The sequence below is a fragment of the Drosophila grimshawi genome, unplaced genomic scaffold, assembly GCF_018153295.1.
Source record: "Drosophila grimshawi isolate 15287-2541.00 unplaced genomic scaffold, ASM1815329v1 contig_1367, whole genome shotgun sequence".
Lineage (NCBI taxonomy): Eukaryota > Metazoa > Arthropoda > Insecta > Diptera > Drosophilidae > Drosophila > Drosophila grimshawi.
The window spans coordinates 5,611,523-5,879,618 of NW_025062889.1; the positions used below are offsets into that span (position 1 = coordinate 5,611,523).

At 39.7% G+C, this 268,096-nt stretch overlaps 23 protein-coding genes and 2 long non-coding RNA genes across 33 annotated transcripts; 14 read left to right on the forward strand and 11 right to left on the reverse strand.

The window, feature by feature from the left end:
- The first annotated feature begins 15,382 nt into the window (after positions 1-15,382).
- LOC6560179 (hemicentin-1) lies at positions 15,383-127,194 on the forward strand. Its single transcript, XM_001985799.2, has 11 exons — positions 15,383-15,522; positions 85,830-86,620; positions 94,671-94,848; positions 95,416-95,642; positions 96,505-96,658; positions 100,608-100,747; positions 101,074-101,203; positions 110,308-110,436; positions 111,150-111,350; positions 126,461-126,639; positions 126,711-127,194. The coding sequence occupies exons 1-11, from the start codon at positions 15,465-15,467 to the stop codon at positions 127,014-127,016; spliced, it is 2,493 nt and encodes an 830-aa protein (XP_001985835.1). The 5' UTR covers positions 15,383-15,464; the 3' UTR covers positions 127,017-127,194.
- Positions 26,588-28,388, forward strand: LOC116804973 (axoneme-associated protein mst101(1)-like). 2 transcript variants are annotated; one of them, XM_032734216.2, is made up of 2 exons: positions 26,588-28,078; positions 28,133-28,388. In XM_032734216.2, the coding sequence occupies exons 1-2, from the start codon at positions 26,756-26,758 to the stop codon at positions 28,163-28,165; spliced, it is 1,356 nt and encodes a 451-aa protein (XP_032590107.1). In that variant the 5' UTR covers positions 26,588-26,755; the 3' UTR covers positions 28,166-28,388. The 2 variants fall into 2 exon arrangements, with proteins under 2 accessions (XP_032590107.1, XP_032590108.1); XM_032734217.1 differs by having other exon boundaries at positions 26,588-28,388.
- Positions 31,918-33,250, forward strand: LOC116804974 (L-lactate dehydrogenase B chain). Its single transcript, XM_032734219.2, has one exon. The coding sequence runs from the start codon at positions 31,957-31,959 to the stop codon at positions 33,064-33,066; it is 1,110 nt and encodes a 369-aa protein (XP_032590110.1). The 5' UTR covers positions 31,918-31,956; the 3' UTR covers positions 33,067-33,250.
- On the forward strand, positions 33,365-36,865 carry LOC116804972. 3 transcript variants are annotated; one of them, XM_032734215.1, is made up of 2 exons: positions 33,365-36,189; positions 36,257-36,865. In XM_032734215.1, the coding sequence occupies exons 1-2, from the start codon at positions 33,393-33,395 to the stop codon at positions 36,277-36,279; spliced, it is 2,820 nt and encodes a 939-aa protein (XP_032590106.1). In that variant the 5' UTR covers positions 33,365-33,392; the 3' UTR covers positions 36,280-36,865. The 3 variants fall into 3 exon arrangements, with proteins under 3 accessions (XP_032590106.1, XP_032590104.1, XP_032590105.1); XM_032734213.1 differs by having other exon boundaries at positions 33,369-33,672; positions 33,724-36,865; XM_032734214.1 differs by having other exon boundaries at positions 33,369-33,645; positions 33,724-36,865.
- Positions 55,640-58,069, reverse strand: LOC116804976. Its single transcript, XR_004364964.2, has 3 exons — positions 57,975-58,069; positions 57,166-57,439; positions 55,640-56,634 (listed from the first exon to the last, which is right to left on the reverse strand). It is a non-coding gene; the product is annotated as an uncharacterized LOC116804976 (long non-coding RNA).
- On the reverse strand, positions 95,260-96,779 carry LOC116804975. The gene is made up of 2 exons (XR_004364963.1): positions 96,720-96,779; positions 95,260-95,618 (listed from the first exon to the last, which is right to left on the reverse strand). It is a non-coding gene; the product is annotated as an uncharacterized LOC116804975 (long non-coding RNA).
- Positions 127,195-135,372: 8,178 nt separating the features above from the next.
- Positions 135,373-140,969, forward strand: LOC6560450. Its single transcript, XM_001985801.2, has 4 exons — positions 135,373-135,422; positions 137,168-137,438; positions 137,495-137,625; positions 137,913-140,969. Exons 2-4 carry the CDS (start codon positions 137,178-137,180, stop codon positions 140,905-140,907), a joined length of 3,387 nt encoding a protein of 1,128 aa, XP_001985837.2. The 5' UTR covers positions 135,373-135,422; positions 137,168-137,177; the 3' UTR covers positions 140,908-140,969.
- Positions 140,970-155,246: 14,277 nt separating this feature from the next.
- On the forward strand, positions 155,247-174,419 carry LOC6559031. Its single transcript, XM_032735051.1, has 4 exons — positions 155,247-155,401; positions 158,555-158,647; positions 158,953-161,010; positions 174,135-174,419. The coding sequence occupies exons 1-4, from the start codon at positions 155,360-155,362 to the stop codon at positions 174,354-174,356; spliced, it is 2,415 nt and encodes an 804-aa protein (XP_032590942.1). The 5' UTR covers positions 155,247-155,359; the 3' UTR covers positions 174,357-174,419.
- Positions 162,890-164,840, reverse strand: LOC6559032 (cytosol aminopeptidase). The gene has a single exon (XM_001985803.2). It carries the CDS (start codon positions 164,584-164,586, stop codon positions 162,988-162,990), a length of 1,599 nt encoding a protein of 532 aa, XP_001985839.1. The 5' UTR covers positions 164,587-164,840; the 3' UTR covers positions 162,890-162,987.
- A 9,496-nt stretch (positions 174,420-183,915) lies between the features above and the next one.
- On the forward strand, positions 183,916-195,129 carry LOC6560844 (pro-resilin). Its single transcript, XM_001985804.2, has 5 exons — positions 183,916-183,952; positions 184,184-184,268; positions 193,497-193,613; positions 194,568-194,651; positions 194,713-195,129. Exons 2-5 carry the CDS (start codon positions 184,239-184,241, stop codon positions 195,001-195,003), a joined length of 522 nt encoding a protein of 173 aa, XP_001985840.1. The 5' UTR covers positions 183,916-183,952; positions 184,184-184,238; the 3' UTR covers positions 195,004-195,129.
- A 672-nt stretch (positions 195,130-195,801) lies between these two features.
- Positions 195,802-209,287, forward strand: LOC6561308 (voltage-dependent calcium channel subunit alpha-2/delta-3). Of its 5 annotated transcripts, XM_032735124.2 has the most exons (24): positions 195,802-196,192; positions 196,296-196,377; positions 197,278-197,382; positions 197,447-197,723; positions 199,457-199,851; positions 200,104-200,553; positions 200,650-200,790; positions 200,860-200,943; positions 201,387-201,443; positions 204,539-204,619; positions 204,681-204,755; positions 204,827-204,934; positions 205,007-205,078; positions 205,149-205,351; positions 205,675-205,817; positions 206,055-206,111; positions 206,669-206,768; positions 207,172-207,219; positions 207,355-207,465; positions 207,528-207,646; positions 207,707-207,846; positions 207,908-208,132; positions 208,250-208,762; positions 208,843-209,287. In XM_032735124.2, exons 1-24 carry the CDS (start codon positions 196,089-196,091, stop codon positions 208,933-208,935), a joined length of 3,783 nt encoding a protein of 1,260 aa, XP_032591015.1. In that variant the 5' UTR covers positions 195,802-196,088; the 3' UTR covers positions 208,936-209,287. The 5 variants fall into 5 exon arrangements, with proteins under 5 accessions (XP_032591015.1, XP_032591012.1, XP_032591014.1 ...); XM_032735121.2 differs by lacking the exon at positions 207,172-207,219; XM_032735123.2 differs by lacking the exons at positions 201,387-201,443; positions 207,172-207,219.
- A 2,232-nt stretch (positions 209,288-211,519) lies between these two features.
- LOC6561309 (pre-mRNA-splicing regulator female-lethal(2)D) lies at positions 211,520-217,898 on the reverse strand. Of its 2 annotated transcripts, none has more exons than XM_001985806.3 (4): positions 216,945-217,898; positions 213,488-213,612; positions 213,085-213,418; positions 211,520-213,022 (listed from the first exon to the last, which is right to left on the reverse strand). In XM_001985806.3, exons 1-4 carry the CDS (start codon positions 217,429-217,431, stop codon positions 212,073-212,075), a joined length of 1,896 nt encoding a protein of 631 aa, XP_001985842.1. In that variant the 5' UTR covers positions 217,432-217,898; the 3' UTR covers positions 211,520-212,072. The 2 variants fall into 2 exon arrangements, with proteins under 2 accessions (XP_001985842.1, XP_032590055.1); XM_032734164.2 differs by lacking the exon at positions 216,945-217,898 and adding an exon at positions 214,016-214,109 and having other exon boundaries at positions 211,575-213,022.
- Positions 217,899-217,988: 90 nt separating this feature from the next.
- On the forward strand, positions 217,989-218,927 carry LOC6560950 (NADH-quinone oxidoreductase subunit B 2). Its single transcript, XM_001985807.2, has 2 exons — positions 217,989-218,446; positions 218,506-218,927. The coding sequence occupies exons 1-2, from the start codon at positions 218,109-218,111 to the stop codon at positions 218,846-218,848; spliced, it is 681 nt and encodes a 226-aa protein (XP_001985843.1). The 5' UTR covers positions 217,989-218,108; the 3' UTR covers positions 218,849-218,927.
- Positions 218,928-219,114: 187 nt separating this feature from the next.
- LOC6561066 lies at positions 219,115-219,841 on the forward strand. The gene is made up of 2 exons (XM_001985808.2): positions 219,115-219,418; positions 219,478-219,841. The coding sequence occupies exons 1-2, from the start codon at positions 219,136-219,138 to the stop codon at positions 219,696-219,698; spliced, it is 504 nt and encodes a 167-aa protein (XP_001985844.1). The 5' UTR covers positions 219,115-219,135; the 3' UTR covers positions 219,699-219,841.
- A 3,970-nt stretch (positions 219,842-223,811) lies between these two features.
- LOC6560730 lies at positions 223,812-224,692 on the forward strand. The gene is made up of 3 exons (XM_032734552.2): positions 223,812-223,884; positions 224,129-224,298; positions 224,372-224,692. Exons 1-3 carry the CDS (start codon positions 223,829-223,831, stop codon positions 224,608-224,610), a joined length of 465 nt encoding a protein of 154 aa, XP_032590443.1. The 5' UTR covers positions 223,812-223,828; the 3' UTR covers positions 224,611-224,692.
- A 2,864-nt stretch (positions 224,693-227,556) lies between these two features.
- Positions 227,557-228,899, reverse strand: LOC6560731 (zingipain-2). Its single transcript, XM_001985810.2, has 2 exons — positions 228,790-228,899; positions 227,557-228,599 (listed from the first exon to the last, which is right to left on the reverse strand). Exons 1-2 carry the CDS (start codon positions 228,877-228,879, stop codon positions 227,679-227,681), a joined length of 1,011 nt encoding a protein of 336 aa, XP_001985846.1. The 5' UTR covers positions 228,880-228,899; the 3' UTR covers positions 227,557-227,678.
- A 2,524-nt stretch (positions 228,900-231,423) lies between these two features.
- Positions 231,424-233,221, forward strand: LOC6560842 (procathepsin L). The gene is made up of 2 exons (XM_001985811.2): positions 231,424-231,743; positions 232,403-233,221. The coding sequence occupies exons 1-2, from the start codon at positions 231,424-231,426 to the stop codon at positions 233,130-233,132; spliced, it is 1,050 nt and encodes a 349-aa protein (XP_001985847.1). The 3' UTR covers positions 233,133-233,221.
- A 2,290-nt stretch (positions 233,222-235,511) lies between these two features.
- On the reverse strand, positions 235,512-238,623 carry LOC6560843 (synaptogyrin). Its single transcript, XM_001985812.3, has 5 exons — positions 237,953-238,623; positions 236,431-236,662; positions 236,231-236,370; positions 235,994-236,165; positions 235,512-235,929 (listed from the first exon to the last, which is right to left on the reverse strand). Exons 1-5 carry the CDS (start codon positions 238,079-238,081, stop codon positions 235,880-235,882), a joined length of 723 nt encoding a protein of 240 aa, XP_001985848.1. The 5' UTR covers positions 238,082-238,623; the 3' UTR covers positions 235,512-235,879.
- A 636-nt stretch (positions 238,624-239,259) lies between these two features.
- Positions 239,260-240,814, reverse strand: LOC6560501 (probable enoyl-CoA hydratase, mitochondrial). The gene is made up of 4 exons (XM_001985813.3): positions 240,583-240,814; positions 240,413-240,515; positions 239,492-240,213; positions 239,260-239,420 (listed from the first exon to the last, which is right to left on the reverse strand). Exons 1-4 carry the CDS (start codon positions 240,709-240,711, stop codon positions 239,355-239,357), a joined length of 1,020 nt encoding a protein of 339 aa, XP_001985849.2. The 5' UTR covers positions 240,712-240,814; the 3' UTR covers positions 239,260-239,354.
- A 164-nt stretch (positions 240,815-240,978) lies between these two features.
- Positions 240,979-243,520, reverse strand: LOC6559990 (rac GTPase-activating protein 1). Its single transcript, XM_001985814.2, has 4 exons — positions 243,281-243,520; positions 242,292-243,216; positions 241,431-242,218; positions 240,979-241,365 (listed from the first exon to the last, which is right to left on the reverse strand). The coding sequence occupies exons 1-4, from the start codon at positions 243,357-243,359 to the stop codon at positions 241,292-241,294; spliced, it is 1,866 nt and encodes a 621-aa protein (XP_001985850.1). The 5' UTR covers positions 243,360-243,520; the 3' UTR covers positions 240,979-241,291.
- A 156-nt stretch (positions 243,521-243,676) lies between these two features.
- On the forward strand, positions 243,677-245,134 carry LOC6560483 (nedd8-activating enzyme E1 catalytic subunit). The gene has a single exon (XM_001985815.2). It carries the CDS (start codon positions 243,726-243,728, stop codon positions 245,079-245,081), a length of 1,356 nt encoding a protein of 451 aa, XP_001985851.1. The 5' UTR covers positions 243,677-243,725; the 3' UTR covers positions 245,082-245,134.
- Positions 245,126-246,532, reverse strand: LOC6560484 (enoyl-[acyl-carrier-protein] reductase, mitochondrial). The gene is made up of 2 exons (XM_001985816.3): positions 246,152-246,532; positions 245,126-246,086 (listed from the first exon to the last, which is right to left on the reverse strand). Exons 1-2 carry the CDS (start codon positions 246,363-246,365, stop codon positions 245,227-245,229), a joined length of 1,074 nt encoding a protein of 357 aa, XP_001985852.1. The 5' UTR covers positions 246,366-246,532; the 3' UTR covers positions 245,126-245,226.
- Positions 246,533-248,065: 1,533 nt separating this feature from the next.
- LOC6559863 (protein OSCP1) lies at positions 248,066-249,303 on the forward strand. Its single transcript, XM_001985817.2, has 2 exons — positions 248,066-248,263; positions 248,328-249,303. Exons 1-2 carry the CDS (start codon positions 248,128-248,130, stop codon positions 249,239-249,241), a joined length of 1,050 nt encoding a protein of 349 aa, XP_001985853.1. The 5' UTR covers positions 248,066-248,127; the 3' UTR covers positions 249,242-249,303.
- A 31-nt stretch (positions 249,304-249,334) lies between these two features.
- On the reverse strand, positions 249,335-252,174 carry LOC6559864 (SET and MYND domain-containing protein 4). The gene is made up of 3 exons (XM_001985818.2): positions 251,510-252,174; positions 250,288-251,411; positions 249,335-250,218 (listed from the first exon to the last, which is right to left on the reverse strand). Exons 1-3 carry the CDS (start codon positions 251,771-251,773, stop codon positions 249,882-249,884), a joined length of 1,725 nt encoding a protein of 574 aa, XP_001985854.1. The 5' UTR covers positions 251,774-252,174; the 3' UTR covers positions 249,335-249,881.
- Positions 252,175-252,384: 210 nt separating this feature from the next.
- LOC6559166 (S-phase kinase-associated protein 1) lies at positions 252,385-253,125 on the reverse strand. Its single transcript, XM_001985819.3, has 2 exons — positions 253,027-253,125; positions 252,385-252,968 (listed from the first exon to the last, which is right to left on the reverse strand). The coding sequence occupies exon 2, from the start codon at positions 252,954-252,956 to the stop codon at positions 252,468-252,470; it is 489 nt and encodes a 162-aa protein (XP_001985855.1). The 5' UTR covers positions 252,957-252,968; positions 253,027-253,125; the 3' UTR covers positions 252,385-252,467.
- Between the last annotated feature and the right edge of the window lie 14,971 nt (positions 253,126-268,096).

Genomic DNA, 268,096 nt, shown 5'->3' on the forward strand with positions numbered 1-268,096 from the left:
AATTGTGTGCAAATGCAAACCACAATGAAAATGCAGCTGGCATTTCATAATTGCAATGCATGGCTGCACAAAAACAAATGCAAATATACAAATCTTATGCAATCAAATAAGAACAACAAGACGCAAACATGTTCAACGTGACGTATGCGCAATCAACTACAGAATTTACTCAAATATTAAAATCAAAGCTCAATCGCCAAAAACTATGACATCAAAATATGCAAGCTCACGTGTCGCTGAGTCACTGTGTGTGTGTGTGTGTGTGTGAGAGAGAAAGAGCGAGTGTGTGTGTGTGTGTGTGTGTGTGAGGGCTGTGGCCATTCATATGCTGATTTTGCGCCGTTTTCATCACATGATTTTCACACCGCGCACAAGCAACAACAACATCAGCAACAACAACAACAACAACAACAACAACAACAACAAGAGGCAAGCAGCGGGCTTGGCAAATGTTTTTGCATACATTGAGGCGCTTAATTAATCATTTAAGCTTCAAAAAACAAATAAACAGAACGCATAAGCGAGCAACGAGCAACCCCAACGAGGAGGCGCCCCAGCAGCAAGCGGCTGCGAAAATAATGCATGAATTGTTGTTGTGCCTCTTGTTTGCTATTTTGTTGTTGTATGTATGTGTGTGTGTGTGTGTGTGTGTGTGTGTGTGTGTGTGTGTGAGTGTCTGTGTATGCGCCAGTGTTTGTGTGCGTGCTTGCCCACTGCTGATAACATGAAATCAGCGTATTGAATTTCGGGCACATTGCCTTTTGTTTTATATGATTAGTTGTTATTGTGTCCTGTTTGAAGCCGAAATGTACTAATTTCCAATTATTTTCACTCTATTTGCAGGTAAGCTTCGATCTGAATGGGGCCTCTATTAAAGGCCTAACTAGAATGAAGCAAAATACACTTTGGGCTGTGATTTGCGGCCAACGCTGGTAAAAGGCTTGTAGTTTTAACACGTATACAACAAATTTTAATTTGCTTTCATTGTGATCAGTATAATTGAGTTGTTTTAATATTCAACATTTGTAGTATAAAATGCTGCAGTATTTTTATTTCGACAAAACGTAGTCAAAATAATGCAAATATATATTTTTGATAGCTCCAAGTCGAGTGTTTTTAGCATTTTGTCTACTTCAATATATTTCGAAAATCGACGGTATTCGTTTTCATTCAAAGACTCACTTAGTCTAGTTATTTAATTAAATCTTAACCAATATTATAAATATAAATGTTGGTCTTAAATGTTTATAAATAGCTTTCATATATTTTATTTCTAGGCAAGTCTAAACATCATGCTCACATTTCATGGTAGTCATCACGATTAATTAATCATCAAGAAAGCAATTTAGCTTTCCATTCTCAGAATTATGAAATGCTTAAGCGACTTTTGCTGTCTGCAAACCATTTCCCAAGGTCGAGCAGTTAATAATCATTGGATTATTAACTCTTAACTTTTGATTAGATGCCAAATAGCCGTTTAAAACCAACACGTTGCCAATCTGGCATTTTCAGGCTAATTCGATGTATATCACAACAATAAAATTCTTAATTCGACACCTGGTATGCTTTTTTGTGTGTTTTGGTGGGGGCTGCTTGCCGCTTTGCTGATTGCCCGACACGCACTTAAATTGTCACATAATTAACGCAGCAGGCGTTGCGAAGCCGCGCACCGTGCAACATTCAGTGTCGAGTCGAGTCGAGTCGAGTTGAGTCGAGTCGTGTCGAGCCGTGCGACACTTGACCCCATCACGCAAACGGGTCTCGAGGCAGGCCCGAAAAGTATGCCAGTTTCTCATGAAAAGCGGCAAAACATTTATGGAGCTAAATTGTGAATTATACTGGCAACAACAGTTACAACAACAACAACAACAACAAAAACAACAACAACAACAACAACAAAAACAAAGTCAGTAACACGCGCACAGGTTAAATGCTAGGGAAACATGGCACACAAAGCGGAAACGGAAGTCGGCTGTCATGGCGGCCGTGTACAGTTGGGCAATGCCTTCTGGCAGTCCGGGAGTGTGTGTATGCGAGTGTGCGTATAGCGTTGCCTGTTGCCGCATGTTACATTTAAATATGTCATAATTTCATTTATGTGTACACACAAGTCATGTAATTGTGTGCCAGCATGTAGGTGTGTGTGTGTGTGTGTTTGTGTGTGTTTGTATGCGGCTCATTTTTATGGCATGCACGAAAATGTTGAAACACCTGTCGCCATCGCCTCGACGCCTGTTGTTTGCCGCCCTGCTAATATTTGTAGCGCTAATGCTGTGAGGTATAACGCATGCTGACTAAGTTTGTAACGCATGCAAGCAGTCGATGTAGAATAATATATTATTCTTATAATAATATTATTAGTTTTACTCGTGAAGAAAAGATAATCAAAATATTATGTGTTAGACTAGATTTTACTTCAGTTTCAATTTCAATTTTCAACTTTCTAAATTCATTGTGAAATATATTCTCCTTATGCTTCTAAGCGATAGCAAATATAAGCGTTGAAAGGGTATTTTAACTTTGGTCTTCTACTCAAGCTCACATATGAACGGTTCTATATACACATATAAATATATGTATATATATGTATGTATATATTAAAGTGTATGTGTTGACAGCTGCTGTTTTTGTTGTTGGCCTTTTTGTTGTTACCTTACAACCGCATGGTAGCAAATTATTTAATTAAGTGGCACTCACCTTGGTAATTGTTTAATTAGAGCTTCGTGTGTATGTGTGTGTGCAGCCCGCAGACCTGTATGTGTGTGTGTGTGTGAGCGTGTCTTGAGCACTTCGTCCATGATTTTTGCAAAGTTTTTAGCGAGCTGCTATAATTGACAGATTTAACCATCAACGTCAGCGCGCTTCCTCTTCCTCTCTTGCTGCTTTGCTTGTTTGTTTCCTGGTTGTGGCTGTAATTGCTGCCTGTTTATAGCCGTTACGCCTTCAAATATACTGCAACTTTATGTGGCCCCTCACAAAACTTTCACGAGAGAGAGATGGAGAGAGAGAGAGAGAGAGAGAGAGAGAGTGAAGAGCAACATGTTAATGAGCCGAGCTCTAAAAGCTCAATTAGGGGGCCAATAAAATATGAGAGCCCAATATGAGTAACAAATTTAATTTCTTTAGGGACTTCTATTTCCAATTTTGCATTTTGGCAAAAACTATATAATTAGAATTTTGCAAAGCGAACACTTTGTGGGTCGTTTAATTAGCAGGAGCATAAATTAATTTTATTGTTGCGCCTAAAATTATGCAAATGCAATTTTGTTTAATTAAAACGAACACGCATGCCTACACACACTCACACACACACACACACGCACACACACACACACACACTCACACACACACAGACACACACACACACATACACATCTAGGGAGACATATACAAATGGCAAGCGGCTAAGCTTTTAATGAGCTTATACTTATTATTGTTTTTTTGTTTTTGTAGACCTTTTTATATTTGTCCGAGTGGATAATTCATTTGCCAAATTATTTTCATTTATCAGCAGTAGGGCAGAGATTTGAGTTCAGATTTTAATTACCCTACGCGGCGGTGTTAAATGTTGGCTAAAACTACGCGGCTCTCGTGTTGCTAACTTTTGTTGATATCATTTAAGCGTTTTATATTTTGTAAATACATTTTTGGCATGCCACAAAGCGTGACAGCCACATGTGGTGGGTTTGTGGCATGGGAGTCGGAATAGGCGTGGGAGCGGGTGGTTGGAATGGGAGAGTAGGAGCCGTTGCCTGGCAGTCGGTTCGTGTTTGCTTGTGTGTCGTGTGTGCGCTGATCCACTTAACTTTATTAAAAAGCCCGTTTCACTCACAAAAACTCGACGCTGCCTCCTTTTGCTTGCGTTTCATGTTGCGCTTCAAAAATTGTATGACTATAACAGAAACAACAACAGCAACACGACACAAGCAAGCACACAACATTTAATACACCTAATACTCTACCTGTTGCGAGTAGCTCAATTTGAATATGCAGCTGAAAAAGCAAAGCATTTTTTTTTTGAGATTGAATTATATTTTATTTGATATTCTGTCTAAATAAAAATAGTTTTTATTTACTCAAATGGAATAAAAAAGACAAGCTTTATTTAAACAACTTTTCACTCGAAACTCTTAAAGGTTTAAATTCAAATTTATTTCTTTCTAGATTTAGTTCTAGATTTGGTAGAGAAAAATGCGTCAATTAGTCAATATATCATATATTATTTCATTATTTTATATTATTACACAAATTTACGTGTTGCTGTTGAACTCCTCATCGCATGCTTAAAAATACAACTAGAGCATTTAGTTTTTGGCCTTATGTGTCAAACAACATTTGTTGAGCGTTTTATTTCAGTTTATTTTCAGCTTGCTCTTCATCTTGTTGAGCTATAAACCATTTGCGATGATATAGAATTTCCTGTGGCGTATTCGTTTGAAATGTTTTTTAAAATGTTTGTCGCTTAGTTGTCGCTCGACGCGACATGCAATTGACTGACTTTTTCCCTTGTCTCGTCCTTCTCTCTCCTCCCGCTCTCTCTCTCTGCCTGTCTTTCACTCTGTGTATGCCTTCTCCCACTTCCTGCTTTTTCTATAGCTTTTGGCATGTCAGAAAAGCACACACACACACACACACAAAACATACACAACAAGTTCACCTTTTGATTTTGCTAGTGACTTTTTGGCATTCGCTGCTGCTGCCCCTTCGGAATATTTTTCTGTCTTACTGTGTATTTGGCACGCAAAGTTTTGCCAACAGGCGCTTCAGCAATCGAGGTGAAGGAGGTCATGTTTCATGGCGCCAGTTTCTGTGGCTTCCGTTATGCATTGTGTGTGTGTGTGTGTGTGTGTGTGTGTGCTTGTGTGTGTGTGTGTGTGGTGTGTGTTTGTGGTGTGTGTGTTTGTTTTGCCTACTTTCAGGTGGGTCAACCGGACGGTTTTTGGCGCTTTGCGCTGTTTGCTTTTTCGGTTTTGGTTTGTATTTATACTCTTGCAAAGGGTAATAGTATCTTGTCATAAAATATGTAACTCAGTAAAGAATACGCCTTCGACCACATAAAATATATTTACTAAAATAACCAATCTAAAGTCAATCTTCCTCACTCACATTTAAATGTATTTTTTTCGGCTAGGGTATCTAGTTTCGGCTCTAGTTTTTTTGTTTTTTTTTTTGGCTTGTGGAGTCGCTTGCGTGTTTTTACTGAAATTTATGATGACAATTATGTGTCGCTATTTGTTTTGTCCGTTCGCTGATTATCAGTAGTCATATATAAAAATCACACTAGATCGCATTGATTTTGAGGCGCAGTCATGGAGTGTGTTACAGAATACAAAATGTCCTGAAATTTCACACTCAGCGCCCAAAATGAGTCTATACACCAGAAATTCTCCCCTAATCGAAAGCTAAATGCGAAATTCTTGTTACAGACTCACCCGCAACTCGTTGGACTGCACTCGAATTTGGCCTCGTTTTCATTATATTTGGCGACGCGCCCAAAACTCGCTTACAGTCGCTCACAAAATTTAATGCACTCGCGCACGCACCAGCAAGTAGGCGAACAACGTCGCTGGGTTCATATCATTTTGAGACCATTAAATCGTTTCACCTCTCCTCGTCCTCCATCTCCTCGTTGTGAGTGGTTATTGATTAATCGTCTGCTGCTGTCAACATGCTAGCTGTCTTTCTCCCACACTCTCCCTCCCTCCCTCTCTCTGCCTGTTGCACTGTGAATTGGAGTGTGCACGGAAGCGCTGATATCAGGCACACTGATGCTGCATGTTGATGGCAATTTGGTGCAGTAGTCGCATCGTAAAAGTGTTGCATGCTTTAAGGCAACGTCACGTTAAGCACTTAAGTTAACCCATTAACCGGAACGCAAGGAGTCATGTTGAAGAGAAGAATGCAACTCGCTCGTGCACGAAGCTGGATTCTGGATTTAAGCTCCGAGAATCGATGTGAAAGTCATTGCGAGTGAATCGAAAGAGGAAATAGCTGATTTGTAAGTAGTGAAAAGACAGCACTGAAATAATAAGACTTTTTTAATGAGCTTATTACTTGTTCGTTGTGTGTGTGTACGTTAGTTTTATAGTCGAATGAAGAACAAAGTTAAGTTCTGTATTTGAAATTTAAAATCTTCTTTAAAAAAAGAAAAAAATCGAAGGTGAAGAATGATTAGCAAGCATAGTTAAGGCAGAATATTAAAATACAAAATTAATGAATGAATTAATTAATAAAATCTATACGTGTCTGATTTGAAAAAAAAAAAACGCACGTAAATAAATAAATAAGTAAAGAAATGAATGAATTCTCTAAGCAATAAAGATGTAAATATGCCTAAAATCTCAATAAACTCTAACAAATAAACGCTTACAGCACTGCTCGACTCCATTATGTAAAATACTGCACTCCTACACAATCTCGACCTAATTTCTTACTGAAAATGAATTCTTCTACTCTATATTTATTCCATTGTTTGCCCTATGCTAATATCATTCAGTTCTTTCTTATTTCTGCCCGAGCTTGGGCTGCAATCTATAACAATTAACTTGAATTTCTTGTGCATCGATCCCTTGGCACTTGCAACCGCAAAAAGTGTGTTGATGCAGTACCCCCCTTTACGGGCCATATGCCTCCACCGGCCTTGCTCATCTTTTCATCTGATGCATTTGCAATGTTGGCAATCAGCGTTTTCAGAACAATGCCTAAAACTATGCAACATAAATTTTTCACATGCTACATAACAATGATTGCCATTGTTTTGCTCACCCTTTCATGCATGAGTTGTTGTTGTAAATGTTGTTGTTGTTGTTGTCGTCGTTGTCGTTGTTGCTGTTGTTGATTTACTACTGACCCGATTTTCGGCTTGTCAACACATGCAGCGGTCACGTTCCGCTCACCCCCTCTCATAAGCCGTACCACGTGGCCGGGCCAAGAATTTGTCGCTTTGCCAAACTATGTGCAACTAATAGTTACAATTTGGCGCCCACACACACACACACACACACACACACACACAAAACTACACTCTGGCATAACTTTAGGAGCTACATATGGATGCCATTGTTTTGGGCTGTAAGCAGGCATGCAACAGACTACAAAATGCAGACTCCAAGCTGCTGCTGCAACACGAGAGGAGTTGGTGCGGGTAGGTGAAACGGTGCCCATTTAAAGTTGTTGTCATGCCAGCCATGAACATGGAATATGCCTGCCAGCGCCTATGCTTATGCCGCACCTTTTTTTTCTCATTTTTCTCCCATTTATTTATTTTTTTTTATTTGGGCTGGCTGTCCGCATGCTTGAGTGAAATTTTTGCCCGGCGCTTGTTATTCCCTCTCTTGTTTATACCCTCTTAACAAACCAAATAAAAAAAGAGCCGAGCACGAGGTGTAAGAAAGGATTCGTGAGCCATTTAAGCTTAAGCCATAAATTACTTGGAAAACATTATTCATTGCCGCAATGACGTATGTAAAAGTTTGCTGGAAAATGCTAAAAAAAATTATATAAAATGTTTGTTGTATTTAAAGCTTTACGGATATTTCGATTAAAAAAATAGAAATAAAAGACTTTATTAACTTTTTCAAGTGACTCATTTAACACCAACAGGGTATCTCACAGCCTAGCATTGTTGCCAGATTGAGTGTTTTCTTTTTCCTTTTTCGTTGCTGCCACAGCGTATGAAAATTGTTGCATATTTTTGGGCGCCCGCAACGCATTGCGAGTATGTGGCGCATGTGTTGCCAGTTTTGAGCACCCTTTGCCCGTAATTTGGTTACATGTTCAGCTTGCAACATGCAACATGCCACGCATTGTGCAATTTTAAAGCCAAAATACAAGCGATACTGATGCATTTCTGGTTATCTTTCTCTTCTTCTGGCTTTTGCTTGGCAGCTTAATTTGCTGCACAGCAACACGAGCAACAAGCGACAGGATAACAGCGCACAAATCTAACCAGCTAAACATTTTTGACATATTCTCTGTCATATATCCAGCGAGAGAGATGAGTTCGTGCCCCCGTTTCTTGGTTACGCAGCTGTAGGGTTGTCTGCCTTGACTTTTCAATGTGATGGACACAACGCTACAATGAACGAATTGTGTCAATTTATATGCGAGCAGGGTTGCCAATCCTCACCGCCCCACCACCGCCGGACGACCATTATAACAGAAAATTGTGCAATTTTTTTTTCTAACGCTCGCTGCCTTTGCCTTGCACTCTGTGATTTTTCATTGTAATACTCGCACACATTCCGCCAATGTGCCCCACTCTGGCTGTCCCTCTCCCCCCTCCCTCTGTCCATCTCTGACACACACACTGCTTGATATTGAGTGCACTTTGTCAAAAGTTATTTTGCAACATTTGCTATTATGCGCTCGATAACAATTTTATAACAGTCTCTTCTTTCCCTTTCTGTTTTTTGTGTCGCTTCACAATTTATTGCGTTACATATATTATTATTGTGTATTGAAAAATGCATTTTTCATGACATTACAACGAAACCCGTTTGCGTTGCACTACCGTCCGCCATCCCAACCCGCCCGCACCGCTCGACGGGGCAAAGTTTTTGGGTTGAAAAATTACTCTGGCCTGGGATCCGGAACGACGATGCGTATAAATTGTTTGCGACAGTAATTGGAGCACAATGCTAAAGCATGAATTTTTAATTTGGTTTCGATGAACTTCATGGGTCCTTAGCAAGCGCCCACAGATAACCTAAGATGGAAGAGAAGCAGGTCAGTAAAAAAGGCATGCTGCCAGAAAGAGATGGCCAATGAGGTGCTTAGCTGCCTGTCCTACATCAACTTGAAGTGCTTTCACAGTTTTGAGTTGTGTCAGGAGTTCAAGTTGTGGATGCCTTCCGGTTGCTTATATAGAAAGCAGGATAAAGTTTTAAGTGGATCATTATTATCAGTATTCAATTACTGAATCAATAAGCTTGCAATAATATCTGATTTTAGTTCACAATTGGTCAACAGTTCAAACCATCACAACTTTGTCAAAACTGACCCGATTTTCAAAAACCAGGGTTTTTTGATCATGGCTTGAACTCTTCTTTAATACTGCATTTAAAGTTAAAAACGTTATTTTGACTCGATTTTCATCCTCAGATTATACCTTAAAAAATGTCCATAACTTCGTCAAAGCTGATCCGATTTTCAAAATTCAAAGCTCTTCAATCATGGTTTGAACTCTAGATTAAAACTACATTTAAAGTTGGAAACGTGATTGTGGCTGGATTTCCAAAAATGTAATGCAATAATTTGGAATATTTGACGTTAGTTCTAACAGTTGTTTCGCTTTGGGTCAACATATGTGTGTAGTCTTGACCTGATCTTCTATCTATTTCCATATACATTCTGGGTTAGGTTTTGCGACAAACTAATTGTGTTGACTTTGTTGCTTGATTGTTTTTGACGCTTCTTTGGCTTCCACTGTTTGCCGCAGCTGGCGTCGCATGGTGTGGCTTCCAGGTAACCCAAATGGCAATGTGCCAGTTGCCAGCTTACATTTGCTTGCCAGTGCCAAGTGGAGCCTTGACTTGGCCATTTGGCATCAGTCAGTCGACATTGGAGCTGAAAGCATTCCGTGTCGCTTTAATGCGTCATTTTCAATTTGTTGTAGATTATCCAAAATAAAAAATAAGAAAATAAAATAAAAAATAAAAGAAATCCACAAATCCAATTAATCACAAATCCCATTTCGCCTATGCAACAAGACAGGGGCACAACAGAAAAAAACAATCGAATAGCGAAATGGCGAAAGCGAATGTTGCCGCTTCGAATATCAATCAATTACAGCGAAAGTATTTATCGGACATGCTTATCGGCTTCAATAAAGGCGCACAAAAAAACACATGACACACACATGACAAAGGATGGCTGACGTGAGGGATGAGGGGGAGGTGTTGCTGGGTTTAGGGGCTGCAAATGTCAAGGGTGCTGCGCAGGAGCGAGGCAACAAGAGTGAAATTCGATTAAAATTTATCACAAAACGCAAATCGCATAAAGGAGGCAACAACGTGAACTTTTTTCTTTTGCTGATGTTCTTTTTGGTTCGGGGGCTTTTTTTTGCTATGTTTTTTGTTTGCGGATCCAGCGGAAACAATAAAAAAAGGCGCATCATTAATTTTTGCAAGTATATATTCAGCAGGCGCTCAAAATTTATCGGCCAAAATAACATAGTGAAACATAGAAGAAACTTGCGAGAGATATGAAATTGGGTGTGCTCAATTGTAAAACACCCTGTGAGAGGTTTAAGTGTAGGGTATACTAACTTAAAGGCAACACCACAAGCTAAAATACATAAAAGCTAAAACTATAGAGCTATATATGGATATTAATTCATAATTTTAAGCAATATCCCTTTCATCATGACATATTTGATGACTTGCTTTCATCAAATGCACCATAAATAGAGCATACAGGGTGTGATTTAAGAGTAGATCAAGTATCAACTATGACAGCTTGCGTGTCTGTCTAGTCTATCCCTATTTTTATGCTCACTAGGTTGGGTGAAAGTGTGCGAAAGTCTTTCGCTTACCCAATCATTATTCAATATGTTGACTTTTGTGCTTCCACATTTGTTTCGCACCCTGCCACATAAGTCATGTGTGTGTGTGTGTGGGTGTGTGCGTATGTTGGGGCAATTTGAGGGGTGTGAGGCTGGCGCCCTCTATTGCCTGGTGGCAGCGCATGCAAAAGACAAAGAAAAATTTGCTTAAAGTGCTGTTCGGCAGACGCGCAGCGCGTCGATGTGGAAATTGTGATAGTGTGCCGTTGGGTCTCGATGGTGGTTGCAATACCCAGGCGCCTCTCCACATACCCTTATCCCATTAATCCCCCTTATTTTACCCATGACTCATGCCCCTACCCGCATGCCAAAACAATGAACTCTGGCAACACTGTCGAAGTTGTTTAACTTTACATTTGTTGCCCTGGCTGTTTTGTCTGGTTCAGTTTCTGGTTTCTAGTCATGCTCCTGCTCCTGCTCCGGCTCTTCGATTCTGGCTCCTGCTCCCAGCCAGGCAGGCAGACCGGCAGGCAGGCCACGGCCACAGCTTAGTGTATCCTTTGATTAAGGTCCCCAAACAAGTGTCAGCTGGGGGCATTGTTTTCACATAGCTCTTGCCATTGAAATCGAGCTGGTTTGCTGGTTTGCTGGTTACCCGTTGCAGGTGTCAGCGTTGGCAAAACTGTGGCAAACAATACAATTAGTTTGGTTTAGTTTCTTGGCATCACTTTCAAAGGCGATTAAACTAAAGTTAGCGTACTGAAGGTAGACAGCATTTTACAATCTGATATTTATATTTTTTTGTCAGTTAAATGGCTTTAATATTTTCCAATTTTTTTGGCAGCTTTTGAAGTCGGCGAGGATTAACTAGAATGGGATTCAGCTGCTTTGGGAATATATTATCTATGATTTTGCATTTCACAAATTGTAGTCTGCAATTTAAATAAATATGAGAAACGAAAATCGAAACTGAATCCAGGCCACTCTTAATGCTGAAAGTATTGTGCCTCTCACATGGCAAATGTCAACGAGTTTGATGCGAAATATTTTTATGGCAAAATGAGACTGATTGGATAGAAATCAATATCATTACCAATTACGCTATGGTTGCAAGCCATTTAAAAAAAAGAAAACAAAAACTATCTACTGTTAGTAAACAATTTACAAATTAGGTCGGCTTGCTGCATTAGTTTGAGCGAGAGGAGCAATTAAAATTTCAGAAATTAAAAGCAAATAATAACAGAAAATTTAATTACGCTTAAAAATATGCCAGCAAGCAGCAACAGCGCCGCAAAAAGCCGAAAGCGCCTTAATGCAATCCACAAAAAAAGACTTTTTTTTATCTTGGTTTTTGTTTTGTTTTGTATCTCATCCATTTCATTTGCACAATCAATGAGGCGACCGCAGTTGAATAACATTTTTGCATGGCTGTGGTACAATCAACAGACGAGTCGAAATAATGCAATTGACAGGCGCCAATAAGCAGGCAATGCAAATTAAAGCGACAGATTAACTCACATGGAAATTTTACCAGACTGGCTCTGTATTTTTTTTTTCTTTTTGTAGTATTTTTAAGCACTTTAAGTGCTCGAGTGCAACTCGTACAAGAAGATATTTAAAGCCCAACTCAATACTCGTACTCTATGGTTGATAAAAAGCCAAGTTGATACAGTTGCAACTGTTGTTCAAACCAAAAAAAGAATTAATGAAATATTTCGTATTTAAATATCGAAAGTATTTTTTTTATCTTTTTCTTGACAATTCCAGCGGTAAAAAAGTAAATCTGATATATTTAAATATCGCAAATATTGATTTATTGTTTTTAGACATTTCTAGTTGTATGTACTCTTTGACTAACTAAACTATAGGGTATCTTCGAGTTTGGCATTCTTAGTTCTATGTGTTTTGATTGTTTTCGCAAATGTAAGCGAATTTTTCGAGTTTTATGTAAATTTAATTTGCCTGCCAACTGTTTGCACTATACCCCGTAATCGACCTTACTTCCCCTCACATCCTTGTCATTCTTCTGCTGCTTTCGCAGCTTTTGCTGTTTTGCGGTTTACCGGAAAAACTCTCGTGTGCAACACATTCGAAACTTTACAATGTTCCACAACACACACACACACACACAGACACAGAGAGATACAAAAATGCATGGCATGCCACACCCACTTTGGCGGCCCACTTGACTAGCGCAGATAGTTTTGCATTGTTGCGGTAAATTGGCAAAAATATACATACCATTGGCATTTATTGTTTATGCATTGGTTGCATTTGCCACATCATCATCATGATTGTCATTATGAACATGTTATTGTTGCCTGTTTTGGCTTTGCTATTGTTGTTTGGCCGCTTGTGGCTTTAAAATTGTGGCAATTAAATTTTGCAGCTTTATAGTCTGTATATCTGTGTGTTGTTTATATTATAAAATACACGTGTATTACATGAATATGGCAAATTCTTTCAAAAAATCTTTCCTGCACTTTTTGAAGCTTTCATTTTAATTGAGGTTTTAAGGTTTTAGTTATGAATTGTGCGCTTTACGGTTAATTTCGAAATGGATAGCAAGGCTCGTAAGCTGCCATAATTGGTTTGTTTTATATAATTTATAGATGTATACATGTAAGTGACAATGTGTGTGTGTGTGTGCGTGTGTGTGTGTGTTTTTGTCACATGGTGTACTTTACAAATTGGCCAAAGTTGATGGGATTTTTGTTTTAGTTATGTTATACAATAGAAATAACTTGTCTTTTTGTTCATTATTACCTCTTTTGAAGCTTTTCTTTTAAATAAATAAATTTGGATAGCCACGTTTAAAGACCGCCAAGCCAATAAACAAGCCGACTTCACATTTCGGCCATAAATAAAAGGCCAGGCTGTGTGTAGTATTTGGCCAACAGCTTGCCAAGGCAAAAACGTGAGAAAAATGTGGCCAGGTTTTATGTGTTTGCTTGCTGACCCGGCCAACACCTGTCGCTAATGGCCAACTCGGCGTTGGGTGCCAAACGTTTTAGTCATATGTTTGATTTATATGTCTTTTCTAAACTTTTAACATGGCCTTTTCTGAGCCAGATTTGTGGGTCCAGTTCGATGCGAGCTGACAAACAGTTGCCATATAATAGTCATTCTGTCTGACCCAGTTTGCTGTGGGGTGCTGTTCTCTTGTATAATGACAGCTGTGTGACATAGCATTAGAATATATACACACACACACACACACAAATTCAGACATATACACACACACCCAGCCATACACACAGCATAGTCACATATTGATGATGTTCGTCAAATGCTGTCGCTGTTTCTGTCAATTTTGTGGGCCACAATTGTTGCTGTTGCTGTTGTTGTGGACGATGTTAGCCATTGTCCATCGTTGTTCATCGGTCATTCGTTCAGTTGCTCAATGCATTGCTTATTTCATTTACATTGTATTGTTGTTGCTCTTGCGTTTTTGACAAATTGATCGCGTGATATGTTTGCCCAACATGCCGAACATTGTCAAACTGACTGTGTTGGCCATGTCGCAAATTCGCAAAAGCAGCAGCTGCATTATTTCTGCAACAGCAGCAAACTAAATGTGTTGCACATTGCACAAATGATTTGGTTGACAACTCACTCACAGCTGTAATGCTTGGTTCCCAAAACTAATTTCGACCTCATTTTTGGCGAGTTGCTAATTGAAAGCGATGCAAAATGGATCTTAATTAAGCATTTCAGTTGAATTGGCATAGATTGAGATGGAATATGGAAATATAAGCATATTGGACATACAATGGATTTTGAAGAAATTAGTTCGAAAATTACAGTGTTAATAACGACATTAACTTGACAGAAGATTTTTTTATGATTTGAAAAATAAAATTGAAATTTTAAGGTGAAGCTTAATTTAAGTGAAAAAATGGCTTGGGAATTGTGTTAAATCAAAACAACATCTTATTTTAATTGAGCAGTTAATGGTCTTGAGAACACACACATAACATAAAAGCTAGACCAGCTCAGCTGTTGTTATGCCTGCTGTCGGACAATGGAATTTGTTGACCAAAAACAAGTTGTACAACTTTGCAGACGACTTTGACATTGCTAGTTAAATCACTGCGGCACTGCTCATTCTATTTCTCTGGCTCTCTCTCTCTCTCCGTCATACACACACACATTCTGAGATATTGAGACACATGCATAATTAAACCGTTGACAGTGGCAGTCAACTTTATTGTGGGCGTTGTCGGTTATGAGGCAGCACACACTGTACTCAGACCCCAGGAAACGGTCGGTCAGGCAACAGGCAACGAGACAACGTCAATTCGTTAAAATCTACGTCAGCTTTGCTGCTAATTTTGTTTGCCTTGTGTAGCACACACACACACAAACCATCCACACACAAGGTAGCCGAAATGTGCACAGTGTTTACGAAAAGTATGCGCACGTTGTCGTTCGCTCGTAACGTTTGTCGTTTTGTTTGCGCTGCACTTCAAACACTGCAAACAAAATGCTGTCAAAAATCCAGTGATGTCTGATGTCTCTATATACATATATATATATATATATATATACCCCTGGCCCTGTTGCGTTTCTAGTTAATCCGCCTAACGTTATGCCATGAACAGTTTTTTGTTCAAAATTAATTAATTTTATGTGCAAACAGTTGTTAATTTTATCTCCCCTTTTTTTTCGTACATTTTTTCCTGTCTTTTTGACCCTACACGAAATATTTTACCCTGGCAACGTTTGTGTGAGATTCAACTTGGCTACGTTTTAATTGGCTTGAAGAACTCGTTATTCGAAGAACACAAAAAATAATAATAAATAAAAATAAATAAATAAATATAAGAAATAATCATAATCTAAATCATCTTCTCATTATTTTCTTTTTTTGCAGTTTTCCACACATGCGGCTTTGAGGTGCTTTCGGGGAATCGGCAGGGAAACTACACACAACATCATTTGGAGAAGTGATGAAGTCATGAGACCGACATTCGATCGACGCCTCTGGATATTATTGTTCATTATTTTAGTACAATGTAAGTGAGAAGTTCCCCTCCTTAACATACATACATACATTACACACATAAATAGGACCAAACATGACCAAATTAATGCGCCAAGTGGCCTTACTAAGCCAAGCAGCTCATATATTTGCCGCATGTGGCTGCCTTTTGTGTTAAAAACGAATACGGTACTTTGTATGCTGGCAACGTGTGAAAAATAGTTCACAGATAATCGCAGTCAGGCAGGTCACATTATTTATGCGCCAGCACACATTGCGGCCCCTCTCCATCCAGTCCCCTATCCCCAAGTCTTATCCCTGACCCCAACTGTGCTTTCTGCTTTTGGCTCTTATCATGGCTTGATATTCTATGCCACAAGCAGCAAACAAAGCCATTTCTTTTATTTGATGTGCGTTTTGGGGCATCCGAGCTTCGAGCTTCGAGTTCCGAGCACCCAAAACAGAGCCAGAGTCGCAATACAGTTGGGGACCAAATCGGAGCTGACCCTGGCCAAATAATATGTGCTGTGTACTGGCCTCAAGGCAATGTATATTTAGGGGTTACCAAAAAAAATAACAGGTTCTGCATAGCAAGCAAGGTTCCCTTTAAAGCAATGAGGCGTATGAGCGATATGCCATCAGGCAACACAAATTAATCATACGAGCATTAAAATCTCGGATGTACTTTGCTTAAATATTTATTAAAGATTTCAACTTGGCACACGTCTTAAACACATTGATATTTTACATACAATAGAAGCGTATGTGATGCAAGAATAGGTATTAGGTATTAGGGGTTACAATCGTGAGTTGTTTAATTATTTATAATGCTTTTTGTCTGTATTGAAAGATATTTGGTTTCTATAGGAAGAATATCTAAAACTTTATTTGAATATTAAATATTTATGTTAATTTTGACAAATTACATTTAAAAGATTTTTGCAAACTGGTTAAGAGATTGCATCTTTTGCAAAGTGAAGCAAATGAATCAATGTTTGCAACAATTTGTTGTGCTCGGGGTCAAGTCAAGGTTGCACTTAACCCTGCAGGAAAACCGACAATAAAAAACACTCCCAGCTACAGTGGCCAAACAGTGGCTACAGTAAAAGTCACATGCGTGTAACGAGCGGCATTGCAAAGGAAAATGCCCGGCATATCCGACTACTCAACACTGAAAACGGAAACGGAAATGCGCGTTCAAGAATTTTAATCTGAATGCGCAATTTCGCGTGTGAGCTGTGTGCCAAAATGGCGGCACATGTCGACCAACTGACGGCAAACGCAACCAAGCCACGTTCCATGGCGACTACCGATTGCCACACCCACCGCACACAATCCGTGCCACCGCCACCCCTTTCCTCTCCTCCGCTGCTTTTGATGCAGCCACATGTTTCACTGCGGTGCGCCTTGGAATTTCACGCGTTTATTTGCAAAGATTACGAAATGTGCCCGCTAAAGTTTTGTATGCGTTTCCTGTGCAGTCATCGCGTGCCCCCCATCCCCCAACCTCCCCCATCTACTCACTCTCTTTCGCATACGCTTTGTCTGCCACAGGTTTTTTTTTTTTTTTGAACTGTTTGCTTGGATGTGCTCCCCTACGCCCGTCCGTCCATTCGCACCGGCGTCTCGCTGACTTGTTATGCATGCAAAAGTCTGTGGCAAATACACAGAACGGGAACACATGCCGCTTCACAGCCACCATCCCAGCCCCGTTTTGGTAGTGACATGCAAAATATTTTTGCATAAAAATGTTTGCTCACCAACACACACACACACACACGGACTAAAGTCCTGCAATTCTTGCACTGGCAGCTGCAGCCAGAATTTCCGCTTTGGCTTTAGCCTATCCCATTTCATATATGCAAAGTCTTCAACTTTAAAGAATTTCAATTTCAATTTGAATTTTATTTATATTTTTATTAGAAATATGTATTTTTCTGCTTTTTTTTATTTTTTATTTTTATTGGCAAGTTAAGCGTGAAATTTGTCAGCAAATTTCACGGTGAAATTTTCAATTTTAGAATTGAGGTTTATTTTTATTACGTTTTACCATAGTTTCATGTTATGACTTTGACTTCTTCTACTTATTGTCTTCTTGCATCTTCGTATTCTTCTTCTTCAACGTCTTCTTCTTGTCTACCTCCCATGGGTTTAATGTCCAACATTTTATCCATGTATTTAAGCTGAATGTGCGTTTGCTACGTGTTCGCCATGCTAAAGACTCTCGATGCCAACTTGATGGCTGGCTAAGCGAAATGTGTTGCATACTTAAATGCGACATAGCAACAGCAGCTAACGGGACTATCAAACATATTTCAACTATAATAAAGTGGCGCGTTGGGTGTGCTTAGACATATCATTGTACTGACATCATCCGATGCCGTTCGTTTTCACATCGATCTGAATGATGAAACAAGCTGTAAACACTGCGGATAATCGTTTTTATAAGACATTTATCGAACGCTGCCTGCTGTATTTCATATTGTCATATATTGCATCTCAAGTCACATTGAATCGATATCATTTAGTTTAACTTAAATACATTTTTCTCACTGACGTTTGATCTTTATTTCTGATGTAAATTTCAATCTTCTTGTAAATTAAAAAGATTATATATTTATTTATTTTTATTTTTGGTTTCTTTAATACTTATTGATTCTCACTTTTACTGTCGGTTTGAATTCTCAACTTCTTCTAAATATTTATATATTTATTGCAATCTTAGATGGTTCCATGTATTTTAAATTTTACAGTAAATAGCTGCTCTTCTTTTGAGTTTGTGCAGTTTTCTGCGCATTATCATCTTTAAAATTTATGAGTTTTATGCTCCGTGCCTTCAACCACATTCAAAATTTGAACTTCAATAACCCAACTCAACAGTATTGCACGATGCCCCACTATGCCACAGATCTCGAAACTCTTTCCAAACAATGTCGTCGTCCCACAAAAGTAGGCAACACTTTGCAACTTGCAGCTTGCAATTCGTAGGGCGAACAGCATCAGAAAGAAAATTCCAACCGAAATCAGCTTAAATTTAAGCATTCAAGTGGACTCTGCTCCACTCAATTTTGCGCTCACTCAGTGGCTCGCTGCCTCTTGGTTGGCTACAATCAACAAGACAAGACCGCAGCGCGTGTCTCGGCATTCGTTGGTCGACGGCAGTGTTGGGGAGAGGAGCATTAAGCTACACCAAAAAGAATAAAACACAACCTGCAAGAAATTGGTGAACATTAGACACGATTGTGCTATATGTGCTAGGCCATATATATTTTTCGCTGAGTGTAGTTGCAGCCGCTCATAGATGACTCTCCAGTCGTGGGCACTCAGGACCAGAACAGATCCTGAGTTGACTGCAACTGCAACTAGGAACTGGCAGCGCAGAGTTGCAATCGCCATTGCCATTGTCGTCGTCGACTTAGTTAGCCACTTTTCTTTTATATAAAATGCGCCTTTTGTGCCTCGAGTGCCCCCACTCAACTCAACTCAACTCAACTCAACTCTCCCTCCCCAGCCTGCTCACCCCATTCATAACAAAAATACAGTTTGCAGCAAGTTTATTTTAAAACTCGACTTTTGTGTGTGGCTCAAGTTTACTTTTGGGTGGCGAATTACTTTTCGGTTATTTTATGTGGCCCACAGACGCCGCTGATTGTCTTGTTGTCTGGTGTTGATGCAGCGCCACCACCACCAACCACAGACTGTGGATACATTTTAGTGAGTATATTTATATTTTTTTTTTAGATATTCTACTTTCCTCTTCATTATATTCCCATGCCACAAACGTCTGGTTCGTCGTGGAGTTTATTACGCTGGCCGCTTGAAGTAAAAGGCTGCTGTTGCTGTTGCTGCCTGCAAAATGCAATTATCAAAAGTTTCTCGTGTTGCGCCTTTTGTCGTATGCTGGAAATTATTGCAGGGTCACAATTTTTACCATTTCGCAGCTATCTCGTCTTCTTTTGTTAACTCCAGTCATTGCTGTTAAACATGGCATAGCAAATGTAGAGCAAAAACTGTTGGAAGACCTAAAAAAAAAACAACAACAATTTGAGTAGTTTTTAAAGTAACTGCAGTTTATGGTTTTTAAAGAGTCGAAAACGGCTGAGTAAGGAGTAGGAGGGTGGGACTGCATGTTGGTGCATGTTGTACCGAAAAATGTTAAGAGCGGAAACGCAGCTAACAATAAAAGCCAAAAAGGGCATAAAACGCGCACTTCCGTTTTAAATTTCCCATCATTTACAGGTAGTCTCTGGAAAGGCAGCATGGAGATGGGGGTGGGCAGTGGCTGCACACAACGTGCAACACCGTGTGGTCAACACTGGGCTCGCTCTCTGCTGCCTTATATCTTTCTGCTTTTTGCCCTGTCTCCGTTTCTCACCCTGTTAGCTGTCGGCTTCCGGCTTGGCTAGACCGACAAAAATTGGCCGCACACTAAATTGCACACCTGAGATTAATGCGCCGGGCACTTGAAAGGCGTTTTGGAGCATTTCTGCCTCGCCCCTGCTCCCGCCTACAGGCGAATAGGCCAAAACGAAAGGTGTGAAAGCCAAAAGCAGTTGCAGTTCTGCATTTGTATAGTTCTATGCTAAACATAAGGTTTGCCGTTGCGAAAGGCTTTCCTTTTATTTTTTATTTTTTGTAGTTGTGATTCTTGTTGTTGTCCGCTTCCTCTTTCAGTCGCTATTGGCCGACACCTTTGGGCCTTTGTTGAGCGAAAGCGCTAAGTGAAGGCAACTGAACTTTTGGGTGGATAAACAGTGGCTAAGTTTAGTTTGTGTACAAATTGCAGGAAGTAATATATTTCGAATTGAGCTACAAAATAGTGAGAAACTTTGCAAGTTGTTGCAGCACTTTGATGTAGCCAAGATACACAAGCAGCTCAAACTAAGCACAATTTTAATTAAAACTTGTTAAAAACAATATTCAAAGAAATGTATCTTAATGAATACATGAAAGAAATTTAATGTTGAATTCATTTAATTATTATATAAAAAAATCGGACATGCAAATGTAGCAAAATCTTCAATTTCTTTCGTGAATGTCAACTTTTTGCAGCTACTGTAGAAATGTTTTTTATCTTGGCGGTTCTATTTTTGCACTCGACCTCTGCGCCTTTTGGGCTCATTTCAGTTCGACTCTGACTGCCAAAGATACTCACAGACACATTTAAACACACACACACACACACACACACACACACACACACACACAGACGTACACACATAAAGTCAAACTCGCACACAGATAAAGTCGCCGCTGTGCTCAGTGAGTAAAAGCAACTGAAAATAAATTAAGTGGAAGTAAAGTCGTAACGAAGTGATACATAATTCTTTGCATTTTGTGTGGGGCTCTTTTACATTACACTTTCCCTCTGCTGCCACCGTGTCTACTAAGCCCCCCTCTGTCATAGATCTCTGCATTTTTACTGCATTTCTTTTGAGTTTATTGTGGCGAACAATTGAGTGCAAGTTTGTGGCACAAAGCATTCGAATATATTCACACTTACAGCTGCTCTTTAATGTTTGCACATTAGTAGATACGAAAATGGTATACTCTGTCTTTAAAGCCCTCCTTTTTTTTCTTTGAGGGTAACTTTTTTATGTAAATTAGGCAAAACTTTAATCGGACTTTCAGTCAAGGACGAAAAATTATATTTGATGCAAGTTGAAGATTAAATACGCTTAACAGGGACTCGCGAAATATGCGATTTAGTCGTCTGAACTTAATTAAACTCTGCATTAAGGTTGTAATTGGTGAAATTGATCAACAGATACAATTTCGACAGTTGCTTTTCTCTATCAGACTCTTGGTATTAATATTATTCTATATAATTATTATTATTGTTATTGTTATACAGAACATATAACAAATTTATAAAATTATTGTCAACTCTTTCTACAGATTAAGAATTTTTATATCTAAAGCTTGAATATCCTTCGCTAAAGTATTTACAGAACGACAAAACTTTTTCCGTACAGAACAATGGAATATGCGGATGCGCCGGATAACGGTAGCCTAATATACCGTAATTTGGATTTAATGACCACGCAGAGATAAAGAGCGAGAGAGAGCAAGCCGGGGAGTGGAAGTGGGATTGGGTCAGTGAGTAACAAAGGCGTCCACTCGTTTCGGCTCTTAAATAGCCCAAATAACTTAATATCAGAGGCAAAGAGGCGTCCGCTCTGATTGAGATTCGGCGGCAACGAGTTTTCACGGGTCGCCTTTCCCCGGCAACAAGCAACCTATTGCTACTTAACTAAGCCAACGATATCATTTTATTATAGCAGCTCAATGACAGCGACCACGCCCCCTATGCCAAAATGCGGGCAAACGAATTAAGAGGTGGGAGAAAGCGCTGCTGCTAACTAGTTCAAAAATTTCACTTTCCTCGCAGCGAGGCTGAGCTTTAACTTTAGCCAGCCACCTGCCACTTCCCAGTTGCCATTTGCCACTTGCCACACTCCCGCCCTGCCGTCTCTTACATCCCCCGCGCCTGTTCACATTGAGCTCAGAGGCCATTAACGTGTTTCGTTTCATTTAACTTTTACGCTCGATGGTGTCCCCAGCCATACCCCGAAGGAGCAGCGCTGCTATTTAGCACAAGCGTGGAGTAGAGTTGCCAACCAGCCGCACCACACCGCACCGCCAACCTAGCTCCACCCACTGCTGGTATTTTTGTTACACTTTGGGCCCATGAAACAAAACTTTTACCTGCTGCATGCTTGACCCAACAAAGAACGATAGGGACGATAGCAACGCTGTGGAACGGGGTAGGGCATACAGGAGGTCCCTGAGTTTGATGAGTGGGCGGGGTGGGTTGGTAGGTGCTTAGTCTGTTGCTGTTGCTGTTGCTGTGGGGTGGGTGGGTTGACCTTCGCTGCTGACAGCAGCCGTCATTAACCTTTCATGATGAGGGAGCCAACCGGGGCACAATCAAGCGGAACAGGTGGCAGCCAGGCCGGGAGGCCGGGTGGCAGGCTGCCTTGTGGGAGAGATTCCCATTTGAGAGTACTGGCGCAAGCAGGAAGCTGAAAGCCCGATGCTTCAGCGAAAAACTTGCTTCTCACTTTTTGGTTCCTATCGTTAAATTTGAACTTTTGACTTGCTGCTTGAGTTTTGGTTATTGCCATTGTTCTTGTCGTCGTTGTTGTTGTCGCTGTTGTTGCTGTTGTTGCTGTTGCTGGTTATGTTCGTGTCGTGTTTGTGGCAGCCGTAAAAATATGTTAGGTACATTTTGTTGGCTTTAATGCTGTCTGGCCGACGAGAGACAAATTTCGCCCAATTGACCCAGTTTTCTGACTCGATCTGGGTGTGTCTGTGTCCCAGCCGCAGCATTTTTGTTTAACTAACCACATGCCACGCCCACACACTCACATACACACACAGACACAAACCCGTCGCAAATAATTTGGCAACCGCAACTGTGTCTGTGTTTCTCTCTTTCCTGACTGCGGTCACAGTCACAGTCACAGTTTATATATGTATATATATATATTTGCGTCAGCTGCTTCTCTCAATTTATCGCAAATTATTTGCCAAATGAATTTGTAAAACAGCGGAATTGAGTCGATTAAAGATCCGGCCACAGCAATGCACAGTTTAACATATTCCTCAAATACAGAGACAATGAGAGGAGACTCTAACTTTGAAAATAATAAAATAATAAATCTGATCACTTTTGGCAAAATTATGGTTTTTGAAAGTTTTGACTTAGGACAATGCAATGGCAAATATTTGAGGATTTAATTTTAACATGAAATTCTAGTCAGAGATATGGCAATGGGAAGTTTCGACCCATCCATACGAGCACTTTGGGATGAAAATCGAGTCGGAATCCAATTTTCAACTCAAAGGCGAACCATGATTAGAAAGCTCTGACTTTACAACAACTGGTGCAGACTTGACAAAGTTAAAGAGTGGGAAAGTCATTCTAAAGACTTTCCATTACGTTTTCATTATCAATGCTTCCATTCCATATTAAGAATATTGCGCAACATGTTCGAACGCTGAAGATGCAATATCATCATTATCCCAACAAGAGTTGCAGCTTGTTACTTGAAGCACTAAAGCCAAATATCATGGTAGAGAACTCAAGGCCGTCCGCCGGTCGGCAGTTTGGGCGCCAGAGTTGCATTTCATATTGTAAAATCAATAACTGTTTTATAATGCGCCACAGCGAAACGGAAGAAGGTGAGGAGAAACAAGCATCAGCAGCAGCAGCAACAGCAGCAGCAACAGCAGCAACAACAATAGCAACGACAATGTCGCTTTGATGGCGCCACAGACTCAATCTAACCTTAAACTCAAGCAGCTGGTAACGCTGCTGCTGAATGTATAACCAAATAGCAACAACAACAGGAAAAAAAAAAACAACATCATAAGCATAGACATAGACATAATCATGGAGACGACTGCCCTCGAGTGTTTTATCCTTGACAAATCCTTGTGCAACAATCAACAGAAAAAAAAATAAAAGCAAGCTAAAAGAAAAACAAGCTAAATCTGGGAAAATGGGCTGAATGGGGGCAGAGTGGGGGAACTGCAGGCGAGTAGTTAACAATGCCAAATGCGCAGTAAATGTCTAAATGAGTGCACGAATGAATGCCGCCAGTGGGCTGAGCACCGACTGATGAATGAGCAAAATATTCCTCAAACCCTTTCACAACTAGTACTTCTACTTGGGCTAGACATACATACATAAATACAGTGATGTGTGTATGTCTTTGTCTAGGTGACACTGACAATGGCGCAAATGAAGGCTTTAAGACGAACACAATTCTCAGACGACGGTTGCCAGGAGGAACGACAATAGACAGCACAAACCTAGCCGCAAATCAAAAAAGGTTCACTTTTTTTTTCGTTATGCCAGATGAGGAGAATGGTTTTCCATTGAGTTAGAGACGAGACTCAACACTAGACTTTATTTTACCAATGTCATTTGACTATATGAAATTTTAAGCACCATAAATGATTTGTTATTTAAGTTTTTTTTTTTAAAGAGAAAGTTACATTTGTTTTAATATATGTTAACTTTTCCTTTTATTGAATTCCTTCACGCTGCTCTTTAGCATTCTGTATTTATTATATTTCTGACTAATTTCTTCTACAAGCACTTTCCAAATATTTGCAACTCTCAGCACTTAATTTCTCAACTTGTTGACAACAATTTTAAAATCTTTGCGTTGGCCGCAAAAAATGTTGACAAATGACGCGGAAGGCAAACGCCGCCAGTAACATTCACGAACGCGGCATGACAAGCACATGCCACGCCCACACATACTCATGCCCACCCGCCCACACACACACACACACACACACACGCACATACCGCAACGTTGACTCTTCAGGTTTAAAGTAGGCAACAGCAAGTGCAGGCGGCAGACAAACAATTTTGTCGAACATAAAATCGAGCACAGCTTAATTAAATGTTGAAAAGGCGGCCGCAGCTTGATTGTGGTTTCTGGTGGTTTGGGTGGGTGCCAGGTGTAACGGGGGCACTGTGGAAGTTGGCTAAATGTGGGGAGTGGAACTGTCATGCCAGCGCCAGAGACGTTGACAGCGCAAGACAAACGCCCAACTTCATTTTCGGTGGGTGGCTGCTGGAAAATTAGCAAAGCTGTCAACTGTCAGCGGGTTGAGACAGAGAGACAGAGAGCGAGAGCGAGAGCGAGAGAGAGAGAGAGGGAGAGAGAGAGAGAGTGGGAGAGAGACAGAGTGTGTGTAGAAATATGACTACAACTTAATGGCTGACAGGCAAAAGTAAGACAATGTATCTCACCTGCGCTTCAACACCTTGGCACTTGCCTCCCCCCTTCAACGCCCTTCCAAAGTGAACTTTGGTGCTGCCCATGAATGCGCCAACTATGTGTGCGGAGGGCTGTGTCTGTGGGTGTGTATGTGTGTGTGTGTGTGCGTATGTGTAAATTATGGCATGTCTACTTCCTGCCTGCTTCAACCAACTGCTGCCCCTTCACCGCCCATTCGACGCGTTGTTTGTAATTTGTTAATTTCCCGCATTTAGAAATTAATTTTCACTTCATGCGCCGTCAAGCAGACAACGGCAGACAACGTCGAGCCAACCTGGCTGACGACCACCAACCTGCCTAGCTGCTTGTCTGCTTGCCTGCCAGACTGGCTGACAGTGGCTCACATAAGTATACTTTAACATTTTGCAGCACACCAGGCTGCACAGACCATGCCACACACACTTACTAGCACACCCACTCGAAACTTACGCCGCAATTACGTGTGTGCGTTGGCAACATTTTATACTTAAATTTCTTTATGTTTCTATTAATTTTGCGCAACTTGCTTTTGTACCCTGTACTCATTAAAATGGGTTAAGAGTGTGTTAAGAAGCTGTGCACATGTACCAGAGAACATAGATAGACAGAGAGAGAGAGAGAGAGAGAGAGAGCGTGGAAGTGAGAGAGTTAGTCGATCCATCCATTTGAGGAGGTCTGTTCTAGAGAGCTGAAGTTATGAAGTTGATTTGGGTATACAACAGCACATGTAAGATATGGAAATGCACAGACGGATACAGAATATTGCCTAGTCGATCACTCTGCGCACTATCACTGAATGCGAATCGGAGCCTGAGCCTGAGATGGAGTCTGCGTCCTGATGCCCATGTTTGTTCGACACGTTTATATTTTAATTGTTCACATGTGTAAAATGCTCAGTTTATTGTTATTCTCTGTGTGTGTGAATATATGAATGCGTGTGTATGTTTGTTTGTGTGAATTGGGACTTTATGTCGTTTTCCACATTCCGCCATGCGACATTTTCCGCCTATGCGTTTCTTTACTGTTTCTGGGGCGGTAAACTTTAATTGCTTTATTATGCTGCACTAAAGTGCCTTCAAATTGTTGTCTAGGCGAGGCCGCTATGTTTAATGTGTATCTTTAAGAAGCTTCCACACAGGCATAATTTTCCCTGCTAAAAGAAAGTCATGTTTGTGATTCAAAAAGTGCCATAAAAGAGCCAAAGAGTTAAGAGAAACATTTTTCATTGTATTCACTCAACTAGTAATACAACAACATTTTTAAAATGTTTTGGAAAATCTAGTAGTCGTTTCTAAATCCTAGCTACCCTCTGATGCTGGATTTCGTTACAGCTCAGACACAAATATTCTCGCCTTTCGTACAGTTCAGTTCTCGAACCAAAATTAAAATAGAATGTAAATTTTTTTTTTTTGGAAATCATCAAAATTCATTTATTTTTATTTTCTTATTCGGCAAAAATATAAAACAAATTTTTGGTAATTCAGCATGTCTTTATTTCGATTGAGGTTCACTTCAATCCGAACTCGATCATCTATCGGATTTTCACTTCTGGCTGACCATTTGGATCGGACATGGCAGTTACCGACATATTTTAATAGCTTGCAACAAAAATCGTTGAGTAAATCTGCGAATAGTAGATTTCACGGACGCAATGAAGCACAACTGAAGGAATTGGAGAGAGTGATAATTAGAGGTGGATGGAATGATTTTAACATTGAAAGGATATTTTTCGGTGACAAGGGGAAAAAAACAATCAAATGTATATTGCATTGTCTCGTTGATGCCATTAGAAGACCAATGAAAGTAAGGGTGTCCAAGGATAACTGTGGTAAAAGAAAATCAGACCCTGTGGGAAAAATATGTGCAGCGTTAAAGAAAAAGAAGAAACAACCTCTGTTTTTAAAAAAGGGTCAACCCAAAAATGTCTACTCAATGAAATTGGAGAAGTGTATACGAAAGGAGTGGGCCGATGTCTGTCAGTGTCGAAAGGACATGTCGAAAGCTGAACGGAAAAATCTATCGCGATCTTACAAATGCATGGGTAAACAATTTGAAAAAATGTGCCGAAAGAAAGTGATAAGGCAAATGTGTAAGGCAGCCAGTGGAAAGAAGAAACAGAAAAGATCTATTAAAAAAATGTGCAAAAAGCTGGCTAAGAAACAGAAAAAGCAGCGCAATAAGAAAAAGTGTAAGAAGCAGTCTTCTAAAGGAAAAAATTCGCTGAAGAAATTGTGTAAGAAGTTGAGTGCAAAGAAAAAGTGTAAAAAATCAAAGAAGCAATCTCTGAAGAAAAAATGCGCCAAGTTGGCTAAGAAGCAGAGAGCGCGAGCTCTTAAGAAGAAATGCGCGAAGATGGCTAAACAACGGAAGGGGAAAGCTTTGAAGAAGAAATGCTCCAAGAAATCTAAAAAATCGAAGCAGCGAGCTCTTAAAAAGAAATGCGCAAAGATGGCTAAGAAGCAGAAGGCGCGAGCTCTTAAGAAGAAATGCGCAAAGATGGCTAAAAAACGGAAGGCGCAAGCTCTTAAGAAGAAGTGCGCCAAGCAGGCTAAGAAACAAAAAACGCAAGCTCTGATCAAGAAATGCGCAAAGATGGCTAAGAAACGGAAGGCACGAGCCCTGAAGAAGAAGTGCGCCAAGAAATCTAAGAAATCGAAGCAGCGAGCTCTTAAAAAGAAATGCGCAAAGATGGCTAAGAAGCAGAAGGCGCGAGCCCTTAAGAAGAAATGCGCAAAGATGGCTAAGCGGAAGGCCCGAGCTCTGAAGAAAAAGTGCGCCAAGATGGCACTGAAGAAAAAGTGCGCCAAGATGGCACTGAAGAAAAAGTGCGCCAAGATGGCACTAAAGAAAAAGTGCGCCAAGATGGCATCGAAGAAAAAGTGTGGAAAGAAATAAGACGAAAAGAGTAGGCTGCCGAACTTGGCTATAATCTTGCCGTCAAAGCCTGTATTAATATTTAAATTGAAAACAAAGGTTTTTTATCAGATGTGTAAAGTTCCGAGTTTTTACATTGAGAGAGTTGAATCTTACCATTACGCCATGCGTAGAATGAATTATATTATAAAATAACTAGTGTAAAATGGAAATAAATGAATGCAAACTAAGAATTTCTGATCAATCCAATTATTTTTAAATTTATTAGATTGCAATGCGACAAGGCAATGCCAGTTCTTTCTTAACAATTGTACAAAGATGTGCAGTTTTGATCGTTCACCGATCATTGTTTTTATAGCCACTGATTGAAATTTGACTCGAGGGTTGGACAGGCTGAAATTGCAAAAAAGCCATACAAAAAAAACAATATAAAAATTTGTTTTATCGACTTATACACTTGGCATTCGTTCTACAAAAGTAAAAGTAAAAAATGAAAATAGATGGTTGAGTTTGAGAAAGTGTACATAAAGAAAGTAAGGTTCCCATAAAAAAATACTACTAGGAAATAGTATGCGTTGCATAGAAAAACTTGACAGTTTTGGTTTTATCGTCATAGAGCTCAGTTTAAAATTGAAAATTGTTATGCGAAAATATTTGAACATTCCAGTAAATATATTTAATATTGATGTATTTTGAAGAAATTTACAGTTAAAAATAAGGACATGCAGTCAAACCCATGATGTGATTATAAACCTCAATTAGTTTCAGATATCAAAATTTAAGGTAACCCATCATGTCTCTTGCTCAATTCACATTTATATATATGCGTAATTCGATGTTGAGAAGTCTCAACTCAATAAACCAATCACATCGAGTATGGTACGCTAAGGAATCGGGCTCTGGTTCTTCGGACAAAGAGAGTGAAAGTCCTGTTGAACTATACAGGAGAACAGTAGACCAAAAGAAAGTTGAAAAGGAGAAACAAGAGGCTGCCAGAAAGAAATGGAAAGAAAATGAACTGCAAAAAAGGATCATGAAGAAATGTTTGGAAAATAAAGTGAAAATGTTGTACACTGAGATGCAATGCATGGATGAGGAGGAAAAGAAGCAATCTGAAAACATGATGGAGCATTTGAGAAATGAAATGAAACGTGAGTGCAAGCAGCTAGCCCAAAACAAGATTCTCAACGAGAAGAAGCTTGAGAAAAAATGCATAATACTGGCAAATAGAGAGAAGATTCTGCGGATTTTAAATTATTGCCAGAAGAAAAAAGATGAGAGCCGAATGATTAGTAAAAGGCAGGGGGATCCGACAGAAGTAAAGGAGTCTAATAAATGTTTGGATCCTAAATCAAGGAATAAAACAAAACAAACTCAAAAAAAATTGAGTGTCCCAAAAAATCGATATCTATTACAATTAGAAAAATGCATTCATGAAGAGTGGTCGGATATTTGTTTGATATTTAGCGAAAAAGAGTTGATAGAACTATCACGGCACTATAAATGTCTAACCGATCAAATTAGAAAAGTTTGCGAAAAAAAAGTGAAAAACGAAATTTGCACCGAATTGAAAATTGTCAAACCCAAAAATAGAATTCACAATAATCTGAAGAAGTCAAGTGGGAAATCTGCCAAGAGGAAGATCATCCAGCAGGCACTAAAGAAAGAGTGTGAAGAGGCTCCTAGAAAAAATGAAAAATATGAGGAACCAAAGAGAAAGTGTGAAAAGAATTCGGCAAACAAATACAAAGAAAATGAGGCATTGAAGAGAAAGTGTGAAGAGGAGGATCCAAGGAAAAATAATGAATATGAGGCACTGAAGGAAGAATGTGAAGAGGAGGCTACAGAGGAAAATGAAGAATATGAGGCAGCGAAAACAAAGGATGAAAAGGTGACTCCAAGGAAATATGTGCTGTATGAGGCACTGAATAGAAAGTGTGAAGAGGAGGTCCCATTGAAAAATAGAGAATATGAGGCAAAGGAGAGAGAATGTGAAGAGGAGGCTCCAAGTGAAAATGAAGAATACGAGGAACTAGAGACAAAGTGTGAAAAAGAGTATCCAAAGAAAAATAAAGAAAATGAGGCACTGAAAAACAAGTGTAAAGAGGAGGCTCCAAAGAAATATAAAGGATATCAGAGACCAAAGAGAAAGTGTGAAGAAGAGTCTTCAAAGAAAAATAAAGAGGATGGGGAGCTGCAGAGAGATTGTGAAGATGAGGCTCCAAAGAAATGTAAAGAATTTAAGGAACTAATGAGAAAGTGCGAAGAAGAGTCTTCAAAGAAAAATAAAGAATATGAGGCACTGAAGAGAAAGTGTGAAGCGGCTCCAACGGAAAATAAAGATAAGGAGGCTGAAAAGAAAAATAAGGAAAACGATGCTATTGGTTACGAGAAGGAGGAGAAGCAAGAAGAGGCGCGCAACTTGGTGTCTTCTCCAGATGCATTTCGCGCGACTCTTTACAGAACACTTCAAAAGCAAGACTTCCAGCCTGGGAACAAGGTGTCTGTCGTTGGTGCTGGAGTCGAGGGAATGGCCTGTGCGATTGCCTTGCTCACCAAGGGCGTTACCAATAACATAGCCCTCTACGATATTAGGGCAGAGCACGATGACCTCCGACACGGATCAGTTTTTCTCAACAATTGTTCAATCGACAAACGCACTAGTGTCGAATGTACCAAAAACTCGAGAGTTGTTGTAGTCACAACTGGAAGACACGCTAAGCCAAAAGAATCGCGTCTGCAACTGTACCAAGAGTCGGCGGAAATGATCAAACAAATTATACCGCAACTCGTTGAGCAGAGCCCCAAAGCTGTCTTCATTATTGCCGCAGATCCTGTCGACGTGATGGCCTGGGTGGCACGCAGGGTGTCCGATCTACCCTACGAGCGCTGCTTTAGTATCGGCTGCCATTTGGATTCCTCTCGTTTTTGTATGCTTATAGCACAGATGGTGGGGGTATCAGCGGCTTCGGTGTATGGATTCGTGTTGGGGCAGCATGGAGATAACTCAGTTCCTCTGTGGTCATCGGTCACCATTGGAGGTACACGACTGCGCCAAATGATGCCGAACATTGGCACTGTCGAGGATCCAATGTGCTGGTCGGATGTGCACAAGGAAGTTGTGAAATCTACCTACCAAGTTATGGCTGGTAAGGCCTATTCAAACTGGGCCATTGGCCTTACTGTTTCGGATGTTGTATCTGCCATCTTTGAGAACAGCTATCGGATCATGTCATTGTCAACTAATGTGGCCAACATGTGTGGAATCAAGGATGAGATATTTTTATCCCTACCATGTATCGTTAATCAGTGTGGCTTACATGGCATAATACATCCACATCTGTCCGACTGGGAAAAGAAGATGCTCAAAAAGTCTGCTGCAATATTGCTCGATTTGCAAAACAGCATTAAGATCTAATTTTCAGTCTACGCTTATTCGCCAATGTAATACAGAAATCACTGATTCCCTTCCAACTTTCCAAAACTAATCATGATAAGCGTACTTTTCAAGTAATATATGAATGGGTCTGAATATGAAGAAGTATTAGCTTTATTTCAAAAATATAACAAAATTCAACAGATAAACTTGACTGCAAGCGAAATCACTCAGACAATTGTTTCAAGGTAATTTTCTACGATTACATTTTAAAATTTGCACTAGAAATTTGTAAATAATGAAATAAAATGAATGTTATACTTAGTAGACTAGCGTGTAAGTGTCAACCTTATGTTTTAATTTCAGATCAGTTCTTTTTTTTTTTTAAATTATGAAATTAAAAAATTTATTCAAAATTTGATGTGCAAATTTCGTTATGATTATCAAATACTTCACCATGGGATTTCGTGTGGCTAGACTGTTTAAGATATCTTCGATATTCAGCAGAAACTTAAATACAAACTGCAATAAAGACAAAGAGCTCTGGGATGCATTCCGAAGTTGTCTGTACAAAAGCTTGAAAAAGCAGAAGTTTCAACCGGGTAACAAGGTGTCGATTGTCGGCACTGGCTCCGTTGGGATGAGCTGTGCCATAACCCTACTTTCGAAAAGAATAACCAACAACATAGCTCTCTATGATATCAACAAGAAGCTGTCTAATTCAGAGCACCTAGATCTGCTGCACGGCTCGTGGTTCCTCAACGATGCTCACATTGAGCAATGCGGCGGCAAAATTGAGGCCACTAAGGACTCCCGAGTGGTTGTCGTCACTTGTGGACCTAGGCAAAAACCGGGCGAGTCTCGTCTAGATATGGCCCAAAAGACAGCGGTCATTATCAGAAGCATTATGCCCGATCTAGTAAAGCAAAGCCCAGAAGCAGTATATATTGTTGTGTGCAATCCAGCGGACGTGATGACCTGGCTTGCACGCAAAGTTACAAATCTACCCTATGAGCGCTGCTTTAGCACAGGCTGCCTTTTGGATACCGCTCGCTTTCGCCTGTTTATTGCCCAGATTTTGGGCGTGGCTACGAGTTCAGTGTATGGCTATATACTTGGCGAGCATGGAGATAGTTCAGTGCCCCTGTGGTCCTCGGTGACCGTTGGCGGTGTGTGTCTGCAGAATTTTTTGCCAACTATTGGTACAGACAAGGATCCTATGCAATGGTCCACGGTGCACAAGCATGTGGTGCGGTCGGCGTACGAGGTGGTAGAGGGCAAGGGCTATACAAACTGGGCCCTTGGGGTCTGTGTCGCCCACATTGTGTCTGCCATTTTTGAGAACAGCAATCGCATCATGCCATTATCAACAAATGCCGCCGGATTGTGTGGGATTAAAGAGGAGGTATTCCTATCACTGCCATGTATTGTGAATGAGTGCGGTCTTTGTGGCATCGTTCGTCCAATTCTATCGAATTGGGAGAAAACTTCTCTAAAGAAATCGGCTGATAAATTGCTTGAGGCTCAGCATGGAATCCAATTGTAGACATTTAATGCCTTGTCCTTGGGAATGCCCATAAAAAAAACATTTATTACATTTATTTTCTTTAATCGTGGGTTTTTGATATCTTTATAATTTCACCAGGAAGTCAACTAATCAAACTTTTATCTAGAATTTCTGGAATTTCTCTAACCTTTAGAAAATTATATATCTATCTTTACTAAAAGCATATGTTTTGTCTTTTTAATCATTATATTTACATATCTCAGATTAAAAAATAAGAAAAAAATTGATTGTTTTAAATTAGGTACAAGTACATAAATATTCGGAACAAAATTCATAAATTGAAAATAATCCGGTCTTTTTCGATAATGTGGCGCATTTGCAACTGCACTCAGCTGCATCAAATTCTAGGTGGTTGCAAGCGCTGCCACCTACCGACAGAGATCAATCCCAGTTTGCGAAATAGCGGTTATCCAAGCCTTGCTGACTCTGCCAGCAAGAGTTCTGGCGGTCAGAAGCGAATGGAGACATTACCGGGTTTCCAAAGCAGCATCGATCAGTCCCGACAGAGAAGCTGCGATTATCAACTAAGACAAAGTAGTGCCTGCTGTGAATCATTCGGTGAGGGAAGATTGGGAGCCTATGCCAGTAAACATTTTCCATCAGGAAGCGAAACTGAATTTAACAATTTTTCATTAGCGAAAAGAAGAAATTTGCCCCGCAAACGAATACCCATCAAAACATCGTATTGTGGAGGTTCAAGGAAGTTTATTGATCGCTTGAAGCAGATGCTGTGTGATCTAAAAGGTGCGACAAGTAATAAACAGAGTGAGGAATTCTACGAATGCCAGGACTCGTCTTTATCAGACAGTGACCACTTTGAGGTTTCCGACAACATCACTAAAAAAGTCATAGGACTAAAAGACGAGTTGAAATCATGGAAGACTGAAGAAATGAAATACAACACAGTACAGCGATTTAGCGAAGATAACTATGAAAGAGAAAAGTGTAGACCTTGCTATACTTTTAGCTCGACTTGTTTAAAGCACCCACACAAAAAAGTAAGGAGTCCGATGAAGGACACTCAAATTGGACAACGCTCCGCCAATACTATACGGCCCACAGATTTTGAGCCTAGACAAAACACAGATCTGTTTCCTGAAAGCACCGCATGCTGTGATTATGAAACCAAACCTGATCGGCTTCCTGGCAAAGACTTGTGCACTGAACTTGAAGCGAAACCAAAGTCGCAGAAACAAAAACCGATCAAGATAACTGATGTTTGCTGTAAAGTAAATTCAGTGGCAGTAAGAGAAGATGCTTCCTTAAAATACACTATTAAGTATCCCGAGGTTTCTTCACCAATGAATTGTATTCAAGAGCCTGCGTCACATTCTGATTCTAAGTATCTTAAGATCAGATCAAAGCCGCCAGACGATACTACCCAAGCTCTACGGAAAGCTGCAACACAATATGATATATCATTCAGTCAAGCAAAAACTGCACAGAGATTCATGCCAAATCCAATGTATCATCGAACTGCCCCAACACTGCCTCCTCTCAACTCCACCAAACATTTGAAAAGGCCCGTGATAGAATCTTATATTGCCGCAAAAAACTGTTGTACGAAAGATAATTTTCTATTCAACAAAATGAAGGCAATTAAATTCTATGACGACACCTTACCCAAGTCGCATCAAAAGACCAATTTAGAGCATGAAGCTCCACTGCCTCAGAGCTGTTGTCAAAAATCGAATGATTCACCCAATTTCAAAGATCTGGCGCTTCCCAAAAACCAAGTGAACGACGAAGAGTTTATAGCTGACACCAACAAGATCCTTAAGAGCGTTAAGAAGCACCCGACCGAACTGTGGGGCTTGAAGCCGCCTAGCAAAAAATTGGAAGAAGCTCTTATGGATTTGCGTCGGTGGGAAAAATATATCGGCCATAGTACTCCAATGTACACACAGTTTTCCCCACGCAAAGAGAAGACGCTAGATAGATTAACTGAATACACCAGCGAAATGCAAAAGCGAAACGATTTACGCAATCAGCAAACATATTTGGGTCTACAACATACCTCTGAGCAGAACAATAAAATGAGCAGAAGAGAGAAACCGACTGAATGCAGAGACTTACCTCAGACTAAAATAGAAACTGAAATTAAAGTACGCAACTCTGACTGTGAACCGAAACAAGAAAATAAAATAATCATGGATCCATCCTATCGCTCTGTGCAATCCCACACAAAAGAAGAACTCTTGGATGTGCCTCAACCGAAGAAGAATCACATCATCGATATGACACGAAACGAGGAGAATAATTTATTGCTGGGAATGAACGATGAGAATATGAAAACTTTCAGTACAGAAGCAAATGAATTACTAAAACACCAGCTTAAATTGAAAGCATTTAAGAAGGCGTGCAAAGCGAATACCGTTCAAACCGATATCGATTTCATCAACTATGAACTATTAGAGATCGATAATATTATCAAGCAATGCGAAATGTTAAAGAGTAGATATTCAGTGCGTCTTCAAACCAAATGTGCACAAAATTTACAACAGAAATTCAAAAGGAATAATACTAACATCCACACAGCCAGTTCGATACTTCAGAGAAAGTGCATGGAAGCCATCGAAAATCAGAAAGAATCTATCAAAAAGAAACAGTTGTTAATCAAACAGGACAAATTGAAAATGCCGCATAATAAAAGCAAAATGAATGTCAATGAAAGAATAAAGAGTAAATCCCAACATGAAGGTGCATTTAAAACATTATTCAAAGCAGCTAGAACAACAGTCGACAGATTGGATGAAAAATGCAAAGAAACCGAGATGAATAACAAAAAAACAAAAATAGCGGAAAATTGCTGCGAAGCAGTTGTATGGAAACGTTGCAAGGAGCCTCCACGCAAGATTAAGGAAGAGAAATTTTGTAAAAAGTGTCAAATCGATGAATATGTAAAAAAATTTGTGGAAGCAGAAAGAAATCGCCAAGAACTGAATCTGAAGAAGACCCAAGAAGTAAATATAAAACGAGAGGCAGCAGAGATTGAACGGATGTACAAGAAAGCCAAGAAAAGCAAAATAGAAAAGGAACTGAAAAAGAAGCTAACGAAAAATGCGCCGCAGCCACAGTTAACGAGCAAGTGCCAACAAAAAGGCAAGATCTCAGATTCTGATTCAGATGATAATGGATTAAATAAATATACTGTATCTCCCTGGCATAGGCACAGCGATGGCATATTTGTAACTCCTTCCATTTTCCCAAGAGCCAGTCTGTTGGGTCCGCACTGCCCAAGAGGCAGAATTGAAATTGGTGGTTTACTAGATGCTCTCGGTATCCCATTCGCCAAACGTCTTGATAGTAAATTCTATTTAAATGTTCTGCAAAATCGGCTAGCTATGGCCAATAATAACCAACAGCATCAGTCTGTTGCATCAACCGTCGAAAATGATTCGGATGTAGAGGATGTTAGAGAAACTCAAAATGAGTCCACAATTATTAAGAGGATGCGACAATTCGCTGAGCTACCTTTACAGTTGAGACCGGGATCTAGAATTTTGCTACCCTTGCCCCACTCTAAGGGGGGCTACTTTATTGAGGAATGTCAAACGCATTCTGCAGCAAAGTGGCTCCACTTTACAATGGATCAAGATGATGATTCCGATTCTTAAACTGAGCAACAAATCCAATAAATTCCGTTGAAATCTCATATCCATTAGGTGTATATAACCATTAACAGCACAGATATTGTAAACATGTGTAGGAGTAATAAGATTGTATTTGTTTTGAATTCTATGAAATTTCATAAAATGTCTCTATGTGCCTCTAATAATCCTCTGTAATCCTTTTTATTAGATGAGAGTCAAGATAAAATATTGGAAATAATTAAGATTCACACGAATATTCTAAACAAATCATTCACCATTGAATTTTGAAAATATTCGATTGCCATAACTTTGTAAAAACTGAACCGATTTTGAAAATCGATTATCATGCTTTGATCTATAATTTAATGCTATATTTAAAGTTTTTTATCATGTTTCTGGCTCCAAGTTTATGCTAAAAATACATCCTCAAAAGTGCTTCTTGGCTATAATGTTATGGCGTTATCAAAAGTGCTCGAAATTCTCAAAAATCAGGTCATTTAATCATATTCACCTCTACATAAATTCAAAATTTTAAGTTGAAAACTGCGTTTGCTAGTCGAAATTCAACCATAAATTGTACTAATCACTGAACACATTTCCACAAGCACGGGGTAGCTGATGTATCTATTTCAAAAAAATTTCTGCCTTTGGCTTTACAAATGTAAGTAAATACGGAGCATTTTGGTGTTATTTATTTCTAGCTATGAAATCTACTGGAAGCAAATAAAGACACATATCTTACGTATGTGGATATAACTCAGCTATCAAGCCAGTACAAACAGAAACTCATGTGAAAATATTGATTGCCGTATTGTTTTATTGATGAACTAATGAATTTGTTAGCGCACAAATATATAAATATATATATATGTATATATATTTAAACATTGACAGAGACAGAGACGTATGTGTGTACATTGCATAGTCGTTTGTGTTTATGTCTAGCTTTGCTTTGGGTTATGAATTTTATGGCATGATAATGAAAGTTATCGGGCACAAAGTAAACAAGCTTGAGGTGCTTGTCTTCATGTTTAGACAGGACATCAGGCAGACAGCCAGGGACAGTCAGTCAATGCTTATTTGGTTTTCATTTCGTATTGATTTCACAGTGCTGGCGAGGGGTATGGAATTTATTGGCAAAGTAAATTTGCCGACGCCTTGATAGGACTCGTCTTGACTGGCCATCATCAACAGCCATCCGTTTAAATTATTAACGTATGAGTAATTTGTATGACATATAAACAAAAGTCTGTGTTAGTTGCACGCCTCACTGATTGTGGCCTCTCTCTGGCCTCAAACTCAGTTGAATTTTCTGCTTCGGCGTCTGCTTCAGCTTTTGCTTCTGCTATGACCTCGTCGCTTGTGTCCTTTTTGCGTTTTCTATTTCAACGACGACACTGAATACTGTCTGTCAGTTCCCATGTGGAGCCAGACCATGTTGGCTTTTGCGTCCAGAGAGAGTTTGTTTTTGTATGCGGCAAATGAGTTGTGTGTAATTAAGTCCTGGCGCAGGATAACTCATGTATGTGTGCGGGTGTGTGTATGTGCCTGTGTATGGGTTTTAGTGACGCGACAGCATCCATGATAGTTGCCAACGGCATCAGCGCAATTCGAGCCGCAAATTGGGCGTCTTTCAAACTGGCATAACATTGACAAATATTGATTAGATCTGCTTGCTCTCGAAATAACTTTAATTTTGCAGGATATCATCTTTTGAAATGTATTAAATTTATTACGATACATTCTTTTAAATTACGCTAATAAACTTTGTAACATGAACAATAAATTAATTTATTAATTTTCTTCTATATTCCTTTCTCGTTTTAGGTAAGTGACATGCCTTTTACTCAATCGTAAGTTTTAGCCATTAATCATTTCAATAACCCGACCCTCCATAAAATGGGCCAGTCTTAAAACTTTTATTTCTATGCCAGCTAAACTTTTGCTCAAATCTCGTGGCTTTAATTTGAAAACTTTTGAAAGTGCACCAAAAAAATAAAAACAAATGGCCAAAAACAAAAAAAAAAAAAACAAAATCAAAGCCGAAAAAATACAACAATTTGGTCGAAACTGGCCAACAAACCAAAGCGCAAACAATTCGAACACTGAATTTCACGCAATAAGGCAAAGCGTCAAACGCTGGACGCAAAATCAAAGCATACTTTTGTGCATGCTTAACGCAACCGCTAAACTGGCCAGAATAGACGGGCTGACGGGTTGACGGGTTGACGGGTAGGCAGAGTAGACTCGTCCGAATAGACAGACGAACGAATTGCGAGCCGTTCAACACAGCCCCAGCCGCATAGTTTAAACAAACTTTTTGTTTCAAAGCAGAAAACAAAGAAAAAAGGAGTATCCCCACTATAACATTAAAACAGAAAAATAATTGCGAAAATTTTTACCAACTTTTTCAACTTTCGCTTGGGATATATTTATATACCCTTATGAAAAGAATGTTCAGTTTGTCGTGACACTTGTAACTTATTAGAAAAAGCGCTTACGAATATATTCTTGATCAGCATTATGAGCTGAATCGATATAGGAAAGCTCATCTGCCTCTTTAAGTGTCTGTCCGACCACTTTATTATTTAGCTGCCGTAGGAACAATCGGTGAAAGACTAGTTTTCGTATCGATATATAGCCGTGATCAAATTCATATTTTGAGTATCGTACTGCAAATGAAATATCAGCAGATTACCTCTGGTCTACAAGGGTATATAATCTTCGGCCTAAGATAACAGTTCTTTCTTGTTTTTGACTCATTCTACTTTTTTTTTTGAACAGTTTTTGCATTTCTCCTATTTTGTTGGTTTGCTTTTGCGTTTGGCTCGCTTTTGTTTAACGTATTCATTATTTGAATAGCTGTCGAAATTTCGCTCGGCAAACTTTAAAACGCGCTGACGACGCTCATTACAACTAATAATGTTAATAATCATTAAAGTGCCGCATTAAACGAGCTTTCCGCTTGTTCCTTGAAGTTGGCGGGAAGTCAAAGGAATGGAATGGGTGGGGTGGGGGGACTACAAACAATTGCTTTGGCAATTGGCAAAAGATTTCTGCGGCGGCTCCGGCTGCCGCCGTGTGGCACACACAAATTGCAAAAATTAAAATACTTTTCAAAACTAATTAAAATCGTGTTGCATACTTTTTTGGGGTCTGCTATGACTGGCCCCCGGGCAACATCAGCAAATGCTGCTCTGTCCCATTTCAGCAACTGCTTTGGCAGCCTTCCTTCAGCGACTGCCATTGATGTTCGACTTTAACTTCGATTATTGCGGCATATTTAAAACGAACTCTTTGTTCCATCTCTCTCGTTCGCTCTCAATCGCCTTAATTGTCCATCCCTTTTGGCTCTTGAGCGTCGCCTTTGCTGTCTTTCAAGTGGCCAAAGTTTTGCCATTTTTCTCTTGTGCTTTGCTTTAGGTCTTTGGGGTTTGCCAGCTCCCAGCCTTCTGCTTTGAAAGTTGAACTGTTTGGTCTTGCGCTTTTCGTAACCGAAAGCCCTGAAATATAATGGAAGAAGTTACAAATTAAAAAGTATATAAATTTTATTACTTATTGAAATGCAAATCGAAGTAGATTTAAGAGAGTATTAAAATTTATAGATAATAGTTCGTTAAGTTAGAGAAATGCAACAAAATTCTCTGAACATTATCTGATAATAGTTTAAACACTCAGTCTTACATAGATGTTGAAAGAATAGATTAATCAGTAAATAGCTTATTTAATCATTTTGTATACAGAACAAATAATTGTCCTATCAAGATAACGTTTACTTTTGGCCTTGCAATTCAATTATTGAATTGCGAATTATCGCTGGGCCTCTACTAAAGTTTTAAGACTTTTTTAAGTCTTAAGGGAAATATGAAAATGACACTTTTTACTGCAATTGCTTTTCTCTAAGGCTTTAAAGTTATTTCTTAGCAGCAATAGAAGCGTCTTGCTATCCAACTTAGTAGGCTCATACATTACAAGGACTGCCAACGACTGCATTTCTTGTGTCTTTTAGTTCTTGCACTTACTGCACCCTATTGAACGTTAGTCGCGTAGTCGACCATGTGTCACACTCGCTGCAGGCATTAAAGTTTATGGCAGCGCACACAAGCACATACACACACACACAGACACATACACATACATATAGACAAACACACACATAGAGACGACAAAACGCAGTGAGCAGCGGCTGCTGCTGCAAACATCAAACGTGTTAAGCAACTTGAAAGCTCAGCCAAGTGCATGAAATGCGCCCACGTTGGGCGCCATTCAACACGCCACCAACTTTTGCAGCCAAAAGCAAATCAAAAGGAAATAATGGCGCAGTGGCATGAAACGCAATGAACGGTGGCAGGCTCGTTCTTCCACTCCCATTGCTGCTGCCCCTTCTCTCGTGCCACACTAGGCGACTAAATGGTGCGCACGAAGTGCTCACGTGCACCTGCCAGGCGGCAGAATACGAGTCGGCTAGGATGCCAGCAATGTGATGCATTCGAATTACAGCACAAGTGAGTACAGCTTTGCAATGTTGCTGTAGCTCAATGCTGGCAATTAATTAGGATTATGTGTGTCGTCGTCGTCGTTGTCGTTGTCGTCTGGCCAGCGCCTATAAGCATACAACACATGTGCTCACCTTCCCGATGCGCTTCTCGTCATCGTCATCGTCATCGTACTCGTACTCGTTCACGTCATCGTCTCTAATGGCCATGACGTCAGCTTGACTTCCGCTGCGTGACAGACATACAGCGCCTAAATAGTTTGATTAAGCAAATTTATTGCAGTACGCTTTCAGGTGCAATTAATGGCAGCAGGCCCCTCACCTCAATTGCATACGGTATGCAGCCAACTGTAACTTGAACTCAATCAATCATCAAAGTCGAAGCTTGCACATTTTTTTAATGATGGCGGCGACGACTTCGGCAGACGTCTGCTCATTAAAAATCATCATTTATGCGGCGCTTGCGAAACTTGAATATCGAATGCTCATAATAATGCTGAGTCCGTGTCGTGACACGAAATGGCAATCGGATTTCAGTTACTGGCGACACACATTTCATTTATCAGCATTCAAAACTTGTCGTAGTCGTAATCTTGCCGTCTTGCATATCTTATCTTTTACAATCTATTTTGAATTGATCTTCCAGCACTTGCTCACGCACATCACGCTCTGGTAATATCTTTTCCTGCCATAGGTTTCCATCTTCTCAGTTGGTCGGACCTTGTACGCTGTTTAGAGGCGTTCATTTTGTGACCGCACTAACGACTTTTTAAGTATTTACACACAATTTGGCGAACGCGCTGCGCAAACTTTTTATCGCAGACGGCCGCAAAGTATGCAATGGTGTATTTTTTATATTCCATTTGGCGCAAGTTGTGGCGTCTCTGCTGACACAATTGCTCAAAGGCAGCAGGCAGCGGCAAAGACGACTGGCTAATTTTTCTTTGCCCCTTTTCTTTATTTTCTTTATTTCTTTTTTTTTTGCGGTTATATTTGTAGCAAAAGTTTACGCTTCATTATCTTACACTTTGCCCAGTTTTCTGAGTCTTTTCAGCTTTTTCACTCTTTTAAGTTTTGTTTGACATTTGAAAATTGCAGCTTGAAGTTTTGATAACTAAAGGACATCAGTATCACTTTTGCATGCACCTAACCCGAGGCGCTCATGCACAGTCTGATTCAGTTTTAGAATAAATATATGTACGTGTATATATACATTTGTGAGTGGTACACAGTACTGTGGCACCTGCTGATAAGCCGCCACTCTTATTTGTTGCCTCTGACGCCGCTCAACACAAACAGTTGCCAGCTCCACTTGCAACATGCCTCAAGGTGTGTCACATGCAAACTTGACTACTATATTCAGCTCTACGTTTTGTCTTTCAGTTTTCCTCATTTTTCTTTTTTGTCTCTTTTTTATGTTTTAATAGTGTAACTTTGGTCTGTGTTCTGGCCCGCCTGTCTCAGTGGCAATGTGTTGGCTTTAGTGACTGCCTAGCTGCACAGCTAACACACCTTTGAAATTTGTGCTTGCTTCGGTCAGTTGTAAAAGCCTTTCCAATATAGAGTTGAGCTACGTGTTTTCAGATTTCAGTGGTAAAACACAGCAGCAGCAGCAATATTAGTTGGCTGCAAGCAAAAAGCAATATCTGTTCCACACCTTGTGGTGCAACTCAAACAACATGATGTACTTCAACTCAATTTTTACATCTCTACTAAATTGTGCAATACGTCAGTAAAGCTTGCAATGAATTTAATTTTTTTTGTTATCAAAAATGTGTACTCGTTATGGGGTCCATCTACCTGAGACATATTATGCCAGCTAAATGATATAGCGATCCGATTTGACCAGCTCCAACATAAGTACTCCCTGCATAAAAAGGCGATTAAATGCAAAGTTTTCTTAAGAAAAAGACAGACAGTTGACTCTGCCAGTGGTGATCGGAAATATATATACTCTATGTGATCGGAGACGATTCATTCACTGCGTTACAACTCACGACAAAAATATAATAATCTCTACAAGGACATCAATAATACAAGGCAATGCCTCGTTTATTTCATGTTCAAAGAAATTGTTGCTTAAATTGATTATTTATGGTAGTATTCCCAGCATTGCATATTTTGTTGTTTAAGATCAACTGTCAGTAAGTGACTATTCAAGCCTGAATAAAAACAATGTCTATTGACTGGGCCTCAGCTGCTGCTCAGTTCCTGGCTTACTGTCTGCTCTTCTCAGTGGAAAACTGCAAAGCTGGGGGAAAAAAAATAGAAGAAACTTTACAGCTGGCTGCACGTGCCGTCTATGCAAACATGGCCAGGCGAAGAACAAGGCACAACTAGTCGGAGTTACCCGTATTTTTCCTTTAGTGCAAACTATTTCTTAGCCTGGCTTTTATACTCCGGACAAATCGACAGTCCGCGACATCAAAGTGAAAGTCACGCGTTTTACGTCTATTTGCCACTTTGTCTGGTCGGGTTTTTTCTCTATTCTGTTCTTTCATTTCATTCGAGTTGTTTTTTGTGTTACTTGCAGTTGGTTTGTTCTGTCTTCTCGCAGTCTGCCCTGTCACTCTGTGTCTGGATGTGGGCTGTGTTGTCTGGCTCATTATGTTTTTCTTTTGGCCTTCTCGCTGGCTGGCAATATTTTTATGTAAACAACACAGCAAACAGACAAAATGGCAAACTGACAAGCTCTCAGTAGCTCTGGCAAAAACTGGCAAATCATCAAAAATACTCTGCAGACGGCGCCCTAACGAAGCGGTGTCTCTTCGCCTCTTGCATTTGCTTTGTGCAATTATGGCAATCTTTTCAGCTCTTTTTCTATATATCTAACACTTGCCCACACACCCCAATCGCCCTACTCTTATTCCGATATGAAATTAGAGAAGATCTCGAGCCAGAAATTGTCGCGTCATTGTTGTCTGGTCCATTGATTGACCGGGGGCGATAAAATTTAATTGCAGCTTGCTGGAAAGTCCCTTTGGGAAAGCTGACCTTGGGTCAGTAGCAACAGCAGCGGCTTCTGTCTGCTTTTCTTTATCCGGCTTATGGTTTCACTTCGTTTAAGTTTATGCGTGAAAACGCCAATTTCACCTTGCCATTTCTCTCCTTTCCGCTTGGCATCGACTCATATATTTGATGCCATAGTTTAAATAATGTTCATGCTGAAAGCCTTTTTTTTTTGAGGGTTGTGCGAGGCTTTCTTTCTTTTCCTTTCTTTTCCTTTTGTACTTTTCTCCTTTTTTGTGACCTGCATAAAATCTGCGTTAAATTTCTTTAGTATCCGCCGTAAAGTAGGCTACGTGTATTTAATTTGTAGCTACTTGGGCTTTTTTTTTATACCCTGGACTATAGTTATATGAATGGGGCCTTTAAATATTGTGTGGAACTTTTAAAAGGCAATAGTAAATGTTCTGCAGTAAATATCTCAAGAATTTTATATATATTCCCTTAGAAAAAAAGTAATTCATTTCTTTCATTATTAATTTGGTACACAAACTACGTACAGGGTACTTAGTAGTTGGATCCACTAATTTAAATGCTGTAGACCTGCTGCGTTTCGAGCTTGCCAACGCCTTGGGCAAATATTGAAAGCAGCCAGCTGTTTGAAAGTATGCTACACATTGTTTGCACAAACGCACTCGATCGCTAGTCAGGACACGACTTCAAGCGACTAAGAATCGAGCATGTTCTGGTGCCACGCCCACATATAACACACACCGCCCGCCCCTCAAAGCCGCTGGCCGTGTGCTGTTTTCTGCTGTTTGTTTATTTACGCACATGCGAGGCAAAAACTTATTTCATATTCATAGAAAAATCGCAGACACATGTGCCGTGAAGGTCCACGCCAGCTGTTATACACACACACACACACACCAACACACACACCCACCAACACACCCACCAACACACAACTCGTTTGGCTTGGGGTTGGAGTAAATCAGCAGCTAAGTAAGTAAAATGCTTCATAAATTGCTTCAAGTGGCGCAGCTGGCTGACAGCAGCTTTGAAAGCATTATGCGCTAGCAAATGTTGGTCCAGGACCCTAAAGACAGCCAAGGATATGTCTATACTTCTGTAAGTGTGTGTGCATTTCTCTTTGGGTGTGTATGTGTGTGTGTGTAGAGGCATCCGTTTTAAAGCGTATCAGCATGCATAAATCTAAATCAGAGCATCAAATGAAGAAATTCAAACGAAAATCAAAGTCACTTTCATCATCATCATCATAATATCATCATCATCATGATAATCATCATCCCAATACATAATGAGGATTGCGTGTGTATTTTGCTTGACAACCCATTTGCTTTTCGACTTTCGTCGGCAGTTGTGCAAAATTCAAGCAACCGTTAAATTTAGGCAACACACAATCCACAACCGAAAATATTTGCACACAGAAAATGCTTCGGCTCAAATGCTAACTCCGGAAATTTCCAACAATATTTTGTTCATTCATTGTTTCCCCCCTCTCGCTCACACACAAAACATAATTCCAGCAATTGTGACAGATTTTCTCAGAGGTCGGCCGAAAACGATTTGTGTCTGTGACATTTTATTTATTTATAGAATTGTTGAAACTGCCCGGCCCAGTTAATAAGCGGAACGTGTTGATAATTTTCATATTATTATTATTGTTGTTGTTGCTATTGTTGGGCTTGGTCTTTGCTTTTGGGACCTTCTGTGTCAAATTTTGTGGGTTTTCGAGTTTAATTGCTTGTAAGATTTAATGGAAAATTAATAAGTTGAAAAATGTGCGGCGGAAGCTGCAGCAATTTGCAAAGCAATGTTCTATAACCCGAAAGCTGTGTGAAATGGGTTCCTTGTTGACGGCGTCCTTTCAATGTGATAAATGTGACAGGAAATGTGAAATTTATTTGCCATTCTCCGGCAATCAGATGGCGATTGTCGAAAAGTGTATCGTCTTGGAAACAATTATTAAATACGAAAAGATTAAATTCCAAAGTTTATATCAAGATTCGATATGCTTAATGCATAAATATAAAATCGAAAGTTTTGAGACAGTGCGGTTTTCAAGATACCCTATACCCTGCTTAAAATTTTTGAAAAATGATTTGCTTTGTCAAAACTCAACCAATTTTAATTCATGATTATGACTTTATCAATTAGCCAATGAAATTACAAAGCAAAAAAGCCAAAATGAAATTATTCCAAAACGTTGTGCAAACACAAAAGAAGAGTACACCATTTTGCAGTAAATTATTCGATAGAAGCAAGGCAAGCAAATAATTTACATCACTAGATAAGAACAACAGGCAGTTAAATGAATATTGTTATCTCGCTCCAAAACACACACACAGATATACAGAATGCAATTAATAAGAAAATACATACTCTAAAACATAAATGGAAGGAGAGCAATTAGCATTTAATGCCAAGTATCCTTCAATTAAGAACAGTGAGCAAGAAAGAGAAGGAGAGTGAGATAGTGGGAGAGAGAGAGGGGAAGGGAGAGAGATGGATAGTAAGTCAGCGAGTGTTGAAATTTAGAAACTGTTCAACACTTTGGTCCTGGCCATTTTCTATTACATAATTGCGCCTAATGACATGCAACGAAATTACCTAAAATTCAATTTCCGCACACATACAAACACAGCAAAGCAAGATGCAGGTCGACTTGGCAAATCCTGGAGACACAGCCAGAGCCTTTTGCTTGCATACAAAAGCCAAAATAACATAATTATGCTGACGAGCTGCAGAAGAGAGGGCATCAGAAAGGGAACTGCCTTCGAGCTGCTCATTTAATAGCAATTTAATTGTGCTCATAATTAAGTTCACGTGAGTGTGTGTTGATGTGTGTTTGGGTGTGTGCAAGCCCAGTTGTGCCAGCTGCTCTCAGGTCTTGACCAACATAATATCACTGTCCCAGGTACTGGTTGCAATTTTGAAATGATTATTAAATCATTAACACTGTACAATGGACATCGACGGAATCTGAATCGCTTTTGAGCGAGAACTATTTCAACTTACCTTTAATTTATCATTTATGGCCGCAAATTGGTTGCTTATTGATGCCAGACTGCTTAATACAAATACCTAATTAACATGTCATTACAATGCGACTTAAACCCATTTGATTTATGCTATTTTCTAGCAATTATTCCGAAAATGGCAGCCAAAAGTATAACTACTATAAAGTACATATAACACTGCAAGTGGAAACTGTGTCAAAGACAGCGTCCAAACAGTATGAACTTTGGTGGCGCCGTTGCGGCGTCGACAGGCAGTCAGCCAAAATGAGCAAAACCACTGGGTGACCCACTGGGTGGTTCAGTAGCTGCCTCTTATGTTCTTCTGGTTTCTGTGCACATGATTTATTGTTTTATTTTTTTAAAGTGTCCTTACATACTCAGCAATTCAAATGTAAAAGGATGTGTGTGAATGGAAGCCTTTTAATTAAAAGAAAACTGCTTTTTAATTTCAGATAATTTTCCCATAAGCCTGCGATAATTTTTGATTATTTCAATATTTAATAACTAAAAATACACTTGAAACGATTTCAAATACTTTGCTAAATCGGTAGAGCTAAGAATAAAATTGCTTATAGTTGTTCAAACATATTAATATCATTTGCTTGGAATGAAATATATCAATCTTATTATTATGTTAAATTTGGTTTTAAATTAAATTTTGCATTAAATAGTATCTACTCGTTGATCATCTGCTGTTATTCTTACATTTATGTTTTTGCTCGCTACTTATATTTACTTGGCTGGCCCTGAACGTTGACTAGTGGTTCTTTGTCTCCCACTTCCATTCCCCCATCTGCTAATCTCTCATCGCCACAAAACCTCTTGCTGCAGCCCATCATCTTCTTCCTCCCCCTGCTGTCTAATGTGCGAAATGACCCAGTGACAAATTGTGTAGCCAAGTTTTGGGCGCTCTCTTTGTTTGCGCGCCACTGGCCAAATTCTGTGTCACTTACTTCTATGGAGAATTTTATGTTATAATAGAAAGAATAAGAGCATATATATGTGCATATGTATATATATATATTAGTGTATATATATATATATATATAGCTTGAAGTATTCTCGAGTTTCGCACGCTGTAACCCTGTGGCCTGCTTAACTGGACACTTGTCGCGATGAATTTATGTGTGGACTGGGACTGATTTATTCGAGCTGCTCTGAGGGCCCGTGTGGGAGTGGCAACAAACGATGCTCAAGTATCGATAAATTATTGAAACATTATTTGCGGTTCGAGCAGCTTAGTTGCATAAATTCAAGAGCGGTGAAATTTTCATTTCTGCTTTGTGGCTGGCGCTAATTAACTGCCAGCCAACAATTTAAAAAGGCACCTTTAAAGTACTTGATCGTTGTGTCCTTGTCCTTGTTAGCTAATTTGGATTTTGGTGTTGGGAGGGCTGAAGGGTTAGAGGAGGTTCCCTTGGCGCCGGTGCAAATTTGAAACAATTGCGCGTTGTGCGCTGCTTTGTTCGCTTCCACAATTTTGTTGGGGTCTGGCAACGCTGTCGCCGCCATTTTGTGTGCTCTCTCTACGTGTTTGTGTGTGTGTTTGTGTGCATATCCTGCGGGACTTTTGCCCACATTTTTGCACCAACACAAAGCGCAAGTGGCCTGCAGCCCTTTTTGCTTAATATTACAAATGATGCTCAACCCACCAAGTGGGTTTTGTGCTTAGTGGGGGCTTTAAGGGGCGAAGGGAGTGCAGTGTGTATGACAGCCTTTCGGTTCTGGGATTTGCTTGCGGCACCCCAAAGCAGTTCGCCTAACTAGCTGCAACTAAGTCAAAAGCTTGCGACTTTTTAAATTTTAGCTGCGGTTTTTTAAGGAATAACAATTTAATATTTCTGATATCATATGCAATAGAAACGTGCTTCTCATTAAAACTCACTTCATAATACAGAATTATGAAAGAAAGTAAGGAATGTACTTTGACGTCATTCTCGGCATTTAATCATGCTCTCAATTCGACAACAAAATATGTATATGAGTTGCTTCATCAACATTTTTTACGCAGTAATTTATTTATTTTTTTTTGGTGGGGAATGCAAATGGCAAACAAAAGTAGTTTGGCATTCTTTGCGGCTCGTTTGAGGGATGTTCGAATGTCTGCCTTGCGGTTTTGTTTCCTTTGTGCTGTTCCCGAGGGCGAAAGTCGAACGCCGTCTGTGTCGACATGACATTTAAATTCAATATGTTAATGAGACTAGCGAGCGATTCGTGTTGGTCGCCAGGTGTTGTATAACTTTTGTCGGCGCCAGCTGAAGGACAGCCACAAGGTCAGCTAAAAAGTTTTCACTTCATCTCAGGGGGATGTCAGCCTTACCACTTATTTTCTTGGAAATATTCTCATGCCGAACTTCTGCAAGCCTTGGCAAAATATTATTTCCTTTTTTTTTTGTTTTGAGATGTTTTTTAAAGCAGAAAAGCCTAAGCCCAATTTTATTCCACTTTTTCAAGGGATTAAAATTCCCAAGAGAAACAACGAATTCTTGAATAATGTAAAATAATCAAGATTTTTTTCTAAGTCTAGACAAATTATGCTAAACTTTCATTTTAATTAGATCATTTAAATACATATTTAAAAAATAAATGCTTCTTAGACCTTTTCGTTGCAACATCAAATAATAATTGCTTTTTAGGACACCTCACCGGGTTTTATACTTTAAATGTATGCTAAAGTTCAAACATAATTCTTTGCATTTTAATTGAATTATAATTATTTTTTTGTTGTCTAGTTATTTTAATTTAATTTATTCCGTAATAACGAGATTTACTTTGCATTATTATTTTTTGATTGGTTTTTTTTACACTTGCACAATTGTTTATTGAATAAATGGCGTACATTTCCAGTTCATTGAAGCTAATGTGCTTAATTAACAGTCTGCCTAACTTGCAACGTGACCAGCAGCAGTCGCAACAAAAACAGCTGCGCTTGTCCAGCGCATGATAAAGTAATCAATTTTTTTTTGTTATAAAAGGAGTTGATAAAATTTAAAGAAAAAAAGAATACATAAACAAATAACGAAAGCAATTGACAATTGCTGTGACCAATGCAAATAACCAGCAAAATTCTATTAAAGTTTCTTTTGTGGCAACAAAATTCAAAGCATAGCCGCGGGCAGCCAACTGTCATAAACTGCACTGCAAAAAACCGAGCAGCTCGCCCATCCTCACCCCTTGCTTCCATCTCTTTCCCTTTATAGAGCTGCTAAAATCAAAATACAGCATAGAGTTCAGCGTAAAAAACAATAGAAAACATTTGTCAATACTACAGCTAAAAACATATAAAAAAAAATACAAATCGTGTCGGGACCATTGATAAAAAGCACAGCGGCTTTCAATAGCTTTTCATGCTGTGGATTTGGTCGGGGCGGTAAGTGGGCAACGGAAATGGGCTTTGGCGGAAATCCGTTTAATTTGCAAAATGCCAACAATGCACTAGCAATAAATGTGACAAAAAGCAGACAACAAAAATTAAAAAAAAAAAAAACATTCAAACGATCTCACTTTGTGAGTATTCGATATGTATATACCCTATGGCAGTTGTTAGGTGTATAAAATCTATCAAATTCGTTCATTAAGTATACACAAATGTGTTCGGAATATCGTTAAAAATTAGACAAAACATAAACCACGCTCTGAATTTTTTTTCGTACTGATTTTGATAATTACGGGGTATATAACAATGAAATAAAATAAGGCAAGAACAAATAAAATGTCATTGCTGCCATGAGGTGTCATCAGCATTTCTTTTTATTCGATTGGGTACAGCAGATTCATGTGTGGCTGGGAGGCATTTGGACTCGCATAAATCATTGATTGCAAAATCACATAAATTTAAATCAATTCAAATTTCTGTTGCACCTGGAAAAATATAAAAATTACCACAGACAGGTAGTGGGCAATTAAAGTGCGGAAGCAACAGTCGCTCGTTAAATTATTTTTGCTGTCATCCATAAAAATGAGAAAACTGAGTGCCCAAACCGAAAAAATGGAACAATATGATAAGCCACCAATTCAAACTGAAGCGACACTGACGAGGAGCACTTTTGACAGTCAAACTTATTTTATTATATATTTCTGCTCAAAATACTATTTTAATATATATTATATGTTCACTCTACTGGAACTGTGATTACGATGTTATGAGAAATTAATTTAAATATATATTTCCATTCGCAATAAGTTCAATATTAAATTCATATTTTTTTCGTATCAGCATTTTATGGTAGCAGTACTTGCTACGGTGAATGTCCTATAAAGTCATTGAACGAGAACTGATATTTTGCATTTAAAAAATCCACGTAATTTTTAGCATTTCTGTATACTCATGTTGATTTTTGACATTTGTTGTAATAGTTGTTGCTTTTGTTGTTTTCGTAGCATGTAGCTCGTTGCTGTTTGCATTGTTTTTCGTGTCTTTTTGCAAGCTGTTGGCAATTTTTAATGGCGGCTGGAACACAAAAACGATGCCGTCAGCGAGGCCGCGACGACCACAACAACGGCGCGTAATACCGAGCAGACAGACGGAGGGTGGTGAGGCGCAGGAAGGGTGGTGGAGGAGGGGATGTAAATAAGCAGACAGAATGGCCGCAAGGATAGGACACAGGGGGAGGAGCAGCAGCAGAAGCCGACTGGCAGCTGTGCAATCCAAGTAGGCAGGCTGGGAAGCAGGCAGTTAGCCAACTGAGTGTTGCATCTTGTTTAATTTGTATGCTCACACACACGCACACAAACACACACTCACGCACAACCTGCCAGACAGACGCACTTGCATAATATTTCATACTCGCCTGCTTTTTATACCCTGTAGCCATAAAAGAGCTACACAAAATGAAGGGCGTATACACAAAAGAAAAAAAACATGATCATGGAGATGATTGTAACAAGCAGCAGCAACAACCACTTCCGTGTCGATAAAATACATGTGTGCATTAACCAGCGATACAATTTTGTCACATGCAATCTATACTTCATCCTCATTGCACTCGCAGACCACAAATCTGGTATGCAGTTCCTTAAATATAAAAATATCTTTAATGGCTTGAATATTTCTGAATGCGCCAGCGAAATTGAATAAAGACTTTTGGTCACTAGTAAACTTATGGAAGCTGCCATGTTTATTGCTTCTTTAAAAATCCTGGATAGGATGTAGGATGTAGGCCATAAAAAACAAATTTCGTTCACTAGTAAAAACAAATTATGTGAAATAATTAAAATATTTCAAACAAAAAAAAAAAAAAACACAAACCAGGGCATCTCTTATTCGAATTACTTTTCAAATGGTTTCTGCTTCGCTTTCATTTTGTCTGACAGTCGTTGGAATTGCGTTGCATGCAACACCCAAAAAAGCAGAGGCGACATTTTCGTGCTGTGTCTGCGTGTTGTTATTTCTGTGATTGTTCTTGTTGTAGTTGTTGATTTTGTTGTTGGTGTTGCTGATGCTGTTCGTGTTGCTGTTCGTAGCTTTTATTGTTATATAAATAAGCTATAAATTTCGCTGTGAAAGCAACAGCAAATGCATAAAACACAATAATACGCACAAACGTATCCACATATACAAATAAATAACAATACTCACATATCTGCGTATTTTTGTACAAAACTTAAATATTTTTATGGTCAGTGGGCGCAGTGACAACTGCAGACGCTTATTGCTTGTTTGTTTTTGCATGTCTCTGGCCAAGGCAAATTGAATGAAATTGTCAGACATTTTTATGTTTTGTTGTGATGTTACCAAAGGAGTTATGTCAGCTAGAGCATTGTTGAAGACACACGAGTGTTACAAGTGTCTACCTTGCAACCGCTGCTGTTGCACATCGAGTGGCCAGTTGAATTGAGGTACTCCTTGATAATATAACTAAAGCGTTTTTGACATAAGAGTCAGAAAACAAACGCTTGTCCACAATGCACTTGTAAAACTGCTCTCACAATTTCCATGCGAAATATTTGAATATCTATGTGAGTTATAGTAAAACACTGAAAGAGTCAAAGAGGATAACTTGGCTACCAATTTTGTTATCGTGAAGTACTCTGCTCATCTTTTAGATTAAAATTTTACAAATATTGTAGCCTTGTATCTTCTAACAATATCAACTTACTTTAGAGTTAACACTGCTTAACGAGCTCTGTCCCAGAGCGTAAACCCCGCCCACACACACCGCAACACACATGAATAAATCAAATAAGCTAGCTTATGCATTAGTAGCGTGTCCGTTACGCTTCGCAGCCTCAAAAGCCGCGCTGACCGCTCTCTGAACTCTTAACAGCAACAACAACAACAACAACAACAACGGCAACAGCAACAGTCACAACTCTGCCAACTAAGCTGGTAAATCCCACATATTAAATGCTTGGCACTGTATACTCTATCCTCGAGAGCCGCGAGACGCAACTCAATTTTATGCTTAATGGCAAAGCCCAGACTGCTGCTCCACACATCCCCTACAACCCCATTCCTCCAGCGTAGACTAATCCTAAATTTAAACACCAACAACAACAACAACAGATAGATAGCGCATTTCTCTGTCCAGTGGGTGGCGCAACTGCGCTGCATAAAGCAGCCTTTTGTATGCGCTATACATACCTCATGTTGTGTAAGCCATAGTCCAGCCCCTTAACCCAGCCCTCTCTGCCTGCTGTTTGTTCCTGCCCGAAGCTCAACTCGTGCATTGCCCGAGCAACACGTGGCAGCTGACGGCACCCAACTCGTTCCTTCTGACTGCTTGGCTTACACCCGTGGCAAAACCCGCTAATAAAGGTAATTTTACACAATTCTCCTCCTTCTCTCGCCTCTCTCTCTCTCTCTCTCTCTCTATCAGTATACTTGTTCTCTCGCCTGAATGCAACATTTCAATGTCACTTGGCTGACAAGTTGGTGGGCGTGATTTGTGCATAGCGAATTAGGCGTGGCACATGCTCTGTGCTTTTGTTGGCTTTGACATTTTTCTAATTGCATGCACACAGACACCCAAACACACACACATACACACACCACCAAGACAGTCTCATCTATGCACACGTGACCCCCGAGGACACGTGTCGCTTCATTAAAAGTGTGTTGTCTATCAAACCAACAACTCCTGTGCACGCATGCAGAAAAAAACAGAAAATATGCTTGGAAGGAGCAGGTAATTTATTCAAAAATATATATTTTCTGTGGTCTGCGAATATTGCAGTTCTAAAATTCATATAAATAACTCCTATGAGTATGCAAAATTTAAAATTGTATAAATTGGAAAAATATTTTATTCATCCTTTTATTTGTTGGCATTCCGCTAAATCAATAGTAGTTCATTTTCCTTTTAATTTTTGAAAGTGCATGGGTTTCCATCAAAATCAATGTCAATTTCGTCAAACAATTGGAAATGCAAGCGAACAGAAAAAAAATGTTAACAGTTTTTCTTTAATGCAATTTTAAATCAATTAGCATTTCGAAATTTGTAAATTATTATTTGCTCTGCAAATATTTTTCAATGATATGCAAATTAATTTCCATTGCAGTCCGTTGGCTTCCTGCTTCTACATATACATATACATATACATATACATATACATATACATATACATATACATATATGTATATTTATTTTGTTGTTTTATATGATTTTATTTTTTTTTGTATTTAATTCAGCTTATTAATTTGCACGCTGGCAGTTTTGTGTTAATCATATTTATGCATTTTTTAATCAGCTTGTAATTTTTGGTGTAATATTTAATGTATATTATGCCAACTGGGCAAATGTCACATAATCCCCGCATTGCGACTGCATGCAGCACGGATCAAAAGAAAATCCCGTTACGTATGTACAACTATTGCCATCATAAATGATATTTTCGCAGCTATTTAAATTGTATGATTTCACTGTTACTCCATTTATTTTGCACAATTTCCATTTTCCGTTCTCTATGCAAATTTAAACATGTATACAAAAAAAAATTAATGCAATTTCCAATTTTTTCAACGAGTATTTTCATTCGTTTTTTTTTCATGTTAATTTTCACTGCATGTGTGAATATTTTCTCATCGCATGAAATCCTTTCACCTCTCTCCCTATTACTCTCCCTCCCTCCCCTTTCATCTGTTCCTTGCTCCTGCACTCTGCTGGCAAACTTTATTGCATAAATGTGGTGATTTAATTAATATGCTTAATGAGTTGCAATTAAGCACGCATAAATAGCGAGCAACGAAAACAAATATATTTATATAAAAATAAAAAAGAAATTAAATAAATACGAGAAAATGCTGACAAATACAAACAATGGAAATTAGTAAAAATTTGTTGCAAATTAAGATTATAAATAATAAAATAGCCAAACACTTTGAGGCGTATAATTAAATTACATACAATGAATAACGTAAGTATTTGTAGCAAAATATTATAAAATAGTTTTAATGCGATTAAAACAAAAACAATTATTAAGTCAGCAATGCCTTTAGTTTGTTTTTTTTTTTTTAGACAGCTTTAACCGAATAATTAATTATAACTGAATATATTTTTAATTTTATTTTTATATGATATTTCTGTTGCTACAGAAAATGGCATTAAAGTTTGATTTAAATATTTAGAGCTTGCTGCGTTTTTCTATCAGATCCAGTTCGTATATTCTGTAGTTCCAGGAACTTCATTCGGCGAATCAATGCCATTTTCAACGAGTTTCTGGCTTTGTTCGCGGCTCAATTCCCCACTTCAGGATTACGTCCAATCTCTAATCTGTTTTTTATTATCTCAGCGCGGCAAGCGCTGCCAGCCAGTCGCATTTGATTATTTTGCCAGCCAGCCGCGCTAACTAACCAAAGCAACGCCTGGCAATGGACTAGTCCAAGTGAAGTATACCCGCCCCTTGCCAACACATTCCCACTTCTCGCTGGTTACTGGCCACACACAGATCAGCAACCAATGCATTCGTATGCCAGCATTTTTGGAAATTCCTGTCTGGACGGGATTTCCTACAAAACAACGAGCGAACGCATAAATGCATCGCATTGGGAGCCATCCGCCCGATTATGCATGTCCCCTGTGTCGTATTGATGATGTGAATGCGCCCAGCGGGCGTTGTCTAGAAAATAAACCAAAAAATAGTTTTGGGTCCAGGCTCAGGACCTATGCAAGCCGCTTGCGTCCATCCATTTGCCCCCTCTCCGACTGCAATTGAGTTGCATAGTTTTGTTTTTGGCTTTGGTTTTTGGTTTGACTGAGTTTGTTTTTTTTTATCTGTTTGCTGCTGTGTGAGCAAGGAAGTAAAAGACGTGGCAGGACGTGGGCAAGTGCTTTAAATGGGGAAAGGGTAATTTTACCAATTGGCTGCACACGTATCCACTTGGCCGTCTAGGAAATCCCAACGTGCGTCTGCTATGCCCCATGGCAAAAGGTTCCCCATTTCGGCTCTTATCAATTTTGTTGATTGCCCAAATGCAATGCTCAAATTGTGCTCTCAGCACTTGTACATGGCAGTAAATATCTGAAAAATACTGAAAAATAAAACTTCAAACGGAGTCAACAGTTTATATTCAGATATTTTTGTTGTGACATAAACTTGGTATAAGAGTGCTTTTATTCGATTGTCATCCAAAAATGAATTGTGCGTGGTCAAAACTGAACCTATAAAATCTCGTATTTCTAATCTTGGCTTGACCTGGATCGATTTTCACGTTCAAACTATAAGCTTAAAAGCGCTTGTAGATTGTTAAACCCAACCACAATGCTAAGATAAATCGAAAAGTCGTAAAGATTTCTATCACAATCATAATTTTCGTCATAATTATTATTTAATAGAGCTCTTGAGCTGCTTGTGACATGACTGACAGACAAGCACAAAAATCAAGTCATTCAACACATTTCAGCTCATTAAATCGCTTACTTACAGGCGACAAGGTCCTTTAACCCGGCCTCGCTCTCTTTCTATCTGTGTATACTTCATTCTGAGTGTCTGCGTGTGTGTGTGCATTAATTAATGCAGCAAATATTATGTCCTTTCGCATACTAGTGCTACAACAACTCACCCCCTTGCACAAATATGGAAACGTGCCCATTGCTGTGTTTATGTTTATAGGCAAATCCTTCGTCTGCAAAGCACCAGCTGCCCCCTGCCAACGCCATAACATGGCAGGACATCACCTCGAAAGAGGGCAAGTTGATCCATGCCCATTTAGTGGCGCGTGGGTGAACAATGGAAAGCCACGCAACTGTCAATTAATGTGACACTTGTCAGGGGGCAAACAGTTGTACAAGGAGCGACAAGCACTGACAGCGGAACAAGCACAAATGCGGAGGGGCCTGCAAGTAGGGAGGAAACGGGAGGAGTCATCGTTATGATAATTTGTCTTTGGCAGGCAATGTCAAAATTGTATTTAACCAGCGTCAAGACAAACAACATTGCCCAAACGTCTGTGTGTTTGAGTGTGTGCCAGTAATTAATATCTGATATTTGTGTTGTCAGGATTAGATTTGACACTATGCTGCACTGTACAGACAGTCAACAAAAACCTCTGTAATTATTCGCCGTTGATAATTAAGCAAACGTGTGACCTTAAAACTTCTGACACGCTCACCTTCAGCTCAATTTATACATATACATATATATATATATACATATATGTACGAGTTGAAGTAGAACCTGACTCGATTTATAATACTTTTAAGCAGCCTTTGTAAAATTAAGGCACATGGCGTGGGCATGGCAACTTGTGTGCGTGTGTGCGTATGTTTGTGGGGAAAATGGGAAAAGTGATGTTGGAAGCGTGTTTGGCTGCGCAAAGTTCAAATGAAATTGCCAAGAGACACGTTGTCGGTCGGTAGGGGAATGGCTTACATGCTAATGAAATCAGTTTTAGAACTCGACAGCAAAAGCACCAGCAGCAGCAGCAGCAGCAGCAGTAGCATTGGGTGCTTATTTGCTTAACCTTCAAATGGTTTTTACTTTTCTTTCACTAATTATCATGTGCAAACTCTGACTTTGAAACGACGCAATTTAAATAATTCAAATAAATGTGAATATTATGTTTAAGCAGAATTTAAGTTGAATACATTTTGGAAACTATAAATGTGGCTTAGACATGTAATAACTGTGTTTGATTTTTAAGTATTCACATACTATGCTTATTTATTTCAACCATCTTAAAGTTACTTTCTGTTCCGCACTGAAACTCAACTTAATTATAATGCAGATCTAAGAATCTCACATTCCGCAACCAAAATGCGTCTCCCACTCTGCACCCTGCTGTAAAGTAAAGTGTGTTTTCTTCGCTTTTGCTTCCTTGTTGATGTCAAACTTATTTTTGTCAAGCATTTTGCAGTGATTGCATTAATTAAGTGCTCCATAGCAAATGAGAAAGGGTTTTAGCTCTCAGATGACATAGCTTCTCTCTCACTCTAACAACCCAGCTCCCTCTCCTTCTCTCTCTCTCTCTCTCTCTCTGTCTTTGTCTCTCTCGAGTTCTCCTTCGCTCTCCCTCTCCCTCTTGCTCGGGCAAAGAATTGTAACATTTCGCTTTTAGTTAAAGTTATCAAAAGTTGCTACAACTTAACATGCCACGTTTTGACTACTGTAACTTTTTGTCTGGCAAACAGAGAGACAACCCTTAAGCCCCCTCTAACCCCACAACCCCCCAGCTGATATGTTACTATGTAAGTTGAAACTCGACGCCCAACTGAACTGCTTAAGGTCCGTTGAGAGTGTCTTTTATCTTGATATTCGCATTCATGCCTTGTCAAAATTGAATAAACATTAAATTTTAGTTAATTATAAATATATTTAATGTATGCGTTGGCTCTCAAGGGTTGAATTGCTCCCTCAAAAATGTCGATCGATATCGAAATTGCCAGTGCTTCTTGGCTGTGGAAACTGATGCTGCTGTTGCAGTTGCTATTACCCTGGCTAATGCTGACAAACTGCAGCTTTGGCATAAAATTGTTGCACAAATTTATTATTGGCTTAAGCGTCGTGGCATACTCAATGTGGGCGAGGCAGGTGCACTCTTCTTCTTTTCTCTGACTATCTCTCTCTATCTCTCTGTATGCGCTGAGTGCACTTTCAACGCTGAAAGCCGTGAGTTATATGCGAGCTGAGACGCGAGACGAGCCAAAAGCGCAAAAAAAACTTGTAAAAGGCTGAGTCGAAAGGCGCCTCAAAAGCAGCCAACAGCCGGCAGCCAAAGCACCCAACAGAACACAGACTACAGATTCAAAGAGTAAAACGCACTGAGCGCACTCGGCGACTACGTGTCTGGGCCATATTCAATGGTCCCAAGGACCCACAGCTGGCCAAGCTGAATGCTTCCAGAGGGTATTATAAAGTTGTCATACAATGTGTATCGCACATGATCGGCATGGCCTGGACGATATAGCCATATCTTATTTATACAGTAATTGATAACTTACCTAAATACTCCTCAGATCTTTGCAAATATATTTTTCATTATATGAATATTTTTATTATTTCCAATTGAGAATACATTTCTCACTTTTTAAATAAATATATATGTCAGTATTTGCTTTGCAAGGGTATTAAATCTTCTGCCTGCCACATCTATATTTTCTGTCTTCTGCCTCTTTCACTCATTTCATTTCCCGTGTTGAAAAGTGCAAAATGTATCAGTGAACAGTTGCAGTTGTTGCTCATGCATTTTATGTTGTTGTTGTTGTTGTTGCTCACTGCGAGTTATGCTTTAGCCAGAGACAGAGAGATGCATTAAGGCACAATGCCCGAGAGTTAAAGCTGCTGCAAATGCGCTCAGAAATATTGAGTATACGCCCCGTGGCATTCATGTTAAATATCATACAGAAAATAAAAGCATGGCATCCCACAACTGATACAACTGCTTGACTTAAGCTCTAACTTATGTGAAAGCCAAACCATTAAGGAGAACTCAGTACCAAGTTGAATCTTATGCACTTAAAGTTTTTTTTACGCCATAAGAGGGTAATTATTTCAGTTGCTTCTGCTTAAAAGTTTAAAGCTGAAACTTGCACACTACAAATTCCAAATTTTTATGTTTACCTTTTGCTGGAAAACGATTTTGACTATTTGAAATGAACTGAGAAGCTTTTAATAAACCCCAACTTTAAATAAACAAAACCTTGTTTATTTAATTTTGAAATTTCTTTTGAGCTCAAAATAAATCAAAAGTTGATTGCAGACAACACCTTAAACCCAATTTATGCCTTGACCTATATAACACTTATATATATTTTATTTGAGATTTGTGACTATCTTGGTAACATTTCAACTTTAGGCAAAGATTCCCATTTAGTGCAACCACTTGAAAAACTTGTGGTTGTTGCTCGACTTCAGTCTTTCAAGCTACAATGTGGAAGTTTGTGTCTGTGGGTCCATTCAATTTTAAGATATTTATTTTATTAACGCAAATATAACAAACACTTGTGTCCAGGACCTGACACAGGATACTGGGAAACAGTGGTGCTGGGAAAATGATTAAAACTGACGCCGTCTCTGTTGCCTCCAAGCTGTTGCAGCACAAAAAACAATTTGACAAAAGTTTTTCGCAACGGAAAAACGGCAGCGTCGAGCTCAAGCTCGATCCGGAATCAGAGTCGGAGTTCGAGTCAAGGAAGTGCAGAAGAGTAAGCTCGTCTGTCGAACAGAACTCGGAGTTCGAGTTCTTGTTGTCGCCTGACTGCCGTTTTGTGGTGTTGCACATGTGCTCCTACTCGTCCTGGTCAAGAGTGCAGCAGTAGCAGCATCAGCAGCAACATATACAAGTATATTCAAACACACATATATATATATATATACATACATACATATAGGTGTGTGTGCGTTTGCCGCTGGCTGCAACTATTTTGTGAAAAGCGTATAATAATTTTCACAGGATATGAAAAAACTTTGTAGTTGACGCTTCCTTTGCTGTTGCGCTGGATCCCAGCACAACCTGCCACAGACCAACAGACTGCATGTTGGTGTGTGTGTGTGAGTTGCCTGCGGCGTACCATTTGAATGCCGCTTGCTGCTGTTGCTATTGTTGTTGCTTTAGTAATTGGACAAGGCACTGGCTAAGTGGCGGCACCAGAAGCAGCAACACAAACAACAATAACAATAACAACAACAACAATGACACAACACAACACTTATTAACACGTGTGTGCCATTGCTCGTGTGTGTCTGTGTGTGTGTCTGTGTACTGTGTGAGTGTGTGTGTGTGTGCTGTGCAGCATTACAAACTGCTCGAATTTTGCTAATTGCAGTGGTTGTTGTTATTGCTGTCATTGTTGTCTGTTATTGCTGCTGTTGCTGTCTTGTTTTATATATGTTGTCGCATTGTCTCTTCACATATTCGCTTTTCGCAGCTAAAAATTATTAAATTGCATTTTTAATTAAAAATCACAAATTTCAGTTAATTTAATTCTGCTGCATAAATGCAAACACTGACAGCCAAGATAATTATAACGATAGTTGGCCACAGGACTGTCATTTTTCCTGTGGCAGCTGGTTGACTTTAATTCAAGTATGACATATTCCATTTGTGATACTCGCTTAAAAAGGTGCAATATACACGAGAATCGCAGTGCAAGGCAAATATATTTTAAAGTGTTTCGATCTCAATTAAAATCCAATTATGTTTACACTATCAATTAAGTCTAGTATCACTTCTCTTCTCATTCTAATCATTCATTCTCATTTCAGGTAAGTCCAATGCAATCCATCATCTGGTATGCAAATGCTCAACTACAGTCGTAAGTGAAAGGAATGCACAGACCAATACAAGGAACTTCAGTACAGTCGCCACTTATGGATTCTTCTGCATTTGCGGACACCGATTTTTGTAATATACAATTCTGGGGCGCCGTCTATCGGCCATGTCGTCATCAATTCTCTCATTTTTCAAAATGCATTGAATTTCATTCCATTACCAATCGCCCTCTCACTTTGCGCTGACTTTCGAAATCGACAGGCAAAGTTATAAAACTTCATTTGCAAAAGTGCTGCGTCATGGCGGGACACTCAATAGTGCGGATCGGGACCGGGACAGGGACCGGCAACGGGAAGAGAGCAAGTGGCACATGGGGGAAAGGCATTGCATGCCTTCTGTGTCATCGTTTGAGTCAATGGCACGAGTTAGACAAGTCATCAAATAAATCCCTTTTAGGTATAAAGTTCTTTACTTACTCCTTTTGCTTGTCACCTTCCCACCCCACCCCCTCCCCTTCCATATCTTTCTCTCTCGTTTTCGCCAGACTTGAGCTTCTGTCCTTTTCTTTCTTTCAATTTTTTTTGTCATGCTTCACTTGTTTGGCCAGGGATTTTAGCAAGTTTTTGCTTTGTTTGACAAACGCCAAGGACAATGACAAGCAGAGGTACACACAAAAAAATTGGGTACTCTTTAGCACTGAAAATATAAGTATGGAATTTATTAAGTTTGCATTTAATTAAATTACCAATATTTAATTACGAATATGTTAATCAATAACTTTCTCTTGTATTTTATACAAAATGTTATAATATCTTCTTATTTTTTGTTGAGTGTACGTTTCTTGTGTCTTCCATTGCGCCATTGATTAACTAGTTGCCAAACACTGGAGCACTGTTTAAATTGTTGGATAATCATATCATGGCATGTCATCTCGGCGTCTTTCTCACTCTGACTTTCTATTCCAGTTCTGTTCCATCTATCTGGCTGTCATCAATCAGGGCATTATAGCCAATTGAGCAAACACTGCGAATTTGTCATAGTTAAAAATCCTTTTGTCCTTTAGTTAATGTTGATGCAGTCACATTTAATTGCCGCAGTGGCCGAGATGCAAGATACGAGAAGATGAGTGTGCTTGCAACATGAGTATATCGATTCGAGTACTAAACCTTGGCAGACTGGCAAAGCATTCATTTGCCTGTCAGCTGTCATTCCAGCGGATATTTGTCGAGCAAACTCAATTGATTTGCCAGACATTTGCAACACGATGCTGTATACATACATATATATATATATATATATAGCTCAAGGTGCATGCAACACCATTTCAAGATTTTGAATTTAGGGGTTGCTGCTTCATGGCTCATAAGCCGCAAAATGCATTTCTAGCAATTTCCTTTATCCAAGTTGTTTGCCGTTGGCCCATTTTTATGCCACATGCTGCATACTTTACGGGGCAGAGACGGCGAGGGGCGTGGCACCATATCTGCTTAGTTTTTGTAGCCGCAGCCTTGACTTGAGCTTTTCCAGGAAATCATTGCACCCAATGTCGGATATATCCATGGCAAGAGCGTGTTCTACCCTCACTCTCCTCTCTTCTCTCTCTCTCGCTCTCTCGCTCTCGCTCGCTTTCTCTGTCTTTCTCTCTCAAAATCTGTCTCGCTCTCTTTGAGCTGTCCTCGGCACTTCACTTGCCGGTTAAGTTGCACAAAATGTAATACATTTGATTGCACTCATGTTCAAGTTCTGTTACCAAAGTGGCTGCCTCACCGAAGAAAGAATAAAATGAATCGGATGCAAGACCATGCAACGCCCCTTTATTTCCCTTCCCCACCCCTACCCCCACCCAACCCCCTCTCCCACGACCAAGCTTCTTTCTGACCCGTCTCTGCCCTTGGATGGTTGCCATGCTTCCGGCACGTCAGGTTGCGTGTTCTCGATTCCTGGTTTGCCAGTGAGTGCTCATGTGAGTAAGAGAGTGTGTGTGTGTGTGGGTATGTGTGTGCATACTCATGTGTGTGAAGTGTATGAGTGTGTGTGTGTGTGGCTTATTTGAGCTTAAAATGCTACAAATTGATAGATCCGCTAACACATTGCAACAACTGCAAACAAACTGCATTTGCGGATTGCTCTGTTTATTAGAGCACAAGCCGCAAATATGAATAAAACAACTAAACTCTCAGCAGACTGTCGGATTGCATCAAAAATTATTCTAATCTGTCTCTTTTCTAAGCAGAACCTTATTATGTTCTCAACGTATTTGAGTGTGAATAATAAGAAATTCAACAAACTCAACGAGTATGACTAAAGTATGCTCAACTTATTTGGTATTCTTATTTTCGCTTGAATACCAAATGCAAAATAGATTTTGTTACCCAATTGAAAGTCTTCTTCGTAGTTTATAGTTATATTCAAAATATTGTTAAGCTATTAACCTATAGCTGAAAATACTTATTCACTGAATTGCACAAGTAACTATTTATTGAGTACTCGTGGAGTTCATTATTATCTGCTCAACTGAGTTTATTCTGTGTTGCACTGAACGAGATATTCATGAACTGAATTTTACTGTCATTTTGTTGCACTTGTCTGTCTGGGTATCCGTCTGTCCGATTGCGGCTGTCTGACAGGGACGGTTTAGTTATTAGGGCACATTAATAACCATTAGGGGCATCCGATGTGACCTCGGCACATCATTCACAATTAAACCACATTAGGCGCGTCCATCAGGTTCAATCAAAACTGACATGCCAACTGACTGCCAAGTGCCCAAATGGCCTCAACTCAAATGGCCTATACAGAGCAACCAGTCATCGAGTACAAAAATGCCGCGCTTCAAAACTAACCCCTCACAATCCCCCCTCTCTGTTCGTTGACTCGCTTTACTAATGGTCTATAACTGATGATGGCGGTTGGGTCAGTATGGGAAGGAGGCATCATTAGGCAGAATGGTGGTGCAAGGATTCGAGTACTTCCGTTGATGCCGCTGTTGGCAAACGACGACACGGAACAGGGACAGGGCTTACTATACAGCGGGGGCAGAGGGGCCAGCGGGGGTTTAGAGACATGCTAATAGCTTTGAACTTTTCACAAATTACGCAGAGCGAGTTTCAGTTCGAGTTGCGTTTGAAGCATCAACTAGCTGCCGTTGCACTGTTAATTACCGTTATTGAACTTGTTTGATTGGCGCAAGTTGAAAAGCTGCCGAGCTGACCACCGTTGTGAGTGAGTATGTGTTTGGTTGTGTGAGTGCTTTGTGTGAGTGCCACAGGTTGCTTTGCAGCGTTCAGGTTGCATTTGCAAAAGTAAATAGGAACCATGTCCGTTTGGCAGCTCGTTAACGATAGGCTTCTGCTGCCTGTCTGCCTGCCTGGTCGCCTGCTAGCCTGCCTGCTTATAAATAAAAACTGAACTGTAATTAAGCATTCGAGTTGTTGTTTTTGCTATTTGCACTGAATTTACACAAGTCTTTATTCATTTGGAGTTCCTACTATAACTCGCTCTATCTTTCTCCTTCTTTCTGTGTGTTTACATCTGCCGATAATTATATTAAGCTCCACAGGGAGCAAGCTCCGATTGAATACAAAAAAAAAGAAGAAGAAAAACTGGTCATATGTCGAGTGCCTTTCGTTCCGATTGCATTCATAATTTTCTCATTCATTCATTCACTCACTTTCTCCCTCCCTCTCTGTCTGTGTCTGTGTCTCTGTCTGTCTGTGCGTGTGAAGTGCAATCGCAATCAATGGCCAACAATTGGCTGGCGTTGGCCAAAACAAGCCAAACCCAAAGCCAAACAAAGCAAAACAATGCACCACCAAAATACTGCTCATTGTGGTTGTACGTGTGGTTCGTGTTTTATTCCCCTTACCCCCTACCATCCCTGCTTGTCTGCTTGCTCCGTTGTAGCCAACACGTCGTGTCGTCGAAATTGTCGCTATAACAGGCAAAGCTTTTAGCTTTAGATAAGCAAGTGCAATATACATATAGAAGTGAGTCTGGACTGTGTGTATTGTGTGTATTTTGTTGGTTTTCATGCCCTGTAATCCGAACAGAAAAGGGTAAGGAAACATTGCTTGGTTTGAATGTGGAACGATATGAAAAGTATGCTTGACAACTGATATAATATGATTACCAACAAATCTTTAGCTGGTGTTTTGCTTTGCCTTTGCTTTGCCCCTTTTTTATATTGAATTTTGCTTAAAGCATACACATTTTTAATTTGGGTTACGAATTCAGCTTCAGTGAAAACAGTTGTATGAGTTTACAAAATTACTTGCTTGTACTAAAAGCTGAGCTTCTGATTTGTTTGGTTTCTCACAATAGTTTTGTGATTTGATTTCGACAACATTGAGACAGTTAATAGAAAGAGACAGCATTTTACACACAGCTTCCTGTAGTTGTCTGTCCTGCTCTCGAGCATTTGATTTTTATTAGATTTTTGTTTTTGAATCTTTTCTACTTTTTCCTTTTTGATACGGGCTACAAACTTTAGCCACAGTTTTTTAAAGTTTTCGATGCATGGGGATTTATGGTAGCTGAAAGTGCTTCTCGCTTCTCGGTTGCCGGTTCTCAGCTCTCGCTTGGGTATAAAGTAAAAGTTTCGCTTGGCATAAGTAAGTGTGCACACACACAAGCACACACACACACACACACGCGTACTCCTTAGTTGTATCAGTATGCTTTATCGTATAAGTAAGTGCGAAAATGTCTTGAAGCGTGTGTAATCAGTGTTAAGTCACAAATAATACCAGAAAATGATATCAATTCAATTTAAGTTTCACTCCTGTTAGCAAAGTGGATATGCCATAAAGTTAAAGTCAAAGCTGTTCAAATTTTCTTTTCTCAAATTCTGTCGAATGGATTTGTATTTTAAAGTTCAATATTTATTTGATTATTGCCACCCGCTATATAGTTTCTCAACCAGACTCTCTTTAATATTTTACAATAATTTTTTCAATCTACATTTACATATACCCCTTACATATATATATATATACTAAACTCAACATCAAAATGTCAATGAGAATAGTCCATTTTTCCCGGGCAGACTTATTATATAAACGAATGGCGCCACAATCCGATTGCAGTCGCAATTTTAATGGAAATGCGTTTTCCCATTTTCCAAATTTTCATGTGACCATTTTATTTACGCGCATTACTCGCCAAATGGCATTGACGACGAGCCACACCCACCAATGAGCGGCCCGCTACTTAAGCCATAAAATAAGAATATAGAATGGAGTATACACATACGTATATCCCTATGTATGTATTTATGTATACATACCAGAGTGTAAAGCAGCAAATCAAAGGACCCACAAAAAAAGCTGGCATTGAGCTTTGAATTATGTGCCATTTGCAGGCCGCTGTCGGCGTTAGGCTAATGTCCTGCCACGCCTCCCCGACACAAGGCCAATTGTAATGCAAAGCGCACTTTGCACTTGTTTTCCTCATATTCGTTTCACTTGGTGCAGCATTTCTCCGATTTTGTTTTCCACCCAAAACGCTGTAAATGCAAATTTTCCCGCAAAATTTATGTGATCACCATTTGGAGAATTTAGCATTATTTTCATCTTGTGCTTGGCACATAATTTAAACTGTTAGCTGAAATAAGGATAGCTCGTCCTCCATTTAGAATCGATAGATGAGTAATCTCGATTGGCCTCGCTTTGAAAATATACTTTGTCTGACTTAACTGCAAAGATGTCCGCACCATCATTTTATTCAATTTCTTGTGGCCTGATGGAAGCTTAGCTCTTTTTTCTCTCCCATGTGCGTAAATTTGTATCTTAGCTGGCACGAATTCGATTTCATTTTACTTTTTATTACTACTTTGCTTCAATTTACAAAATTGAATATTGGCGACAAACTCGATTTGTGCTCACACACGGCTCCGCTCTACACCCAACCACCCAACCACCCGCAGCACCACCATCTTCCACGCAAACCTGCCTTTGTTTCACACACGTTGCGTAAGTCATCGAATTATCCGCTAGAAGAAATGTCGATTGGCAAGTACGAGTAAGTAGCTTTTTCTTCTTCTTATGCTACTGCTACTGCTGCTGCTGCTGCTGTTCCTCCTAGCTAACTAGCTGCTGCCACACAGTGGCATAAAATGCTAAATTTGTGTTTTATTTAAACATTTAAACTTGGTACCTTGGTCTCCTTTTACACACAAATCCTCTCGCTTGCCATTCATTTTATTTAAATATAAAAAATATGTAATTTTGCCAGTGATTTCTATGCGAGGCGTTAAGCTCAACTAGCAACTCACACACACACACACACACACAACCTACACTCTAGTTGCCCACTGTGCTCTGGGACGCACACAGTGACTTATGAGTACACACACACACACACCCACACATTCACACACTCACACACACGTCTATATAAGACAACTGCTCCTTTGTGTGTCATTTAGCTGTTGTCTCACGCGTACGTTTCATTTTGTCATTCCTCCGCCTCCGCCTCCCCCTCTACCATCTACCCACTACCCTCTTACGCCCGCTGCTTATCAGTCTCAATTCACCAGCCTCAAGACCACCACCACAACCCTCAACCCACGTCCTCGCCAACGACTTGTTTGTGCTCTTAATTTTTTCGCCAACTTTGCAGTTTTGCAACGTTTTTATATGATTTTTATACTTACGTGATATATTTTTCTGATGCGCACTTTTTATTATCGGCGTTAACATCAAGATACCAACCCACCCAAACCCTCCCCATGTCTGCACACATACATATATATATATATATATATATATATTTATATACATCTATGTGGCTGTCTTTTGTCTTTGTGGAAGCGGCTGTGTTTATTCAATTTCATTTATTGATTTTATATCTTTATGTATTATCGGGATAAGCATTAAGTGTGCTCAATTCCCAGTACTTTTCCACCACTCCCGTTCCTTCCGGGTCAAATAGTCATCAATGTCTGGCCAGGCTGATCCCGAAAGATTGGCCTATTTCTGTAGTGCCCTAGTCAGCGGCTAATGCTGCATATATGAGCGCTGAGCGTGTGCATATGGATGATGATGATGATGATGACGACTCTGCTGCGGCATCTGCATCTGTACCTGCTTCTTTGGTTCAATCACCTTGACAGTCTCCATTTTTGGAGGCACTACCGGCACATCGTATTGTTTTGGCTTCACAGTCGGCTCGCGTGTCTTGTCCAGCAGGCAACCACGCTCAAAATCGTAGACCCTGGCCAGAAGGCGCATCAGCTCGTCCGAGTGTAGCTGCTCTTGTGAAGTATAAGCGCGCTCGCGCTTCATGGCCGCAATCGCAACCGCCTTGTTGTGCTCCACTTGCTCTTCAGTGGGAAACGAGCAGCTGAAGACATTAATTGATGGTTGCGGCTGCGCCTCAGTCTTGACTTCAACGAAATCGGCGTCGTCCTCGTCGTCCTCTTCCTCCTCGTCCTCCTCCTCGCTCTCGTCATCGTCGTGGGCATAATCTGATTGCAGGAGTGCCTTGTATACCTCCATGCTTGAGGGTTTTCCGCCCGATGTCCTGGGTTTTGGCGCATCGGCGATATTCGAATCAATTTTCTTGATCTCCGTTCTCATCTTTTTTTCGAATTTTACTCTGCTGCAAATTTCAGATTGAAATTTTAGGAATTTTCTTTTGTGCTGTCAGGTAATATGTCGATTAATTGTGACACAAATACAACCCTAAGCAGTTTAGTTGGTCCGAATCAGAATTTAGGTTTTTGGCAACGCCTACTTGTAGAAATTTTGCCATGCTCACAGATATGCATGGGGAATCCATCGAAATAATAATAATTCCAACATTTTACTAAGTATTTTATTAAAATATAGCATGTATATTTAAATTGCCATTATTTGTTTTTATTACTTTGACATTGGCCAACGGTTTTTCTTTTCATATTGTTTTCGCTGTTGTCGTCGATTTGCTTTTATTTGTTAGCTATTTTTGTATTTACTTGCCAAAATAACTTTGGCCTGGGCTCAGCTACCAGCGCTATAAAACATATTGTCCTTTGCCTTATGTAATGGACTTTAATAACATTTTAGCTGCGAGCCATGAAAATATTTTTGTAAAATGTATGCGTATACATTTATACATTTGCCATGGGGTTATTCGGCTTTTTGTCGAAATGTGTAACGCTCAGCAGGCTGCTCCTTAGCGTTTCTATTTAGTGTAGCTTGTATAGGAATTGAGGTTGTGGATGAAAAAAGAAGAAAACGTTCTCTTCAAAAATCATCAAAACCTTTAAAATATGACTTTTATCATGCCACACATTGCTGCTTAGTAAGGGCATTTAAACTTCGCCATTGCTTTGTAAACTTTTCTTGTTTGTGTATTCTTTTGCAGAGTTTATTATGAATTTGTGGTGCTTTGTTGGCTGCTTTTCGATGGCGCTCAATGAATTCGATTTGGGGCCTGTGCCAGAGATTGGGGCTGATGTAGCACTTACTTGGGCCACAATTTATGCAGCAGCCACTCGAGCTGTTAGCGTGCCTCGAACCCAAACTAACCCTAACATATGCTCAGTGCACAATACTATAGGGCCTAAAGTGCCGTAACCTGTAGACAGCTTAAATTGCCCGGGGTATTCGTAATTGCTAAAGCGAAATTTCATTACCAAAAACTGGCTGGTGCCATGTACCGTGTACCAAGCTGCACTCGGAAATCACCGCTGTCAGAGACGAGGGTCGCGTGTGATAAATTCCATAAAAGGTCGTCGAAATGAAATTCTCGCCCAGTGCTTTCGCTGGCACTTTAGCTGGCAGCCATTTTGTCGCTGCACTAGAAAATGGCGGCGTCGCCATTTTTGTTTATGGCCGCATTTGTCACAGCAAATTGTATTGCCAGTAGACGGCGCCTAGCTGATGTCCTTCTCAGTATATGTGTGTGCTGAGTGTATGCCTGTGTGTAGCGTCTCGTGCAGACCGCGTTAACAATGCGCCATAAAAATGTCTGAACCATAGGCTCACCTTACGTCTGCTAGAAACGCCAGCATGTTAATTAAGCTCGGATGAGCTTGGCAAAATTGATGTCGACCAGCTCTCGACTCGACTAAAGACTAAGGTCTTTGTCTGCTGTGCTCATTTGACCCGCCATAAATTATAGCAGTTTAGTCAAGCAAGCACAATGGCATTGTATCGATATATTTGTAATGAATTTTTGGGTAAGTTAAAATACAATCAATTGTTTGCTGCTTAGAGCTTAAAGTTGCCTCATCTTCGAGCTGCCGTCCAGATCGAGGCTGCTGCAGCTGGGTCGATCCAATCCATAAATGGTGAACTTTTCACCAGCCTGCTAAGCTGCTGATAGATGGTCAATAAAAATATATATGTATATGTATATATATCCATTTACCACTTCAAATCGAGTGCCTCCGTTAGCTGCGAGCTGTGTGCAGTGGTACTGCCTTCCTTGGGTCGTTTTTTGTGCACGGAACTCAACATCAGCTGGCTGTAGAAGTCCACTAGCTTATGTATTGCTTTGCAGCTGCGAGTGATCAGCAGCTGCAGCTCCGAGCTCACATTCTCATCATTGGATGCTGGCCGGGACGAGTCAGTGTTTGCCATTTCCATTTTTTCTTTCTGGGTAAAATCAATTTTTAACGAAAATTTATGCAAGATTAAAACAAAAACTATAGTGAAATGACAGCACATGCCAAGAGGCTTACAATGCAATAGCATATGACACAGTTCAGTATTACAACATCAAAAACAAAAAACACAAAAAAAAAATAATAATAAAAAAAGTCAATACAAAAATAAATTTCACTCTTACGAGGTTATTTTCGGAAAAATCAGCGAAGCGCCAAACGAATGCCAAAAAAATGCAAAACTTCCAATTTCATAAGGCCCGGCAATGCTGTGGGAGATTCGCATTTGCTTACGCAATGCGAGCAGCGATGAGGAAATGTCCATTGGCGAAACCTTTTGGCGGTAGGGATTTGAATTCTTTCCTTTTTTTCCGAGTGCTCAGCGGCCGCAGTCGAGTGCATGAAATTGAAAAACGAACCCAGCGCTTACCAATGCAAAGCCGAAAGCGACTGTTGCTTTTTTCCTGTGCGTATATGTGTGTGTGTGAGTTTCCGCTTTGAAGCATAAAAAAAAAAAAAATAGAAGTCAAATCAATATAGCAAAAGCCCAGTTTAGTGGGCAGCTCACATGGCGTATGCGCAACTCAACGCAACGCAACAAAATTCGTGCCAATTATTTGCTGCGGCCTTTTTATTACGTGGCCGCAGTGTGGCCGTTAACATGGGGCAACAAGAAAATCATTTAACGACGACAACGGCTGCAAAAATAAAGAGTAGCAAAACAATTTCGTCAGCTTATCAACAGTAAAAATAAAATGCCAGGCTAAGCACACACACAAGGCCAAGGAGCACACGAAAAGCAGAATAAAGCTCCAATGAGACACAAGCACATGCAAGGCATATAAACACACACACAAATATACATATATATATATATATATATATATATATATATATATATATATAGATGATAACACGCCTGCAGCCCCTTAAAGGCGGCTTCTTTATTACTTTTGGCTGGCAAATTGTTTTCATTTTCATTTCGTTTGGCCAAAACACGAAGCAAACGACAATTTTGTGGCAACGTGGCTACTTAAAGAAAATGAGTTTGGGGAAACACTATAAGGACAACTCCTTAGCAGAAAGCCAAAAAGTTTGTTAAACACTTTAAAGCATTGCTGAGAGCAGATGTCGAAAGTTTTCCTAATAAACGTGAGAACAGTTTTAACATCCAATATTTATATGAAATATTTATTGCTCTGTAATACATACACTAGATGCATAAGGGTCCTCTTCGGCCTGCGAAAAAAAGAGTCGAAAATAAGAGACTTTTTGCATTTTAGATAGACCTTCAGCTAATGCGGTATATTCTGGCTCACTTAGTGACATGTATGTGATATTTATATTTTATAGACTTTGCAAATGTCAATTGGAACGAATTTAGATTCTTTCTGTCTGTCCTTCAATTGAGAGCTTTAAACTCTGTCACGAGTTCAATTCAGTTTACTATTTGCTGGCGGGCCGCTTTGAGTGGACGGCAAAGTCAGAGTGTGACATCGAAACGTCTTCAATTCCAACTGACAGGGACAATGGGCAGCGACTGACGCAGACTTGGATGTGGGGCAGCAAAAGAAGCAGGAGGATGGTGACGTGGACGACGAGACGAAGGGGCACAGAAATAGTGAACGGATATGAACTGCAAGTGCGCCGACTGGTCGCATTGGGAATGTCAACGCTGACAGCAACTGAATGAGGACGATGAGGACTACATCATCGTCATGCCGACGTTTGTTGTTGTCACAGTTGATGAGCTTGTTTTCGAGTGTCCACACACTGTGGCAGACACAGCAGCAGCAGCAGAGACATCAGCAGCAGAAACGGTAACAGTAACAATCGCAGTGGCAGCAGCACCTACCGAGCTATATGTGTTGTAGGTGGATGCCTTTGCTAACCTTTTCGAGTTGTTCAAACAAGGATGGCAACTTCATTCATTCATTCATTCACTCGATTTCTTGAAATTCCAGTCCACTTGCTGTCTTCTTGCTGGATTGCTGCTTGTGCGCGGCAAACGAAGTCGCATCTTGTTTGCACTCTGTGATGCCCCCGCCATATGAGCAACAGTTGCATGCAGGCAGTAAGGCAGACATTTCAAGCACTGCGGTTGTCAACGTGCAACAAGAGCTATCCGCAAATATCAAGCATACGCCATGATGTGTGGGACTCAACCTTTGCCACTTGATTCAATTGGATGTCGACAACTTTGACTCAAAGCAGAAGCCAGCAACTTGACTCATGTGTTCATTGCTTTCATTTAGCTGAATTTATACCTAAAATATTGAGACAATTTCACAGCTTCATTTTCCTTTGATTCCAAGAACAGAATATGATGTGGGTAAGAAAAATAGAACGAACAAAATACATATGTACACCTAGCTTGAACTCAAGAAATGAATTTGCTTCAATAGAGATAGATATTCCTACATATATCGCATATCTGCTGCAAGAATGGAAACAATTTTAAATAAATTGTTCGCATGACTTCACTTCACTTTACCTAAACTATTTATTTTATATAAAATCTATAATTTTCTATAGTTATATTTAGTGATGCATGCTGATTTAATATACTGACTGGTATGGCACCTGGTATGTAAGCCATATGCGACAGCACGCTCTCCCATCCATTGCCGGCTGGTTGGCTAGCAACTGGCAACTGGCAACTGGCAGCTGTGACATACAGCACGGCTTTTCCATTAAGGCGGCGGATCTCGGTGCTCCGATTCTACATTCAAATGTTCTCCGCAGCTTATGCAGCCAATCAACGATCCAATTCCTGACAGTCACCTGCCTGCCTGCCTGCCTGCGTGTGTGTGGCTTTGTGTGTGCATTTGCATGATATTTGCAACTTGGCAGCTGCTTCGCTTCAAACGGAAATTGCAACATTCCTTTTGCTTTTGCCACACTGTTTTGCAGCTACTTACAAAAAATATGCACGTATGCTAATACCTTACACGTAACACACATTCACACTCACAGACACACACACACACACACACACACACTCGCACACACTCGCATACACTTGCTGCTGCAATCGCTCAGCCACATACACTAAGTGTTTTTGAAATTACCGTAATTTATTACGGGTCCAGCAGCGAGTTAAAATGTTTTTTGCACACAAACTCACACAACATAGTACAGCACTGCTGCAATTGCCAAAGTGTGTCAACAGTTGCAACGCTTTCGGTTTTTGCCACTTGAGAGATTGCCACATCCACCCACACAAACACACACAGTCGTGTGTAGTCTGTTCCGTTGACATCTGTTGACTGCCTGCCTTCAGCCACAGCTCAAATTGAAACTTAGCTCGTCAGTTGGATTTCGTTTTTGCTGCATACTTTTGTGCGCAAATATTTTAAGCTCCACACACACATAGACAACCTGTACACACCGAACTGTAAAATGTTACTAATTGTTTTGCCACCAATTACGTGCACAAGTGTGTGTGTCGGAATGCATGTACAAATGTGTGTGGCTCTGTGTGTGTGTGTGTGTGTGCGAGTGTTTGTGTGTGCCACCACCCTTTGATGTATGTGTACAGTTTATTAAAATGTTTTGTAACTTTACCTTTGCCATTTTACTCGTAATTTATAACTTTTGCATAATATTTAACACACATTTCCATGGTGGTCTTTGCGGTGAAATGCAGGCAAGTTTTGTGGTTTGTTATGCCATTTTTATGGTTATTATAAATTTGCTGTTCGTTCTCTTTGGATAGATTATATGAAAACTATTGCAAATTACTTTATTTAAATTACAAAAAAGGTGCATTTTTATTAGTGAGCTTAGGTCAGTAAATTTAAATATAAATGGAATATTTGTATTTCAGATATCCATACCGCAATTTTAATATATTTTTCTGAATTTCACAATTTTTAAGCAATTAGTTATATTTTATGTCAAATGAAATGCACAAAAATAAAGCCATAAATGAGCCGCTGGCAATCATAAATGGACTGATTTCTGAAGACTTCTGCCATACTCTCGGGGCGGAGCATTGAGGCATTAAGCAAAAGAAATTGTCGCCTCTTACGCCACGACGCGCATACGCCCCGTGGGACGTCGAGCAAGCGCACAGCCAAACAAGCATACAAAAAGAAAAAAAAAAGAAAAAGAAGAAAAGCACACGAAACTTTTGCGAAAATAAATGATTATTTAATATTTATTCTCGTATTGCTGAGAAATGAGACCGCACTGGCTGCCCCCTTGCTGCTCGTGGTGGTCCTGCAGCTCCCGCTGTTGCTGCGGCTGTTGCATCATTTTTCATGCCGACCGAAAAACCGCCTCCAGTTCAGTCCCAGACTAAGTGCTTCTCTGCGCCTGGCTATTAATGCCAGTTGATTGGGCTGAAGAGGGGGCGTGGCTATACATATACTCTTATGGCCGAGTACATCCCATATATGTATTTATTATTTAGCCAACGTTTGTGATTATTTACGCCTGATAAGGACGAGAGATGGGCCCAAGCACGGGCCGTCAGTCCCGCCAGCCTGCCAGCCTGCCAGTCTGCGTGTAAAAATGATTGAGTATCCCCAGACTGGACGTGGTTCAAAGCACCGAAATCAGTATTGTATGTGTCCTTATGTGTGTGTGTGTGTATGTGTATATATGTGTGTCTGGATATGTGTGTGTGTGTGTGTGTGTAAGCAAGTGTCTGGATATTTTTGCTAAGACAACGAGCCACTCGTGTGATTTATTGAATTAAATTGAAATAAGATGAAATTCGTTAAGTTTGGCAAAAATAAATACATATAAAGTATCGATTGAGTGGACTGACAGAATGATTTTATAGTGGGTTGTATAAGTGTGTGTGTGTGTGTGTGCTTTAAACTCCCACAATAGAAATAGCAAATAAATTGTGTGCAATAAAAGGATTAAAATGGAAAATTCATTCAATGAAATGAAATCGATACAAAAATAAATATTCACAGCTTATTTTTCCTTACTATCTATTTGTATTTGCTTAAAATAAATATCACGGTCTTGAAGGATTCAGTTGTTCGGTCTTTGCTTACTTTCTTATCGGGCTTCGGCTAGAAACAGCTCACCTTGCATATTCTATAATTTTGTTAAAAATAAATCATTTTAAAACAACTTAAAATGTTTAGCAACTTTTACTAAAATTCTCACAAGGTGGACTCTCTACAAACTCATGTGTCCAAAATTTACTTTACCCACTGAACCACAAAGTGCGTCAACGTTCAGCAGTTAGAAATACAAAAAGAAAGAGCCTGCACCCAAAAAAGAAAATAAAGGAAATACTTACTGAGCCGTAGAGACAACCAACACACACACACACACACACACACGCACACGCACACAAAGTAAAACGAGCCTCCATCAACACTAAGTGAAAAGGGCTGCCCATTGATATGTTTTGAGCAGTCGAGGGTGGCAGCAAGGGCATTGGACCTTGGGGTTTGGTCGGCTTGACGGCACGTTTAATGAATTGGAAGGTAATAAGCAAAGCATTACGGCTATTTCTTCATTTATGCCGGGGCTGCCCGTCCACATTGATTATTGATTTTTATGGAAGCGCCTGTCTTATTGGATTTGTGTGCATTCAGATAAGGCGATGCCAAAGTTAATAAGATTTGCTTTGTTTTTTTTCTTCTTTTTTTGTTCTCATTGGTTTGGTTTTGTTTTTTGTTTTCTTTCTGGCTCTTGTTTTCGGGCAAGCGAATTAATTAAAGCGCATAAAAAATGGTCGAGTGCTAGGAATGCAATAAAATTTACCGAATAGCGGGAGTAACTAATGGGATCGGGGAGAAGGTGACTGCAGCATGGTGAAGAGTCTAGGGTTGCTCAAACAGAGGCGGCGATGCGGCACCGCACAAGAAATGAATGAAAAAACTATTCCAGCCAAATGGCCAACAAACTGTTAACTGTGTGAGTGGAGAGAGGCTGTGGAGGGGCAGAGAGTGCTGTTTTCGGGGTATGGGATAGGGACTGACTGGCCGCAGGCACTGAGCACGCATCATTTAAGCGCAAAATTATAGCATACTTTTATGCGGCACGGTTATAATTCACAGTACGTGCAAATGCAATGGTCCCGCTGCTGCTGCTGCTGCTGCTGCTGCTGCTTCTGCTGCATTGCTGTCGAGTATTTAACGGAGCGAGGGTCTGAGGAGCGTGGCACTACACTGTGAAATTATCATTTTAATTGCGCTTTTCCCGCGACGCGCCAATTTTAATGCTGAGAACACAAACTAATTGCGTAATACTCTATAAGAATTTTAAAATAACATATTTAATATTGAATAAATAAAAAAATTGAGTTTATGTTAAAGCAGCAGTCTAATAAGCGGGGAAAAATCTAATTAAAATTGAAATTATAATACTGATATATATATGTTTGTTATCAACATTACTTATAAAAATTATTCAAAATAGTTTTTAAAAATATATAAACTGGCTTATATGAGCACACCCTCTAGCTAATTGCAGTACAGGGCATGTCTATCGCTTAAAAGTCAACTCGAAAGTATATAAATTATGCTGCAGACTGCAATAACAACAACAATAAGAACAACAAATCGTTACAACAGCAACTTTTATTGCCCTACGCTTCGTTTTATTTGCATTCACTTTGGTGCTGCGGCAAGGCAAACAAACGCAAAAACAAAAATTGCATGCAAATAAATAAAGAAATTGTATAAAAAATTGTAAAGCAAGTGGCAGGCCTTGCCATTCAGCTGCCCAAAATCGCCCGCTAAATGTGAACAAATTAAAAAGGCAATGCCACCCAAAATGAAAACATGATAAAGTCGAGTGCAAGCGTCTAAAAGTCTACTTGAACGCAGACAAGTAAAAAGCAAAAAATAAAAAAAAATTAATAGGAAGCGAGAGAAACAAAGTTGCCATCGAAATTTGGTCACGTGCTGCTCGAACGTTGGTCTCGAGTTATTTACGTGCCTCGCACATTTTTGGCGCTTAATTCATGCTGGAGCAAAAGTTGCAGACATACACACACACAAGCACACACACACACATATACCCAGGCAAAGACACAACAAACAAAAACGAAACATTGGACACTGCGGGCATTTTTGTCCTATCCTGTCTGCCTGCCAGTCTGTTTGTTGTCTCAGCATTTGTTTGTGCAGGCAGTAAAACTGCAGCATACTTTTAGGAGTCAGCGCTACATGGCGTTTACTTAATTTGTGGTTGGCACTGGGCACAGCACGTAGAACCGCTAAGTGCTGCCACGCCTAATGACCCCATGCGCACCACAGCAATACAAAATACAAAACATCATATAAAAACGGCAGCAGCAGCAGCAACAGCAGCAGCCTGAAACTGTAAAATACTAAGTAGACTGCAATACTCTTTCCAATTTTTCATTGGTTGACATTTCAAGAACTTTCAGTTTTATAATAATAAAGATGTATCTTAAAGGAATTCATAGCACATAACCAATACAAATATTATTGCTGACTTGGGTAACTCACAATTCTTGAAAGAGTATGGCAATTGAAGTCTACTAAATACACTTGTAAGACCATTTAGATCTCTACCACTGCGAATTTAATTGCATTTCGTAAAGCGGAAAGAAGTTGAGTTCAAATTTTGATAGAAACAAATGGCCATCTTTTTTGGCGAGGCATTTCATAAGGTCACATAAATAAAGTAAGAGAGCCGCGAGTTACCTTGAGATACGGAAACATAATGCAATATATCTACTTATTATATAGAGCAAACGACCCAAGCAACTTTCAGCATAAAATGCGATATTTTATCTAATTTTGTTGCTGTTGCTGCTGTTGTTGTTGTTGTTGTTGTACTGTGCGCGTGCTGAAGTGAGAAATATGAGCGAAGCACGTGGCCGAATAAGAGTATGAGATAGAGAGCCAAAGAAAGACAGAGAGAGAGAGAGAGAGAGAGAGAGAGAGAGAAAGAGAGATGGATATCATTTGGTTGCAGTGGAAAGTGTAGCTATCAATTTCTATTAGGCCCGCTGCCTTGCAAGCTACTTCATTCCACTTTAAGAATGCTGCCCAGATGCCAAATTGAAAGCAACTGCCCGACTATGATGACAAAAACCGAAAGCAGCAACGATAGAAAGAGAGCAATAGTGCAAGAGAGCAAGAGATGGAAGTACAAAAATTGGTAACTCGAAACTGGCAATGGGCAACTGCCAACTGCCAACTACAAAATGTGAAGCAGCAGCAAAAATGTTCTTAATTGGCGTCAGCCATTAAATGCAATTTATCAAACAGACGACAGGCACAGCATAAAATACCCATACACACGCGCACACACACACTCACACACACACACAGAGTGAGCGAGAGCGTTGCACACAGAGCGAGTGAGGTGGGTAGACAAGCGGGGACAACAGTTGACAATTAATTTGACACAATTGCAAAGCAGAGCAGTCAGCAACGCATATATGTCCAAATGTGGCCCAGTTGCACCTGCCCTCAACTCACTGACCTATCACCGACCCCAGCCCTCCTCCCACGCCCACCTCAGTTGTTGCTGTTGTTGCACATCCCTTGGCAACTTTATAGTTGACATTGTGTAAATGTCGCTGACATTGTCGACGCTCAGCTTGTTTGTATTTGTGTGTAATGAAGCAGCATGCGACATGTGCAATAACTACAAAGAGCGAGAGAGCGAAAGAGAGGGGGCAGAGGGAGAGGGAGAGGGTGAGTCTGACTGGTGTCCCAGTAATTGCCGTGCCCATTAAGCGACTGGCCGTGGCCAACATCTAATGTGCCACAAAGGAAAATAAGGAAAAGAGGGAAGCTGGAAAGCAGTAAAGCAGGTGGCCGACAGAACATGCTCTTCTCACATGCATAACAATAAAAAATGTTTTTGGCCAAGCGACACAAAAACTTTCATAACTAAGAGCCAAGCTCACATTTGCACTACGCAAAATGGTAGCAAAGTGTCACGTAACAGTAAAAAAAAACCAAAGAAAATAAAAGTTGTCCTGTTGACGTACTTAGCCGACCTTGAAGCTGTTTGTAAAGGTTGTGCTTTGGAGTTGGTTAATTGAGCCATATCTAAAACTTAGTTTAAAATTTGATTAAAAGCAATTTCATATGAAGCTTTTTTAAAATGGGTACTTCTTAGACAGTATATTTGAACTAATTAATTGTATAATACTCTTAAATATTTCATTACTTGATTGAGTTTTCAACTTTATATTAATTTGAAATATTTATTAATAACCCAAGTGTACATATATATCGAAATTAATAATTATTATTATTTTAGTCTTTGATTTAGTGGAAAATCTGTTGTTTTGTTGCATTTGCAAAATTTTCAATTAGTTTTCATATTAAATTATTCACGCTTACATACACATCAATGTAAAATAGTCATAATCTCAATAAATTTGTAAATTTATTAATAATCGACATGTGGCTTTCGATCATAAGTAAATTGAAGTGTAATACCATTCCCTGGAGATATTTTGCCTCAGAATTAGATTACTTACATATATGCGAACGGATAAGCAACCACACTGCACTTGAAATACATTAATTAATTATTTAGTAGTTAGTGCAGCTCCAGCTGCTTTCAACTTTATATTACGAAGAGCCACACGTCTGAGCCATACAAATTTCAAATTGGTATATGTAAAATGTTTACTTGGAATTGCTCGCATGCAAATTAACACAATAATTTTGCAGCCCATTTAGAATCGATTAAAAGGCTTTTAGTTTAAATAGCAAATGAGCAAAAGCAACAACAGCGGAGAGAATATGCTGAGCAAGCTGAGTAAAAATGCCAAAATGCGCACAACTGGCAGTTACACACAGCTGGCAGTTGCTGTTGTTGCTAATGCTGTTGTTGTTGTTGTTGTTGTTCTCGCTCTTGTCGTTGTCGTTGTAGTTGTTGTTGTTGTTGTTTGTTAAGTATTTGCTGGTTTGCCACGCAGCCATTGCCACAAAAGCCGCATGGCATGCGGAGTTGAGGCAAAGTGCACGGCACAGCAACAGCAACAGAAACACACAAATACACACACAAATACACACACAAGTACACACACACACACACACACACACACACAGGAAGACAGACACATACACGGTACGGACCACGCCCAGGCAGGAATCGCTTGCATTAAGTGGCGGTTGCCAAAGTTGTCGACGTCATGAAACTTAAACAATGCACACCAGAAGCCAGCTCCGTCCAGGTGCAGCAGTTGTAACTGCAGCAGGTGCATAACACATGCGAGGCACCGTGAAGACAGAGGCCACAAGAGCAGCAGCAGTAAGCTATTAGCGGTGGGGGGGGTGGATGGGCAATTTAAAGTGCTGCCTTTGACTGTCGTTTTCCAAAAGCAGAAGCAAAGTGGAAAGCCAGCTGATATTATGCCTCAAGGACATTAACCTAATCAACGCTCAGTGCGCAACGTTCCGCACAGAAGTAGGGAGTAAGGAAGCTATGGAAACGTGAATAGTGTGCGTGTTATATACCGTAGGGTGTGTGAGTGAGGCATGCCTTTGTGGCGTCTGCAACGTGTTGACAATTCGATAGGGGATTCTATGACGGGGGATTAGTTCGAATATTGACTACCCTGTGAATTATTATTTGCAGCTTAAGCTGATTTGGCGAAGCTACAACAATACTTAAGTTTCTCTGTCGGTGTGTGTATGCTGCGACTGCTGAAAGTTGAAATTTAAGTTTATAAGTGATTAAGGCGCACGATCCATAATTTTGAAGAAGCAATTGTGACAAAATCAAGCAAAAAGCTAGAAACAATAAGTAAAAGACTTCATAAAAGCCAGATTATCATCTGATTACACACTGAAGTTTAGAACAACGATATCAAAAACAAATACTGTGCAATTTACAATTTCCAATTTGTATATACTAAAAGTCATATTTTGTTTTTTGTTTGCGCTTTTTTGTAGAGCAACAAACAATTCTTTTTTGTTAGAGTGCACGGAATTTGCATAAAATAATATTATTATTGGCTATACGCAGATACGAGCACACACACGCAAATAGCATACGAGTGCATTAAATTATTGTTGACATAATTAAAATGAGTTGAAGTGTGTAGGCAGCCCTGACAGGGTGCCATTCTATATGCAGAGGTAGCAAAAAACACAGATCCGGAAAAACAAACATGGGAATGAAACTCAACAGCTTGTCCCTTGCATGTTTGGCCTGGCAAAAAAAGACCGAGCGAAAAACGAAATCAATGAAATTTGCTTTTTAAATGTGCCAGAGGCCAGCCACTCCCACATCCTCATCCACATCCACACCCACACCCTTGGCCAATTGATTGGCGAGCCTGTAATCAGGCTGACATGTTCGAATACGAGCATGTAATTATGTCAGCGCTTGATTGCCCGACACGCCCCTAGGCACGCGCCCTTTGTCAGTTTATGAAAATGCAATCGCCATTTTGCATATTGATAGAGCGCGGCGCAACAAAACCAGTGTGCGAAAAAAACAATGCATATATTAACATAGTGAATATATATGTATATTTGTCTATATATATGCATGTATCCATATATGGAGTGTAGTGTCGACCACTCATAATTGTCATTTACTGCTGGAACGTTGTGCAATATAATTCTTGCACAACTTATTTGCAATAATTGCAAAAGTGCAGTGATTCAAGCGCCATAAAAAACTGTATTCAAATATGCACAAATATTTCAGAGGAAATAGGAGTAAAAATAAATTGCCTATTTTTATTCATGGCAAATTGTCAGTTTCACTAATAGAAAATACATTTAAAAAAAATATATATTAAATTACAATGATTCACCTTAGTTGCAGTGTTAAAAAATGATTATTTGATATGTACAGACTTTTATTGAAAATTCTCTATTCAATTTTTAAGCAAATATTATTGAGTTTATCTATTTGTTGGATATGCTTTTATATTTGCAACCCACTTCACCTATACTGAATTCAAGTGCAACTTTGAAATAAAGTTGTGCCTGCAGTTGTCCAAAAATGTACTGATTGCTTTAGCAATATGTGTGAATGCCAGTTTAACCAATCAACTGCCAGCAGAGTTTGTAGTGGCTGCTACAAGTTAACTCGCCTAATGAGCAACACGCAGCCAAATAAGTTTAGCCTCAAAACTTACAATTTTATTAACTGCCAAACAACACCAGGTCTCTGCCTCCCTCACTCAGAGTGAGTGGAGGACTCTCGTGTGGAGCTGCACACGCAATTTATGCGCCGCAACGTATGCAACACATTTTGGTGTATGCCACAGATATTTGCAACGCCTCGAAAATGCACGAGCATGAGCGCTTCGTCCTCTTTTCCTTACACGGCGCTTGTCCTTGGTGGCAGCTTCATTAAATTTACACGCACATGAAGAACTTGAGTGGGTGAGGGTGAGTGGTATTCCTAGAACGGATTGGCAGTGGTGGCGGGAAAGGGTGGCTTAGCGAAGACGCTGTCAGTTTTGTGCAATTTCCGGCGCAATCTTCATTTACAACTTAAGTTACAGCACAAACAACTACAACTGCATGTAAACAAACAAGACAAACACACACACACACACACACACAATCACAAACAAGCAAGCAAACAGACAGATACACACACACACACACTCACACACACATTCACACCCCCCACTTGGCTGGCTGCCTATGCAAAAAGTGTAGCAGACTTTTAAGCTGTTGTGAAAACATTTTAGAGCTGGCTCCACACTATGTAGAGTATCTGTAAGTATGTATATATGTGAGCGTATCTGAACACATGCACACACACACACACACACACACACACACACACACACACACACACACACACACACACACACAGGCACAACAATCTCCTGCTGTGCAAATGACTTTGCCTGTAGCTGTAAAGTTATGCCTATGAGTGCCCATAGCCAGGGTTGCCGCAGTGCAAATTTATTAGGCACAGTGCGTACTTTTGTGCGTTCACTTGAAAAATGACAACTTTAATTTAGCTACAAGCACCGACAGTAACCAGACCCCATCCACACCCCACCGCACCGCACCCAACACCCTCGAATAGCTCTCACCGAACCAGAAAAGGGCTGAGACAAAAGCGTCAAACAGACAAAATGACAATGGAAAGCATTTGTGGCAGGGTTGCAACCAGCAGAGGAGTTTTGTGCAACTGCTTTTGTCAGTTAACCACACAGAATGCCAATGCGACCAGCTTCCAGCTATGGTTGACTCCACAGTCGGAACTAGACAGAGTCAGTAAGAGAGAGAGTCAAATAGAGAGAGAGAGAGAGAGATAAAGAGAGAAATGTAAAGGGAGACAATGACTGCGACTAAGACTAAAAGATTCAGCGCGTTGTCTTTTGATGGCAACCCCCGTCTCAGATGAATATTAATTACCATTTGAAAGCTTGTCATACACTTGTGTAAATTTATCAACAACGGCAGTCTTAGTCTAAACCAGACAATAACCAGAGTTGCCAAACTAGACTCCAGCTACAAAGTTGATGGTCGGGGGTAGAGAGTATGAAGGGAGTGGTAAACAGGCAAACAAAAGTTAGGCTTGAAATTGCTTTGCATGGCAAAGGATTAGCAAAGACTTTTACATGCATACTAAAACACATTTTGTTCGTACAGTACACAAACTCAGATCTATCCACAAACTCCAGGTGTCCGAGGGGACCGGCAATTTGGTTCACATTTTCGTGAGACTCACTGTAAAATGTCATAAATATATGCATGAGTCTTGTGAATGCATGTGCATTGTTGATATTTACACGTTACAATGCAATGTAATTGATACTCTCATTCCCCAAACATTGTTCAATGATGATGATGCTGATGATGCCTCTGGTAATTTTTGCATCAGCTTCTGCTCAGGTTTTTCGGGGCAACTCTTTTGGGACATTGTTGCCACAGGCACACAGACAAATACTACGTGTAAATTGAATTGTTCATGCATCCACATTTGGGTCAATGCATCAAGCTACTCCTGCCACACATAGCTAGTTTGTGGCTAGAGATATAGAATAGAAATTGGGCTTTTGGGTGAGTTTAATGATGTGTTCGGGATTTGACAAGTTCCATGCAATGCACTGATATGGAAGCTAAAAGTCATTTCGAGTAATTTCTGGGGACTCGGACGTTTACATGTCAATCTAGCAGACAAACAGTTCACTTAGACAAAGCTATGAATGTTGCCAATGTGAAATTGTGACCAATTCCAATCAGAACATTTTGAGGGTATAGTTTTTACCTGAATATCGAGCCAGATTCGCCTTTTCAACTTTAACTGTAGTATTAATCTAGAGTTCAAACCATGATTAAAAAGCACTGGTTTTTAATAATCGGATCACTTTTGACACAACTAATTTTGCTGTTAATTTCGAGCTCAAACCCTTAAAAACCGAGCAACGAGCTGAAAAATCGAATAAGCTACAATAAAAATAATAAGGGAATTTGATTAAAAATTAGAGCTATGAATTGACTTCAATCTCTGTTTCCTATTATTGCAGGTACCACCTACACACAACAACAGAATATCAATGCAAAGTCGCAATTAAAGACGACGCCCGCCGAGCACGCAGCCAGCAAATGGCGCAGCATATCAGAGCTATCAGATCGGACGCAGAGTCGATTCGATCTGGAAGCGGAGAATGCACAGCAGATGCTGCAACAGCTTCAGCCAGTTGACCATAGGCAGCTGTCGAGCAGTCGCAATAGTAAACCCTCCAGGTGTGCCAAGAACTGTGCCAAAGCGAAGGTGGCCAAATGGAAGGCGCAGCTGAAGAGTCATCATGGCCATCAGGCGCATCGCGCTTCTTACAACAAGGAGGCAAAGCGACGATGGCGTCGGGAGACCGAGGAGGAGGAAGTGGAGCTGCAGCTGCCCACAGTAAGCTCCAGTTCGACCACGGTGGCCACCAGTGCCGTTGTCACGGCCTATGCTAATAGAACGCTGACAACGGTGAAGGCGAAACGTGCTCGTTCCATGGTGCACCTAGCGCCGGAGGATATGAAGCCCAAGCCCAAGGAACCCGTCGTTATCATCGATGACGTCGAGGAGTTTGACAGCGGTACCTCGACACGCGACCTATTCGCCAAGAGTCGCGAGGATGGTGATCTCCTCGACGATGATGATGGGCCGCTGGAGGGTCCGCGAGCGCTGCCCCTGCGCCCAGTGCTGCCCAATCCTTACGAGGACGAGGAGATGTCTGTCGTTTATGCGGAGCAGCACTCGGAGATTAGGCTGATGTGCGAGGTGGATCTGGATATATCCTCCAGCATGTGGTATAAGAATGGCCAGGTAAGTGACAACAATTGGAGCAGTACTCGCAATTCTCCATTTCCATGTCAGCTAGATGTCTCTAGTTTAACTATCGCTGTCGGAGCTGCCAACTTGTTTGCAGCTTTTGACTTTAATTGCATTCTTGTAACGGCCCGTTAGATTGCAGGGTGTCCTTTTGCTCCCTTAAGCTGTCTCGCAGCCTTCGCATTTTAATATTTGTATCCTATAGTTGCAGTTGCTTCTTTACAGTTGGGTATATTGTCAAACGCTGAAGTTACTACATATTTCAATAGTTTAAATAGCATCTTGAATCACGTTTATATTATTTTTGATTTATTTCTAATAATTTTTCAAGATAGTATTTTATGCATATTCTCTAATAATACAGTTGAATGTGATAAATGATCACAGGGTATTAGATCGTCTCATTATCTTGTGCTATCTCTCCGTTTCTTTTGAGTTGTTCATGACTTCTTAGTTGCTTTTTATTGTCGCCTGCACTGCGTTTGTCCTTTGTGCCAGCTGCCCTCGCTCCCTTCGGACGCTGTCTTCCATCTTCCTGTCAGACGTCTCGAGTGCCAGTTTTTTATGCCCGCCTGCTCCTTCTCGCTGCCATTCTCAATTCCATTCTGTGTCTGGCTTTTGTGTGCTCTCTGCTTATTTGTCGTTTAAATGCCGCATTATGCAAATAGGATAATCGTTATTATTTGATAGTTTCTGATGTCAAAAGCATTTAAGAGTTCATCTGTCAGGGCGACCTGCTGCACCTCCCCATGCCCATGCCCATTCCACGCCCACTTGCAGGCCATGTTAACGGCTTAACTGGTCGTTTTTGCTTTGATATTCTGTGTGCTTCATGGCCGACTTCTAATTACAACTTTGCTCACCGTGGCAACGCCCACGAGCATGCAGTGAAATATTACACAAATGCGAAATACTGTTGCGTACTTTTTTGGGATGCAGCTTACGCCTCAACTAACGAGTTAAATTAAAAATGAAAATACGTACAATGTGAAAAAACTGCAGCTGCCAGCAATTGGCAGGCGGAGCAGCAGCTCCAAAAACCGAAAAAGCTGGCAACAAAATTAACAAACATGGCGCAAAAGTTAACAACCAGCCGGCAAAAGTTATTGAGTTGTAATTGCGAGTGCAAACAGTCAACAAGTCAGGGAGGCGGGGCGGTATGTTGAGAGTAGGGTGTGCAAAAACATAGTCAACCTGGCGTAATGCAGTTATAACCGCTTTGCCCGCCGGAACACAGTTGAGAGTTTTTACCGAGGCAACTGAACAACAATGTTGATGATGGTGGAATGTTGTAGTACACAATACGCATAGGGTTGAAATTCATAAAACTGTGCGGTTGAGTGGCGAAAAACACACAAAATATATAAATGAAAAACCATAGAGTATTTTGTTGCATCTGACTCGTTATAAGTTAAATTCGAAGTAATTATTGTTTTCAGATTTTTCGAATTTTTAGGGATATGATTTGAAATACAAGCACTTAATTAATCGCAAAGAAATACTATACTATATAAAATAAACGTTATGAACATACTTATGTATTATTATAAAGTATATGCAATTTAAACTGTATCTAAAGTTGTACAGCTTATTAAATGAAATCCTTAATTTATTTGATTTGAAATATTTTGAAAAATTTAATTAAACCTGTTACGCTGATCTCAATAAAATCTAGTGCTGCACCAAGACAACTTCATGAGAAAGTCATTATAGCTAACTTTAACTGGTTTCCAAGTTATACAATGCATAAACAACTAAAGAGGCGGTGTTCCAACCCGTTGTACTTTGCAGTTCTTGTTTACTTTACTGTTGCCTGCTTTTATTGTTGTTTGTATTATTGTAGTTGTTGTAAGTGCAGCTCTTGTGCAGTGCAAATTGCAACAGTGGCAACAACAGTGGCTGCAATGAGTGGGCAGGCCAAGTTGTTGATGGGCAAATAATAGTTGAAACTAAAACAACAACAACAACAACAACAGTAACTGCAACATCAACTAAAACAACAACAATAACAACAATGATTTTAACAACAACATCAACACTTTGTGTACGTGCTTCGGTTGTTGGTCTGCGGCTTGGCTTGGCAGTTAACTGTCGCTTGCAAACAGCACCTGGGCCCAGGTGTTGGTGTCTATTTGTGTGTATGTCTCTCTTTGTGTGTATGTGTGTGTGTGTGTGTGTATCTGAGTATGGCACAAAGCGTTGCATACTTGCGGGTGGCTGCATGCAAACATTGTTGCTGCCAGTATTGACTAACAGTGTCTGTTATTGTTGTTGTTGTTTTTGTTCACTTCTCGCTGTTTATTCTATATGAAAATTAAATTGAATACTTGGCGTTTTTCGTAAGCGCGTAAGAAATTTGCCATCAACACAGATTGAAGAAATCCGCCAAATTGGCTGTCAACAGCTGCCATTTTGGCATATACCGATTTCTGGCAGACACGTCTCTTCCCCTCGTCCCTTCGCGCCTTGCCACTCGTTCGCTGTCTGCCGCCTGATTGTCGTACTTGTTTGTATTAAAGACGAAAAAAATCAGACGACGACTTGGAATCTTTGCTACAGTTTCGCATCTATCGAATGCGATTGCTTTTATTTACAAAATTTCTCCACGCCTGGGCGAAACATATTTTTGCCACACGTCCTTCTGTGCGCTGCATTTTGTCGCTATTTTTGTTATTGTTGTTTTATAGGCTATCAGATGCCACACCCATATCTCATCCCGTCTGAAAGTTTTCATTTTCCCTCAGAGCCTTCAAGGTCTGGGCTAAGCTTTTGTCTAGCCGCGATTTGTTGGCTTTTATTGTTCAATATGCTCGCAGGCGACAAATGCCATTTATGTCTGGCTTGCGGTTGTAAGGGTCTCCTAACTGCACTCCTGCCATAAGAACAACAACGTTTCGTGAGTCGAAAGTAAATAAAGCTGTTTTCTGAGATACTCTATACGATTTCATAGATTGGAAAGATATAAATATTTTGAGATGAGTATACGAATTTGGCGGATTATGATTGAATTGAAAAAAAGGATTTCATTTTGCAATTACTTTGCAGTCGAAAGTAATTTTTAAGTAAATAGTAATCATTTAACTCAAGCCATTTTATTCTTTTATTTTTTTATGTTAAAAAAATACCTAAATACAAATACCTCTTTTCTACATATACATATATTCCCTTATATACTCTAACCCTTTTCGGTGCTAACGTTGCAGACCCAAAGTGATGCTCTGTTTTTATGGTTGCATCTCAGGTCACTGGCCATTGTTGCATACTTTGTTGCTTGTAGCTTGGCAGGCTGCAACTTATTTATTGCTCCCTCTTCTTGCCGTTGCTGTTGGCTGGTTGTCATTGCTCAGATTTAAAATTAGGGGCCAAGGCTGCTTCATCTTCCTCTTCTAGATTTTATTTGCCACACACAAACTGCCGCATAAATCTCAAAGGGTTCGCCTGCCAAAAGCCGGGATAAGTCTCCATTAGTCAATTTGGCGGCACAGGGCAGGACTTAATATACGGCATTAATTGAGCGGTGCTGCAAGCACCACCCTGGTGGTGCACAAAGGTGCGAGATGGTGGCTGCCGCTGCAGCTGCAAGTAAATCACATCAAGCCAAGAAATTAATCACTCAGACTGCAAAGCGGCGCAAATCCCCGAATGAAAATCAGCAACAATGCGACGTCAGATCAGCCTCCTCATAGGGGTAAAGCGGAGAGGAGAGGGGGCGTGGCATTGTATGGCACAAGTTGCTAACATGCCGCTTACTTTGTACCTTTGACAAGTTTATTAAGTTAGTAACAATGTCGGGGAATAACTCTGGCCGGGAATGCCTCAGCTGCACAACTCGACGACTCCAAGGCTTCTCGACTCCTCTGATCCCTTCACTCTAGCGGCAGCTGTACTCCGATGGCAAATAAAATCAACGTCGCTGACGTTGCAACATCAGCTGAGGCAGCTGTGGCAAAGGAGGCAACATTTTCCCCACGGTGCAATTGTATTAGTTGTGTTAAAACAAAAGCCAGCCATGTGAAAGCGAAGACATGAACAGAGCACATGCAGCAGATTAAGAAGCGCAGGAGTGGTTTGGCGATGGTGGGCGGCAGCAAGTGGTAGTGGATTGAACCACAGTGGCTGCAATTACAACAATGATGCGGCAACAATGTGAGACAGTGTTTGAGTAAATGGAGAAGCAGCTGCACTGCACGTTGGCAACCAAGCAACGAGTGCAACACACCGCAATTAAAATTCTCTTCACGGCAACAGCAGCAACAAATGAAGTGGAATTCTACGAATCACGTTTCATAAACTTGATTAAATATGATTATTTTGTGAGATACTACAATATTCCAAATGAAACGATATTAACCCGCTTTAAATATGCAGCTGCCGCTCGATTTAAGTGAAGTTAACTCATTTATTATAAGCTTCGTAAATGTTTGCTTTAGCCCCATTTCCGTCGGCTTCTGCTGCCCTGCGCCTAGCAAATATATATTTAATCATTATCACTGATACCCCACCTCCCTTCACTAACTCTCTCCCTCTCTCTTGCCCCCCAAACAGTAAACAGCATTTGCAATTGCATTTCAGCTGCTGTTCGCTGACTTTCGTCTTGTGAGCTGTCTTCAGTAAGACTCTGCAACAAACATACAGACTTCTAGTTGCCTCGTTTTCCCATGCGCCCCCGCGCAACTCCATCCAGTGCTCAGTGCAACTACAACTGCGGCAATGACATGCGACAAGTGTTGCAATGACAGCTTGCAACATGAGCGACTTTTGTTGTACTTTCTGGAGTGCTGCACAATGCATTCGTCGAGTCCCCAGCTACTCTGAGTGCTTGCCAAACCACCCATCCCACCCTGCCGCTCAACATGTGTATGTGAGTGTGTGCCAAAGAATTTATTGTTGAAAATTATCAAGAGGCTAATATATTTGCCGAAAGCAATTTCAAGTTAGTAGCTTTGGGCCAACTGAAGCAGCAGTAGAAGAAAAAAGCGAGCACAACGAGCAGCGACAGGCAGCGAGTAATGTTTGCTGACAAGATTTTTGCAATTCCAAGCTACAGAGACAGCAGCACACAAAGATGGAGAGACAGAGATAGAACGTGAAAGAGAAAGAGAGTGAGAGTGAGAGAGAGAGAGATATAGAAATATATATATTGAGACCTTCTTTTGTTACTTTAACTGGCTGGTAGAACCGGAAATTGGGTGTAACTCAAGTAGCTCAAGGTGGGATATATTTGAAATTAAACTAAAAGTCAAGCGATAATAACTATGCTTGCTGCCAAGAAATAATGTTGTACGCACATTTTCATATAACAACGAACACGATTTCTAATTTTAAATATATATAGTGCATTTGTCTCTCAAGTTAATTAAATCATATGACTAGCCAACAAACAATTTGCATTATTTTAACACGGCGCTTGGAATATAAATATTGAGAAATAAATGTGCATACAAAATGCTGTTACACGGCCAATTAAATGTAAATCGCAAATAGCCAAATATTAAAACGACGTAATTAGAAAATACAATGCCAAAAATATAAAAGAAAAAACAACAACAAAAAAAAAAAACAAACCGGGAATAGTTTTGGCCATGTCGCAATACAGCAATACAGAAGTGGCCAAATCCCAAAAGGGGAACCAAAAACGGCAGTCGCCAGATAACGATGTCGCAAATTATGCAAAGTTATGCGCATGTAAAACTCAAATGTGCCTTCAAATATGCAACAATTTATGCGAATTCAGCCAGCTGCAATGCAACAAAAATGGAACACAAAAAAAAAATGAACAACAATAATAACAAAAACAACAGCAACAATAGCACAAACAAAAAGGCGAAAAATCATAATTACCCGAGAACAGATCGCCGTCGCATGCGTGAGATTTAATGCCTCCAAACAATGGCTGGCCAACAACTGGTCCAGCTTCGGCTCTGGCTCTGCCTCTGCCTCTGGCCACGGCTCTGGACTCTGGACCAAAGTCCAGCCTCTGATTCTGGTTTGGGGCGGCCAAAACAATCGAGCGTGTAATCCGCTGGCCGCTCTCGACTCGCTGTAAACAAGGATTTGCCACGCTCATTTAACGCTTTTGTCTAGCGGCCATGTTGCCAAACCAAAATCTCTCACATACACATGTACAATTTGCAGGTGTGCAGTCGCCAAAAACTGGCATGTCTCTGTGTGTGCTTGTATGTGTGCCATGTTACCTCATAAATTTCCAACTGAATGCGTCGCTGCACAGCCTGAAAATCCAGTTGCCAGTTTGCCAGTTTGCCAGTTTTGTGTTGCGTTTCGCGTCCAGCGCGTCGACCGCTGGTTAATAAATTTCTGAAATGGCCGCAGCGGCGACGGCGGCAAATGCTCAACGGAAGTCGAGAAAAACACACACAAACACAATCGCGACTGAAACTCACACAGTTACAAAGTGAAAATACAACGCTGCCAAGTCAGCACGAAAAAATTGCTAAAATCCATGCACGCATAAATATTTGCACTGCTTTCCAAAAATTGTATACAAAAATCATAAATGTTGATGGAGGATGGGGAAAGGGGGTTGGGGTGGGGTGGGGTGGGTTGGGGTATTTGGGTTGAGCTAACAAAAATTGAAAACTCGCACGCAACGGAAACGGAAGCGCAGCATACAAATATAAATATTTTGTTTATACTATATACTATATATTTTACACAGATTTTCCAGCATTCATTTATTTATTATGTTTTTCTTTTTTGGCATTACGTAATGTGCAAGAGTTGTTGGCAAAAATGTTCAGTTATATATTATTTATATATGCAATACCACGAATAAATTTACAAGACAAATTAGCAAGGGCACTGAAAATTATTACAAAATTCATATAGTCCTTTAGAAGTGCATTCTACACATTACAGATGTGTTTAAATGGAAAGATTGTTACAGATATATTGAAATGGAAGGATAGTTTAAGCTTTGAATCTTTTGCCTAAAATATTTGGATCTTTTAAATATTTAATTTATGTTTGTGAAGTGAGCTAGACTGCAACCGATATTCTGGTGTATGGTTTAAAGATATATATGAAAAGCGTAGAGATATGGAAATGTCTTAACAAATATTTAACATAATGTATAATTTTGGAATTATATAATATATTTTTGAGGAACTCTTAGCTGAGATAAAAGTCATAAATTAAATTTTAACTACGGAAATTGGAATTTTATTGCAAAAGTTAAATTACTTTTGGAGATTACAGAGGTACTTCAACTGGAAACTACTTTTGTTGGCAGAGCAGATGACAGACATTGAAATATTTACATGGAGATTGAGAATCTTTTGTGCTCAGCATACGTCTACTTAAGTGAGCTTAAAACGCTATCAGAAGTTAAGCTCTGGCGTACAATTGCAATTAAATTTATTTATGCGTGCTGAAAATGAACGATGCCACGCCCCCATTAAGCACGCTACTCATTTAACGTATTTACCGAATATTTTTCATATTTTTGCCCAGCATTTGAATGCGCACATAAATTTTCAGCAAGCATTAAGCCACCTTATATGGACACCAGGACACCCACAAACAGGCATAACAGACAGGACAATGCGTCCAAGCCGAAACAACAACTATTGGCCACATTTGGAATATATTTTTTTATTTTTATTTTTATTTTCATTTTCACATTTTTGTAAGCCAGCAAACAGTTCATTGTTCCCGCATTACAGTAACTGTACTCAGTGGATTTGTATGTTATGGGTACAAACAAGCGCATTTAAATTATCATTATTTTCGTTTGTTTGAAATGAATTGTAATAAAATGTCTGGCCTGTAAATAAATGTTGGCATCTGCTTTATACACACACACACACACACACATTTATATTATGGCATACAGTAGATAGGAGTCCCGGGATAGGATCGTTGCATTTATCAGGAAATTTATGCGCGCTTAAATGCGCTGCATTAAAAGTTGAGTGCGGCATAATTTGCATAATTTCGACAGTGCCTGCAACTCAAGTGACATTACATTTAATGCCAGCAAAACTTGCCTCTGATCTCACTCTGTCTCTGTCTCTCTTCCCCGCAGGTGGTGCATGCCATGGACCGCACAACTCGTGTCACCGACTATCGCTTTATCAAGGAGGCTAATGGAGCGCTAACCATCACCAATGTAATGCTCGAGGACGATGGCAAGTGGCAGTGCGAGGCGGAGAATACGCGACGCTACACCGAAAATGCTCGACCCGTTAAGCTGGTCGTGCTGGGTGAGTACCAAAGTAACAATACCAGGTGACAACAACTAGGCACACATAAAAGTTTAGACAAATATTAAAAAAGTCGTTACATTTGCGAAATTAGCAATCGCGCGTAGCAGGCAATAAGCCAAGCCAAGTTGGCGAAGAAAAACTTTCCCTATTAGCTCGATTCGTAGGTAGTACAGTTGTGTACCCGATAAGCTAGTTGCAAACGTGAGAAACTGTAGCCAAGAAGAGCTCCCTGGCTGTGGTGCATGGTAGCTTACACAAATGACGCCTACGCCAGACTCTTGTCTCTCTGATTACTGCAATTAGGCTTAAGTCTTCTTTGGGCAACTTTTTTTCTTCCTGGCTAAAGTCGAAAGAAACAAAGCAAGGGCTAAGATGTAGAGGTTAACGTTTCACAAGACACATAAGAAGTGAAGAAAGATACTTATATATGTGTATATTGAAGATTTTGTACTTAAGCCTGATAAAACGAATTTGCAGGCTCGACAAGTTCATTTAAAATTGCTCTCTTTTTTGCTGCTTTATATCTTCTATAGCAAGCTCTTATTTATGTTTAACTCCCCACAGATCGTCCAAAACCGCCATATTTGCTGATTGACTCACGGCGCCTGGATGCAGGCAACATTTTCGTGCCCGTCAAGGAAAACTCGGAGCTGAACTTGGCTTGTGTCAGCGAGGGCGGCAATCCACGACCCACGCTCACCTGGGAGGTGCTGCTGAGTCCTGGCGTAGATCGTCATGCCCAGAAAGTATCCGCTGAGGTCCTAGAACTGGAAGAGATCAAAAACGAGAAGGTTAGTAACAGCTTTCTTTGAGATAAATGAATGAATGGTCAGACAGGCGTTGAGTTTGGGCTGACACTTTGACATATTGTTTGTCGTCCTAATACAACCCGGGCAAGACCGCAAGCCAAATATAGTTTGAGAGGGAGTAAGGGAGTGGGAACAGACAGCAAACAGATTAAGTGTGGATAACGGCGGCATTTCTGGCTACGGCTCAAGCAATGGATCTCCGGTAATGGACGGACAAATAGCCGAACGGACAGAACGGACAAGCTGCGGTTGAGCCAAAATTGTTTGTCTTGCACTCGAGCATAATGAAAAGCAGACATTTTGGTCAAGCGTTGCAAAAGCAGACAAACCACCCAAACCACTCCACCACCCGCAGCCACCTGTCAAACACATCGAAGATGTCGACTTGAGTGTTTAGTGTATGTATGTATGTGTGTGTGTGTCTGTGCGTGTGTGTTTAAGTGGGAGTGTATTTGTTTGCCGTCGACCCTAAATGCCACAAATTTGCGTGTTTGCTCTGTTTTTCGACCGTCCCAAACTACAGTGTTGCCACGCCAGATGATTGATTGAAAACTGTGCCAACAAATTTGCATGTCAAGGCGCTCAAGAGTGGTGCGAATGGTGCTGGTGCTGGTGGTGCTGCTACTGGGCGTTGTCGTTAGAATTGCCTTTGCCCTTGCCCTTATCCCGGACGCTTTAATTTAAATTAATGATGTCGCGCTGATAACAGGGCCCCAGACTAATTGGCTGCTCTGGCTAGCTGCCTTGTCATTTCGCCCAATTTGTCCCGAGCCTAAGCCTTAAATTGTAATGGCATTTTTATTAACCCACACTCTGTCTCTATCTATCTATCGCCCACCGACAGGATAAGAACGGCTACAAAATCAACAGCGGTGCCAAAAGCGAAGCCCGTTTGCCCGCCGTGTATCGAGCGCACCACAATGCCCGGATTCTGTGCGTCATGGAGCATCCCACGCTGAAGATTCGACAGAATGCCTCCCTACTCCTGGATGTGCAGTGTAAGTGGAATTTATGCTTGTCGATAACTATTTTTAGACCGGCGCTTAAGTTTTGGCTTACCTTAATCTATATATAAAACCATTCACTTTTTAGGAATAGAAAGATTTTTTGCTGTTTATTTTTTTGGCAAATTTTTCTTTGTAAATTATATCGAATTCCAATGTAGAATTTAAATAAGTATTTAAATTTAGTTTAATATAAATTTCAAGGGTCAATGGATGTTAACTAGAATATTTAATATACAAAGATTTAAATCAGGATATTTGTACAACTCATGTCAGAGCTAAAAGTCAGTCAGTCACTTGGCATCATATTTATATGTTAAAAAAGTTTTGTGCCAAAGTCAAACACGATGAAAATCGCACCTTGTTTAATTAACACAGCCGGCGATAGCGAGAGTGGTGGGGTAATTGGGTGGAAATGTGCTGATGACGAGTGGGGGTGCAGAGGTGGTGCGAATGCGGCAAGTAAAAGTGAAAACCAAAAAGCAAATGTTGATTAAAAAGTTAAATTGCTAAAGTTAACACACGCCACGAAGCACGTAGTGGCCTGGGCATGGCTAAAGGGTATATGGTTACAGGGGAAGTGGGAAGGTGCGAAGGTGGGAAAGTCACCAGTCTACGATGGGCAATGGAAAAACAAAGGCGTAAAAATTATTATGCAGCTGCAGAAATAAAAGAGAGCAAAGGTGAAAATGTATAAAAGGAAAGTGCAGCAGCAAATAAAAAGAAATATTGCAATGGGACAACGTAGAGCCACAGCTATATGAATAGAAGGAGTGTGGGCACAAGAACAGTGCCAGGAACTGGGACGTTAAGTAATAAGCAGCCCACTTGCGATTCAGCAATCAAAAGTAAGCAACAACTTTTTAATTAACTCTCAATGGGCAGGCAAAAAGATGGCCTGCAAAGATGCTTAACAATTTCTAAATATAGCCAAATGATTGTCAACAAACTCGGTGTATTAATGATGTTTTAAAAAGAAAACCCCAACATAACAAAAATATTAATAATTATTGACTGATATTTGACTTTTATCTGAATGTGCCAACTTTACAAGAAAGCAAGAAAGGCACTTCTTGTAAAACATTTATAGTTTAGATATTGTTAAAACTACTTTTGACATGCATTCAGACTGCAATCTGAACTAACTAGATTCTAGCATCAGAATTTTATTCCTACAGAGTGAAGGACAACTTTTAACAAGCTGTTCTATTGAAGGGTCATAGTTTGCTGCTCGCTTAAGCCTTAAGAAGTTGGCAAAATAAAAAATAGAAGAGCCTGCACCCATTTAGGCCAGCATTCATAAATCAGATTTCACGTGACTTGAGGAGAGACAGAGAGAGAGGGAGAGAGAGAGACGGAGGGAAATAGACAAAGAGAGAGAGAGAGAGAGAAAACATTTCCGCCATCAGCACCGGCTGCAAATCAAAATCAATGGCAGCAATTAGAGGGACTCGCACTAATTGGCAGTAACAAAGCCGCAGACACGTGCTGAAATTGGTAGCTCAGCATTGCAGGAGAGCAGGATCAGAATATATAAAACAAAGTGCCACAGTTATTTGCTTTATTAATGCTCGTCAAGCCGCATAATGCCATGACAAATGCCAAGGTAGAGAGACGACGACGACGACAACGACGACGATGCCCATGATTGGAAAATATAGAAAAGCCGTGCGGGATTTGCATGACTAAGTCCCGACTATGTGAATGTCGAATGCGGAATCTCGATGGATATACTTGCTTGTGTGTGTGTGTGTGTTTGTTTGTTTGTTTGTGTGTGTGTGGACTTCGGCCAGGCATGAAAATTGCAAAAACCGCAATAACAACAGCAAAAAGCCTACAACAATAACAACTACAACAACAGACGCGGCAGCCAACCGCAACGTTTTACAACAAAGAACAACTGAGAACAGTTCCCCGTTTAAACCAATCCTCCTCACTTCTCGCAATGCCCTCTCCTATTGTTATTGTTTGTTACGGTTGTATAAATTAAAATGCACACACATGAAAGCACTTGCTCAGACAGTTGAGGATTGTTGTTTTTGTTGTTGTTGTTGTTGTTGTTGTTGTTAGCCATTGCTATTGCTCTTGTTGTTTTTAATTTCACATTTTTTTTGCAGTCAGTTGACAGACAAATCAAGGACATCAATCGTAATGCAAACGAGACGCGCCAAATGCATAAATCTTTTAACAATTCAAACTATTGAATACTACTGAAGTTTAAATTTGTCCAAGAGGACATTCAAAGAATTCTGAATGCCAACCTTTAAAAGGACTATCTGGTTTTTTGCATCCTCTTTTCTTATTTACAAACATTTTTTCTGCCTGGCGAAATGGCTTGGAAATTATATTTGGGAACCGGCTGCAATATCTAGTTAGACAAGCACAACAATTTTTGCACCCCATTTTTTGATTTCGACTCATAGATTTTTCACCATACAAATTGATAGACATAGCCCTCTGATGGCCAGACACGGACCTGTAGCCCTCTCTCACACCCACCAAACATACAATTCCCTGCACCGCCGACAGGCCGTTCAGTTAGCCGCATAAAAGGCAAACGGGCGTCGTTGAATGTCCACCGGACTGAAGTCCTTTCATACACATTCAAATACATATGTTTTTGTATGATGTCTGACAACTGCTGTCTGTATGCATGCTACGCCCACAACCACACTCACACACACTCAAACTGACACACCCAGAGTGACACACACTCAGACGAATTTCTATTGAATAGTTTGGCAAACAACCGACAAACAAATTTCATTTGCCCTGCATAATCAAATTGTATTAGTTACAAAAGCCCACAAGGGCCAAAGGGGAATGCGCTGCAGAAAGAGAGAAAGACAGAGAGAGAGAGAGAGAGAGGGAGTGACAGAGAAAGGGGCGAAGAACTTAAAAGATTGAAATCGTTGTTCGTTTGGATATTGTTGAATTTTTTGTATGGGTTCCGTAATTAAAAAACATTTGATTTATGCCTATGAATATGCATTGAATGCAACGAGAAATATATATATATACATATATTTATATATGTATTTACATATGTGAATGTGGGCGTGTCACTTGGCCCAGCTATTCATATTATTTACATTCACATTTGCATTGAGATTTGCATTTTGTCGATAGCTTTCTGACATGCATTCAATGGACTTTTGATTGGCACCCAAATGCAGTTAGATTTAATGGCATATCAATTTCAAAAAAGATATGGAATCTATTCGCATGTGGCATACGAATTGAGAAGTTCCATGAATGTTTAATCAAATGCAAGGAAACGGACCCAGATAAATTTATTCTACGACAACAACAGCAACAAAAAAGCTTTCGATAAACATAAAAGTTAAATAGTGAAATCATTAGAGCGTTTCAAATGTAATTTTAAGCATAACACTTGTTTGATTTTTAATCTGAGAAGTAGATTTTTGTGAATTTCAATAACTTAAATAGAAATACATTTATAAGCTTGCAAATTTGGCTGTATATTTTCCTCTCTCAAAAATATACATTTAGATTCAGAAACAAAATACTAATTTTAGTTGTTCTCTTAAGGGGAATAGCAAATTTTTAGATTTCATCAAAAGTTGCTTTCTTTACTTTTGGCACTCAAACATGCTGTTGAGCATGGAAAGATTCAGGAACAACGTAGTACGTTACTTTTGTTAGCTGCAACTCAAGGGCCTCACAATACAAAAACAGGAATAAAAAGGAAAAGAAAAGAGAAGCAAACACACATTTGCATTTAGTTTAATTATAAAAGTTTCTCTCGCTTGAGGTTTATTTTTGTGTAGTGTAATTTTTTAATTAAAAACTATTTTGTAGATGTTGCCACAGTCGCCGAGGCGACAGGACAAAATAACAAACCGAAAATCGCTTCGTATCTGTGTGTTATATCTATTCTTATAATTGTTCCCCTGTTGCCCCTTTCTCCTTTCACCAACAGATACGCCATCGTTTGCAATCTCGCGCACACCTGGCTTTGGCTATCCGCTGCGGGAGGGCATCGAAGTTAGCCTCAAGTGCGATGTCGACTCGAATCCTCCGAGCACGCCGCGCTGGCAGAAGGATGACGGTGACACACCGGTAAGTCTTGCAGAACTTATGCATACGTTTGCTGCAGCTCCAGCCTCGACTCGACACTGAGTTGAATTTTAGATTTTCGGCTTGCTTTTGTGTGATTTTTGATCAAGGAGCAAGTTTTAAATGGATTTTCGTGCCGAGTTGTCGCGAAAAAGTTCTTGGACCAACTATTTGCCTTGCCTTAATTACCAAAAATTGTTTACGCATAAGAACGAAACTCGTTTCTTAACCACCAGTCCCCAACTGCGTCTGTCTCAATTTTGGACTAACTCTCTCTCTCTCTCTCTCTTTCTCTCTGTCTGTCTCTCCATATTTGTGCAATTTTACAGGTGCCGCAAACGGGTGATGGTTTCCTCAACTTTACATCGATTAGACGGGAACATTCCGGCTGGTACAAGTGCACATCACGGCATCTGAACTTTCAATACTCGTCGATTGGCTATTACCTCAGCGTGAGATGTAAGTACTCTTCAAATAAATTAGCGCTTGTATGCGTGAAATTGCCTTCGAAAATGGCGCGTGATAATATTTTCGCCATTAGTTCTCATATAATAAAAATGTTGTGCACCCCAACCAACCCAAGAGAAAAGAAAGCTAGAAAAAAAAAGATGAAAAAAAATGGCAAAAATTGCCGCGTAGCTTTTACGACACTCGCACATGGTGCGTCCCATCATCAGTCGCAGCATTGCTGTGCCCATTTGCCCCATCCCGTGCCTCATCAGTGCTGGGGGTTGCCTCGTTGCATACTTCGAGGCGTTTCGCTACCCTCCATATGCAAAATGTGGCAAATTTCATTGGCATTGGCATTGGCATTGGCACTGAGACTCAGGCTGAGGCTGAGGCTGAGCAACACTGTCAACCCTCTGTCTGTGACACCCAACCCGCTGTTCCCCAACCCCCTCTTTGCCCCTGCCACACTATTTTTGCTTACGCGCCATTTTGCTGTCAATATTTTCTCGTTTTGCGGCTAAAGATGTTCGTCCTCCTGCTACTCCTGCTCCTCTCCCAATATTTGCTATTGAGGGGTACACTTTATGTGCTGAACGCGTGTTAATGCTTGTAAATATTTTTATTTTTATTGAATTTATGTCGCTGACAGACGCCACTTTGTAAGCAAATGTTGTCGCTATGTTCTTGCCTAAAAGCAGCCAGTCAAAAACTTTTTACTTTTTTCTTCGCTAAGCGAAAATAAAATTTGATTAGCTTAATATGAGTGTGTGTCTATGTGTCTGTGTGTATGCAGCTTAAAAGTAATTTTCAAACTCATTACGTTGCAATAAAATTGTGTGCGGACAGACACATAAATTTGTGGCACAACAGTGGGGCAACGCAGCTTATCAAATTCCAATTCAAAAATCGACACCTCTTGGATCTATAAGATCAGTTTACTTGTTTATTCTGTTCAAAGTTCAATCGATTTACTAAGTAGCCGTTACCCAAGTTAAACCAAATAACTTTGGACACCAAAAAGACTTTTCCACAGTTTTCCCTACAGGTCTTAAAACCATATATTTTTAGTTGTGATAAATGGAATTGACAATGCTTGTACGTAGTCTCCTATGCTCAACACTGATGATCTGGAGATTTTCAGATCACCTCACGCCCACAGGAATTGCCCAATCAATGTGCCAGCTTCTTTCTATTACCCTCGTTCCCAATAAAAGGCTACAGTTCGTAAAATTCGCGCTCATCAATCATGACAAACACAAAATGACTGCCAGAAGCCGCTCAAAGCGGAAACTGCAAACAACAAAGGAAAAGGCAGCAAAAGCAAACCAAAGCAAGGCACACACAAACAAAAACAGAAAAAAGGAAAAGAAAATATTATTGGTAATAACAACTTGACAAAGTGTTGCCACTTTTTTATGCGAATGCTGGCCGCAGGCACTGTTACGCCCACAGCTGTCCCAAGCTGACCCAGGGGAGAGATTTTTCCTCAAGGTTGAAATTGTGTTATGCGTTCACAAAAATAAAAATACAAAAAAAAATGAAAGAATGAAAAGGAAAAGCGAAAAGCATCCTGACAGGCGGCTGTCGTTGCTCATTATGGGGAAAACAAATGCTTTATTAATAAAAATAAAAGCGCCCAAAGAGGCCAAGAAGTGAAGTTGGCAACAGAAAACAAAAAATACATGCGCCGTGCCCTTCTGAGCCGACATATCGACATTTATCGATGATTGATGTGCCAGGCTGCCCATCTCACTCTCACTTTCTGCCCATCTCTCTCTCTTTCTCCATTTCTCTCTCTCTCTTTCGATTGTCGAAAACTTTTGCCGTTGATTTTGCAGTGAAATCTAATTGTGAGGGGAGTTTTTGGGTTTGGTTTGGAGTTTGGCAACATGTTAAGCACATAAATCAATTTGTAAAACGTTTACGAAAACTGCCAAATGGCAAATCGAACTGGCAACAGTCGGCATAATATACGTGTAGAACCTATCCACTTTCCTTTCAGTGCATAGGTATAATATGTCTCTGTGTGTGTGTGTGCGCGCAGATAAAGTTGAAGGCAATATCTATAAGATATAGTATGCGAGGATTAGCTGTCATAAACTAGCAAGCAGCTGCACAGCTTTTGATAAATGGCGCTTCAAATAAAAATGCCGAGCAAAATTGCAAAAAATTGTAAACCAACAAACCTATAGAAGACGGGGTAGAGATGATAACAAGAAAACTGATAAATCGCAATTTGATTTTAAGCATCCGTTGGCAGGAAAAGAAGACCCCCCTTAAGCTCCGACAGACGTTTGAATGCGCGCTTAATTGCTGACGATATGTTTTCTAGTGCTGCAACGCCTCAACCCATCCTCCAGCCATTGGCCATTGAGGTGGAAAACGCCGTGCAGGTAGCAAAAGAAAACTTTGCTCGAGTGCCTGACAAAATGCAATGAAAAAGCAATCAGTGTCCTAGACGACGTCAGCGCCCCAAAAACTACAGGACATGCTCAGGACGAATGGCTAAAGTCAACAGCGCGACCGATGTCCGCCGTCCATCGTCCATCGTCCATTGTCCAAAGTCCAACGTCCACGTTTACAAAAGTAGGCAATTTGACGTAGTTTCTCAAAGTTTTGCGCCAGCCACTTTCACGTGATTGATTTGCCGGCTGTGCCGGCAGGGACCACGAAGGACACAGTAGTAGCTATCATGTTGGTGGCCGCGTGGCCAACAGCCACGAGCACGGGGAAAAACGGACGGCTTACGGACACGCTGAGCTTGTTAAAACGTCGCTAATTTGACACGTACGTCAAACGAGACTGGGCCAAGCAAAAAGTGGCCAGCGAATGGAGAAAGAGACGCATCTGCGATTGGCCACAGCCGACATGTGTTGAGGTTGTGAATGGAAGAGGTGGTCGGTCTTCAGGTATGCCACAGCCGTGACGAGTTTGTTTGCCTGCCTCATTAATGAGTTAAACTTCGAATTGAGGCTAATTAATGTTGAGTGGCTTGCATCATGTTTCTGATGTTTGGCTAACAAAGTGCAATTAGTGAAAGTTTCGGATTAGAAAAATGGGTGTAAAGCAAACTTCGACAGCCATATCGATTGATTCGAAGAGTTGTTCGCTTTAGGCATGCGTTGAAACTTAGCAGTTTAACTTGCACTTAACTTTCACCTCTACAATGTTTGTCAACCATATTTCATGTAGTCTCCATTGCATTTGTACATGATACATTTAGCCTTGTCTATCCTTGTTTGTTGTATCAGTTGAACTGACGAATAGGTCATTCTTACTTGAAATCTTCTAAAAAGTTTAAATGAATTGTTCGTTCAAAAACTTTCCAAATCTTTCATAATACCAAAACTCATCTAATTAGTTTACGGTTTTTTTATTCATCAACATCAATGGGAAATTACCAAGCACTCTCATTTGACCGCATGGGTATGTCCGCAGAGACCTTTGTGACGGCAGACGTATCAGGGAAAACCTCAATAAGCAGCACTAAACTAATTTGCCCAGCCAACTGTTATAAAAATGCAAGCAATCTTGAAAAACTCTTCCAATTCCAACCCCTCGAAACTTCAGACCCCATCCTATCGAACACATCGCTTTGAGACAAAAAAGAAGAGGAAAAATAAACTACAAAACAATGTGAGAAGCTGAAGCAGATGAAGGAGAGGGTCCCCAATTGGAAAAACACATTTGTCCGCTGGCATTACAATAAAATTTAATTTTACACGCTATCGTAAGCATTTCCAAAAACCACACCCCACCCCCCAACCCACCGCCCACCACGCCCTGTGCTTATTTCTTATGCCTCAACTGGCGGCCAGAGCTAATCGGCAATGTCCTTGCGCATGTTATACATTATCCTTTTTCATGCTGGTTATCGCGGTTTAACTTTATCGTTCAGTTTCGTCCTTCCGCCTCATCCAGCCCAATATGAAGAATTTTTCTGGCTGTCCTTAGTACCTCCCCCATCCCCGCAGCCAGCTGAAAATACGAGTATGTTGGACATTTTCGGGGACCCCTCTTGAATTTCTGTGTTTATCGGCGCGCACGATTATTAGTTTTCTGTTTGCTGCTTTTGTTTTTATAGCCAGCGATTACATTTCGGTATATGTATGCTTGGTCCTTGCTTGGGCTTTTGGCAAAGTTCCTCTGGTGGAGGAGCCAGCACAAAAAGATTTGCAATAAAATTTTATTTGACTTGTTTTTATTTGGCTTCAAATGAGACGCAAAACTCATTTGGACTTTTTTCTTTCCCTTTTCTGTCTCGCCGACAAGTTAAAGAAATATTAAAAACTCATTGTGGACAATAATCTTGAATTTTTTATCGTGTGAAATAAGCGTAAATCAATGTAAAAAAAATTATATTATTTCAGCTATCAAATGTATTAAGGAAATTTGATGCTTTCAATTCAATATGTAAACAAAAATACGTAATAAACTTCAAATTATAACTTCCAACTTTCAACTGCTTAAAATTGATGGCAAACTGCAGAATTTAGGTTTCACACAGCCCAGTCATATTTATAACTTATTTAAGTAGTTTTGTATTATATATTCCCCCCAATTATGACCTCATCTTCATATCCAATCTTCATTTACAATACTTTTTATGTGTTTTGTTAAGCATTTTGTTGTGCACATCACATGCTGTGCAATCTTCTTCAATTTCAGCTCATTGCAAATTAATCGCGTAGACTGAATACCAAACCCCTCAACGCATGCTGCTGTTGCAGTTGAAATTTGTAGTTTGCGCTAGAAACAGCTGAAAATGCTACACATGCTGCAGCTAGATGGGAAAAATTACAATTTATAACCAAGACACAAACGCAATCAAAAACCCCCCGCGCCACCACACACAACCCGCCCCCTCAGCTAACCTTCTGTTTCTAGCTTCCGCCTGCTCTTTATGAAGCTTGTGAGTTAAGCTGATTCTTGGCAACAGCAGCAGCAGTTCTTTCAGTTTCACATTTATGAATAAATATGATGATGTATTTTTTTTGTAGACGCAAAATGAAAAGGAAAACTAGCAGCAGCTAATGAAAATTGAAAACTATAGTTTAACAGTAGTATCTGGAGTATTGCGAATACTTAAAAGTATCTTTCACCAACAAATGAAGTGTGCGAAAAAAAAAACAAGTTAATAACTTTTCAATATGTAAACGACAGCAAATGCGTGTTGGCCGCTTTGAAGGATTTATGATCCCAGTAGCACCCATTCAGGACATCCCCTTTGTGTGTGTGTGTTTGTGTGTGTGTGTGTGTGTGTATGTGTGGACATATTGATGTGCCTGATACACTCAGTCTGACTGCTTGAGAAGGGTGCGGATTACGGGAGCTTTTTCGGGCTCGCTGTGACTGGCCTGCATTTGGCAGGCAGCAGGCAGCAGGCAGCAACGCCAGACCCAGAACCCAACCCAAAGCCCATACTTGAGAGAGTCCTTCAGGCTGGCCTGGCAGAGCAGAGCGTGCGATGCGTTGGCAGCGGGGCGGGCGGGACAGCTACTTGAATCCAACGCCAACATGCTGATGATGATGCTTTATGATTAATGATTGGTGGCGAGAGCGTTGCGAGAATCCACTACAAGCCCAGTCGAGTCCTCCCCTCCTACCTCTATTGCCTGAAATATGTTGTGTCTCTCTCTCTCTTTCTCTCTCTCTGTCTCTCTGTCTCTGTCTCTGTCTATCTGTCTGGCATATTGATTCCTCTTGTTTGCATTAGTGTTTGTTGTTTGCTTTTCATATTTGTTGCCGTTCATTTGTTCTGCTTCGGATTTATATGCCATGCGGAAGACATTCACGAGTCTTCAAATCTAACCCCCTCCCTCCCTCCATCACTTCCACTTCCACTTACACTTCCACTTCCAGCTCCCATCACTGAATCTATGACGACATATGGACGTTACTTGATGCACATTTGTTTGCTTTTGTTTATTTGCTTTTCTTTTCTCCCATTTTTGTTTTGGGAGTTGCGGAATGCGTACTTATGAATGGCCATTGAGTAAAATATGCGTAGAACAAGTGCTGGGAATTATGATATCCTAAGTGTATAGAAGGAGAGAGAAATCTGAAGAGTAGAACTTCAGAAGATGTTGAATAAAGTTGTGTCGAATACTTGGTAGTTTTAAGGGTCTGGCTTAAATGATGCGTGATTTATTGCAAAAAAGAAACTGAGAAATTTTTGGAAAAATAAGAGACTAGTTTAATGAAATTGCAAAGTTTAGCTACATATAATATACATTATGTATACATACACATTTGTATAGAGTAAGATAGACCGAGCTTTTAACTAATTAATTATAGCTGAATGTTGACTTGCTAACGGGTGTCAGATCTATCATTTGGCCAAGAGACAGTCAGAGCATAACTCGGTCATATCCTCGAAATATTCCGAGTAAACAAAGATTTTCTGATATACAGCCACTTCGTAATGATTTGCAATGCAAAGTTTAAGGCACTATCAAATTATCTGCTGATTTTATCGTACAACGCTGTGCTCTTATTACTTCCTGGTATTTTCTTTCCTTTGTCACCCTCGTGGCTATTATCTTATTTCATAATGTATATCAAATGCTTTCCTTTTCAAATTATTTCCATCCACTGCAATCGCTCAGCTCCTCAATTTCTATAAATTTTCCCACTTTACAATTTGCAGTCTCGAGTTTCTTATCAGTCGCCTTCAAAACAGGCCACGAGCCATGTCCATTGACAAATGTCTGTCAGTCGAGCTGAGCTCATTAGACATTTTATAGACAGCCAAACAATCAGATGGAGTCAGAGAGAAGTGGGTGAAAAGGGAATTCGCATTCATTCTCTCAATTTGCCCTCAGTTTTCACTTGTCAATTTGCGCAGCGTCGCTTTGTCTTCTTTTTTTTTTCTCTGTGTTCAAGCAATAAAAAATGTTTATAACTACGTGATTTTGACTAAGCAACACGCCTCTGCCCCTAGCCCCCCTTTTTCTATTGCTGCTCCTCAGGAAACCCCGCCGAGTACATTTTGCGCTATTGTCAGCAACAAAATTCGCAGGGGTTGCTGACCGCTGTTTCAAGGGTGGTTGTTTTTTGCACTTCAGATCCATTCATTGCCACCAACTGATTGACATGCTCGACGAAGGCTCTCGGCTCGAAATGAGCTCACAATTAATTGTTACTTTGGCGTTTCGAGTTCTCCTCATCTCATTTCACATCACACCTCTCCCATGAATCACAGCACAATTGAAGGAACTTTAAGGGTTTCGCCACTTCTTTAATGTGTGTATGGGGTGCGGTTGTCGTCAAGGGTTGCCTTCAGCCATCCGACTGACTCTGTGTAATTAGTAGTTTTTGTTAATTGTGCGGCGAAGGCTAATTTTATGAGCGCTTTGAGGTGCAACCTCAAATTGCCAGACATTTCAAATGCCGCTGATAAGTGGGCAGCACTTTGTACGGCTTACCTAGTACAGTGTTTTTGCCCACCCACACACACACACACACATACTCACGCACACACACCCACACACACACACGCACATATACAGACAATTTGCCTTGGGTCCTTTGTCATGATTTTTGCCCAGGCATCCACTTGGGCAACTTATTGTTATGATATCCGGTCTCAAACAAAAGCCGCACGCTGCATACTTTTAGGCGCACGTCAACGCAAATTGTAATTTATATGTAATATGAACAGAGCCATAAAGTATGTGACACAAAAGGCAGCCTCAAATTTAAAGCACGCCACACAACAACTCTAGAGATGGCGACCGCCTATCGCCTTGTTAGCGACACGAGCCACAAATTGCAATACGTTCCCCAGAACAATGTTGACCGTTCTGTCAGCAGGCATTAAGTGTCGCAATTCAGCCTATCTTCTGAGGAGGGGAGAGGGCAGACTGCAAAGAGTAAGGCCCAACAGATAAAGTATATGCTGCTACAAGCATTATTCAATTATAAGTGTCATATATTCTTCGCTTATCAACTTAATTCCAAAGTTTATAAATATATATATATATATATAAAAAATCATGTTGAACTCTCCTTGAAAGGGCAGCCATTCGAGAACTTCTATCGAGAAAAGATGTGATCGTAGTAAGACTATATTGGTTAACAGTTCTACGAAGCAAAAATGATGGAATAATGAATTCAGCCAACAGTACAATATGTATTTAGTTAAGGTGCTGCGAAGGATAAGTCTAATTGTAGTTGGCTTAAGAAAATTTAAGAGCAGTTTGGCTGCAGTCTATATTCGAACCTCGTCATTTCAAATAGTAGCACTACAGTTTGTGTGCCTAAGTTCTAAGCATCATGATCGTGTCACGTCACGTGTCCAGCTCTAGATACAATACACACACACACGCACAAACCCACACACAACCACACACACCCACACACTCGCACAGACACACAACACTCAGTTCTCATTTCTCGCTCAATGCCCTCTCTATGGCATCTTCACGTTTTCGAGTTTGCCCCCGTTAAGCACAAAATATGCGAAAATGTCGCATAAATTTGATGTCATTTTCTGCTCGCAGCGAAATTAGAATGAAGCATCGTAATGTCTTTTTCTTTTCATTCTTCCGCATCTTTTTCTACACCATAGTATTTATTTATGATTTCGTGATGCTGCTGATGCTGCTGCTGCTGTTGAAGCTCAGTCAATTTTCCAGCTGGGTGCACAACGATTTTCACTTTTAGTTCAACTGAAGCACTGAACCGCCTGAACCTCAATATACTAGTCAGTCAAATCACGCCAAATCGGAAGTGCCAACTCATTGTGCGTGTTCCAGAATTACACCAGCTTCGATTCCTGCTCCCGGCCATGACTCAGGTGCTTGTCAGTGTTGCCACCTAAGTGTCGCCCACATCTCACATCCTGTCAAAGCTAGGCGTTGGTGCGCAATTTGTTTTCCTTAAGAACTGCCAACTGTTGACTTCCCCGCCTACCCGTCGCCCCGTTTCCCCATTTTGTTGTCATTGAAATATTGTCACATTTGACAATTGCTGACAAGCTTATCATATTTTATGCTCTTGCCACATGCAGCACACATGTGCTTGCCCCACAAGCAGGAAGAAAACTCTCCCTCTCTCTCTCTTTAAATTTATTATAAAATTTCTTACAAGCACTTTTCTGCACATTGCAGACGACTCGGTGGATGTCACATCGGAACCAGATGATCAGGATGTCTCCGTGGCTGCTGCCTCACACAATCCCAACAAGGGACAGCTGGAAGTGCAACTCGGTGGCGCCGTCACTTTGCAGTGTCCACAAGGTAAGCACATTTTCAAAACAAAAATGCTTCCAACTGAAAGAGATTCTTTTATTGGTTGTATGTTAGGTGGACCACTTTGTCGAAGTCGTTAAAGATTAAAATTTAGTCACTTCAAAAGCATATACAACACTTCCAATACAGCATCTATGTGGTCTATGTGGGATATAGGCATAGGAATACCCAAAATATCCAATTTTGCTTTTGCGAAAAGCGTACACAAAACAAAATGTAAAATATACGTCAAAGTAATTGGCAAATGGTGGCATGAAAGAACTCCACTGACAGATAAACGTCGAAATTCTAATTACATTTTAAATTTCGTTCCACTAATTGAGGCACACAGATCGAAGAGATTGGCACAGTGAGACAGTGTGTTGAACGGAGATCTATTCATTAATTAGCACAATTGAAAATTAATTATGCGTGCAATTTACTTTGCTCACTTTTTGGGGCAACTAACAAACGGCCATCCCAGCCCCAAAATATCAGTTAGTTGATGTGGGTAGGAGAAGGCAGTGGTCTTGGGGTGCCGTGTCCCCTCTTTGACAAATGAAAGTGGAAGCTTTTTTGTTTTGTTTACGACTCGAGACGCATCAATTAAAGAAATTAAAACTTGCGTGCCTGGGCCAAAGTCAATTAATTAAATTAGAAATGGCGCCCAGTCGCCGAATTATGCAATGGTCTTTAATGTATTCCCTTCTATGCTCTCGTAGGCTCCCTGGGCTGCTGGTCACACTTGGACCCAGTTTCGGCGAGGCTGCGGGGACTCGGCTATGGCAGCTCTCAGCCGACGGGCCAATTCTCGCTCAAAGATGTCATGTACCAGGATGCGGGCACCTACAAATGCGTCGGCCAATCGCTGGCCAACAAGAAGAAGCTCGATGTCCTTCAGAGTGTCATCGTCTCAGTCAAGGGTAAGTCAAATGTGCAAATAGCAATTACCAAAGCAGTCAAATGTCAACTTGATTTAAGAAATTCGACTTGTCGACAGTCGTCCGACTGTATCATGTTTCCCCAAGTATAAAACACTGTTTTCACATCGATTGTCACAAAAATTGTCTCAATTTAAGCTGATATTTCGCTCAATACTAAATCCATAGTCCGGTTGAGACAGCTGGTTTTTCAGCTCGGACTCGAGTAGTTCTATCAATATATATAGATATAGGTATATAGCCTACTGTTTGGGCTTTGGCAGGTGACAGCAGCGAGTTAAAAACATTAAAAACTTTGACAGCAGTTTTCAGCACGTTGCAAAACAAATGAAAACTTTTGCGTTTCAGCTTTGTGTTAAATTTTGTTCTCTTTTCGCCTTTTTTTTTCTTGCTGTTTCTCTTATAACCGTTTTTGGTGGCCTGTCAAAACTTCGACATTTTACTTTGCATGTGATTTTCGAAAAGTTATCCAAAGACTTTATGCTTCATTCTCTCGACCCACCGTTCACACTCTCCATCCCTCTCTGTGGCTCTGGCTCTGCAGTCTCTATCTTGTCGCATTGACACTTGTCAAATCTTTGCCTGGGCGTGTGGAAAAACGACGCATGATTGATGACTGGAGACAGAGGTGTGGAGGAGTTGGGAGGTTGAGAGGTTGGCAGCCAATTCCAATCAGTTCTCGCTGAGGCATTGAGAAATTACGTATACGCCATGAATAAAATGTTCAGCTGTAGCTGACAACGATGCCCGATGTCAATGCTTGAATTCTCCAAGAAAAATGTGAAATCATACGACCGGAAATTAAAGAAAATGCGCACACTTTGATTTCATATTGTCAGTCTTAAGCTGCATCAGTAGCTCTTCCCATCTCTCTCCCCCTCCATTCCTTTTTCTCTCACTATTCCTGTCTCTTTCTCTCTGGCTGCATTAAGCTGTCTTCGGGCACAAGTTAAGTGGACACTGAGACAATAAAACTTGCCAAGTGCTGGTTTGCCCGATTGCTGGCATTGGTGGGTTAAGCTACTGTCAGATGACACCAGCAGGTCAGGTATTGCGATAGCTTAGATGGTTAAGGAGACGAAGAACCCTCGAGTGCAATACAAACATGGCAGTTGTTCCACTGCTGTTGCTGCTGCGGCCAAAGCAATCAAACAAAGTCGCTCAAGAGGACAGAGAAAAACGGAGGGGGTAGGCAAAACACCATAGACGGACAGAGAGAGGCACACACTCTCACACACACACACACGCACACTTATATCTCCTCTGTGAAGGACATGCAATTCAAGGTAAGACATTTTGTCATTAAAACTGCGAAATTGAGTGCTGTATAAACAAAATACGCAGTCGGGACCCCGGGACTCTAGGACGCCAGGACTCCTGGACCCTGGCAGCCAAGAGTCAAGGAGTAAAAGATGACAGAGGCGTTGCTGCTAACGCTTAGCGCAAATAAACAACTAAACAGAAAAAGAAGAGGAAGACGATGAAGCCAGGGGGATGAAAGCGTGAAATAGTCATATTTATCAAGTGGCAGCATAGAACGGAGTCAAAGACGGTACAGGATATGCAGGATGTGCGAAAGACAGCAGCTGAAAAGGTGGCAAGCACATGGAATAAAACCTGTACGCGCCAACAACGCATACAACAATAGATTAAATTTACTTCATACGCCCAGCAGACAGAGATAGCATAGATAGATAAACAGAGACAGACAGAGAGAGAGATAGAGAGAGAGAGAGAGAGATAGAGAGAGAGAGAGAGAGAGAGAGAGAGAGCGAGACATGTCAGAAATGTTGTGTGTGTTGTTTAGTGTAGTTAGCCCCTGGGGTAAATGGCTTCACTGTACCTTGTGCTTCCACTTCCACTTCCACTTCGAGTTGCACTTGTAGTCCGCCTTGTATTTGTGTTTGCTTCTAAAATTAAACAAAATTCAAAAAAATAAAACACGAAACTGCCAAAACTGCCAAGCAAAAGTCGAGCAAGTTTCTCCGTCTACAAAGTTTCCGGTTCTTTTCACAATACTCGATTGCAAGAAGACGTTGAACATGTAGAAGAAGTCGCATCGCAAGCGTGAAACTCCAAATTGTTAGCAGTTGTTGTTGTTGTTGTTTGTAGAGTAGTAAAATTTAGAAATTAACACAAAAAATCATAGAAATAAGTGTAGATTTGAGGCAAGCCTCGCTACAGGAAACCTCATAGTCGTGAACACTCTATTCAACTGCTGCTCAGTTGAAGTTCTCTCCACTTAATATGTGGTGACAGCCTGACTCTTTAGCTATATTCCTATATTCATGGAGACAGGCAAAAAGAATGGGAGCGAGGGGTCTGGCACCCAAAATATCTTCATTAAACTGCACTTTAGAGCTAATAAAAAATGCTCTCTTCAAGCTGTGTAACTTTTTGCTGCCAGCAAACAAAAAGCAAAAAAAAAAAAATGAGGAGAGAAAGAAATGAAGCCAGTGCAACTTTTGCTGCATTTTGTTTAAATTACATTAAATAAAATGTAAACAAAAAGCTAACCGAAATGGTGTGAGGGGGGGAGGGAGGGGGGGACCAAAAAGTAGTGACAAAGTCTACTGAGCCACTTTTGCGCAAGCAGCCAGTTAACATATGCAGACTTAGCCACACCCATACACACACTCATACGCACACACACACACACACACACACACACACACACACGCATTGTCAACACGAACGCCCACATAAAGTTAACGACAAAAAAAATAATGTCGAAGAAGTAGCAGCAGAAGCAGAAGCATGGGAAAAACGTTAAGGAAAACGCAACGGAAAGCCAAAGCCAAAGCGAAAACGTTGCGAAATTGTTAGAGAAAATTGTTATTTAATTTGTGTGAGTGCTGAACATTTTTGCAGCTGCTGCTGCTGCTGCTGCTGTTGCTGCTGCTCAAGTTTTTGCGAGCAAAAAACTTTTTTGGGCCAACATACGCACCAGAAACTTTAACACAAGCATAAATTTACTATGCGACTGTATAAGTGCATGCGTGTGTTGGTGTGTGTTTGTGTGTATTGGTGTGTGTTTGTGTGTATTGCTGTGTTAGTGTTGGTGTGTGAGTAAGTAAGTGCACTTTTGCATTGGCTGCTGGCAGGCAAGCAGAAAGACTGCAAGACTGCAACACTGGAAGACTGCAAGGGTGAAGGCGCGCATCCTTTGCTGTTTCTTCAAAATTCATATGCACATTTATTTTATTCTCCTTCGTTGGCTATCCCCCCCGCCACCCCTTTCCCGGCCCCTGCCCCGTGCCCTTTCTCGCCCTCCGCTGCATATGCAAGTAGTTGCTCCCGTTGCTGCTTGCGTTCTTGTTGCATAATTTGAGGCACCCGCTTATAGGAACCGTTTTCCGACAACGGCTGGCAAACAACTCCACACCGACTTCATTACTTTGCCATGCCCACAACAACAACACAAAAAACAACAAGCAACAACAACAACGACAACTTGTGCATAATGAAGCTTTGTTTTTGCCTGGGTGCTTTTTTTTTTTTTTTTTTGTTGTGTTGAGGCAACTAATCAGGAGTCAGAGGACAGCAGCAAGCTTCCTGGTCGAATCATTGAGCTGTGCAATTCATATCCTTAATTCTTTGTCCTCTGTTGTCAGCGTTTATCTTTTGCCCTTTTACTCTGGAATTTGTAATTAAGTGGCGCCTCCTGTTAGGCTTGTGGATTGTCTGCTAAGCAGCAGGTAATCAGTCACAGAGTTTTTTCTCTTTTTGTTTTTTTTTTTGTATTTTTGTCGTACTTTACTTTGTTGGCATAGTTTTTCGATTGTTGGCTTTGCAATTTGACTTTTAATAAGAAATAATGTTGAAGAAGTCTTCTGAATGGTTAAGCAAACGCAGCTGACGTTTACGTTAAAGGAATGTTGAATAATGGCTGAGTGTACTCGACTTACAGATACCCATTGTTCATGCCACAAGTAGCCCAAATCAATCACTTATATATATATATATTTAAAGGACTATTCGAGACTACAAATTTTTGATACTATTTCGAATACAAAAGTATTGCAAAAGTAGCCAAGAATTGGAAAAGGAAGAATATAAAGCTGATCTTCTAAAGGTTGTTTTTACAATTATTTTTCAATGAAAAGTAATATTTTCAAAAATGTGCCAAGCATTGACGACTGTCACTACTTGCCTTCTAGAGTATTGCAATAACCGTCAACTGTCAGCTGCTAATCTCAGCATGACTCCAAACGATTTTTTGTGGAATTTTTATTACAAAATGAGCGCATCGCAGAACGACGAGACTTAAGTGCCGTCTCCTTATGCAATATGTATATGCCAAACAATCTACCACTTCACAAATTATCAATATCTTGCCAAACCAAATCCCCGCCCCCACTCTCCCCTGCCTATTCACTGGTTCTTGGCTCATTTCTAATAAAAGTGCCGCGCATATTCCATGCTTAATTTGGTGTTCTTGGGATAAGGAAAAGGGAGCAGTTTACTACAACTCCAAGAATATGTGTACATGGGCATAAATATTGCTTTATGCACACACACACACACACACACACACACTTAAGCTGGTGGCACGCCCCCTTAAGGCAACCAAGAGGAAGGCGTTGTTTTATGCATGCTAATTTGTTATGTGCATGTTCCTTTTGCCGCATGCCTTTTGATCAACATATATAGCCACCACATACATATGTACATACATGTGAGGCAGTCAGCGAGTACTGCCTTCTCTGCAGACATACCCCGTAAATATTTTCATTGACGTTTCTCTTTGCTTTTTGTTTTTTTCATTTTCCATGCGTAATTTTTCTTCTTGGCAATTTTTGTTTTTTTTTTTCCGGAATTTGGCGCGTTGCTGGCAAATATTGCTTTGTTTCTACTCATTAGGCCAGGCTCAGCTCGGGCGGCTGCTAACAGGGCTAAAAGCATAAGGCACTCATGTGGGAATATGTCTGCATATGTGTGCGTGTGTTTGTGTGTGTGTGTGTGGGTGTGTGTGTGTTGCCTGCTTCGCTTACCGCCTTTGACGTTTTTCATTTGTGCCTCATTTAAATGGCAATTTATGAGTTCTGGTTCGCGGGCTTTTCAATTTTTCACAGCAGCTGCGCCAAATTGCATGTTAAATGTTTACAGTGAGCTCGCGCTTCTTCACCCCAACACCCCGCCACCCCTTCTTCCGACTTTGCCAACAACCCACAACCCACAACCCTCGGTGCGTGGCACAGCCATCTTATTTCGATATCCCATAGCCGCGATCTTGGGCATTAGATAAACGTTTTCTAAATGTACTTTTGGCGAGGGTTGCTGAGCCACAAACGAAATGAAAATTAAACCCAAATTTGATGCAAACTTCAAAGAGCCGTTTTTCATCAAATCCCACAACAACAACAACAAAAAAAAAAGAAGGAAATAACATAAAAAATAATAACGAAACCAGTGAAACCCAGGGGAATTTCACAATAAATTGTGAATAGTTGAAATGCTTCTAGTGGCATATGTAAAATAGCTTTGAAGTTGTACGCATTTAACTCTGCGAGTGAGTCAATAACCAGCAAATAATAGTGCTGATTGTGCATTGGGTATAAATACTAGTTTGAATTTCTTAACAAGATTGCATAGATAAGAAACTATTTTCCTTGGAATAATGTAAATAGTGTAATACAAATATTATATGTAAATACAATTCTAGGTAAAGTTTTGTTCTTTAACTATGTCATAGTATTTTGGAGTTTTCTATTAGAAACTTAAACCTTTTTAAGGTCAATCTTAATTGTACTTGTTCGAAGTTACACTTTATTGAGATATACTCCAAGCTTTTGCATTACTTTACTTGGATCATTGCTCTCCAAATGATTATTGTGCCAGCCTAATTTCCTATTATGCAACTTCAACTTTTATCCAATTTCCGAAGCAATGCCGCAAGGCAGAAATGCAGCTATTTGCCTTTTATTCTGTGGAATCCCCCTTTAAAATTATGTTTGCAATGCCAGAAATACTATTTTTTTTTTTCGTCTTCTTCTTCTAGCTGCTCCTGTTCCTTCTCCCTTCAATCTGGTAGTTCTCCATGACTATTTTCGGTGTGTTGTTCTTTGCTGGTTGTCGTCGTCAGCTCTTTCTATTATTTCATATGTGTTTGTGTGTTGTCTTTTGCACAAATGCACTCAAGCATTAATTTTTTACGCTTCAATTTTCATACAAAACACACACAGCCAAATGAGATGGATAGAGAAAGAGAGAGCGAGAGAAAGCGAGAGAGCGAGAGAGAGATAGAGTTATAAACTATGAAAAGGAAACTTGCCATGTGACTAAATTATCATTTTCCATATGTGTGTCGCTGTGTGTGTGTGTGTGTGTGTGTGTGTGTGTGTGTGTGTGTGTGTGGGTGTGTGTGTGTGTGTGTCGCCAGTCGTTAGTTAAAATATGAACTTGTCATCAGAGAACTGCAAATGGCCGCCCAAAATGGCCCCAGCTAAAAAATGGCGTGTAAAAACTTTACAGACAGTTGCAGAAATCATTTTGGGCAGAAAGTGTGTGTCTGTATATATATATATATATATATATATATAAGTATGTGTGTGTGTGTGAGTGTGTGGGTGGTCTGTCTACAACTGCAACGGAAATGAGTTCAAAAAGTTGTGCAAATAGACGCCAGCATACGTCGCAAAGTCGCTTAAAGCAACATCCAACTTCTTGTCACCACCTCACCCAACCCCACCCCCCCTTTCACCCACACTTTCACCCACCCTATACCCAAAGCGTCTGCGTGACCGGATATAAGCAGTAAAACAAGCTGACAGCTCACTCAGTTGCGTCCTTTGAGCGGCGTCTGTCATTTTGCTCGTCGTTTTATGCGTAAACAAATCAAAACTAATTCCCTGACTACTTAAAACCAACCCCCTGCTGTTCACACCCCACCACACCCCCTTCCTGCTGCACTTTAGCATACGCGTTGTGTGACTCAAAAACGCATATAATATTGAATACTCTGACTCAAAGCAATCGTTATGCAACTGAAATTGCCACTCAAGCATGCAAATTTGCGCCACAAGACATTTGCCAACTGATGTCCCGAGCTTTGCCAGTTAACACACAGGGTGTGAGCTTTTGTTAGCCGCTTCAGTTTGCTGCGAAAAAAAGAGGGTTAAGGGCTAAGGGCCAGCTGTAGTAGCGCCCCCATTGCGATTGGCAGCCCACCAATTGTGCCCTGCGGCAGCCACATTCATTGGTTTTGCGCCAACTAATAAGCGATGCAAGGGCAACTCTCAGTTGCTCTATAATGATGACGCCCACTGTGCAACAGCAGCAGCAGCAGCAGCAGCAGCCTTATGCCCCTACCCCTACCGGCTGTCAATGGCCTCAAGTGGATTACGTGGAATTGGCAAAGCTTTTTATTTGCCGCGGCACACACACACACACGCAGCTTCACGGGTGGTGCAACTATGACAACGATTAAAGATTAGGGTTAGAGTTTGATGCTGAACGCATTGATAATGCAATTTGTCGCCTGACGACACAGATGGTGGGCATAAATGCCATAAATGAGTGGGAGGGGGGTGCATGTGGGTGGCATGATTAACATAAGTGCAGACAATGCTAAGGGAAATATGCTAAAATTGGCAATTATCAAATTATATTAGTTGAAGTGGTCGCATTCTTTTAGGTTATTAAAGTTTACTCTTTATATTCGTTAAGATAAAATAATCATTTTTACGTTGTCAAATAAATGTTTTGCAATTTGAAACCATATTTAAGAGAATATAAGAATCCTTCTTTATTCATTTCTATGTTTGGCATTTCACTTGTGCTGTGTCTGAATAACAATAGCAAATTGGGTTATAAAAGACCTTTAAATCAAATATCACATAAATAATTTAATAACTTAAATATCGTGTTTCGACAAGCTTAAGCTAATTTCAAAGTGTTTGTGTGGAAAGAAATGCAAATATAATAATAATAGGAGAGAGGACAGCAAGGACAACAAAGCTTTTGTTAAGCACTGTCAAGCGTATAATCGGAAAATTTTGCAATTTGATGGCCAAAGCGTCATTTAGCAACCATTCATCCAGGCAAGCCGAACCCTTGCAAAATATCCATTTAATGAGCTGCTCACTCATAAAATGTGCAATTTTTGGTTCGCCTAAGGCTATGCAATAAAATTCAAATGCATATTTTAATTGCATTTCGCTGCAGTGCCAGTGCCTGTCGCTGCTTGTCGTTTATCCCTGTTCCGTCCCTGTCCATTTCCCTCTCCCTGCCCCTGTCTCTGGCTCTGTACTCACTGGCAGCAACGACCCAGTGCAGATAATGCATTAAAATGCTTGCCGTTGTCGTTGTATACAGGGCGTAAAGTAATTAAACGCCGCCGCCACAAAGCTAATAAAAATGTCAAATGTCAGGCTATAAAGCATAGGCCTGACACATACACCGACAGTTGGGTGTGCTTTGCGTCTGTGTGTGTGTGGGTGTGTGGGTGTGTGTATCTGATAGGTTGCCTGCCGACCGCAGAGTTCACACTCGCATCCATTCGCCACAAATTTGATGAGGCGCCACATACTGCATTTCAGGTTTCGGGCGCCATTCACGCCCCAATTTCAGACTTTGACGGCGCCAGGTTTACGCAGCGGATGCAGCTAAATAACCGTTTGCTTTTTCTACCGTTGTCAGTGTGAGTGGACAAGCCGACTTTATGTTGCTATTAGTTGAACGTTGCACGTTTCATAACACTCAGCCTGCAAAACAATCTAATAATTTTAAATATCAGTTATATATATTATAAAATAAATATTCTATATGGATATATTCGGGCGTTAATCCGAGTAGAAAATTGACAGCTATGTTAGCTGTTGAAATAACGCTCAAAGGTATTTGTGCTAAAGGGACAAAACTAGCGCTTTAAGGCAATTGGCCGCCTTTACAAACTGGGCCATTAAATATGCCCAAAAGAGACTAAAGCTACTTGTATTTTGTGGTGACCTTAGAGGCAGCGCGGCAAGCGGCAGAAGAAGGCCAATGAAATGGTTAAGGTAAAGTGCAATGAGTGCAAAAAAATAAAAAATAAAAATAAAGTGACAAACTTGTCTAATAAGAACATCGCACGCTCCTTGCCTTCAGCAGACGAGAATACTTTCAACTCACTGTATGAGTCGAATGTGTGTGTTTTGTGTGTGTGTGTGTGTAAATATCTCTAACCCAAATCTTGAAAATGTACAAAGCGCATTTCTATAGCAGCAACCCCAACCCAGCCTCTGTCCTTGTTTCTGTCTCTCTTCCCGTCATCTACCCTCAACCGTAGCTGGCCCCATTTTGGCGTTGTCAACACAAATTAAGCCAACATGTGTAACGGTATCTGTAGCGTTAGTTGTGTTGCTAGCATTTCTGTAGTATATTTAAATATGCTCTTTCACTTTCAATATCAAATGAGTGAATGGCAACTTTTTGCCTGGCAGCGAGCAGTCCACAGATTGCAGCTTGTAGATACGCAGATACGTACATAGAACGTTGACTCTCCTCGCCTCGGCTCGTTTCGCCTTGTTTCGCCTTGGCTTGGCTTGTGGCACCGCACAGTTTGCGTTTGCCTCATACACAAAACTAAACTTTGAATGATGCAGCCCCACCCCAACCATCCCTGCAGTTCTGCTATCCACGCCCCTTGGTTTGCTACCTACAATTCGTGCCATGCAAATTGCACAAGTTGCCAAAAATTGCTTCACATGTGCCACTTAAAGTTTTGTTGCTTGTGTTTTCTGTGTGTGTGTTAGTTGTGTTTGTGTGTCGTGTAGCTTACAACTTTTAACTTTTTACCTTGCTACCACTTGAAAATTTAATAAATGTTTGCTTTCTTTTTTTCTCTTTTTTTATTTATTTATTTACTTTTTTTTTATTTTTGCTCACTTCTAATAACACGAAATTGAGACCATGAAACTTTTAAGTGATGCTTGCAATACAAATATGCGTACTTACAAATATGTGGTAATCAAAATATGAACACATAAAGACCGAGCACTTAACACACATTCTTGAAAACTGCTTAAAGTTTTTAACTGTTTCGAGTGCGAATTATTTAACAATTTAACCGCATAATAAAGTTCTTATGGCTTTCAGATAAAAAACTAAAACGACAAGTTACAGCATGTTTCTGTTTTATTTTTATTGTGGAAACTCTTTCTCTGAAAATAGTGCTATTATTTGCAGTCAGCAAATAAATATCTCAAAAGTACCCAGCAATTGTTTATACATATATTTTTGATAAACTTACCTGAAGCTTGGGCGCTTTTAGCAGCCTCTGTTTGTCTAGAGTTTCCCTCGGGTGTCGAGACGGACACATCAAAGTGCAAACTGCCAAGGAATACAGGACCAAAACATGAACAACGAACAGCAAAATCAAAAGAAAACATTACAAAACAAGGCGAAATAAAACAAAACTTAACAGACAATTGCAGGTGAGCGCTGCTTAAAGACATTAACAACTGGAAAACATGCCCCTGGGGCCAACAGTCTGAGTCGAGTACACTCGGTTGGGGCAGCAGAAAGCATTTCTAGATATGAGCAGAGATTGAGGGGTGAAGGAGCGAGTGAAATGCTAAAATAACAGGCAATCCGACAGGCAGCAAGTGAAAATAACAATCATAATATTCAATTATGCAATACTTGGCCCCGGGGCCGCAACGGAGCTCAGCTTAGCCTGACCAGAGGCATTTGCCGCATTTGCCCCCCCTTTCTTGCCAGAGCCGTGGCATTGTTATGCTTTTGAATAATTAATAAAACACTGTGTGCACTTAATGCAAAAAAGGGCAGCAAATAAAATTACCAAAAAGAAATGCTGCACACAAAAATTCACTTGCCACTTTGCCACTTTGCCACTCGCTGCAAATTGAAATTACGTGCAATGCTTTCGCAATCAAAAAAGGGATTTAGTTAGCCATTTGCCGCGTTCCCTCCTTCATTTGTGTGTGTGTCTATGTGTGTGTGTGTGTGCGGCCTACCTTGGGGCGATTTTAATTGAATTTATCGCGCACTGTTTGTCGTTCGCCTTAAATTATAGATAAGACTCCTCCCCACCGCCTTGACAAGTATCCCTAAAAACAAAACAAAGCAAAACAGATTCGACCGCTTTCAAAGCGTTTCAGATTTATCTTAAGTTTACCAACTTTTTGCCACCTAAGCGCAAACTGCTTAAAAATTAATGAGCCATCGCCGAAAGAGGTCGCCAGCCAGGTTGGTTTTGTGGTTCAGTTCAGTACCCACCCACCTGATTAAACATCAGCGTTGTCATTTGGCTTAGGGTTTTGTTAATCTGAACACGCATTATGCTAACGATTTGATAAAAGCACCTGCTACTGGAGCACCACTTTTACACTTTTCAGGTGAACGTACATAATTATTTTCAAATTAAGCCAGCATTTCTTATAATATTTTATGAGCAAAGCTCCAACGATTACGGAGACGAACCTCCAATTGAAGTACTTGTTTGGAATTTAAAAAATATATATAACCTAGTTTAATTGCAGTCGATCAATTGTGAGCCAAAACCGCAAAAAAATTGATTGCTCTTTTATTCATAATTTGGCTGAGTGAACCACATTCGCGTCAATTAAAAGTCATTTTCAAGTCAACATTTTTGACTTCTTTTGGCTTCTCAGCGCAACCTTATGCGTCTTCCACCAATCAAAAAGCAAAGGGAAATTGGGAAAAAAAAACCATAAGGGGCAAAAAGTGTTGCAACAAGATGGCCGAACACTCTAACAACAACCCAACGCTGTGGAAACGCCAGAAATAGAGAAAGAGGAGAGAAGGGTTGGGGTGGCGGGTGGGGGGGGGGTTACAGAGAGGTAGACTTTCAAATGGAACTGGCAAAAGTAATTGCAACACGCGAATGAATGCGAAAATTCAATTATTTTCGGTCATTACTATTTTTTCAACGTTCAAAACGACTCGAGTGCGTTTCCCAGCACTGTTCGCTCGCCCGTTCGTCGCTGCTGTCCTCGCTCGAACCCTCCCCCCTGCTCGCCCACGCACTTTATGCAAAAGCGCAGCATCAACAGCAACAATAACAAAAAAACATTTCGCGACGTGCAATCAATGGGGCTGCCTGCCTCTGAGGCGGCCAACGAGTACTCGACAACATTTTGCAACCCTGTCATTTTGGCGCTGGCTCGTCCATTGTCTGCCCACTTGGTGCAACGGGCCGCCAGAGTGTTGCAAAACGTTTTTGTTGCACTTGTTGTTGTTGCTGCACCTCTTGCAAACTTTTGCTCACACAAAAGCCAACTACAAAAATTAAGTTAACTTTTTCGAGCAACGGGAATTGAGTAATTTTCAGCTATAAAACTTTATTATGTTTGGGGCCAGGGCGGCAACGTTCATTGTTATACTTGTTGTTGCTGCTGCTGCTGCTGTTGCTGCTGCTGCTGTTGCTGCTGCTGCTGTTGCTGTTGCTGCTGCTGCTGCTCCTGCTGCTGCTTGTATTGTGCTGTTTCAACAATTGTAGTACATGCCAACTTGTTGTTATTGTTTAAATGTTAATTTTACTGTAGTTGTAAGTGTTTTCTATTTGGGCAAGGGCTGGCAGCAAGATGCAAGCGCTTGTTGTCCACCTAACCCCCGCACCCCTCAAATAAGTAGCACGCCTCAAAAGTAGGCAAAGCATGCTAAGTGCATTGTGAAAACAAAAGCAGCCTCGGCCTCACCATAACGAACCCCTCCAATTGTAGTAGCGCAATTGCATTAATTAAGAACATACTCTTAACTACAGCTTCTTAACTTAACAAAAGTCCGTATTTAGCGGAATCTGTATTCAGCATAAGATTTAAGAATTTATTTTGTTCACAATTCGAGATTCTTTTTGACTTACCAGCAACTGTGGAAATCATTTACAAGGGCTTAACTTTAAATAATTAAAAATATACTTTATATATATAGGAAATGCGGAAAGTAGAATATTCATTTCAATGAACCAAACTCATTTTGACCCGGCTCTTTTGACATTTTTAATCAGTCCCATCTTGCCTTTTAACTTTTCAGCCATCTCTCTCAACTCTCCCAACTCGCCTTTCCGTTATTATCACAAAAATTAGTCTGTATCGCATTTTCTATTTGACACTTTCCACTCCATTCATATTGTAAGCATCGCATCGCAAACCAAACCAAACCAAACGCAAACCAAACTCAAAACTCATTTCATTTAGCGCCTAGCGTTTAAATCAAATTAAAAATCGCACCAATGACCAGGCGCTGACCCTGGGGGCATACCCCCAATGGTGAGGTTGCCACCTGAACCGTGGGGTAGAATGCTGCCACACGGCTCAGTGGCTGCAAATCAAAATAAAATGTAAATCTCTCTTTTGGAGGGCGTTGGGCGGTCTGAAATCAGTTTTAGCTGTCAAATAAATTACATTTCTTTTTTGCGACAGTGGGTTCGTTGGTGGCACTGTTGTCAGCTGCCTCACACAGGGGCAACAAAATGGCGCTGAACGCATAATTTAGTAGTCTCATCCTTGGTTAAACACACACACACACACACACACAACCCTGCTGCCGGCAAGCATTCACTTGGCTTAATTGATTTTACAGTTAGTCGCTGGTGGGGTGGGGTGGGGTTGGCCGGGTGCTTGGGAAGTTTTCGAGTTATAAATTTGGCAAGTGTCGATGGGCGTTTCGATTTGTTTTGGCTTGCGTCTGCTGGCAACTGAGAGCTGAGGGGCTGCTGGCAACCCCGCCGTACACTCATTTGCACTTAACACTTTTGGCCATTTTGTTTGCCGAGCCGCCATTGTTGCGCGCTGGTTAAATAAAATGTTTAAGTTTATTTGTCGAGCTCTTGTATCTCCCACCCGCTCTCGTCCCCCGTCTCCCTGTCCCGGGGGGCAATGATGTGGAAAATTGCAAAATTTTCGTGCCTTTCGATAATTAAATATGTTGGCAGCCTGGGTTTGGGTACACATGTGTCTAATTGGATTGTCGCACAGTGTTGGCTAACGTCACATTTGGCCACCAAACTCTCAGCTCGCTCAGCTCAATTCAACTCAACTCAACTCAACGCATAACTGCTCAACATGTGACCCACATAAGTTCCACACTCACAGAGAAATTCGTCGAAAAACTTTTTAATGAAGTTTCGGCGTTCTTAAAAACTTTCCGCTCAACGACATGTTATTCGCTATTTATTTTGATTTCTCTCCCTTCGCCCAAGTTGCACAACACTGGCTAAGCGGCACATTTTGTATTTGATACGCTTTTAATTAGTGGCGATGGCATTGCCACTAGAACTTTCCTCTTCTCGCATCGCAGTTGTGTTTATAGCTGGCTTAGCTAAAGTACAGTTGCGTACGAGTTGGCTTAGCAACGGTTCAAGTGTGTGCAATTCAGTGTTGCCAAGTTTGCGAAGCGAACTTTAGCGTTTCTCAAATGGCTAAGACTCTGAACAAAAGTTGGTAATGAGATATTAACGCAAAGACTTGCAAAGGTTTACCATCCAATTCAGTAAGCAAACGGAAAACATCTACTGCGTGCAGAATCATTTGCAATTTATAAAATGGTTCCATTCTCAATCATTGGAAGCGAATTGGAAACTGTGATATACTGTACCTTGGACAGATTATTCATTTACACCGCTGTACACCTTTTTTGACAGACTGGTCAAACTTTCATTCGATTACAGGTGCTTCTTAATCATTGTTTGACCTCGTTGGCCTTTCATGAAAAAGTTCAATCATAAATCTCCTCTATTCTGTCATAAATGTCTCGTAACTACTCCAAACCCTCAAATTGTTTTATGACAGGTTAAGCACCTGAGCCTTTCTCACTCGAAAAGCCATAAATCAATAACTGATGACCCGCGTTAAAATTGACAATTATTTTATGTCGCAGAAGTCCCCATTTCCCTCCTTTTTTCATACTCTCAAAAAGTACTTGAGTTCAAAGCTTGAACCTTCGTCAAAACTGATCGGATTTTCAAAAGCTAGGACTTTTTAATCATGTTTTGACCGATTAAAAATAAACTGCATTTAAAGTTGAAAGCGAAATTCGGGATCAGTTTAAAATGTTTATTTTTCCCCCAATTCTTAACCAAAATTATACTAACTAATTGTATCTTTCTTTCTTTGGCTCTCTCCTTGTAGGTTCGCCCACAGTTGTTGCATTGAATGCGACGCCCGTTGCCTATCCGGGATCTCCGTTGCATTTGAATGTTGAGTTTTGTGCCAATCCGCCGGCGCATGCCGCACGCTGGTTGCACGGCGATCGCGTCTTTACGCCGGGCAATCAATACGGCAGCACAGTGCTGGCCTACTCGGTCAAGGTAACCCAACCTTAACCCAACGTTACAGTGGTCAAGTCTCTTTATCAATGTATTTTTGTATTCTCTGACAGGATCTACCCACGCCCTATTGCAAGGAGGCGCGTTTAACTTATGTCAGCATGCACGAGCGTGTGCCACGGACTTTCTACTTTATTGTGTCGTCGCCAGGTGGCGTTGCTGAGGCCGTGTTCAATGTGAACTTTACAAAGCGTCATCGGCAAATGTCAAACACCATCGACGACGACGAGGAGGAGGAACTCAATCGACCCGAGCAAATACACTTTCCGGTCTTCAGCAATAATACGGCGAGCGGGCGAGGCTTTGAGTTGGCTTTGGCCTTAACTCTCTTCGGTGCAACGCTGCTGCATTCTCATTAACTTTAAGAGTGTGTGAAAGAGAGGGATAGTATTTGATTGTGTGAGCGTGTGTATGAATGAGAGCGATAAAGTGAGAGAGAGAGAGAGAGAGAGAGAATGCTGACTATTAACGCATGCAAATTATTATGCTATGTACTACTACGTACTACCCTCTATGTCTAAGTGCATATATACATACTTACATACATATATCTACTATATATATATATATACATACGATATGTATTACCTATATGCCATATTGCCCACAATTACTATTACTACTACTACTACTACTACAACCACTATTCAATCGCTATGTGTATGTGTATTTGTAATCAATTAGCAAAGCCATCAAAATGAAATTATGCCACTTAAAACCCTAAGCTAAGCGCCTACCCAAAAAACACCCACTAACGACTAATCCACACTCATATTTACACACACACACACACACTCAGACACAGACACACCAGACTCATACACCTTGTAGTCATCTCAGTTGGCAACTTCAACTTTTTACTCAGACAAAAGCCACACATCCCCCCCTTCCCCCCCTAATATACAATATTTTTACTGTAACTCTAAGTGTATCTGTATCTGTATCTGTAACTGTATTTGTGTCAGTGTATACGTGTGTAGTACTTAGTAGCAGCGCTTAACTTGAATGCCAAATAGTAAAAAAAAACAAAAACAAAACGAAGAAAAAAATACAAAAACATACAAAGTTATTTAAAGAATCTTTTGGATTTGGATTTATCTATTGTTAAATAGTTAATCCATGTATAATTATTGTACTTTAAGTTCCTTTTTCGAAAAAAAAAGCTAGAAACTTGCAAAGTGACTGATTTTTGTTAAATATTTTGAGGCAATTAGTGTTAGAGATAAATAGCATGCGAGTGTTAGAAAGAGAGAAAGATGAGTTTAACTATACTTTAATGTAAATGAAAAGCAAGTAACTTACCAGGCACGAACAAATTCCTTCCATTTGAATTTTTGCGCATTCGAATAGCCAAAAACAAAAAAATTATATATATATAAACAAGATGTAAGATATTTTGAAAACAAAATTAACATATAAATTTGCAAATTTGATAAAAGTTATTTTACATCTGCAACTAATTCATACAAATTGTTTAATAAAAACATATTTTAAAATAAGGATTTTCAAAATTAAATTATGATTTCTGGACTCTGAATAACCTATTACATTTTCAGTTGTATGTTGTATTTTTCTGAACTTTATTTTACATAATTTTCAAGGACCAAAAACTCTTAAAATTCGTTCTACAATGCATATTTTAGTCATTTAAATACGTATAATCAAAATGAAAATTAGCTCCAAAAAAGACCCTCCACACACAAAGAACAAATACAAAAATGTACATAAATGTTCAAGAAGCAATTTGCTCAAAACAAAAAAAAAAAAAAACAATTTACTAAATTTAAGCGCAAACATATTTAAAAATGCAGAACAATATTATATAGCAAGTGTTAAATGTTGTTTGAAAATAAGAATCCGAAGTAGTTACTTAAAAAGTGCATAAATAAATGAAAAGCAAAATGAATAATACCATAAATATATATATTAAATAAAAAAAACCCGAAATATTTATATGTAATATAACAAAACTCAAACTAAGCGCTATTGTAAAATAATTCATTTCAATATCCCTATAAAGAGCTGGCGAAAATCCTTTTTGCGCGCTGAATTTGTGTATAAAGCCAAAGCTTTTGTAATTTATTTCATAGAACATGTTAGCCATATAGTCGTATGAATCGTATGCGCCATTTAAAGCACTACCTATTTATAAGAGATCAATGTAAAAATCAACAAGAATTACTTAGAAGAACCTAACGCCAATTTAAGCAACATTTGAATTGCAAAACGCTAACATTTACGCCGAGTTCCAAGAATTCCGCAACAACACAAATACACAACAAACAACAAACAAAACAAAAACAAAAACACAAAATGAAAAGCGTTTTAAGCATTGTAAAATTTTAATTTGGAATTTAATTAGAAATATGCCAATATGCATATATGGATAGCCTAACTGTATGTGTGCCATGTAAAGTTGAGTTAAGGGTTTTTTGGTTTTTATAATGAAGAATTTGCGAATTGTATTAACAAAAAGCAAAAACAAACACGTCGTCATGTTAACTAACAAAATTAATTATTAACAAAAAAACATTATGGTATTATATACATACATATATATATATAGTATATGATTATATATGTATATTATAAAGAGTGGTCAAATGCATATTGTATTTATTATATGATTAATTATTATGATAATATTTACAAAATATTATTTAGACATAAACAAACAACAACAAGAACAACAAAACAAAATACACACAAAATACTATAATATTTAGTTCTTAAGAGAATAGAAAACAAAACAACAAAATGTGGCAAATTAATTTTTAAATATTACATAATATGTAAAAGTTAAAAAACAAAAAAAAAAAAACGAAAGAAATCGCAGTTCATTTGTAGTGCAAATAAAATGTGTTGACAAAAACAAGAAGAAAAATTATAATATGCATACGAGAATAAAAGAATAAAAATACGAGAATACAATAAGCAAAGGTTTAAGTCATAGGCCCAAGATAAAAGTAACAACCACCAAAACAAATTTTTAGCAGTACGAATACGATTACTAATGAATTGTTGGGCCATAAAAATCCCAAGACGAGCAGAAAATGAAATCAAAAGGCATACAAAACCGAAAAAGAAGAAAAACAATAAATAAAGATCAGACCCTGCCCTAAATGTCAAATGCAAATGCAAAGGGTCAAGAGTAGGGCCAACAAATAACTGTTAACTTTAAGAGCCAGATTAAAACTGCAATAAGAGATGCCCGCAAAAATTTACAAGTTTAAGACACAAAGCAACAGACAACATAGCCAATTTAGCATAAAATAAAAAGCAAAGCAAATGACAACAACAAAAAACAAACACAAAATGAACATGAAATAAAATTTAAAAATAAAAATGCAAAATAAATTATTTGCAGCGCATTATTTATGGTGGGGAATAAATCGGAATAGACCAGCGAGAAAGCAGTTAACCAAATAATGTTGCACATTTTTATACACTTGTTTCTCCAACTTTAATCCTCGATTCGACGTGAAATTCATCTTTGGCATGCCAACAATCTAAAAGCAAACCCAATCAATAATTTAGAATGATCTGTATGAGGAAGGGTATGCGTAACAATTGGCAGCGAACGTGCAATTTGAAATGCAAATGAAATTCAGCAAAGATTGCAAGTGCGCTTGCAACATTGTGGCATCAAGCAGCATCCAATTGCATCAATATCAATCAAAAAGGCTGCACCCCAGCAACGAAAGGGAAAGGCAACATCGAGTCAGAATCGCAATGGGAGGGGTGGTGGGAGGGGGACGCTGTGGGGCACAGTAGGCGATTCCGGTTTTCATTTCGTGCATTGGCCAAATGCGTTGTGCCTCTGCACTGGTCTGGCCGTCTACTGTGGTCAGGTTTATTACTTGAAAATTAAAAGTACAACGACACCGCAGGACGGCATGGCCAATAGCAATAGCAACGAATATGTATATGCGAATATGGTCATGTGGCGACGACACTGCTACACTTTTTGGCCTAAAGAGTTGGCCAGGCCAACCTGTTTGCCTGACAACATCAACATCAACGGCATTGATAACAACGACAAGCAGCCAGGCAGGCAACCTGGCTGGGCTGACGGCCGACGGACAGCCCCTCTGTTAGCCGGTTTTTGCCACTTTGCGGCGCTAATGACGGCCAAGGCGCCAGATTACACGAGTTGCCAGCGAGTCAGTTCAGCGGGGGCGTACCGTACCGGTCCTCGCTGCCCCTTTTGTCCATATCAAAATGCCTAGTTTATCAACTGTGTGCTGGCAATGACCAATTGAAATTCCTTAATCGAGTGGAATAAACTCGTACACGGTAAGAAAAAAAAAATTTTGTCTTCATACAGTGATAGACAGGAACAGAGATAGATATACAAGCATAGATACAGATACAGATGCAGACACAGAGAGATAGATAGAGAGGTGTATATAAGTGTGAGAACTAGGAAGTATTTAAACAACTTATTTAAAAGACTTTAATGTTGGGAATTTAAGTTCTTAAACTTTTTAAAAAATGAATTAAACTTAATTTATTACTTTATAAGTAATGAATAAAATGAAAACCAACATTTTGGTTGTGTGTAACGGCCCTGAGGATACAAATATGGTCAAGATGACTGACGTCAACCAGCGCCAATGTCGACGCACGCGCCAAAGTGGCACGGCATAGCGAAAGGTGCACTGTACCACTCTCTGGAAGAGAGGGGCCGCTGCAGATGTGGGGGAGAAGGTACATATTGAAAGGCCGCAAATATCCGCAATTGCCAATTGGCATTGCTGCGCACATTTCTTTTTAATTGTTGTCATGAGCAAAGCAAGGCAAAATCCAGAAAAAACCAAACCGGCTACCCAGTTGCCAATTGGCAACGCTATTCGCATCTTTCATTTGTTTGTGATAGGCGACTCGTGGCAGGAACAACAAATACAAATAATATGATGATTAAACCAAAAATGCAAAAAGCAACAATTATGCATGTATATCCATATATCAATAAAATTGCGCACTTTATGGTGTGCGGTCGGGCCAAAATTGAATCGACCGATTGATTCATGAATGCATTCACAAATAATGACTGAGTGTGCGCTGTGTGGGCACTATTTTTTATTAAGGCGTGGCTGTTACTGCGCTAAGATAGGAGATTGCTAACTTGGCTTGCCGCCTTTTTTTGCGGTGGCTAATATTGATGAAGTTAAGCAATTAGTTGGCTTACGGTGAAATCGCACAATTTGGCATTAGGGGAAGTGGCTGTTATTAAACATGTATGTGTATATGTGTGGTTATATTTTTGTATAATAAATCATTTGTCATAATAATCATGGTAATTGTTGTGCTGATAAGCAAATATGGTGGCAAGGCGAAGACAACTAAAAGCGCACAGAGTAGGGATATTCATTTGCATACGCGAATTCTCAACGATTGCATTATACAATATATTAAGCACTTTTCTTATTAAATATTATTCAAATGATTCAAATCTTTTGCCATCGAAATGAGCAAAAATGTTGGCAAGGACGGAAGCTGTGACTCAAATCCCGATGGGACTCGAAGTAAATATATCAAAACAAAGCTTGACCTGAAGCCAACGAAAACTTATTTAAATTATACATATATCTATATAAAAGTAAAAAAAATGTCTGAATGAAATCTATATTAAAATTCTTTTTTATTTGCTTCAACGAGCAGTAAAAGTAATGAATTCATTTATAGTTAATTTTATTGACTGTTGTACCCAATCACGCCTTCAGAATGGTTATACAATTTTGGCATTCCGTGCACTATTCATTATCTGCACTTTTTATGCCTACAAATTCATTAAGTTCATCCAAGCGACTCGACTCTTTTGCGATTTTAAACGCGCTTAAAACTCTGACAATTAATTCATTTTCTGTTTCGGCCTTGCACTTTTCTTCTTCGTTATCATCATGATTATCAGCATCGGCATCGACATCATCATCGTCATCTGCTCATTGGCGCACGCACAAATAATTTTTCATACACTTTTATGAAATTTCACAGTTCAATTAATGCATTTTAATTTTAACTTTATTTTCCAATTTACTTCACACAGTTAAACGACGCGGCAAAATCACCAACAACTGGCCAATGAAAAAAAGCGAACAAAATTGACATAAAGATTGAAAAAAAAATACAAAATGAAAATAAAAATAAAAATAAAAATAAAAAGAGGAATCCTCAACGTTTGCTGAAAATACCAGTACAAAAATTGTTAACGCAAAATTAAAAATGGTCTTTGATTGATTGTTGCACAATTGGCTTTGGTTTGAGTTCGACCGTAGCCTCCAACTACCCCAACTCCTGCCCCTTCCCCATTCTCATCCCCTACCTCATTCATTGTAATTACCTTTTGGGTCATTTTATTTGCCCTGCGCACTTAATTAGCGCAGCCAAATAGGCGGGCAGTTTGAGGCGTGGCGTATTACGGACTGATTGGCCATTACGCTCGGATGCCCTTTTTGGGAAATACAATAAGTAAATACCAGAAATAAAATTAAATAAATTGCTTTTAATAGATTTTCCGCAGTTTTCGTTGGGCGTTTATATTAATAAATGAACTGCTGTGCTGTGTTGAAGGCTTTTCAATAATTTCCTTTGCAGTTTGTGCCGATTTTGTTACTCGGTTTCCCAGGCGACAAGTTTGACCATGCGGAAGGAAGTCAGTCAGCCTGCAATAACAACAAACACTTAAAGTTGACTTTTGTTACAGTTTTATCAAATGCTGAGACTACAAAAAGTAGCCACGAATAGTCTGAGTTGGCCAACTAATCAAGACAGAGAGGAGTGGAGAGAAGAGAGTGGAGGGGCGCGGCCTGTGCAACTTATGAGTCGCGTTTCCTTTAACAAAAGCATTCGAATACTCAACTCTTAGCGTGCAGCTTGGCTTAGTTGCATAATCTTCGTCTCCCAGTCTCGCGCACTTTAATCATTATTATCTGCCACACACACAGACTCTAAAACTTTTCAGTTGGCTATGCATTTGGGTGTGCGGAAGACGAGAGGAAATGCCATCAAAATGACACAAAGCACAGTAAATTGGTGAAAGCCAAAAATTGCCAGCAATTAATAATTTCATATGGGGCATGTTGTATGCATCATTCTCACTCAGCTGACATTAATGAGATGCATTAGATAGCCAGACTCCATAAAGATCTGAGATTCAAAGCACTTTAGTTAAAAAAGCAATTGTGAAAGTGTAATAAAAATAAAACCAAGTTAAAATATAAGTGCATTTATAACCTAATGCGATGGAGATGGAGATTAATAGAGAGTTACTTCAAAAGTTACTTAACAATTATACACATATATATTCATAAAAATATATATATAAATATAAATACAAATTTATCATAATTTTTTAATAAATAAATAGGCAATTTGCTTTGAAATAATATGATACGTTCCTCGGAAGGAAAAATCTATTGATTTTATGGGTCGATGAAATATTTTATATCAAGCATAATTTTAGCTAAGCCATAAATATATTTTTATATGAAAAATGCAAATAGGTAAATATGCAATAAGTGAAACGGTTTGCCCCCAGCATAAATAAACACAAACATTTGCCATTTTAATCAATCAATCGAAATGTGTTTCGATCGGCAGCCGGAGAGATGCATAAACTGATGCGTTTAGCTGCCACGTACCCCTAAGCGTTTGGCATATGAATCAATCAGCTTCAAGACGTCAAATGCCTGACAAAAAAAGCAACGAAATCTGTCGAATGCGGCTCATTAAAAATTAATGGCAATAATAAAAACAGACCGTGAAAAAGACATGGCAAAACAATGCGAGCAGCAAAAACTGCAATTGAAGTGCAATACTCATAAATAGTCGCTCAGGTGTAATAACTATATGCGATAATAGTCAAAAAAAAGAAAAAAAAAATATACTGCAAACAGTGAGTAGTTCAAGTGTTGAAGTAGCTTAGGGCAAACTGTGGGTTAACAAATGGCAAATTACAAGGGCTTTCACTGGCGAACTGTTGTTGTTGTTGTTGCTGCTGCTGCTGCTGCAGCTTGTTGTTGTCATTGTTGCTGTTGTGTTTTCCATACAATTGGCCAAAGCGACTAAAAACCTGTTGCACAGTTTTCCCGCATATGCTTTTTGGCAGGGTCAATGCTGCCGTAGAAAGCCATAAACAAAAAAAAATGTCATTGCAAAGGCGGCAGTGAGCAGAAGCGAGCGAAAAAGACAGAAAGATAAAGAGAAGGAGACAGAGAGAGAGAGGGATAGCTGCGCTTGCGCAATCGGTGGATGGACAAGTTTGGTGCTACACTTTAAGGATCGACAGCAGCAACTCCAACAGCAGCAGCAGCCGCAGCAGCAACAACAACTGCAACTTCAATAACGACTTCGACTTCGAGTCGACCGATGACGACGACGACGACGACGACGGCGATCGAAAAGAAAACGAAATGCTCGAACCACAACGGTTTCACTTTCATTCGCAACGCGAACGCGCAGCTGACAGGGTCGCCTAAGTTGAGTGCTCCCCGCCCCCACCAGCTGATAGCCGTCTAAGCATAACGCAAACGAAAACTGAACCAAATAAATAAATAAAAAAAAAAGAAATACATTGTAAATATTCATTTTTCACATTGTGCACTCAAGCAATCAAGTGAATTACTTGCATTCTAAAGTTTAAAACATTTCATTTATGTGTTGTTTCTTGTGATTAAAAGTGCGTTGTAATTGAGCGGCAATTGGCATAAATAATTCAGTGTTTTAATTGCAAACAAATCGCTCGAAATATTTAATGGATGCAGGTAAATTAATAATCATTTTAAATGCATATTAAGCGTGCGAAAATCGATCTCAATTATAAATAAATTAACTGGGCTGAACTGCTAAAAATTGCTAAAGAAATTAACACGAGCAATTAAATCTACAAAACATTATTTAATATGCAATTAAGCCGATTGTGTCGTCACCAAAGACTAATACTTTTTAAAGATAAGCCTAGCCAGATCAATAGAGTGCTTTGATAGTAAAAGATAGATCAAGGTACAATTTATAGGAAGTATATTACTGAAACCTTAACTTGCCTTTAATTTTTAATTTGATTAATAATAGTGACAGACAATTATGATCCAAAAAGTATCTAGCTTTTTACTACAATTTTAAGTCATGTTTCATATAGTGGAAAATAATAATGAAAATGTTTTTGTCGAAAATTCCCCAACCCCCAACTCTGCAACGAAAATATGAAAACTCTTTAAAAAATAAATAGGGGAAAGAATTTTTAAATATAAACCTAATAGCGATAAACACTTTTCTAAATAATTTCCATAAATCAGTCGGAAAGATTAAAATTAATTACAGGAAACACTTAATTTAAGTGTAAATAACAAATTCGCAGAGCATTAAACGAAATTTAAAATAATTGAAAATCTGTTAGGCAATATTTAATAATACCTCCCATAAACTAAGCACTACAATGTTAAAGTGAAAGGTCCAATTTCGATTTGTATTCGCGAAAATAAACACCTTTTTAAGCAATGTAAAAAAAAATCAATTTTTCGAGTAATCACTGAATTTAAAGTGATTCAATTTGAACGTTTGAACTTTGAAATTGCGTGCAATCTGAGCGTGTAAATTAAAATGAGACTATTATTACTTGGAAAACTAATCTAGAGTAGAAATAAATTATGATAAAGTTGACTAGGCGCTTGGGCTGCACCTGTTTTCACAAAATGTATCTAGTTGATTTGTTGCCGCCGTCGTCGTTGTTGTTGTTGTGGATGTTTTTTGTTGTTGGACAAAAACCCGATGCAACGGCTAAGTGCACTGTAAGTGCTTCGGGCCTAACATGAATGCGGCAAGTGAAATATGTTTTGGCATGCATATTTAATGCCTATCAAAACACAGAAACAACAGCAACAACAACAGCAGGCAATAACTATGTGAAAACCCGTACCGAACCATTTTAAACGCCATCAATTTCAATTTTCCAAATTAAACGCGCGTTCGACCGAGGACTGAGGACACAGGCCTTTCAGCTCTCAGCTCTCATCGATCGGTCGGCTGTCGGGCAAGCTCTCGGGTAGCCAAATAATTAATAATTCATTACATTGCGGCAAATTGCAGTGACATAAGCCCAAAGCGAACATACAAAGCAGTCAAGTTCAACAACCAACCAAGCAACTCGCAATGAAAGCAACCATTTACGAATCTTTAGGGAAAATGCATGCGAAAGAGAAAGAAAAACAACAAAGCCAAAAAATAAAATAAAAATCACAAGAGTCTCTCAAAAACTAGTGAAGCCACTTAGGAAAAATGATCGTCAAACTTATCGCTGAAAATCAAATAGGCACCGACTGAAAACTCCTCTCTTTTCATGTTCATTTCTTCGTTTTCCGTCCGAGGCTTACTGGCTTGACGGCTTGCCGTTAAATGTTTTACATTCGTGGAATGCGTCGCTTTTTTCTTTTATGATTGCGTTTTTTTTTTTTTTGTGGGGTTATTCACATCGAAAATTAATGCTCTTTATGTTGGCCATTTCCGTACACAGCGCCAGTGCCATGTGGCCTAAACTACAACTGCTAGCGGCGACTTTGTCTGTCATTGGCATCTGTCTGCTAGCCACAGCCAAAGAAACCCACGCATCTTCATCGAATTCTGGCAGCAGCAGCACCACCACTCTGCCACAGCCCCTGCAACCACCGACAGTGCCGCAAAATGCGACTACGCCAACGAGCCACGAAAACATTGACAGCAACAACTCCGATGACGCCTTGACTGACAGCTTCAAAAATGCGAAGGCGGAGACAGAGCCTGTGGTTGTGAGTCAATGTTAACTCAATGATTTTGACAGGTAATGAGAGTTGCCTTTTGACAGTTTAATAAACAGGAGTCGGGAGACGAGCTCATACTGGAGGTCAGCACTGATCGACCCCATGCCAGAGAAGAGCTTAAGGAAGCGGAGCAGAAGCAACTGAAAGAGACAGCGAGCTCCCAACACTTTGTGGGGTAAGTTATTAAAGGAGTTAACCAATCCTACAAGATACTTAGAGCTCCGAATATAATTAATGAGTTTTCAAAGAATATTTTTCTCATACCACATTTAATAATGTTTTACATTTGAGAGTTAATTTCATTTTGGTTTACTTCAAACTCAGCTTAACGAAGAGGCAAGTTGAGCACAGAACACTTTCCTCTATATTAATCAACTCTATTCTCCTGCATTTACTTTGCTTACAGAAATAAAATCATTCAATATTATTTTAATAAATTCTCCCTTATTCGCAACTTAACAGCGTTCCTGCTTTTCTGCCCACCGCGCTGCCCATGGGGCAAGAAAAGAGTGGCAGTGCCACAAAATCGCCCACAAATGGACATGGCTATATACAATTCGATATCAACGAGGAGATGCCCAGGGAAACTGCGCGTCGGGAGAGGCTGTCCAAGTTGAAGAAGGACACGGTGAATGACGTGCTATCGAGTCTGTTTCCCAACGGCTTCTCGGACATCTTTCGCTACAGCGGAAGGGAGGCAATCACAGAGCCAGCCACAGATGCGCCCAGCACCACAGCAACCACAACGAACAAGGCGGTGGTGCATGCCACAACTCCTGTAGTTGCAAGTGCACAAAGTACAGATCCTGTAACGTCAGCGCCCAAGAATGAGACATATTACAGCTATCAGACGAGCGTGTCGAAAGAGTATCGACGTGAACTGGGACCGGGACACACAGAAATCGTTGTGGAAAAGGTCAGCAGTGCGGAGAGGGAACCCTTCAGGGACGACAGCAATCACATCTCCCGGGATGAACTACTGCGCATCAATCGCGCCGCAGTCTCATCCCCAGTGCTGCCCAGTCTGCTGCTGCGACCCGATTTCGAGAGCGAGGACAATGAAACTCTCGTCGCCGCCGAGAGTGCACCCATTGTCATACTGGGCGAGCAGGAGACCGAGCTGGATGAGGTCCAGCCGTTTGACGACAATCAAATTGCAGAGACACGTAACCTGGGCGAGATGCTGTACCAGCATCTATTGCCCGCACCTCAACATGGAGCGAAGTCTGAGTCAATCTCCTATCGGAATCAAAAGGGACCCGCCGAACAGCAGCAGATCAATGTGCACATTGTCCACGATGAATCCCTATCCAAGGCACAACAGCAGCAGCAGGAGGAGAAACCCAAGACACAGCCACAACAGGCTCTGGATCACTATCAGACGCACTCGGAGCAGCGCTTCCAGCAGCCGGAGAAACATCACAATCAGGAGGCACCTTCCAGACATTTTCTTAAGACCTTCAAGCCCATGGTATCAGGCAGTGCCAACGGATCCATAGTCAAGGGCAGCTTTCACTACGAATCTGGCACATCGGCGCCACGCACAAACGTAAAACCATCAAAGGAAGTATCCTATAAAATGCAGCCAAGCTATCAACGCGAGATGCCTCAAACTCAACCGCAACCTCAACCTCAACCTCAACCTAAAGCTCAAGTGAAACTTCCACAATCTCAGCTAAATACTCAGGCTATTGCTTCTCCGGCATCAGAGCCCGCTGCTCCGGCGCACTCCAATTATGCTGGTCCCACGCCCAATAGTTTGATCTATGTTACGGTCAACTCACAGAATCCCGAAGCGCCTTCACCTGCCCCTCCTCAAGCCGAGGAGCAAGCGCATCCACAGTTTTTCAATGCACACGAGTACGTCTTGGAAGCCGTCGCCGATGCTTCGCAGCATAATTATCAGCATGCACCGGCCCCCAAACCGAATGCTCAGCCCGAAACGCAGCTGTTGGTTAAACCCAATGGTTACACCTTTGTGGAGGTGCAGAAATCAGTGAATATACACAACAAACTGATTACGGAGAAGGACGGCCATTTGGTTGAGATGCACGAGACCATCTACCACCAACCACCCTTCGATCAGCAACAACAGAACCAATTCTCTCTAGGTTACAGTCCCAAGGAGTTTGTGTCTGCTGATGCACCAGAAGCAATACCGAAACCTGCCCCACCTGCCACCAACTACGTGTCTCTGGCTGCGAACCCGATAAATGTGGAACAGGTAGAGTACGATAGCTCACCACAAGAGGTTGCCAGCTCGCATTCATCAATTCAGCTGGGTGTACCTCATCAGGATGGGACACATACACAGATACATCACGAAGCACCACATAATGTTGATGGTCAAGATGTGTCACATTTACCTATACATCAGGAAGTTGCTCATAATGTTGATCTAACCCATCAGGAGCTACCCCATCAGGAGCTACCCCATCAGGAGCTACCCCATCAGGAGCTACCCCTTCAGGAGGCACCGCAAACCATTGTTGTGGAGAAGCATGTGCCCAATTCGTATCCCGTGCCCGTTGAGAAAATCGTTGACCGTCCCTACAAGCAAATTGTAGAGAAGCACATCCATGTACCATATCCAGTGCCGCAACCAGTGGCGGTACCCGTTCATGTCGAACATTACGTGGATCGACCCTATCCCGTGGAGACGTACGTCGAACAGCCTGTTCCATATCCGGTGGAGACAATCATTGAGAAGATTGTTGAGAAGCCGGTGCCCGTTGAGGTCGAGCGCATTGTGGAGAAGCCCGTCGAGGTTGAGAAGATTGTGGAGAAGTATATTGATCGACCGATGGCCGTGCCCATTCATGTGCCCGTTGCCATACACATTCCGATGCCACCTAATCACTCGCCTGGCTTTAACTTTGGCTCCCATCCAAACTCGTTGCAACCCTGGTCACATGCCTCGATCGGTCATATTCCGCCCAAGGTGCTGCAGAATTACTACACACGCATGCTAAAGAAACTCCTGCCCCAATTCACAGCACCCAAATCGGTGGCAAAGTCACCAGGAAAGACATCAGTCCTTGTCAAGCCCCCGATTCGACCTGTAAGGGGTGAGGCACCCCCGGTGGCCACCTTCAGTCTGGCTGATATGCGTTTTGATCTGCGACCACCGCCTCCACCCCAAGGTTCACCTTGGCTTCAGGGCGCCCGCTACATTTACAATACACTACCCTCGGATTTGGCCGTTGCAGCTGCCTCGGCGCCTGTTCATATGGTCAAGTCGTACATTGGTCCTGTGCCGACGACCAGCGCGAGTAAGGAGAGCAATGGCAGCGAATTCGATGAATTCCAGCGCTGGCGCAATGGTCACAGCCTGAAACGTAGTCCCGACTTTGGACGCAATCTGCACATGGAGTATGGATTCAAGCCACCTTTGGTGCCTTCGTTGGAGATCGACGATAAGGGCATGCCGCTAAAGTCGGATGCGGAAGTGCAATAGTGCCGGAGTGCAGATTGCAAATATTGAAAGATGTGGAAATGAAAAGCGTGCCAAAATATACAGCTATAGTAATTAATGTCTATTTATGTAAAAAATATTTTAAATACGCATTTAATAAACTTATTTCAAATCAAATTCAACATTTTCAGCAGTCAAGCATGAGAGAGAAATACTACAAACTGCTAAAGACTGCTGTTGACTGCTTAAATACGATGTAATAATAATTTTTCATTTTGCTTAAATATTTGCATAATATAAATGGGAAACAAGCCAACCTCACTTAAGTAGTACAAATGCTTGCCACGCAGCAAATCTGACGCCTTCAATTAGACGCAATATTAATTAAACAAATGACAATGACAGCAGCGCTGTGGGACTGTGCCTCATATGTTGTATCTGTTGTCGGTCCCAATTAAAAGTAAGCCCAAAAGCGGATTCAGCAGCAAAGAGGGGAAAAAAAATTATTAATTTTCTTAAGTAGCATTTATGTAAATGAAAAATTCTTCATATGTAAAAACGGAAGGGTTGCGCTTGCTGCCCCAATGTCTTCTTATCTTTAACTGCCAGCCAAACAGACGCAGCAAGTCCCCTACCCCTTCCCGCTCTCCCCCTAAAAAAAATGGAGCCAAGCTCAACGCCCCAACGCCTCCAATTTTAAAATGGTGACACGTCTGCAGGGAGTGCAAACGGCCGACAGAGGGCGGCAGTGTGCAAAGATTTATATGACAGCTAATAAATTTACAACACATGTAGCTCAAGATATTAGAAATATTTTTGGGTGACAAGCGCAGGGCCCTCACGTACTCACGGTGGGTGGTGGGTGGGTGGCGGCTTTGAATGTTATTGAAGCATGCTTTTAGGCGGGGGCGGCAAAAATAAAAACAGCCTCGCCAAATATTTGCACAACGCCATCGAAAGGCACGTCGACCCATGACGACTACTGCAGTTGACATCTGACGGCAACAAACTGTCAATAGTCAAGGACGAGCGGGGAGCACCATGCTCGTTGGGGAGGAGGTAGGCGGCAGCAGGCGAGTGGGTACAAGCAGACAAACCGTTTAGCGCACGTGTTGGCGGAAACGGAAGCACTACAGCAACGCGCCAAGTGCCAAATGGCAAATGGAGAATGGCGAATGGGTAAAAACCTAAAAAGGCAAAGGCAAAAGGCGACATTTTGAAAAGTTATGACAATGGACCTCCAAGTGCCTGTTCCTGATTCATGTTGTTTATTGAAAGACATAAAGTGAGCGGATTAGTTGGTTAAAAGTGCAACTCTTGTCTACGAGAGCAAATATTTATGCTAACCATGAATATTGATGAAAACCTTATTAATAACTGCATACATCTATCTGAAGCAGCAACAGAGCTGTGCGAGCATAGCTAAAACAAAATCTTTAGCAAATTCATCTTTAATTATGACAATTAATTTACTATGCGATAACCTGAACCCAGTTGTGGAATATATTATTCCAGTTTTATTGTGATATTTCCCCTTAAAAAGTTTGACTTGGCTGTCGATGCAGATGAGGAATATAAATACCTTAGGGGGTCGGAGAAGTTTTCTACTGACAGTTACATTTACTCAATTTTAATAGGTTTACAAATATACAAATTAAATGATTATATTTTTAACTAATTATCAATTAAGAAGAATTTGTTTTTCGCATTCCAATCCAAAACAGAGAGTTTCATCAGATATAATTAAAGCTGGTGTCAAAAAAAAAGAGCTTGAAATAATTTAGAATATGCAATTTGAAATGCAGACAAGTGTAGAAGATTGCCAACTTCGGCACTAATTCGAAACGTGCGTGCCACAAATGAGCCATTTGAGTTCTGCTGCTGCTGCTTTGCCCCTCGAAGCCATTTCTGACACACATAAATTGACAGGCACTTCTCTCACCACCATGTGGCATGACCTTTCCACCACCCCTCCCGCTGACTACATGTAAATGTGATTTTATTTAACTTGTGCCAAATATGCAAGCATAAATCAAAAAATTTATCATACCACGCCACGCCCACGTTGGAGGCATGTGCATGTATTTATGTTTGAGTGTGTGTATGTGTGTGAGATATCAGAAATCAATTGCAGTTCGCAATGCATTCGGCATTTTGATAAACTCCACAGGGGTCGGGGTCAACGGTGTCATGAAAAGCAGCCAGCAGCCAGCAAGAAAGATAAGCCGAGGAACAATTGAATAATTTATATGCAAATAAATAAAAGTATTTCAACAATTCATTCGGCTGGCAAAAGCAAGCAATAACAAAAAAATGGCACAAGTTGTCGAGAAAAACGCGCTTCGAAAAAAGCGTGTGAAATATATTTCCAGGCCATGCCACAAAAGGCGTAACACACACAAATACAACTGCAACAACAACAACAACAAACAACAGTAGTAAATAGCTACTATTGGCGACGGCGACAATTTAAAGCTGGTTTATTTTTTCTCCTTTTTTTTGGCGGTATTCTCCAGCTCCTCTTCTATCCTCAGTCGCCTTGCCCCAGCCTTTGGGGGTTGGCTGCTGCTGCAGCTGCATGTCATTGTCAGGGGCTGCCAACTCTGCGTTTGATATACGATTTGGATGTGTTGGCAAGCCGCCCAGTTCTTGGGGCTAGGCGGGTGGTGCAGTGCGGTGTGGTGCGGGTTCGGCATACTGCGAGACAAATGCAGCTGAACCGAAAATTGCATTTCCGCTTTGAAAATTGCGCAAACTTCCGCACACAGAGAAACGAGAAGAAAAAAAAAAGGAGTATAAAGAGTGCTAACCACGAGTACGTCGCACGAGTCGCTGCGTCGCCAGACAATTGGCAAAAATTTTCTATAAAAGTGTGAAATAGGCCGGCCGTTTGCCAACGAGCGGATGACATGCCGTAAAGTGGCCCCCTCAGTAAACCACAAAAAACTTGTCACACAAAAATGTACGCAAAAATGTCAAAAGCACACTTACACACACACACACACAGGCATGGATGGAGGAGTGCTTTGGTGGAGAGGATCTACAACCCAAAACGACTATGTGTCAAGCACTTTCTAAAAGGAATCTTACATGCTCTCGCTTAATGAACTGAAATCGAATAAATCAAAAAAAAAGTTTGAGTCTCTATTGATGAACAGGGAGAGTTGGAAAAAATAAAATAAGAAGCGTTCATCAATTCTAAAATTAATCCCATTTCAACAAATTCAGACATTGTTGACATTAATTTTGTTGTTTCATAATTTGTAACTATTCGAAAGCTGCTAAGAATATTTATAATCAAATACATTTAAAGCTTACTTATTCGAAATGCGTTACGAAAGTCTTAAAAATGTGAACATGCCGAACAATTTGTGGCAAGTGCAGGCAATGAAAAGTTTTTTTTGCGAAGTTGTCGCCTGACACGGGTTCGTGTCATGGCTAACTATTTGACTGACTGCTGCTGTTCGGACTGACTGCTTAGTGCTAATGGACGACAATTTTGTGGCGATTGTGCAGCAGTCAAATTGCTCCTATCTATGGCCAAGCGAGATTACAGGTGCAGAGGCGCCAGTCAGCAATAACCGCAAACACTTGGCAAACACGCACACACACACACAGATGCACACACACACATGTCAAAAGTTTAATTTGCCAGTTGCAGCTCACAAAAATGTCTGACGTTTAACAAGCAACGACAACAAACGAACAAACAAACATGAAAACGAACACAAACACTCACACACAAGTAAACACAAGCACACAATCACTTGTGAGTGTGTGTGTTTGTGTAGGTACGCCACAGATTCCATTCAATCAGCGCTGCAGCAACGAAAAATATGACGCAAGAAGTTTGCCACGTGCTAACAATGTAAAGTGCTAACAAAACTTAAGGGTGTGAAGAGTGCAGCAACACAATGGTCAACATTTTAAAAAACTCGAGAAACTTAACCATGCATATGTGTGTGTGTGTGTGTGTGCGACAAAGACAAAATCCGTGTTTAGTTAACAGAGCTGAGCTACCAATTGATATAAGAGATAACAGCTTGACTTAACAGCTGTCAGTTAACAGGCGTCATTTTCAAGATCAAGCCTAAAAGCATGCTATGTTAATTAATTGAGCTAGCAGAGTAGCAATGAAATTCGGCCAATTATTGTTGAGAATGACTTATAATATCGGGCTAAGTCTTTAATTTAGGCTGGAATTGCAACCCACAATTTACAATCTAACCAGCACTACTGCAGAAAACCAATCAAAGAGCTCAAATGCAATGCACTAATAAACATGGTACAAAAAAAAAAAGAAAAATGAGAGAAAAAAGAAAATAGAGATTATTGGCAAGCCAATAAGAAATTTCAGCAGCAGCAGCAGCAACCAATTTGATTGTATATTCCAGCAACAACAACAAAATAAGGATATTACAGGAGCAGGAGCAGAAAACCGTTATGGATGAATCCTTCACATAGAAAAGCAAACCGGCAACTGACAATGAAGCCGAACGAAAGACGCACGTTGAAGAACGAGATAGATGCAGGCAGGCAGGCAGACACAAGCTGTGCAACAGCAGCAGCAGCAGCAGAGCAGAGGCACGCATAGATGATTTTGATAATAATAATAACAACTACTACTATAATGAAAAGTCGAGAGATGATGCTGAAAATTACAAGCAAAGCTGCCTGGCTAAGAATTTCAATCAATGGTCGGCAGAGAGAGTCAAATACCCAGATATATATACATATATATATATATATATATATAGAGAGAGAGAGAGAGAGAGACAGTGAGCTGGTTGGAAAGTTTTGTGATTGCATAACTGTGTTGCGGCCTGCGTTGCACTGTCGATGACTGCCACACAGCGGGTGGCCGAGCTACCAAGTCCAAGTCCAGGTGCAGGCAGCAGCTCCTGCCAGCAATCGAGCAAGAGCAGGAGCAGGAGCAGCAGCAGGAGCAGCAGCAGGAGCAGCAACAGGAGCAGGAGTAAGAACAACATTCTTTGTGTGCATTGAGCTGGCCATCTTTTGCCAACCCGTTTGCCAGCAATTTTCCGTCAAAAACAACACCAACAACAGCAACTCTTGCGGTACTTTAAGCTCAGTATCAAGTTGGCAGCTCCATCCTACGGCTAGGCAGGCAGTCAAGCAGCTGCAGCATCTCTGGCCACACTTTTAGCATGCGTGCGGTTTTCGTGCAGCGCGGTCAGCAGGTCGACAATGGATTGCGGATTCAGATGGCAGCCGAAACCTGTGCCAGGGGCAGGGCAGCGAAGGGAGCAGATTGCAGCCCCCAGTATATTGGTAAAGTTTCCATGTTCGACTTACAAGTAGCAGAGGGTCATTTGGGCAGAGGGGGGAGCTGGTTCAAACTTTGGTCACATGGGTCGCTAAAAAGTAAAGTAAAAGTGCGGGTAACAACGAAGTGTTTAGTTTGTGTGTGTATTGTTGGTTGTTGGCTGACTGTTTGCTTGTTGTTTATTTGCTTGTGCGAGTGTGGTAAATTATTTAGATTGGAAAATCTGTGTGGCAACAACAACAACAACAAACTGCGAGCATGTCATGCATATCGTGCTGTTGAGTGGATTGCGTGAACCACTGAGGGCGACAAGGGTCAACAAGAAATCATTAAAAATAAATAAAAACTAAAGTCATAAACTAAGTCTTGAAATGTTCTCTAAGACTTGGCGATATTAAATGATAAAGTTAAAACTAAAATAGGATCGGGAAACTGTATTTACTGTATTATTAAAAGAGCTAAGAAATAAATCGGACAAATTATAATACATGAACAGAAACTAATAAAACTCCACAGTTGCCTCGACGCATGCTGGGAAGCAAACAGAACAATAAAACTCTTTAGTTATATATCTTTTGCCAAATGACTTCGAGATTATTGTAAATTTAATTTAAAAAGCATTATGTTTGCAATTTAATTATTTAGAATGGATATATGTTTCAATCAAGCACCTAAGGAGCTTCTCACTGATCTCAGAGATAACTGATGTTATTTATTGCTGATTACGTAAACAAACAATTGTAAATTCCATCAATTATTTATACTAATCCATCAACATGCTGCCATCCTCCTATCTCACATCTTAAGTGATACACGAAATCTGTGACCCAATCCACAAAATGTACATTCGAATCATTTCCAACAAGGGCACAAAGCAGTTCCGCAGTAATAAGTAGTTAATGCTAACTGCGGCACAGGACGAGTTTCCATTCACAATGGGAAAGCCTTCATGGGATCCACTCTGAGCCCCAAAGCTTAACCTGCATACGGCCAAATTACTTTAAACTGTTTACACTTTGTGTGTGACTTGCCACACGCCACCTGACGTTGCAGCTACCACCCCAAAAGAACACACAACACAACACAACACATAAAAGCTTACATTTGCCAAGTAATTTTCACGAAAAATGATTTTCATTTCCGCCAAAAATCTCAGTACCCAAAACAGCACCCTCCGAAACAAAGTGCGCCATTTTGACACTTAATTATTTCAATTGAGAGAATCCTCAGAACATTCCCCAACATTCGTTTGGCTCCCTTTTGTGTTCGGAGCCCAAAAGCTTTTCCACAATATACATGCGCCTTTTTTTTTTTGCTGTGTATCTCGTTAACAGCACTTTACAATATGTGTGGATGGCAGATAGAAGGAAATCCATTTTGTGAGCCTTGTCCGCCCAACGCCCAACGCCCATCGCCCTGTCGGCTCTCATTGTCTCATTGTCGCCTTTGTCTGATGATTTTGTCGCAGTCTCATTTACAATATTTGTCTCTCCCAGCAACAACAACAAATGAAATCAGCATTAGCTGCAACTGCCGTTGGGTTTAAATAGCACACAACGGTAAACAAGCAACGAGCAACGCGCAACATGCTGCCAGGACCGCAAATGATAAAGCAAATCACTGCAAGCCGCTCCAGCACATAGGGTCACTGACTCTGGGGTATATTAAGTAAATGAAAACCGAGTTCCAATTACTCTATTCGATTAATAATATAAGTATATTTGGAATTACAAAACGTTCTTCTGATTATATATATATTTTCCATTAGAATTTTCTTTCCCATCGATATTACGAATTACGAAGATTATATTATAAAAAGTACAGAGGTATATAAATATATATAGTCTATCATCGAATGAATTATAAACCTGATTTATACCACAAGCAGCTCTTTGCATTGCAAACTAAATGACAAGTCAATCAGACTCTTTCCGAGGGAGAGAGAGAGGACTTCAAAAAGGGCTGCTTAGCCGAATGGGGCCATTTGCTGTGAAAGCAATTTAACAATTTTAAATAAAATTGAATGCGATTGCGTTGAATTACATTTTGCGGCCGGGCTCGCATTGTCTCGATAAAAATGAAGTGGCTGAGACCCCAGACTAGGTAGCTAAGCCCTTTTCAGCCGAAAAATGCGCAATGTGAGTGAGATGATAGCCCAGTATATATATATATATATATATATATATATATATATGTATGATACTAGTAGACCCCAAAAATTCTCTAAAGTGGGCTGGCCTAACAAGGCAAATGACATTGCTTTCCCACACCACCCAAAACTCACTTGGTAAAATTGTCAAAGCGATTTTCGAAAAGGAATCGTTGGAGTTGAGTGTAATCAGTGGGTTTTGTGGGCGTGGCCCGAGACAAAGACAATTGAAGTTAATGCGCCCCAACAGGGCCACGCCCATCGAGGACAGCTGCTGGCCATGCGGTTGTGCCCCATCGCTATTTTACTTTGGGATTATTTTGTGATTTATGCGGTCTTCGAGTTGACATGCAGATTTAGATTAAGAGCAGAGCGAAGCGAAGGACATTTGGTCCTCTCGAACTGGAAATTGCCAAAAACGCAGCCAGCAAATTTAGTGGCAATGCCAGCGCAGCGAGCACAACACGAGCATAAATTTAATGGGGGGAGTGGTGTTAGATAAGGGTGGGTGAGCTACAGAGCAAATCGGCCACTTGGCGTATGAGTGATATTTTAGTTTGTCCTTTGCAAATGCCATTTGTGGCATTAAAAGATTTTGGACATCTCCGGCAAGCACAAATAAAACATGGACTTACTATTAAAGCAAATTAAATGTGCCCAAGTCGGAGATAGTTGAAGGGGACTCGTTGGTGGAGGGAGGGTGAATGGTGGTTGCCATACTCAATAAAAGTTTAATTAATTATATGGCCACTGTGATTTTGGTTTATTGCATCTGAGCTGCTTGGACAGCGTTGAGCTTCTGCATATTTATCATTAAGTTTGGTCAATTAATTTATTCAGCTGCCAGCTTGGATTAGGCTTAGTACGACTAAATGTGTGTACCGCAGAGGATACCTACTTATATTTTTTTGTGCTGTCTTTAGAACTGTCATTGGTCTACTTAATGGAGATTAAGTCAACGTTTTATTTATAGGTATTGAAAATGAATAGTCTAATGATAGTTAGCCAACAACTTGCAAGCTTTGATGAATAGCTAAATGAAACCTTTTCTAAAATTATTTTATTTTCGCTAAGTAAGAAAGTAAGTCGCAATTAATCGTGCTAAAAGTTAGCAAGTGTGAGAATCATCTGCCAATTGATTTCAAATTGTTTGTAATTGCAATTAAAATTGATCAACTGTCGAAGACAACAACAATAAATCTCAAGACAAATTTTTAACAATTTGCGATAAGCATAAAGTTGCACTTAGATGGCATTTTAGGCACCCCCATGACTCAAGTCCCGCCTCCATACTCAGCATGGCTGCCTCAATGAAAAGCAATCATTCGCACAATTAGAAATCGTACTTAATATCAAATTGTCTGCAATTACAAAACATTTGAAAGCTACACACAGCTACAAGGACTGGAACTGAACAATGGGAGAGGAGGAGTGGACGCGGGTAAGACAACGAGATATGGTAGAGACGGACAGGGCCAGAGACAATAAGCAATGGGAACGACACATGAGCCCAGGGTCAGACATACAGCAGCGAGAGAGAGAGAGGGAGCGACTGAGCGAGAGAGAGGGAGAGACTGAACGAAAGAGACAGAGAGAGAGAGAGAGAGGGAAATTCACAATTTCTGCCTTTTTTGGTTGGTTTGCTTTGAGGGCAGTCAGGCGTTGGAAAAAGCCACAGCAACAATAATGTAAAATCAAACAAAACGAATCGAACAGAACTGAACTGATCTGAAAAACAACAACAGCTACGATAACGAAAATGTTGCAAGACCCCATCAAGTGAATTTGACTTAAAAATGGGCAAAAAATTGCGGCAATTAAAGTGGCAAATTGTCTCGAAGAGGCAACGTTCAATGTTGTAGGGTTTCTTGCTGTCTCTCACACCTACTCCTCCTCCTTGGGCCCCTATCATTTTGACTTGGCTATCAGACACACATCCATATACATTGGCATTGTCATTGCTCCCTCTCCAACTTCTTTGCCTTCTCAGTTGCCGATGTTTCGCATTGTGAAATGGAGCCTTAAATGAGTTTTCAGTTGACTTCGTATTGGTCTTCTTGTCTTGTCTCCACCACCTCCCCCTCCACCTCCTACTCCTCCTTCCCTTCTACACTACAACCCTTTCCTACTGCTTCGTCGTCACATTTATCAGACAGCATTCAGATTGAAAGCCTTCGTCTGAGTTTTGATTGAGAACCCTTTTAGGCATCTTCATGTTGCCATTAAGAGAACGATTATTTAAAAGACTGAATAAAATGCATTTATTGAAATGCTTCTTGCATTTTGCTTGGACTATGAAAAAATGCTTTTCTAAAGCAGAATACGAATTTTACGAATTAATGCAGAAAACATTTTGCTTCCACAAAAGATACAGAAAGACTTCAATAACTTTGTGCAAATATGAAACAAGTGCTTTTTAATCGTGCTTTTGAGCTCGACTTTGATACTTAATTGAATGCATGCTAAATTATATCCTCAAAAATTGCCCATAAGGACAAGACAAAACTTTCCTCAGCTACAACTTTATCAAAACTCAACCGATTTTCAAAAACCAAGGCTTTTTAATCATGTTTTGATCCCTAGAATTATATTACATTCAAAGTTGAAAACGCTATTTCAAGTCGAAATTCATTAACAAAATTGTAACTTTTAACTATAGCCAATGGAAATTTTGAATAGCTTCACCAATTTAAACTAAAATTCAGCGAAATTAGACAACTCTTTTGGTGGGTTATCGCAAGAGTTTTTCTGGCTGGTTGCCAAACGGATTCTTGTATGATTTCAGTGGCAGGCAACTTGGCAGATTGGTCCTGAAATATAACCAGCCCATTGGCAATTGCAGCTCCTTTAGGAATTGGTCAAAGGCACACTCAGGCAGACGGACCGACAGCAGCTGTTATTTCTTATTATATCCGCACGAGAATCTCAATTAACATAACTCACCTAACCAATGGCCAAAGTGTGTGTTGCCATAAACTAAACTGCGCCCGCATTGTCGCCCGGATAGCACCGAAACTCTGAACTGCCTCCCTATATATCTGGGAGCTTCCTGTGCCGAATCGGAATCCAAAGCAGTATTCAGGTCTGGTGGCCATCTACTCGGCTCATTGTCAAACTGGAAATTGTGTTCATAAATCAGAAACTGTCGCACATGTGTGACACTTCCCACTACCCACTAAAAACACACACAAACCCCGCCTTCATCCCCCTTATAGCCTACCAACGTTTATTGTATTGTCATTTTGCTGCGCTCGTTGGATTTTCGGGTGTTGCGTTGGGCACACTACTATTTGTGTGGCCGTATGGCGTAATTAGATTTCGGGGCTACTCGGCCTGACCACGAAAACGGGAAGTGGCAGACAATTAAGGCAGTAGCAGTAGCAGCAACAGCAACAGCAACAACAACAGCAGCAGCCTCTCCAAGCTGGCAATGAAGGAAGCATTCAACGGCTCAATTAAAATTTACAAAACTGATCGCATCGATATTGAGCGCTTCAATAAAACCGCCAGCCATTTCCTCCTAGCCAAATGACCAACTGTCCAAGATAGAAAAATAATACAAAAAACAAAAATGAAACGATACCATTTAGCGGCAATTAGCAATTAATCGAAAATGTGGCGACTAGTCTGGTCGGGTCTGGTCTCATTGTCAAAAGTGGAGCACGTTCATTCGTTAAGCGACATGTGCAACATATTAAATTGTACGCACTTTAAGCGCCAGCGTCAACATTAACACATTTTTGGTCACAAAATGTCGACCCCAGTTCCTCATGGATGTGAATTTTTGTTTTTTGCTTTGCTGTCATGCATTAGTCTCTTAGAGAAGAAACAGGAGGGGGTTGAGGGAGGGGAACTGCGTCTTCGTTGTCATCTCAGTTACCATGGCTCAGTCTCAGTCACTTTGTTAGTTGGTTAAACTTCCGCACCAGGAGAGAAGACGACGACGACTGCATCCGCATGCAACTTTCTGTGTGAGATTTCCGCCTATTGCAGCTGCAACTGCCACCCTGCCTACGCTCAAAGGGGGCGTGGGTTGGAGAGGACACATGGGGGCACTGGAGCTATCAGCAGCAGCTTACTTCTTGCCATCATTGTGTGTGCTGTGTCTTGAATTTATTGCGAGATTGTAAATCTGCCACGATTACTGCAATTATGTGGCCACTTTTGAGCCTGAGCACACAATCGCCCTCTGGCGTTCAGAGCTCAAATTGTGGGAGGGTTTGCAATAGAAAGACTGTGAGCAGTTAAGAAATCTCAAGAAATAGAATATAGTTTTATGTCTTGAAAAAACATAGATTTCTGTCTATTTTGAAAGAAAAACTGCAACTTTGTTTTCGTCACTAGAATTCACAGCTTATCGAAATATTTATCCATCAAAATCTAATAATGTGTATATATATATTATACAATTTGGGAAAATCAACGATTACAATTCAATTGAGGTGAAATCCAATGTATTTAAAATTGCTGCAATTTTATTTAGTAGTAATAAAATCGTAGTATAATATTGTAATCGATTTAGCGATAGCTCTGCCAGCTTTTACCCGCTTTTGATAGGTATGTAGTACTATATCTCTTATAGAAGATTAACCAATAACTCAGCTAGATTATAGCCCCCTTAGGTATCCACACCACTGACCTGGCTATAAATCTTCAGCTAATAAGTCAATTTCAATTGCAGCGACTGCCACAAACCGCTCCTCAAACCCACTCCATAAGAGTCATGTGAAAGTATTGGCTACCCCACTCCAACAACTACCCCCCGCTTTGGATATCATAATCGACTTTATTTCGGCGCCAAATCTTGCACTAATCGTTGCAGTCGCGCCGCAGATGCGCCGACACCGATAACTCCAGCCAGAAATCCCCAACCTCGGAGCAGTTTCAGAGCCACAGGCACTAATAAAAATAATCTGTCAGCTACTTCATCTGCGGCAGCACGTGCGTGACTGCAACGACGACGTCAACTGCGCTGCGCTGCTTGCAACGTGTTGGCTGTGGCTCGTTGTAATTTACGTGGATGTTGCCAGTTGCCAGTTGCAAGTTGCCAGTTGCATAATGGTTGAACTTTCACATGGCGCGCGCTTGTGCCAATTGTTGTTATCCAATTGCCAGCCAGCACTCAAAATTCTTCCTATAAATCATGTAATCAGACATGATTAGGGTGTCTACTTATTCGTGTAGGAAGTGCGTGCAACTTGTGGCAATTAACAAATTAATTATACAACCTCAACGGCAAAGCTCAGCCAAAATGCATTAAAAAACCGCGTAAATATCTATTATTTTTTATCTCTTGATGCTGGTCATAAACAACATTAGCCGCAGTCATAACAAAAACAACAGCAACAACAATAACAACTGGTCGCACATTGCAAAGTTTATGGTCAAAAGTTTGCAGGCACTTGGCCAGAGACATGGCCAAAAATGCGACTCGCAGTTGTTGCCAATGGCCAAAAGACAAATATAAACGGCAGGCAGGCGAAAAATGCAGGCAATAAACAAATGCCGAGATAGAAGCAAAAGCAAGTCGACTACTGAATGTCCTTTTAGAATTGGGTAAAATGAAAATGACCTCGATCTTTTTATATTATTGAAAATTTGCATAATTTCATAAATAGTTCTCTCTCAATTCGATTACTTTAAATGGCAGAAACTGGCATTTATCATTATACTTTAATTAGATTTAAGTCAACTGAATATCAGCTCCATTTTTATTTATTAAAGAAATATGTTAGTTAAGTGATTCAAACAAATAAAAGAAACTCCATTAAATACCAACATTTAAAAATTTAAGTAAGACACTTAAATTGTTTTTACATAAAATAATAATGTCTTTATTTAATTAACAGAGATTTGCTGTGTGTCAGATTTATTTTGCACAACAAACTAAAAGCCGGAATCGATTTACGGAACACATAACTTTAAATTAACTCGACTTAATAATGTAAAACCTATTAATAAATGCATTAAATTTTAAATTAAAATAGGAAATGCTTAAGAAGAAACTTAATTTTCGTGACAAATGATTTATATTTTCTAAAAAGTGAAAGATTTCATGCATATGCATTTCTATTATATCTGGGAATTGTATTAGCAATTCGGAAATGCTTGCCACAATGCCAGATCTCATCGCCATTTAATGTGATGCACTCTGCTTAATAACTCAAAAACAACAGAAATTAAATGTAAAATGCAATAGTAACTAAAACAACAACTACGTCCACAACAAACACAACAACAACGACATCGACAACAACAACAACAACGGCGACGACAGCGACAACTTTTTGAAAAAACGGAAAAACTGGCTGGGGATCTTAGAGAAAATTTCGACGCTGCAAGCACACACAAAACTGAAGTGGCGCGAAAATTTGAGGCACAGTTGCAAGAGCAGCGCGCAAGCGTGCGGTTTTTCCTCCAGTTTTGAGCAGGCAGCGCCCGAAAGTAAACAAAAGAAGACTCAACTCAAATTAAAAGTCGCATTAAATAAATGAGAAACGAACGAAGTGGCGGCAACGACGGACCAACTTTATACAAAGCTCAATGCTAAAGTTAAATTAAATAGACAAAGTTTGCTTTTTGCAAATGTGCAGCAAAAAAATAAGAAATAAAGAAAGAAGCACATTGAACAATATTATTTTCAAAAACTGTATAATAAATGTTGAAACGTGACGCTAAACGCAGATAACGATAACAAATTTAAAATACTAAATTAATGAATGCAAATGCAACTAACCGAAATTAAATAGATTCACCGATTTTATAGTAATATTAAAAATAAACAAGTTGAAATAATCTCTATAAAATAAAGAAAAAAGCAACAAAATAAGCGCAAAACAATTTATTTTGTTCTCAGGGCATCAGAAACTCAAATAAGCGCTTAAGTATTTAGCATTTAAACGATTATTAAAATTAAAAAAGTGAGCAAAAAATACAGCAGCAACAACTGCCACATCGTTAAACGTGGCAACAACAGCTCGAACCCTCATTTGTCGCACTTCCGACGTGCCGCAGCGAGCGAAGCGACAAAAGTCGCACGCAAAACGCGTGGAAAGAAAATGGCAAGAAACGCGATAAGAGACAGCGGCCTCATGTGCATGGTAAGTGTGAGAGGGTCAGCGATAACTATCACAGAGTATGCATATGCATAAATAAAAGGAAGTTGGGCATGGGGCATGCAACTACTGCAGCAACAAACTGCAATTGAGGCGTGAAATCGACAAGGGTCCGAGAAAATGGCCACTGTCGAAAATGTCGAAATTATACGGCTGCAAATATCTGCAGATGATGCGCGCTTTTCCGCTACAGGTTTTCGCCCAACAAGTGCTTCGGTGGAAGTGCCGTTATGGGTGGCCGGAAACTGACGTTTCATGCATGTATAAATTATTTCAATTTAATTCACCCACCACACGGAAGCCTTTCCCCATCTGTCGGGCACTTGAACTTCAATTAGCTGGGAAAAATGTCTATAAAAATATATAAAATCATAAAACAAATATGTATATTCGAAATGCATTCCTTTTCATTCCTTCATTCATGCCAGTGCATTCATTTCATTCGCTTCGAGTGTTGCGCAAGTTTTCGCATATGGCATTTGCTTTTATGACCTCGAACCCCGCTCATAAAAATGTTCACGGTTATCTAACCACACCACACAGACGACGGTCCATCTAAAAAAGTTGCCACTGCCAGTGCAAAAAGCTGAGAAAAAAAAAGGAAAAAAAAATTGAAACATTTGCCAATTGCAATCGAAACTGGAAATTTGCAATTTAAATGGATGGAAACTTTGGGGCAATTTCCAGCATTTCTTTTGTACACTTTCTCACTGCGCATTTCCTTGTGTGTTGGCCTCGGTTCCTGCACCACTATACAGAAGCCCGCAGACTGAGACTAACTGAGACACACTCATTCCCTTGCACATCCAGCTCTCCCCATCCTCCCACTGTTTTCTCTAACAGCCTTTTATGTGCATTGAACTTGACTTTGGTTTTTCGTTACGTACAGCAATACAAACATGAAAGCATACAAAAAATAGGAAAACTGGTTCTGAGTGCAGGCCAACAACGAACTCTGCTGCACTCGCCCCTCCTAGTCTCTTGGCTCGCATGGCCAGCAACAATTAGCCAAGTTTTGCCCTTGGTCTGGCCCAATTTTCTTCAACTGTCTTGCAACGTTTTTCCGCCTTGTTGGCCACAGCAAGTTGCAGCAGTAAAAACAACTAACAATTTGCAAGTGGCATTAAAGCAACACAACAAAAACAATTGCAACAACAAGTTAATGAAAACGCCTGCACACACTTCGTGGTTGCAGCTAAAACAAACAAACAAAATCCAATTGCTCGCAAAATTTCATGAGAAAATTTCTGCAAATGCTAAAAAGATCCTATCTAGTTCAAAAGACTATTGAAAACCTATAAGAAAAAACCTTGGATCAAAGTTCATATTATAAAGGAATTGTTAACTTTTGAAAACTTAATCTATTAAAAACCCACAAACTAAAACTAGCGTAAAAACTTGAATATAAAATCATAAACTGGTCATTTCAGTTTGTAAAAAGATGTAATAAGGATTTAATTTGTAGATTCTTGAAGGATTTTTCTTCTCAAAAACCATTAAAGCAATAGCCATAAGCAAAGATGTCACAAATCTTTAGACGCTCCATGAGGCCATAAAAAATGGTTTACTAGTTTTCGCCGCACTTTTCAACTCGTAAAAACAACGTAGCAACAATTACTTGGTCAAAACCAGCACCAACAACAACAAAATCAACTGAGAATAGCAACAATTTTTTATTGAAGTTTTCTATTGAATTTTAAAATTGCCCGCGCGTGGCTTAAATAAAATGGAAAGACATTTCCTTAGCCCAAGCAACAACGACAACAACAGCAACAACAACAACTTTTTGCCACTAGCCCATAAGACCAAAGTGTTAAATAGAAAGCACATAAAATTTTATGTAGTGAAGAGTGGGTATAAGGACTGAGCTACTGACAGCAGCTAACTGCAAGGATAACTGGTGCATACAACAAGTGGAAAGCAGGGCTCAAGTTGCCTCGAACAGGTAGGCGTATTAGGCACACCGGGGAGGGTTGTGGAGAGTTGGAGGTTGGAGGCTGTGTGTGTGTGTGTCGACTGCACGCTGGCTGCTGTAAAGTTCATAAAAATTCACTCAGGCGCAGTTTTAACGGCCGTTAAATGTTTACGCGGTTGCATTTTTAACGACTGTTGACAGTTCATTTGGATTTGGATCGCAGGGCTTAGTTAAATGGCCATTGACTATGCGACATAAAACTACATGCATATTTTGCAGCTGACTTTGTGGGCTTAAAGAACGTACAATTATAAAACAGTGAGAAGATTTGTGTGTAATATATTTAGTTATTTATAAATGCTGAGTTACTATACGAAGTATCAATTAAAACAGTTAAAATAAACCATGAATATGTTATTAAATATTCATTTATTTCAAAGAATTCCAAAGCCCAATCAATCTGTTTATTCCTTACTCTGCCAAGTCACATTCAAATCAGGTAATTGTAATATTTACCTCATTTGATACAACCTTATAGATTATTTCATTTACAAACATTCTGATTGCTTTATTTCATCAAAGTTAGTCCCAATGGCTGCCTGGCCGACATTGCATAATCAGAGATAATGTCGATACCATAATTGGACTTATATAAGCTGGCGAGTAAATCAAATCAAGGCAATTCAATGCTGGCCAATGGTTAAAAGTACACAAACTGGTCAATAAGTTTAATGACCATAAAAGCAATGACACGCCACAAGTTCAACAACGTTGTTGGCGTGAAAGTGGAACCAGACACATAAGCTGAACATGAATGAGCATGCCTTTTTGGCATGCCACACAGAGGAGATGGAGCGGGCGGTGGTAGCGTGGGGTAACTGTGAATTGGGTGCCCCGTGGTGGCAAGTGAACCGCTAAACGATCAATGGTTACAACGCGTGCGCAACGGGTTTACAATGCAACCGAGAATTGAGAGTCGAGTTGCAGTTGCAATAGCTTCCGTCCAAATGTGGCAAGCACTTGGCCGGTTGAAAGTGAAAGTGGACAAAAGCGGCTGAAGCAGGTGGACAGCTTATTGACTTATTTATGGTCTGAGCGCTTTAACATCAACATTAATATTTTATTAAACAAAGTAAAGTTGCTTGATCCCACAAATTAAACCTTAACATGGCATTTAATCATTTGGAGAAGCATGTATACAACTCTCTGTCTCTTTCTTGCAGCTGCTGTTTGCCTTTGGCTTGCATATCACACTGAGTAAAGCAGCAGATAATTGGCAACGCTTTCCCACACTCGAAACATTCGTCAGCTATGAGGTAAGTATTCAAACAATGATTACATTAAAATAGTTATGTTTGTCGATTCAATGTAGACCTTTTGCCGCTTGCCATGACTGTGTTTCTTTACTTTGCCTACCTCTATTTTCATTACCGGTCGATATGGCTTCTGTTTGCCTCGCTTCTGTTGCACTCGCGACACAAAATTATAATTTTTTATATTAATAGTAAGTTAATCAATATTCTGTGAAATTTACAAATGTATAATATTCGAAAAGGAAATAATGATAATTGAAACTAATGGGGAACGAAACTAAATTAATCTTCTCTTGTCTTCTCTTAAGGACATGCAACGTTATTTTGATCAGCGCAACTTCCGCAGCATGCGGCACATCGAGAATCCCAACGATGACAGCTATTTGGACGCCTTCAATCAGTACAACGAACAGCCAGCGAATCCCACGCAGACTGCAAATGTCCGCACCAAACGGGCGGAGCGTCAATTGCCCAGTGCTCCGCGCATGTTGCGCTTCGATCTCAGCGATGCCGTGGAGCCTAGCCAGGAATTGAAGCAGTTACTCCGCCAGTATCAGCAGCGTGCGCTTCAGCCAGCTCCCGCTCCTGCACGTGCTCTAACTCCAGCTCCAACAGCTCCATCAGCTCCAGTTGCTGCTCCCAGCAGCACTGCAAAGCCTAGCAACAAACGATCTCGGAAACCGCGTCGCTTGCGCAGATCAACTTTGAATCAACAGCCGGCCAATTTCAAGGTGGAAATGATTCCCTTCGAGGCGACAGATGCCCGCGAACCGGATGCCATCACAGCACAGCATATCCAGCGTGCCAGGGCATTGGATTTGCAAAGGGAACCAGCTCCGACTGAAGTGCACCCATCCGCCAAGCAGCCCAAGCGCAAATCTAAGCGCGCCAAGCGCTCAGCTCCGCTGCAGTTGGTCAAATTTGAGCTGGCGGATGCAAAGACATCTCTGCCAGCTTCGCTACAGCGCACTGGGAAAAATCTAAGCCCAACCAGTCAGCTCACGATGGAAGCGAATCAGAATCAGCATCAAAATCGAACCACAACCCAAACAAGCCAAGAGGAGAATATGCTGATGTCCGGTGAATCTGCAGCAGAGTCCAAACGCCTTTATGTCTACAAGGAGGCGCCAATCAAAGCCAAGAAGTCGATCAGCACACTACCCCACGAGGTGCAAAAGGTCATCTCGCATATAATCAAGGATGGTAACGGTGGCAAGGCTTACATCAAATATCTGACACCCCAAAAGGTAGACTACGAGCACTACAAGGCGAAGACCATCTCGTATGTACCCAAGCCCACGGCCTATATCAAATATATGGCACCCAAGCCCGTGGAGCCGGTGCATGTCCACATTCAGCCCGTTCCCGTTGTGGAGCAGTTACGCTACGTTTACAAGCCACAATATGCGCAGGTTTACCAACCACCGCACACCATTCAGCAGCCGATTGTGGTGCAGGAGACACCACAGGCTGTGGAGCAAGTGCATCACACCTATACCGCTGAGGCAGCTGCCGAGCCAGCTTTGCCAGAGCCAAAACTAAATGTTATTCCACCACAATTTCGACCCTCCAAGCCGGATCCGTTGTTGGAGTCGGCGCCAGTCTATGGACGACCCATTGAGCAATATCAGTATGAGATTCAAGCTGAACCAGATCCCACCCAATCACCACTCATTAAGATTGAGTATCATGCGCCTGCAGATAAAATTAACGAGCACTACAAACAGATGCCCGAATTCCGGGAGCTGTCCACGCTGATTGGTAAATCACCCGACGATCAAATCCATGGACTCACCTATCTGCTGGCCAAGGAGATGCAGGCCAAGTTACAGCGTCAGCCTAAACAGCTGTTGGTGGCTCAAGTGCCCGATCCCCGTCCGCAAGACAACACTGCGCCCATACTCTTCCATCCCGGACTGCAGCAGCCGCCACCAGTTGCCGGCGCATTCAAAACGGATCTCAGCTCGCTGGGAGTGCAACCGGGTCGTCTGATTGGCATGGGCAAAACGAAACAATATGTGCCCATTGTGGAGTCGAGCCACAATGATGTCAAAGAACTGCCAGCCGTGGTCAGCAGCTCGCCCATAAAGTTGCCCACGCCCAGCTCATTCGTTGACTACATGCCAGGACACGGATTATCGCATGGCTACGAGGGTGTTCGCAATGAGCAACCCTTTACCACAGTGGAGCACATTGTGCATCAGCCCACGCTGCAGAAGCAGCCACTTCTTCCTCAGCCTCATCCTCAGCCTCATCCGCATCCTCATCCTCATCAGGCTATACTCGCCACATCCCTGCCAGCCCATCTCGAGGGCGATAAGATTGAGAATGGTGTGCATTATGTGCACAGTCACGATGACAAGTCGGTGAGTTTTAGTTTTAGAAATTAATATGATATTTACAAATATTTAAATTTCCAATTAATTCCAAGTTTTTATTTGAAACAAAATATGAAATTTGTTAAACTGATAAATTTAAATTATTAAATCACAAGCAGATGATTCAAATTAAACAAAAGAAAGAACGACTATCTTAGATAATCCTAAGATTACTGACCTTATAGACCAGAGTCGACATAGTTGACATTCTGAACTTATCTATACTATATGTATGAGTTTAGTTAGGACAAGAAAGTTAACAAGAATATGTCAATCGAATAGAAATCGATACAAGCATTAGTTTATGGCGACAACTCTGGCAATAACAATGCATTAAATTAAAGCATACCTTGGGGCTGGTCACAAAGGCTTAACGCACCCGAAAGTGTGCTCCCATTGATTGGCATAGGCAAAAACACAATCAACATAAATAAGGCGAACTGCCCGAGCAGCAACAACGACAATAACAACAACAACTCCCCAGACACGACACGACAATGTGGCAGTCACAACAATGGAGCGCCTGCAGCAGAGTTCCCCTCACTACCACCGCCCCTCCACTCTATGAAGAGTTCTCCCCAATTGAGGATTGAGTATTGTAAATGGAAATGGGAAAGTGGATTTTTGGAGTCATCTCTCTCCCACTCCCTCGGCGTCTCTCTGTATGTGTGCAATTCAGTTTGATTGCCGATCCATGTCTCGCCGGTAATGCACTTAATCGAATAATTTTCAAGTTCGACAAGCATTTTCAATGTCGTTAGCCACGTCCCCTTCACCTATGTTTAACCAAGTGGGAATCTTTTACCTGCCGTCTGCTAGCCGAGTGGAGGCCACAAAAGCAATGCAAACGACTTCGGCTTTCATTACGTGAAGCAGATTATAGCAGACTGCTGCTGTCTGTGGATATTTGCAGATTGTGGCATTGCCTGACAAGTCGAACCCTCAATTGATAAAGATATACGAGTCGTGGTAAACACATACAGACATATCTAGCTCTACATATATAGCAAACTGTTCCCTATTGGATCACCTTAAGTTTTGAAGGCGCTGCCACGCCTCTACTTGCACTTGATTGCATTCGCAGGCGGCAACGTGGCTCGCTTCAACTTTATTTTTATACACACTTTTTTAACCATATTATTTTTTCTTTTCATTTTGTTTTTTTTTTTTACTATTTTACCGTCTGAGCGGAATTAAAATTCCTTTTTGTGAGTTGCAAAAGTTTTGCCGTGTTTGCGGCACGACGACGACTTGCATTTAATTTAAATGCTTTTTTATGCCGCAGCAACCCAAAGCAATGGCATCAACTGCGTGTGTCTGTGCGGGTGTATGTGTGTGTATGTGTGTGTGTGTGTGTGTGTGTGTGTGTGTGTGTGTGTGTGTGTGTGTGTGTGTGTGTGTGTGTGTGTGTGTGTGTGTGTATGCGTGTGTGTGGGTGTGTGTGCGTCTGTGTCCACTGAAATGTATCTTAAGTCTGCACGTTGCACTGTGCAAACTGAAAGAGCAACCACAGAATATCCAACTATCTGCACATAAATGGAAAGGTGAAATAAATTCGCAAAAAGCAGACAATAAAATCAATGAACACTGTTCGAAGCAAGCATTAATATTTGATAGAGTATTGTATGATAAAAGGTAGTGTAATTTTGTTGACGCGTGGATCCAAACTTTCCACCTTTCTTTTTTTTAATTAAGGCTTTTAAATTGTGGTTTGACCAACAGACTAATACTGCATTTAAAGTTGAAAACGCAATTCTGGCTCGAATTTTATGAATTCTCTACAAATTACATTATGACCAACTGCATATCTAAATAAAGAAGGTTCCAGCGACCTAAAAATCGCACAAAATAAAAATTCAGAATCGAGTACAGTGATACATGTTCGACCAGTCTTTATGAACGTCTTTTAGCTAACAATGAAATTACTTTTTACATACTTTACACTACACCGTCTTGCTCTTCATCTTACTTGATTTCGGGACATGCCATCTGGTAAACGAATTGCGTCAAGGTGCGGGTCGGTCGCCCCGTCATATATCCAGCAGTCAAATAGGGAATGAGGCCGTAAGTGGTTAGCATGCCTGTGCCTCTGGTGTCGATGTGGGCCCAATCGGCGCAGGGCACCAACTCATGTAGGATGGCTGCAGCCAGGCAAGAGCTGGCCAGACCACGGCCATCATTGCTCAGATCGTAGCCGGTCTCATCGGTGACTTGATTCCTATAGTACTTCCACAGGGGCATGCGCCACATGCGATCACCGGTCAAGGAACCAGCCTTCTGGAATTGTTTCCACACATAGTGCGAATTGGAGAAGATGCCGGAGGCACCGCCGCCATAGGCTTTCTGTACACCCCTGCCAAGGGTAGCCACATCGACGACCAGTCTCGGCTTATATGTCGTCTGGCCATAGATTAGAGGATCGGCTAAAACGACAACGCCAGCCTTGTCCACATCCCGAACGGCCATGGAGCGGGCATTTAGCATGGTGACAACATCACCCGGCTTGACTGACATTCCCGATGGCATATTCTCGCACAGCGGGATCACACAGGTCACATTTATTGGCAGCGATAGAGCTGCGATGCAGCGCATCATTCCAATAATGGCAGCGGCAGCCGACATGCTGCCACGATACTCATCCATGCCCTTGCATCGTCTCAGATTGATGCCGCCCGAATTGAAGGTAATGCCCTTGCCGACAAATAGAATGGGCTTGTCTTCGGGCGCAGTGCCGCAATAGCTAATCTCCAGCAGCACTGGCGGCTCACAGCTGCCCTTGGCAATCATGAGGAATGCATGCATCCGCTGTATTTCAATCCAGTCCATGGTGCGCACCTCGACAGTGATGCCGCACGGACACAATGCATCCACGGTGGCCTGAGCAAACATCGTTGGTGTCATGCAATTCGCTGGTGCATCCGAGAGTCGCCTGGCCAGATTCTGTGACTCCGCCTTGAACATACCACGCGTCCATCCATCCAAATCGTGCGAGTCGTACAATTCCAAATGTGGCACAGGCAAACGTTTTTTCTTGGCCAAGTTTTCATTGAATCTCCAAACGGCCAATGCGGCTCCCTCGGCTGCCTGTTCCGCATAATCCATGCCATCGACAGAAATAGATCGTACACCCTGCTTCTGCAATGATCTCGCACCAATTCCGGCAGCGACGCGCACATTTTCCATGCCCTCGTCCAGCATTTCCAGCTCATTGAAACCGATGCCCTCGATGCCCACTCCAACGACAGCCACCGCATTAAAATCAGGATCGATATTGTTGAAGACACGTCCACGACCCAGTGAACCATTCACCCCCGTCTCGCAGACAAGTTGCCGCAGCTTGCCCCCAGTGCGATCGTTGAGCTTCTCACCCGATGGCGTGAACTTTGGATCCTTGTTGCCCTCCTTCCTATAGATTCCGACAACGAGGCCCTTGCCGCCACCCTTGCCTTTCGACTCGTCGCAAGTGAATCTCACGGTCAAATGCTGCAACGATTGCTGCTTCTGCTGCTGCTGCCTCTGGAGTCCCATAACGCTGCGAAAGACTTGACGGCGCATGTGCTTCATCTTAAAGTTTATATTTTAAAGTTCCTCTTTCACGAACAATTTCGAATTTTTCGTAGAAAATTTTAAAAAGTATCAAATGTCCGGCAAGCTAACAAAAATTTTTATATCAGACGAGAAATTTTGTAGTTTTTTTTTTGCAGCTTTTAAATATTTTTATGAAAATACTATCTCTGTTCTGTGCCAGCCTGTAACTAAAACAAATGTGAATTACATTCACATCATATTCAGCTAGTTGCCGGCTCAGATCGCAAGGGTAATGTGATAAACATATTTTTCATTAGTCGAGTAGTTGATTTTGAAAATGAACAACATACTTAAATTGAAAGCTCAAATAAATTCAAATGATAGAGAAAATACTTGCTAATTAAATGAATTGCACTATGCGGTTTGTGAATTTATTTAATTTGTATTTCGCATTTTCTTGGGGAGATTTCGAAGCTTACATTCCTCATAATTGTTGTTGTTAAACTCCATAAGGAACTATGGATTCTTTATCAGCAAGTGTCTTACTCAGTCCAGTTTCGTTGAATTCTGCATTTCTCCCAAGCAATTTTCTTTATGTGATCAAGGGTTTAAGACAATAATTCATTTTAAGGGTATTCAACTTATCGCTATTCCCAATTTCCAATTCAGTTCAAAGTGCTGTGTGCGGGGCTGGGATGAGGTGGAATAGGAAGTGGTACGGTTTCAACTCAGATGCTATTGACATTCTGGGAAATTCAGTGAGCAGCGAGAAGGGCAAAATGGGCGACGACAAAGCACCAAAGAAAAGGAGCCAAGAAGTTGATGTCGCTTTTGCAGACATGCCATAAACAGGCAAAAGTGCAACTGCAACAAACAACAAACGACAAACAGAAGAAGAATACGAAGAAGCAGACGGAAACGAAGACGATGTCAAAGTGGCAGAGCAGAAGTTGCCGCTGTCAGTGGCTCAATTCGCGTCGACAAATCGACTTAAAATTGTTTTTGAGCCGCGCAACAAAAACTGATGTTGACATTTTTCACATTATTTTCTTTGATTTTGCAATTGCCAACTGCGAAAAGCTGATTAAATTTTATTTATTGGCTCTGAAAAAGGGGAGAATTGCATAACTGGCAACCGTTTGTTAATGCGCATTACCAAGTCATCAAAGTGTGGGCAGTGCAGTAGACCAGTGCACAACATTTCCCTCCTATTCCTACCCTCACACTCACCCAACTCTTGAGGATACCAGGTACACACACATTGTTTTACTGTCGTTTAGCATGATTTTTAATAGGCTTTAGGCCTTGTTCCTGTTGTCGTCAACGCCAATGCCGGACTTAGCATCCAACCCGTTGACTGGTTGTAAAACTGAAAAAGCACTGCACTCACTTCCCAGGCAAAATGGGAAACCTGATGAGCATGAAGGCAAGCTGCCAGATCCTGCCCGGCCTTTCTGTCGGTATTGTCTGCCTGTCTGCCTGTCTGTCCGTCCGTCCATCTCTGACAGCCAAACGACACTTGTTAGGCTCAAGTTTTGGGATTCCTTCGCCCTCACAGCCCGTTCAGGACATACCGTTGCAATGCTCGTCATGGGACTTGTTTGACAGCAGCTGTCACACACACACACACGTACGGACACATGAACACACACACACACACACATAAGCAGGAACTGGAGCTGAAGCAGGAGACGGTAAACGTTAGCAGACTGTGCAACATGTTCAGAGATTTTTGGGGCATTTGTCATTTTATTGTGGTCGAAATGGTTGGTAATGGTTGGTGTGTGAGTGTGTGTGTGTGTGTGTGCTAACTGCTGCTTGAGCCTGTCCAGTGTGACCAGCTGCAGGTGCAATATTTTCCAGCGGCTAACTCACATATTTTAATTCCATTTTTATTTCAACCCTTTTGCTGTTGTTTGTTTGTTTTTGCTTTTTTTTATTATTTTACTTGTTTTCTTTTCGTGCAAGTGTTGAAAAGAGCTTGTCAAGTAGTGGGTTGTGTTGTGGGGTTGGGTACATAACTTTTATTTAATGGAGCTTGCCAGGGGAAACATATGTGCATTGCTAAGTTCGGGTATTTGGCATTGAAAAGCACTCGACAAAAGGTTTCAGCTTGGGACTTGCCACGCACATAAAACGAGAAACGCAAAAGGTTGCAAGCTACTTTATGAGCTGCTTCCCTCTGTGCCCTGGGTGTGTGTTACTGGGGTGAAAGGTTCTGGGTTTTGTGTACACATCCAGCCGGCATATGTTTCTAATGTGCCCCATCTTAGTTTGGGTGCTCTTAAAGCTTTGTCAAAGTGGATTTACTCAAACAATTGTGCCACATAATAAAGTGCGGCATAAAAGCTGAGAAAAGTCCACAAGTTATAGTAAATAACTTTGAAATGGTTAAGTACTCAAACCATAATACAAAGTGTTGATAAAATAGTATTTCACTTATTCTGAAAGTGTTAGGCTTTCAATCAAAAATGCTACTTTGGACATATTGAAGAAACTATTTGATATAAAAGTTTTATAAATTCTTATGCATCTATTAGCATTTCGATATATTTCACTTCGATGGTACCACATTAGGACAGTACTTCTCTACTTTATCTAAACCCAACCCTGCCGTTACTTTCAGCTCTAGCGCATCAATTTGTAGTATTTCACATTGTGGTGCTTAAATTCAAGTGGCATGCAAAATTAGATTCTGTCATATATAATTCGCTGGGCACAGCTCAGATATTAGGCTATTGTCAGCTCAGCAGTATCCAAAAAGTTAACCCAAACATAACATTGACTTTAAATTAGCTTCACTTCACTCGCTCACATAATAAACCGCAGCTAAAACTCAGCGAACTCAACTGCTATGAAAGAAAATTACAACTATATTCTGCACGCCACAGTTTAGATACCCTTAACATAAGTTATTTAGGGCGTAACTATTTTTGAAATTCAATAGATCAACAGAAATGAAATATCTATCAAAAAACAACTATTATTAAAGGGATAAACTGCATGCATAGAAGGGATAAACTGTTCGTCGGACCAGTCACTGACTATATAGACACTTCGACTGATGTTGATAAAGATTTTATATAAAATTTATAATACCCTCTGCGAGGGCAAGCAAAATAGTTGGAAAAAAAAAACACAGATAAAAAATTATACCCATGGCGAAGTCCGTTGACTCCTGTTTCTGTTGCTGTTCTTCTGCTCAACTTTCACTCTCTCTCTCTCTCTCTCTTCCTCTCTGTCTTTTTATCTGTCTTTCTCTCGATTTCGCTCTAGCTGCATATTGACAGTCACATTCGCATAAAAATCACGTAGTTTGACATTTTTCCAGCTTTCCTCTTGTCAGCTCGTAGCTTGGACGCCATTTGTTTGTTCTTTTTTTTCATCTATTTTTACTCTTTCTGCAGCAGCTGTCACGCAATCAGCCCAAGCACATTTGCTATAGCAAAGCCAACAAACTGATAACTCAATTTTGGTTAGCGTTGCACCTCCGTCCCCCCTTTTACCGTAGACCACCTTACAGCCCCACCACCCCCGACAAAATGCTCAATCTGCTCATAACTCGAGCGAGAATTGCTAACAAGCGAGCCATAAAAACTCTGTGTGTGGCTTGCAGTATTTTTCTCTCGCTCTCTTTCTTTCTCTCTCTCTCTCTCACTATGCTTTTTGGGGGTAGGCGGTTGCATTGCAAAATTGCTGCCACTTGCCGCGCAAGAAATTATGCAACATACATTTTTGGGCACTGGCTAGGGCAGTGGAGCTCTAATCAGAATCCCAGCCTCATAATTGCGTGCAAAACTTTTTTTGGGCAACTGTGAACATTGACGGCAATTGTGTCAATGGTTGCCGTGTTGCAAGAGGCGCTCCAGCGTCGCCAAACGTCAGGATGAACGTCAGGACATTCATTGCCTGCTGTTGAACACGTTCTGACCAGGACACACACACACACACACACACACATACACTTGAAGGCGAGCAACTCGGAACGCATTACATTGTAAAATTGGTTTTTGTAAATTGTTTGGACACAACATTTATTTCCATTTAAATGCGATTTGGCTTGCTTTTTTGGTCCACTCCACACAGCGACCGGCATTCTGTGGCGCCTGTGGCCGAGCGTATCCGAGTGTGTGCCAGTGTGTGTAGGTGTTGGTGAGTGTTGCTGAGTGTGACCAAGCCAACACTTGTTCAATTTTAAATGAGCATGCAGCTCGGCGCAACTGCTGCAGCTGCCACTGATGCCTCTCAGTGCCACAAACCCCATTATTTCTTATTCAGAAACTCAGCCCGAACTCCGCCTGTTCCCCCCATCGCTGTCAGTAGACCCCTGAGGTTTTTGGCACTGGTTTTTGGGCGAGGTGTGCTTTGCAGCGCTTAAACGAATTGTGTGAATAATAAAGGAAGCACTGAGGTTGCCATAGATATTACGTTAGTTGCCAACATGGATTAGTATTACGAGCAGGCTATGATGCACAATATCTCCTCGTATTCCCTCGCAAATGTGGGCAATTTTCAGCAGCAGCTCAAACAAAACAAAGTACTCTGTTCATTGAAAACTTCTGAAAGCAAATCGACAGTAAAAGCTGCTCTTAAGTATGAGAACAATTGATTTCAAACATAAAATTACAAATAAAATATATATATATATAGTAAAATTAAAGTATTTGACAATAAAGTCTTAATCTCAATGTTGACTCAAAAATAAATACTACTGTTCTCTGAATTTTGTTTAGGTAGTCTCTATTAGTTTTGTATAGCCTTATCATGCCCTTTTTGGTAAGCTACAGGACATAAAAACTATAAGCTGTCATTGTGACTTTTAGGGTAATGAAAATGGTGAAAATAAAGACTTTCTTAACATGTGTTCCTTAAGTGCATTTAAATCTTATGTCATATTTAAGTAACGCATGTATGGTTTATCGTTTGGTGACATCTTTTTACAGCTTAAATTTGTTATTTGCAGCCTTCATATTTTTATATAAATATTTTAAATAAGTATTTTCTCACGCTTAAATTAGAGTTTTCATGTCTTTTAGTCACAAATTAATTTTGAATTTCAATTGGTTTAAATTTTCATCAACCACAAAAGTTATCAAGGCAAACAATTTGTCAAAATCTCAATAAATTCAATTAACTGATAAGCAAAATAAATCATCAAGCCGCACGATGATTTTTGCGGTCTAATGATGAGAACAAGTTGAGTTCAGATGAATTCTGTTCTGTTGTGTTGCGTTGAGTTGAGTTAAGTTCCTGGCCAGAGGCAATGAGTTAACCACAAAATAGCACCACACAAAGTAAAAGGCAGTGGGGCAGGCATCAAAAGCCACAGGCAGAAACAAAAGCCAAACGATTTTAATGAGCCTCACAGTGGCTAACAAATGGCCAGGATTAAGGATGGGCTTGGAGAGGGAGGAGAGGTTTGGGGCCTTTTTGAAACGGAAATTCAAATCCAGAGCATATAATGAAAATCAACAACAATGCTGATTATATGCAAATCAAAAGAAATAAAAGCCAAAGCGCGTCCAAGTGGCATATAATTTTGCAGTGCGTCAAAGGCATTGCTCAGAGCCCCAACCCCCTCCAGCGTGTACCCCGTTTTGTAATAAAATGTTGGCCCATGGCTTCGCCCACTCCAGCTAAAGTGCGAAATACGCGTCCAGCTACAATAGTTGTTGTTGTGTGGAGTGAACTGAAAGTGCTGGAGGGGCAAACTTAGTGAGTTGGAGTGTTTCTTCAGCTACAAGTTGTGTGTGCATATCGCTTTCAAAAGTAAAAAAAAAAAAGTTGTTGAACTCTCTCAAAAGCTGTTTGGCATGACAATTTGCCAATAGTAAAGCATACTTTTAGGCAGTCCCTGGACACAGCTCAATGGGGTATCTAAACGATTAAAATAGTTGAGAATTTGTGTTGTGCTGACTTCCCCAATAAAAGCAGAAGAATGTACATCAAATTAATAAGAAAAGCAAATTAGTTATTAAGAGTATTCATTCAATTTTTATTTATGTGTATATGTATAAATTTATTTAATATAATCTACCATTATTATTTTAAATAATAATCCAAGCTTTACCAAATTTAATTGTTCAGACATAAGTATCAATCGTTAGGCAATTTTTCTGAACAGTTATAGTTCACATAAACCGATTTCTAACTGATTTTACACTTGAAAAGTACTGAATAATTGCTTGTATCTACGATATTGCTGTCATCCCATTTTCTCTTAGTCTGGCAACTTGTGCATCCAAGCCAGAACCCATCCTCAAATTATCAAAAAAAAAATATAAACGAACTCACGTCTTATGTCCTCAAATTGCATTTTGCACTCGACTCGGCTCACAATTCGCCAGCACTTTTCAAGGAACGTGTTAAATGCAAAATGTGTTTTGTTCAAAAAGCCGTAGCCAAAGCCAAATGGCAATTGCAATTTCTAATAAATTCCGTGAGAGGCCAACTGTTTGTCATATTTTGCTGCAGCTCTGGCAAGTGCCTTTAGCAGCTGTCCTATTGACATTGACATTACTCTATATATATATATATATGTATGTTTGTAAAGATAGCATACCGCTTTCGTCTGCTTCTAATGGCAAGTCAATTTACAGTCACAGAAAAATTGCAGCATCATCCAAGCTGTTATTGTTGCTGTTGTCCGAACAAACGAATGCTGATTTACAGATAGTCAAAAAAAAAATGTATATATATATATATATATGTGTGTACGTAAGCCCTTTTTCAATATGGAACGTGATGTGCTTTAGTCATTACCCCCACTTTCCCCCTGTCCTGATGTCACATTCTGAAAGGCAAACATTGACCAGTGTTTACATGCGAGTCAAGTCTTGTTAGCGGCATATCCTCAATATGCAATAACCTTGTCGAAAAGCGGGGAGGTTGCAGGTAAACGCTCTCATCGTGTTTCATCTGCATTGTAATTATGTTCATTTAATCAAATCAAATTTGTAATGAAATTCTGCGACTGCAGCGCATCGTAATAAATTGCTTGTCTGCCCCGTGACCATACTCCGACATTGGAATGGAATCGGGATACAAAGAAAAAATCAAAGAAAATTTGCATATTCGCTGGCAATGCCGGTTTCTCTATATATTGTCGATACCCTATAATGTATTGGTTAAGGGTTAGCTAGTTATCAGCTTTAACAAATCAGAGAAAACTTAAAGCTTATATATAAATATATTAGAATTATATTTCGCAAATTAAGTATAAATATTTGTATGCTCTACTTTATTTCATAAGGCTTTTTCAACTAAGTCGAGATAGCTGCATCTACTTTTCTGCAGGGTATCTTGTAATCGTTCACTGCCAGTTTTTTTTCTGTTTTGTGGTTAGTTTCCAAACTATGCAACGTGATTTGGTTTGCTGCTTTGCACGTCAAAAATCTATTAACATTTTGCCGCGCTGTTAATGAAGGACTTGCCATTCTCCTCCCCCTCAATTGCCCGATCCAGCAACTATTGCAAAGGAAAAATGCAAGGGCCTGCAGAAATATTTTTTTAACATTTCATTAAAAGCAAAGCACGATAAAAATTTAAGCGCAAATGTTGGCAAATTGCTGAAGCGTAGAAATTCTTAATTATAATAAATGCGCTTGCGGTTTAAAGAAGACAAACAATGAACATATTGAGGAGGGATGAGAGGAAGAGGATTGAAGAAATGAAGCCAGAAAACAAGTGAATGTTAATTTAAGCAATAGTTGGGCGTTAAAAAATGCCTCGAAATTCCCTGCACAGCTAACTATTTATGGGTATTTCAGTAATTTCAACGAAAACAGATTCAACGAATTTTTATGAAAACTTTCATGAACTTCATTTCAAAGGAGAACAAAAGATGAAAAGGATACTTTTACTTATGTATTTGGGATTAAAATGATTTCTTAGTCTTCGAAATTCGTTTGCTAACTCAGCCAAATTTGCGGGCTGCAATCAAACTTAGAGTGAGGCATACAAATGACAACAAAATAATCAACAACAAATTGAACAACTCCTTTTTCCCCACCCCAGGAAAGCCTTTCTCACTCGACGGCACACAAAACCACAAAACATATAAATTTGGCAAAGCGCGCCAAAAACTTTACATAGGGCATTGAGCATTTTGCATACACATTCGCCGCAACTGACAAGAAAAATGCCTGGCGAACAACAATGTAACTTAATTAAACTTAATTTACAACTCATTAACATATCAAAAAGTTTGCCACGCCCCCCTCCACATACGCACACACATGCCATAAAAACCACAAAAGCAGACCTCCCTAACAAAACATATAGCAAAAGTTGTGACAATTGTCGAGCCGACAACGAGATTTCCCTGGCTTCTGAGTGAGTGCGGAAACGGAAACTCACTCACATAAATACTTATACATATACACACACACACATCCATTCACACGCTTGCGGCAACCAACAGGATAAAACATGACGACATTTGCGCAAAATATTTATTTCATCTTGAAATGTTTACCAGCGAAATACTTACAGCAAAATACCAACTCCAAAATTCTTGTTGACATCTACAAAACAAATCTATGCAACACACATGAAATGAAATCACGCTGATAGGCAGTGGGCGTGGCCGTGGCAATGTGGGCGCTTAGCGGTGGGTGCTTGCGGGTTGAGGGTTTGGTCTGTTGTGTTCTGTTGTGTTGTGTTGTGATGTGAAGCTGGCGCAATAGCTGTTTTCTATATATATTGTTGCAAATTTCATTACGCACGCGCCTGCCTCAATACAATTTACAATCACATGCATAACAAAGCGCCATGTGAATGACAGTCGTCTCCAAACCCCCTACACCACAACAACCACCCCCCTCAAGCCCACAAGTGCACACACGCACAACTATGTGTGCTTTATGCCCGCCATCAGCGCCAGCCACAGTGAGAAACTCCATTGTCTATTGTCACACATCGTGGTAAAGGGTATAAAAGGGTATGAAAGTTATGATAACATTTGACATCTCAATTTTTTGTAAAAAATTTGATCTCTTCTGAATGTACTTTATGCGCAGATAATTTTACTCAAGTACGACAAATATAGAGATAAATACAATTATTTATTATTTGTTAGCGATGTGATTTCAATTCAATTCGTAGCTACAAATGACAGCCGTGGAGATCATCAATACTGTCAACTAAATTAAAGATAAGTTAGTATTGAAGTTAGACAGGCATTTATATATATACACAGATCTTGTAAACACATGTTCTAGTGAACTAAGTTAATATTCTTGTTAGACAAATATTGATATATTAGAATACATATCTTTCAAGTGCATACGAACTTCGTTGCATAAATAAATAATAATACAACTAGCATTTCATTTATTTGTGAATGCCGTTGATGTTCTTGTTGCTGTTGCGACAGTTGTCTGCAGTCTTCACTGTAGACGACAGCGGCCTTAATACATTTCCCATTTTGCATACTCTTTTCGTCATGTGCACGAATTGTCAACCAATCAGCTTACCAACTTACACACACACACACACACACAAGCATAGATATTCGAATGTGAAACTAACTTAAACTAAATCTGCCACTCCCCCTTTTGGGGGCTCTGCTCTCTTCATTACAGCTGCATCAGTATGCCTCAAAGTATGCCTTTGGTTATCGCATACGTGATTTCCATACCGGCAATGATTTTGGCCACAAGCAGAATAGGGATTTGCATGGCGTGACACGCGGTCAATATCACATTTTATTGCCAGATGGACGCGTCCAGAACGTGATTTATCATGCAGATGATACGGGCTTCCATGCGGACGTTAGCTTCGAGAGCGGAACAACTAGGCACTGAGTAACGGCCAGAGGAAAACAGGAAATCCAACCGTAAAACAACAACAAAAATGAACCAACCTAAGCCAACCCAAAAACGACAGCAACAGCAACAACAACAACAACAACAACGGGCAAATGTGCAATCAATGGCATACGTGTGTAAGTTTTAGAATTACCTTCGTTGGATTAGGTTAGGTTAAAAGTTAGATAAAGAAAAATTCAATTTGAAGAACTATTTTCATTGATAACTAACTATTTTGGGCAGAAATCGTTAGTGATTTGACTATTTATTCCGCAATCATAAACTGCATTTCTTTCAAGCTATACAAAAATTATTGATGCCTAATTTATTTGATTATTTATATTGCTGAGCATTCAAATTTCGTTAAACAAAAAACAGCTTAAGTTTAGGGATGTCAAACTTGTACTTATTATTTCTTTATTTATTTTTTTTATTTAATCCATCGATTTTGTTTGTTTTTTATATGAAATGTATAAACTAATCAAACCAAATGAAATGGAAAAACTTTAAGGAATATTGTAAAATTTGATTTTAATAATTAAAAGTATCTTTTACATTTTTTTGTTTTATTATATGTGTAACTTTATAATAATATAAGATCATTAAATATAGTTTTCGAACTGGGAACCTTGTAGTTTTGTCAGCCACTTGTTCACTTCTAACTAACAAATGCAATTAATACAAAAAAAACAACAAGTTGTGTGTCACCAACAAGCACAAATAAATTCAAATAAACGCTATAATAATTTACAGATTTTTGTAAAAACAAAATAAAAAAAAAAAACAGCCTTCGTGCATTTTTTATGGCAAGCAAAATTTGTTGAGTAAAATATCGAAATAGTTAATCATTGGCGATTGTGCCATAATTCAATTTACAATTACAGGCGACAAGGCGGACAAGAGGAACGTAGGAAGAGGCTGGAAGGGAGGGAGAAGGGGTCTGCGGTTCCGGTAGCCTGACAAATTGCACAACTTTCAATGGAATTGGAGTGGAGAAAACCTTCAAATGGCAGATGCGCAATTGCATCCATAATTGACTTTTAAAGCTGTGTAATTGCTTAATGTTTTTTTCGTTATTGTGCGTTAAATGCGTGCATCAAAATTCAACAATTTCAATTAAACAATTATTCAAGCCTTGTCACTGACCTTTTGCCTTCCGCTTCGCAATTTTTTCCACACAGCTTTTTTTTATAGATTTGAGAAGGTTTATTAATTCAAGCAATGCGTGGATTTTATTTAAAGAAGGCTAGTTTCAAATCATATTATCGATGATTTCTGTCTTTTCGAGAAGGTTTATTAACTCATCCAGTCAAAATCAATGCGATGTTATTTGAAGAGTCGAGTTTCAAATATTTTCAATGACATTTGTCTACTAGCACCTTAAACATACATGTGCTCAACTTTGTTCTACTCTATTTCTAAAAACTTTTTAATAGTTTTAGTTTTAATAATTTAGAGAGATATTAATTACTAATTGTTAAAAAAAAAATACACTTTCCACAGCAGACTTAAAGGACGCTATGACTGAGTCCGGACGAGATTCAACACATTTTTGAGAATATAAAAAAAAAAACAATTGACCTAGAGCGAATAAAAAACTTATTAAAACTATAACAAGAGGTCAGCAAATAATAATAACTATTAAAATAAAATTAAAGCCCAGCTTAAACTTGGAATTTAAAACATTTTCCGAAACTCATGCGTCGCAAACAAGTTAATTGTGTTTTAAAAAGCGTGCAAGCGTATCTGTGTCTCGGTATTCCTCAGTCATCGTTTGTAACTCTATTTTGGATAATTGGCATAACACTCAAATGTCAATAAATTATGTTATTTCTTGTTGCTTGTTGAACTGAGATTTAAATTGTAGCAAATTTCTTGGCAGTTTTTTCAGCGCCCATTCGAGACGCCCATCATTTATCAAGATTGAAGGTCGTCAAAGAGGCTCTCAGTATGGGGTGTCAAGGTGCCTGACTCTCGGCATTTGCCGCTTGCTTGTGTACTCAACATACGTTTTAAGTTGTACTTTAATTAATTTGAACAAATCGGAATCGAAATCACATAACCAAATCGAAGTGATTCTTATGCCGCATCATCGACTTGACGTGATGTTTCAGTGACTTGCCCGTGACTTGACTTTAGGCATTGATATCATCACAGAAGAAACGCAAAATGTTTCGCTTAGAATCGGAATCGGAATTGGAGTCGGATTCGAAATCGGAGTCATCACAACATTGGAATCACATGTGGCTTTGGCAACTGTTTGCTACCATTTAAAGTTCAATGTTGCCAACAATTGTAGAAACAAATTTCAGTGTCTGTATCAACATGTCTGTTATTGTTGCTGTTGCCGTTGGTTGTCTTATGTCGTTGCCAATTTGTTGCCACTTTGCGAGTGGTGCATTCAAAGTCAACCGCTATAATATCCACACCTTAAACTCGCTGCCACTGTGGCCACTGTGGCCACTGCTGCATCTTTGGCATTCTTTTTGTTTTTGTTAACTATTTTTAATGTTTGAAGTTATTTCTTTTTTAGGTTTTGTGGTTTTTCATGACGCGACGCTCATTAACTAGTTTAACTAGCATACACTGCCACTGTAAAGTATGGACACGTGTTGTATGGCCAAATTGCCACTCAGCTTTTAGATTTCTTGCTTATTTGGCTTATTAGAATTATATTATATACTGCTCATGCTGAATTAAAAAGATCATAAGCAAAACAAAAGCATCGGTTAAAGTATTGGCAAGGTTTCTTTTTTCCAATTTCAAGTTATTTCTTCTTGCGTTTTCAAAGAGTATACAAACTGCCAATACCCACTAGAATTCTGAGCCACAAAGCTACATCAATTTTTGGGCTAATGTACAAACTGTTTAATTGATTTGACATTAAGAGGTATGGAATGTAATTTGTCGAAGTTTTGAGCAGGTCAAACTGTTTGCCAGAAAAAAAAAAAAAAAGAAAAAACATCTCGTAGAACGAAACCGAAACATTTGCAACAACCATAGAGTGGGAGGCAATATCATTATGATCGGCCTCATCATCGTTAGCTATGAACTAAAAAAGTTGAGCAAATGAGGTTTCACTCTTGTACAGCCAATTTGGAGTCTCTGTCGTATGGGTGCTGCGAGTGATTGACATTAATTGCCAGGCCGAACGAAACCGAAACAAAAACAAATTCCAAACCGAGATGCCACCGAGGCAGACGCTCACACGATGGGTTTCGTTGCAAGCGCAACTTGCCACATTGAGTGCACTCATTTGATGTGCGTTTTTATGTTTATGTTTCGGTTTGGCTTCATATTTTTTTTTTTCTGCTGTGCAATTGTTATTTTATAATTAAGCAATCCTCGAGTTAATTAAAAGCGAATTTTGACAAGTGCATGCCGCAAAAGATTTATGACGGTTGCCCCCAAAATCAAGAAGAACAACTAAAACAACTCTGAGAACCAAGTGCATTATAATTACACACGGAGTTATGGTTATTATATAAATCAGCACATTCTCCGTGCCAGCAAACAAAGTTAACGGCTATAAGAATAATATATGTATTTGACACGCCCACTTGAAAAAACTTTTACGGTATTCGGATTTTTTTTTTTCGAGTGCCTCCTCTGCTGATGCTGCCACTGCTGCTGCTGTGTGGCATTTGAAAAGAAGTTTTGGCTGCGATAATAAAATCCCATTTAAGTTTGACGATAAGTTTTGACCATTAGCTGCTGGGTTTTTGAGCAGAAAGCTGGTTGGAGTGGGTCGGCGCTGTCATTGCAAGTTAAATGCTTTAGATTTTCTATTTCCCTTTTTATATTTTTATGCCAACGCGTTTGCCAAGTTATCGAGCCAACTGTGGCCCTGGGCCCAAATGCAATTGATAAGCCGATGCCGACGCCGACATGGCCAAATGGCAAATGGCTTGGAAACTTGGCTAAAGGTTTTTTCGTTTGGCCTGTTTTTGATAAATGAGCCCAGATGAGCCTTTTCAAATTATCATTAGATACGCAAGTGTTTCTTTTCACCAAGTTATGTCATTCTATATGACAAAATCATTGCACGTCTTGTCACTATAAAGTGCGAAATGTGTTTGATATTTGTAATTTATAATAATTATTTGCTTGAATATAGGCTGTGGCGATCATAGAATAAATATAAAATCTATAAAATTGTTGAAAAAATCAGTAAAATTAAATAACCGATTAGGGGCTGATTCCTTCTTGTTTTTGGCTAACTCAAATGAAAAAAAGACAGATCTGCCCGATAAAAGGCCAATCAGCTGCGGCCTATAACCTTTCCTGAGTAAAGTTCATCCTACAACCACTGAAGTTTAATTGGATCACATTTAAGCCAAGTATTTATACCCCTTGGTGTACATCTCATTGCACTTTAGTTAAATCCTTGCACAAGTGAAGTGAAATAATTAAATCTGGGCACTGCACCTGCCAGTTAGTTGTCCGTGTCTTGTGCAACAAACTGAGGGACTCGCGACATGTTTGCCCGGATGACTTGATGTGCCACTGACGACACAGTATCAACATCAACATCAACATCAACAATGGCAGCACAAAGTATCTTTCTCTGTCTCCCCGGTGCAGCAACGAAAAAATGAACAACAACAGCAGTAACGTAAACACGTAAACAAGTCAACGCAGGTTACGGCTCAATCGCTCAGGATCCGTATTCTCATCCGCATCCATATCCGCACAGCACGGGCATGGATAGCGTGGACAGCGAGCGTGTCGTGATTTCCTTTAGCTTGCTAAATAAAAATTAACAAGGATAAATGATGTGCAAGGCAATGGCTGCCGCCGCCAACACGGGCAATTGTCTAGGTGGCTAGGACAGCAACCAGAGAGGCGACAAGATTGCCTGGACGAGGGGCAGGACTTGCAGTTGCTCTCTTGCAGTCGCGTCATTTGATGCGTTACTTTTGTGTGTGCGTTAAATTGATTAAATGTGAAATTGGAATATGCAAATGAAGCCGACAACACACACACACACACACACACACACTCAAGGCGGGACACTAAGAGGGGGCGTTGCTATGGGCGTGGACGTCTGTGGGGCGTGGCTGAAATGTGATTTATGTTAGGTGCAAAGTTTTTCGCACAACTTTCGGGTGCAATGAACGGAAGTGCAGCGACTCAAGACGTTAAACCAAGACGACGACGACGATGACGACGACAATGCAAGGGGATGCCAAAGCCCGGGGAAGGTGTGAAAAAAATTCGCTTAATTTGTCTAAAGAAAAGCCAAGCGCATGAAAATTTCCATTAAGAAAAATGGTGGCGAGTGTGGCAAGTGACAGGCAAAGCTTCCCTTTAGTTGCAGATTGTTTGCCAGCACGTAAAAGCAAAAATAAAAATAAAAAAAACAGCAACGAGAGGAACGCAAGAAACTTATCTGGCAGTTAAGGAAATAATGAGCGCAATTCAGAACAATGAAGAGCTATCAAACGATAGCATTAGCAACTAAAAATATGTAATGTAATTTATATACTTAGAAAATGTTGATTATTAAAAGTTGTTGAAAGTAATAAGGCACAAAACTGAATTGTTTAAAATAATTGCAGTCACAGAAGTTTTCCAATGAGTTCAATACAAGAATTGCTACAGAAACTATTTAGAAATATTAAATCTATAAGTATTTATCAGGTAAGTTGAAACTAAGATACGATTATTTATTATTATTAACTATAAATAATTTGAAATGCTTTACATAAATTTATAGCCTCTTAAAATGGAATATATTAAAAGTTTACAAACTTTACAAACGATTATTTATTTATTAATATTAACTATAACTAATAAGACAAGTAAAGTTATTTAATATATTACAGCAGACCGATATTTAACTCGATTGGTTTCTTCTCTTGCCTGCTGACTGGCAAAATTACTGTGCAAAATAAATTCCAACATTTTTTTGCTACTTGTTTTGAGCCCAATCACGTTGTCTACAAGACATTTAACCCATTTGTAAAAGGCAGTCTCCACTCCCCATAAAAATATGCAAATTACCTGGCGCATCTGGACAGGCGACTGTGGCAGCTTCAACATTAACTGCAACCACTTCTCACACCAGACACCGCAACAGCAAAGCCAACAACAACAACAACAACAATCGATAGCTGGTGGCAATAAACGCAGCAATTACACAGTTGGCTATTCTAATTCACTCATTTTTGGCAAAAATAGGTGCGCCCCGCATCGATGTCTGGGGTTTTGCCATTGGGGTTTCTATTTCTATTCTACAATATTCCTCCAGCCGAACAACAACAACAACAACAATGGGCAACAGGTGATTCGCCTAAATGTTGCACGAAATGCGCAAAAACAAATTCGCGAAAAATCGAAAATGCTGCAACATTTAAAAACATTTCAAGTGATCGACTACCAGATACTTAGTGGATAATTTAGATAGATAAACAAAGATAAAAGAAACTTCATATTTAGCTTAAAACATATTTATATTGTCAATAATCTACGAAATTCCCTCCATATTATGGAGAGGGTTTCGTGGAAATCGGAATATCTTAATTCTGCCCACTTTTATTATTTCTAAAGGGTATGAAAACATTTTTAAATGCTTCAAAGCGACTGGCGAGCGACAGCAGAATTTTGGCTCTATTCTTTTAAATGTTAATTTGTGCAGCCTCGCAACAATTCAATAACCAACAGCAGCAACAACAACAGCGGTTAGCATCAAAATGTCAACAGAAACATATTTTAGCCAACATTTTGCTTAGCCATTTTTAGCTGTCGCTTAGCTGCTCTGCATTTAGCCATTGTTGTCTGCTTCCGTTTTAGCCCGAAGTACATCACGTTATTAATTAACGGGAGCTTCGTTTGCATTGGACACTTGAAGTTGTTGGCAAGTTTTTTGGCTCCTTACCCCACCGACCCCGCACACTGCGCGTCACACTTGAATATCTTTGACTTCGTCATCGTCTTTGGACTTGACAAACGATCGGATTTGAAAAAAACTGCAACTGTTTGAGCGGCACTGCGATGACAGTTAAAAACTTTAAGCTTTGATTTTGGGCAACAAATGTTACCCAAGCGCGAATTCATGTCAAGTTTGTAGTTTTGTATTGGTCAGCACTTTAAAATGTAACTTTATGTAGGTATGTGAAAAGGCATGTGCTCTAATTACATTTTAAATAATCTTTTCGTAATCGCAGCTACCACAAAATGCACTCAAACTGTTTTTTGGAGTGCTGCTCCAAGAAATTTCATAGCTCTCGTGCACTTAGTTCAAGTTGAGGATTGAACACTGGAACTGGGACCGAACCGGTCTGTGTATGTGTGTGTGTTTGGTGCTGTTGTTGGCGTTAACGGGTATTATGTTGTTATGACAGTTTGACAGACCATGTACAATACCACACAAGGCTCAAGTGTCACGGAAATTGAAGCAGACAAAACTCTATAAATATCTTGTATATATGGGATTGTATCTTTTATAATACCTAATCAGAAGTGGGCATAATGAGTTTTTCAAAACGGTTGCAATGTAAGACTAAGGTCAGTTTTGGCTATGGCCAAAAATAGGCTAATCGTTCAAATTTACCACAAAAATTTAAAAGCACTCGAACTTTTTTGCATTTATAAAACTAAATAATAAAAGAGAAACATAGAAAACAAATGTTGTGAGATAAATATTTAATATTTTCTTTTGCATTTTGTATTTTTCAAATATTGTTAAAGATTTGCTTTTGAAAGATTCTTTTGATATTTGTTTGCTGAATATAAATATATATTTCCTTAGAAGCGTAGAATGCACTAACTCATGCTAATCAAAGAATATATATATATATATGATAAATATAGCAATATATATCAAGAATTTCTATTCAATTTAATGCCATTTTAAATTAAACAAGTAAATGTTATTTTATATTCAATGAAGTGCATACATTATTTGCTTGTCAAACTTTACTTCGCTGCTCTCCTAATTATTTTCATATCTCAAACATTGACACACACATGCATACACACACAAGCACACACACACACACGTTCACACACACATATAAGTGGGCAATAAAATTATAACAACCGCAGAAATCAGTAATCAAAAATGAATTGCTTTTAATTGTTATTTAATCTTTGCTTGTCTTTGGTATATCGAAATCGTTATATTTTTGTTTCCATCTTTCTCGTTTTTGCCTAAACTATTCAAGGTTAATTGGTATTTGAAGAAGTTTGGCTCTTTATTGTGTGGCCTGAACTGATGACGGAAAGAAGAGCTGAAGAGCAGTTTGGAAGCTGAAAGAAAAACCCTTCGTTGGCAACACGTCGCCAGATTTGTGCAACATCAGCAGACCGAGGAGGAAGACCTCATAACAAAATCGTGTGGCGCAGGCCAAATATGGATAAGTTATGATTTTTAGCATGAGCCTCACGTCATAGATTGAATTTTGACATCAAACATGAGGTGCAATTGGAAATATACTTTTATATATAGATATGTATATATAGATATCTGCGGGAAACACGTTCACAGCTTGTGCAATTTTCACTCGCCGATTTTGTCACGTTTCGGATTTCTTGCCAACTTGTTGTGCGCTCTCAATAGTGTTCTTGGGCATCTGAGCTTTCTCAAAGGGCAGACCGTACAACAACAACAACAACAACAACATCAACAACAAAGCCAGCAACTGACATTCGCTGTGACATTTTGCGAGTAGGCGGAGGAGGCTGGACTCAAAGTCAGTTGATCAGTTTTTTTTTTTTTTGTTTGGGTCCCAGACCAGTGCAGAGAACGGAAAGCCAGTCATAAAACTTAAATATCAAATTTTGTGCATTTAATGAAGTCATTGCGGGTGTTTTTACAAGTCTGTTGCCCGAGGCAATCTCTAATTCCACAGCATTTAATAAAATATACAACAAATCCAAGCAACTTGTTATACATCCGCTAAGCTACACAACCTGCTCTAATGATCATCACCAATTCATTTATCATCTAACAACAATCATCATCATCTTCTTCGACAGCAGCAGCAGCATCGACAACAATTGCTGCTGTTGCTGCTGCTGCCGTTGATGATCTGCAACATTTTTCATTTCAACACTCAAGAAGCTCTCTCAGCGCTGAGCAGAAAAGAGCAACATGCTCATTCTCGCAAAGAGAGAGCGACAGAGAGGGAGAGAGAGAGAGAGAGAGAGAGAGAGAGAGAGAGAGAGAGTGAGAGAGAACGCAAATGAGAGCGTTAGATGAGATTGTTGGCTATTGTTGTTTGGCTCTTTAAAGATGATCTAGAAGTTCAGCGCTATGAACCTGCCTCAATTGTTGGTTGTAGTTGCTGTTGTTACTTTTTTTGGGTGCAGTTGGCAACGCGCTGATGCTGATGCTGCCTCAGTCGCTGCCTCTGTCGCAGTCGCAGTCGCAGTCAGCGCAATCGCTGACTGTTGCGACTGCGCGTTGATTATAAAAAGCAAGCGCATCTCCATTGTCTACCCTAATTCAAAACGTTCGTGTACTTTGTGCGGTACTTGTGCTGCCTGGCATAGAAAAAAAATTAAGAGCAACAGCTACAACAACAACCACAACAACAACAACAATTGCATAACTATATTGCCAAGTTAAGCTGTTGGCCCAATTGAAAGTGAGAGGCGTTCAATTTCAATTGCAACTGTTGCAAAAGGACATTTCAAATGTGTTTTTTTGTGTTTAAAGTGTCGCAAAATAGTTTAGCTAAGAAAATGAAATAATCCCCAATGAACCTATAACCAATTTGTTACTAAAAGTGTTATTAACTTAAAATTAGAACATATATTGTAAAACGTTTAACCATAAAATTTGATTTTATTTTGTACAATTTTTCACTACAATTTAGCGCGGATTTAACAAGTGGAGCTAATTCAACGCCATTTATATACATTTTTAGCAAAATGATGTCCTTCAAATCGTTTGCATTGCTTGTAAGTATTCCTCTAAAGAAAATCTTTCAAAATGGAAGATTTTATTCATTGTTTTATTTGGTTAATTTATAAGTTAGTGTTTTAATCAACATACAAAATATTCTTATCCTGAATTGGGAATGTGAACAAAGTAAAGACTATTAAGCCAAAATAAGTGTGAGAGAAATTAGTTTAGCTTTTTCCGTGTTTCCAATACAAATATTATTAAAACCAAAAAATCGTTGCTGTGTACATAAAGAAAATTATTTAAGATAATACTTCTGATTATTGCAATTCTAAATAGTTGTCTATCAGCTTCATCTCTTCATCTTCTTTAGTTACGCAACCTTAGCTGAGATTTTGGTACACAAATCCTAAGCCTACATAAATCAGCCACAAACAAATTATTTGAGCTTTTTGACTCACCCGCCCCTGTCCAGCACAAAAGTAAAACAAGAGCTCGCACAAAGGACAACACGTTAAGCTTGTTATATGTCAAATTTGTTTATAAGCATGTGGGTTTTTGTCCTCGCACAGATCCTGCTGCTGACCAACGCTGTGGCTGACGGACGCGTTCTCTGAACTTTGCTGTCCGTTGTCATTTTTCTTTCGAGGCAATGCATGAGCTTAGCTCAGTTTTTTTTTATTACTATTTTTATTTTTTTCTTCGTGCTGTTCTTTTTTATTGTGTGGTTTTTGTCTCTGATACATCTGTGCGGTGGATTTGCTTTTTTGATTGCATGCTCCAAGTTGGTAGCTGCTCATAATTTAAATCTTTAGTCAGTGTAGACAAAAAAAGGAAACGACAAAGCAAAGCTGTTTGCTCAACTGCCGAAAACTAGTTGAGTGCTTGGCAAACACACACACACAATTTTTGGCAACACTTGGCGTCAATGGTAACAAAAACGATTACATAACTTCCATATCGACTGGAGTGTTTCAGCCAGCCCGATGTGAAAGTCCCAAATCGAACAAATTGCAAATAATCAAAGACACTTAAGTGCTGTGCGTAATATATGTATGTCAGAAAGGAACACACACACACACACACACACTCACACACACTTGCAATACTTGAGCATACTTTGTGGGGTGGTGCCGTTTTTGTCTCATCTGGCAACAGCTGTGGACTTTACCTAAAATACGAGTACGCCCCCAAATCAGCAGCAATAATATTTGATTATTTTCAACAACTGCCAGCTAAACACTTGGCTCTCATATGAGGGTTTTCGCAAATAAATGGGATACAAAGCACATTCTTAGCCTACGCACTCAGCGCGTGTTCGCAATCGCAAAGTTTCGATAAGTGCACCCATACTCATACCAGATGTGTATAGTATTTGATATATGCCCAGCTCAATGGTAATTGTCAAGTGGAAAAGGAGCAAAACATTTGCAAGAGACGTGTGCGATTGTGTTTAGCTACATAATTAAAGCAACAATATTCGTTTGCATTTTAAGAGTGTAAATACTCTGAAAGTTTAACTGGCTACAATTTAATATAGAGTAGTCAAAATGTCATTAGCTAATAATTATGAAAGAAATGCAATCAAAAACTAGTTAGAGTTTTCAGTTTGTGACAAAGAAAGGCATATTAGAAATACTCCAGTTAGGGCAGCCGGGCAACCTTCATAACTTTCACTTGTTCCCATTAAAGCTGCCCCGTACCAATTTTATGAAAGGATTGGGTGTGAGAGACGCCCCAAAGCAGGCAACAAATAAAGCAGACTTAACTGCAACATTGCTGGCTGCCACAGACAGGCTGGGATGTACACTACACACACACACAAAAAAGAGGGCGTACTAAATTGTTGGTGCGACACTTGGATGCTATGCAGACGAGACTCCTTCTGTCTGCTTGTGTTTTTTAATGCCTGGGCTGCCAAGCAGATAACCGGCAAAGGTAGCACAAACAGAGAGACAGGCAGACAGACAGACAGACAGACAGACAGGCAGTGCATGCCGGGTGCTTGGGTCTGCCAGACTAGGGGCACAGCAGGAAAGGGAGCTGGGTAGCCACTTGCCAGACGCGTGTAATTTGCCGCTTGTAACTTTTTGACTTTTCACTGCCACTTTTGTTTTTCTAAATATTTCCTTTTTTTTTTTATTTTTGTGTGGTGGTTTTTCACTATTTTTTGACGCTAGCTAGTCACGCCCAAAAGTAGACTAGTATGCCTGCCCATCGCGCTTTGGGGAGCACTCGAAACGGGCTGGAGATCATGCAATAAAAGGCAACGTTCCCTTTAGCTAGACAAGTGCTAGACAACCAAAAAAAAAAAAGCTATGTTGAACATGTTCATTTTGGCCAGCAAAAACAAGGCGGGAGGCAAAACCATGATGCAGATACCCAGGGAACGGCTGGCAGCACTACCACAACTACTGGGCGCATATATTAATATCCCCCGTTTTCAGCTGCTCATTTTCGCACGCGAAAACAAAAAAAAAAGACAGAAAAAAAGGGCCGTCAGAATGCCGTTGTCAGAAAATGATGGCAGTCAAACGCATCCGCAGCAGTGGCACGCTTTTGAATTTCAAATGACAGACATAAAATATGCATCGTTTGATATTTGGCTGATGGTTTTCGTTGCCATGCGAAGGCTGCCTGCTTGATACCCAATAAGCAGCAGCTGTTGCTGCTTCTCTATGCTGCTGCTGCTCTAGCACCATGCCCGGAATCTGTATAATATTCCAATGCAGGCAGCCAGGCGCAACGTCATGACATCATAGGTCAATGCTGGCTTTGATTAGACGACTGATTATGGTCATAAAGCCACGCAGCCACAGTCATAGTCACAGCCACTGCAACTGCAACTGCAACACACACGGACACACACACACAACGCCGCAGCCACAATCACTCTGCCCTACAGGCTGAATGATGACGATTGAAGTGTGAACAATTGCCCAATTGTGTGCTCATCCCAGGCATTTGAATACCCTAACCAAAGCAGTTAGGCAGTTAGCAGTTAGCTCGCAATGCAACTTGAATTATTTACAATTTGGAAATGGTTAACAAAGCGAAAAAGAGACATAACTTGAGCAACGTTAATGAAAACAATTTAACAACTTTACAAATCAAAACTCCACAATTTAAACTGATTAGTGTATGCAATATTCGATATGTAATCATTGAATTCTTATTGCATTACAAATTCGATTTTAATTGAAATGATTTACGAGATTTCATTAGCTGGCTTGATGTTTGTGATTGGGATAATTGAGCTACGGTCAATCGTATGCTCATTGCATGTGTGGCAACAACATCAAAAATACAAAAAAATTATAATAACAATGCCAAAATAAAAAAAATTTTGCAATTGCTGCGGTTTGCCAGCAGAACAACGCAAAAACTATGCACAAAAATATTTTAGCGAAGGCAATTTTCCATTAGATGATCGCTACAAGGCGACAAAGCGGTGGTGGCGGTTTTATTGTCTTTGGCCAAATGTTGCACACCATAGCAAAAAAAAAACAAAAAGAAAAAGAAGATATATAAAAAATGTAATGGGGCTTGTGAAGAGTGCAGCATGAACGATGCTGTGGAAGGCTATGTGGCTTTGGCTTTGTCGAAACCATCTGGGTCTAGGTATGTGTGGTAATCTAATTAAATCGAAATTTCAGCTGATTACAAAAGCAAGCAACAAGCCAGCAGGCAGCAGGCAGCTGGCAGTATGCAGCATGCAGAACGTCAGCAGTTACAGCAGCCACCAACGTAGTGGCTAATTGCCAAACGTTCAACGGGGCGTATGCGCAATGGGGGCCAGAAAGGCACTTTTAATTGCATAGTTGTCCGTAAGTGTTGCTTTGTATTTGAAATTACTCGAACCGCCTTTAAGCCTGGCCAAATAGCTGCATATGAAATTAGTTCAATTGGTTTGTGGTACACGAAGAAATTTTTGGCACTGCTCAATGCAAAGCCTTAACTATATAAAGTCATTATTTTCACATCTTAAGTCAGCTTTTAAATTATGTCTAACTCACTTTTAATTAATTTAGTAATTTCGTACATTTTTTTACACTTTCACTTACTTCATTGTTTTTTACACTGTACAACAGCGGCTTCCACAGCTGCCGCCCAAAACGCTTTTATTATTTTCTCAACTCGTTTTCAACCTAATACTTAGCAAATTGCCACCAGCAACCATTTGAGATATTTGCAACGCTCGATGACTCTAATATATAATTTGGCATACACATTTTTTTGTACTATTTTGTTTTTAATGCCGCTGCCACAGCTTATTTTGAATATTTATGTTATTTTCTGTACATCTTTTTTTGCACGTTTTCTGCTTATTTACAAAAAGGTTAATCTCTTTATGGAAATGCTGGCGGCGTCAATTTTATGAGAGGTTTAACGGTGTGTGGCGTATCGCCAGTAAATTCGGGTTAAATAGGGTTAATGTGGTGTACAGGCAACTGAGAGCTCATTTTTTGAATTGAATAACTCATCAATTTAAAATTAAAGAGAATATTTTGCAAATACATTGGAAAGCTATTAACTGATTATCTTATTTTTCTTTGACAAATTGCAAATGCGATTTTTAATAATTGACTTTGAAAGTGTGCAAAGGAACAATTATTTTATTTATGTATAAAGTTGAAAAGATCATATATTATTGGCATTTTTAGTACAAAAACCAAGAAACGTAAAAAAATGGCCTTAAATCGTTTTTGGCAAAAACATTTCAATCAAAGCAAGCCGCCAAAAACGATAAATCGAAGCCCAATCCCAAATCCCAACTCATCTCTGCCACGATCCCAGAAAGCCTAACTTGGAGGTACATGTGCCAGACAGGCGCCAAAGTCACAGCGTGTCTGATCTTTAGCATTGTCCTTGGCTTGGAGTTTAATCTAGTGTTTCCGACTGACAATTTCTGGTTTTCAATACTTCATGTGAAGTAAGCACGCGAGCAAATTGCGCAAAAGGGGAGGGGGGGAAAGCGTATTGATTGAAATCGCAGCTGAGGCGAAAACAAAAGACTTAAACAACAAACTTCAGCAAACAAAAAAAACCAAGCGAAAAAAAGCAATAAAAGTCATTTCCCATTGCACATACTCACGTGGAGCGGAAGGGGTGGCTAAGGTGGAGGGGCAGGGGCATGGGGAAGACTGTTGCGGTTACTCTTATTTTTATTTTTTTTTGTTGCCATTCACATGGCCCATTAACTTTTATTTGGCCAAATTTGCATTTCAATGCCCCAAAGTGGGGGCACACAAAAAGCGCTGCAACATGCAACAAGCGATGAAAAGGTCAGCCAAATGTTTGTTGTTCTACTGAATGTCGTGCATGTTGCAAGTTGCAAGTTGCAAGTTGTAAATTGCAAGTGTATGTGGCAGCTGTTGTACTATCTAACATCAATGTAGACGAGTTGTTTCCTAGCACCCAAAAAAAAAAAACAAACAAACAAACTTTGCTAACTTGCTTAATTGCTGGGAACGTTGCGAATTCCATTAAAAAAAATACACCAGCACACATGCAGTTGCATACATATACATATTTATAGAAAAAAAGCAGAAACCAGACCCAACATGGCCCAGAGCTTGGCTCGTTAGGCACACCATCATCGTCATAGTTATGCTTTAATCTCGACGTAGGCGTTGCAGAATGCTGTCGAGGGTGCTGTCGAGGGTGCCGCTCAAAATTAAGGCAAGTGCCTCAAAGAACTGCAACTTATGCTGATGACTTAATAACAGTGAATAAATGAGAAATCCAAGTAAAAGATTGTGGAAAAACCTAAATAAGCTGCCTGGAAAATGTCATGAGATTATCAAGTGCTGCTGATGTGGCCAATTAAATCAATTACTTTAAATGCACTTTTGCATCACAAATAAAGCTTGACTTGAACAAATATTTATAAAGAATATTATGGTAACAACAATTTTATTGCCACCATAAATCCAGCTGAACTCTTTTCTAGCATACACAGTTGAACATTTATTAAATGTTAACCGCACATAAATCAATTTGTCAGCCAGGTTTGCCATTTAGCCGCAAGTCTCAAACAGTATGCAGTTGTCATATATGTATTTGTAACTTTTTTTATTTATATTTTACTAGTTCTTCAGTTATAGTTGTGGAATTTGCCATAGCTCTTTAAACTGGGTCGTGATCAAATGTGAAGACAGAGTAGGACAAATATAAAGACATTGGAAACTGATTTTACTTTTATCGTGATCAGCTCAGCATGAGCTCAAATTTTATATGATATTGTAGCTTGTTTTGTAAGTTAATGCCTTTTTATGCATGCCATCCAAGAGTAATGTTAAATGTCTGCATATGATTTGCATCAAAAACAGCACGCTCACAGTTAAGATAAATCCATAAACTTTTAACTAACTTGCAAAAAAGGAGATTATTTGCTTATGCCAAAAATATTTCAAGTAACCAGAAACTCAATAGAACTCATAGTATAGCTAAAACTATAAACAAAAAATATAAAAATACTTAATGCCTAACATTATTTAATAAATGAATTGGAGTCATTCACATTATTTCCAAAGAAACAAACAGCTCTACATTAATACCAGTTTCTGCTATGAAATTATAAAGACTCATCTGCAAATCATTTAATTTGAAGCAGTAGCCACAAATTCGCCAAAAGTTTGGACTCTTTTGTTTGCTTGTGAGTTAATTGCCCAAATTCGTTGAAAAAAATTAAAGCCATCAAGTGGCAGTGGCAAACAACGTGCCTCACTCACCCGCTGCCTACCTGTAATTAATTTCAACAATTTTCATTGTATTTTTTTTATATTTTTTGCTAGCGTCAAGTTGAAGGCCCAACTTGACGCATCGCTGACAAAAGTGGGCGTGTGCGACATGCAACACGAGAGTTGCTGAAATTGAAGATAAAGACAGACATTTTGCACAATTTGTTTTAATTCTAATTAAATATTATTCATTTATGTTGAATGTGTAATTTGCTGCCCAAGATTTCTTTCGTTGCTTAATAATGGCAATTTTTAATATAAAAACGCTTATCATTCATAAGGCTTATCTGTGTAATTAACAGCTCAGCATGTAGCGGCAAAACGTAAATAAAAATTAATAAAAAAAAAATGGCAAACTTCAAAAATATAATAACAACAATAATGCATATTAAATGCCTTACATAAAGCTACACAATTGCTATTTATTAGATTATGCGCGATTAATGATATTTCAATGCGAGCCGGCTCGTGCTTTGTGTGGCATGCGGTCATTTCAATGATTAATGCATTAAATATTATAGCATGTAATTATGTTTAAATGAGGTTAAAGTTAATACAAATTAACTTTTATTTAAAACGCAAGATCAATGTCTAAAGTTCTAAAAGATTGCCACAAATCATGGCAAACCCAACCACAAACCACAAGAGAACCACGTTGGAGAGCCTTCAACTGCTTTTAATTGGAGCTGTGAACAGCCACTTAGCCAAGACATAAACCACACGAAGTACACTGACATATTACTAAGGAAATCATTATCATTTATGATAAACTACGTAACCTTACGTGAAGCGAATGGTACTCAAGGCTTAATTTGTGATTCACTTATGAGTGCTACTGAGTCTATTTTTCACATAGTAGCCTCTATCCGGTACTTCATATAAAACTCTGTTATATATTTATTAGCAATAGTTTTGCGTTTGTAACCACTGTGCTTGGCCCAGTCTTGGCCCAGCACTAATTCAATTCTCCAACAGCAGCTGCATACAAAAGCAAGTTACAATAACGAAGTCGAAGACGTAACTTGATTTTCAGCTGTTGTTGTTGTTGTTTCTGCTTGGAATGCAGTTAAATGCAAGGCTTTATCCATCTCAATCTTTATCTGTCTCTACTATTGTATATCTTTATCGTTTATCGTTATTTTCTGCAGCATTACATTTTGACTGTCGACGGTTTGCGGCAATTTGTTGTCCGCTCTTTGACTTTGCCCTTTATTTAATTTACACGTAAATTATTTTTACTTTTTTGAATTCACAGCAAATGGTATACGATTTTTTCTGTAAGGCTTTTGGCTAACAGTAATTGCATTTGTTTAACATGCAAAATTGCTGTTGACATTCTTATTGCCCTTAACGGGATTTGGTTTTGGGCAGCTTGAAGGTTGGGACCACCCTCAATCTGCATGTTCAGGTAATTGAGGGTACTTTTGGATTTGATTAAATTAAATAATCTATTTGTGTTAGTTAAGAGGAGAAGAACCGTAATTGAAATTTAGTTTCAATCGTAAGTTGATTGAGTTAAAAGCATAATAATTTAACTCTCAAGTAATTGAATAATTAAGTTTGAGTAATGTCAAACAAAAACTATAAAACACATTTACAACATTCATTAACTCATTTTAAATTAAATTAATATGCAAATAAATTATAAATAATAAAATTCCGACAAATATATATTAGCTCTATTAATAAATGCAGCTAAGCCTGTTAGCACCTGTGATCTAAAGTCGCATCTCACGCGTCGTATGCACAATTTATAAATCAGCGAACAATTTAAAGCAGTTTGTCAATTGACTTTGACATTGACCATGGCCTGCAACATTGGCTGCGATAATGAACAATAGTTAAACATATTTTTGCAGTTGATCATAGAAAACATGTATTCATTATTATGTAAAGGCTTTGCAGTTGCAGCAACTATTTCCGCAATCCGCAAACTGAAGTTGCATTTAACAAATGCAAATTGAAATAACGACAGCCAGCTGACAACACAGCCAGCTAGAAGTCCGTCAACGCTCAGAGCTGGCCTCACCTGACCAAGTTGGCCAGGTTGATGAATGGATGATGCATGTGTCAATTAGCCGTGTCAATTAGCCATGTTTGGGGAACTAAACAAAAAATACAAATAAATAAATAAAACGCATATGCGGTTGGCTGCCATAAATTTGTGAGTCCGCCACATTAATTGTCAGTTTGTAACCTCCGCCATTTGTTGCCCTTTCCACGGAGGCTTTTCGCTTTGGACCGCATTCTAAATACGAGTGAATTGCAACAAGTCATCGTCAGCGTCAGCGCTGCTTTGGTTTTGTGCACCTGCCCCAGAGCAACACAGCAACAACAACAACAACTACAGCACAACTGAATGTCAGGCCCGATTTTATCATAGCTTCTATTTCTATTTACCGTTCACTTTTTTTTCTAACTTAACCTTTTTTAGCGCCTCTATTTTAATGCTTTTATAAATGCCAAGTTTTATTTTGTTTGTTTTTGTATTAAACGTAATTTTTTTGCTCAATCATTGTTATTCTTTTTTGCCCATTGCAGAGTTTATCACTTGCTGCCATCACCGCCTACGTTTACGCCCAAATAGCGCCCGGCTCGAATGCGTATTTGCCGCCCACCAAGAATGGCTACGATTATCCCGAGCCCAAGAAGCCATTTGTAAGTATACAATGCCAAAAACGGAGTCCACTTGAATTTAATTAAAAACTTAAATCTGTTTGAATAAATCAATTGAAAGTTGAATTTCTATACAGGTACTAAATGAGTTTGCAAAAGTTCACTCAACACTTTTTGGTGGCTTCAAAAACATAGTCAGAGTGTTGCATAAGCAAACAAGGTGCTTTTAAATTGTTTACGGTGTATGCAACAGACACAAATATGCAACGAAGAGCTGCAAATTGAATTAAAGTCAATGGCTAATTATGGCCATAATTTTCATTCGCAGCATCAGACAATTCACCCGACCTGCCGACAGACCTTTAACCGCATAACTTCGCCCCCTCTCTCTCACTATATATTTATATATTATATATTATATATATATATATAAATATCACTCTCATCCTCTCTCTGTCTGTGTATCACCACAAAATCATCAGTCAAGCCTCAATGCAGTCACAGGCCAGCCAACACTTCAGTCTATAAATGTTCAGCGTCATGCCGGCATTACCTTTGGATGCAAGCTGAGAGAGATGGAGTTATGTGTACAAATAGAGACAGCAACAGTCCTTAGACTGCACTTTTCAATTTGAATGTGCACGGACCCAAATGACGTTGCATTTGTCACCTGACAGCATTTGGAAATCGGAGGCGTAGCCAAACCACAGCCAACAAAACAAATCTTTGCCCAAGACGGGAATGAGTTAACCTTTTTTTTATTAATTTTTTCGCTGTCATATTTGCAGAAGGTTAAGTCAGAATAATTGATTGCAATACTTAAAATGAAATGCATTTCCGGGCAAAGCAGTTGTAATCTTATAAAGCAATGTAAGCTGTCAACATGATGAAAAGTCAAACAGTGTGAAAAATTGAGTTGAAAATTAGTTGCATCTGTCATATTTAAAATACAATTTTCAATTCTTCATTTAAAATCTTTCAAATCTATATTCACAGACACCTGGCCAGCCGTCACCACCCGGAACTCCCGGACGTACACCAGTACCTCCACCACGCATCCCGCCCGGTCAACCAGGCGATGTAAGTACAACAGATAGTTAAGACCAAGTCTGCCCAAACTCAATTTTCCTTGCACCAACAGGATCATGTGCACGTTCCCGGCATGCCGTTCGACTTTGAGTACGCAGTGCAGGATCCGGAGACGGCTAACGACTATGCGCACAAGGCATCCAGTGATGGCGATGTGGTCACCGGCGAATATCGCGTTCAGCTACCCGACGGACGCACCCAGGTGGTCCGCTATACCGCAGACTGGAAGACCGGCTACCATGCGGACGTCAGTTATGAGGGTGAGCCATCCTATCCACAGGGACCAGCTACTGGAGGACGTGGTGGTGGCGGCGGTGGTGGTGCCGGTGGCTACAAGTACTAGAGGGAGCAGAGTTCGCATCGTTTCGCGTTTTGAGTTATGTCTGTCGTAATTATATTGTTGTGACTTCCATCAGAAATGTCTAAACTTTATGGTATACACCAATAAATATTATTGATAAATTTGGAATCTCGGTTTACAGTCAACTTTTAAAAAAGTTATTACAGTGAAGAGTTTTGACTCGTAAATAGATCTTATAATTCTTGTAAGCCATAGTGGGTAGCCAAAAGCGACATCAAGCGTAATTTTAAGGAAACTACAACAAATCAAAGCTTCGCTCAAGCTTGGTGAAACTTGCGAAAGGAAAGCACGCCAGCCTGCTCAGGTAAGCTTGTCAAAAGCTCTATTATATGGAGCAGCCTGCAGCCCTCGCATGGAGCTCAACTGTCAACCGCTGTCAGAGAGCGCAACAAGTGTCGCTCAGCTGTCAAAGCTCGCTCAGCTGACGGACGACAACAAGCCAAGTGCGCAGCTGCGAGAGGAGGTAAACAGACACCTGTAGCGGCTCCATCGTTGTAAACAAAGCTCGAGCGCACTCGCGACAAATGTCAACGCAGGCGCAGGATAGTGTGTGAGCAGCGCAGCGTACGTCAAAAGCGCACACACAGCAGCTAGCTCGCTCGCACCAATGGGCGGGCAAGCGATGAACTCATCGGTGACACAGAAACGTCAGCGAAACGTCAAACAGCTAACGGCAGTATACAGAGAAAAGTTTTTTATGCAGACCAACAGAATTTTCACACGCACCAAACACACAAGGCGAAAAGCGTGCACAACTTTGAAAAACAAATTTTGAGTTTTGAATTTTTTGAAAATTACCGAAAATTGTTGAAAAACGTGCGAAAATGTGCAATGCGTGAATGGAAAAGTTTTTGTTTTTTTATTTTGTGAAAGTAGCTCGCGGAAAAATGTTTGTGCAGGCGTAATGAGGAAATCAGGCAGTGGATGATGATAAAATGTGTGTGTGTGAGATGTGTGTGAAGCGAGTGCAGCAAATTGGGCTACAAAATTGAAATCGAGGCTCGCGCATTCGTGTATAATATATATGTATATGTCGCGGCCCAGATCGTTGCAGCCAATTGAGCAATATGGCGAGACCATTTTGGGCCTGGCGCCGCCTAAGCCTGAGCCTTTTATTTGTGTTCATCTACTGTGCCCCTGGCATCATTGCCGAGAAAATCAACTACAATCTGTGAGTGGGCCAAGTCGCCATCAAGATTACCCCCTGTTCTAACCAATACATATATTCACCCACATATATATATATATATCTATATATATAAATACGTATATAGTGTTCATTCCTGGGCGGACAAGCTGGGCTTGGAGCTGTTTTCACTGGGCGATTTTATCACCAGGCGCAAGGAGGTGCAAGAGGTGAGTGTGAATCGCCTCTATTGATTTTTCCCACATTGTTTTTTGTTGTTGACGTTTGGCGACGCGTCAGCAGCAGCAGCAGCAGCGACGTCATATTTGGGTTAAAGGCTGCCTGAGTAGGCAATTATATATACAAAATGTTTGAAGCACGCGGTACATATAGCCCCACCCACTCCCCCCACCCCTCTTTCCCATCCCTAATTTTTCCCTTCCGTCCAGCCCAATTGTTGTATCTTTTTATGAGGTCAGTTGCTGCTGCTGTGTAATTTATTTTTAGTCAGCGCAATTGGATTTTGAAATGAAATTGCTCAACGGAAGCGTCAAAGACAAATTAGACATGTGGCATATACGGCATGTGGCATGTGGCATGAAGGCAAATTGGCAGAAGTTCTTACATGTATCTATATATATACATAGGCATTTAAGTATTTACACTAATTCTCTAGCCATTGTACCTTGACAATGTAATGGCAACAATGGCAACAAAGAATAGTAAATTCCAGATGGAATTATTGGGGAAAAGCATTTCCCACGGTTGCCTGACAATTCGCATTGTTTTTGAATCATCTAGCAGTATTCAGATAGTATATACAAACACAAACTACTTTGACTATGTAGGACACTTATAAAAATTGAGGATTTAGAGACATCGAAATTTAAAATAAGCAAAAACCAATTACACTTTGTCACAATATGACATTTTCTTGGCTGCCACCATGCGTTTGAGGACCCAGATGACGTCGAACACATAAATATAATGCCCTTTACACAAAATTGCTCAAGCCTAGACCAATAACAGTCAGATGTAGTCATAAAAATCACAACAGGACTTTAATTCTTCGATTTTACTTAATCTTCGAGTTTTGTTATCTTTTGTGCATCTCACGCCAAAATTTGCAGAGCTTCAAGGAAGCAAAAGTGGTGACGCGTCAAGGTGGCGTCATTGTCGAGTCGATGGCCAAAGAAATCGAAATGATGATGGATCTCAAAGTCAGCGCCGTGCGTGTAAGTGAAACTCCCTTAAAGTATACTACATGAAAACCATGTAAAAATTGATCTTTGATTTTAGCGCATTATGGATACCGCTGAGAATACGGCGCTGTCGCATCAGAATGATATGGCGGACAAGATGTTCTCGTACTACAATGCAAAATCGATGGCGGAGCCGGGCGAACCAACACCACCAGCACCGACCACGCCACCCGATATGGATGATCAGATTGGCGAGCCGTTGATCTATGTGCCACCGAAGGTGTTGGTGCTGGAGCCGAGTCCGGAATTTCAGAATACGCCCGTTAATTTCAGCGTCAGTTCGGTGCATGTGCCGGTGAATGTGTTTGATCGAGGTTTGAGTTGTGCTTTAAAAACTTAACAGCTGTCTGTCTCTCCTCTGTCTCTCTCTCTCTCTCTCTCTTTCTCTCTCCATCTATCTCTCTCTGTCTTCTGTACTTGTAATTGTAACTGTTGATCTCTTTGTTAATCACACTGCGTGTCGTTTGTCTATCGTAAAAGCTTCTTCAACTTCAATACACACGAGCACACGTGAATGCCAAAAAAGAAAAAAGAAAAGAAAAGAAAAGAAAACACACTGCGTCTCTGTCTGTCTACTGCTAGCCTGTCTAAAACTGTAGCACTAACTCTGTTTCTGTCTCGCTCGTATGCTGTATGCTATATAATTAGTTGCCGTTTCATAGTTAACCGCTAACGTTTAACCGTAATCGTTAACCGTTGCGCCTACTTTTTCTTTTTCAATTTCCAACCGCTTACGTCAATGCGCGCCAAAAACAAAAATCAAATGACGCACGCGCGCCCACGCAAGCAACGCATCGCCGCATTCTGCGCTGCACAACTGTACCTAATGGCCGATAGTTGGAGATGGGCGCGTAATTTTTCAATTGAATGGGAAAGAGAGGATAAGTTTATCTTACGATTGGCTTAAGTTTTATTGCAAATTTAAAATTGATAAGCTTCAAGACAAACTCCAATTTAAATTAAGAGCTGGGTAATACAAGAATTATATTGTACCTATTCTTACCTAAACCCGTTTGCAAAAAAAAATCTGAAACTAACTCTGTCGATGCAGAATAGGAATATATATATTCCTATTATATATACTCTCTGTAGTCGGAGATGATTTATGCTGCCTGTTACATGCCTCTGAAGAACTTCATAATAAGCTTTTCCGCAATTGGAATGGGTTCAAGATATAAAAATAATCATTCGAATTTTCTCAAGCTCTTTTATCTCCAAGGTAAATGTAAAGAGAGTCCATTGAAGCATTGATTAAAGCAAAGAAAGATTATACTAAGGAAAACTCCAAATGGTAGAAAATATCGGGATCGGAGAGGCATCCTTCTGTCTATCATATACTTATGCGTACTTTTGATTATACGCTTTTCCCCATTTTGAATGGATTAAGGATATACAAATGATGATAAGCTACATTTGAATTTATAAGGCATGGTTCTTTGACGGAAATACCCATATTGTGTTAGCAACTAAAGTATTAACCTATTCCGCTCACGCGTTCATCTCTGAGGGAAACATCACTCATCGCTGGTGTTGCGTTGCGAATTGTTGCTGGGGGTGCGCGTGCGTGGCGCTGTGAATGTTTTATTGCCGACACGCGGAATGCTTTGCCAAAAACCGTACAACACCCAACTAAGCCACTTTAAACACTTGAGCCCATAACCACGACCACGACCACGCCCACCAATATATGTCAATCAAAAGCATACACACACACACACACACCCACATACACACATATAAACACACGCGCACACCTGCGCCTGCACTGCCTTGTGCTAATTTTTGAAACGCATCATAAATCCTCAAAAAGAAAAGTCAACCAGAGAGACATTCTACTAGGTAGTCTGTATACCCAGCCAAGACAAATACTAATCAATTTGTGTATTAAAATTCTTCCCGTTTCTTTGACAACAAAAAAAAACAATTAAAAATAAAACACGAATCATCGGCCACACATAACGAATACAAATCACACGAACATGAATACGAATACGAATACACAAAATCAAAAACAAAAAAACAATAATCCACCCAAAAAAAAACACAGCGTCGGATGTTATAAAAGCGATTCAATGGTCGGAGAATTTGGATCAGATATTTCGTGATAATTACAAAAACGATCCAAGTTTGTCGTGGCAATTTTTTGGCAGTTCGACAGGCTTTATGCGTCAATTCCCTGCATCGAAGTGGAAGAAGGACGTACCGGTTGATCTATATGATTGCCGTTTACGCTCTTGGTACATGGAGGCGGCGACGAGTCCAAAGGATATTATTATCCTAATGGATGGATCTGGTTCAATGTTGGGACAGAGGCTAGATATCGCAAAGCATGTTGTCAATACGATACTTGATACATTAGGTACAAATGACTTTGTGAACATCTTCACCTTTGATAAGGAAGTGAGCCCAGTTGTCGGATGTTTCGAGGACACACTGATTCAAGTATATATATCTTTCTTTTATTTCACTATCATTTTTCAATTATACATCATTTTCTTTATCAATTATCAATCTGATTTTTCTTTATCCCACTCAAAATTCTATACAAACAAACAAAATACAATTAAATTACTGCACACACTCAATCGATGCGGCTTCAAACACAAAACAATCCCATACAAAAAAAAAAACAAAAAAAAAAAAACAAAACACAAATATCGAATATGTTTTTTGAACACTTCGAAATGCATCCAGGCAAATCTGGGCAACGTACGTGAACTAAAAGAAGGGATTGAATCGTTTAAACCCAAATCGATTGCCAATTATACCGCTGCATTGACAAGAGCTTTCGAGATATTGGAAGAGACGAAGATTAATTCGCGCGGTGCGCAATGCAATCAGGCGATTATGATCATTGGGGATGGGGCACCCGAAAACAATCAAGAGGTCTTCCAGTTGCACAATTGGCGCGACCCGCCCTATAGGCCGGTGCGTGTGTTCACCTATCTGATTGGCAAAGAGGTGGCGAATTGGGATGATATACGGTGGATGGCATGTGAAAATCAGGGCTATTATGTGCATCTCAGCGATACCGCTGAGGTGCGCGAAATGGTATTAAATTATATACCAGTTATGGCTAGACCCCTGGTATTGGGTAGGCACGATCATCCGGTCATTTGGACGCAGGTCTATGCGGACCTCGAGGTGCGTAACACATTGTCCCCAAAAAGGGCTAACTCTTACCCCTTAAAAATTCAACAAAGAAACGAACAAAAAAAATCAAATTTAAATGCTATCTAGGATACAAAACTCTCCGACTATTTGTGGGAGATCAAGCAGTGCGAGGAGCAAAAGGCCGATGTCCTGGAATACTGGCAAGTCCGCGATCGCATGTTGGAGCCGAATGAGATGCGCAGGCGCGAGTATCGGCGCATGAAGGAGGTACACATAATGTTTTTCTTTTATGGATAATTGCTTCTCAGTAAATCTTTTTTGATATTATTTTTGCAGACCTGGAATCAACCAGTGGACTCCAATGTCTATCAGTTCATGACCACCGTTTCCATGCCCATTTACGATAGACGCGAAAATGCGGTAAGTTGAGACCATTAGATATCTGGTGTGGCCGTATGCGCGTTACAAATCCGTAATCAAATCGAAAATCAAACCAAATCAAATCAAACAGTTAGCACTGCCAAAATTCTTAGACAAAATCTTATAAACGACATGTCGACGTCGCATCGCAGACAGCGATGCGTTCATTATGCTCTCTCTCTCTCTCTCTCTCTCTCTCTACATATATATTTATATATTATATATATCTATATATCTCTCACCCTCGAAGTTATCGATAACATACACAAAAAACAAAAAAAAAAAACAAAAATCAAATAGTACCCAACCATATTCTATCTATATTAAAAAAAAAAACTCACTTTATACTACTACAACTATATTAATATTTTATGCGTTATATATATATAACACACAACAACTACCTACTACTACTACCAAAACTATACACAACTATACCACAGAATATCACCGAAGAAGTTTTAATAAATGAAGCACTCTGGGAATTGCAAACACGTGAGGTACAAACTATAATGCCAAATTCTAACAAAAAACTACAACAAAAAAAAAAACAAAATATTTAACAAAAATTCCAATTCAAATTTGAGATTTGAGTAAAATGTATTTAACTGCTCCTTAAGCGAAAGTTTTATATACGCCAATTAATCGCATATATCGTATTGAATTCCAATATTAATAATATTATCCAAGTATATATAAATATATATTTGTATTGTATATCAATATACTTATCTAAGTCTAAAAGTAAACAATTTGTTATACTTTGCGCTACATAACATTGCATACCTATTCCATATTTAACCGATATACTTAATATAACTAATTATACCTACTCGTATATAACACTAGCTAACATGGTCTAGGACCATGCTATTTTATTAGCAAATTTTTTTGCCATTATAGTTGACCACGTACTCGTTTTAGGTACTATCAAACAAAATCCAAAATCGTTAAAAATGAACAAAACGAAAATATATATATACATATAATATATATTCCAAATTGCAATTCGATTGGTCAAGTATTTAAACGATATACCACGTAATTATATACTATAATTATAGCATATATAATTTTCTTTATATATTCGTAAAAGTACCATTAAATAGCTATGCCTAGTTACTTACTTAACGTAATCGTAAATTATAATATATACATATATATATATAGAACATTTTATCTAGCATTTTGAGTAGTACAATTTAACATTTGTTGTTTTACGTAAGACCAATCATTGGGCAATATACAGCCGCGTGGCCTAGAGCCAAAAAAAAAAAACAAAAAACAAAAAATACATTTATAAAGTACTCGTATATAGTTCAATTGGTTCTTAAAAACAATCCCAACTAGAAAACCCCATTCAATGTTAGCGATGATGATTATTCATTGATGTTTAGTAAGTACAATGAATTGAGCAAATCGAACTGAATACCACGCAAAACTTAGGCTAGTGCTGAGGCCCTATAGAGCACATGAAACAACAGCAACAACAACAACAACAACAACAAAAATAACAAACAGCAACCGAAACAGAAACAGCAACAGCAACACAACAAAACATACAAGAAACATTTACCAAACACCAACTAGAAATACACGACTCGAGATGAGGCATCGAATCGAATAAGTTTTTATACCCTTCATAGGAATCAGCCTAAAAGACGGCAATGTGTAGGCAGAGGCACCTTGGTTGCAGCATATTAGTTATTAGTAATATATAGTAAAACACCATAACACACTCAAATATTTACCCTAGCTCCCTGCTGCGCCTCGCCCCACCCCCTAAGAGGTGTGTACACCCCGAAAATATTTAAGTTTGCTTTCGTTTCTAGAGATTTATTTATGATTAAAAAATACCAATACAAATTCACAGCTCATTAATCTAACGACCGATATAAATCCGGCTGCGAAAATAAACCTTCAAGTTGTGAGTAAATTGTTTTTAAGTCTAAGCAACAACAACTGCAACAAAAAAAAAAAATAATAAAAAAAAAACAAAAAAAAAAAACATTTAAAATAAACTAAATTCTAAATTTGCAAAATTATTCGAATTCAATTTGCTAAATTAATTGTTTCGATTAATGTCTGTGCCGCATGCAATTCTATTTCTTTTGCAAAAAAAACAAATTATGCTTTTGAATTTGAAGCACCTCCCAATTGAGCACCTTCTTCTTTTTTTGGCCACCACATCCCACGCCCATTTAAATCTTTCTTTATTTTATATTTGCCTCACATTTTTGATTTCCTTGATTATGTGGATATTTTGTTTGCCACTGTCCGTCAAATGCTTGGTACTAAAATAAATCAAATTTAATTGCTTATGTTTCTTATGCGTAATCCTAGAATCTTAGTTCTCTGTTTTAGGCTTTTGCTAATGGGCACTCGATCAATTTCTTAGGCAACTGCAAAATCTACTAACTGTCTAGTTGAACTGCAATCTATACAAAACTTCGTGCCACAAACAACAATCAAAAATCAACAGTGTCTTCAACATATAACTCTCCTCAACTCGATCACAATGCGTTTCCACTGTATTTCCACAAGGTGCAGCGTCTTTACACAAAGTTTTCACTGATATTGCAACACAGCGCTGCACACACAGACTCACACAGGCACGCGCTTACACACACACACACACACAATCAACAGTGACTGTGTGAAGGGTATAAAAACTATGAAAAATACACAACACCAACACCACAAATACTTCAAACAATCAAACACCCAATAAACCCCAAAAAACCGTACTTTCCAAGTACACCTTTCACTCCACATCTTGTGTATTACTCTGTCCCTGCTCGCCCGACCCCGCCCCGCTATACACTATGTAAACAGCTTCTTTTTACCAGTTTTTCGTTGATTTCTTTCTATGAATTCTCAATGAAATTGTAAATTACTCTTTTCTTCTTCGTTACTTTGCTGAAGCGTCTAAAATGAAATTTGCTAAAAAAAAATAAAAATAAAAAAAATATTGTACAATTTATTTGTTATATTTTATTAACACTGCGTTATTTTGGTTAACACAACCACTGTACGCTCTCATACGCTCTTAGTACTACTCTGCTAGCCATGTAATTAGTTTTATGCTGTCAAAACAATTAGAAAAAAGCTAAATTTGCAATTTACTAAAAATTATTTGTAATTTTAAACATCAATAAAAATAAAAAAATAAAAAAAAAACAAAAAGAAAGTAATAACGCCATTTGAAAAAAAAAGAACTCTTAAAACTGTATTCGTAAGTTCTTGCGTAGTAAAAAACAAATGCTTCTCATATTGTATTTGCATAAACATTTCTTACGTTTTGTTCCCTATTCGTTTTATTTGTTTTGTTCAGTGTAAGCCGAATCAAACAATTTCGTTTTTGTACTAGCAATGCCATTTATCAACTTCAAGTTCAATTCATTTTCAGTATTTGATTAACATGCAAACAAAATAAAATTCTCTGTACTTGTACTTGTATTTGCGCTAAAAACCAAAAAAAAATACCATTTAAAAAAAAAAAAAACTCCAAACTTGTGTATATGTTTCGATTCACTCACATCATAAAACAAATCATTTTGTTAAATTTGCTTAAAACTTTTATGCTCATGCACAGACAAGAATCGCAAATATATTGGGCGTGGCTGGTACTGATGTGCCCATCAATGACATCAAAAAGCTGCTATCGCCGTTTATGGTAAGTGTTCAGTGTTCTAAAGCAGCCGAGGATATATAAATAATAATGAATATCCCTATAGCTTGGCGTGAATGGCTATGCGTTTATAGTAACCAACAATGGTTATGTACTATTCCATCCAGATTTTCGTCCAATTGTAAGTTGATAGATTGAAATACTTTTAATATTTATCTAAACATTTTTAAATTTACATTTTTGGCTGAGTAGTTCCAAGGTTATATATTAAAACCAGCTTACAATAGCGTTGACATGATTGAAGTTGAGCTATTGGATGACGATCGAGCCGCCAGAGACTTTAATCCAGTGCTGATGACGGTGAGTTTGCAATTGCTCAAAAAAAAACTTTTCACATATTTTATCATGAATTTATGCATCGATTTTTATTAGATACGCGATTCTATAATCAATCAATCGACCGGCAGCAAATGGATGCTGGTAAAGAATCATTTCGATGAAATGGTAAGTTTGAAATTTCCTTTTTGGGATTTCCTTTATTACTTCATTTATACCACTCTTGAACACTTGACAGAAACGTGTGGCTCGCGTCAAGCGTCAGTATTACTGGACTGCTATAAAAAATACACCATTCACTTTAGTCATCACCTATCCGGAGCGTTATGGTGTTAGTCGCATGGAGCCACGCACCGAACAGGATATTCATCGCACCTATATAACGGGCAAAAATATACGCAGCTTCTTCGATGGCAAACGCTGGAAAATTCATCCCGATTGGTAGGCTTACAGAATAATTACATTTCGATTAGTTTTTATACTCTGATACCGATGGGAAACGTGAAACTTCGAACATCTGCTTGTCTGTGTAAAAAACTACAGTCGACAAAATTGGTTGGCGATGTCCTTCAAAGATTCGACCACCAAACCCAGTAGGAAGGTTTGAAGAAGAATATTACTAGCAATCTCCTTCAAAGATAAGTAAAAAAAAAAATTGCCACCTTATAATTGGTATCAGAGTATTTCGCAGTCGGTGACGCCCGAATGCAACGTTCTCAGTTGTTTATTATTTAATTTATTAACTCGAATTCTTTAAATTTAAGGCTATTTTGCAAGCAAACCAATAAGACATTCCGAACGCCCGAAACTGAACTTTTGTATTTTGTGGATCGTATGTCTGAACCTGGTTGGCACTGGCCATCGAGTCGAAGCGCTATGCCCCCGGAGCATGCGGCGGCCATTTTCTGTAAGTAGAGCCCGGAAACACAGCTCGAAGATTGCCACACAAATTCTTATTTTTATGCTTTTGGTAACTAACTAAAACGCCGCTGTTGATGCTTTTCGAACTAAATTTTCTGCATATTGTGTTTTGAAGTTTATGTTTACTAAAAATTATGCTCGAAAGAAAACCATAACAAATCTGAATACTAAAAGATAAAATGCAAATTTCGATTAAGATTTCAATAACCATGCAAATTCACAGCTAACAACTCATCAACTGGCCGCTATCCATCAATCAATGAAAAAGAAAGCTACTATTGTGAGTAACGAATATACCAAAAAGCCAAAGTCAAGTCGTAACATCCAAAAATTCCCAAAAAAAAAAAAAATAATAATAATAATAATAAAAAAAACCAACAGATTATCACCAATAAGTGCACCAAATTATTTTGAGCTATGCACTTTGCACTTTGCACCTTCATTTCATTTTTTGGCGAATTCAGTTGCCACGTTCAACGACGAATCGGATATGCCTGATTAATAAATATATATAGACTTAACTTATGATTTCAACTTGTAACTGTAAAAACTATATGTACTAATTAATACTCGTGTATGTGTTGCCACCAGTTAGCTGCGGAATTTGCACAGCAAAAAAGTCAAAATGCATGAGAATAAATAGATTACGTATTATTTGATATAATTTATTGACAAAGCTTGGTATTGAAAAACAATAAAGAAACAACAAAAAAACTGAGTAAAATGAGAGCATGTTCGCTTGCAACGCAATTGAAACGTTGAGCGAAGTGTGAGAGCTGATTTATAATTGGTATACAAAATATTCGTTTTAAGAACTTTGTCAACTTTGTGTTACAGGCGATCGCCAGCTAATGCAATCACTGGTTTTCGATGCGCGTGTCACGAAATGGTTCTCCAACAACACCACTTTCAATGCCCGCGACAAGGACGAGAAGAGGTAAGTGTCTAAGGAGGTGTCTATGGTATTGCGATAGTGCAATTTGTGCTAGACTTGTCTTGTTCCACACACAGTCAAGTACAGTCAAGTGATACTACTACAACTACTTAACCCACAAACCAGAGAGGCCGAGCACATATTAACCATTATAATTTATGTGTATCGCCTTTCTTTTTTTTCTCACATTTATTTGCAATTTTTTGTGGCGAACTGTTTTTATGTGTGTATCGATATCGTTGTTGTTGTTGTTTGTCTCTTTCATAATGAATTTTTTTCGCACCCAACAAACGAATACTGCAATCTTTGAAACTCTTGTACTCTCCACATAACATAATGCCTTTCATAATGTCTGAAATCAAAAATACAAATACAACAAAATATATATATGAAATACCTCCTCTAGCGTAAGCGCATCAAGCCCAATAGCCGTACTAATGGGTTTGCTGCCAAGGTAAACAGAAAATACTCGTCTTAAACTTTACTTATACTATTACTATTATCATATTATCATAATATTCTTATGTTTTTTAACCATTATACGCACTCCAATATTACTTTGCTAATATCCTCGTTTCTGTTTTAACAGACACGAATTCAAGCAGAGATTTGGGATCACCGTCGCCTTTTTGGCCACGCACAGTGGTTTGACCCGCTGGCACGAGTTCCACTCGAATATGGCCGAGCAGCCGGGTGTGGGGTAAGTCACCCAACAAACAAACTACAGTAAACACTCTATAAGCACAACTCTAACCATTTCAGTGAGAGCTTTAGTCAGAACAATAAGCGCGCCATCGATGAGATCTGGTATAAACGCGCTGTGGACCAATATTTTGTGCACAAGGAGAGCTTTGTCTACTCGGTGCCCTTTGATGCTGGAGGTGCGTCTTCCGGGAACCCCTTTAAAAGCAGACTATCTAAAATACATATTTCATTTGCAGAGAGTGGCTCAGAAATAATCGTAACTGCCAGTAATGCCATCTTTCACAATGAGAGCTCCAAATCGGCGCCAGCTGCCGTCGTCGGCTTCCAGTTTCAGCACTCGGCTTTCTACAAGCTCTTCCATAACATCACCGGCAATGTGAGTGGTCATTAAACTTTTGAAATACAGCATACAGCACATAATAAACCACTTTTGGCAGGCCTGTGCTGTGGATGATAAGGACTGCTATATACTCGATAATAATGGCTTTGTGATCATCTCCTCACGTGTACACGAGACGGGCAAATTTTTTGGTGAAGTTAATGGCGCAATCATGATGCGCCTCGTCGAGGAGCGGGTGTACAAGCGTGTCATCGTCTACGACTATCAGGCAGTGTGCTTTGAGTCGAAGACCGAAGTCAATGCTTCCAATATGCTACTCTCTGTAAGCAATAAAGTGAATTCATAAAGTGTTCTAGTTTTTTATCTATTTATTTATTGACATATATTTATTACCCAGTTCTAAAAACCCTCTCTCTCTCTCTCTCTCTGTCTCTTGTAGCCACTTTTTCATTTGCTGCGCGTAAGCAAATGGCTGCTGCATACGGCGCTGTGGTATATTGTACAACTGATGAGATTGGCGCCGGGCGTTGCGGGCCATTACAATGATGTCTATATGGATGGGAATGGCACCGAACCGGAGCCAGAGCCCGATGACAATGGCCAGACAAAGAATACCGCCTGGTTGCGCTACCTGACACTGCATCGCACGCGGCTCAAGTCGTGCGACATGCAGCGAGAGCTGTACATGTTGTACAATGAGAAGGACAACGTTGTCTACAATATGACAGCGCATGCATGCGAGCGGCCATTTGTGGTGCTGCCCATACCGAACAGTAATCTCATACTGCTCGTCATCGATCAGCTGTGTCCCCGAGATGTTGCCTTCGTGCTCAATGTGAACCCGAAGCCGATCAGCTACCCGCTGGCGCCCAACGAGACCTTCTCGTGTTACAAGCACGTACGCGAATTCAATCGTGTGCGTCCATCGAGTTGCATCAGTCGCCATGCGAATGTAAGTGACAGTCTCTCTGGATCTCTCTATATATATATATTGATATATATGCAAATTCACTCTGTTTATGTCTTACACAGGAGAGCAACATCAAGTTGTGTGGCAAGGGTTGCACGATCTATGCGAATCTCATGTTGCTATTGCTGAGTCACGTGTTGAGTCGCTTGCTTTAACGGCGGTCGCCATATGTTTAGCTAATTGTAGGCAATATCTATATATACTTATATTGATAATGGTTTTTTGTATAATACTATGATAGTTAAAAACAGAAAAAAAAAAGCAAAAAAAAAAATAGAGGGGGAAGGAGTACGATTTTTTACTATACTCGAAAAACGCTTGAGCGCTGTTCATTTTTTCCACAATTTTTGTCAAACTTAGTGTTAAGATATGAGGTGTAGCTACCAAAATTTGTGTTTGTGAGTTTTATGTTAACTATTGAAACCATGTAACAGTGTGTGCACTGCCTATGATGGACGAGGTGCTGCTGCTTTATTGTAGACCTTCCAATAGACAAACCAAAATATACATACATATATATGTATATATATATGTGTATACTATGTATGTATATATATATTTATGTGTATATGTATTATGCTAATTAACTACAAATTCCAACAACGGCCTTAAACAACTCGCAAACATATAAACATTTAAACATTTAAATAAGAATAATAAACGAAAACATTTTGTAAATGCCGCTCGCTGTTAAATAGGCAAAAATATAAATATATTTGCGCACACTGTTCCATATAATAAAAAAAAAACTACTGCCCATGTTAAGTGTGTGTGTGTGTGTATGTGTGTGTCCGAGTGGAAGTGTGAGTGTCGTGTCTGAGAGTGTGTGAGTAGCGTGTGTCTGTGTGTGTGTCTGTGTGTGTGTGTGTTCAAACCTAATTTAAGACGGCCACCATTTGTAAGTAAAACTTAGCTAATTATTACTACATACATATATATAAATAAATATATTAAAAGAAACGGAACAAAATACCTACAAATAATGCGAAATAATGAACCATTTCAATTTACATAAATACATTAACAAACACATAACAAGCCAGGTACATGCTATACGTTTAAGTAGCTTTTGTATATTTGCTTAGCTTAGCCCAAACAACAACAACAACAACTACCAGAATATACTATAATAAATACCAGAAGCCATTCAAAAGTTCGGCTTTGCGAAGCATTCAATACTTTTATAAACATTCGTTATAACTAATTAGCCTAAGCATGGAAGACCCACATAGAGTAAAAACAAACCAAATTCATTGTTTTTATATAAAGCATACATACAGCAAAAAAACATTTAAAACAAAAAAATAATAATAATAATAATAATAATAACTTCGATTGATACCTAGCATAACCCACAAGTACCTATTATAGCAACTTTTTATTACATACTAACTAAAAAACTACTTGATACGAGCTACGAGCCACAGAACTGAGCAGAAGCAGCAGCGTCTAGTAAATTTAGATTTAAAAGTCAAAAGAACAAAACAAAATAAAACAAAAAACATAGAGAAATACTAATATTACATTTAAAATTCAACTAGTTGAAATTTACCAGAAACTACACAAAACAAAAATGTCATATGCAAAGTTTTCAACATTTAGCCAATCTTCAAATTTCCAACTTTTACTCACTAGCTCAAGTACAACTCATTTGGATTCCATTTTTCACACCCAAAAAGCTTTTGACCCTCCCGATTTCCGTAGTGTCCATGTACCTATCCTTGTGCCATTTGTTATTTACTATTTAAAATATTATACACTTAGCACTCTGTTATTTATTTAGAACCATTGAACCCCCTTAAATACAATTGAACCATTCCTCCTCTGATTACTTAAGTAATATTTATTTCGCAAATAATTGAATAAGTGACAAAAAGAGATATTAGAAAATTCAAAATGTAGACAAGCCGTACAAGGCTCTTGAACTCTCTTTTCATTACAAAAAAAAAAAACATTACATTAATGAATATTTGAAATTAAATAGAATAATGAACACTGTTTCCAATTCCGCAATGCTAAACGGTGAAACGGAATCAGTTCTGTGACGGAATCGGAAACAGCACTGATTACAAAAAAGAAAAGAAAAAGAAAACATCTTTATTGAGACGAGAGATAAAAACTTCCTTTAAAAACACTCACTAACCACTGCAGTTTGTATTAAACTTAATTCGAAAGCAAAAACACTAAATACATAGATATTTATATATATATATATATTACTTAAGCATATATTATTATTGAATAAACAGGAAAAAATTTGTCAAAAGTGCTAAAATATCAATGCCATGTTTTATTTCACCAAAGACCAATGAAATTCATATATTCTGGAATTTTCTTTTAGGAATTTGTAGTGATGTGCATATTTTCGTTTGCCAGGAGGAATGCGACCAATTCGACAGGGCCTTAAATCTTATCTTTGAACAAGACGAGCCTGAATTGCTGAAGGACAAATCTTAGCAGGGGCCTTTGAACCCGATATGCCAACTTGGGTGGACAGACCGTGGACCATATTCAAAATCAAGTCTTACGCAGCTGCAATCTATAATAAAATCTCTTAACTCAGCTCAAAAATGTATTTCATTTACAAAGCTACATAAATTAGATAGTTTTCTATTGAAATTATGATCAAATGTGCCACTCTGATTTATAAAAGATTCGAAAATTTCGATGCCACAAAACTTGTCAAGCTGAAACGTATCCTTTTAAATAAATCAAACTAGGCAATGAATTAAATTTTCGTTACACTTAAAAATTTATTTTAACATTAGTTATATTATTTTATACAACTTTCTTTCATATTACAAAAAATGCCTTAAATTATTAATTAAACGCTAATTTAGCTAGACGACGATTTAGAGTTCAAACTTTGTAGCTTTTCAACTGCCATTTAAAATATATGTATCAATTGTATCATATAAGTTGGATGAAATTTGTGTTATCTCTTACATAGTTGTTAAAATGGTTCACAAATATATATATATATATATATATATTATTGCAAATCAGTGACTTCTACTAGAGATAATTATTTAATGTATATATAGTGTGTATATGCTGCATGCACGGGGGGCTTTAACAAAAACTAACGTATTTTACAGTACAAACGTGTAAAATGAATAAAAATATTATATATGTATATATAATAAGCCGCAAGTCTCTGTTGAATCTCAATTCAGAAAATGAACGTCAATAATTAACGATTAGTATTATGCATGTACAGATATATATGATAAAATCATAATATTGAATCTTCCATTAAAAGGTTTCCTCTTTAAGAATTCCGATCGGGTGTTCAGTAGTCAATGCCGTTGCCTCCATTCTGTTGCATGCGCACGGATCGACGTCGCGTCAAAATGCGCGCCGGGGCGCCGCCCGCTGATGTTGCTGCTACTGCTGGTGCCGCAGCCGCATCGATTGTGTTGTCCTCCACTACTTGTGGTGCTGCAACCACCGCCGGATCGATTACATTAGCTGTAACTGCTGCGGCCGTTGCTGCTGTTGCTGCTGCAATTGATTCCTCGCTGCTGACCATGCCAGTTACCGTATTGTCCATTACCTGCGGCGTTGTCACTGGTATTAGACCCAGATTTATTTCCTCCTCCAGCTGTGAACTGCGTCTGGTGGCAATGCCTCGCAATTTAGATTTTTTCGGTGGCAACGTTCGTGGTGCGCTTATCTCACGCAATACGGGCACAACTGGCGTCAACTCCTGGACATTGCATGCAATTGGGACGCTCTCCTCCTCGTAGTTGCGCTTCCGGGCCAATCGTGCAGCAGCACCTCCATTTTTGCTTATATCATCAATTGGCGTCAAGATGATCTGTTCTATAACGACCGCCTTATGTTCATTGTTGTTGCCATTGTAGTAATCAGCAGCCGTGTGTTGTGTTGTTGGCGCGGTTGCGTTGTTGCTTGTTGTTTCCAGGCAGGCATTCTCAACAATGGTTTCCAATTTGCTGCTGCTGCTGATGGGGGGTTGCAACTGGTTGTTGATATTCGCATTGTTATTGCTGGTTTTACCATTTGTTGCCGCCTTCACAGTTGTTGCCACATTTTTGCAGATTTCCTTTTGACTGCTGATATTGTTGCTGCTGTTGTTATGTGCTTGCTTGAGTTGGATATTTTCCTTTTCCAGAGTCTGTATGCGGTCGCGTGTTGTTTTTAATTCCTGTTGCAAGAACAATATGGTGCTCTGCATGCCCTCCACATCCTCATCCAACTCCTGCAAAAAGTCATCTAGCTCTGTAAGCAAACCAAAATAATGTTTAGCCATTGATAATACTATTTTGTTGGAGTTCACATACCTGATTGAGATTTCTTGACCTCCTCGCTGAAGCTCTTTTGCATGGCCAATTCAGTTTCAAGCTTTGCCAGCCGTCCGTTCGATGTCATCTTGCCCAGCTCCTCGTTCTCCTGATACAATAGCCGGCACTTGGCCATCAGACGTTTGCCCGTATTTGAGTCGGGCGTAAATTTCCAGGCGGATAGTTCATTCTGTGTCTCCTCGAGCTTGGCCTTGGTGGCCTTCAGCTCCTTCTTGAGACGCTCAAAGAGCAAATTGACAGCCGGATCGAGTAGAGCAGTGCGTAAGGCTAATGCCGTCGGCGCCTGTTGTGCCTTATACTCAGCAATTTGGCTCTATTTAGGAAAGGCAAATTGATGAATGTGAATATGGGTAACTAATATCTAAAGAATGTTTTTACTTACCACATAATCCTGAAACTCCTGCTCCTTGTTGGCCAGCCGGCGCATGAGTATCTTCTCGCGACGTTGTGCGTCAGCGCATTGCATCGCCATGCGCGTCTGCTCCAGCTTGAGGTTATCGATCTCAACTGCACAGATGTAGAGATGCGTCGTGGTGCAAAGACAGGCAAAGTAGAGGGAAAAAACCAAAAGACAGCTTGTTAGAAAAGATAAAGGCAGCATATGGGGACACAGGGGCTGGCTGGAGGCAAAAATTCGATTCGATTCGAGTACGAGTAAAAAAAAAAGCAGCAAACAGCAAACGCAATTGTCAAAAAGGGGGTGCGGCATGTGGCGGGGGCAACAGCTCCCCTACAGGCTACACCTAAATACAATATACAATATATTTTACAAGTCCTTTATGTGAATATTGTTGATGTTGTTCTTATCTTTTTGTTGTACATATTTTGTTTATAATTGATTTGTGTCTTTTCTATTTTTATTTATTCTTTTTTGTTTTTTTTTTTTATTGAACTTAATACGAAATCATACCAATGCGTTGCAATCATTCGTGTAAGTTCGTGACATTTTTCAGCGCTGTTGCTGTTGTTGTTGTAGTTGTTGCGCTCTCGTGTTGTTGTTGTCGTTGTTGCTGACGTTGTTGCTGCTCGGGTTGCTGTTGTTGTCGAATTTTTGGATGTTGTTGTTGTTGCTGCTGTTGTTGCCACGAACGTTGCACTTGCACACGTTATTTCTTGCACTAATTCTTGCTTATCGCTTCGAGATTAGCTTCTCTCTTGAGACTCGTCTCGAACAAATTACTCAACACTGGCTTGCACTTGTTTGCATTGCATTGCTGCTTCTTGCTTGATTTTTGCATTTGCAATTTGCTTCTTGCTTGCTTTCTTTATTTTTAAATATATATATTTTTGTGGAGGGACACACTGTGGAAACAACAAACGGTTTTGAAAATTTTTGTTGCAAAACTGAAAAATATTTAGAAAAACACTTGTGGGGAAAAACTCGACGCGCGCACTTTCTTTGCTTTCCAAAAAAAAGCTCTCATACGAACATCAACATTAAATATTATTTATTTTTTCTTTTTGGCATTTTCGAACACTCTTTTCTCACAGAAGCTCTCTCTCTCTCTCTCTCTCATCATAATAAGCAAAAGTTCAACGACTTTCATTTCATTTCTTATTTTTTTATATTTTCTTTTGAAATTTTGTTGTGCAAAACACGCAAATTGGTTAAATATGTTGAATTTTTTGTTAGCTTGGCGTTATTACGTTTTATTCGTTTATTATTTTTAGCATACGCAAACAAACCCCGAAGCAGCGTTATTATGCGAGTGTGTGCGTGGGTCTGCGTATTGTGTGTGTGCGTGTGTTTATTGGCTAAAGGCAAATAAAACAGTTTGGCCTATATTACAACCAGGGCTGCAACTCTATCGAATATTTAATATTTGTACATACATGCTATTGAAACTAGTTTTCGAAAGTTGTCTGCCTAAACTACACTTACCAATGTTAAAAAAAAAAAAGATTAAAATTGATTTTTCTAAATATGTTTGTATTATAAAAGGATAAATAAAATTCAACCATAAATTTCCCATTAACCTATTAAGTATTTACCATTAGCCTCTAGCTTTTCTTATCTGTTATATTTCAAGTTTCAAACTTTACTCTTTGCCCTGGCACTTAGTCAATTAAACAACACGCGCTAATTAAACAATTAACTTCAACAGACAGACGAATGTTTTTTTTTTGGTTTGCTTTGTTTGCCTTTCAATAACTTTTATTTGGCTATTAAATATCTGTCAGTATTTGTTTGTTTTTATTATCTTATCGCAGCAGACAAAATCAACAAACAAAAAACAAGCACACTCACACAAACACACACACAAACTCGCTAATTAAGCGCGCGCTTTATGTATTTATACTTATTTATATTTGGTAAATTGGTTTTTTTTTTTTTTTGATTACATTTGCAGTTCATTTGTGGGCCATGATTTGCATTAAATTTTTTCAACACTGGCAAAGTTCTTGGCTTAATAACACAAAAACGGGAGAAAAACATTTTTATAAAACCATTTGTTTATTTATTATATTATATATTTAGTATGTTATGCACTCGCTTATCAAGCACTTTATTTTCTATCTTTTACAAATATTTATATATTTATTTTTGTTTATTCATTTACTGTTGTTTTGTTGCGAGGCTGAAAGTGGACGCTGTTAACAGCAAAACAAAAGAGAATGTGAGGGGAGAACGGTGGTGGGGAGGGCCTCGACAGATGAAGAGCGAATATAGAAAAATATACGCATGTATAGATATATACATATATACATAGTATATGTATATATAGAGAAAGAGAAGGGGCGCGCGCGCAGAGGCTTCAGATACGAAAATGCGGGCACGTAGACAAAAAAAAGACGGCAACGTGAGCAACGCTGGCAACGAAATTGGCCAGAAACGTAAACTGTACACACGGCCGAAGACTCTTTTAGACGACGACGAAGACGAAGACGAAAGCGAAGACGAAGTTTTTTGAATTTGATAATTTTGTTTACACTGTTCATACATATATATATATATATATATATATTGATATATTTATTTTATATTTTTAATCATACATTTATTGCATGTATTTATTTTGATTTAATCAGCATTTTAAATTGTTCTTTTCGCACAAGCACTTTTCAACACTTTTCTATATTTTATTCTGATTTATTTATTTATTTTCATTTTATTTAGTTCGATTTGCACACACTTTCAAATTCACCTTTTATTTATTTATTTTATTTAATTTTTTGATTATTGCAAAAAAATTACGCACTAAACGAAACGCCAAATAACGCTGAAAGTCTTCAAAGAGTGTTCGCTTCAATTGTTAAAGTTCGATATGTTTTTTTTTATTAGAAACCAAAAACAAGGCACACGTGGAGTTCTTTTTTCGCTTTTCAGTGTTTTTCTTATATATTTGAATAGCATTTTTGCACAAAAACTCAAAACGTAGTCTGTGAGAAAACCCAGTGGATAGAAATACAACAACTTTGCGTATAAATTAAGGTGCGCGAACTTCATTTAATATTAAATTAGAATTAAATCAGAATTGTAATCATTTGTTAACTAAAAAATTTCAAATACATATTTTATGAAACCACTGCATTAACTGCACTACATATTTCTGTTTTTATTTGTTAGTTCGCGCACCTTGTTTATATTTACACGCAATTTACTCAACTGAAGAATAAACCAACAAAAAAATAAGCAAATTAAACAAATTACACAAAATGTACACACGGTTTATAATTGTTTGTTGTTGTTTCTTGTTGTTGTTGTTGTTGTGTTTTAGTTTTGTTGTTATTGTTGTTTACATATATAGTCTCTTATATTATATAGAATATAATATGCTTAGTAAACATATATATATATTTTTGCTATATATATTTATGCATAAATAATAAGTTAATACCTTCAAGCAGACGTCGCTGTTCGGCTGCGACGACAGCGTCAGCAACAGCGGCATCATGTTGTTGTTGTTGTAGTTTCTGCTGCTGCTGCTGTTGTTGTTGTTGTTGCTCTTGGGTTTGTTGTTGTTGCTGCTGCTGCTGTTGTTGGTGTAGATGGTGCCGATGCGGCTCCTGCGTTTGCTGCGACTGATGATGCTGATGAACATGATGATGCTGATGATGATGATGATGAGACGACTGTTGCTGTTGCTCCTCAATCACGGACGGCGTTGGCGATGCGGGACCCGAGGGATTGCTAATAGCACCCCCCAGCCCCAATGCCCCCGCACCAACACCGCCAGCGACACCACCGGCACCTGCAGCTGCACCACTACCGCCGCTGCTGCTGGTGCTGCTGTGTAAATTTGGATCATATTTTGTTGTTGGCATTTTATCGTAACTGTTCATCAAGGGTCTCTGATCGTCCATAGTCATTGCAGCGACACTCATTACTCAATTAGTTGGTCCTTCTTTTGCTAGCGCCAAAATATGCATATAATATAGAAATGTGGACACACTGAGCATACACACACAAAAACCAACACTCGCTGCCAGCGGAGCACCCTTTCTTCGCTTCCTCTCTCACTCCCACTTTCACGCTCTCTTTCTCCCTCTCTGTTACACGCACACCTTAGAGGCCTGCGCTCACCAATACCAATGCATAAACTCTACGGCGACGCGAGGCAAAATGCGAAGAAAATATTTTTGATATATTTTCGTTGGCAATTTGTGCGTACTTGTTGCGTATTTGCAGCGTTGTATTATTGATTACTTGCTGTATTGTTCATTTAATTGCACTTTTTCAATTGATTTATATGGTTAGATGCACTTTAAACACGTTTATTTTAACAATTTTCTTGGAGCCGTCGGTAATCGCTGGTTGGCTGAAAAACTTATGCTCAGCGTTGCCACACGCTCGCATAGCCAAATTCAAAATGGTGGACGACGCGAGAGCACATACGATATAATACCAAAAACGATATGGCCACCCTTATTCATATAAGCTCACGACCAGCTGGTCACATTGCGAAGCACACACAATGTTTACGTTTTCACAAGAAGAAGCATCTCCGCGGCAGCCCTGGTTTTAGTTTGCAAATTACATAAAAGTCTGACAAAAAATAAATATGTTGCGACAAGTTGCTGGAACCACGTTCGCCAAGCTGCTGCGTGCCACAAACAGCGCCGCGAATGCATCGACAACAATAAAAACGGGCACATTTGGCGGCGCCCTCAGCACGGTGCTCGCACGCCAGCAGCAAACGATGCCCGTCGTCGAATCGTCGAAAGATGCTCTGCCCAAGAAGGGTTATTCGCCATTCGGCACCAAACAGTCGAGCATGGCAGAATGGTCGCTAGCTAGATTGGATGATCTGCTCAATTGGGGTCGCAAGGGCTCCATTTGGCCCCTTACCTTTGGCTTGGCCTGCTGCGCCGTGGAAATGATGCACATTGCTGCACCACGGCAAGAATTCATATTTATTTGTATATTTGTTTATTTTTGTATAACTGATTAAATTGTAGCTATGACATGGATCGCTATGGAGTTGTTTTCCGTGCCTCGCCTCGTCAGGCGGACGTCATCATTGTCGCTGGAACGCTGACAAATAAAATGGCACCGGCTCTGCGCAAAGTCTACGATCAGATGCCCGAACCCAGATGGGTCATCTCGATGGGCAGCTGTGCGAATGGCGGTGGATATTATCACTACTCATACTCGGTGGTGCGTGGCTGCGATCGCATAATACCCGTCGACATCTACGTGCCCGGCTGCCCTCCCACTGCGGAGGCTCTCTTGTACGGCGTATTACAGCTGCAGAAGAAAGTGAAGCGCATGAAGACCCTTCAGATGTGGTACAGGAAGTAAGGATGGAGGCTAAGCCCACGAATTGAATAAGCGAAAAGTGTTAAATAAATATTGTATGCAAATACGAGTATAGTCAATAGCACAAATGTTTCCTTTACAAAACAAATCAATTCCAATTCGAATTTAATTTTAACTAACGACACAATCCCTTGTGACGTCACTTGTGCCAACATATTAGAAACTGCGTCAATTTGTGACGTCAGCCATAAGGCAAATGCCTGACCGACCTCTGACTAGCTATGATATCTCACAGTGTTGCCAGATCGTTTAATAGATGCAGCTGTGCAATGGGCGATGTACCCGAGAATCTGCAGGTGATTAAATTGGAGCCACCAGGCACTCCGGAAAAGGCCAATATCAAGGAGCGTTTGAATCTGCATGTAAAGCGACGCTTGCAACAGGATCTACCCCTCTCCAGCCCAGAGACGCCCCCGGGCGACATAGTTGCAGCCACAAGCAACAAACGCTGCAAAACAACTGCAACACAATCTAAAGAAACATCGAAACAGAGGAAACCCTATCAAAAGCGAGTCGAAAAGATTAAAACAGACACGGGAAAATGCAAGAAAGGTGAGTACATTATTTGTATTACTGCCAAATTGCAAATAATACAGCAATATTATTTGCAGCACAAGCTGCGAGTCCTGCAGTTTTGGATTTCGAGGCATACGATGAGTCTGCCGAACATGAGGCCTCGCCAGAGAGCTCGGATCAGAAAAACATAAGCCGTGATCGCTATAAGAATTCTGATATACTTAATATGGTGCTGAACGCAAAGAAACGAGCGCTAATGCAAAATCCGGAGGTGCAAACATTTTGGTCAAAAATTATGGCAGCCCTGAAGAACTGACTGTGATAGGGCAACACTAACTGCGAATGTGGCGCCCTTTTTGAAAAATGTACAATGTTGAGAAGAGGACTAGTTGTGAAAATGAAGTAATTTAAGAGTTGTAATGCACAAAATTATATATAGTCTGTATTGTTTAAATGTTATCGAAGTCGTGTTTCATTGACTGAGCATACTCTGAGAACTATGGTCTCTCTCTCGCTCTCTCTCTCTCTCTCTCTCTCTCTCTCTCTCTCTCTCTCTCTCTCTCTCTCTTAAGTGTAGCCGGCCGCTGCTTCCGAGGTTTTTTGATGCTGACAGCTGCAGAATTTTGCAGAGCCGCTCAGAAAGAATTTCGACGTTTTTGGGGTTGCAACGTTTTGCGCCGCGTAATCGCAGTGGTTTACCGTCGCAAATAATATACCATAGTATATAATTGTCTAAGAATTTGCAAAAGTGTTACGACAAAAAGGTAGTTGAATAGTGCAATTAAAAATGTTAACGAGATACCAACAAACAAAAAAAAAACCACGATGCGAGAATAAAATGAAAAACTATAACAATAATATGCCAATAGGCCATGTTAGATAATCCCGTTTTTAGGTTCGTGTGGCGCGTTTGCTATCGATTTAAATATTATTTTCCCTCTCTCGCTCGCGCTCTCCCTCTCTTGTCCTTTTGGCGAGCTCATTTTCTCTTTTGCTCTATTCTCTGCGTGTATGGTTTTTTCACCCAGCTCTCACACTCTCTTGCTGTACCTTGCTTTGACTTTGTGCTTCGTCCTTGCCTTGCCCACAAAATTTGCACTCAAAACGAACGCCCGTCCGACCGACAAACCACCCAACCACCCACCGCGAGCCCTTTCTGGGCAGCTTTTCGCTTTTCGCTTTCGTTCACTTCCATTTCCATTTGGCATCAGCTTCAATAGGCCGTTATTCTCAACGTACGCTGCCTTCATTCGAAAGAAATTCGCAACGGCGCCAACTTGCCAATAGTCATACAAAAAAGAAGGAAAAAAATGTGCTCGCCTCTTATGTAAATTAAAAAAAAAAAGGGAAAAGAATTCTCCTAGTCGAAGCGCTTGTTCAAAATAAATTCAATAGATTTTCCATTATATAATTGTGCAAAAGCCCTTGTGGAGAGTAAAAGTGACGAAAACAAAAGTGCAAAAAAGTGATTACAAAACAGTTTCAATTTTTCAGAGTGCACAATTATATAAATAATAAAAGTTTAACAAAAACAAACGAACACAAGAAATGTTTTAAAATATTTATATATAAAAATAACATATTCTAAATGAATTAATAGAAATCTACGAGCTAAATGTTAAATAATTGAAAGTAACTATAAATCCTGACCTGTAAAAATTAACTTATACAAGACTTAATTTTACAAACATGTTTTTTTTTCCTCACTTTTCGCATTATACAACATGTTAGCTACTGTTAACTGCCACAATCCAATAACAAGAGCAACAACAACAATGGCAACTGAGACTATTAACTGCCTTTCCTCTTAGTCAGTAGTTTCACTCAGGTTCCCCAGTGTATTTTTTTTTTAATAGCTAAATCAATACTCAGAACAGAAAGTTGGAAAAAAAAATAGGTTGTGAAAACCTTTCTCTTGTTGGTAGTTGCTTTTGCCCTTTTTGCTAATTGTATGACCATTACTATTACATAAGCCACAAAGCACAAAAGCGGCACAAACAACAACATTTTGTTGCCTTGCCAGGAAATGCCAGGAAAGTGTGGAAAGGCGGAGACACATGCCACATAAACACACACACCTATATATATATATATAAATATATATAACATGTATATAACTATAGCTAGTAAGGATAACTCGAGGAACTGGGAACTAGGTCAGTTATTGAATTTTCACAGGCAACCTACCCACGCACAGTGTTGCATGCAACAAACAGATAGCAGCTACAGCTATATATGTGCAACCGATGCTCAAATGCACACCAAATACAACATTCCTATATATATACTGTTAACAAATAAGGAAATCGAGGCATTCCGGTTAACGAGTCAATTCTTTGATTGACGTTCGCCATTTGGAGCATGTCAATGAGCCATAAAGACACACGACAACAACAATAGCAACAACAAAATGCAATAACAACAACAACGCTGTGATTGGCTGACTGACATGACAACGGCCCCTTGGCTACCTTATTGATTGGCACACCCCCCACACTTGCCGCATCCTGCAGCTGCGCCCACTGTGCCAGATACCCAAATTTATCCAACTCACACGAGGCGTATGCGTAATATTTGCCTTTTTGTCATGCTCCGATGATATCTGTGTGTTTGTGTGATGCAAGTTAAGTGTGTGCAGGCAGCATGTGCCACAAATCTAGTCGACTCCTATGGCTTCCTTCAGTGCATTGCACTTTCACCGATTACGTATACGACTTCTGGGCCCCACTCAAGTCGAAGCCCATCTGTGGTCGAATTTGGCTCGAGCAGCACAGTTGGACACCACCAGCCACTTCAAACAGTGTGCGGCATGCACATCCTCTGGGGTGGCAATTATATGATTACCGCTTTGGTCCTCCTTGACATTTATTATGCCCAGCAACTGAAACAGTTTTTGAACTATTTCAAAGAGATTTGTACAGCACTCTTATATTTTTATTTGGTTTGCACATAAAATGTTTGATTGAAAAGGAAATCTCCGCATTTAAATTATCTGAGTACACTAATAATATGAAATCCTCTCAATCATAAGCTAAGAAAAATGTATATTATTTATTTCCTAAAGCTATTGTCATCTTTTTAAATTTAAAACCCGATTTACATCGATAGCTGTACGCTGATTTGCAAAACATTCGCTTGTCAGCGAGTTAACAGTATAAATAGCTGTACTGTAAGCCATATCGCTTGGCATTATCATAATCCACAACAAGTCATTTGAGTAACCTAAGAGACCCATCAACACGAAATGCTTAGCCTGACAGAACTATTAAAAGGTCTCCCCCCCCCCCCGCTCCCTCCTAGGTGTGAGTGGGTTACCTTAGCTACAGGCTGGGTTTGTTGCCCATGCCGCATAGCTGCAAGCCCCCACAGCGCCATTATATATAATGGTTGGCAACAACTACAAGCTGGGAAAATCAATTCCAAAGCGATTGGCTGCCTATGCTGGGTGGATGACACATAGGAAACATAAAAAAAAAATGAGCAAGAACAACAGCAACAACAACAGCAACATTAACAGTAGCAGCAGCTGCAATCATTGCAATCCAATTAAATGACCGCTTGGCTGCCTACTGCTGCTGCTGCTGCTCACTTTTCGAGCGTGAAACGGGCACATTGAGTGAGAAATGCACTATTGCAATTGCACTCAGTTTTACGTTCCATAAACTTGAGATCCACTAATTGGGCTGTGTTCTAGCACACAGCTAGCGTCATCAAAGCCGCAGCGCCACAGCTCTCTCACTTTTACTCTCAGTTGGAACAGTTGCGTTCGCTCTCAATTGCGTTGCATTGCGCCGCTGCGCTCGCCATGTAAGCCCCGCCACCACCCACCCGCTCCTCGCTTTGCAGTTGCAGTTTTTGCCTATTTTTGAAAGATATGCGGCCCACTTAGCGTTCGCCTTTTTTTCCTTTTCCGCAGAGTTCTATTTATTTTTGTCAAGTGATTTTCACAGCGTCAAATAGTTGGAGTCTTCAAGTTTATTCACTTTAAAATGCTCGCGTGTCAAATATTCTGCTTTAAGTTTAATTTGTACAAATATTAAAAACTTGAAAATAATAATGCAATACTATCATAAACTTAAAGAAATATTGAATATTATATATAATATTCGATGCTTTTAAAGAAAAGCAAATAAAAACCAAAATTACAAAAACACGTGCAATAATATAAATATAAGTTACATAAGCCCAACTATAAATAAATGCTGACTCAAATAATTAACTCTCTCCAGGGAAAAGTCAAGCAAAAAAAAAAAACAAAGCAAAATAAGTAAAACTATGTTCTTTGCCCACTTTATTTCAGCTAACATGCTTATTTAAAACAAAACAACAACAACAAACAATAAGAGAATTAAATACAGAAACCGTTTTGCGACACACAAGTGCTAAGTACACAAACAAAAAGGAACAACAACAACAACAACAACTACAATAGCAACAACAAACAAAATGTCGCCTTTTATGGAGAAAACGTTGCTGTTGTTAGGCGTGCTGTGCTGCATACAAGTAAGCGCCCAGGTTTATGCAATACAATAATAATACCAATGAACCCTCTCCACCCCCTCACCCACACCGCACACCACACACAAACCCTTTTACTTATCGCTTCCCCACTGAAAATGGTTTTTTGCATTGTTAGACAACGTCGCCAAGGCATTTACGAGTGCTCTTTGCATGCATAATGCAATTTGATATGATTATTTATGGATTTGTTGCAATGAGTGTATCTCTATATTCTTCTTCTTCTCCAGTATCCACTGCCCTAATGTGCTATGACTGCAACAGCGAGTACGATCCCCGTTGCGGTGATCCCTTCGAGCCCTACTCCATCGGCGAGGTGAACTGCAGCAAACAGGAGCCCCTCGAGCATCTTAAGGACAAATACAAGCCAATTCTCTGCCGCAAAACCGTGCAGAAGAGTAAGTTCTAAGCAAAAATGAATATTTCTTGCATTTTTTCGCTTTTTCTTATGAACTGTGATTGATCTTTCAGTTTATGGCAAGACCCGCATAGTGCGTGGATGTGGCTATATACCCGATGAGCGTACCGATAAGGAGTGCATAAGGCGCTCGGGCACCCACGACGTGTCCGCCACCTATTGCGCCTGCACCAAGGAGCTGTGCAATGGAGCCACTGCCGTTGGAGCAAACCAGATGCCTCTGATCCTCGCATTGGCTGCCGGCTTTGCGATCTTCGTCACAAGACATAGCATAAGAGTGGAGAGCTCATAAATATTCTCGTTTGGCATTTGAGATTAAACGTCTTATAATTTATATATATGATTTTCATTGATTTTAATTAACAATTCCTCTTGGGCATTTTTCTTTTTTCTTTTTTTTTCTTTTTGTTAATAGATTTTTGGAATTTATGGCAATGTAAGGCACACTTAGATGGCCACTTAATTTAGTTGCATAATTTATTTTAATTATACGTATGTGTTCGTAAGCGTAAAAAGTGAGAAAATACTATAAAAAAAATACAAATAAACTCTGTACTTAATTTGTTGGGCTCATAAAAAATAAAAAAAAATGCATATAAAAAGTACCTCTAATAATGTAATTGTAAAATTACAAAAACAAAAAAAAAATACTATTTGGGCGGTAAAATCAATTTAATTGTTTTATTTGATAAGCTCATTTTAATTCTATATTCATTTTAATGTGTGTATATCCGAAATATGTAATAAACAAAAAACTGCCAGTAATTGTCTCCGCCTAATACCAAAAAAAGTACATTTTCATGCCCAACTTTAAAAACTAAAATAATATTTTGTAGTTTCTTAAATACACTAGGAAAGGATATTTAGGATTCTGAAAAAAATTCATCAATTTTAAAAATGTTTCCATACATTTAGGACACTTTATAACTTAAAAGGAAAAAACTTGACCCAACAGATAATAAAAACCATAATTTCCATAATATAAAACGCTCTTTAAAAAAGAGCAAATACATTTTCAACTACTAAATCGCGATATTTACATGCAACAAAGAACCCTAAAAGGTAAATTTTAAACCAAAACTCTTCATATGATATTTAAAAAAAAAACAAAAATTAATTCAATGAGTACATTATAGAGAATAGTTTTTGAAATAACTAGGACACAAGATCATTTGAAAAACAAAAAAACACATATTTCAACTAAAACCGAGAACAAAAACATAGCAGAAAACTATTTACAAAAAAAAACAAATCAGTAAAACATTCATTCAAATTATGAAACTATTAAACAAAATCATACTTTGTCCATTTTTAGCTTCATACAAGAAAAATTAAATAAATACAAATAGACAAATAAACAAGAAAATCTTCCTAATGAATAAATAAATAATAAAAAAATAAAAAAATTGTCGTGTAGCAGTTTATTGTTTAATTTTAGTTTAAAAAAAGAAGGATTAATTGTTAGGCACAAATCCAAAGTCACGGCTAATAGGCAAAGTACAGTCAACACAAAACAAAGTGCAAACCCAACAAGAAACACTAGCCAACCAACACAAGACACAAAACCAAAGACATTTCAACACTTGATTTTGTGTTTTTAATAAATATACAAAACTTCTTATATTTGCATACATTAATTGCCCATTTCATGCATAGTTACACTTATATTCACACATACATATATAGAGCATGATACTTATTTAGTTAAATATTATTAAGAATTATATGGACAGCTAAAAAAAAAAAACAACAACATTGTAAGCATATGTAGATAAACTTAACTAATTTTAATTTACATACGAGAATAAAAAAATAAAAATGTGCATTAAAACAACAACAACCAAAAACTAGCCGTTGTATCTAAATAATATATATGAAAAATATATTTTGTGCATATTAAATTAGTTAAAACTAACAAAAATGAAATCTTATCGAAACAAATGAAAAACGTTTTGAATTATAAAGTATAATTTGGAAGAAAAAAATCGAGTATAAACCCTCTTCTAATTTTATAGTCCACCTTAAGTACCCGAAAAAAAAGCATACCAAAACACATCACTCACAAAGAACCACGCAATAATAATAAATATATTAAAAACTAAAAACAAAAGGAAAAACAATATATATACATTTATAAAGAAAAATGACAGCGTGAATCATATCATTGAGCTTTGCTTTACGAGTGACGAGATTCTAAAGTATAAATAAAGAGAAATCACACAATATAAATGTTATATAAGCAAACAACAAATTGCTAACCACAAAACAAACACCAAAAAAATCTCAAAATGCAAAAATATAATATAAAAAAATATATATATATAGATAAAAAAAAAAACAAATGTTTGGTTCATCTACAGCATCTACTAAAAAGATCTATAATAAATAAACATATTAGTCCTAAAAAAAAGTTTCGAAAAAGAAAAGAACACAGTTTTGAGTAATTATATAAAATAAAAACAATACACACAGTTGCATAATAATAATAATAATAATAATAATAATGAAATATATGTGTTTTGTCTGCGCTGGCTGAGTCGTGAAATTATAATGATTTATATTTTGTTTATGAGTTTCTATGCAAACCCAAACAAATATATATGCAAAAATAAAATAAAATAAAATTAAAAAAAAATTAAAAAAATAAAATAATAAAACCAACAACAATTTACAAAAATTATGTGAACTTGTTAATTTTTAGCGTTTAAGTCTGTAAAGCTCCGCTTGTAGATGAAAAATCAATAAATAAACTAAATACAAAATTGAATAAAACGATAAAAAAAAAAGTTATAAACTTTCACAATACACAATAAAAAAAAAAAACAAACTTTGCTGTTTTATCGACTATGCAGCTCATTAATAATGATATATGCGCATTGGATAATGGGATTTTGGACAGTGAAATAGTATACCAATATAGATACCAAGGAAAGACTAATTTCGAATCGAATTTTGATTAACTAAGCTCACAGCTCACTTTTCTCGATTGGCTTGCAAACTCTTGTGGGTGTTTCAATAATGCAAATAAACCAACAAAAAATAAACTAAGAAATCCAAAATTAAATGAATTGTTATCAATATTGACGTTAAAAATAATTTAATTTAATTTTCTTATAATTTAACCGCTTAATCCAGATATGGTATCTTATAGAAAAGTAATTGATCAGCTAAATAATATTTTTTCCGCACGCATTAGCAGCCCTCATTGATACTAGGATATATAAATTGACGAATTATTTCTTTCATTAAACTTTATTTGTTTTATAAAAATGCAAAACTTTTAAAAGAAGTTATTTTATATGTGATTAAGTATAAATCAATATGTACTTGCACAGTTAAGTGAAGTGTATTTTTGTTAAGTTAAATTAAGGTATTTGGGAAAATTGCTCGCTTGGCAATGGGTTGTGTTGGGCTGCGCACTATTTTGATGAATCCATCCTCTCCCCATGTGCTTCCAAAGGAGTTGACGGCACGCCAATAGTTCAAATTGCTTTGCGTATCATGACCATAGCCGAGAATTACGAGAAATTGAGAGCTGCTGGCTTGGGCATGCACAGGGGGCACATAGACACCACTGCTGTAGTGCATGAATCCAAATGTAGCAGGATTATATTCAACAATCACAGGGAATCCACTTGCCACGTAGCGCATCAGTAGATTATCATTGGAATCAGCAATAATTCCGTAGCTCTCCACCACAATGTTACTTGCTGTCATAGTGGGCAAACACATGCCCTCATGATTAATGGAATTATTGGGAGGATATTCCGTCTCGGTGACCAAGGACGTACCCGGATTTTGTGTCAGATAGTCGAAGCCAATTTGAGGCACCTGTGTGGTGCAACCAGTTCCCATTCCAGCGCAATCGATTAAGCTCTGAGCGGATATATTCAATGGCTTCATGTTTGAAGTCTGCAGCGCATTCATTATTTGTACGGACTTGGCCAAAGAATAGGCCCAACTGCTGCTGCAGACGGTGCCCTGATCCTGTGCCGTCAGAGTCATAGTGTTAGCTAACATGTCAAACTGTGGTGGTGCCTGATCCATCGGCGGTACCGGCATCATGGTGTGGAAGGAATTTGATGGATAAACGGATTGTGGCAAACGTGCCGCAAACGTTTTCAATCTGATGTCAGAGAATTGATTCAGCTTCACGTGATAGCTGCTCGCGTTGCGATTTGCTAGTGCTTCGTGTTGAGTTATCAAATTTTTGTGGTAATTGTAGTAATACTGAGCATTGTTTTGCTCTGCACTGTTGGCATATTCCTTGTGAAAATCACGCTACACAGGATACAATTCGTTACGAAAATTAGTATAATTTTTAAATATTAAAAAATGAAAATATTGAGAAAAAAAAGTACCGTATCAGGCGAATACTGAGTTGTTGTATGAAACACAGTTTTTCTTATGCTTCTAACAATTTTTGTTAGGTAATCAATCCTTTTCCCTTTTTCTTGAATATTTAACTCACCATATATGCTTCGAAATCTAATTGGGCCTGTCCGTGATTGAAGGCATAGCCACCCGCGAACAGAGCACAGCAAAGCAACAGTTTTAACATCTCGGAATTGACAGAAGACACTAGTTAAGAATTGAAAATTGGCAGTACCTTTATATAGTCGCACGCATCCATACACTTTCTTTATGGCTCGACAAGCAAATAATAGATAAACGTAAAGTGCAAATAGATTTCTACATACAAGAATGGGGCATTAAAATCATGACAGTCGTTCTTTGCCAGCTCGCAAATGCTCAATTCGCACTTGACTAATTATGATCGTATAGATATATACACATATGACTGGTATTCTCTTGGGGCCAGTCAATATCGTTAGATGCCTGGGCGTGGCGTGTTTATCTATTCCACTGCTGTTGGAGGTTCTCATATCGCTGTTAATTTGAAATTTCCACTGGCCTAGTTCAAATCCAACGTTGTTCCCAATTCATAAGCTGTCTGCATTGGCATTTCTCGGCAATTGCTGTCATGTTCTCAATATAATAAACTTTGTTAGTCTTGACAATCAAGAAGATGGCATAGTAATGCATACAAAAATGATAATAATACTCAAATCTTTTATTAGACTATTATAATTGCACAATTTCTATTTGCATAATACCAATGCGGAATTTGCTTTGTTGATAACTTTCGATTCATGAGTAAATATGATTCATATCAGTTTTTTAGTGTATATTTAACACTTAAGACTAAAATGTGGAGTAATTAATACTAATCAATATGGCTCTTTATCTCCCGGTGTGTTCTCTATATCACAATTTCCGTTTGCGTAATACGCAATGCGGAACTTGGTATGTCCCATCGATTAGTTCGGATTCTAAATATGATTCATCTCAGTTTTATGACGTTTATTTAAGACTTAAGTGTACTTCCCACGTTAATGCTTGGTATTCATGGCTATAAAATGTAGAGTAATTAACTAATCGTCAAGTCACTCTTCAAGTACAATCAGATCTTTAATTTTTGCAAAATATTTAATAATATGTAAATGTGAACGTTGTTAATTACCTAAAAATTCCATTTCTTATCACTTATCTAATATATTTTTCTTATTATTCAATTCGTTTGGAATTAGAAAGTTATGTAATAAACAATTTATACAAATCAGTAAATAATATGTCTCATAGAAATTGTATTAAGCTCTCATCAAAACTTTCTCATTCCCCCAAGTCTTTTCACATAAAATAACTTTAAATAGCGAGCATTCATCACTCTTACATTTTGGCAGTGATATGAAGTGGGCTTATATTGGTTTATAAACCATCAAAACTGGTTGCAATAATTAACATGCTTTCTTTGGATCCCCAAGAGATGATTCAATTCACATGTGTTAGTTGATATGCTCGTAGTTGAAATTGTATATTCGTAAACATATATATATATATATTATATATAAATAAATTTAAGTTCATTATCTAAGTAATTTCTATGAAAATGTAAGTTTAAGCAAGAGTATTAAGTATTCGGCACCTGTTAACTAACTAGACTAGTTTATAATCATTAATTAGCCATCATAAGAGTTGAAAATGTTTACATTCTAATGGTTTTACGGATTACTGATATGTCACCATACAATATCAATTATAAATATAATTACCAGAAAACCTTAATTAGGCAGAAAGAGCCGAAACATTTGACCAGTTAGTGATTAATTTAAATTTAAGGCGAAGACGAAAAACTAGGTAACAAATCCGAAAAATAACACATCAATTAAAGTTGGGACTTATGCTGAGCAGGTTTTTTCGTATTGTTTGTCTGTTGGTTCGAAAGCTTATAAAACTGAAGCGCTTAACGCCAGCGCGACTTAAAACGCTGACAGTCTCCGAGACAAAAGCATCTTTACAAGATCTACACACGCGTCCAAGAGCACAAAAGCCGAACATCCAACAGTATTCACAATAGGAAATAAGTGACGAAAGGTGATTACTGTGCATCTGTACCTATTTCAAAAAAATTTAAAAAAAAAATCGAGTGTGTGTTTGTGTGTGCATTCAATCTTCGATTATGGCCGTAATGAGCATTACAATCGAATCGGCATTGCCCAGAAGACCCCCCATTTCTCTCAGCTGATTAAGCGCCTTTCACCCACCATCAAAGTTCGATTAGGCCGCCCATGTGGATAAATACATTGATATGGACTATTGAAAGTGAAATTTTAATCAGATATTTGGTATCTTTTGTGTTGTCGATTCGGTTCACTGGCCAAGGGCAGAAATTTCACAAAATACACAAGACACACAAATTAGCCCAGTTAATCCGGACTTATGTTAATTTTGTGTCTATTTTATGGATTTGTAATCGTAACATATTAATCAGTCAATGACATTCATAGGAAATTTAAATTTAAAATTAAATGTTTCATGATAATCAAAATGCAACGGTTTCAATATTCATCTCATCTCTTAAAAACTTCACAAATGTATTTCCTAGAATTTAACTCTTGAATTGTAGACTTAATGATTCAAATCGGAGTACCCCTTAAAGTCAAGATGACGATGATGATTGGTACACCTGCTATCGGGCGATTATTTAACCATTATTTAACTCTTACATCATCGACCTCTCCACTCTCTGCATTTCGCCGTATAGATGCGGATGGCCAAATTGGAGATGTTGCAGCTGCTCGTTTTGTTGGCTTTGTTAAATGCTGCGTCATCGCAGACACTGCAATCATTCCCAAAGCTGTGCAATGTGCGCAACTTTGATGACTTTCTGGAACAGACGGGCAAAGTGTATACCGACGAAAGGGAGAGAGAGTTTCGTGAGAGCATCTTCGCAGCAAAGAAGTCATTAGTGGATCTGTCCAACAGTCGTGTGGGCAGCTATCGCCTCAGCATTAACATACTCGCCGATTTGACACGCAAAGAAGTTGCCACACTGCTCGGCTCCAAGATCTCAACACAGGGCGAGTAAGTTCAAAAACGAAACTTATCAATAAATTAATTTTTTGTTGCAAGACTGACTGATTACCGAATTTTTCCATCAACGAGCAACAAAAACCCTCCCATAAATATTTTTGACTGGCTTCAATTTAAGTTACTGCCCAAGCAACATCAAGCTCTTTTTTTTTAAGTTTCAACACACAAATTAATCACCAGCGAAAAGTAATTGTTTGAAATATTTTTTAACTTTGACAATTTCGAAAACTTGGGTTCAATTGAAAAGATTTTAAGCAGCAAGATAATAGTATGTTTAAGGTTTTTTGTTGCCAAACTTTTCTTCTTTCAAAGAGTTTTTTGATACCCATTAAAACCATTACAAATGGGTAATAAGGCTATTATGGTCTTCAGTAAAACTATGTAACTGGCAGAAGGAAGTATCATCGACCCCATAATTTATATATATTCAAGTAACAATTTTTAAAGTTGATATATAATATACCTTGGCATATTATTGAAAATTTTAATTGAGGTTGTATTAGAAACTACAAAGTTAAATTGAATTTGGCAATACGAGCAGAATATCATTAACAGCTAGGTTCAGGGTATTTCGTAGTCGTGCTCAGCTGGCTACAGCATTATTACTTGTTTTCCAACTTATATATTTTCTCCCCACTTTTCATACTTAGAGAATACACTGCAAGTCACATCAACTTTGTGCCCGCTACGCCTCCATTGAGTGACAAGCTGCCAGAATCGTTTGATTGGCGTGAGAAGGGTGGTGTGACGCCGGCTGGTTTCCAAGGCATTAACTGCGGATCATGTTGGTCGTTCTCCACCATTGGCGCCCTGGAGGGGCATCTATTTCGTCGCACTGGAGTTTTGGTGCCGCTGTCGCAACAGAATCTGATGGACTGTGCCGATGACTATGGCAATATGGGCTGCGACGGCGGTTTTCAGGAATACGGCTTTGAGTATATACGGGATCATGGTGTTACGCTGGCCAACAAGTATCCGTATGTGCAGTCCGAGATGGAATGCAGACAGAATGAAACCGCTGGCAGATATCCACGTGAGAGCATTGTGAAGATTCGGGACTATGCGCGCATCGATCCAGGAGATGAGCAGAAAATGAAACAAGTGATTGCCACGCTGGGTCCATTGGCCTGCTCGATGAATGCCGGTGCTGTATCCTTTGAGCAATACGAAGGCGGCATCTACGAGGACGACGAGTGCAATAAGGACGAAGTCAATCATTCAGTTGTTGTCGTCGGCTATGGCAACGAAAACGGTCGCGACTATTGGATCATCAAGAATTCCTATTCACAGAACTGGGGAGAGCAAGGATTCATGCGACTCCCGCGCAATGCCGGAAGCTTCTGTGGCATTGCCAGCGAGTGCAGTTATCCCATTCTGTAAAAACATCTCAGTCTCGAAATAAGTGTTTGGTTACTCACAAGAATACGAATTTATTTTTGTTAATATAGTTTGTAGAAAATATATATAAAGCCTGTTTAAAAATCATATTTTTTCATCATATTTTTTTATAGTAAAATTCTAGTCTTAGTTTTGTGAAACAATCCGACCGATTTTGGCCTCTAGACAAAACTATATTTGAAGTTCGAAATGGAATTCTGGCCCCAAAATATGCTTGCACCTTTTATCTATAAATTTCCAGCTCCGACTGATCCCACAGCAGGGCAAACAGAAGTAAATGAATCATCAACACCAGTGCCAAGAACACCAGTGGAAGAATCATCAAATCCATTGCCAACTCTGATTGAAGTCAAGGAATCATCAATTCCAGTGCCAACTCGGATGGTTGTGGACACCTCAAAGGAAGAGTTCGATTTGGTCGCTTGACAGAATTAAGTGGTAATTATTTGAACAACTTTTGTAATGAATTGTTAAAAAAGGAAAAAACATTTTCATATTTATGATTCATAGGATAACTACGAAAGGGGCTATCAGAGCAGCGCATATGAGAAGCAGCGTAAAAATATCTTCTGCGATAATCTGCGCACAATCAGGAAACACAACGAAGCCTACAATCTTGGCAGGTAAACCTACATGATGGGCATCAATGAGTTCAGCGATTTGTCTCAGGGTGAATGGGCTAAACTATGTATATCTTAAGCCACTTGCGATTTATTGTTCTATATAAATAAATAATTGTACCCACATTATCGCAAACACCAGAGTTCATTAAAATTCAAATTACGCAAAGCTTTCATTTCGTTTTTAAAAATATGTGTCATAATTTATTGAATGGTTTTCTCCTTTGTTTAGTTGGGATTGATTTTATTACATTATTGTTCACTGATTTCCAAACAAGTATTATTTATATATAGTTTAGCTTCGATTTGTACCGATCATGAATTGTTGCTTTGTTTTTTATTTTTTATTATAACTATTATTATTTGTTTTCTTCTTTATCAACTTGTGTGTTTCAATGCATAAATTTGTAATTAATTATTTAACGCTCACGATCTCTACATGAATAATTTATAAATTTACTGCGAATTTGTGTGATTTTTATTTTGGCTTTAATTAATATTCAATTATTTTTGCATTTAGCCCTTTTGCACATACAACATACATAAACGTACAGCTGGCTTATATAATGTACATATACAATACATAAATATATAATATATATATTCTTTTATAACAAATATTCTCGTAGTTTAACATAATTTGATGCTGCACTAAACAAACATTTATGTTCATTTATTAAATATGTTTACATTCATTGATATAGATTAAATGTTCAATTGTATAATATAACAATAATGTTTTACTTTATTATACTATACAATTCTTAAAGCGCTCAACAATTCCCTAAGAGACTGTCCAAAAGTCTGTTCCTATGAATATATAATTAAAAGAAGTAAATTCTATGAATGTGAAGTTGTTGCTTTGAACATCTCTTTCCTAGAAATGATTCGAAATTAGAAATTATTTTGGAATCGCAATCCATAGTTGGATAAACATTTTGGACAGTCCCCAAGAATTCCTATGGGTCGCGCATTTATGTGCAATTTTCCACTGTGAAATTGAGAACAGTGATTAGTTTTCAATTCATACAAATACCAAATCATAATCTATGCTTTTTGGTGTAATGTTAAAAATAAAAATTCTTAAGAGTTTTTACTAACATAAGTTAAAAACGTGATATTTTTCCTTTACTTCTCACTTTTCAGCCTAGCATTACAAATTTCCCAATTACTTGTTTGTAGTATTTTTAAATATTTGTTTTTTTTTTTCAATCTGCTTAGTTTTTTTTTTCACAATTTACTATTTTAACAATTATTAGCAGGTTTGTTTTTTGGTTTTTTTTTTTAGAATTTTTACATTTTGGCGTTGTGTTTTATTGTTTCCATATATGCGCTAAGTTTTAAGCGACCCTGACCATAAAAGTCTGACATTATTAAGAACTATTTGATTCAAAAGAAAGCAGAAGAGAAAATGTTGCCCATGAAAAATTCATGTACATTTTTCGGGGGTTGTAAAATGGATATGTTTTGAGCAGTGTTTGTGATGTCTGCTAGTTAACTAGTGTGGGTCAATTTCAATGTATATTCTTTTATTGTTGGCGTGTGTGTGTAAATTTGTATAAAAAACATTTTTGTATTTGCTTTGCTTATTTTGCGAATATTACTTGTCATATTTTGCTGTCAAGCCAAACCCAGAGCTGAGTATATAAGGGGCCAGGGTCTTGCACAAGAAAAATTAATACGATACACTAAATAACTAACAACGTTTAAAGCGTATAGTATATTTATATAGTATTTAGTATATAATATGTATATATATTATATTTATATATATTGCAACAAAGTTTTACTACAAAAACTGCACACACATAACTTAGGGAACTAGCTTATAAATTATTATCATTAATATTATTCTGTATAAGAATTAGGGCTTTCAACTGAGCAGATCTGCTTGCTGCTTATGGTTTTATCCTTGCTGTAGTAAAATGCAATGGCATTGTTGTTGTTCTTGTTGCTGTTGTTCTTGTTGTTGTTCGTATATGCTTGACATCGGTGTATTAAGTTAAGCCAACTTGTGTAATATAGTTGCAGTTGGTGTAAAAATTGTATTTGCCATTTTTGCACTACCAAAAAATGTGGAAAAGGAGCACAACTTGCTAAGTGATACGCTTAGTAGGTGGGTTGCTGATACTCCATGCCCGAAGACTGTTCCATGCCACCTGCAAAAGGATTCAATCAACGATTCATGATTTACAAATTGGATATAAATCTGATATAACTCACCCTGCTGTGGCTGACCAAATGGCGAGGCGCTGTATTGTTCGTTATCGTTGTCCATATTGTAGCTATATGCCTGCTGGTGCACCACATTGGCCGGATCAGTCTCAAAGGCCGAAGTGAACTCATCGCCGGCGCCAATCAGAAAACGCTTATAGGCCATAAAAGCACACAGAGCCTGTAAAATAAACAAACCCCCATTATAACTACTTTAACAATGTGGGAATGTGTTTAGTCACTTACCCAGCTAAAGATGCTAAAGAAGCAGAACACAATGGCCGTCTGCATGCTGCCGGCGCCAATTCCAAGTGGGGGCATGGGTGCTGAGCTCCACTGGGACCACAAATAGAAGAATGCGATAAAGTATAAAAATGCCCAGGCAGCTGCAATTCGAACGATTAGCATGTGAATCAAAACTATTGAGAATATTTTAATGTACACACCTGAGAATCCCATGTCGGCCATTACGTAACGTTTTCTGCTCTTCACCGATGACATGCGCTCAAACATGAACTCACCGCCAATGAAATACATGGAGGCAAGAAAGCCCAAAATGCCAATGGTATTGCCATATTTACAGGCCATGCCATCATTATTATATAGACACATCTCCTTTCCATCCTTTTCGACCCAGCCCTCGGACGATATACAGCCAAAGACCACAATCGAAAAAAGCTGAAAAATCACAACAAAAATGCCAAATAATTATTTAATGCTGACGCCACGCAAAAAAAAACACACACACACAAATCACAAAAGTCCACAGAGCCGCTCTCCACCTTTCCAGCATTATTACGTATTTATGGATTTTAAAGAGCAGGTGCAACAAGCCAGAAGTTCAAGTACACACAGATTCACACACATACCAAGACGGGCACGTATTTGGGTTTGTGACCCAATTTCAATTGAAGGCCAAGTTTAGTCAGCATAAGAAGCGCCTGGGGATAGGCAATGCCAACTGCAATAACAAAGCGGGTCCTTGGCCAAACTTGGCAAACAACTGTTGTTGCTTTTGTATGTCGTCAGCCATTAAACGTAAATGAAAAGCAAACTCATGCTCTAAACGACTGTTAACCATTTGTGTCTCTTGCCAAGTCTATCTAAGACTATGACGCACACGTTTTTCCATTAGAAATGGCTTTGTTAGTCGCTCAATGCATTCATTGGCTTATAGTTTATGGCCTTTATTTCAAATTTTCATGGACGTGTGACTTTTAATGGCAACAGCACCAGCTGTCTCTTGTTCGCACTGATCTTATTCACAATTCATTTAACTACTTTCATATAACAAATCTCGTCAGTCATCAACACCACAATCGCACCAAATCCGAGCGATTCCCGCAACGACTTGGACACGCACATGTTTAACGATTCTAATTAAGAAACCTAATTATGATATAAAAACTTTTGCCAACGATGTGATTATCTATCTATGGAATAATAATTATCTTTTAGAATATTAAGTTGTTAGTCAGCAACTATTGTTTGTTCAACATTTCTTTCTATTATGATACTCTATAAAATAACGAATGACAAAAACATTGCCTTGACCCAGTTAGGTTGTCTAAAAGAATTATTTACACCTTTCAAATCCGAATTTAGTTATTGAATGAGGAAAACTAAGCATTAACTTAGAAAGTCTAATAAATATTACATTTTCGTTGCAAAACATTTGAGTTAAAGTTACACAACTCAACCGTCTGAAATTTAAGATTTCTAAGACGACGGGAAACAATTCTGAGAATTCTAAAATGTGATTAAAATTCATATTCGAGCTCACAATAAACCTAAAAGAAATGCGAACGTTGACGTGATCCCCAGCATCGTAAAAGTCACAGAACTTAATAAAAAAAACACCCTCGTCGTTGACAATAATGGTAAAAATACCATTAAGCCTTGTCTAGGGGTGGGGTGGGGTTGTATGTGGGGGTGGTGGGAGGTGGGGTTGCCTTTATAAAAACTTACCCAGCATAGGGCCCGTATGACAACTTGAGGTTTCATGGCAAATGTTAGCGGATCGAAGGCGCCACCCGCCTTGCCACCGCCATAGGCGCCACCAGCATTAATGTTGAGTATTTGATTGAGCACATCCATTTTCCACGCCTACCACTTGTCTGCGATACTATATATATAATTTTATTATATGTATATATTTAGTATTTTTTTTTTCTTCTCGTTTCTTTCCTTGTTAGTGAAAGCGTGCGAGAGCTGCGCAAACTTTATTCGTGTGAGCGTGTTTTATTTCACGTTTTTCACGTCTTGTTGTGAAAAATCGAATGCTTCGCACTACGCCACAACTCAAGGGCAATGTGGGGGCGTCTTGGACGTTGGCTTTCTGTCTCTATGTGTGTGTGTCTGTGTTATGCTGTGTAGTTATATACACACATATAATCGTAATTATGGATTACCGAACACCAGAAATAGCAAAGCAAAGAAATTGGGACAAATTTGCGCGCGAACGACGCAGAAACCGCAAAACCGTTATTCAAAACAAACAAAAGACACGCGCGCACAAATTATTTTTTTATTAATCATGCATAATTAATGATAATAATTTTACGAAATTTCAAGGGCCTGATTTTCACTTTTACTTTTCGCACACACAACGGCCAACGCGCAGGACTAACAATAAGCTGTATGAAACGTCCTGTATACGTCGTGCATATGCTCAGTATATACGTGTGTAAGCGATAGCAACGTCGTTACTATCGATAACTATTCAACTATCTTGATATGCCCTAACGGCGTCAACCGAGTTGCCCATAGGTTTCTTTTTTAAATAAAAATACTAAACGGTTGAGCAGCATTGTATTCAACTATTTGGCAACTATGTATTTCGTTAATCTGCACACCCCATACCCCCAAAAGTATGCAACAAATATTTGAAATCGTAAACGACCCAATAAACCCCAATTAAGAGCAGCTTAATCAACGTCACAGGAGATGGGCAAGAAGCGCAATCTATCCATGAATGCAAATTAAACGCTGATCGGTTGATCTATGATCTACCTATCAAATTTTAGCAACCATCAGCTACCCTTTTTATGGACCATATCTAATTAAAAAAGATATTTAAAAGTAAGAGTTTTAGCGAAGTTAAGATAAGTCAGCTAAAACTCTAACGCAGGCTTTGGAGCTCTACTGGTGAAGTACAATTTAACTAGCGGCAATCAAACTTTTTTATCCCACTACTTAAATATATATATATTTTTTTTAGGATTTTAACAATCTTCTAATTTTAGCACTAATTTTTGGGCTAATAAGACAATCAGTGATTTTTTAACAATATTATATTTGCATACAATAACACAGGTTAAAGTTGATAAATGCATTGCTGGCTTTAACTGGGATTAATTGTGAATATGATTTATTCGTTGGTAAATTTAGCTGGACGCTTCTCCACAAAGGCTTGCATGCCCTCCTTGCGATCGGCCTGCAACGGAAAAGAAAACAAATTGTTATGTATAAACAATTGAAGCGTATTATGTAATCAAATTGTCTCACCGTTGAGAATGTGGCATGGAAAGTGCGACGCTCGAATTTGAGGCCCTCCTGCAGAGTTGTCTCATATGCGGTGTTCACTGACTCCTTGCACAGCTGCACAATCAGACTCGAGTGGGTGCCAATTTTCTCGCCCAGTTTGACTGCCTCGGCCACCAGTTGATCTGCTGGAATCACCTTGCTGACGAGGCCAACCTTCTCGGCCTCCTGCGCATTGATCATGTTGCCGGTGAGGCACATTTCCATGGCCTTGGATTTGCCAATGGCACGGGTCAAACGCTGGGTGCCACCAGCACCGGGAATCGTGCCCAATGCAATCTCTGGCTGACCAAACTTGGCTTTCTCCCCCGCATAGATAATGTCGCACATCATGGCCAGCTCACAGCCACCGCCCAGCGCATACCCGTTGACAGCGGCAATGATGGGCTTCTGGGTGCGTGCCACTTCCGTCCAGTCGTTGAGGAAGTTGCCCTGAATGCACTGCGAGTAGGTGTTGGGTGCCATCTCCTTGATATCGGCGCCAGCAGCGAATGCCTTCTCGCTGCCAGTCAACACAATGGCGGCGATGTTCTTATCCTTGCCATAGCTCTTCAGGGCGGTGGACAGCTCCATCATCAGGCCATTGCACAAAGCATTCAGAGCCTTGGGACGGTTCAAGGTGATAACAGCAACATTTTGCTTCTCTCCCGTGACCTCAGTTTTAATGTATTCCCAGCTGCTGTTCGCTGTGTGAGTGAGAAAGAGATAGCAAACCCAAATTGATATCACAAAACTTACGTAATCGTTGTTTCTTCTTTTCTGCATATTTAGACAACAATCAATTTTGAAATAAGATAAGTTCTTATACTACTAAAATACTATTTTACGTGTTATATATAAAGTGGACTTTGACCTGCAAATTAACTGTTTTTTTTTTATACTCACAGCTGGCGAAGCGGGTGGCAACTTGTGGCTGGCGGGCGGCAGCCTGGACCAAGCTTTGTGCACGCACAGTAAACAGTTTTGCAATGTTGGCCATCTCTAACACCTGTTTTTTTTTTCAATTACAAGTTATTTAACTAAGCAGCGTATAGAATTTGCAGGTTGATACTTACGATCAGAACGCTGGAGCAGGAGTGTGTAGAATGCGATCGTGCGATGCTTGAAGCCGGTTGGAATTGGTGATGGACCAACACAGCGTCAAAGAATAATCGAAGTCCGCTAATACGCAATGCGTACGTCATAATTGACCATCATTTATTTGAATAATTAATTTGCATTTTAATGTGTAAATGAAGAAGTTACACAGAAAACAGGTCGAACTCAATTCAAGTCCGGTAATATTCTAGTTTACCATGCGGTGAACTATCGATATACTAAACGATTTTAATGCTCACATGCAAAGTTGATTTCGATTCCTTCAACGCATTATAAATTAGCCGCTTATTTTTAAATAGCCATAAAGTTCGTTTTTCGATTTGTTAAATCAGAAGTCAATATCAAAGCCGTTGTAATTCATATAAATTTATTTGTCGTCTCCAAAGACTTGTTCAGTGTATTTATTATACAAAATATATGTAATACAAATATAATATTCATTATCAAAAGAGGTGTATTTGTAATCATGAGATTTATGAAAAGGTAATCAAAATAAAGCTGCTATGTATTAAACAGCATTTGAATAAGGTTTATAATTACATTCAAGAACTCTATAAATTTAACACTTTCGATAAGTGCAACAAAAGAAAAAAATTGAAATACTTTGATGTTGAATTTAAGTAAACACGCCAGCGATGCATGAGAAAATGTGGACGGATGTTGATCTCACTTCTTGTGCGCAGAAATGGGCGGAGTGGCATAAAACTTGCGCTTCTTCATGGTGCCCTTGAGTGGCGTGGCTACAAAAACAGGATAATCAAAATAAGCAATCAATATTAAATATTATATAAATTCGTGTAAATACCGTAAAGCGAAAACAAATCCCTATTGTTGCTGGGCGCACGCTTGACGGCGCTGCTCGGCAGTGGCGATGGCTCCACGGCGAGATACTTCTGCCAAAAAGTCCCCGGCAGTTCCAGCAACGACTTAATCACCTGCGACTGTGTAAAGGCTTCCGTGTAGAGGGCATGCTGATCCGGATCCCGCGATGAATAACCCATAATTGTCGGTCCAAATATCTTGGATATATTATCGATGGGCATCATTACCACCGGGCAATCTGCAATGCGCTGAAAGTGCAACATGAGAAAGGCCATTGTATCGCGATTGGCAGGCGGCATTTGCTCCACCGCCTTGTACAATAATTGCTCGGCCAGTTTGTTATCTGGATTTTGGACCGCATTGGCAAAGTCCTTCCACTGGCTGGTTGGTATCAGTGGTTCGCGCAACGTGCGCAAGAAATCCTTCACACAGCAGCACAGCACATAAATGTCCGTGTTGCCCAAATGTGGTGTCACCTTGCCACGCAAAAACTGCTCCTTGAGCGCCTTATACTCCCGCTCCGACGACGACATACGATACAGACCAACCTCGGTGAGGCCACGTGCCTCAATCTCATTCACACAGTGCACAATCAGTGCGGGTATCATTGGTGCAATCGTTGGCGCAAAGTCACTCAGATAGTGCATCTCCGTCTTGGCCGTCGGAGTGCCCGATTGCGGCACACAGGCGACAGTCAGCAGAAAGCGACAGTCGATGTGACAGCGAACGGGACAATCGCGACATCGCAAACCCACAGATCCAAAGCGAATCCTATTAGAAATTATCATAATATTTACATAAGTAGAATATCTTAAAATATCATATTTGTAATTTTTTACTGTACCGTTTCTGGCACTGGACACAGTTGTCTCCGCGTAGAAAGGTCTTCTGGCTGAAGCTGTGCTTGCGCATTAAAAGACGATTCTGTGCCGGCGACGAGCCCATTGCCATGGGATTGTGTGGTGTTTGTGGTGGCGCCGTTGGTTCCTTTACAGTAGAGCGACGCTGTGGCGTTGAAGAACTCTGGACCTCGGCTGGAATGTGCACCTGGGCAATAGGGCCGGGCAGCGATTGAATTGTGGACTCGGCTCGAATGATACCTTGGCCATCCTGAGGTATTGTCACCTTGGTGGTGGCACAAAAGCGCTCGGCTCCCTGACCCACATCCAATGTGTGCTGATCCACGCGACCGCCGGAGCGACGCGATGTCATCGTTGGTGTGCCAATGTTGCTGTTGTTGTGACCACCGCCGCTCAAGCGGGAACGCTTGTTTCCTACACACGGTACCGGATTCTTGGGCAACGACGGACGATGCTCATACCACGACTTCGAGCGACGCACATCAAGAAAATCATCCTCTGAGTGTGTGATAGATAAATCCGACAGCAACGAACCTGTCGAATTGATGTCCCCATACGACTTATCCTCGTGCAGGGTATTCAGAGATTTACGCTTGCGCGTCGCTCCCGACGGCAGCGTATTCAAGAAGGCCAACTTATCACGCGTCTCATTGTTCAAATTGCGCTCGTGTCGCAGCAGATCAGCTACGGCCATTATTTTGTGCTCCATCGCGTCGCGTTCGTGCTCCGCCTGGCGACGTGACTTGATCTCTGTGTCGATGATGCGGCGTGCATGATACAACTTCCCCTCTAGATCGCCCATCTTGGCCAGCGATTTATCCAGCTCCGTTTGCAAACGCGCATTTTGTGTCGCATAACCGTGGCATTTATCATTGTACTGCTCGAACAGGCGCAGGAAGCGAAGAAACTCTAAATCATAATTGAATTATAGTATTTTTATAGTTTCTTTTAAGGAGCACCTAAGAAAACTCACCCTCCTCGGCATTGCCATCCATCATCACCTGCATGCAGCGTCGCAGATCATCAAACGACGCCAACACGGAGAGCGTCATTTTAATTAATTATAGATATAATACTATTGCGCTGCTGCTATTTTCTGTGTATTACGATGTTCTCTTCTTTAATACACACTTTTCCACAATATTTAGTCAGATATAGTCTTATTTCCAGCAATAAATACGGCAAAGAGGAAGCACGCTACAAAAGGAACGCGACTTTTTCGTTGGGAGTGCCGTTGTTTCAAATATTTTATCTAGATATGTGCGACAAGCGATAGTCTTAGTATCGTACAAAATTAGAGTTGCTCATGTCTGAGCGATGATTGTAAACGTCTCACCACTATCGCTTGGGATATGGTATTTTTTAGTGCATTTTGAGAAAAAGATTTGCCGCTTTCAGAATTTGGATTGGTCAAAAAGATGTCGGTTGCCTCGCCCCCAAATCCCTCGCTGGCCTTGCAGAGCAAACGTTGGAATGGCCTGCGCCACGTCCTGGAGCGTGAGGGACTCTTTTGCAAGGATGACTTCACCCCGTCGCCGGACAATTTGGAATTCCTTCAGACCAAGTGCAAGGTGCTCATCATTGGTGCCGGCGGCTTGGGCTGTGAGCTGCTCAAGGATCTTGCACTGATGGGTTTCGGTGATTTGCACGTGATCGACATGGACATCATCGAACTATCCAATCTAAACCGCCAGTTCCTGTTCCGGCGCACAGATATTGGTGCCTCGAAAGCGGAATGCGCTGCTCGCTTCATCAATAATCGAGTGCCAACTTGTAAGGTGACGCCGCACTTTTGCAAGATCCAGGACTTTGATGAGTCCTTCTATCAGAAGTTCCACATCATTGTCTGCGGACTGGACTCGATTGTCGCGCGGCGCTGGATCAACGGCATGCTGCTCTCCATGCTCCGTTACGAAGAGGATAACAGCATCGATGTCGCCTCGATTATACCCATGATTGATGGCGGCACCGAGGGCTTTAAGGGCAATGCACGCGTCATCTTGCCCGGCTTTACGGCTTGCATTGAATGCACCTTGGATCTGTTTCCGCCCCAGGTGAATTATCCACTGTGCACCATTGCGAATACGCCGCGACTCCCGGAGCACTGCGTCGAGTATGTGAAGCTGATACAGTGGGACAAGGAGAGTCCATTTGGTGCGCCACTCGACGGCGACGATCCGCAGCACATTGCCTGGATCTATGAGCGTGCCCAGGAACGGGCGAACCAGTTCAACATAAGTGGAATCACCTATCGCCTCGTGCAGGGAGTGATAAAGCATATCATTCCAGCTGTAGCCAGCACCAATGCTGTCATCGCTGCCGCCTGTGCCATGGAGGTGTTTAAGCTGGCCACCAGCTGCTACGATAGCATGGCCAACTATTTCAACTTCAACGATCTCGACGGCATCTATAGCTACACCTACGAGGCGGAGAAGTCCGACAGCTGTTTAGCCTGCAGCAATGCGCCACAGTTGCTGACTATTGAGGATCCCAATACGACGACGCTGGAGGATGTCATCAAGGAGCTGTGCGAACTGCCTCGATTCCAGCTCAAAAGTCCGGCGCTGACAACCGTCATGGCCGATGGCAAGCAGCGCACTCTTTACTTGGCCAGCGTGAAGAGCATCGAGGAGGCCACACGCAAGAATCTGACGCAGTCTTTGGGCGAACTTGGCCTACAGGATGGTCAGCAGCTGACCATCACCGATGTCACATCACCAACGGCCATCACCATTCAGCTGAAGTATCAAGCCAATGAGATTGAGATGTCATAAAATGTACACTTAGAACAAAAACTCAAAATAAAACAGATTTAATCTGGATTGTACATTTTGTATGTATTTTTTACCAAATCAGAAAAAGCAGTTTTATGGCTGAAATTTCACATGGATAACAAAGAAGATAACGAATGGATCACATTCAACAGCTCATGTTCAGGATGAACTTCTTGCCCGTGAAGCCCTTGAAATTGAGCGAAGCGGCTGTTGCATTTTTGAACTGATCCAGTGGCACCATTTCATGCGTTGGAGCAATAAATTTGCCTTGAACCATCAGCTGGCAGAGATCTTGGAACATCTGCTTGCGCTCCGGCGTGTTGTAGTGCTCTTTGGACCAGCGTGTCATCCAAAAACCCCTAAATGCAATGTCCTTGAAGATTAGTGGACCGGTAGCGACAGTTACTGGTTCGCGAGACATGCCACCGTAGGTGACCACAACGCCGCCGTTGTCCAAATGACGGGACACCTCCGTCGCACTCTTGCCGCCCACACAATTGAAGGCGAGCTTGGGCCGCTTGAGTTGGCCCGACTTGAAGATGTCGCTGGTGCGCAACTCCTCCTCGGTGAGCACAGCAGTGGCGCCCAGGCATTCGAGTAACTGCTTCAGTTCGCCAATCTCTGGGCGATTGCGCACAATGCCTACACTATTGATGCCCCAAGCGCGGCACAGTTGGTGCACCGCCTGACCAACCGCACTGTTGGCTCCATTCTGTATCACAGTGTCGCCCGGCGATAGCTGCACAAAGTCCTTGAGCATGCGATATGCGGTACAGGGATTTACGGTAATTGTTGCCGCCTCCGCTAAGCCAACTTTATTGGATATCGCCAGCAATTGATCCTCATTGTAGACAGCGTGTGTTGCCCAGGTGCCCAATCCGGTGGCTAGCGGCACCACATGCTCACCCGGCTGCAAATCCTTCACCTCCTTGCCCACACACACCACTTCGCCGACAAACTCATTGCCAGCTATTGCCGGAAATTTGGGTTTCACGGGATATTTGCCTGCAATTCAACGTTTCTTTTCTTTATGTAATAATAATTTATGTTTACTTTCACAGTAGACTTGCCTTGTATGGTGTTGATGTCAGCGGGATTGATGGGAGCGGCCAGAATTTTGACCAGCACCTGTTTGTCCTGCGGATCCGCCAGTTTATCCTCCACCAATTTCAACACATCTTGCGGCTCACCGTGCTGTGTGTATTTCAGTGATTTGGCCACAACGGACATCTGCCGGCACAGCTGTGAGGGACGTGTCCAACTGGACAATGTTTTACGCAACATTTTTGTTGTGTTCGTTTTGTTGTCTGAACAATTGAATAATTGTCAATAGTATTTGTTTTGTTTTTACACCTGCACAGCTGTTTCCACCTGTCAGCTTTGCAATTTAAAATATTGACGTTTATCGATTATCTAAATAAGGATTAGCGGGACATCTCCGGCGAGCCAATACTCTACTTAGGGATGGGTTTACCCTTGCCAGCCCACTATACAATAACACAACACTACACAAATCTACACATCACTAGAAACAGCTGACTGGAAATTGAATTCGAACAGTGGCGATAATAAACACTCGAAACACCAAAAAATAACTAAATCATAATAAATAAATATTTTGATTTTACTTAAATTAATATTTCACCCATTCGCACACGGTTTTTAAATTGTTTCCACACACACTTCTGGATCTATTATCTTTCTAATCTCGACTTCCGGCTTTCCTTAACCTCTAAAAACTATTCAGTTATACAAATAACCAAATTCTCTCCTGATCATGGCCGTTATTTGAAGCTGACAACTCCCCTATGCGATGACCAATAGGTGGCGTTGCTGTTATAGCCCTCCCAACGATAGATGGCGCCATCGACATAAGGTTTCCACTGCAACATCAATGCACATTTTTTGTTCTTTTATTTAATGTTATTAAAAACATATTGCAATTTTAACAACTCTCTAAGAAATAACAAATATGCAATGAAATTATTTGGTGTGACCGTACTGTTTCGCCAATACTCAAAACCGACCTTTGCGCGCCAAGAAGCTAAAGTTTAAAAGTCAACAACGTTATGTCTTCCACTAATTGCACTGAGCGGGCAATCACGCAACTTCCGGCTTCCGGTTCCGTTGCAGCCCCCAAGGCAGTGCCGGTGTTTTGGCTTTAGCAACCACATGCGGTTGGTTGCCGCCACTAATATTCCATTAGCATTAAATGCAAATCTGTTTTTGCGTGACATGGCGATTGCAACACTCATAAAAGTGTAAAATTAAAACCTAAACGTCCTTCCGTTATTTGAGAATAATATCTAGTCTGACTTTTGACTTTTAACGCATTTCTTCCATTTCTATAATTGTAAGTGTTTGCAGAAACGCCACCGCATTGACAATTATCATAATTTACGTTTCGTTTTGCAAAATCAACAGGAATCAATAAGTAAGCGACGTCTGAAAGAAAACTTCATGTCTATAACCCATTCCAGGTTCCACTTCTTCCCCCCACACACCGCCTTCCCCTGCCACCCCTCTGCCATTAATGCCATAATTATCCTTGCGGGAGTCGCTACCCTGTATGAGGTATATTCATTTTGTTACATAACACAGAAATCTAATGTTGAAATAATATAGTTTTTCAACTGTAACTGTAATCGAATTGATAATTTCCTAGTTGATAATTAAATTGGATTTTGTGTACCCATCTTAATCAGTGTTTCACAAGTCGGGCATTCGCTACAATATGGCACCCTTTGTTTTTATTTGCATTTATTGTTGCTGTAAAAGACGTTGCCCCGGGTTCTCATAAGCTAGTCAAATACAGAACCCTCTGCTCCCCATGAGGTCCTTCCCCTCTTGCCAACGGGCAGGAAACGAAAAAATCCAATAAAATAAATGTATGTGTGAACTGTATTCGTTGTTGGTCGCGTGCAGCACTTTAGTTCTTGGCTAGCATGTGGCTCCGTCCCAGGTTTCAGTTAACATTTAGCATTCGAGCTTGCCGGATTTGTCCAGTGCGAAGCGGAGTTTTGTGCCCTTATTCATTGCTAGCGAAATGTCCACGCCACGTAGTCAACAACTTAATCCACGCGCCAACGTCTTCATATTGGTCAACCTGGGCTGTGAGGCATTGTACGTAATTGACCAGCGTTTGAAGGCACAACAAATTTCCACCGAACAATGTGTGCAAGGTGAGTGCGAGGGGGGATGGGGGTGCCCCCATTTTTTTTATTAATCGTCTGGTCATTTGTCTAGTTATACACGATGTGACGACCGTGCTGCTGGAACCAAAATTTCTGGAGTCCATCATCAATGGGTCGATGCATAGCAATGCCCAACTGCTGACGGCGGATCAGTGCAAGTTTATGGTCAATGATATTGCAACGTGTTCGGTGATGCGTCTGGACGAGTTGTCCATGGAGAAGCTGTGGAATCTGATGACCATGGTGTACAAGTGGCAATTGTTTGTCTCCCGACACCAACATCATTTGCTGGACATCACCATTCGGCACTTGGATGGCATCAGCAAACTGTATCCGGATGCAAAGCGACATATGCTGATTGATTTCAGCAAGAATACATTGTTGGATTTCTGGAATGCTTGCGGCGAGGAGCAACAGCTGTCCATTTATCGGAGCAACAAGGCCTGGCTGCAGTGCTTCAATGTGAAGATATCGCTGCTGATACGTCTTGGCTTTCAGGCTTTAGACGGTAGTTTCTTGCCTGTTTTAGATCATGGTCTTTACAAGGACTACGTGCAATGCATTGGCGACAATATCTTTGTCATAAGCAACAAGCAGCAGCAGCAACAGCAACAACAGCAGCGTGAACCCAATCGCATGGATCAGTTGGCGGCACAGTTGAGCGTTGGCCAGACGTCGAGCAGTGCTGGCGAGGATTTGCAGGCCATGGATGCGAATCAGCTGCAGAAACAAATCGAGCAAACATTTTCGCATATTTTATTTCCCGATTTTGATAACAATGCGGCGGCAGCAGCAGGAGCAACAGCAACAACAGCCACATCTCAAGTGCAACGCCATTCTGGCTGTGAATTTGTTCAGCTGAGTAATGTGGATGAGCAGCAGTTGGCCAATCCACCTAGTCGCAGTGCTGGCACAGGATCGTCACTCAATCAGCAGCTTCTCGATCTGTACAGCAAAATTAACTGAAAATTGACTGTGAAGTGTGAAATAAAGTGTGGCGCCATCTAGCGTCAAGTAAGAGCAGCATAGGCATCTAATGCATAATTAAAAAATATTGTATTTGTTTGTAAAATAATTACAAAAAAGTGTTTTCTTTTTCTCTTTTCTTTAGCAGTTTCGAAGACATTGGTGATCCAAACAACATTACAAAAATTTTGAGCATGCGACCTAGTTACATTAATGTTTATATGCATAAGGCAAAGGACCTAAAAAATTCTGTATGCTTTTTTATCTCATTTTCAAGTGACACACAAATGATGATTTTGTGTGTGTGTGTGTAAGTGTAAAATTAAAAATTCACAATTTGATAAATATTAAAGAACAGTTTGATTGTGTATGTTGTGTTTGTGGTGTGTGGTGCAATTTAAATCAACAACTGCTGCAGCTGCCAAATGCGTTAAGAAACTTATGGCAACAAATTATTATTAGAGAGGGATAATTAATGCTTGCTCGTCCAGATATAATTATAGAGTTCGTCGCTGTGTTTGTCTTGGGGATGGTCTTGGGAGTGGTGGTGCTGATGGTGATGATGCTGCTGGTGCTGTTGGTGGTGGGATGGCGGGTTGTTGCGAGGCAGTCAGTGTATATGTGTGTCCCAGACACAGATTTACATTTTCGCCTTGAGCGGCACCGCATCCATCATGACATGCAGTGCCATTTTCAGGCACTCTTCGGCGGAACTGATCTGGGCGCAGGGGAAAGCGTCCGCGTATTGCGTGAGAAACTCACAATATTTCCGATAATTGTTCACCGCAAAATCATAGTTATAGGCACCCAATAATTTCATATCGGTATCATCAGTCACCAGCGGCACGCACGCCTTGTGCGGCAACTGTCTATATTTCAGATAATCCAATTCGCATGCTTCGCACTTGCAATTGAAACGATACTGCATCGAGAGCGTCTCCTGGCGCTGCTTCTTGCTGAACACAGCAAAGTGGGCGCTGCGTTGATTGGACCAAATATAAATATATATATTAAAATTCAACAGGCTGCCTCTGCTGCAATCTTACCCATAGTTATCGTAAAGCACATCGCCGGCCTTGATTGGTCGCAGGACGAATAGATAGGCGTGTACGCCCTGATTGATGCGCATGGTGTTCGGTGCACAGGAGTGATTGATGAGGGAGAGAAACGCGTAGGCGCCAGATGCGTACGACTGATCGTCCTTGGTCTCATTGGGCTGTTCGACGAGATCGATGCCATGCATATTCGATGGTGATGTCTGTAGATGTCGGAACAATAGATCCGTAAAGAAATTACGTCCATCCTCGCCGCCAAGGTACTCCTTGAGCGGCGTATACTCAATGATAAAGTGCTTGAGGACGGCACAGACAACCGAACGCTGAAAGAGATCCGATACGGAGCGTAAATGTTGATTCGTCACCAGGCCGTGGATGGCACGATAATGCTCCTGGGGCGTCAATTGCGTATAGTCCAGATCGAAGACGGACTTGTGCTGATTCTGGGGCTGATCACAGTACGCCATCAGCTCTTCAATGCTGCCATGCAAATCCAGCGCACTCAACGTCGTGCGCAACGCAATTCCATGGATTTTGTTGAACATGCGATGCAGTAGATCAATAATCGGGCATTCGTACTTGTGGAAAGTGCTGGTCGCCCGCTCCTTGCACTCCTCCGAACAGAACATGGCCGAGCAGCAGCTGTCGCAGGGTATTAGCGTTAAATAACGCTCCTCTTTGCACGTGGCACACCGAATGTAACGCATCGGCGCCAACAGGGATGAGCAGAACGGTTGCTCGATGGCAATTACATCGCCAACGACCAGATCCCGGTTCGTCACTATAAATCTGCCCTCGTCGGGCGTTTCGCGCATCTCCAGGCAATTGGCGATCGACGGCACCTGCGGATGCGATTCAAAGCTCAACTTGAACCTGTAGGGCACAATATCCGGCGGCTGTTGCTGCACCAGCTGCTGACAATCGCGCTCCCGCTTGTCCAGCTTGTGACGCAGCCGTTCCGGATAGTTGGCCTTGCGAGCCAACTCAATATTAGCCAGGCACTCCCGATACCGTTTCCACTCGAAGAAGACAGCCGATCGATTTGCATACCCAATGGACAAATGCTCCGAATTGGGTTCCGCATAGCAAATGCTCTTGTTATACAATTCCAGTGCCTGCAAATAAAAAAATATATATATATATGTGTATTTTAGAAATTTACAAATCTTAAATAGATAAATTAAAATCAATTCTTTATTTTTTGGTTACTTGCCTGAAAATATTTCCTGTTTTTTAGCGAGAATTGCTCGTTGCCAAGCATGCGAAATTCGACGCTGCGCTTATTGCATTTATTCTCGCGCAGCGACACAGTTAAGAATATCTTTTCCATGTATTTGAAGTCGATCAGGGCGTGCTCCACAAAGTTCACCTTGGAGTAGTTCTCTTTCAGCTCATTGAATTTACCCGAAATGATGGCAATCAGTTTCCAGTCGTTGAGCTTCTTCACCAGATCATCGCTCACATCGTATACATCCATTATGATTGCTGTTGCTTCTCCTCCTCTTCTTCTTGTTGATTACTTAAATTATCCTCGTGTTTGTTGTTGAATACATAAACGCACACACACATACACAAACACACACACACACACTACAAATCGTCCTCCTCGCCGTGTTTTGCTTGCAAGTCGCGTGTGTTGCGTCGCCGCCGCTGTCGCCGTCGCTGCTGCTGCCGCCGCCTGTTTTTTCACGAACCGAATATGTTTGTGTTTGTGTGTGCAGCTGTTGTGCAACTGTTGGGTTGCCTCTATCTATGGCGTTAATATGAAACTTCACAGAGAATTTTGTTCAATATACGGCTAATTTATTTATTATGCGCCGAATTCTGATTAAAATTTTAGCAGCTTAGTTCGGTCTTTTTTTTGGCGAATTCGAGTGCAGTGTGACCTCATAGCGCGAGCATAGAAAAGACGTAGTCAGCATGCCAGAAAATACCAGCAATCACGCGGTTGGTAGCGCCGCCGCAAAAGCGCCATCTAGCGCAAATAGCTGGTGATTTGCCGTTTCGCAAAGAAGTGGATAGATGTGCTCCAGCTGCATATGCACATATATAAATATTTATGTATTAAATATATTTTTAGGCCAGTGCTTTTTTTGTTTGGGTTAAATAAACAATCTCTTTAATAATATCATGTTCTAAACAATTTTTTTCTTCTATTTTGTGTTTTTTATTTACTTCTCCTCGCACCATTCGTTCTCCTTGCGAACCTGTTCCTCCTCGGCTGCTGAGAAATCGTTGGCAATGCCGAAAGTCTCGCGAATGTCCTGCAGGGATTTGCCTTTGATCATGTTCGCGCACGTCTTGCAGGTGACATCCAATAGGCCCTGGATGTTTAGATAATTGGCCGCCAGAATGAGCTCGAACAGTGTGCCCTGGTCGACTTTGAGGAAGTCGGCATCCCACGATGAAATGTCATCGGTGCGCTTTTCTTTGTTCTCATCTTCCTGTGGCTGCTGTGGTTCGTCCTGGGCATGGTAGGTGGCCCAGTGCAGCACTTTGCGCAATATCGCCGAATTCACATTGGGCAGCGGCAACACACTATTGTCACTCTCATCCCCCAAATCTTCGAGTGCCGTTTTAATCGTCTCCGAGCATTTGGCGATCTCGATATCCGTGTCAAAGATTTCCTTGTCAGCGGACTCCAAGCGAATTATTGGCATTGCTGCAAATTGCTAAAATAATATTTTTTATCGATTCACTCTTGTTTGTCAAATAATATTATTAACATACACGTTGCTCTTATTATTGATATCGAACTTTCGAGATTTTGTTATGTTTTATTGCCACCAATTGTGGAATTGTTTGTTGTAGTTTCCAAGGCACCCACTGAAAAGCTAAAAATAAGTGCTTTATTTATTTTTGCTGCCTGCGCTTTAACGTGCAATGATATTAATAACACCAATATTAACATAAGCCAAAAAAACTCAAATCTGCAAATAAAATACAGTAAAAATTGCACTAATCTGCCAAAAATCCTTGCCGTAATTTGTAAGAAAAACCAAAAATTTGTTTTTCCTGCGCTGTTGACAAAATAATGTTGCTTTTGCCGGGGTCCGCTAATGTGACCATATCTCGTGTATCCAAAAAAAGTCTTTATAACAAGAATTAGCAAGGCAATATATTTTCAAATAAATAAAAGTATTTGGGTGCCAAGAATGCATTAAAGTAAATTTATGTACAATTAATTTGGTTGGAATGGTAAGTCCAAAACGGAACAGTCTTTGGTTCAGAACAGGATATACAAAATAAATTTGAGCGACTTCGCTATAACCGTTAATGCTGTTTCCACCAATACGCTTAGTGCCTGGAAGAATAAGTCCAGCAGATACTCGTGTCCGTATGTGCGTAGGAGGTGAAACAGGAAATATGCCGATACGACCATAATCACAGGCCAGATTAGCGAGATCATCAAACGGGTTGCCCAGAGAATCACATACCAGGTGACGACGAGGAGCAGCACATAGGCGATCAGTGTGCCCATATCCGTGGGCATGCCGACATTTTTGGACACGTACTCGCTCAGAACGATCAGGAAAGGTGAGTCGCGCCAATCGCCAGATTCTTCCCACTTATTGTCATGCATTTTATTTCTATATTTAAATTCTAAAACTTGACAAACTATGTTAAATCTTATTTTGAGGTGATTTCCCAACTTAAAACTTTGTCAAAGGCCGACAAAAGATCAGCTGTTCGATGTTGAGTCGATTGAAACTAGTGTCAAAATACCCTAAATTATCGTTTGGTAATCGAAAAATACCAAGTTGCTCTGCTCACCAATTTGTTATCGAGAGCTGCTATCGCGATTAGTGAACGCACGATATCGATATTATTCAAAATTGTGCTTTTATCCACTCGAATGCTTTATCAAACTTTTGTGGGGAACCTGTGTGCGTATGCATTGAACTTGCAGCCTTCTTCTCAGAATACAGTCAATGCTCCTAGCTTAAAATAGAACTGTATCTGATGCCAAGCTTTCCAATGGAAAACAATTTCCTTTTCCTTTGAGCTCACATTCATGGCCTGGTTAAGTTACAATTACGGTTCAATGTACTTCACCTGTAGCGCTTTTGTTCTAAGCGAAAAGAAACGAAACAAAATCACACAACAAAGCCACACTACCCCTACATTTTTTATCCAGACACCAGCAAACTTTTCGACGTTTAGGAAATTGGCTGCTTCAGCTGTTTCATGTGGTTACTAAACTAAATCACGCATTTTCATTCGTTGCAGACTTATAAAAAGACAACCAAATACTTGTTTGGGTTTTATTGTAAGGCATTAATGTTAATGCGTTATTAAGTTTAAGGCAATATCAAAAGGTCATTGCTCATGGAAATCGTTTAAGTTTTGACCATGTTATGGCACTGATATTTCGAATTGTTTCTCATAACTATCTAAAATCGTAGGTCATGCCAAACACATTCTTTACTGCCGCATTTTAGTTGTTTTTGTTTTTTACTGTTATTAGAGTATTACACAGTCGGCTATGTCCGGCTGAAATATTGTCCATTTATAGAATGTATATATACATTTTTTGTGGTATATATTTACGAATCGTTGATTTTGTTTTTAACTGTAACGGTAACTGACAGCTGATCAATCTGTTGAGAGGCGTGTTGTGGGCTCGTCAGTCCCTTATGTGACACTCAATGCTGTAAGTGCTTATGTATTAAATTCTGCAGTAAGAGTTGCGAAAGGGGCAAACATGATTGCAACAGGTTTGACATATGTGCTTAGATATTTATAAGTTTTGCTTTGTTATCTCGTATGATTTTTAAATATTCAGTGGCAGTTTACTTTGTTTTGGGACAACAAATGGTAGAAAATTCATGAAAAGTGTGTGTAGAATACAAAATGAAAGGAAGCGGAGATATGCAGGCAAAAGTCAAGGAAGCTACATACACACACACACACACATGCACACCCGAGCACAAAAGGAGATATTGTAACACTTTTACGAACGTTGCAACAAAAGCCAAATATATAATACCAGGCACAACAACTACAATAATAACAACAATAACACCAGCACTAACAAGAACAAGAACAAGAGCAGCTTGTCGTTGTTTCTGCTATGTTATACAAGCAAATAAAGGCGTGACACAGTTCTTGCATTCTGAGTCCCACACACACACACATATATATACATATATATATATATATATGAATGTAGTTGCAGTAACACATTGTAGTCTCTTATTTATAGTCCTGTTGCTTTTGCTCCTTCTGTCAAAGTCAGTCAACCAGTTCAGGCATTGCAACAAAGTGACATAAGTTGCCCTTTGTCAAACGGGCCTTCTGTGCTGTTTGCATGTGCGGCAAACAGCATAGGTAAAAACCTGCTGTGCCATGAAAGTGGCATACTACGAGTTGTAGATTGTTTTTGCCACCAAATGAAGTGCTTGATAAATGAATCCTTACCACAGTTGACAACTGAAGCATAAGCAGCACTACTCCAAGATCAATTTATTAAGTAATTCAAGAAAATAGTTTTTGTTCGCTTAAATTGCTACTGGAAAACGTATACTAAGAGCTTAATGGCAAATTGTATTTAATTTAATTGAATGGAAGCAATTTATGTTTATTATGATTTTCTCAGCTTTTCATTTATATACATATATTTATAGCATTTTATCAGTCAGAAACTTTCAAGCATTTTAAATTGCTGACCAAAGATTCTACTTCGTTTTTGTAGACGATTTCATGCATCTGTCAAATTCTGATATTTATTAGAACATTCCACTTGATGTGCTTTGTGGAATTTTGGAAACACTTATAGTTTTACTTTCAGCTTGCTTTCACTTGCTTTCCATTCGTATTTGTAGCAATAGCATTTATCGGGCGACCTTTCAACTTTATGCAGTTGATGTGTCTGTCAGATTGGCAAGCATTGCACATGTTTACCGTTACTTTAGATGGCAGCAGAAACTAACCGCACAAGCTCAAGACCAAACACCCGCCCAACCTGCCCCAGATCCTGCTTGTCAAGAAGCAGGAGCCATATGCCACACTTGTCCCATGCCAGTGCTGCAACCATACAGAGGTGAGCTATAAAGTGCAGTCGGCTCCCACTCAACGCTGACCTGACCTTTCAAGCTGTGTGTGAGGTGTGTGTGTGTTGAGTGTGTGTCGCCTTGCATGCTAAAAACCATTTGATATAGTCGTGTATATTGCCGCGACACTTGATAAAAGTAATGAGCATCGACCTGGCCAAAAAGAAAAGAAAATTAGCTGTTGCGCGAAAGTGCGGCGACCAGGGAGATAAACACAAAGAGAGGGGGAGGGGGTGGGGGTGGTGGTTAGAAAATGTGGGGCAGCTCATCAAATTGCTTGGGGATCTTCTGCTGTGAGCCAGGGGAATGTGTAAAAGCAACAGGTTTCCTGCGGTTTCTGTGGTGTGTACTTTAAGTTTTAAATGTATATATATATTTAAGTAAAAGAAACTTTCCAATTTAGACAGTATTCAGAATGCTCACGCTTCGGGGCCAATTATTAAAGTAACTAAAGGATAAACAAAGCAAAGTAAAAGAAAAAGGCAACAAAAAGCGGGCAACAAAAAAAAAGAAGCGAAGAATGAACTGTTGTCTGCTTTTAGGCCGCTTTTTAAATGTCAGCGTGTAAAAAAAACTTGGACGCCTTTTACGCATTTTTAAGTTTGCGCTGCTTGCGTATAAATGAAATTATTAACAAATAAATGAAAATGCGCAGTAAAATTGAATTATATATACATAAATACACACACACACACACACAGACACACGTATATATTTATTTTTTAATATTTTCATTCAATTTTGTAGGTTTTGCCCCGTGCAGCAAACATAAATATCAAAGGTGAGAGTGTGCATCAAGAAGCCAACGAGACACTGACTGCGTATGTGTGAGAGTAGTTTATTTTTTTTCTTTACGATTTTCTGTTGTTGTCTGGATTGGATCGGAAGTACCCGGAGCGGGTGCTGGATGATGATGTGAATGTTCAGGAGGGGGGGTAAGGGGACAGACTGGTGTGCTCCGCCTGTCGTGTCAATTCAATCAACTTGCTTTCTTGCCGATTCCCCACGAGCCTCTTATGGCTGTTGGCTGCCGCTGCTGTTGCTACTGCTGTTTGGCTACACAAATGAAAATTTATTGTATATGCTTTATGCATGCGTTGATACAATATAGGGACACAACGTATATAATAAATTTTCAATTTGCTGTACAAGACACTCGACAAACTGCGTAGTTTAAAAGTGAAAAGCATTAATAAAAATATCGTATATACATATTGTAATTTGCCAAATTGAAAAAGTTTAGCCCAACAAAAGCTGAATTTTATCTGCCCTTCGTTATGCTTTGGCAGCTTGGCTTGCTTGTTGTTTTTTTTTTTTTAATAAAACAATACATTGCTCATACGCATGAGTTTGCAACTTAATTAATGTTTTTGGTGCGCTTTGTGTGGGTTTTTTTTTTGTTGCCTTCTTGCTTAAAGAGCTTAATTCTTTTACTTGGGTCCTGCTCAAAAAAGTTGTGTCTGAATAAAAAATGTAAAGTTTTTGTGTTTAATGTTTTTTTTTTTTTGCCGCTCTGCAGTGCACAAAGGGAACCCTAACCTTTCTTTATATGTGTGTGTGTGTGTGTGTGGAGGCGTTTATAAAAGCATGGCATAGGTAGCTAATATCTTGGGTATTTACCTAGATGCCGCGACTGCTCTTTGCAGCTGCCTCAGCTGCTAATGTGTCTCTCCTTTCTCTGCTTCCACTCACACTTACTAGTCATTTACATATGCGACGCAGGTAAAACTGCAGCACAGCCAGAGTAGAACAGCGGAGCGGAGCGGAGCGGAGCGGAGCAAGGCAACGTAACAGTCAACAAGCATTTCAGCATGCTCCTGAGGTCGGTGTTGCATTAAAATTTATGCTTACAAAGCCGCTTAGTCAACAACTGTTGCAAAAGCTGCAGCTGTGTATGGGTGTGTGTATGTGTGTGGTGTGTATCGGAAGTTTTCCCACGCGTTGTCATTGTTATTACGGAGGGAATTTTACAGTCACAGCTGAAGGCAACATCTTAATACCCAATGAAAAAGTCTCACATAACAGATTTGATTTTCATTTCTCATTTTTTTCCTCTTCGGCTAATGGATTGTCATTATTTTACTCTGTACTCTGCTTGCATTTGCTGTCGCGATAGAAAAGAATGTGATGCCCGGTTCAATAAATAAATAAATTGATTTTGGGGCATAAGAAAGCAATTCGTTCAATAGATAGAAAAAATTACAGAAGACAATTACTTTTTAACTATTATTAGCTTGTCTCCACATGATGCCATTACTGATGATATAAAAATGTTGGATCGATAATGGATTTATTTGGCCAGACTTTGCACCTAATTTAGATTATGGATTTTTATATGGTACCTGTCTTTCTAACAACCATAACAAAATAGAATATTGTTGCGCTTGAAATTGAGCTATATGTCTTGTCGCCTGATGCATTTATCGATTGGTGATTTGATGTATTTTGCAAATGGGTCTTCAAGTGTTATGGTCGTCGCGGCTTTAAAGCTCAGCGCATGCATGGCATTATATTATATGATCTGATATATCTATACAGATGCTCGTATATATTTATGTCTATATATATATTTATATATGTGCTAGGCACATCTCAGAGCATGAGATGACGTCACCTGGGGCTGATGCTGGAGCTTGAGCTGGGGCTGGTCACGTAAAAGTAGCTCGTTAAAAATTGATGATGTGCATCAACGCGTGACGATATGGCATTCAGACTGAGAGCGGGACCGGCACACATGGCCCACATGGCCATGTTGCATGGGATTTTCGTTCTTAACCCATTTGATACTGGCCCACCTTTGTTTCACCTTGGTCCCCATGTTTGGGCTTCGAGCGTTTATCAACGTATTTGTTTTTAACATTTATGACATTTTAAAGCCGCATTAAAACTCATAAAAAAATCGGCAATAATAAAGGCACAAATGTGATATACAACTTTTGCTAAATGTCTGGCATACAACTGGAGGGCCACCTCCTTCACATGAAATGTATACATGTGTGTGTGTGTGTGTGTGTGTGTGTGCGCGCAGTTGACTTGTTAACCGGAGCACTGATATATAAATATGTAATGCATGTCAGTTTGGTTTTGTGCTTTGATTTAATAGCGGCTGCCGGCACCAGCGTTGTTGATTTATGGCTATGCCTTAACCACAGCCCACCTCTCGCATTGAAAACTTTGCCAAGCGCCCTGAGGCCAGCTTTAAAGCATGCGAGGGACAACTTATCAACAATCAGGGCTTGTGGAGTTGACGATACTCCGAGATCAAATCGATCTGCATTACCGTAAAAGTTGCTCAGGGACTTTTTATATTTAATCGAAATCGTACCTGTTTGTTACCGATTCTATTGCAATCTTTATTACATTTCGATAAATTATAACATTGATGTAATCGATAAGCGGCTGTTAAGTAGAATCTCAAACTGTTATCTTTAATCGCTTATGTAAAAGCACATATGTTTATAAATTGGTTTGTTTTTGCTTCCTTAACGATTTTATGTAACTCTTCAATACATATAGTTACATATATATGGAGTATATATACACATATTTATCAAACAGCCCCCGTTTGCTGCATGCATCAACCAAAAGAACGAAAGCAGCAAAGTCGGTTGCTTGGCATACGTAAATTTAATTAGAGCAGAGACGCGCTCAACGCCCCGAAAAGTGTTCAGCGAAATGAGTAAAATGTGAATTGCGAAATGTGAGAAATATGCGAAATGTGCTAGAGCCTGACATAAATGCATGCATATTACGCCTGGCTACGCACACAGATACTGGCGGGCGCAAAGATGTAGCATATTTTCAGCCGTTGCGCCCATAAAATCGCCCCTAAATTGAGTCATATAAAAGGTTATGTGCATTTCAAGCGAATGTGTTCCAGAAAACACTTGCCTATCAATTTTGATAGGTTTACTTTCGATCGATTTCTCCACCTTCAGTTAAACTTGGCATTGCTTAGCTGAATGAAAGTAGCAAGCGTTTTCTGGAACTTACTTTTTTTTATTAACAGTAAATCACTTTAAATCAGCAGCAATGCTGCAAAAACGCGTCTTACAAACCCACAAATACTTTTAATATTGCACTGCTCCATTTACATCATTTTTCAGGGCAGACAGCGTTTAAATAAGTTGAATATATTTTCTTAAACTTAATTTTAAATTCATTTAGCTATAAATGCTTCATTTCAAAGGAACATTTTTACATTTTGAACTTGTTGCAATGGAACAGAAATCTATTTGGAGAACTTCTTTAACTTATTATCTTTATCGCTTTTAGCTTTAAACTGTCGCTGGATAAAATACTTTGCTCATTTCACTAAAACTTAGCTATATTTAATGGTTACCTCGATGTTTGATATGATTCGCTGTTGGGTCTAAATGTCAATAAAATCTCTTAACAATTAGCATTACTTTGCAAACTACTTTGCCGACAGAAAAACTTGCGACAAGTTTATGCAGCGTCGGCTCTTGAGCTTGGACTGTATTGATTGCGGCCTTTTAGCTTTGTGCCACCCTTAAGTCCTTACTCACTAGCTAATTGGATTTTGGCAACTGTGTGATATTACGCATACGCCATGTGAGAGCCAAAGTAACTTATACTTGCCATGCTTGAGTTGACAACTCAACCTTTTTTGGGTCCAATAAGCAAAATGCTGAATATGTTCATTTGTTTTTTATGCTTACTGCTGCTGTGGCACTCAGAAACCGAACTCGGCGCATGTTATTTACCTAAAATATTACGCATACACCACAGTTGGCAATATGTATGATGTGCCAACACCAACTCAAAAAAAAAAAGAAAAAAAAAACAAAAAAAAAAAACAGAAGGAATAAACGCCCACGTGTGCTGAAATGCTTTTCAACCTAATGGAAAATTCAACGCGTTTACCTTTTTTGATATACGAGTGCGAGGCTAGCACTTGCTTTGACGGGCTCAAACGGTTTGAGCGTGTATGTGTGATGTGTTGTGTCGTGGCAAGTCAAGTCAAGTCGAGCAACGCTTAAGCTTTAAAGCAGCCACTTGCACACCCATCTACTTTTTCTCACACATGTGTGGCAAGCACGCGAGTCAGTCAGAAATTTTGACTATTTCCGCGTTGAAAACCAAGCTTGATACGTTTGTAAGCAGAAGCTTTTTGGATTTAATTTGAACTCTTTTCTGTTAATTTGAACTCTTTTCTTTAAACCTGAGTTAATATATTTGTTAATTTTTGCAGTAGTTTAATTTTGAAGTAATATATCTCAGCTGACAGATGTTCGGGGGCTATAAAATGTTTCCTTTGACGCAGTCAGTCAGACTTCGTATTAGCCTTTTGCTCAGGATTTGCCATATTTTCTGATTGAATACAAAAATTGCTTAATAAATACGCATATTAAGAGAGTATATATGTTAATTGGACATTCTCAGACATTGTATTGTAAGACTAAACTAATTTTGACTGCTTCACAGTCTGTATTTGAAAATTACGGCCTAATTAAGCATAGGGTATTTGAAAGCCATTACTTCTTTGTATATGAATTCAAATTAATTTTGGTCAAATGCAGCACGCAGCGCCTAATTTCTTGTTAATATTTTATCAAACGTTGTTAAATGAGAATTGTGACAGCCTTTGCCAGAAGCTTACAGAAAAAGGTTCATGTTTTTCCCGTGAAATTTAAAACGAAGATGGTGGCTAAATTTGCTACACATTTCTTGAAATGTAATCTACTTGAGTACATCCAAATTGCATGCGGTCGTCATAATTATATAACATTTAGCGACATTTCTTGGCATCATGATTTGAGACTGTAAGGGGGGTAAATCAAAACATGCTAAGAATTCAAAGCATACTTTTTGGCGCATGCAAAAGAGGATGGAAAATATAAAATGAAAAGAATTCGCATTGGAAACACGTTACATTTCTTACAATATGGCTGTACATTCATGAAAATCTTAATTTAAATTCGAGTCGAATTCAATGGAGAAAAGTAACAGAGTGTGAGACAAATGCAATTGCCTAAATTAATTATCTATCTTAAATGCTGTGCTCTGCATTAAAAGTAACTAAAGGCACACTAAGTTTAACAACAACAATAATAACAAAAAGCATCACCTGAATAAAAAACAAGTTAGAAAGTGTCGGGCTCTAAGGGACGACTACGCAATACTCTGTTGTCAGTGTAAAAACCATTTCCAAATCACAACAATAATTTTTGTGTGTATTATTTGAACATGAAATCGAGCCAACTTTAAATCTAATATTAATCAAGAGGTGAAAACATCACTAAAAAGTCTTGCTTGAAAAAATAAAATTTCATATTAATCACATATTAAGTAATTTTTGTATGATTCTTATATGAATTACATTAATAAACTCAGTGGTAATACAAACCTGATATACTCTTAAGCATAGAGTATAGCAGTAAGCCAAAGAAAAAAAAAGGAAATTAAAAAAAAAAATAACAAATACAAATAAGAAAGAAATAAGATGAAATAAGACGTTTTGAGTTCGTCAAAAATTCATGACAAGACGCACAAAGTGCTCAATTTTATGAAATGAAAACAGTAAGTGGCGGTTGTTGCCCTCGTTCGCCGCCATTCCCACACCAACCACAACAGATGCTCACTGCTGCTGCTTAGTTTATATTATTTTTTTTTATGGTTTAACATGAAATATGCAAAGGTGAACGTTTGACAAAATGATTTTCTAAACAGCGCGCTAAATTGTCAAATATTAACGTGATGGCAGGCAAAAAAGAGATGACATCAGAGTATTGAAAGTTGCAGACAGAAGATTTGGTCACATTTCTAGATACACCACAAAAGTTGCAGCTGAAGCTATTGCATCACACACACATTGAGATAAAAGAGAACGGGAAAAACGCTGACGCATGCGGTCGGTAGCAATGACATCACTTTACACGCACGATTTGTGGCAAATGCTGCCATAATTTGTGCCTCGATGCTGCGATGCGAGTGGGCGCAGGATGACCAATGCAAGATGGCGACGGCTTCCGCGCGCACAAACGGAAGCCAGCTACGTCGCTACTGTCTCTCTTTGCATATGTGTATGTGTGTGTGTGTGTGTGTGTGTGTGTGTCTGTGTCGCCATTGTCAACGTTCGTCTTTGCCATTTGGCCCACACACTTGCACATTCGCATACTCGCCCATTTGCCACGCTGCTATTTGGCTGGCGTCCAAAAAGCGCACACACACACGCACAACATTTTTGAGTACAGTCAGCAAAAAAGCTCATTCTCCAGTCATGCGACGCTGCAACGGCAGCAAAATGTAAAAATGTGTTGCATACCTTGCGGCTTGCAGGTGACAGCAATTAGCGTCTGACAGCTAACTCAATTTCTATCCGCATGACGGACACAGCCAATGATAGCAGGACCAGCAAACTTTTTACAAATCCATGCATTCCTCTTTCTCTCTTTCTCTCAGTGAACAAATTGTTCAAAATGCTTAAACATGGAAAAATGCCACGGGAAAGTAATCTATGTAATGTTCTGTCCTACAAAAATAGCTACAAACCGCTGTGAAGCAATTTTAGATGTTGTTTTATCATAGCAAAAGTTTTTGGTTGGGATTGTTTAAGGTCAATTCTTTTGCTTTTTAGCCACAGTAAACTATTTAATAGATAGTTAGTTCGTTTTCATAAATCTCGTCTCAACAACATATATTTAAAAACTTTATCTATAATAAATAATGATAATAATTATTTAGTTCTAATAATTATTTTGGTTTCAAGTCAATATAATTTATTATCCATATTTTTGTTGTGAGTAGCCATAATAAATAAAACAGTAAAACCATATACCAAAAATCTATAAATATATCCACAAAAATTAAGCTGCTTTTTATGACACATTTATGAACCAATCAGTAATTGAGTTTACTTGGATTGTATCCATAAGTACGTCTAACTCACAAGAAGAGCAAGAGTGAGAGACATCAGTTTACCATAATAATCTACATTTGCATTTTAGCATAAAATATTTCCAGGAACTGCCAATGAGAGCTCCACTTAGATTATTCGCGACTAAATTTGACCTGTTGTCAATGGAGCACTAAATGACGTTGTCTAATCGAATCGTAGCAGCACTTATAAGCTGACATCATGCGCTGAAGATGATATGCCAAGAGAGCTCCTCTTCCCATTTACCCTTGGTTCAATGCAAATGTGCGGCAGCAATAAAATTGCAAACTTGCCGCAATCGCCTCTCAATGGAACAATGAGCCAATGAGTTCAGAATGGGCAAACTGAGCCATTGCCGCCAGCATTTTTGGCGGCAAACGCCTACGCGACAATGACAACACACACACACACACAGACACGAACACATACATTCACACAAATAGTGGCTGTGGCAGACAACTGTCTATGTGCGTTTGCTTAGAGGTCTGAGTGTTGGTCATGGCACTCATTTCTGGCTTGTGGCTGCTTGAAAAATCATTCATTGAGAACGCCACGCACACAGTCAGACAAATTGCTTTGTGTATATCCACTATATTCAGTATATACATACATACATATATATATATATATATATATATCTAGTATATATCACTGTTTGTTAGTTTTCTAGTTGGCAGTCAAAGCTGATTGCACGCGTGGGCGTTTTGCGCTTTTGTGTCTGTGTTGTTTTTATATCCCAAATACATATTTGTACTTTCCAGCTATTTGTTGTAAACTACTACGACTCTATGAAGTCTATCTCTCTCTAGCAAGCTAAATGTGTGTATTTGTGTGTGTGTGTGTGTGTGTGCCATTAAGTTTCATTTTATGACAGCGAAGCGGGCAACAGTAGCAGAAACAGTTGACGCAGCGTCTCCACTTTCAAAAACTGGAAATTCCATGAGCCGCGTGGGCGTCCTGTCAAGGCAACGCGCTATTGCCACCAACCAACCTCCACTCTTCCTCCCTCCATCCCCTTTCTCCAACCAACGATGCGCCCCCGCAGGAGTTAAAAGGAAGACAGAGAGAGCTATTCTGTATGCCCGTCGCACGTCGCTGATTTTTCTTAATGGAATTTATGCGAGTGTGAAATTTATGTTGGCAAAAATCTTACTGAGCTAGCACAAAAAAAAAATACAAAAAAATACCAAAAAAAAAAGACAAACAAACAAAAAAACTATTTTTAGCCAGAGAAAAGATACTTATTAAAATGCGTTGCCTGCCTTGCCACACACGTGCTGCTGGCCAAGGCGAAAAGTATATGCCCCAGCTCAGATTGGCTCGCATTAATTGCGGTGCGTGGGAAAGTCGTTTAGTCAGGATGCCGCATCATTTCCCTCAACCATTGAGCCATAATTTGTATTGGTATTCTTTTATGGCGTAACGGTTGTTTACATGTTTATCACGCTGACATGTTTGTGTTGCCAGGAATTTCGTCATCGAATGATAATCAGACGTCATGAGCTCTTTGACATATATATGTATAGAAATATGTATATTTTTATGCACAAGCAAATAATTGTGAGTTAGTATAAAATGTATATCAAAAATTGTGTAAACATTTTAGAATTTGTGCTAGCTTTAAACTATTTTATAACTGTTATACCATCTAACTCCATTAACATCCGTGCGGATTCATTTTATTTGGTTGACTGTTGTCATTTTTGCACAATTTATTTTTACTATCCTCTTACATTTTATTATCCTTTTTTGATATCAATTGCCATGCTTGCTTTAGTTTATTTTTATAGCTTAAACCAGCTAAAATCTTTAAAATGATATCAAGCCGTTTATACTATGATTAAGAAGAACAGCCCAATTTTAACCAATAAAGTGAAGAGAATGGTTCATGTCCATTTATGTTGATGTCCGAACACTAAGTAGTTAATAAGTAAATTGCAATAATATGAAATTATTAATATGATATGCAAACAAATTGAACTATAAAATATCTTACGTTTTGTATAATATGTAAGCAGAAGCTTTTTGTATTTTTATTGCATGCATTCACTTATTTTTATGTGTTGCATCAACAATCTCAGCTGAGCTTTTTGCCTGTCCTGCATAACCTGCCTGGCAAGGACAAAGGCAAAAAGTGAGTGCTTACAAAATAGGTAGCTTGTAGGTAATAACCTGGCTAAGGCATAATAAGCTACCGCATTTTTGGCGCTGTTCGCAAAGTGGCAGCTGTCAGTAAAATGCCAGGTCAGAATGAAAGAAAAAGAAAATAACGAACTGCGGCTTTAAAGTGTTGGAGCTAACATAACGAGGAGTGCGATTTGGAGATGGATAGATGGATTCAGTGTGGATGGATGACACATATTTGGTAAAGACTCATGCAGTTAGCTGGCTACCTAGCCACGAATTTGCCTGTCAATAAAAGCCATAAAATGCGCGACCCTTTGCCACAAAATGTTGCATAAAATGTCAGTGTGACAGCGGGCGGTGCACTTTCTGCAAATGGGGCGGGCGTGGCCACAGCGGGGTGGAATACGGGCGGTTTTCAAGCCATTATAAAAGCCCATCTTGCAATTGTGTGTGTGCGTGTCTGTGTGGTACAATTCACAATAGTTAGATATGCGCTTTTATTGTCATCATAATTTATGGTTTAGTGCGCCCGGCTCATTGTGGCGTGGGCGTGGCGGCTTCTGCTGCTCCTACCGCCCACATATGGTTCCCACACGTACACTCACACACACATTTGTGTGTCATGTGGGTCGCGAGCGGATAAATTGCTTTTCAATCAATTGAATTTGCAGTTACTGCACTCAAAAGTCTCCCCACAAAAGGTCGCGCCTTATGGCCCCCAAAGAAACATTACACACACACACACAGACACACATGTTTGCATGTGTGTGTGATAGACAGAGAATGCAGTCTCGAAGAAGGACTTTTCATTCATAGCCTGATATCGACTTTTCAGTTTTCTACCATTGACTGGCAAACGCCCCCGAAAACGTTTTGTATTACAAATGGAAATTTGTCGAATTTGCCAAAAAGATATTATATAATATATATAATTTCTCATCTTTTTTCTCGCTGTATGTGTGTGTGTGTGTGTGTGTAGAGACAGACGCCGTCGCCGACGCCACATGGCGCGGGAGTTGGCTTATTTATGATGTAGTTGATAAATAAAATAAATTTAATTTAAAGCACATTTCTGCTTATTATATTTATGCGCGCTATTTGTGTCCACAAAATGTTTGGTCGTAAATAATATTAAAAATGGCCAAGCCCCAAAACCACATGCCTCCCACGAAAAATCGGGCCCACCAAAAACAAACCCATTGAAATCGGCCTCGTAATGCCGCATGAAATGCAATCTGCAGCTGACAGCAGATGTGACATGATAAGATAAGTAAGCAGATAGAAGGTATGAGTAACCTAAAAATCGGTGATTGACAGTTGCGTCATTTGCATTGTTGCATGATCTACAGATGCTGCCTAAATGTTATGTTTGGTTTTTATGCAGCCGTGCAACGCAAAGTCGCAACTGCTATTATGCCACACGCGCAGTTATGGCATGGTTGCATTACAGAGCAAGGGACTTAGTAACCAGATTCAGACTCAAAGATTCAAGGACATGCTGTTGCTTAACTGATTGCATCTGCGTTGCTTCAATGAGTTGGACACGCCCCCAGAATATTGTAACATTTTGAAAACCACGAGCGGGTGTGGCAGGATTGAAAGTAGATGATTATCAAAACTGAAATAAAATCTTGGTTGAAGACAAATTAGAGGTTGCTTAAACGGGAGTTATAAGTCTAATTCTACATAACAGATCTAATCTTCTGCTAGTTTTATAAAT

What these genes read in the sequence shown, in the direction of transcription:
- LOC6560179 (XM_001985799.2), top strand. Translation starts at nt 15,465, where the DNA reads ATGAGACCGACATTCGATCGACGCCTCTGGATATTATTGTTCATTATT. An exon ending in GTTCATTATTTTAGTACAAT is followed by an intron (nt 15,523 to 85,829) that starts GTAAGTGAGAAG and finishes CTATTATTGCAG; the next exon opens with GTACCACCTACACACAACAA. An exon ending in CTATTACCTCAGCGTGAGAT is followed by an intron (nt 101,204 to 110,307) that starts GTAAGTACTCTT and finishes TGCACATTGCAG; the next exon opens with ACGACTCGGTGGATGTCACA.
- LOC116804973 (XM_032734217.1), top strand. Translation starts at nt 26,756, where the DNA reads ATGTCTTTATTTCGATTGAGGTTCACTTCAATCCGAACTCGATCATCT.
- LOC116804974 (XM_032734219.2), top strand. Translation starts at nt 31,957, where the DNA reads ATGATTATCAAATACTTCACCATGGGATTTCGTGTGGCTAGACTGTTT.
- LOC116804972 (XM_032734213.1), top strand. Translation starts at nt 33,393, where the DNA reads ATGTGGCGCATTTGCAACTGCACTCAGCTGCATCAAATTCTAGGTGGT. An exon ending in AAGATTGGGAGCCTATGCCA is followed by an intron (nt 33,673 to 33,723) that starts GTAAACATTTTC and finishes ATTTTTCATTAG; the next exon opens with CGAAAAGAAGAAATTTGCCC.
- LOC6560450 (XM_001985801.2), top strand. Translation starts at nt 137,178, where the DNA reads ATGTGGCCTAAACTACAACTGCTAGCGGCGACTTTGTCTGTCATTGGC. An exon ending in CGGAGACAGAGCCTGTGGTT is followed by an intron (nt 137,439 to 137,494) that starts GTGAGTCAATGT and finishes GCCTTTTGACAG; the next exon opens with TTTAATAAACAGGAGTCGGG. An exon ending in AGCTCCCAACACTTTGTGGG is followed by an intron (nt 137,626 to 137,912) that starts GTAAGTTATTAA and finishes GCAACTTAACAG; the next exon opens with CGTTCCTGCTTTTCTGCCCA.
- LOC6559031 (XM_032735051.1), top strand. Translation starts at nt 155,360, where the DNA reads ATGGCAAGAAACGCGATAAGAGACAGCGGCCTCATGTGCATG. An exon ending in AAACATTCGTCAGCTATGAG is followed by an intron (nt 158,648 to 158,952) that starts GTAAGTATTCAA and finishes TCTTCTCTTAAG; the next exon opens with GACATGCAACGTTATTTTGA. An exon ending in ACAGTCACGATGACAAGTCG is followed by an intron (nt 161,011 to 174,134) that starts GTGAGTTTTAGT and finishes TCTTCATTACAG; the next exon opens with CTGCATCAGTATGCCTCAAA.
- LOC6559032 (XM_001985803.2), bottom strand. Translation starts at nt 164,586, where the DNA reads ATGAAGCACATGCGCCGTCAAGTCTTTCGCAGCGTTATGGGACTCCAG.
- LOC6560844 (XM_001985804.2), top strand. Translation starts at nt 184,239, where the DNA reads ATGATGTCCTTCAAATCGTTTGCATTGCTT. An exon ending in TCAAATCGTTTGCATTGCTT is followed by an intron (nt 184,269 to 193,496) that starts GTAAGTATTCCT and finishes TGCCCATTGCAG; the next exon opens with AGTTTATCACTTGCTGCCAT. An exon ending in CGCCCGGTCAACCAGGCGAT is followed by an intron (nt 194,652 to 194,712) that starts GTAAGTACAACA and finishes TTGCACCAACAG; the next exon opens with GATCATGTGCACGTTCCCGG.
- LOC6561308 (XM_032735124.2), top strand. Translation starts at nt 196,089, where the DNA reads ATGGCGAGACCATTTTGGGCCTGGCGCCGCCTAAGCCTGAGCCTTTTA. An exon ending in GGCGCAAGGAGGTGCAAGAG is followed by an intron (nt 196,378 to 197,277) that starts GTGAGTGTGAAT and finishes CAAAATTTGCAG; the next exon opens with AGCTTCAAGGAAGCAAAAGT. An exon ending in TCAAAGTCAGCGCCGTGCGT is followed by an intron (nt 197,383 to 197,446) that starts GTAAGTGAAACT and finishes CTTTGATTTTAG; the next exon opens with CGCATTATGGATACCGCTGA.
- LOC6561309 (XM_001985806.3), bottom strand. Translation starts at nt 217,431, where the DNA reads ATGAGTGTCGCTGCAATGACTATGGACGATCAGAGACCCTTGATGAAC. An exon ending in AGGAGTTTCAGGATTATGTG is followed by an intron (nt 213,419 to 213,487) that starts GTAAGTAAAAAC and finishes TTTCCTAAATAG; the next exon opens with AGCCAAATTGCTGAGTATAA. An exon ending in GGTCAAGAAATCTCAATCAG is followed by an intron (nt 213,023 to 213,084) that starts GTATGTGAACTC and finishes GTTTGCTTACAG; the next exon opens with AGCTAGATGACTTTTTGCAG.
- LOC6560950 (XM_001985807.2), top strand. Translation starts at nt 218,109, where the DNA reads ATGTTGCGACAAGTTGCTGGAACCACGTTCGCCAAGCTGCTGCGTGCC. An exon ending in ATGCACATTGCTGCACCACG is followed by an intron (nt 218,447 to 218,505) that starts GCAAGAATTCAT and finishes ATTAAATTGTAG; the next exon opens with CTATGACATGGATCGCTATG.
- LOC6561066 (XM_001985808.2), top strand. Translation starts at nt 219,136, where the DNA reads ATGGGCGATGTACCCGAGAATCTGCAGGTGATTAAATTGGAGCCACCA. An exon ending in CACGGGAAAATGCAAGAAAG is followed by an intron (nt 219,419 to 219,477) that starts GTGAGTACATTA and finishes TATTATTTGCAG; the next exon opens with CACAAGCTGCGAGTCCTGCA.
- LOC6560730 (XM_032734552.2), top strand. Translation starts at nt 223,829, where the DNA reads ATGTCGCCTTTTATGGAGAAAACGTTGCTGTTGTTAGGCGTGCTGTGC. An exon ending in GGCGTGCTGTGCTGCATACA is followed by an intron (nt 223,885 to 224,128) that starts AGTAAGCGCCCA and finishes TTCTTCTTCTCC; the next exon opens with AGTATCCACTGCCCTAATGT. An exon ending in CCGCAAAACCGTGCAGAAGA is followed by an intron (nt 224,299 to 224,371) that starts GTAAGTTCTAAG and finishes TTGATCTTTCAG; the next exon opens with TTTATGGCAAGACCCGCATA.
- LOC6560731 (XM_001985810.2), bottom strand. Translation starts at nt 228,879, where the DNA reads ATGTTAAAACTGTTGCTTTGCTGTGCTCTGTTCGCGGGTGGCTATGCC. An exon ending in TAGATTTCGAAGCATATATG is followed by an intron (nt 228,600 to 228,789) that starts GTGAGTTAAATA and finishes TATCCTGTGTAG; the next exon opens with CGTGATTTTCACAAGGAATA.
- LOC6560842 (XM_001985811.2), top strand. Translation starts at nt 231,424, where the DNA reads ATGCGGATGGCCAAATTGGAGATGTTGCAGCTGCTCGTTTTGTTGGCT. An exon ending in AAGATCTCAACACAGGGCGA is followed by an intron (nt 231,744 to 232,402) that starts GTAAGTTCAAAA and finishes TTTCATACTTAG; the next exon opens with AGAATACACTGCAAGTCACA.
- LOC6560843 (XM_001985812.3), bottom strand. Translation starts at nt 238,081, where the DNA reads ATGGATGTGCTCAATCAAATACTCAACATTAATGCTGGTGGCGCCTAT. An exon ending in TCTTTAGCATCTTTAGCTGG is followed by an intron (nt 236,166 to 236,230) that starts GTAAGTGACTAA and finishes TTTATTTTACAG; the next exon opens with GCTCTGTGTGCTTTTATGGC. An exon ending in ATTTGGTCAGCCACAGCAGG is followed by an intron (nt 235,930 to 235,993) that starts GTGAGTTATATC and finishes ATCCTTTTGCAG; the next exon opens with GTGGCATGGAACAGTCTTCG.
- LOC6560501 (XM_001985813.3), bottom strand. Translation starts at nt 240,711, where the DNA reads ATGACGTACGCATTGCGTATTAGCGGACTTCGATTATTCTTTGACGCT. An exon ending in CCTGCTCCAGCGTTCTGATC is followed by an intron (nt 240,516 to 240,582) that starts GTAAGTATCAAC and finishes AAAAAAAAACAG; the next exon opens with GTGTTAGAGATGGCCAACAT. An exon ending in TCCATGCCACATTCTCAACG is followed by an intron (nt 239,421 to 239,491) that starts GTGAGACAATTT and finishes TTTCCGTTGCAG; the next exon opens with GCCGATCGCAAGGAGGGCAT.
- LOC6559990 (XM_001985814.2), bottom strand. Translation starts at nt 243,359, where the DNA reads ATGACGCTCTCCGTGTTGGCGTCGTTTGATGATCTGCGACGCTGCATG. An exon ending in TGTGTCCAGTGCCAGAAACG is followed by an intron (nt 242,219 to 242,291) that starts GTACAGTAAAAA and finishes AATTTCTAATAG; the next exon opens with GATTCGCTTTGGATCTGTGG. An exon ending in GGATTTGTTTTCGCTTTACG is followed by an intron (nt 241,366 to 241,430) that starts GTATTTACACGA and finishes CTGTTTTTGTAG; the next exon opens with CCACGCCACTCAAGGGCACC.
- LOC6560483 (XM_001985815.2), top strand. Translation starts at nt 243,726, where the DNA reads ATGTCGGTTGCCTCGCCCCCAAATCCCTCGCTGGCCTTGCAGAGCAAA.
- LOC6560484 (XM_001985816.3), bottom strand. Translation starts at nt 246,365, where the DNA reads ATGTTGCGTAAAACATTGTCCAGTTGGACACGTCCCTCACAGCTGTGC. An exon ending in TGACATCAACACCATACAAG is followed by an intron (nt 246,087 to 246,151) that starts GCAAGTCTACTG and finishes GTTGAATTGCAG; the next exon opens with GCAAATATCCCGTGAAACCC.
- LOC6559863 (XM_001985817.2), top strand. Translation starts at nt 248,128, where the DNA reads ATGTCCACGCCACGTAGTCAACAACTTAATCCACGCGCCAACGTCTTC. An exon ending in CACCGAACAATGTGTGCAAG is followed by an intron (nt 248,264 to 248,327) that starts GTGAGTGCGAGG and finishes TCATTTGTCTAG; the next exon opens with TTATACACGATGTGACGACC.
- LOC6559864 (XM_001985818.2), bottom strand. Translation starts at nt 251,773, where the DNA reads ATGGATGTATACGATGTGAGCGATGATCTGGTGAAGAAGCTCAACGAC. An exon ending in AAAACAGGAAATATTTTCAG is followed by an intron (nt 251,412 to 251,509) that starts GCAAGTAACCAA and finishes TTTTATTTGCAG; the next exon opens with GCACTGGAATTGTATAACAA. An exon ending in GTGCTTTACGATAACTATGG is followed by an intron (nt 250,219 to 250,287) that starts GTAAGATTGCAG and finishes CAATCAACGCAG; the next exon opens with CGCCCACTTTGCTGTGTTCA.
- LOC6559166 (XM_001985819.3), bottom strand. Translation starts at nt 252,956, where the DNA reads ATGCCAATAATTCGCTTGGAGTCCGCTGACAAGGAAATCTTTGACACG.